We start from the raw sequence: 283,910 nt of genomic DNA on the forward strand, positions 1-283,910 counted from the left end.
AAATCCTAAGGGGGATTTAGCTGCAAGGAACAATGACTGAAGGAAGTCTAGTCAAAGCTATTTGAAGCCAGCATGTGTCGCGAAGTTGAGGATGTTGAGGTCTCTGTGGAACAACATAGAGTTCGGGTTCAGGCCAGGAGCATCAACGTGGCCACGTTTAACTCACCGTAATCGTTCTGAAAACTGTGTGGGAAACGGCCCTAGTTTCTGCAGATACATCAGGACGTCCGGCATCCACGAGCGAGCGGTCGACAATCACTGAGGGTTCCTCAGCAATGTATTCAAGTAAAACCAATGAATAGGCTGCTGAGAGAGAAGGGGTGTGCACAGGGGCGCGTTCTAACGCGTCTCGTAGGAATCAGGACGGTTCCTACGCCGTTTTTCAGGAAGATTAGAGAGGATTGAGCGGAGCCACACCGATACTCGTAAACCGCAATCTGAACTCTATATTATCCCATAGAGACCCTAACATCCTGAATTTCGTGACATGCTGTCTTCGATTTATGGTGCAAAATAGCGCAAGGAGTTGAGTCTGACGCGGTTTCTAACCGCTTCACTGCGACTGCCAGCCATCGTATGATCAGCTGGCTTTCAGTTCCTTCCAAGAAAGAAGTTGAACAACCGCTCATAGCGCGAACATCCATTTTGGATCTGTCGGAAGCGCAATGGAACACACGACGGAGAATGTGAGATTCTTGTCAGGTTGTAGGATGGTAGAATGGAGACGACCGTTCAAACTTCTCATATTACCATACTGCTGAAGTGACAAAGTAGTGGAAGCAATTTACGTACTACTGTTTCGTGAACATTCTTACATTGCAGAAAATCTCGCTCCCACTCTAGCAGTAATCGCAATTTTTTTGCGGTGATCCTTGGAGTTTTTTCCTTCGTGCGGCGGCGAGTTCACACACATTACATTTTTCTTCGTTTTTTTTGAATGAGATCTTAAATATGTTTTGAATACATTAAAAAATCCTGGATTTTTCTATGGAAAGCAGTGTAATATCTTTGCTCCTTCTGAGACAATCTTCTCTCAATAAAAGTCGGAATTATGGTATTTTTTCATAAGTAGGCCCAGATGTAGAATTTCTTCAAGATGGATTCTATTCACACCACTCTGGAATTGTCATAGATGTTCGTAGAAGTAGAACTAGAAAGGATTGAAGACAATGAATTTCCCTCTTTTCCGAGGTTTTCTCGAAGTCGAGGAAGTTCTATGGTTGTTTCGAACCACAAATCCGTTATTTGAGAGAAACGCTGAATGGAATCCCAAAAGATAGTCCACATATAGGAGTTAGCAATGACTTCCTTGAGCAACTGGAGGTGAGTACTATCATTTCCGGTACGGTCTGCGACTATTCATAGATCAAATAGCTTATTTGGTGCGTGAGAGACTATGTGTTCGTACTTTTTCAAACAGACCAAATAGGTGATTCAGTTGAATATTTATTAGCCGTATAGATAGAATGTGTACAAGTGAGCAAAGCAGTTCAGTGGGCAGACCGTTTTCTGCTGCGTTACTGCACGAGCAAGATTATGAGCAACCACGACGACCACTAAGTAAAGCGGCTGTCTTTTACCGTCATCGTTGTCGATAATATAGCTGTTCATTACTTGTGTAGCACTAGCTATCAACTTTATGTGTAGCACCAGCTACAAATTCTTTGGGTAGCATATTATGGGTCTGATCTTCCATGGACAGGAGTAAATACGGTAATCAATAGGGCAGGTAAATAATCGTGTTGCATAGTGGGCCGTTATTCAGCGATGAAATGTGCATCTGCCCAAAAAGCGGCTACCTTTGCTAGCTGTCTGTGCTGTGGTGTAGATGCGTACATTGACTGTTTTAATAGTTGTACAAACTCTGAAACAAATTGAGAAAGTAGTAGTTGCTAACGGGACTACCATGAAAGATTTGGACCAGCTTTTGTCTTGGATCAGTGCAGATAGGGTACTGCTACAAACACGAATGTGGAACACTTCGACTTACTGCGGCAGCATAACGAAAAGAGATCAGTTATTGCTAGAAAATTTCTGGAAGCATCAAACGTGACATAAACATAATTAAATCGCCTGCTTTTCGTCTATGGAAAGGTTGGTTGCTATAACACGTACACTTTCAATGCACTTATCAGCATGGTAGGTGAGAGCTGAAATTTGCCTTCTCTGTGGCCTCGACGGGTTTGTTATTTGTTTTCGTTTTGTTGAAAAGCTGGCGCACAGCACATCGTACGTTTTCTCTCTCCTTTTTAGAAAAAAAGCACTTTTGCTGTGAATGTGGATGCTTCTTCGGTGTTAGGGCAGATGTAACGAAATTTAGGTGTTATCGTTTGAATTGAGATGTCTATGTTAACCCGGTAGATGTCTGCGTCTCGCTGGACCGCATATTTTACATCTTCATGATGGAAACCTGATGGGAGGCAAAGAGGTCGAGGTGAGGATTACGAGTATGAGCACGACCTCGCTCAATTCTCCATTATTATCTTAAAAACGGCATGGAAACAGTGCTAGGTCCTACGAGGCACGGTAGAACGCGTCATACGCTCCTCAGCAGCCTATTCATTTCATTCATTTACTCGAATAGGCCGGTGACAGGACTTAATTGATCTTCGACGGCTTGCTCGTGGGCGCGGCGCGCACACAGAGGCAGGGCGTTTTCACATACCTCGTAAGAACAGACGCCGTTCTTCAGCATGTTTGGAGGGAGCTGAGCGTTACGGCGCCCGAATTTTCGATCTGCACTCCAACTCTATGTTTTCAATCTGTTTTCCACACTACGTCGCCTTCCTGATGCGTAGCCTTTGATCAATGGGCTGGTATTTTCGTCTCATCGGTTATCCGCATCTTCATCTAATAGGAAGGATGGCGTTGCTCTCTCTGCGCTATTGCGACAGAAGTAATTTGAAGAAAACCATTCTCTACTTGATTCCTTGAATTATGACAACACTTTGTGGAATAGGCACAGAAATCACGGTAGAAACTAAAGCTCTTAGCATGTGAAAATGAAGATTTACATCATCTGACTGCATAGAAATCCCTATACAAGTTTGGTGGAAGAAGGAGCGATAGTGATGCCATTGCGAAATTGACATTTTTGAAAAATTATGTAATGGGGACAAGATCAGACGTTCTAGTTTTAATCACCTACTACAGTAAAGAAATTCAACAACTCACAAGGATAGTCCTACCTACAGGAATGCCATTTGATTTCACAGACGAAAGAAAAGACGTTTTCAATTTCCTATGAGGCTCTCTTTCTGAGGAATAAACATTCGATAAAATAGGAGTGTAGACGATAAAAGATAAAAAGTCTGGCGTTAGTCAATCCGCTTAGGATGCGCCAACACTTTCACTTCATTTCAGAACCGTACCGAGGTTTATGAACGCGCATACAGCCTTACAATAGCTTGCGGGTGCTAGCCGATGTGCCAAGTCAGTGTTTCTATCCTCCCGAACAAGTCTGGTTCCAATTTTGGAGAGATAAGGGGAGAATGCGGCTTCGAGCGTTCCGGCAGTTTTTTACGGCAATTAGGAAAAAATGGACGGAATCACCCTCCTCTCCATAATCTACGACCCCGTATAGACATAACCCACCTGAAACCCGCACCATCCCAGATTCGTGGAATGATACCTTTAAGCAGAATTTATATTGTATTTAACTGTTCAGCTCTCTTTGTGTTATTGTTACGTTGTTAACATTTTTCACTTTATACAACATTTACACTGTTGCGATGGAGAAGTTCATGAGTTGTGTTGTTTATACTAGATGTCATTAATCGTTATAACTCCGAATGAAAAGTTTATACCCAGATTTCTAACAATGAAGGAGACCACGCCACACCGAGCCGCTAGTCACCAGAAATAACGGAATTAGACTTGGATTTTTCCCGCAGCCTAAAATTTACTCATCCTTAGAATTTATAACTACTTTCCGAATTTATTATCTTCTTTTCAAGAAGATTTCTAAACCTTTTTTTTTCAAGAGCAAAATGAACTCTTCTATGTACATCTGATGGAATGCCTGCGATCGCAAACTTTAACTGAACAGTAATCTCGCTGTCTGGCGTTGGAATCGCTACTCTTGAGTTCTTTCTCCCGGAACTTATGATAATTTTAGTTTCTCTTTTAGCATAGTTGCAGTTTCTCTACTGCAGCTTAATTTTCCCAAGGGACTACAGCTGGCTAAGGTCCACCTTAGGTTCCTTAGTTCAGGAGTTTAGTTCATTGGTTTAGTTATAGTGCGCTGGAGGTGATACATGATACTCAATCATTCTCTTTCAAGCTATTTCCTGTAATTGTTGAAAAAAGAATACCTTAGGTTCTATTGTACTACCTGCAACTGAAGTAATAATAAACATAAATATTCCAATCATCAGGATCATAGATGGAAACTGGATGCAATCGGTACAACAGTTACCGTGATTTCCCTCGTTTCCCAACAATCTCTCCCTAACTTCAAAATTTTGACATTTAGTTACTTTGTTGTTTTATTTTACAGAAGTGACTACAGCTGAAAATCACTAGAAAAGTTTCTTGTTGCTTTGCAGTAGATTTTCTTCGCTGCTTCCTAGTACATGGAGCTGTCTCGTCATCCACTGTCATCAATATCATGGCAAGAGAAAACTCAGTGCTCCTCCATCATACAACGACTTCTTGTTCATTTTTCCAAGTTTCAGAGGAACAATGACTGAACTGGCACACCGAATGCCCCCGAGAATCAACACAAAAACGATTCCCCTGAGTGCATAATTTATGGACTCCTATAAAAGCGATAGAACAATGCGCCGAATGGCGTACAAGTACGAACCTAGGGGACTATGGAGCTGAGAAAAAGACAACAAAGTAGTCATTCATTATTAGTATTACTCGCACTCTGGTAATGATATAGTGGGAGAGGAGATTGACACGAACTGAGGACAATTAAAAAAAGGAGAATGTACGCACGAATGCAGTACAACCGGTACACAATTCGTTAGCGGAATAGGAGCAACTGAGCTAAGGATTGTGAATCCATAGCGTTATAAAATCAACGAAGCGGTGAATTTTTAAAAGTTCACAATCATCAACCCAATATGTACATTTGAGCTTACGCCCATCTCGCAGAGCGATCACATATGGCGAAAAATCTACAACAATATTTGTTAAAAGAACTCCGACTCCGATATACAATAGAGAAAATGAAATAAGCTCAGGTCAGGCCGAAGTTAGTGATTTTGCCCGAAAGTAACAGTTCATAGAAGTCTGACAAAATCGCTGCTCAAGCTATACATATATTCTGACCCCTTCGTGAAGTACAAGTAAATATTTGTAGCAAAGAAACATGTACAACGAACGTAACTCTTAAGAGAAGAACCTTATTTTTGAGAAGGAGGCACAATGATGTATGGACTGAATGGATGGCATACAATTATAACTCGAGCTTTCCAGTATAAGCAAGGCGTTACAGCACAGGGGAAGCAGACACAATAAAATAAATATACGTATTTCAATCGACTAAAGTGTTGGATTAGGCTGAAACAACGGAGATGTCCAGGTCCTCTGAAAAAAAAATAACTAGGACCTACTTTATATTTGATAGCGTAGACTAAAGGGATTAAATTAGCGGTACTTATGGGTTTAGCAAGGACATGGAGAAAAAGAGTGATCCTGAGTAATGATTACCGAAATCTCCTGTTCCTGAATCCTAATCCAACATTGTAAAAGATGCAGAAACTGATACATGCATGCATATTCATTGCTCGAATGTTGTTTCTCTGATACAGAAGTTCTCGGACAGAAACTTCGAGTTCGATTTACACTCGAGACACGCAAAACCGACATCGAGAACTGCATGCTGCATGGATTCATCACTTTTTGATGCGTTTCGTCTCACTTTTCTTAGTGAGATTTCTTAGAGCGGGAGAAATACCCTGTTGAGATGTCACCACCCTGAAAAAGTCAAAACATTAATCAAATCGGCTGCCACAGGACATGCTAAACGTGGAAAGCAGTTAGGGTCGAGAAAGACTACGTCTGGAGAAAACAGCCGTCCATTATCGAGTTACGAGAACGAGGGACCCACACTTCTTTAATCCCACTCATGTTCCTTTTTTTCCAGACGAAATCTTTTTCGTATAGTTAAATATGGCAATTTCAACCATTTCACAACCAGAACTGAGCTCAGTGCGTATGCTACGAAACTGTGGAGAAACTTAAAACTATCACAAACACTACGTAAATAAAACAGCAATAAGATCGCATGTGTTACTGGGGACAACAAACAAAATGAAATGCACAGCTGATTTTGTGAAAACAAGCGTTACAGTACGAGAACATTACCATTTGTGTGCCATTCGCTTCAGTAGATCTGAATAATAGTTTGCTTTATGGGTATATTTCTGCAACTGGAGCACGAAAAAGGGAAACTGCCTTGGAAATGGCTCACTTTTGCTCGCGGAATGACGACAATCTGTCCACCGCGTTCGGGCTTTTCATAGATATCCTTCCAATGATGCGTGCGTTTGTGGATGCGCCACCAGTTGTAGCCGCATGAAGTGCTGCCCATTTGTCAGCAAGTTCCGCTTCACTACGACGTAGTCGTTCCTTGAAATAGCAATAAGGCAGAGAACTAGATCACTAATATACAGAATTAACGAATTCTATGAAATGCCATCGGGATCTTAAATGTATTTTTGTTTTTAATATGCCATAGCTAGTTGAAACTTTTTGTAGTTCCCGGAACTCGTCCAGCAAAAGCAAACTGTATCAAAAAATGGACACGAATGAAGTGTTAACAAAAAAGGCCACATATACCCAAATTTTAGGGGAACCGTCTGTGGAACTAAAGATATACCGCGGGAATGACAAGAGATACAGCAACACCTGCCGAACAACGCAAAGATTTAGCAATGTGACCGAATAAAAACCCAACTCAAATGTAGAGGAAATGTTCAGAATGGAACCTGTCTTTTTCTACTTTAATAGGTTTGGCTCGAAGAATAAAAGGAAAATAATGGGTGTTCCAGCTACAGGAAAGCGTGTCATGCAATCAACTAACCAAGTTTACAGTTATTTTTAAAAGGAAGATTATATGACAAAAATCAAATCCTTTATATAGTTTGCAATAAGATTTACTGGTTCTGGCATTCTAAGCTGTCGTACAACGGTCGTACAACACCTAAGATTGAATATTTAACTTTTTTGCCTGGTTTACTATAGAAAAATAAAGCTTACACTCAAGAATGTGATGTCGTACGAGATATGAAAAAGGGTACATCTGGTCTGGTGTCTATTTACAAGGGAACTAAGGACTTTAGCACTAAATATTTTTCACTCGCGGTGCAGAACATCCCTCATATTCTGAACAATTGGTTTTTGAACAACTAGTCGCGAAGCCTGTATTCCTAATGTTTCCGATCCGTTAGTTTTGCTGAGCAGATCCCATTCTGAACAAAAACGTAGCTTTCCTGCAACAATGGGCAGATCTGTCGCGCAAGTCGTGAATGTGTCAGCATCTCAATTTCAGACTTTTGCAGTAAAAGACAATGGAATAAAAGAATACCAACATTCTTTCTCATCAAGGTGCAAAATGTGTTCAACCGTGTGCACCTTCAATTCCGGCAAGGCAAAGGGGTTAACGAATGCATATCGCATGGAGAAACAGCGTGAGTTTCGGCAAATGCGCTGCGCCCATGCGGTCGAACACTTTCGGCATCCATCCTACGGAAAAGTCCCAGAAAACAAGAGTCCCTTCGAGAATATCAGCTTACCTTTTCCAGAAGTAACTGCTCCTCTTGTTGTTTCTGTCGTTCCTGCTCAACACGTAGCTCTTCGGCCCATTGTTCCAACTCCCGCCGACGACGTGAATCCTCTTCGCGAACTTCTTGTTCTTTCCTGCGCAATGCTTCCATGGTGTCAGAGGCCAACATACATGACGACACTACATTTTGCGTTCTGTCTTTCATTGCGAGTCTAGTTTTGCTCCTGTAAGAGTCAAGCATTAAGAAAAGAAACTTTCCATCTCGAGTGTTAGGGCAAACGTACAAAGATATTTCATTTCGCAGATGGTTGTTCTCTACCTTGAGCTTAACAACATCCCGGATAAGATTCGTCATAGCACGTCGAGCTTTTAAGTTAAGGCCAAGCTGGAAATGACATAATAGCAACAATACAGGCAAATCGGAGAACTATTCAGTCCACTGCTGGATCCCACCGGCAAACGATGCGTCTTTTCATCGATTTCCAGTTGCTCCCGGCGTTCCTCGTTCAGCTCGTGTCGTTCTTCTTCGTCGTCGCTCTTTTCGCCGCTACCGCCATCTTGACTAACGCTCATTCGGGGGACCGTTGTATGTCGACGTATGGTTGACTCTGCAAGAAAAATTAGAAGTTATAACGCACTGAAGAAAGATGTTGAGACTTCAGATGTTATAATAACAACGATGACACTACGTATATAGATAGAATTAATTTGTTTGTCCGTGCTAGCAAAAACCAGAAGAGTGCGGAGGGAAGAGAGGGCGCAGACAATGACAGGAAAAGGAAAGATTACCAGTTGGCGAGTGGTCGCTATTTTTGAGAGTAGGAGAACGTTGTTGGAAACTAGGAGTGAAGAGATGAATTTAATATCTTCAAATAACATTTCAAATTAGTGTAAAGGGAGAGTTAGACGGAAAGGACTGTAAGAATGAGTGCTTACCCTGAGAAATCAATAACGTTCTGTTATAGCGAAAACGCAAAAGGATTAAACTTCCAAATAGCAGTGAAGCTCTACTGCTGTTGGTTTTTTAGCGAATAAATAAACTAACTAATAACAAAACAATCTAGCGCTAACCAAGTTCGAAATGCCAAACACAATGAAGACTGCGCTTTTCTTGAACTGTGAGGTATGGGGCCAGAACGTTACTTTTGATCTCTCGTATACAACCACCCACAAGTCGTACTGGATCAGTTGGAGTATTTTTTGTATTAGCTCCTCATTCCTGTATTTTGGTAGTTTTTCCTTTTTTTTCTCGTATAATAGTGTATAAGTAGGACTACTCACATAATTACATAATGCCACATCTAAATGACAAATACACTTATTGTACATGCATACGACCCACCCTTGGGTTGTACAGTCGTCAGTGGGTGTAAGTGTAAAACGAACGTGAAAGATCACGAAGAAAGGTACTAAGTCAGAAAAGAAAAAGTTGGGAGTAGCAGGTAATTTCTAGGAAGAAGCTTAAGGGTATTGAAATTTTGTTTGAAAAAAAAAAACGAAACCTGGCTCAGATCAGAAACGATGTATGTGTCGTAAAAACCTGCTCCAGTTGAAACAAAGCCTAAGATTTTGCACAAGCATACTTCGTACTTTCCATGCATTGATCTAACGTCGTAGTCACACGTAAAAACGGATACGAAACACCACTTTCGCATATTAGCGCACAAATAACAGCTACTGTCTTCTCTGTAGTTTTGCAATTCTGTCATGAAGAAATGAAAGCATATCGAAAACAAATTTGAGACCCTTTGTAATTTCCTACTTCTATCAGCACAAAATCCAAAATTTTGTCGATCTAAAATTTTATTATTTCATTTTTCGTAGTTACTATAAATCAGATTAGGATCATGAGCCCAACTACCATTTACATGGTTAGAAACTTGATTAAACCACGTAGTATCGACAAAGAATTTGTTTAAAAAGTCACACCATACTTTCTTTCCCGGAAGTTGAAGGTGAGTGAGAGTCAGAAGGCCCCGTTGTTCCGTGGAATGTATGGATGCGTCGTGGTCGTTGTCCTCGCCCACTGGCACTACTGTCACTGCTTGATCCACCGCCATCGGAATCAGGTGTACCGTCAATCGCAATTTCAGCAGTGACGTCGATAAAGCTCCAGAGCTCCGATTCACGGGCTACACAGGCATTTTCAATCACTGCAAATCAGTAATTTAGTAATGTGAGGTAAGCACATTTCTCGTGAACACGAGAACCATTCGAAGCAAAAAAAGTTGAAGAGGAGCTAATAACAACACACTAAGATCTTTGGCTTCACCACATTTTTGGTATGGTTTTTAACTATAGAAACTAATCCAAAAAATTTGCGAACAACCCACATCTATTGAGAGGTGCGGTTCGGGAAACACGCAGCTCGCGACAATGCTGTCGTACGGCTTCACGAATACGATCCGCAACTTCAGGGCGTTGTTTTAAAGGCAAAGAGTGCAGGTGAGTTCGCAAATCGTCAAAGAATTTCATCAACGACAACATGTAGTCTTGAATCAGGCGCTCCTGGGAGTTCCTCTGTTCTGGAATGAAAAGCAAAAACATCTTAGAAGAACTCATAATCACGCACAAATAAATAGAAAATGAATAATGAGAAACTTTAAAATAAAAATAAGTGATAATTTATGTAAGAAAAGGTTCCACCATTAAATCTCACCGAACATCTCATCCAACTTGCGAAGCCATGCGTCTTCTGCTTCCTTCTGTCGTTTCAGCTGTAATTGTCTTTCTTGCTCGAGTTGACGCGCAGCCTCATCTTCGTTTCGGGGCGACATCCGGACTAGAATGTAAGACACTTCAAAAGTAATACATATTCAATTGATCGTAAGGAACTGTTCATCGCATTAAAGAGTCAGAGCTTGCCTAATTAATCAAGGAATTTCATCCAATCATTTCATATCCAAGCATATGAAATGACTGGATGGTTGGGTTTAAAATAGATATGGCTATAATAATGTGATATGATATAGCTTAATTTATGATAAAGCTGATTCTGATGGCAGCTTCTGTTGCTGGGGTGCTTTGCCAAAATACGTTAAAGGTTTGGGTACAAACTATCTCTGTATACTGTAATAAGTTGAAAAAGAAAATGTCAGTCTATTTGAATTCAAAATGAGCCCATCTAAAACAATGTCTCCACAAAATTCGAAAAATTGTGCTCCTAAAAAAACATGTCCGCGAAGGTCATATCCGGCACCCATAGTGCACAAGAAGGAAAATTCGACTTAAATACTTCTATTTTTTTGGAATACTACGAACATTAATCGACTTACTAACTTCAACACTTGCTATTCCGAAAAAAAAAAACGTCGAAGGCAGTAAAAGCCCCACTATCACTGTGAGAAAAACGTAGACACTTCATTTTTATAAGGAAAAAAAGCTTTTGAAAACAAAGCTCAAATTCAAAGGAGTTTCGCAAATAAAAGAGACGCTGTCATCTGAAATCGCAACTCAAAAACTCAGATCTAGAATAAACTCATGAACAATCAATCATGAATAATAAATAATCTCATGAACAAAGTGACAAGATGAATCTAGACGTAAGAACTGAAAGTTTGAAGAACGTCTTAAAGGATTGTAATAAGCAATATAAAAACACTACTTTTTCCTTAAGTTTATGGTGACAAATAACAGCGCCGTAGACTCAAACACATATGCAGCCAAGTATTGAGGAAGCAAATGTCAATAAATAGGTATTGAATTTGCAAACGGCATACATTTTATGCTGAATAAATGGGGGAACACACTTTTCCAAATGAGGCTAAAAGTATAATACAATTTAGTTCACAAAGTTGTCGGTGGTCATTGTCGGAATCGACGCAAATGCGAAGATGGGACTCGAACAGCAGTCCGATGTGCTAGGAAAATGGTACTATGCAGCGGAGCGCACGTCGGACAACGGTGACCGTCTGGTCGACTTGTGCAACAACAACAAACAGACGGGCCTCATCATCCACGTTTAAGAGGAATCATCGACACCATCAGCTCACGTGGCAGGGGTCAACCTTTTTAACGCCTGAGGAGCAACGCAAGCGGAAGATGAGGACTCTTAAACTTCAGCTCGACTACGTTCTGGCGACGAACATTCCTCAGTCAGATATCCGAAAATCTAGAGCTGTTTGGGACGTCGCGTTCGACTCTGACCACCGTCCAGTTCTTCTCAGCTTCAAGATTCCACAAGAGAAACCGAGGAGTTCCTCTTCAACCGGAAATCGACATGGCAGGTCTGAAAGACGATGAATGCAGAAGAAAATTCCGCCAACGTGTGTCTATTCATGTTGGAGTACGGACCAGGAAGAAGGTTGGCGATGCGGATTCCTTAGTCCTTAGGAAAGTGCATCCAGGACGCTGCAAGGGAAACGCTCCCGGTTCTATTGCCGCGGAAGAAGTTTGCCTTTGCGTTTGCGGAAACAAAATCCACATACAATTCTGTATGTGTCGCGCGCAGCGCTGGTGACTTCAACCAGGAAAAGCGTCTTAGAAGGAAGGTGCGTCGTCAACTACAACAAAACCGCGGTTACAAGTGGACGTCAAGAGCGATGGAGTTTGAGAAGGCGTGGGAGGACAAGAACCCGCGGAAAGCCTACGCTCTACTAAAACAGTATAGCGGCAAAATGAAAAGATGTTCCCATGTCCTCAACAGTGCTAATAGGGTAGCTTTCAGTGAAGCAACCTTTCCAATTTGGAAGGAACACTTCAAGACCTTGCTGAACCGGCTAGCACCGTCAACTCCTGAACTCGAACACGTTCATAGACCGACATATGCGGTTAACGAGGAGCCACCGACCGAGTCGGAGGTCCTGGTCTGTATTCAGAAAATGAAGAATAGAAAATCTGGTGGAGACGACGGGATTAGCGCAGAAATGCTAAAATATCTTCCTCCGTCTGGGATTCATGAGATGACAAAGATCATCCGTTCAATATGGATAAACGAAAGGATACCTGATTCGTGGAGACACGCTATCATAATTCCCCTCCACAAGAAGTTATCCGTCACGGACCCAAGGAATTATCGAGGAATCTCTTTGCTGCATGTTATGTACAAGGTACTGGAGCGCATTATCCTGGACCGACTCATTAAACATCGCGAAGAAACAACGCGCGACGAGCAAGCTGGCTTTCGTCCTGGCCGATCTACGATTGATCAGGTGTTCATCGTCAGGAGAGTGATCGAAATCTGGCAGCGGTATTCGAAGCCAATGCAACTACCGTTTCTGGACTTTGAGGCCGCGTTCGACTCTCCTCACCGAGGCCGTCTTCTCAACGCGCTTCGTGCCGATGGAGTACCAGGAAAGTTCGTTTGCTTGCTTGATGACATGAATCAACGAACAACTGCTGCAGTTCGAACACCAGCCGGATGTACAACACCGTTTGAAGTGGTAACTGGAGTAAGACAAGAGGCGGTTGCAGGACCCTTCCTATTCAATTTCGCCATCGACGACATTATACGAAGAACAGTCGACCAGTGTCCTGCCGACATTGTCTTAGCACCACCAGGGTGCCCCTTGACTGACCTCGAGTACGCCGACGATGTTGTTATATTCGCGGAAAGCAGTACGAAACTTCAACATGTTGTCAACCTTGTATCGAAGCTGGCTGCAGCCTACGGACTACGCCTACGCCCTGATAAATGCAAGCAGATGTGGATCTCTTCGAGACCTCGAACAGGAATCAGGGTGGAAGGACAACCGATAGAACTCGTCGATGAGTTCTGTTACCTGGGCTGTATGCTGAAGAACAACAGCAGCTACGAGAGAGATGTTCAGCAAAGATGCGCTAAGGCCACTTCTGCATTTAACTCCTTAACGAAATGTCTGTGGTCGACCCCCATCACCAACGAAGTCAAGCTGCGAGTCTACCTATCCGCAATTCGCCCCATCATGATGTACGGATCGGAGACTTGGGCAGCACCATCAACGGTTATGGAGAAGCTTGACTGCACGGAACGAAAGCTGCTTAGACGGCTACTTGGCTACTTTTGGCCTGGGGATGCCACAATGAAGATCTTTACGCAGAAATTGATGTGGTTTACCGGCGGATGACACGTGGAAGATATCAACACCTTGCACCACCTTCGAAAGCCGCTAAAGTAAATCGTCTTCGCTTCTTTGGTCATATATTAAGGAGACCGGCAGATCGCCTTCTTCAACGAGTTCTGAGGAGTTTGCCGGGTTCGAGGTGGAAGAAACCACCTGGCCGAAAACGGAAGTTCTGGACTGGGGGGGAAAAAAAGAAAGCACACTCGGCGTGGATAGGCAGTACAGGCGAGACGTAAGGTTTCGCAGAACATGGAATAGCGACGAATGGATTGATTCTGTGCAAGCTCTCGCAGAAGATCGAGAAGGTTGGGCAGAGCTGTGTTTAAGGACGGCACACCTCGGCGAAGATGCGGGTAATCGCGTCAGGCGATGACATCAGCCCGCCGATTAAGTCAAGTAAGTCAATTCACAAAGGTCCCGTGAAAAATGTCTCTTGGTTAGTTTTGTATTTATACTCTAAATTAAGAACCTTCACTAAAGAAAATGTCGCTCTAGATGCCTCCAAAAAAACAAACAGAAATTCTTGGAATTGGTGGACCACACGACAAAAACGTGGGTGCCCCTGTTTTTGCTTGGAGTATCCTGAGAGAAACAATACAAAACTTCCACTCACCTTTCACTGGTGCACTATGTATTGCTGTTTCAAGCGTTTTTATCCATTTAGTCCGATCTGTTTTCGAGTTGAACTCTACTTCCAGCAATGCAGGTTTGGTGATTGCTCCCGAAATGATCATCACCGAAGCACTGCGATCAGCCGGTCTCAAAATAAGACCACTCACTGGGAATACAGACTGCTCCTGAAATGCTTAGTTGAAATGACTCAATAAATTGAATTAATAACACAAATTTCCTTGAAAATGTCCGCCTCTAGTCAGATGTTCCCATAGAAAATTTTAAAAAATGAATTCCACCACTTGAATGTATAATTCAGAAGAAGTGGACAATTTCATAGGTTACTACTTCTCTGCAAAAGTCTTCAAGAAGTTATTCTTGAAGTAGTGCTCTGAAGGAAAGATTAAGGAGAAACCACTAACCTGTTGAATGAACATGTACTTCTGGTTGCTCCGGCGTTGTAAACAAACGAGAATGTCATCAAACAACACCATGAATACTGCAATAAGATTTTCACGTGAATAAGTTGTAAATAAATAGATAACATGCTAAAATTCCCAGCCAGCTTTCCTCAAAATAAGCCAGAAGCCTAGATCTCCTGTGCGGCCCAAGATTGACGTTTCCCTCTAGAGACAGAAATGTTGGAAATTTGCGAAAGCAATGTTCCTAGTGATACGGGCATTACAATTATATAAATACATATTATTTTATGTCTTTAGAGGTGGCGTTTGAGGAAATTTTCAATTCTGGATCCCGACTACTAGCAATGGTTTGGGGTGTAGCTTGCACACACATCACAACGAAAACATCAATAACCCTATGCAAGTTCACCAGTTCAGAAGCATCTCACAGATCAGTTTGATTGGAGGACTCTTCGCGTAGACGAAATCAACTTCACTCGTTTACATTCTATCACTTTCACGAGTATAATACTTGGAGTAATCTGTTCAACTGATCCGTCATATTCGTCGCGACACTTGCAAACTATCCGAGATCTACATATCTACGAGAACGACCGCAACTATAAACGCAGCCTATGAAGAAAGTGAAAGACCTAATGGATAGTATAGATATCGGGGGTAGATTATGAGTACGAGCGTGGGCTTGCTCCATTCCCTCTAATTGCCTGAAAAAAAACGACAGCAACGGCGTTTCCTTGTTCCAACGACGTACGTTAGAACCATACGGTCCGTCGGCAGCTTACTCATTGCTTTAACTTGAAGATGCAAGGAAACCTTACTGATCATCAAACGATCGATCGTGGCGCGTTTTCACGTATTCTAAAGAAATAAGCACCGTTTCCCATGACTGTGGCTGGGGAGAATTGAGCGTGTTCACATTCATAATCGTACTCTACACCCCTATCCATCACTAGATTGATCCCAACGTTGACAGTAAGTCTCATAGTAATCTGGATGCTTCGCTCGCCAATACACAGCCACCCGTCACTTCTATGGCTGACCATTTCCCCCTTCAATTTTGAATAGCATAATAGGTCTTTTCTTCACATATCAAGGTTTGGCTTTGAAAGTCACTCAGTGATGAAAAAAAGGATGTTGATTCGGATTTTTTCGTTTTCTTTCTGATAGTTACAGCAATTATTGTACTTTTAACTGATTTCCTTGAGCTGTAGCCAAGATTGGTATCGATCTTTATTAAACAGCGGCTAACGTTTCGGCGATATCGCCTTCGTCAGAGCCTGGAAAACTCAAAGCCATTAGTGACCTATCCCCTCAAGCGCCTCATCACCCTACAGAAAGCACCCAAACGGTAAGCAAACTCAAACAGCAACACATAGGCTAGTACTTACCTCATTAGCTAGACTTGTTAACTCAGCAGACCACCACGTACCACAACTACGAGTCACAAGGGTTTTATATAGGGACCTTACGGCCCGCCCTATAGATCAAAACCCGCATAGATCTTGATACGGGGATAACTCGTTTGTGATCGCAATGCACTCATCCTTCTTGTTCATTTTTGGACTTTTGGCGGTTATCCAAAAGGCCTCTAGCGTTCTGCGTGCTGTGATTTCGGACTCGTAGGATAATATACGAACTTCTACCTCTACTTCGGAGTTTGGATGACATATTCTACGGTGTGCTCCAAGTGGGGTGAAGGTTTTTGATTTTGCGAGTCCATCTAGATGCTCCTTGACCCTAATACACAATGGGCGTTCCGTTTCCCCTATATAATCGTCACCGCACAACCTGCACGTGATACGATACACCACTCCCGCTATCATGCAATCACCCTCTCTGCCATACGGGCAAACCACGCAGCTGGGAGTTGTGCAGAGTCGATCATACACACGGTTACGTACCAGCTGACCCTTGAGGTTTGCTGGAGGTATTTCCACAACCCTCACGTCATTCCTTAGACCCGCTTTTCGTAGACAGCCCCGTACTGCTCTGCTCATATCATCAGATATATAAGGTAAACAGAAAGGGATCTTCTCTGGGCCATCCACTACGTTGGGTCTTCGAGCGGGATACCGTGCTTGTCGGGTAGCACCATCTCCAGCTGGGTACCCATTGGATATTGCTACTTTATGGGCCACATTTATAGACCATGCTTTTTCAACATAATCCCGCGTGCTTCAATCTTCTCAATCAGCAGTGTCCGCACATTAAGTTCACAAGGGAGAGACCGATAGACAGCTGGTTGGCTTTCCTGAATGTGCACATTTACTTGCGGAATGGGATATGTAAGACTAAGTGGTACCGGAAACCCAGTAGTAAAAACATCTTAATCCACTATCTTTCAGCGCATCCCAGCAAAATGAAAAAATCTGTTTTAGGTAACATGTACAGAACGGCGGCAAGAGTCTCATCGAGTAGCCAGGAAAAAGCATGATCTATAAATGTGGCCCATAAAGTAGCAATGTCCAATGGGTACCCAGCTGGAGATGGTGCTACCCGACAAGCACGGTATCCCGCTCGAAGACCCAACGTAGTGGATGGCCCAGAGAAGATCCCTTTCTGTTTACCTTATATATCTGATGATATGAGCAGAGCAGTACGGGGCTGTCTACGAAAAGCGGGTCTAAGGAATGACGTGAGGGTTGTGGAAATACCTCCAGCAAACCTCAAGGGTCAGCTGGTACGTAACCGTGTGTATGATCGACTCTGCACAACTCCCAGCTGCGTGGTTTGCCCGTATGGCAAAGAGGGTGATTGCATGATAGCGGGAGTGGTGTATCGTATCACGTGCAGGTTGTGCGGTGACGATTATATAGGGGAAACGGAACGCCCATTGTGTATTAGGGTCAAGGAGCATCTAGATGGACTCGCAAAATCAAAAACCTTCACCCCACTTGGAGCACACCGTAGAATATGTCATCCAAACTCCGAAGTAGAGGTAGAAGTTCGTATATTATCCTACGAGTCCGAAATCACAGCACGCAGAACGCTAGAGGCCTTTTGGATAACCGCCAAAAGTCCAAAAATGAACAAGAAGGATGAGTGCATTGCGATCACAAACGAGTTATCCCCGTATCAAGATCTATGCGGGTTTTGATCTACAGGGCGGGCCGTAAGGTCCCTATATAAAACCCTTGTGACTCGTAGTTGTGGTACGTGGTGGTCTGCTGAGTTAACAAGTCTAGCTAATGAGGTAAGTACTAGCCTATGTGTTGCTGTTTGAGTTTGCTTACCGTTTGGGTGCTTTCTGTAGGGTGATGAGGCGCTTGAGGGGATAGGTCACTAATGGCTTTGAGTTTTCCAGGCTCTGACGAAGGCGATATCGCCGAAACGTTAGCCGCTGTTTAATAAAGATCGATACCAATCTTGGCTACAGCTCAAGGAAATCAGTTAAAACTACGTTTCAACATGACGAGATTCAAAGACAGTCGAACATGGGCAATTATTGTACTTATCCGACATTGCCTGTAAATCCAGACGCTTACCTTTTTCAACCAGTTTGGTGCTGGAATTTTTCATGCAGACATCTCCCAAACACATCAACCGCCGCTGGCCGGATCCTACATGTTTCATGTCCATATCGAGATCTTCCATCTGAAAAAAGTTTCAGTTCCACTTCCTGAAAGAAAGGAACGTTTTCTCCACTAACAGTGAATGTGATGCGCACTACTCCTGATGGCTTTTCCTTGTCAACAAGGTAGAGGTTGGTGTGACTTGAATGATCAAAATGCGATCGTACGTCATCCCAACGTTGAGCCATCTGCGCCATAAGTAGATTGTTATCTATTTTCATTGCAAAACGTTTCGCTGCCTGGAAATCATCTCATTTAAGTTATTTGATCAAACATATCTGAGCGAATCGAACATAAAACATTGTGCTAGAAAAAGTTTCAGAATAAACAGAATTATATTGAAAGAAAAAAAATCAAGTTGAAGGGCTGTCTGTTATAAAATATCTCATTTTGTGAGTCACAAAGACGCATGGTGGGAATGGTGTATTATTCCCTCGAAAGTGAATCAAATTCAAGTGATCAAGTGAAAATGAGATTTGCACAAACTGAATTGAGCAAAAAAAAAGTTGCCGGGCATAAATTCGTATTGGAAGTTTTCAAATGATTAAAAGTTTGAAGGGTTGAATTAGTCGATCAAAATGCATAGTAAGTGTTCGGAGAAGCAGCCTTCTTGAATTCAACAAACATTTCCAGAAAGTCAAGTAAATGAAAACATTAATAGGATCGACTAGGTGCATAGGTGCAATAGTTAAAAGCCGGACCTTCTTCAGGTGAAGGGGGTTTAGCTCATGGGGTGCAGCTCAAGTATGATTAGGTGGCTTCTTGTTTAATCTATATCCCCTACACTTTCCTCCAATTTCCTAATGGGTCAAACCTATGGCTATGGTGGCCAAAATACAGTTCAGGAGTTTAATAGGTATTGTTCGTGTCAGAACCCTTGGGTATTCTCGTAAACGTGATACAATTTTCTTCTAAAATGCTATCCTATGGAGATATTTTGTGCACGCTAAACGACAAGAAGATAATATACCATCTATTATTTGAAAATATACAGCCATTTGTAGACCTATCTCATAAAAATCGATTTAATTTAAACAAAAAAAAAACTGTATGTGATGGTGGTGTTTTACGACATACTTGAAAAAAAAAATAGAAGCACCAAAAGACCAAAAAAACCATCACTAAACAGACGTTGAGAGGGAAAAGTACAATACGTCAAATAATTCTTTCTGATGGAACAAAGACAGAAATAGCGGCAAAGTTACAATGAGAGACATGATGAGAAAGAAAACACAAAATAAATCAAATTAGCTCAGAAAAAAGTTCAGTTGAAGGGCGGCAATGAAGTAAAAACTTACCAGTAATGCTTTTTGAGTTAGCTCGCACTCCTTAGTGAATTTGTTTCCCTCGTTCTTCAGTATCGTTTCCACTAATAAACCGTACTTGGCTGGTCGACTAATAACTCTAGTCATTGTCGATTTGAATTCGAAGCGGCGATAGAGCGGATCCGAAGCCGTTGACTAAAACAAAAGTGTTAAGCTCAAAACATCGTTACGAACCTTAAGGAGCAGAAAAATCTTGTTGTTGGAGTATGGCTAAAGATATGACTGAAAGTAAGAGAAGGAAAAGCGAGAGTCAATTTGAAGGTGACAAGAGCAATGAACAAACTTCACTTCATATGGTTTTCTTCTCGGACACAAAAACTGTTTTATCACTGGAGAGAAACCAGCACATCTACAAAGAGCTCAACAATTCGAAAGTCGAAAGACAGAGACTGTCAGCGGTGTAAGAATAAAGTTTGCGCATAGATCATTTGCTCGCATACATGAGTCTCCAAATCTGTAAGCATGTTTTTGCTTATCTATACTGATGACTCCACGTAGCCGAAAATTCGTCTTCGTGATTTCAAATTTTGGATTTTTCAGTAAGTGCATAAAATTACAGTCAGTAAATAATAAAACGCCAAAAAAAAAACAGAAGAACTTGCATCTTCGTTTTCGCTATCATCCTTCGTTAAAGTGTTCTTTGAAAAATACTCAGCGTTTGCTCAAAGAACTATCTCAAATCGAGTTTTTCTGCTATAGCGATCAGTATGATTTCTTTATAAAATATTAAGCATCACTATCCTGCATGCTTTTGTAGGAGTTTGAAGTTGAGTTAGCCGCATACATCGCCACCAGCGAAAGGAAAAATGCTTCTTGAATAGTATAAACCACAATAATTAAAGGGATTACCCCAAGAATCTGGGATGGTACGGGTTTCAGGTAGTTGTGCCTATACGGGGTCGTAGATTGTGGGGAAAAGGGTGATTCCCTCTTCCCCAGAGCTGTATCAGTGAAAACGGAAGACCCCGTAATGACAATGTTCTCAAAACTGCTCATTGACGCGCGTCCTTTCGAAGCAGATAAGCAGCACTTCGTACCAGCTGAATTGTGCTGCAATCTCATTAAAAATACTGTTTGTGAAGTAAAACAGAAGAAAATATTCAGCAAATTTGCAGCGTTCGTAGCAGAAGGCAACGACGGATGGCAGGATTTCAATGTGAAAAAACTAGATAAGAGCGAAGAGGTGGAAGGATTTCCTTGGTCGTTGGAAATGAATTCATTAACGTTGCAAAAACATCGCACTCACTCTGATGAAGTCTGCAAAGCGTCCATTTTTTGCCATCAACGACTCGAAAAGCTTTTCTGAACGCTCCTTAGCTGAACCGAAAGTTGTGTATGCGTTTATGGCAATACTTATGTGCTTGCCTTCATCGGAAAGCTGTAAAAATGTGGTCCAACGATTAACGCAAAGCAAAGAACGAAAAAATTCCAGTTCAACAGAATCAGTTGCAAACCTCTTCAGCTAGTATGTCAGAAATCGTCTCAACTTCATCAGATTCTCGTTGTCGAGCTGTAAGTCTATCAAGGAGATGCAGATGAAAGACAAGAAGAGCATCAAGAACGTCGGGTATAAGTCGATTAATATCTGCTTCGGGAAGTACGTTTTCTTGGAGAAGTCGATTACGATAGCCCTTAAAATGCTTAGGTATTTCAAGTTTCAAGTCATCTATGAAATCAACTAACATAGTGGGCACAAAAAGCAACTAATCACCACTGAAGTACCAGTGATAAGTGAAGTTATGTAATCTTGGAAAAAAAAGTAGAGAAACCAACCTGCTGCAGAAACGCGAGGTGCGCGCAGTGAGCCTTCTCAATCAATATCAATTCTGAAATGATTATTGATAAAAAATGACGAATAGCTCACGATAAAACACAAGCCTACCGTAGATAGCATCCTGTTTCTTCACCAACTTCGAACTCATTTTGTCGTGCCGATACTTGTCGTGCCATGACGTATATTCCTCCTTCGAAAACAGATCGAACCGAGCCCATAGTGGTGAATTTCTATGAATACGAAAACAATAAGTTTAAAACAAGGAAATGTTGCGGAACGTAAAGGCAGCATATCACGAAATTTAGGTGGCACGGAAACCCCACGGATAACGTAGAGTTCGAGTTGTAGATCACGAAAGCGAGCGTGGCCCCACTCAATCCTCTTTGTTGTCACAAAAACAGGGTGGGAAACGCTTTACTTCTTACCAAGTATGTTAGAACGCGCCACTCTTGCATAATTTCCAGTCCCCTTGTTCATTGCTTTTACTTGAATAGGCTGCTGAGGAGACCATCTATTTTCGACCGCCCACTCAAGGAGCGCGCATCTTCGCCAAGTCGTCGTAAATAGCGGCGTCATCAACGCCGTTTCTTACGACGACTTGGCGAAGATGAACGGAGCACCGCTCTCTTCCGTAATCCAAAACCCGAACACTGCGTTTTCCCCAGTTTCCGTACCACGTCAATTTCGTGCTACGCTCCCTTCCGAGGCCTCTAAAAAATAAAAATTAAGCGCTCACAAATTATATTTCGATGTCTCAGCTAATTCGAAGTTCACCGATTCAATATCATTGAAATCACCGGATGTTGAGAGAGCACTGGATAAGTGATCGGGTAGTCCTAAAGTAATTAACTCCAAAAATCACACGTACTAAACTGTTGTCGAAAGATCAGCTAAGAACCGTTCCGTGCCAGAAGTAGGGGAAGTCTACGTACCCTTCAGCGAGAACAAACCTTTGCTGATTATCCAAGCAGCGCGTTCAGTAAAGATTTTCTTTGGATCACGCTTCCATTTGAAGTCGTTCTCACTAGTTCTGGATAACCTCCTAGTCAGAGTATCAAACAAGAGCGCAGATACGCGCCGTTTGCTCTGCGGAAACGTGTGCGTGCGGCTCACAGCTTCTGACACTTTATTTCCCTCTTCTTTGAAGTCATTAGAGCACAATGAGGCACCCCGTCGTTGGTTATCGATATTTTTTGCTCGGTTAGCCACTGGTGAAGACTGTTCAGTTGAATCTTCAGATGCAAGCGATTTGCTACTCGTTTTATCGAGACTCTCCAGAAAAGCGCTTGTTATGTAACACTCATCGTCACCAATTATAGCTCCTTCGGGGACGCATAACGTTTCTAAAATAGCAAAATCAAACAGGCATTTTACAGTGTCCATTTTTTCACGGTAACGAACCTACATAATCTTCTGACATCAAGCCATACCGGTCGATGAGATCTTCGAAATACTCATTGTTGTTGTCTTCACTTTCTCGACGAATATCTCCTTCAGAGAGTGATCTAGTGAGGTGAGCAAGATCTGTTTCAGAGAATTCCGATAAAGTGTCTTGCTGGAGAATGACTCGTAACTGTTGGCGATAGAGGTTTGACGGATCTACGCTACACTCGTCTTCATTTGTCCATAGCTGGACGGTCTCGTCGAATGCTTGGCGACATTTCATGCAACATCCATGGTTCTCGCGAGCATTTTGATTTCTCATCTCTTCTTGCTCTTCAACTTCTGTTGGAGATCGTCGCAGAATATTTGCGAGTCGACGAACAAGCCAAGACTTTTCTGGACGAATAAGAGGCTTCCCTGTTGTATGCAGCACACTGTACGGAAGCGAGCCACGTCTCGTGCGCCCATAAGCTGCATCTTCATTAAATTTCCCAGCTTTTGCTAATGTGGAGGTGGCTTTTGTTAATGGAGAGGCGCCCGTTCCTAACGCCATCTATATAAGACAAATAGAGAGCTGAACTACTTCGACCGGATCTCTAAAATTTATATTATATTTGAATGTAACCGTTGGAGAAGGGAAGCGGCACTAAAAAAAAGATAGAAATGCAAAAGGTCACGAAGTCCAACGTTGAGCAGGTCCTGAATCGATATACGAGAAACCGCGATGTCATTGGAGAAGAAGCTAAAGTAGCGGAATAGGAGGAAATTAAATGAAGGGGTGTCGTTCAAACATCATCCAAAAAACTGCACAGATCCTTCAAACACGTCATCCGGAAAAAAAACCTTAATAAGCCTTGTTTATACAAAAGTAAAATTTTGAGTGGTTCCAGTCCATCTTAAACAGCTTCACAAAGGCTATCTCAGAGAGAAAATACGCAATTTTTCTGCAAATTTTCACCTACTGTGAATTTTTCTGCTCTCAAAAATAATCTTATTTTCATTCGGGATTTTCTCAACGGATTCGTGAAATTGCTCATTTACAAGATCGTTTTGAGAAGCAGTAATAGATCTGATTTCGAACCAAATATATTAACCTATTAATCCATCTTGTAGATCTAACCCTTTCAAAGAGTTGCAATCAACAGAGTTGTTACAGTACTCCTAGCTCGGCAACTTCCAGAAAAAGATACATAAAATCTACCATATCATCAAACCCAAGCATTTTTCCTTGCATTCCTAGTATGATGGAATTAGAATTCGGGAGGCGGAAGGGTGAAAAAAAAAACTCTGAGTCTCCTATATTGTGTAAATAAGTCTTAACCTGCGGAAATGAATAAACATAAAATATTCTGTGGAATAAGTTAGAAATGTGTGGGAATACGCGTTCTTCAATTCCACGATTAGAAAGTACGATGCAACATCAAATATTCTTCGAAAAGAAAAAGTTTCCAGCCAATTATGAATCCTAATTACAGAAGCAGTTACTCTTTGAATAATTCATTATCTTGCTAGCATTGTTTAATTTACATGCAGTCCTTTTCAGCAAGCAAAAATTTGTATCATTCTAAGATTCTGAAATGAAAACAGTAGAAAAAGCACAGAGATAGAATAAGGACAAAACTTCGATCGCTAAGACACTCATTAAGGCACGAACGTAATGAAATGGGAAAAGGCACGATAGCTACAACAGCTGTAGAGAGGATTACGGACAAACCAAGACAATTTCAGAAAAGTACATGTTCTTACAGTACATTTAAAGAACATTTTCGTGCAAATGAAATAGTCTACGCAAAAATGAAAAGCAGAATTAGGATTAGATAACTCCGAACTGCGCATCTCTTCGTCAATCCTCCAAGCCAATGAAAGCTCAACAGATAAATCCAGAGGTCCATTAGTCCGTTAGGTTTATAAGAAAACATCAATTCTCTGCTTTATGATGTACTCAGGCATGAAATCAATTTTGAGCTTAAGATTAACATGTTAAATTATAAATTAATGTTAAATTAACGTGGTGATGTTAGGAGTATCCGTCCGTGTTAGGAGTAGCTTTATGCAAGAGGCGACTGGAGGTCCAGTTCTACGTTAACGATCGAAGATCAGAGGCGCTGCCGTATATGTAAAGTAAAGTGACATTAGGTGGGCCAGACACGAGAAGCGCCTCAACGACAATCACTGGACCAGAGCTGTGAGCGACTGGATACAACGTAATATCAAACGCACAGCAGGAAGACCGCCGAATATATGGCAAAAGCTCTTCCCATATCCGTTCAGAGAAGGATGCGAGTGCTTTTCGAGGTCCCTCACAAGAAGAGAAACAACTGGGCTACCCTTGCGTGCGATCGGGACAAATGGAAGTATTGCTGGTGGGCGCTCTAGCAAATCGACGAACAACGGTAACACAGGTAATGCAGGTGAATGAAAATTACCAGTTCTAGGTTGTAATGCAACGGTTAACAACAGACAATCAATCAAGAAAATGCACTCGTAACGTCTACAGTAACAAAAAGCAATTTAACATCAATTCCAATCTGAATCTTTGAGGTGCACAATTTCGTGTAGACGTCAGTAGCAAACAGTACCAACAACTCAAATCACGAAGGAACGTAATAGAGAAGTATGTTATACTGTAGCAAGAAATAATGGAAGTCGGAAACAGAGGCAGGTCGCAATCGTTACAATTGAAGGGAAGTTTTGCATTGATGGGGAAAAAAACTGCGTTTGGAACCTGTTTCTGGTCATCATTTGTCATGGACCATTTATCAGTGTTTTGTTTGCGTTATGGAATTCTAAAGTGCATTTCAAACATTTCTGGCTGAGGAACATCGACTAACAAAATCACAGCTGACGAAATGCCCTAATCAGCGAATCTCTATTCCGTGGACGGCGAAACTTAAGTAGAGAGCTATAGATGCCCAGAGCTGGCGAAACAGCAACTCCGTTATGTTGGGACAAACAAATTAACTAGATTAAATAGTGCTGAATCCGCACCCACAGTTTCGATAAACAAAAAACCATGGTTCCGCTTATTGTAATAGTATCTTGGTGGCGCCTTAAATGTAGCCCTAAAAACAGCGTTCGAGGAAATTTTTGATCTTAATTTTCTACCCGTGGTACAGAGAGCTCGAGCTTTTTTTTAAATGGGTACCAACAAAAGAGCAAAACTTTCTCTACAAATTTAGGAAATAGAAGAGCTCAAGAGCACCCAGAGGTCTTGATCTGTCCCAATAGCTGACTTCTTGCTGCCGCATCGCAGATGATAATAAGAGGCGTGAGATGCTATCACGAGAGCAGAGTTGCCCTGGCATGATAACTGATCAGTCTAGTGCCTCGAAACCTCTGATTCATGGCTTCGCAAAGTCTTTCGCTGCTATTACCTACAGATGTATGGAACTTCATGTAGAAAATTTTCTCGAACGCTGTATGTTTACCATTGGGTTCGATGGAAAAGTATCTGAGCGCATCCTTTACTTTGCCCAACCATTGAACATTCGGTTGCCAACAAAGACCAACAAAGATACTGTTACTTGCATACGTAGGAGATTGTCAAAAGTGCTGAAATACCGTGCAAACAAGGAAAAACTGGCTAGTAACTTGGAAACTAGTCTACTGAAAATACAGAGTTTGTTCATCCCGGAACGGGAAGGTGAACTTCATGTTGCAGACCGTCACTAAAAAATATCGAGATATCTTAATCAAATGGAAAGGGAAGGTTTGTTCGATTAATTCAGCTCCATAGTAAGAGCATGACTGCTGCAGAACTTCTACACATGTTGCTGATAGGATTGTGCACATCAACTACCCAAGGATTACAAGCGATTCACAACGCATGTTTGGGAATTGGAGATATCCGGCACGAAAGCAGTCGTGCAAATTAACGTATTAAGAAAAAAACTTCTGTGCAGCGAAGGAAAAGAAGAAAAAAGAAAAAACTAAATTCTGAGCAGAATGAAGTACGTGATAAAACGATCGATAGTTGCTCAAATTTTGATCCGAAGACGAGTTCTAATAACATAAACACTTCATGCTGCAGTGTAGTAAACAGCTTATATTCTGTAAGCAACACGTCATTTTACGAGCAAAGTCTACTGTTCAGATGAGAACTGCACTCATTCGGAATATGCAAAAAAAAATAGAATGGAACCAAAAATTTATGTTTCTCCCAGTCTTATAGATTACTTGATGGGAGGTGGCGCAGTCGATCAGAGTCCGCTGTGCCCACACGGTCAATTGTTCGAAATCGCCCTAGTGCCAACCAAGCCTTCCATCTCTCCGGGGTCGATAAATTGGTACCAAACTTGTCTGGGAGGATAAAAACTTTGAATTGACACATCGGCTGACCCGCGCAAGTCAGTGAATTGCCCAAAACACTTTTCAAAAAAGAACCTCAACGATTCCGAATTGCAGTAAAACGCCTAGGCGCATTCCAAATGGATTGATACGCCCGAAACTTTTCTCTCTTATATTTACTAACTGCTGTTCTTATTCCAGCTCGAAACAATGCAGGATGAGCTTCTTAATCGAGAAAACAAGTGCGCAAGCACACTTTCTCAAAGGAATCGTTCGTGGAAATTTTTGATGTTGTGTTTCATTTGCTAATAATTGGAAAGTAGTTAAGAATGTAGAAGCAACACCACAAAAAGGTGAAAAATTCCCTATAAAAATGAAAAACATGCGGATCACGAGCAATGTAGTATAATGGTCAGTTTACTCAACGAAGCTATCCTTTACACTAATGTGATTGACCTAATGAGACAGTACAGTAAGAATTAGAGATAAAATTACGCGATAAAACACATTCTTTACACCCGCAAAAGTAACTAAATTTTGCGTTGTTCCTTTTGCTCTATCCTGTGGATGTGAAGAGGTGCGACAAGGGGGACGTTGGCAAGACTGGTGCGCATAATCTACTTACGTTTTTTTAGATTTGTAGGAGACCAATATATATATATATATATATATATATATATATATATATATATATATATATATATATATATATATATATATATATATATATATATATATATATATATATATATATATATATATATATATATATATAGTGAAACTGCGTTAAGGACGCCATGCTGGAAAGGGAATACAAAAATTCTGCGAACAACCAGATTGTTTCATAGGAACCCGTTGCATGGAATTCTTTGTCTCTTCTTGATCCAAGTTTATGTAATGTGGAGAACATCTGGTTTCAACATATGATAAACCTCACTTTTTCGACTAACGGATCTATACTTCCGAACCTACGATCGCAGCAATAGGACTAGCTCAAAGCAGAAGCGATTACTGGTTGGTCGAAGTAAACAAGGGGCCGCGGACAGAAAAGATTTGCACCATTCATTTCGTTTTTCTTCATTCGAACACAACCAGACGAAACTATTAATACGGCGTAATAGAGGCTATGGACCGGATCGTTTGTGACTGCAAACCATTCTCTATGCTGCACGATTCGGCGCATAGCTATCTTCTCCAGAATTTACATAGTAATTGCTGTCTACTGAATAATAGTGGAGTAGAATTAAGAACTGAGAAGAAGGAAACACACCACATCTGAGCGGAAATAGTGAACATTATAAAAGCAGGGAGACTAAACACGGCCTAATCAATGGTTCTAGCTCACGCATACATTAAAAGTTGTTAAAGTCCAATGCTGCTACACGTTCCACATACTCATATACTCATATAAGAAAAAACAACTATTGTTTCCTATAAAACAATGCCAATTTTTGCGTAAGAACGCTAGAGAAAGAAAGCTAGAGACATGAGCCTAGAAGAGAAGAAAAAACAATTAGAAATAACAAGAGCGATTATCACTAGGTTTTCATAGGATAATACGGATCTCAACAATTTCATGGAAATTATTGTTTCAATCAAAGTGCGGAAAGCTCTTGTCCATCAAAATTCATTTCCCAAGATGCTGCATACAAACCCGCTACATTTCTATAAAACAATCACTTCGTACCAGGAAATTACTTTCAAGAATCAACACCGATAATATTATAGTTTCTACAGAAATGTCTTCGTAAATAGATTGCCACAGAAAAATACACGGACCTCCTAAGAATCTTGGTCTAACAAGCCACATGACTTTCTAAAGTTTTCATTTCTTACTTTGACGATTCGTTGCGCTCTTACTAAAATTCCACATTATATTCTCATAATATGCATAAATACATGAAAATAATCGGCTTACACTAACTCGTCTAATATAAGTAAATCACTAATAATACCATACCAATAACTTTTTCATTTTTCTACAGGTTTTGAGGAACAACGGTAAATCAATGTTGGGCAAATTAAGCAACATATTTGCATCTGTTTCATCCTTGCAATAGGATATTATTGGGGCAATAAAAAATCAAGTTGTCTAGAAATATGAGTCAATTTTGGGTAAGAAATATTGCTGCCAAAGACTTGCCCCTCCAACACAAGGTAAAGGAACCACTCGTGACATTAAATAGCTCTGAAACTCACGCCCACTCACAAATTCAAGGAAATCTCAAACTGAAAATTAGATTCCACGTCTTGTGCTTTCGAAAGGAGACGAATATGAGAAAATTTCTTCCAACGTTTCTCCAAAAAACAGATTTGATGTGAACAGTATTTACATTAATAGTCATTAAGCCCCTCTGATTTCCCAGGAGAATACCGTTTCGCATTAACTAGATGTTTTACACTCTCGAAATGAAAGTGAAGCTATTCATTCGCAGAAATTGCTAAAATCGAACTTTTTGTTCCCATGCTTCTGCACGTATAAAATAAAGAATATGTAGCAGAGAAACAGCAGCATGAGCTGAAGTGCCACCAAAAGGTATTAAGTAAATAAATTACTTGAACATGGAATAAACAGAGCAAAAAACGATCAGCAAGTCGATCATCATATCTTCTGAAATATGAAATAACTATTTCAGTGATTCATGGATCAAATAAGTCTGTGTTAAGGGATAAAACAGATTTCGTACTCATTAATGAAAGCCCGCAAATGTTTGAAACCTCTTTTTTTCTAAATGTCACCTCTCTTCTCTATTCTGTTCTCCTCTCTACAGCTTCGTTACCATTTCTAAATGTCAAGTGAAATGGAATGAAAACTCCACATAGACAAGCGTAGAAACAAAGATGACAACAGTAATGAACTGCAAATACATAGAAGAGATCTAAGGTTGACAAATGAGGAAAACAACTAGAACAGGTATGCTACATTTAGATAAGAAAAAAATTAAGTTAGTAGTAGTTGGAGATGTCAAGATCGTCTAGATGCGCTTCAATCAATTTAACACGATTTCGCCATTACGAATGTCGTCACGATCAGGTTTTCCGTAAAATGACAAAACTCATAAACGACATCACTCAGAATCACTACGAAGGGAAAGACTGGCAAGAGTCTTCTGGGAACTCATGTCGCTTCTAAAAGAAGCAACTTCTTTTTGTCGGAGAAATAAGTTGAAGCAATTAACCAGATCCGCGGACACGGAAATAAACTGTCATCTACCATCAACAAAACTACAGCGAAAGAAACGAAATGTTTGAAAATACTTATAGACTAAAGAGCAGAAATATGACTAAGACGAATCCATTCATGCGTTTGTCGAACAAAGAGAATGTTAAGGCGATTATATTGAAGCGAGAACGACCAGTAACTGCGAGAAAAACATCTAATTTTATGATAGTCACGGCGCCAAACATTCACGCATCGCTGTACGCCCGCAAAACATCTGAATAACGAAAATAACAACTCTGAAGCACATCGAAAACATAATAACTGAAATGGAGGAAATCCAATAAGAATGCATATAAACGAGTGTAATCTGCGCAAATGTCATTAATGGATTGTATTCGGTTTCAAAATGGGGCTACACCTGGGTCAGGTAGGTGGTAGCGCCACAGAACAAATATGTTATCAGTGTTTTTAGAGAACGCAATCCGCCGCAAAATGTCATAATTCGCTTCTGTTCCATACAGATGAAACTAGAAAAATTCCCGAAGCAATTAAGGCTTTTTGATAGAACCACTATAAAAGATGATTGGTGTTTGGGATGCAGAGATGAGCAGAGGCTCAGCACACATCAGACCGAAAAGGGATATTGATGAAGCATTCATAGATAATTCATATGCCAGTTTGCTAGGAAACAGCATTGCCCAGAATTCACATGAATTCGATCATACATGTGACTTGAGAAAACTTGAGGGTAACTTATACACAATACAATCCTCAAAATCATCACAATTTTCGCCAGTAAGGAGGAGAAGCGTTCTCCTTGCTCTTTAATCTAACCTTTTTTGATTTTTTTAAAGAACTTTTTTCGAACGAATTTAAAGAAAATTTTTCATCTCATTTCAGAAGCGCGCCAAAAGTAGTTTCGTTAATCGTTTACTTCTATAACTTTCTTTTAATGGGTTCAGATAATTGCTTATTATAAAATATATGAATCTAGTAGAAAATTCACAGCGAAAGTCAAGAGCGAACCAAAGTGGTTCGAACAGAAAGAGACTTTGTGGAGCAAAATGTTGGAACATTAGAGAACATTGGAAAATATCAGTTTAATCACAAATGTTTGTACAAGATTTTCGCCTTCTCTATGGGAAGAAGAAGACAAATTTTTCCATGGGGATGTCTACGTGAAGGATAGCTATTTTCCATGGGCTCGCTCTGAAAATGCTACTGAAGTGCAAATGAAAAAAATCCGTAAGTTTCGACAAGTTATCTTGAAGATTCTGAATACTTTATTGCTTTAGAAAGCCCTTCACTAAGACGAGTAGCAGAAATATCTGGTCCAAATGCAGAAACACCGAGTTCAGATGACCACATACTGTTTCTTTCAATGTCTACAAAACGTTTTCGAACCGAGAGAGAGACCTTATTACTAAAGGGGGATAAAGTAGATCAAATCAAAATTTAGAAAAATCACTTAAATGAAGTAAAAAAAAGAACAAGCAGCATAGATTCATCTATACTGTTAGCACGAGAAATTTAACTGCTGTTCAAACATGTGCAGAAAAGGCAGAAAGGTGCCTTTTCTGCACGTGGCTCCGAGAAAGATGCAAAATAATATGCAATTCTACTACTAATAAAATATATCGATTTAATACAAGACAAAAGGCAAGAGCACCAGTAAGAAAAGTAAGAGTAGAAATAAAAAACAAAATAAATAGCTTGCTATCCATAAGAAGAGAACCGTCTTAGCTCAAAATTGCAAAAGAATTGGTATTTACCACGGGACCGCAACCTCATTAAGTTACGTGGAGCAAAACATATCGGCACCAGCGGCCAATTATTATGGAAAGATTGAACGCAAGTCCCTTACTACATGAGAAACATATATAAACTCTTTATCACATGAGATACAGAAACTTAACGTCACAGAAAACGGATTACGCCGAAATGCAGCGTCCGTAGGAATTTTCGGGATTGGAATCTCTCCGCCAACTGGTAAAGACAGGAGGTGCAATTCATAGGTATCGCAAAAACGCAAAAACGCGCAGCGCCTCAAAAATTAAGAGTGATCGGCTCACAAGACGATCAAACACTACGGAAGTACATCCATCCGAAAAAAATTGCCTCCATTTTGATATTCTAAACTGGGAAATTTCTGTGAACGCTACCTTCAAAGTGATTATTGCTGTATTATTTTTGGAAAATAATACAAGGTGTCCTATTCTGCTTGTGCACAAACCACTGGCAAGCCTAATCAAATCATTAGAACGTTGGACAAGTAATTTCGCTTTCTAAAATTAGTTTGCTACTGGGAATACTGCGGACCACTCGCTATAAGCTTAACAGCCACGTACTAACGTGAGGACAACTGCTGAAGTTGAGCGAGGCAACGTCTCCGACGGAGTTTCTTGGGCTGTTCTCTCAATATGCTATGCTGTTTTTTTCTAATGGCAGCAAATAGCAGAATTAAGCAGTGTAGATGCAAACGATTTTGAACAAACTCCCAGGATAATTAGGATAATTGTGACTGTGAATCAGAATCAGCTGCAAAGAGATAAAAATCTGCCCAAGCTTAACTCTTGTAACAGGTTATGTGTCAAAGCTGAATTTCCTGACTCTGTCGATGAATGAGCTCCGCGACAACTAGAAATCTGCCGCTTTGCTGGTGTCCTACATCCACTGCCACAACAAATTAATACTTTATCCATAGCACCCCGGATCCCGAAATAGCATAGAAACAGAGCTACATTGCGATGATGTCAAGAAAAATCCCTGAAACTGCACAAAAACCGGAGAAAAAAAGCTGCGGAAGACGAAAATGACGTGCGGAGACGGCAGCGAATCGGAAATCGAGTTCCTTGAACTTCAAAAAGGAAATCAAGTAGCGAACCTTTGCAATACCCCGCCCTTAACAAAAAATATCACATTTCCTGAATACCAAATATCTAAATACTTTGTGAAGTTGGTCCAATGTTTGGGTTGATGTCGAAATATTTTCTGTAGAGCTGCAAGATGAAAAAATTCTTGATTATTCACAGGTCGGGTAGAACTTGCAGATGGAATTTAAGTAACACTAGATCACTAGATGACTACATTGCGATACAAAGTAAATTGTAAAATCAAATTGAAATAGGGAAAAGAATAAGGGTTCAACATGCATACCCCAAATATCTTGAGCTGAACGATAAAATGAAAAAGGCTAACGGACTAAATAATGAGGAAGAAAAAAAGAAAACAAAGAATTTCGGAAGAAAAAGGGGTGTGGGGAGAGAACCAAATCTAAAATCTAAGAAAGGAGAGAATCTAAAAACAAACATAAGGTGAGCTTTCCTAAAGAGAAAAAAGCTTAGCTAGATGTACTAGGTACGCTTTGTTTTAAATTAAAGAGTTGCAAGGAAAAAAAACGTGGAAAATAGAACAAGAGCTTCTCTTATCAACTCATCTAATAGAAGAGTCTACTTAAGACTTAATTAAAAATGGCACGGAACGGCGCTAATAAATTTCACCAACATGAAGACTGCCCACCAGTTTTCAAGTCATTATAAGAAAGATTTAAAAAACGAGAGCGGCAAACCTTCGAAGTCTGGTATGGGAAGGCGAATTTGTGATAGGTCGGTGGAAGAAGCCATACGACGCTAAAATTAGTATATTTACTATAGTTCAACATATCTTGCTGATCTAGAGAAAAATCACGGATTTTTACTACCAGAAAACCTTCCAAAGTAACTTCTGTGATTTGGTAATCAAGTGAAGTTATCAAATGAATGCATTGAATGGATTCATCACAAAAGTCAGTCCAAAAGTAGAATTCATAAATTTAGTAGAAAAAGAACTAAAACAAAGTACTGGGAATGAATCTTTGTCCTGTAGATTCTTGAAACAACCTAAATCTTAAATCGACTGAAGTCTCGAATTGTGCATGTGTCTTTTACTTTGGTCCTACAGGGTACTATCATACACAGCTCTCCCCTCCAGTAAACTCCAAGATTGATGATATATTGTCCATTTTCTCTTATCAATCTATAGACTCCAACTGATTACGAGTTAGAATTAAGACAACTTAAAAGTAAACTAGATCATCAGTCCTGTCTACTTTGCAGATTTCCTCGTAAAAAGCCAGCCTTATGAATCCTAATTCACCAACTTCTCTTTACTGAGGTCTCTTATTTAGCAACAACTTCGCCCAGATACTTTTCACACTCATGAGTTTCTTCCGATTACGTTTTTCTCCTGTATGCGAGGTGACGCACGAAAAATAGCTCCGGTTGCGAGCCATGACTGCGCGTCGCCCATTTCCGTTAGAGGTTGTTTCGAAGTCCGTGCAAGGAAGCAAAGTACTTCACAATTTTCGTACTAACTATTAAGCATTTTCCTGCATATGCGTGTTTTTAGGAGCCAGACGGAATAGTATTTTGTGCGTCAACCTGTATTTGAAATCTGTTCGCTTGCAAATATTAAAGTTCGAAAGATTTGCTTGAAATGTTGTTAATTTCTTTCCTAGAAATTGAACAAATTTTGGATTCTCCTGAAAACACCAAATCTTGGAGTAAAAAAGTAAAAAGTTGTTCCTTTACTGCAAAGTAGGCCTTGAGGCAGATGAGCGAATGCAAGTGATCGAACCTTCGAATCTGTTTTGGCCTGCAGGTTGTAAAATTCAGAATAACAAAGAAAAGTTCGAACTTGACCTCATATTGTCATCAGTGTTGACTGCTTTTTTTATTATCGTGTCCAAAGCAGTAAAAGTATTGACTAACGGTAGAGGTAGCGTCGAAGGACCGCGTGACAGACGCTTGCCTAACATTTACATTTACATGCAACTGCTCAATGAATGTGTAATCTCAGAGATGCGAGACAAACGCTAAAGATTGCAATTATAAGTTCCTCAGTTAGAGGGTATATAGCGACCACGAAAATGAAATTGGTCTCTGCCTTCAACTTTGGACAGATGTACACAACAATAATTATTGGAAAGCATGGAAAATATCGTTTCTAATATCTACGACCTCAATGTACAAACTTTCGTAGGAACCCATAAATCAACGTTAGAAGACATACAACGCCAGCCAGAAATAGTTCCCACATTGAAGGAGTGCGTAATTGGGAATATTCATCTTCTTGAAACAACATAACAATTGTTAGTGTTAGTTAGGGACAATAAAATACCAATGATAAAGCAATCTTGTGGTGTGCAAGTTAGAAACAAGAATAAATTTCATCCCTACTGCTGAGAAACTACAAGATACACTCAAAACTTGCCTTCTGGTGCCTGTCTCCGCCGATCGATGGCACGATAATCGATAGGGCGACGGCGCCGATAAGCTCCTAGGAACTCTTTTTTTTTCTCCTTTTTTGGTAGTTTTTCGTGTAAATCTGCATTATTGAGATTAGGTTATGGTCTTAGGCGTAGCAAAATCTTTTTTCATTGGCACTGGCGCTACCGTCCTATCGATATTATCGTCCCATAGATCAGGGGAGGTAGGTACCCGTGCCCGACTCTGCCGAGGACGTAACGCGCTAGCCCGACAGTACGTTCGGCGACGGCTGCATGACTGTTTGGTTTTTGAAGAGAAAGAAAAAACTCTGCGAGTGAACAACTCGATGTTTTCTTGGGAAAGATGTAATGAATTCCAAATACTTGTTAAAACAAGCAGATTTGCAACAAATGTCAAACGGAAGAACAAAAATGCATACGATTTCATATACGATGCAAATGTATGTTTGAAAACAAACCACATGTTAACTAATCAATGTTTTACACCCTCCCAAAATATTCCAAACAAATCGAATGTTACCAACATTCGCATCCCGCACCCATTTTATCGATATGAAAGATGCAACGATTCAAGCCCACCAAAGTGTTTTTTTTTAAAGGAAAACAAAAACTCGAAAAAAACCAGTAAGTAACTTACAGTTGGGAGAGACACAGCAGATCCTCCGGCTTTGGAGTGGAAATTTGAAATAACCGTTTCCAAACTTCGATCGACACCCATTTTCTATAACCAAAAGATTTGTACATTGAACATCCAGAAGAAATTTTTTGATGGCAAATAGCATAGATGATGAAAAATATTCTGTACTTTTATAGAAGCAAAATTTACCAGCACAACACTGACTAATAAGTCAATAAATCACTGAAAAGCTAAAGTAACAGTCAAATAACATCCCACAATTATTAGAAAATGAACTGGTTCTGCTTAGATCCCCAGATAATTTCCGGGCCCCACTCATTCTGAAAATCCCTGACTTGAACAGTAAAAGCACTGCTGCTGATTAAAGGAACAATCAAACAAAGAATGACTGCGACACCTCGCCTGGCGTGGTCAGCTTACCTTCTTCGACCTGGCACCTTTGTTGGTCCCGAAAAGGCTACCGAAAGAAAATGTATCGGATCCACTTTTCGCCTTTTTCTTCTCGATTCTGTCCCCTGATCTGAAGCACATGTATGAGTGCAACAGGTGCACTTTGAAACTTCCTTGGGATACGTGTAGGATGATAGAAAAGACGAAGCAACGTAATGGGACGATTTGGTAACATATCGGGATGATTTATTGGGATGGAAAGTGGACGTACTCAAGCACGCTGACATGACACAAACAGCACATTCACAGTTTTAGTAGTTTCATTCAGAAGGAAACATGCAGCACTACAGGCAAAAACGTTTGCGGGGGTTAGTCGGCTTTCCTAATTATACCTACACCCACAAATTTTCAGAGGGAAAGGTGTTTGGGATTGGAATTTTTGCGCAAAGATCAAGCGTTTGTTACTGTGAGACAGTGTTAGAAAAAAACCAGAAGCGTTCACTATTACCTCGAATATTCCAAAATAAGCAATTCCAAAAGAGAAACATCTCAAAAGAGAAGTAGTCCAGAGAGCTCTACAACTACTGTAAACTAATATATCACATAAATTTCGCTTTGACCCGTTAGGCGACAGGTATCGCTGCGACAGAAAAAAAAAACTCTGGGAAGGGACTTTTCTTTCCAAACGACATTCCACCCAATAAGCAGACTTTCCAAATATTTCCATTAAAATAAACAGTTCAAATGGGGAAGGGTAGGAAAAAAACTGATTTGACGAAAAGCTCATGCATGACATCTACTTACTAGTAAGGGTAGATATGTTTACTATTTATTTGTTTGGTTTCTTTTTCTTCATGACTAACATTAAACGAGATGTTGAAGTGTAATTCTTGAACTTTATGACAGACAGTATCATTCCCAGCTTGCCGCGCTATGCGATGCGAAATAAATTCAGAGAAGTGAAATATTCATCAAACATCGATAACACACTGTTATTACTGTAATATAACTTGCAATGACAAGTGGAGCTCGTAGTTCGTTAGAATAATGTAAGATCAACTTCTAGCATTGTGTAAAAATTTCTGCAGTAATGGTTGGAATCATAGATGCGATAGTCAGAGCCGGTGCTATGACTCCCTTCACTTTTGAACGGTTGGGGAAATTACCCCTTCACTTTTCGACGGTTGGCGAAAGGACCCCTTTACTTGAGCTGCACCCCATGAGCTAAACCCCCTTCACCTGAGGAGGGTTCTCCCTATCGCACCTATTGGTTGGAATGAAAACTACTCAACCGAGAACTTTCTTAATTCCTTTAGTTATCATTAGATATATACCTTAGGAAAATATGTACATAGCTCTTCATTTGCTGTAATCTGCGCTCATTGTGCTAGGAATGGAATCAATCACCTTCACAACTTCACCGCAACTCCGTCCAATTTTTACAAAAAAAAATTCAGTATGGACTTTACCTAGAAGAGTACGATCAAAAGACTACGATTTTGGATCGGCTAGAACATTTTAATCTTGTTTTGCAACATCACTAGGAGTTACTAAATTTACCGTCGCATTCAACTGCTTTAACGAACTCTATTTATGATTCATTTCATTCAAGATTTCATGCAAGATCAAATGGCGGTTTCTGCTAATGGCCCTTGATTTCGAACACAGTATCAACAGTTCTATATAACGCCACCAAAATCCTTTGCAAAAAAAAAGAAAAACCAAAACCGAAATCAGAATCATATTGTTACAAAAAGAAGTAGAAAAAAGTCAAAGGAAAAAAAAACTAGAGAATTATCACTGAATTTTCACTTATACCAATTATAATGACATTAAATTTTAAAAAAGTAAAATTGTCCACTTCTCTTGAGGCATGCACATCATTTCACCGCGACATCCACAACGCAATTACAAAATAAACGGGAGGGGTGGAGGTAATATGCAAAAGCAATGGAGAAAATCGGAATAGGTACCCATGAAACGATAAGGGTGCGGAAATGGAACGTAAGTGTCAAAGCGAAAGGGAACGTTTTAACGCTGACCCCACTGTGCTGTCATACAATAAATTTTTCATACGCTGGGTATCATCATGCATAAAATGACAAGATCGGCAAGAGCCACACAGAAGCCAGCTACTGCAGCGAAAAATCAACATAGAAGATGCGTTGCGAATTTATCGTGCGATTAGAATTAAGACGGGTTGGCAGTAATCATAGTTGCGCAATGCGCATCCGTTTTGCTTTTGCCCTGCACAAATTCAGACCACCCACCTCGATTTAGTAAGGTGCATTGCCATCCGTGGACGTATTGGTACCGTCGCCACTCGTCGCACATATTTGCTTGAAACGGCATCAGACGACACACATGCACATTCCGCCGACGACATCGCATGTGAGTCGTTGCAAGCAGTTACTGTATCATCCAACGAACGGAAAATCGGCACTTCTACCGAATCGCGTCGTAAATCGCCCGCAAGTCGTCGCCAACTGCGACGCATGAAATTCACGCCACGCGAAAACGATGCGGCACTTGATGGAGGAGACGGCGAAGAAACGTCATCACTAGAAACTATTCGGATAGCACAGCATCAACCACGCAAGCGCGAAAAAGCTCAAAAGGGAAAAGACAATAGATGCAGATGTGCACGAGAATAAAGCTAAAAAGCATATTTTAAGCAGTAGCGCAGTGAATCTTCCAATCAAGATCCGAATATTATGTTAGAATCTCCCCCTAGCCCATTTGACAGAAGAATGAACTTGATGCTATCGTGAACACAAATCCCCAACCACCGCAAGACAGACAAATGCACACAAGGAATAAGAGAGCAGACATGAAGGGGGAAAAACAGATAAGAAAAAACACCACATTCTCAATGAGAAAACGGACGAGGTACTTTAAATTTTGACGCACTTTTCATTCCGAGTCATTGATTGCGGCCGACTCTCCCTGCCAACCGGCTCCTTGCGTAATTGAACTGGAGTCTGAAATAAGAAAGTAGATGTCGGGGAAAAAACAAAAAGACCATAATACTATTTCTCTTAAATCTAAAGCGCTTTCGCGCTGATGAAACACGACACCAACAGATTCACATGCCTAATTCGTGTATTGATCAAAATCGCGAACAGAATAGGGAAAAATGTTATTGTTCATATGTGCCCCTGATTCAAAAGGAAGAACTCTTCAAATCAAACAAAATTGAGTTGAAATGAATTAACTAAGAGAGGTCGTTAGAAGCTGAAGCTCAAAAACTTTGTCGTTGGAAATTACACATGATAATTATACATGTTGCTACAAATGTTTCCAAAAATCCTGTGCACGCATTTTCAACACGTTGTAGACAGATACAGCAATAGTAAAATCTTAACGTTGTAGGTATTGTGGGTTCCAAAATGTGAAATTATCGAATGATAAAAATGTGTGCTTCAAACTATGAGTTGTTCTTTGGTTGTTGTGCACCATTTTTCCATGTAGGTGATTTACCCTTACAATAAGTTCTGTGATAAACGAAAGTTTTTAGAAGTCAACTGCGCAACAGGATATCACAAGACATGAACAGTCACAACACAGTACATAGCGCGCAGACTCACTTCATTTCAGTTACACGCAGACCCTGTGTATAACCTGAATAATATTCTGAATGGTTACAAGTATAACTTAAAGAAACTCACAGGTTGTGTCAAAGAACCGACAGAAAGTTGTTTTTTCCAGTCGCTTTGTATCGATGACGCTTTGCGGGTGAGGACGACAGGAGGTGGGCATTCGCGTGTTTCTGCAATACATTGCTCATGCCAGCTAACTATCCGAAGCGTCAAGCATTCCTTAATATTTTCCAACGTCTACAATTGAATACAAAACAAGAGGTAGGAAAAAAGAACGGTACTTTAAATGTCTGTAAAACGAAGAGATCATGAAAAAAACAAAATGAAAATCTACCTATTGCTGATGGTGGCATGCAGAATGTGCAAAATACGTACAAAAATTAGAATTATGACAAGATGGTCGTGTAAACTGGAGGGATGCTTATACATTTGGACTATCACCATAGGAGGCATGAAATCGATCTTCTACGTATAACTCAACCAATAATTTCTTTTTTTTTATTGCCTACTTCGGAATAAGGTGATGAAAAAGTTGACCGATGCTCGGAAAGGTAAACATTAAGGGTAATATCGATGACACATCACCATTCACTTTATTCCCATGATTGAAAATGAAATGGATATTGTGAAACCATTAGTGTAGTTTCGAGACTTTGTTCGTTCTTGAGATGCTCAATCAGAAACGGCTACAGTACCGCTGCATTTTGCTAGGAACTGCTATTTACATAAGGGAATCCAATAACATAAACGAGATACCAATAGAATGTTCAGAAAAATAAACTCTTCAGCAAACTCGGAACATACTTGAGGGAGTCTCTTCATTGATCGAAGGATCCGAACTGCTCAAATTTCTATCCAGCGCAGGAGCAGAACTTGCTGTATCGCTTAGGCCAATTTCTGGTAAAAAGACCTAAAAAGAAACGTTATCATGCAAATTCGCAGAAACATATTGATCAAAACAATTTACTTGGCTTTGGCATCTATTAGACACAACGGAACTTGCTCTCCCAATGGACCTCGACGACCGCATTGTAATATCCTGCACAAATTTGTATGCATTATGACCGAAGTTCAAGTCAAGTTCAAATGATAATTTATAGCACACTCACTTCATACACACCAGCCCGGTCGATCTCTTCCATCTCCTGGGTACGTCTCAACTCGGACTTCCGACTACCGTGAGTCCCCATATTGTCGCTGACCGCACGCCTTCATATCAATACTTCTATTTTGTATATCACAAAAACAACTCAGTCCAACAAGACACTTCTTTCAAAAATATACTATAAAATGAAGAAAACAACAGTTTGAGAACTAAATGGTGCAGACGGAAAATCACTGCTATTGCCCTAGCAACAAACAAATGAGAAAATGCGGTTGGAGAAGGAGGTAGTCAACCGCGATTTTATTTCTGGAAGCTCCATGTTCCTTTTTTCTCCTAGTAGCTTAAGTCTACATGTCATAGTTCCTTTAAGACTAATGTATAGGGTTTTAAGGGCATCTACTAATTTATTTATTCACGTCCAGAAATAAGGGTGCGGTTGAGCGTCTACCTTCCTCCAACTACACTTTACCCCAAACAGAAAAGTTCTGTTATAAAAAGACTAAGGCGATACGGGAAACAAGCCTCGTTAATAAAAGCAACTGTTACTCACCTATGAACTGGGGCAGCACTGCAAGAATAATCGAGCTCCGCTATCGCATCATATTCCATTTCTGAACTCAGCCCTGGAGCTAGTTCTTCCGGCTCCTGTGGGGCATCTGATGACCCGTTTCGAGATCGCCCCTCAACAGACGAACCTTGGCCTCGGTACCGACGCAATGTTTGTTCCTAACAAAGAAAACTACAGGCATATCAACACAACAATATTCTAGTGAAATAAATGGAAAAAAAAATGTTAAGAAGGAAGTGGTTTGGCAGCTTGTGATCGTCATGACTTGAACTACGTATATAAATGAATGGACTGGATACCTCGTTCTCTTCAGTGATGGCTGGCAGTTCTTGATTCGTGCGCCTTTCTACGAATGTAAACACGTCTTCCATAGGAAGATATGTCATTGTATGAGGTGTTCCAACAAGAGGAATCATTGAATCGTCGAGGAGACGAGTGGGTGACGCACCTGGATAACCCATTAAAAGCAGTACTCAAAGTATTCCAAGTATTAAAAAAGTCCATATTTACATATAAAACAGTCATCAAAGAGTAAGAGCGAGTATTGTGATTATTTTCGTAACGAGTTGAAAGGCTCTCCAAGGAAAAAATCATAGAATATTAGAGAGACCAACAAGGGTGGGAACATCAGGTTTAGAGATTTCTAAAGAGAAATCAAATGAAACGTGAGCAGTGCAAACTGATAATGACATAGTTTCACTTCCTTCTACACGCCACTTGAAACATGCTTTTCTGTTCTTCTCCAAGAGAATGAAAAAGTACGCGAAAAAGCCAAACTTTTGCTTCATCAAGACATCCTATAAAGTGAACCAGTTTTCAAGCAGCCGTGCAGCTCATAACGGAACACGAAAAAAGGGCAGAACTCGAAATAACTAGTAAACATCGGAGGTTAACTCAGGTCTTAGTTTTGAAGAGTACATGTGATGATTTTTTTTTCTTTCAAATCAACAAAAGAACGGCGGGAACGAAATCGATGCTCAAGATGACTAATGCAACACCGTAAAAGGTTGATTCGTATGACATATCATTTCGGAATGTGTCATCTAAAAGCAATCACACTATATCCACATAAAGCATTTCCCATGAGTATTTTCCAGTTTGTTCCATCTTCCTTGTGCTAGGTCAAATATAAAACAACGATTTTTAGAAAAAGCAAGCGCATCAACACAAGTTTTAGAACGTTTTCAGCTTGATCGTATTCGTTCTACAATGAGGATGGCAGGAATGAGCATGAAATTTGCAAAAATAAATGGAGTTAAAGTGTTTTGGGAAATTTTCGATGTACGGTTCTGTCCAGTGACAGATAGAGTTCAGAGCGTAGATTATACGTATCGCAAAAAGCAGAAGCAAAAAGCAAACTATATAGATCCAAGAACCAAAGTCTTTAGGACTACCTGAGACATCAGTTTCCTCTACGATTCAACTCTCTGTGTCTGAAGTAACAAAAAACACGAATAATGAAATACACTTCACATGACTTCATTTAGCCAATACTACTGGCATAAAGTATTACTTCGAAGGTCAGTTAGTAATTGATTTAACGTGGTTTTCCATATATACGTCGTCATTATTGGAAACTATGCCCTAAAGCGAATTTCACCTTATAAGGGGAAGAACCAAACATCGAAAATTCCAGGAACGCTGCTCTTAGCACAGGTAACTCATTTCGCGAGCATCAGGCATAATGAATGCAAATTCGGAATGAAGGGTTTTATACAACTAAGCAGATATAGGATTATCTGATCGTGTAGTCAAAGGTTCCGTCTGTCGTCATTTCATCGAACAAGAGAAACTAAGCAAATCCATGAGGATATTATTTGTCTTCGGAAACGAAATGACTCACTATTTTCATCGTCAGCAAATGTCACAGCTAGTTCAGAAGCACGCGGCAATTCCACATCGTCCGTCAAAGCGTATTCACCTTCTTCAAACTGACGGATTTCTTCATCTCGCGGATTCTAAAGGATGGACATATTGTAACAACAACAATTCAACTCGCAGGTAACAATTCGAAGCAAAAGAAGTTACAGACCTCAGATATGAGCGTTCGTTCAGTCAAGTCCGTGTCCTCACAACTATTTGCATCACTAGACGTACTGTGGATTGTAAACTCAACATCATCGCTACCCTCCGCAAAGCTTTTATTGGTAAGATCCTTTCGGATTGCATTACTTTCGACGGAAGTGCATTTAAACTAAAAAATAATTACTCTATTTTCTTTGCTTTCAACCTTACTTTGCACTGAATCCACACAGAAACAACTAACTTGGTTTTCTTTGTCGCAAGATGTATCTTCGGCTGAAAATGAGCGTTGTTCCATTGTTATGGATTTCATGTCGTCTAAAAACGTGCATTAGTTGACTTCACATCTCGGAATATTAACAAAAGGATAACTTCCTAAAATAACTACCAACAAACTTGCCTAAAGAGTACATTCTCCGACCAAGAGAAGCAATCATAGGATCGGAACCGTGAGTGACTGCTGTTCGATCCTCGTTGGTTATTGGGTCGAAAGAGTCGAATGAGTGGTTGCCATCAACTTCTGAAAGAAGATGGATTGAAATATAAATGCAAAGACGTTGACACCATTCGGAAAAAATCTGAGGCAGAAATTTCGGTAAACTTCCAGTGGGACTCGAAATAATGCGGAATTGACGGATGCCCGTAATTTTTAAATCTAATGGTGAGAACCCAAAAATATGCAATAATCCTAACTTCACAGAGTTCCTCAGTTCTTTGTAAGATGAAGTACAACATTTTCTCCAGGTATAACTACTTTCTAAAAGTGCAGAGTATGTAAAAGAATGTAATTTTATGTGTAACCAATAGTCATACCATTCTGCCTAGTTACATTATCCACGTGCCAGAACGTACCACACTTGCTGGGCAAAGTGAATATACTTCACTGTAGTGGACTGCTAAGACATTTTGTTGTTACGACCACATGATGCATGGTAATATGTATGTGCAAGTTCCAACGAAAAGAAATACAATCCAAAAATCAAAAATAAATAGGTGGAAATCCCGTCTAGCCACATATCTTTCCACCATAGGTCACCTACGATAGGTACCAAAATAGTTTGTGATACGCTCCGAAAAACCTCCCCGGCAATTCCAAGAGGGCTCAAATAAGAAAATTCCTCTTTATTACGCCACTGTAATCTGAATCTGCACCATACTCCACTGATCGTCACGTGCAAAATACTGTATGGGTCACTATTGCGGGCAAAATTAAAGCAATGAAAATCAAAAAAATGAGGTTCTTGAACTTGAATAATGTTAAAAGCAGTATGGAAATACTTCTTGGACAAAAGAATTGACCAAAGAATTGCAAAAAAGTCATGTCTTTTTAGTGTCTTTCGATAAGAGCAATACCTTTAGTGTCTTTCGATACCTATACACCAATTGTACCTATTGTATATCAAATAGGAATGATTCGTCACTGCTCTGCGTGTGGTTCGGAATGTATAGATCCCCTTCATTGGAGGAATCACAACCAGTCTACGTGGCGTCCCTAGGTGGCAAATAGGGGACAAATGGCGGACCAAAAGCGACCTTATGCCTGCAATGATACGCAAGTGGATTCAGAAGGTGGACCTCTCTTTCTGCTGTGCCCGGATCGGCTCATAATACCATTCCATCCCACAAGTCGGTCCAGCCAAAAGCCACCAATCAAGTGACTGGGAGGTGCAAGACAGGATGGGAGGCCGTTTGGGGTCCGAATCGGATGAGAAGATGTGGTTCAACGCCAGCTTTGAATATCTTGGTCATTTACGCTCCAACATCAAGCTACGAAGAAGAGGAAGTCAAAGTTTTCTACGTGGACCTGGTGAAGATCCACAGAGGACATCAAACCTCCAAAGGTCATAGTTGGTGATTTCAAAGCCAAAATCGGCTCCAGAAGAACGCTTCTAGAACTTCACATCGGAGCCCACGACCTTCAATGGGATGAACAGGGAGGAGGGTTTTCCGAGTTTATCATGAGGACTAAGATCGATGGGAACTCGCAATTCCAGAGGCCCTCCTCTCTACGCTCGATGCGGAAGTCGGCAGATGGAGGGCACCATAATGGAATTGATCAAATCGTCGTTATTAAAAGGGTTCCCCTGACGTACGTCGCTCTTGACCCAGTTTTATACGAGATCGGGCCATCGCCTTCTTCGAGGAAGACTTTCTTCGACATGGAGAGAAGCCGCGAAGTGTTCGCGTCGTTTGTCGGATTTTGGGAAGATACCGTCATGGACAACATCGACGACTAATGCGATCGGCTTGTAGAGCATTTTGACGACGAGAGCGAGAAAGACGAGGAGAATAAAGAGTTTCAAAACTACCAAGAGACGCCTGTCTCCGGAATCATTCAGAGATAATACATCAGCGTGAAGCTCCACGAGCTGCAGGCAACGACGAACTCACATTCGAGCTCGCTAGGCGTTGCAGAGAAGCGGTAAAGGAAGACCAAGAAGAGAGAAAAGCAGCTCGTACTTTATCCAGTACCGACAGAATCAAGTCTGAACATCTGAAGAACCTACCGCCAGCCCTCATCACACACTGGCGATGGTCTTCACACGTTCTTTTGATGGAGTGCAAGGTTAATAAGCAATGGAAAACCAGCAAGACCGTAATGTTCTATAAGAAGAGAGACCCGCAGAACATCGGCAACTATCGCCCAATCTGCTTACTATACGTCAATTACAAGCTCTTTACAGGAGTGATCATTAATCAGGATTGAAAAGATGTTAGATGAAGGACAGTCATGTGAGCAAGCAGGGTTTCCAAAAGAATTCAGTACGATAGACTACATACGCACCGTTTCAAAACTCATAGAGATATAGCGGGAGCACAAGGTGCCGCTGTGTCCCTCTTTGATCAACTTGAAGAAGGCCTTCGATTTATTTGAGACTGAAGCGATCGTGGAAGCTATGGAGAACCAAGGCGTCCCTACTCAGTACATAAAGGTACTTCGAGAGTTGTACAATAACTTCGCGACTACAATTTCGCCACTCTACAATAATATCATCATTGACGAGAAGAGAGGAGTCCAACAGGGTGATACAATCTCACCTAAAATATTCACAGCCACCCTCGTAAACGCAATAGCTGTGATAACATTTACCATCAGTCAAGCGGAACTAATTCTGACCGAATTCGACGAAACATGTGGATGCATCGGTCTAAGAAACGTGTGCGTTTCGTAAGCAGGAGGAAAATGCGATCAGTGTCATAGAATTGAAAGTGTGATGCCAGGAGCATCCGCTATACGCAATTGAAAAAAGGGACTCGAAGATCACTCCTACGTCACCGATCGAAGATTAGAGACGCTACCACATATACCAAGGAAAGTAAAATTAGGTCGACCTACTTCATTTTAAAAAAGGGAAGATTTCAGAAATACTGTGACAACTACCAGATTCTGCCCCGAAGTTCCATGGAAGAATAAAGGAAATTTTTTAAACGCAGGTTTTAAATGGGAAATCCGCGATATCAGACTTCGCAAGCGATTACGGTACTGCATGGTCGGAAGACGGAAGGTCATTCCCCCATCAAAATATGGTGGTTGGAGGTAGAAGTAAAGAGTTGAGAAGGAAGCCCGAAGCGTTTGCAGTTCCTCTGTTTATAAAAAAGTGGGAAGAAATGAAATTTTTCCTCAGCCAATGACAATGGGTCAAGAGGTATGTGATCGGTTTTTGAGGTCAGAATTACTCTCTTTCATTTCACATTTCATTTCAATGCCGCAAAAACACAAAAGCAATAAAACCGAAGTACCAGAACGCAACTATCATGTAGGATGAGAAAATTTCCATCAAGTGATATATAACACTAGGGTTGCACGTTTTTTTATTTTTATGAGTTTGCAAAAAAAAATGCTCACGACCTATTCCTCAATCAATATATAGTAGGGTCAAAACGACAATGAAACACGGTGCAGCTGCGTCAGCAGGGCCCATCGCGAACTACAAAGAAGAATTGCAATCTTAACCGCTCCGCTCACTGTAGCCGCTTACGTATTTGAACCGCGCTTCTTGTCGTTTTGACCCCACTAAATGTACGACTCGGGACTGCAAAAGTAAAAAAAATCTATAGTAACCTGTAGCCGCATGCATTTCTGTAATTCTTGATTTTAATGGATTCTTGTGTATATTTAAATCAAGGTACTGCTATATTTCTCCCTCTTCAGGCTGCTTCGACTGGAATTTTTGCAGCGATATAATCCACGGCTGACGTAGATTACAATAATATCCACGGAAGGATTAGGGCATCATTTCCTTCAAAAGAAAAAGGTGAGCATTTCGGCATACCACTTCGAAACTGCGCACTACTACGTTCCTGAATTGCATTCTATTATGTCTATTCTTATCTGGTGTTTATTTCTATCGATATTCTTATGCGTATTAATATCACACAAAGAGTGACATTTGAAGCTATATCGATCAGACATTGTTTCGTTTAAGTTGATGGGAAAGTGCTCTTTGGGACTTTCCCATCAACTTAAACGTGTTTGTGGTATTCTCTGTACATCATCAGAACAGATGTGTGGAGATAAACTATTTGAAGTTCTGAGACATCTTTTGCATTGGAAAGAGCCTTTATTTCAGTACGTCTAGTTACCATACTTGCTCCCTATGACAATGACAGGGCAGCACAAACAGCTCAGACGCGATGCAAAGCTCCGGACGCAAAATAGGATGACTTCCCGTACAAGGTCGAATCCATGACGTGGGAAGAATCCCAAACACATTACTAACATCGTAATCGCAAAACTATGTTAGGACTGAGATCATCTATACCACATGTACTCCACTAGTCTTCGATGTAGTTTAGTAGTCCCCAGTAAGACCTCTATTTGTCTCGATTACGTGCGAGAGTTGAATAGCAGCTGCTTCCTCGAAGAACACGAACAGCACCATTTTTCCCATTGAACGATTTCATGAAGATATTTGAGACATTTGCTTTCTTAAGCAAATGCGACAGCATTCTCTGATCATTAATTGTGAAAGCAGGGTAGAACTCGAATCCCTTCAGCCAAAAGCGTGAAATGGGATACTCTTAGTCAGCGAAGCTTGCGAATACAGGTTTATAGAATGTAGGTCAAGGCAGAGAGAATGGAGACGTTAAAAAAGTTGGCGCAGAGCCGAATGTTCTTGGGCTTTCTCACTAAATTCTCGATGTTCTGACATACTCCTCAACTCCTGTAGACCGATCCCTCCATACTCTTGATAAGAATTGAAAAATACATTTGCTCCGTATCGATGATTTCGGTTTTGTAAGGAAGATTTCATGAACGAAACGAGGATGATTTCGCTGCCAGTCATACCATTTTCTTGGCTTTCCCTTTACTCTTTCTTATCTATATTAATACGTTACTTCTTGGTGCTTTCTGTTTAATATACAGGGACGATCGCTCTGCTAAACGTCTTAAACCCTCTAGCGAGAGTGGTCACATTACTTGGATCTTGAATTTCTCCGGAAAAGACGTTTATTACGAAATTTTTGAAGAAAAAGTCACCCTAACGTTACATTTTTTGGATGGAGTCTACCTTACCCTAACTCATGCTATGTATAATCTCGGCTTAATACATCCCGATACATAAGGTGTTCAACTAACTGTGAATTCAACTACTGCGAAATAACCTCGACACAAGCTATATAAGCGAAGAAGGGTTAACACGACATGAAGCTCCGTGCAGTTGCGTAAGCGGCTGCGCTCAAAGTTTTGCGGTGGGGCGTAGCCTTAGAATCGAGGGGGATCTTTCCAAGCACCACTCATCGTTGCAGTTGACGGTGATCCCACCTTGATCCCAACCGCTCGTTCTCCCGCGACGTTCGAGAGCAGCCGCGTACGCAACTGTGCCGAGCTTCATGTCGTTTTGATCCGACTATGTAGTAAATTTCTACATACCAGGTGCGCCCCGGCAAATACCTTCGGTCACAAAATCTAGTTCATTCGTGTTTACCATCACTGTCTCTAATTCTTGTAACTTTGTCTCTTTTGCAGTTTCTTCTTTCTTTGAGTTCCTCTTCCAGGCCTTCAATTGCTTGAATTTAATTTCCCTTCAACAATGCTCTTGTTTGGAATGTTACATTCTTTTACTGAGAAAGGATTTAGCCTCTGAGGGCTTTAGCAAACTAACTTCCACCCACAGGTTCATAGGTTCCTGTTTTCGAGAATTACTAAAACGCTTACAAAGTACTGAAGAATTTTTTTTTCACTTCCAGTTTTCACCTCTTTTTTTTACCAAGACTCTATTGTGATTGACTAAGTAAACATACCATAACATAATTTACGCTTCCATGCTATTCTATTCCAAGTTCTGCCCTGCGCCATCAAGACTAGCGTTGAATAAGCGTTAAATATATATATATATATATATATATATATATATAACAATGTCTTATATAACAATGTCGGGCCTCTCCTTTTATATCGCTGATCATGTTACCATCAAACGGAAATGTAGATCTGTGTGGTACAATCCCAATAAGGTTTATGAGAACCGTTTTGAATCAGAAAAACTCTGCTTCTGCTGCTGTATGATCTAATGCGTCGCCTACGTGTTTTCTTGTGGAAAGTTGTTAGGCCATCCTCATAGCTGTGCCGCGCCGCGTCGATTCATATGGCAAAAGTCAAGCGTTAGCAGCAAGTGCGAGTCCTTCCCAGCAAAGCAAAGAAAACAACAAAGAGAATCCTTGCACAGTTTTTACTGTATGTGAGCTCGTGTCGTTTTAGGAGCTACCGGGCTACCGGGGGAAGAGCATATCGCTGCCACACGACAAATCAAAATTGTGCTTGCTGTTTGCCGCCCGCTGCATTCGAAGAAAACTATGAGAACGGCTTTACGCAGCACTAGCACACCGCGACAGAACTCTTCCAAGGCATATCGCAAAACTGTTTATTATACTAAGAAGGCGAAGTGCTGTGCGACTGCCAGCAGAAACAAGGAATAGGTTGATCCATTAAAGGTATCAGCCCACGAATCTGGGTTTCAGGTGGGTCATGCCTAAACGCAGTCGTAGATTGTGTGGTAGAGAGTGATTCCGTTCGCTCCTTTCTGTATCAGTGGAAACGGACCACCCCGAAATGCTGTTTCTTTAACGGGTTATGTTGCAATGCGCAACTTTGCGCTCCGCTGAAAACCCCCTCACCTGCGATTCGTCGAAAACATATTCGGACGAATCTCAGGCGGGGGCAGCGCAAGGGTGGCGCGCTGCAATCGAGGACGTCGTAAGAAACCGCATTTCGGGGTTGTCCGTTTCCACTGATACAGGGAGAAATGGACGAAATCACCCCTCTCTTCATAATCTACGATCCCGTATACGAATACTCCACCTGAAATTCGTACCACCTCAGATTCGTAGAGTGATGCCTTTAAAGTCTTGAGTGCTAAAGTTTGGTGACATCAAACCTAACAAAATAAGGTGGTAACATCAATCTTTGCCGCTGAGCAATGATCTTCTAAACAAGGAGAATAGGCAGCCGTTCTGACGAAGAAAGTGCTGCTCGAATTCGGATTCGCCTGTTATTCTGGGCTTCGCGAGCTAAACAAGATGGATGTTATTACCCTTAGTAGAAATATCTACAGCAGTGGCTTCGAACAATACACTATATAAGTATTAGGTCCTTCAAATAACGTTGCTTAATGTCAACTTTTTCTTTCGTGGAACAAAAAGGTTATTGAAGACTACCGTCCACTCTGTAGTCCAAGCCCAAGTGCAGACTTCTTGCAAGCGAGTTAAAGAACGGTGTTTTTGTGAACGCAGATATGAAAGTAAAGGTCATGCGGGCAGTTGGTAACTACATAGGGAACATATATCATGCAGTTGTGTCTTCCTCAGTTAATTGGTTGCTGCTACATTTCTTTTCCCGAAAAACCTGTTGCTTGTTTGTGTTGATGATGCGATCATGCCATTTCATCGGGCACGCAGTGCAGCAAAGCAGGGAGGCATGCAGAGCTTAGTCGCACTTTCGAAGTGCAGGAGAAGCGCAAAGGTTGTCTTCGAACGCAGAATAGCTGCGGCCCCTGCATATCTATTACAACAATGTTTTTCCGCAATTTTAAACAGAAGCTCTAATCAAAGCGCAGTTCGATGCTTACCAAAGTCGTTGATCAAGTTAAATAATTTTTTAGGTTAGTTTGATTTGGATTACATTAAAAATCTCCATGTTCATTCCGAAAGATTTGCTCTTTTGTAGTTAGATGCAAGGCAAAAAAGTATGAGTGTATCCTATCCTCAAAGTATCCTCAAACAGGTAGAAATTCAGTAAATGTGACCAATTCTCGTTTTCAACTAGAGTAATAAAGATGCTCAATCCTGATGAATTACGTGTTCTACACATCGTGAATACATGTAACTGAAGTTTGCCTACCTGTGAGTGCATCTGGGTGACACAAAGGTGAACGAGAGTATGTGAGGAAAGAAAGGGTATATGATGAAGGTTGATCAGAGTGCTGTCTCATAAAATGGTACGTGTAAGAGTACTGAGAAGAAGAATAGAGTAGAGTAGCTGTTTGCAACATTTCCAGATAATATTTCCAAATCTTAGCAACGTGAGTTTAGAGAGATAGGAGTGCAGATTTGGCGATCTATTTTGAATTTGTAATAACACTCCTTCTGTTGGAATTACCAGCGCATTGAATGCTTGCGAACCCCTTCGAAGAAAAAGTCTTCTCACTAGTTTCTTTAATTACACAATCAATTTTGCAAGCAAAACTAATATTAATGATTGTTGACCAGAACGAAACCTAGAGAACTTCTAAATGGTATGAGAATTCAAAGGCTAAAGTTTGTCTGAACGAACTAAAGATGGTCCATGGCTCTTGAACTTAATACATTTCAAAAGAAGATTCCGAAAAGACTCTAACCATGTTCATTTTATTTACATTCTAATTTGTTTCTCTCCAAATCGCGCCCTGTATCAAATGCAAACCATAAAGAATCATCTTACCTATGAATAGCTATACTTAGCAAAGTTAGCAAGAACTTTTGCAGCATTTCTCGTTGAGTATACCATTTTTTGTGAACAAAAAGGATATACGTATCTCTTGTGGACAAAAGTACTGTGAAAACTGAAAAAACACCCTAGCAAACACGACCACCATATATTCCATGCTAAGATAAAAATCGTCTGAAACGTATCTAACCTTATGTGCATGCAACAACACATCGCATTGAAGCGGAAAGAAAAACATGCAATAAAATCACAATTTTTCGCGACGGAAGTATATGTGTAGCCCGCTTTTAAATAGGAAATCATAGAGAATTTATGCATACGTACAATCCCCTCTTAAGCTACTCACTCCTTTCCAGAAATTTTGAAGTAAACTCCATACTTGAAACGTGATGTAAAGTGTGTGTCTGGTGTTAATTAATCCGGTTGGAGTGCGCCACAACGTTCGCTTAAATTCGGAATAGCTTGAAGTTTACGAACGTGTAACTGGCTTATACAGTGACTTGCGAGGGCAAGCCGATGTCTCAAGTCATTGTTTTTATCCTTCCTTAATTCTGGTACCAATTTGTCGACCGCGGAAGTATGGTTGGCACTAAAGCGGATCCGAACCTCAGATCGACCATGCGGACAGATCCTTTTACCGACTGCGCTACACCAGCCTAACATGAGTATATCACGCCATGATTCTCTCCAGCTGTAGATGAGGTTCGGGAGATAGTTTGCAAGCATCACAGCAAAAGAGAAAACACTTTTTTCAAATTCAAATAGTGGATGGTTAAGGAGCCCTAGGCAGGTTTAGCGCAGACGGTAAGAGGTTCTGTTGTATCTGAATAATTGATGGATGGTTCAAAACCGACTAGTGCCAGTCAAGGTCTCGGTTTAGAGGATAAAACACTGACTTGATATATCGGCCAGCCTCCGCAAGTCACTGTATAGGCTAAATAAGCGTTCGTGAACCTCAAACGATTCTGACTAGAAAAGAACGCGGTGGCGCGTCCCAATTGGATTGACCAACGCCGGACATTTTATAATTTTAAGGGGCTCTTGGCTGACCAATTTGTCCTACGAAACAACTTCTTACACCAGCGATACAATGGAACCGTTTCATATGAACTTCATTAATGTTACAATTATAAGAATCTGTCTCTAAAGCCGAACTTCAGCATTCAATAATTTTGAGCGTTTCCGTTTCGTGATTTTCATGGGTGTAAAGAGGGCTGTCCAGAAGCCACACAATTTATACAACATTTAGCAATAAGAAGAACTATCTAATATAACCTAGTATTTCATATATCATATCGTATCACGTACACAGATAATTTCTGTATTTTTGGATAGTAATGTGCGTTACGTAAATCCACACCAAAATTTTCCGCTCCCGATCCATTAAAGCCAATAAAATTTTCTTAGCGACCCACAAGTTATCAAGAAGCCCACAAGTTCTACAACCTCAAATAATAGTAAGACATTCGAACTGCCTAATAAAAATTAGTCCGCAAAAAAAGTGTTAAAAGAATATTTTATAATACCCACCATCGCTCACTGTGTTCAGCGATTGTATTGACGAAAAAGTGGGAATGTGAACATCGTGGACCGGATCAGTGACATTGCTAGTTACCAATGATTCTGACATATTTCGTAGACGTCTATTCGGAGACGGTAAGCATTCTGAATGAGATTAGTGTTATTTTTCTTCTACTGACAATTTTGGATTCTGAGACATAGCCATAGAAGTTGTAGCAAATCAATCGTACATAGTTATAACCATATAAAAGTACAAAGTCATGAAACTCTTGATTTCCAAGATTTTGAATCCCAAATAAATCACAAAACATCGAGTTTGAAATTCTGAGTGCTCAGACAAAGCTTTTCTCAGGAACTTCATTTATGTTACTCACTTGACGCTTCGCTACTACAGGTACTGAAAGCACTTCTTTCAACTAGTTTGAAATCGTGGTTTAGAACAAGCAGCTTACAATTGAACTCTGCAGTATGGATACATAAAAACGCAGAAATGTATCAGAACTACATCAAAACAGCATGAAATTTAGATTCCAGTTGAATCGTATCTTTGTTTCATCAATTAAGCAGAGCTAAAAACTTCAAAACTTCCCTCATAGTATTATTACGAGACGTCTTATAATGAATAACGCAGAATCTATATAATAACGAAGAATCGAGTTATAGGGAATTACATAGCCGGATTGAATACGAGAGAGACAAAACAAAACGAGCACGTTAGCGCGAAAAATCTCTGGGAAGTAACTCGAGAGGCAACGACTAGCAATAATATGTAGCCGCCGCTAACAACAGCTGACCGCTGATGGTGTACATGCGTCAATTATCACAGAAACTAACGATAAGTACGATATGATGTAGCATAGCAAAAATGGGAACTGAAGAATAGGGATATTTGTAAGCTAGAAACACACCCGTTGACAGAATGGTTCCCTGGAAGTGCTCGTCGGACAGCGGATGTACCAGCTGAATGCCAGGACTTTCCTCCAGAAACGAGAAATCGTATGCTATAACAGATGAAGGACTGAGGATACTCAGAGGAGAGAGTGAGAAACCTCGGCTAGTTGACGCGGTTGCTTCGTGGGAGTGGCGTCTGGAAATGAACATAACTAACGTTGCAGTAATGAATTTGAATCATTTGTCATTTGTAGCATGAAAATGTTCAAAATCAACGAGGAGTGCATTTATGAACAAATAAAGATGACCAAGTGGTTAATGACTCAAATGATAACCAAGAGTAACTTCTTCAGAACTGCAGACAATATGAAAATTAAAAACACCAGAATAGAGCCACTAAAACTCGTCCGCGTCCAAAGTCTCATAAACAGTTAGAGTCCTTCCTTGCATGTTAATAGTTGGGATCAATTCTAAGAGCAGGTCCTCACCCCGTTAAGCAAACTTATTTCGATGGTTCTTAAATTGTGGATTGAGTACAACCACATTATCTTTTAAAAATGTAGTGTATCAGGTCACAAATAAAAGAAAGACAGAGATCATCTGGCTGGTTGAAACAACGTAAAAAAAAACGTAACTACGACCAATTCTTTGCTAATCCAAAGAATACTATATTCCAATGCCCAGCAAAATTTGAACTAAGCGGTTCTTGGCACGGGTTCAACGTGCGTAACTGCGCAGTCGTAATTACACAACAGTCCGATTACACCTCTTAGTGCCGTGTAATTAGCCTTCATCAAAATCGAAATTCATCGCAGTAGAAGTGTAATAGTAAAATCACAAAAGCAAAAATTATGAAATTAGACGTAAAAGATGGATCTTTTCGCCATTTTTTCCTAAATGATCCATCCTTAGACCAGCCTTTCTTGAAGCTCTTTGGTGGTTGTATTGTCTCTCTCTCCTCTAAGAGGACGGATCAAATTCGTGGATAGTAGGACTGATGACCTTAGGTTCTTGCACGGTAAGGCACTGGAGGCGTGGTCATCTATTCAGGATACGTACGAATATAATTCCGGATCCTCTTATTGCTAGTCATTCAAAAAATAACGGAACAGAACGGGGGACGACTTCGACAACCTTTTGCTTTGTGGTTCCTCGTCTTAGAAACTAACTTCCCTAGATCTTGACGAGTTTGCGCTTTTTCCATCGAACGAGTACCTTTCACTTGAGCTAACAATGAGTTATGTGTATTGAAATACTGCAAACACAACTAGATATTATTTTTTGAAAACGTCTGGTAAGTGAATCTATCATTTTTTAGATCCTCGTCACGAAACGTCAACGGCTAGAGTGTCGATGAATGAATGTTCGAATGTTGGAATGGTGTATTGATTAGGAAATGCACCAAACGATTAAACAACTATGAACACCAGACGTGAGACCTTGGACCTTGGATCGAAGTAAGAGTAGGATGTCTTGTTAAGCCTCAGGGCACTAAATTTTGACACTTTCGACAGTTTAAGCTGGTGGGGATGCTTGATATTCAAGAATTAATTATCGGTGAAAGCGTAGGAATGTTAATACTCTGGGCTTTCGGAATCCGAAAACTCGAATATTCAGAAATGTAGGGGCCGAACGACCATGTGATTCACTAATTCACTATTCACTTCACTGCTTTAGTTAGTAGTTTTGTAACACAGTCGCATATAATAACAATTAGTTATTGGAATACGTGCCGGCACGATTTTTGTTGCGGCGCTGGCTGTAGTGTTAGCTTAGTCAGATTAATAAAAGGATAAAAGGACCATTGTCTGACGTATCAGCACTCCTGGAATTCGTCAATGCGATCGACTGGAATTCATAACTGTTTGAGGTTTATGAACTGGTGTTGGCTTATACTACACAATGATTTCTGGGGCGAACCGATGTGTCAAATCAGTGTTTTTTGTCCTCCTAGACAACCCCAGCACCAATTTAACGACCCCGGAAGAGCGAAATACTTGGTTGGATGTAGTACCGTTTCGAGCTATGAACTGTCACGGTCAAACCTCCCACCAACAACGTCATACCCGACCTATGGCATTGTTGGTTTTATACAAGTCCAGCAAGATTGTAGTTATTTCCATGGTTTTCTCTCTCCTTCTATCGATTTCAAAGGTTTTACCCATGCAGTTAGAAAGAATAACTGCAAAAACAGAAAACAATGGACCATCGGAGATTAAACCACCTGGAGGAAAAGGAATGTGGTCTATGTTAAACAAGAACTGCATGAACTTCTGAGGAAAATCATCACCGAGGAGGTCATGGAGCTCCGTCAGCACGTGAAGCACTAAACCATTAGAATGATCGCATTATGTGGGCGCCCTTTCACTCGGAAGGTTCGGGTGGGGAGTGATGAATGTGACACACACATGATGAGAAACACATGAACATTAGTTCAAGTTACTCATGAGAGTTTTCGCTTCAGAAACCCGTTAGATTTCGCAAGGCTTATTTTCGGATCTTTCGGCTCATTACTACCTCAACTTTCGAACAGAACTACCTACTTTCGAACAGAATCACACTCCAGTTGAAACGGCGAAAAGTAGAGTGAGGGTCCCAGCGCACAAACACCTACAGCAGTCGCAGTCGCAAACAAAGTGAAACACGAAGAAAAAAAGCGACACGAAGATCACAAATTTCTGACCAGATTTTATGTACCAAGTCAATCATGGTGAATCTAGGGCCCATATGACTTCGGTTTAACCCTCCATCTCCAAGAATTTTAGTAGCGTACGGTCTTTATGAATAAATATAACTGAGTCAAACGAAAAAAAATCACGCAGTGTGTTGGATAGACCAAAGGCGAGGCATTGCCTAGTAAAAGATCGTCTTTGAACACTAGTGATCTTACGCATCAGAAAACTGTACAGTACACCGTACACCTAAAATTTAGCGCAGTTCCGCAGATGCAGTGCACCTCTCAACTTTCACAACTGAACTTCTTTTTCAATTTCTCGAACTGCGACGAAAACCGAAGAGTGGCAAGGTAGACTCATTTTCAAAAAATGGCCGATGTTGCCACTGTCGTGAGACAAATGTGGCCAGCGAAGGCACACGCATCAAACACAGAATCAAAAGAATGACGTGATCGGCAGAACGTAAAGCAACTGCTCATAACAGCTGAGCAGGACTATAGCTGTCAAAAATATTCTCTGCTATAGAAATGTAACACGATACAATGCTGACTAGCTGTCACAATCCATCGCAAACTTCAAAATACTTCTCAGCGCTGTATAAATACATTTCGACGAATTTCGCTGGGCCGGGGATGAACGGAGACCGAAACGCGTCCGTTTTTGTCGCAGCGCCCCAAGTGACGAAGAAATTTCAACTTTTTCGAGAGCTGAAGGAGCTGATGGCGAAACTTCGACGGCCTCTGGGATTTTGGATTGTCGAATATTCTCGAGGTTGGTTTTGCTAATCTGTGTCGACAGAAATGATGCTTACGAGAGGTCGCAATAAATATCCGAAATTTCTCTTACAGTAGTCGAAATAAAGAGTGGAAAATAAAACAGTTGATCAATCCCATTGGAATGCGCCAAATTGTCGAAAGAACCAGAAGAGGAATGTTTGTATGTAACTTCCTAGTAATTTGCTGGGAATTCTGAAGGGAAAGACTTGAAGATTCCAGGAAGGAGAATATTTTTCTATCAAATAGTGCGTAGAGTTCTCTACACAAAGGGAATTCTCAAATACCCGTTAGATTCTGGGTTGCATGGTTCTGTAGGTGAAACAAATTTCCTTGAAAGTTCCTGTAGAAACAAATATGTATTTCTTCCAGCGATGATATTTACCCTGACTCTATCCTAGCGAGAGCCGCTGAGCGTGTCCTTTCTCAACTTTTCTAGTCAGATACTGGAAGAGTTGAGATTTTCGGGTGCTTTACGGTTCATGGCTTTGTTCGAAGTCTGCCACCTCCTTTGTTCTGTTTGGAATCGAATCTTTTGAAGATGGCGAGATTTTTTCCAGACAAAGATCGATTCAGAACGGTGCGATAGCGCTTCGATGAGCCTACTTGATGTCATGAAATTGAGGTCAATGACAAGACATAAAACCTTGACGTGACTTAATCGGAAACCAAAGTAGCGGTGAGGGTCTGGTACCAACAACAGCATAATTGTAGGACCATTTGGGGTTGAGCTAGAGTTGCAGTCGACTTCAAAGCAAACCACAAACACATTCGGGACCTCGTTCTCTTCTATCTCTCGCGCTTATCAGGTCACTTTAGTTTTGAATTTCTTTGCGAGAAATATCCACTTAATGTGCTCAACAAACAAACGGACGACAATCACCTTCTTTACTAGAAACTGATGTAAAGTAGATAAGTATATGAAATATGGCATATAAAATAGTAACGTATAAGTGTATAAACTGGAACTGAGGGGACATTATCACTAAGAGTCCTTTAACAAACAAAAAGAACCTTATCAACCCCTCGTTTCCAATTTTTCCTTAAAAAAACAGTAAATTCCAAATCGTCACAACAGATTAAATTAAAGGCTAATTAAATTGAAGGCTTAGAAATTATTGGAAAATTGTTCATTAATTAGGCCAAATTGGAGGGGTAATAATGAAAGATTAGGATGATAATGGCTATTTCAACTGCTGCACCCTTGAAGAAAAAAAAAAACAGAAAATTTATCCCTGCTTCCGTAAGTGCGAAAATGCAAGAGGAAGGAAGAATTAAAGAAAATCTAAAAGCCAGATGTGAATGACGAATTCATAGTGAGTAGAGAACAAACTGATCGAAAACGTGACCTTCAATGTCTGACAATAAGGATAAAGAGCTAATCTGGAGTATGCGACCTCTACGAATCGGTGCTAATTTTCACGAATCAACAGCGATGTCCGACCATGTTTGTCGATAGTGTAGCGGAGCAGGGAACAACTAGTCGACGTAAGCAACAACTGGTAATCGACGGCTGCGCCAGCTGTTCAGGTGTCTCGGCAGGAAAAAACGAGCACACGGCCGTTAGTGGTCATGACAGCAGCGCTAGTTGCGGATTTGGTAACGAGGAGGACGAGCAATTCGACGGGACGCAGCGGCGATCGTGGTGGTGCAGCTCGCGAGGTGAGTCCGAGGTGGCACGCCCCATGCGCGGCACCAGCAAAAAGCGGTTGGCTCGTGTGCAGCTGCCCGCGACCGATCAACCGGGCGCACCACAGAAAGATGGTTGTTCAAGGTGTCCGGATGACCGTCGATCGATCGATCGATTACCACCACTATAGTAGTGAGGATTCCCTTCAGCGGAAACGGCAGCAGCAGTTCTGTTGTCCTCAGTGAATGAGACCTAGCCCAATCAAATGAAAGCGACGAAACTAACAAAGAGGTGGAGACCTCTCGGACACTGGTGATCGACCAACACATGCTTACTAGGAATATATCGACAAAAAGGACAGAACGGCGAGGACTGCGCACGATTTGTACGACGGTCTTGCACGAAACGCTGTTCTTGGATTAATACGTTGGCTACGTATCATCTCATAGGAACTGAACTCATGATTGCTACAAATTGCGAGTCAAAAATGAGGAAATATAGAATTTTCGGTGATAATCAGAAATTCCTGAAGACATTCTCGATCATATGATAAGCGTAGAGTAGGCGGACGTGGTATCCTGATTGATACAATGTGAAAGGCTATTAAAGTACGAGAATTGACGTTCTGAACAATTCGCAGTAAAACGATTGCACCTTTGAAAAAAGACTTAGTGAAATCTTCGGAAATTCGAAGAAGTACCTCTATTAAATGCAAACTCGGAAGTATACTCTTTGGAAGAAGTTACAGTATCAAGCATCATTCTACAGTTCACAGAAAAAGAAAAATCACAGAAAATCGCCCAGGATCGTGCAAGCATACGACGATATTTCCTGAATTGGTCAACTGTAAATCCAATAAGTGTTCGCTGATGTTACACTCGTCAGGTTTCATAACAATAACATAGATAGCGGGGGAAATGTTTTGTAGTGAAGGGCTCCCTTTAAATGTTGAATGATTCATATACGCTGATGTCAGCACGGGTTGTACGCATCGACATTAGCCAGGAAAGCCGGAACCTTAGCTACCTGAGAAATCGACTTCAGATTTTGCTAGTTTGTTTAGATCTCCTGCAAGATTATTTTATAGGATATAAGGTGCATCGATTCGCGTGACGTTGGTATTCGCGCCTAATTTTGTGTTGAACGAACGGGACGCGAACGTTTGGCAAGTAGTTCTACTGTTCACAAAATTGTACACTTTTCCGGTTTGTTTCCAAACCTGACGCATTGAAGCAATCGGCTGCCGGTTGAACACATTTCAAACAAAATTAGAAAGCGAAGCTGTTGCACCTTATGTTTTCTATTTTTTTACTCCATCACACCTGCAAAGAAAACTACAGATATTGTAAGGGTGTGGAAAAAATAGTGGAAAAAAACAGAAAAAAAAACAACAACAGTACTACGAGAGAGAAGCAAGCTGTTTATCTGTATACCTGCCACGTAAAGAACTTTTCCTTGATAAATAAAGAAATAGGTGTTTAATTTTTTCTTATTGCTTTGACTCGGACAAAAATATAGTTTCCCTACTTGCTGTACCTTTGGTGTCTAAGAATGAACGAATAGATGAATAGATAAACAAATCCCTCTACAAGCTCTCTTATCTTTAATTACATCAATTCATGTTTTCCATGGTGGTGAAGGTGATAGATAGGATTAAATTAAATTAAGTACGATTATATATTGAGTGTACTAACAGAGGTGAAGTGATAATTCATTTTGTTCGTTAATCCTACTCCCCCTCCACCACTGAGGTACAGTAGGAGATTGTAGCACGGTAAACACTTCCAATAAAAGAAAGTGCAGTCGGTCGTAGTGCTGAAGCATTGAAGCGGGTGGTGCAAATGCTACCATTAAAATGAACATTAATTCGAAACGGGGCAGGAGTCGTGCTGCTTGCACTTTTGGATTAAACAACATTCAAACTAGTCAGAGACATCGGATGATCCGGATTTCGATCCTCAGAGGACGAAACAAAAGTAGACAAAACGCGCGTTTTCCATTTCAAGTTCGAGGTCTTAAAAGAAGGCGCGAGGGTTGGCTCGGCGCCAAGGTCATCGACACCCCGTGCGACTGCATGTATACTCGCAGCAACAACCTCTAACTACCTCGCACAGTCCAAGTCGGATCACGGGTGAAAAGTGAGGCCATCTGGTGATGTGGGAGTCGGGAACAAAAATGCACAACCAATACTAGGAGAATTTTCAGGTTCCATCCAGAAAAAACCGTCCAGCTCGCCGCATACTTACATAGAAAAAAGCGCTAAACAAGAACAGGAGCAGAGTGATCGAACGTTGAAAACGCAGTCGCTGTCAGTATAGCTGGCTGTTCGCTTCCGACGAATTACTATGCAAATATATGTACGGGAATGAATTCTCTTCGTCTATGAGACACATTGGCCACAATTGTACTGCTATAGTAGTACACATTTCTGATCAATCAATGACATTGAAAAAAGAAGAAAAGAACGAGTTGATGACACACGACACGTGCTTTGTCATAAGCTTTTTGCGTCACTGATATTTCCTCTGTCTATTTGTATTGTGAAATGGTGAGAAGTAACATCATTACTACTTTGAATCAATGACAAAATCAATGCCGAATCCCTCTTTTTTCGTATGTATTCTTTTCATTTCAGAAACTCCGCCAAGAAATGCTCCACTGACATAAAGAGTCAAAAGATTGTGTGAACAGACAGTTCATAAGAGGCGGAACCATGCACAGAGCAAGCTTGAAGAGCTCTTCGGTTAAGGAATGATTCCGCCTTTGAAGAATAAAGGCAATGTTCAGGTGAATCCACAGTAAATAGAGATCAGGACGAGTATCATAGCGAAACTACTTTTCACAACTCTAGAAATCAGTTGGTTCAAAAACATTAGAGTGACAGGTTTACCCAACAACGCAACTCTTTACACTCGCACATATGAATGAATAATCAATAAGTGTAACGTGGATAGATGAAGAACATAGCGGAAGAAGCAACTTTTTACACCTGTACGAGTGGTCACCTTTCGCACATTCATATCATCACTCACTCATGAAAAGAGATGCTTCGTCGAATAAATTGATCAATCTGAGACTCGTGACCTTTTTTCTCGATCTGTAAGTGGCATTTTTGGTTTAACTGTGGAAGTTGTGAAATCCTGACTCGTATCTGTTACTCGAGGAGAATCTGACATCGAATATTTCTCCGAACAGTGCTCCTGACTGGCCAAAGCTTAGTCAACTCGTGAGTCATCCTGTGAACTTCAACAAATCATTGACTAGAGCAGGACCCGTAAGTGACAACGAAAATTCGCACTTCTCTTTTCCGTTTTTTTTTTCGGTCACAGTAACAGCAAAATGCGAATGGCACTAAAGTGCAATTCTATTAGGTAAGAAAAGAAAACATCAAATCTTGCAAGGACTCGATATGGCGACATGGATTCAATTTAAAAACCTAACCAATACTATTGAGTTCTTGTTGGAAATGTGCAGTAAATGTCAGATGGTTAGATTGGAAGAATGTCTAATTTAAGTCCTTTCGGGTATGCTGACCACTGGCCCCGAAAATACAGATATGACAGAAATTCGATCGGAATTGTGTGCCTCTGTTGGCGAGTGAAGAACCTAGGAACTTCCGGAAGGTACTATAAGTGTAAACTTCCAGCATCGCACAAATAAAACCACAAAATTAAACAAATAAAGTAATAGCAATGCTGCGTTAGCCTTCCCGCCAGAAGCAAGTCATCATTAGCAGCACTACAATTACTGATGTTTGCAGTGAACGGTTCAAAACTGTGCTTCCTTACGTAACTACTTACGCTACATTGCACCATAAATCAGAATGTTGTGACCGGATTGTACAAGACTGGCTGGGATGCACATAGCATCTGGAGCGATTAATGGAAGACAAACTTTCCCAGAAAGAAGTCAAAAAGGAACGAAAGAACAGAAGCAGTATCTAAGTAACGGAAAAGGTAAAGGGAACGAAACGAGAAGCAAAAATTGTGGGAAACAAATTTCACGCATTCGAGTCCGAGCGGGAAAACGTTATGTTGCTACCTGTTAAAGGAGAAGTAAGGGTAGCAGCGAGGAATCGGGCGACATTCCAAGCTAGCACCGCGCTGGACATCAACGTAAATGCGAGGCAGAGACCGTGCGCTTGATTAAAGCAATGCTTTTCAAACTAGTTACTGTTACCATAACGCTATCGCTTCCACTTTCTACATGTGACTGAATGATTCGGAAACTAAAACTGGTATGTAGTGGTTACACAGAACAGCGTAACAATGCTCACATACAGCTATGAGAATATAACGGTGGAGTGGTCAGCTACACGGGGGTTCGGCGTCACTGTTTAGCTCAAGAGTTCATGGAGAACTCAGAAGATTCTGGTACGTCGCTAATTTCTGGATGGGGAAAAATCTCTTAAGAAAAGCGAGTCTTCCTACCTGGCCTCAATGCATACCACGTATTATTGTTAAATGTGCAGTTTAAGATTAACTAAATGTTAAAGTGATTATTTCAGAACATTCAATTCGGTGCACCTTCGCAGAAAGGTCAAAACCACATGAAGCACGGTGCAGTTGCGTACGCGGCTTCTCACGAGGCGGTGCGGTGGAGCGTTAGGGGCGTTAGAACCCTTGCTGCCACCACCATCGCTGCAGTTTCCGACGGTCCACCTCGGTCCAATTACTGCTGCCTCCCCGCGCCGTTTCGAGCGGGGAACGCAGATCTGCGGTGCTTCATGTGGTTTTGAACCGACTATATGCAACGTAGTTTGCAGAACGTTAAAAACTCTAGAAATTAAGAAATTAGATGGGTCAGGAGCACGAGACTGACCAGTCTACCCAACCAAGCTACTCTAGAATTATACAGTAGAATTGAAGGGTTGACCGATAATGTGTAGCGAGGATTAATAATGAGTAATAGAACACGGAGTTTACGCGCTTTCACAGAGCTAATACCCTGGTAGCAAAGACGCGCCTCCCTGAAGAGAATGGTGTCTCTGGTGCTTCTGAGGTCGTTGACTTCTGTTTTTGCAGGAGTTCTTCCCTTTTGTTATACTTCTAAAGTACATCATGAACCATATCTGTCAGCGGAAGGAACACAGTATCGAGAAATCCCCAAACACTGCATTTAATCATGTTCTTAAACAGGCTCTCTATATGAGACGATATGACGCAATGAAGTGGAGAAGTAATTTACTTCGAAAATAGTGGAAAGATACGAAGTACAAGTTGTCGATGCATAGCTTCTACGAAAAAGGAGGAGGCGACATCGATTATTGTGCCTCGAAGCAAACGAGGAAAAAACATGCAGATTCAACTCGGACAGGTATTTCTGGCTGGTTTCAAGTCTTCCAACGCCGCACCATACTCCTAGATGGCAATAGTTCGTGAATCAACAAAAGTCTAGTTGTTAATCCGATGGGACCAAAATTAGATAAATTACTGTTCACAATACTGAAGGAGCTGCGCTTCCGAATAGGATTTGAGAGCGAGTTAGGCATTCCGTCGATGTTTTGTTGAATAAATATGTAAGCAATAAATTTATAATACCCATTTCTTCGTTGTTGTTATTTCCCCTGAATGTTATTTATAGCTGTGTCGAATTGAACTGTGAGTGTTATCCCCAATTTTCGCACGTGTGTTCGCGACGCGAGTGCAATTACGGTAGAGGAGAGACGGGCAGGTCGAGCAGAGAAAGTGAGTGCGTCGCGTTCCGATGTGTCGCAGAGATGAACACGGGCGAGTGTGAATTTTGTACGCCCGACTTCTGCAGGCAAACTGAACCGTGCGTAAGCCGGCAAAATACGGATGAAGTGGAGAGAACTTCTACTTTTCGAAGTTAAACACGGTATTCTATCCACTGAATGGACAGCTCTACATCACAGCCACCCATTCAATTTGACTTTGCATAGATAAAGGCGCAGCCAGCCATAGCTTAAAGGAAAAGCAGCTACAAATCCAACATTCGTCAGAACAGACGATGATTTTTTTAGGTGTATTGTGTATCTTTCTATATTTGCCCTTTTATTAATTCCTCTATATTATTTCAACTCATTTTTGGCTGGGCAATTAGTTATTCATCCACTTTCTTTGATCCAAAAAGCAAAACCAGAGGTATTTCTGCGTCTTGGAAAAGTCCAGAATCGTGCGGCAAGAACATGCTCATGAATCAAAGCGATTTATTGGGATGTGAGCATGCTGCTATTAATTCCTGATTAATTGAAGCCAAATCACGTTAGGAGACAGACATAGTTGTGTAAAAACAAAAAAAAAGATGTATGGTGCACCTCAAAGCATCGTCTTTGGTCCTATCATTTCTCCATGTGACTGTGTGCTACTCATTTCTTTTTCTCTATCAGAAGTAATTAACAGGAAATGTCTTGGACCAATGGGAAGGGGAGTTTATGTGAAGAATTTTCGAAAATTTTGGAAAATTTAACGAATACTGATGCGAGTCCCTTTCATTTTTCATTGTGGTAGGTTCATGTACAGAAGTAACTGATATCCTATGTTGTGGACTTTGTTGTTATTTGATTAAGCTTTCCCCCCACCCCCTCTAATAATTACAGCACGAACAATCGAACGAAGAACACTGCAGAACTAATTTGAAAAAAAAGAACGATAAAATGCCTAATAACTGTCAATCAATCGTTCAGTTAATCCAAGAAATATTCCTCAATTATTGAAAATGAGAATTCCTGAAAAGAGAATCGCTAAGATGAGATAATTTACGCGGAGCACTCGCAGCGGAGCCGGTGCACTAATTCGCAAGGAATTGCTGCGCCGATGATCGACGCATATCACTCGGACAGCAGTTTCAAGCGCAAATATTGACGAAATCGGACGGGTTCACAAAAGCAAACTTTAGGAAAAAACTTGGCACGCTCGATCGTTCAAAAGCGCATCGAAGTGCGACGGGAAAAACCAGCGACAAGATTTCGTATTGGAGCCGAAAACTCGCATCACATATCACACAGCACGACAGCTGAGCGGGGTTCACATCAAAAAATGTCGTGTCCGCTTGCAATAATGACCACCTAACAAACTTTGCGGTGTCAAACGTGGCAGTCATTTTTTTCCGACTCCTTGCGAGATGTAACTCCTCACATCACATAGCATTTTTTCGGAGGAGAAATGCTAGCGGACGGGTCAACATTTCTAGAAAATCGCATACCCATCAAGCGATAACACGGACGAACGACGAGTTTTTAACTAGTAACTGCGGTGCCATACGGGTAAAATTACTAGCAATTTTAGAAGAATAGAGGTTAAAGTGCGATTGAACAAACTTCGAATTCCGAATTGAAGTCAAACGCGAATACACGTTTGACTTCAATTCGGAACTGTATGATGCCTTACTGAATGACTTGCAGACGAGCGCCGATGTGTCAAGTCAGGATTGGGTGGCACTAGGGTGGTTTCGATCCATTGATCGTGCACGCACGGCTGGATCTCTCACCGACTGCGTATGTGTAAATGCAACGCTACGCCAGACGAATTCTCATAGAAGATGACTTTTCCCTCACCTCTCGTTTAATTTTACTCTTAAACGGTCAAACACAAACAGTAATCCCATACCTACAGTTGTAGTTCTGAGACGCATTTTTACGGTAATTACTGTGGGTGTGCACAGATAATCTATAAATAGAAGTACATTTGTCAAAGTCACCTGAAGACCATAAGAAAATTGCACTTAGAGGTAACATTACAACGTCTGAAGATCTCTTTTTAACAACTTTTCGAATGGACTCCGTGTGAATTCAACTACCGCTGTATTTCAGAGAAGAGATTCTCTTTTCCTCACTCATTCAGAACGAGTTAATTGCTTTGATGAATAAAAATGAATGGCAAAAACAAACAACAAAAAATAATTGCTCTGTAGTTGCTTTTAGTGAAGTGGAAACCGAAAATGGAGTGTAGAGACATCTTCTTATTCAAAATCTCTTTAAACCTTCCACTAAGCCAGAACCAAAGTGAAACTTATCTGGATTAATGGCCATGAAAATCGAATCTTCACTCATTACACTCGGGTATTTTAAATGAAATTTCTGTTCAAATTCTTCTCGGTGCTACTATGATAATGCAGAAAAAATTGGATTGCATCGATGGAGAAGAACTCGCTCCATACAAACCTTCATGAGAAAAATAACTCCACTCTGTGGTAGAATTAGAGAGAGAATGGAAGAGCGAAAAACTAAAGAAAATCTCCAAGGTCCATTTAATCAGATATGCACATCCCAGATATCAAAGAGGAGGAACAAGTATCCCCTTTATAGACTCTACATCGCCATTAAATAACTTCAGCTTATCCACTTAACAAGGACTCAGTCAGAGAATTCGGCTACTTTCAGCCGTATTCACGCATAAAGAAAGCTATCGCAGGATGGATGAGAAGCAGAAAACTGAGAAGAACCCAGAAGAATGTTACATTCGTCTTACTTTCTTCTAACCGGTTCCATCTTTGCGGTGTTGCGCTCAAAGTCTTCTCAACGATATCTCAGAAGAAAGCCAAAGTCCAGCTGAGGCCTCTTTAAGGTGGAATTCTTTGGGAAGCGGTGTTCTTCACTACATAAGTGCTGTTTCACTAGAGCATGTTATATCATTGCGTAAGCTCCAAAAAAATGTCCCACTCTTCAAACTACAAGAATCTCATTTCTACAAAAATAGGAGTACTTCTGAGATTTGAGAATTTCAGAGAGATGATGTGATTATCAGCATTAGAGCCTGAAGGCTATTGCTTAGTCCAACTAATTAGAAGTAAATATAAAAGTAAATGCTAAAGAGGCAGACATCCACGATGGATGTGGCAGGATCTTCATCGCAGTTCTCCCAAAAGTGTCTTAGCAGATATTCCAAAAATCAGTTAATGTTGACAGGAAAGAGGAGGTCATATAAGGTCAGCTACAACACTGAGAGGAGTTTAGGAAGCATAGGGAACCACGTGAACTATCTTCTGCTCAATATTCGAGGACAGGAACGCCATCGCAGTTATTTGCTAATGGTATAACAAACTAGTGGTGTTAGTGGAGATTATCACTTGCGCAAATCCGGTTGGTTTGAGGGAGAGGGGAATTTCTTCGGCAAAACGTACAGAGACTCTTGGAAATCAAGTCAACAACAATGAAGACAGACAAGGGACATTATTCGATATGACCGCAATCATGGTGCAGTGTAAACGGTAGTGAATGGCAGTTCAGAGGAAGGATGGCGAAGGCGAAGAAGAAGGGGATGGGGACGGGGACCGGGGAGACAGGTGGCGGCAACGGAGGACGATGTGAACTAGTGAAGCGTCTGTCCGAACTGGTTGCTGCACATTAGGGAAACAATGAAGCGAGCGGCGACGGTGGCTCGTGAAACGTCCACATCAACAGCATGACTGATGGATGGGATTCGTCGGTGATAGTAGCGTTTCTAGCGTCCACAACACGGCAGCGATCTCATCGATTCCATGTCCTTCCTCATCTAGTTGTCTGCAATACAGTTAAAAAAGGGAGTTTTTCCCATCTGTTCTCCTGCACGGTATCACAGCAACCACTATAACACAGTATAATTGAAATATATGGCATAGTTTGAAATTTAAAAGAAAAGCCAGCAGAAAACTACCGGCAAGTCTTTTTCAGTTTGGGACAGCGCCATCCTCGTCTCCGCTCACAAAAAGTCAAGGCAACTTCGAGAAAAGAAGACGTATGAAAAGGAATTACTTTCAAATATACTGCAGTAAGATACTTCAATACACGCTGGCACTAAGAGGTAATCATAGCGTTGTCGATAACAGAAGCACTAATTACAACTAAAATATTATAGGAACAAATAATAGTAATATTGATATTAATATTGTTTAAAGGTAATAGGAAGGTGATAATTGTTTTTTACATCTAGGCTCAATTAAGATTCGTGACCAGAACTGTTGAGAACTGGAAGAGAGCATTTCCCTCGCGAACCTATGCAAAGCAAGGAACTGTATATCACCTCCAAATGATCCAATTCTCTAAGAAGGTTCAAGAAAGAGTGCTGCGAGCTACGGAGCCTAAGCCTTGCAAGCACCTGCTTGAGAGGGTTTCTTTTTTTCTTCAATTTAAAAGAGTACAAAGAACAACAATGTTTGAGCTTCCTAGAAGGAAATTAAAGAAATGCCTGTTGTGCCTTTCTCAGCTTGGAACTTGTGAACCGACGAGATTATCCATAGGAGCAGAAGTTAGCGAGATAGGCATTCCCTTCTCTGGGAATGCTCAAAGGAGGTCAAATGTATAGCAAAGTAGTCGCGCTATCACTGCGAAACTTCTCAGAAAATCAGATGACGATGCTCTGAAAGAAATGTAGAATCCGGTTCCTCCAGGTAGACTCAGAAGGTGAGCACGTAACTGCACTTAACAAGGTGGTTTTCATTTTAAGTGTTCAAATAGTGTTTGGATGGACTGGTTCAAGGTGGAAATTACAGAAAGGGTTTCAAAACATTCGTTGATAACACAAACGTCTCTTTGGAAGTGAAGAACAATTTTGCGATTTTGAAACCACAAATTCAAGTTGGTTATTGATGAAAGAACGAGATGGAAAAGGTACGGTAGCGACCATTTATGCAACTCAGAAGTTGAGCGGACGTGAGGGGCGCTTCGGTGAGGAAAGGCAAGGGAAGAGTGTCTGTAAAGCAAGGGGAGTGCGTGCGTTGCGCTGGACGCGTCGCAGTCCTACAGGTTAAAATTTCGAAGAGTATATACCAGCAGTTCCTCAGTGTTTTTGCTCTACTTTTTCACTTAGTGTGAGTTTTATACACTTTTCTCTGGTCAGAAGTTCGAAGGTAAAAAGAAAAACACCTGAGTTGCTTTAAATTTTAGTTGAGCTGGCAATTAGACGAAAGTAGCAACAAATGAATAACAAGAGTTATTTCCCTTGAAATGAGGAGATCATAATTCACATAATGAATATTCCTTATTACTTCCTTTTCTTTCTAAAATCCGCAATTTTCTAATCGTGCAGATTCTCAAGCATTGCTCCACTAAAAACACAGCAATCAAAGTCACTTTACTATTTAGTATTACATGGTCCCATCGAACAGCTTTTGGGACAACTCTCACCATGTTTTTTTGTTTTTGACCGATTCCACCCTCTGCACTTCGGAATGTCTACGACCTATACTAAATTCACCGCTGAAAACTTCCAAATGATGGAACATCTGCAGTTTCCTAGAAAAAACAATTGATATGAGAGAGTCTGGCATTTCCAACAGGTGCACAGCACTGAGCACATGCAAATTCACTGCAGACGAATGTATACGGTAAAAGGAGGCACAAGTTGATAAAGAAGCAACAGTAAGCCTAAGAAAGGAGGCGATAGGAGTTATTAGAAAACGTAGCGATTCTATAAATGAGGAGCAGCTGATGGTCGAAATTCAACTGGTTGCGACGAAGAGTGCACCGTGTATTCCGCCCACACGAGCAGATCATCTGACCGTGACAAAATGAGAAACGATTTTCGGCAAGGAGACGCGATTGCTTTTTTAATGATCGATCTTGATAAAGGTAGTTTATTGGTTCTCCCGCGAATAGGTCGTCGTAAAAATTCGGTGCTTATTCTAGCTATATGGAATATTCACAACTCATAAAATGGGGAAGCGGATATATGGCGTAGCTATGCAGAAAGCTAGAGAAACCACAGTGAAGAGAAAGCCTGCAGCCTGTCTCAGAAACCATGATTTGCCCTGATGCGGCGGCTCTGTGCGTCTGTATTGGGGGCCACCGCGTAAAATATCCACATTCTCAGCAACAGCATAAAGATCATTCCACAAATCATCGAAGATCGCGTTTTTCTTTTCCTTTTTATTTTCGATATTAGGCTCTTTCCAGTAATGCGTATGGTTCAATTCCCGTATTTTTAAGACCTGTAGATCAGAGGCAACAAGAGCACCTGAAGAACCAGTTCACCTGACGAGACAACTCTTTACGCACATGGAACTGACTACTACGGATTAGTGGAGAAATTACCTGATAAAACAAGTAAGTCTTCACACCTGTATCAGTACTGAAATCCACTTCACGTAAATTCACCTCGTAAGTCCTACTTCTTTGAAGAGTTGCTTTTGTGGACTAACTGATCCCTCCAGTGCTTCTATTTCAACTCTTTTTAGACCCGTAGTTTGTGTCTTCGTTTTTACTGGAGAGAACCCAATCTCGAAAACCTCAGGGAACACTGCCTTCGAGATTTGGATCACACAAGGTAAGGAATGATTGTAGCTTCTTCGTTCTCCCGAATTCATGGAGACAAACGGACAAGGTTTCTTTGTTTTGGTCTGAATCCATTCTTTCCAGTAGAGAAGAAAAAAGCTGTACGACTTCTCGTCAGACCCCAGAGATATGAAACCAATGGTTCTGACGCCAGAAACGCGATTCGTGTTCACCCGTTCATTCTCCTTCTTATTGGATAGCATTAAAAAAAACTAGATGTGTATAGATAAATAATAGTACGATAATCGGATTTGTTCAGGAAGGAGGAGAGGGAGAAGGAAAAGGAGGTTCCTTCGTGTAAAAAAGCCAGGGTCCTGCCGACACAGCAAACCGTTGAGCCAACTCCATATGACGGCGGCTGCAGACACAACTGGTTAAAAACGACATGAAACTCGGCGAAGTTGCGTGAGCGGCAGCGCTCGAAGCGTCGCAGTGCAGCTGACGACTGGGATCAAGGTGGAGTCATCGCGAACGGCAGCGATGAGTGGTGCTAGCGAGGGCGCCCTCCATCCTGGTCGCTACGTTCCACCGCATCGAACGCCGCCGCTTACGCGATTGAGCCGAGCTTCACATCATTTTAAGCCGACTATACTAACTTGGAGGGTAAATATACCAAGTCCACCGAAAGAAGGTTGCGACAGGTTGAGAGAAGGTTGTAGCAAATCCCGAAATTTCATGTTTCTCAGCAGTGGTCTCATTGCTTGTTCGGGAATTCAGCGACGAAATTACAAGAAGGGTACAACTGTATGGATAGGAGTTACTACGGTGTGCGCTAAAGCTGCTGAGGTTACGGCCCTAATACATAAGCATTGATCTTAGAGAATACATGACATGTGGACTAAAGTTACTGAGATGCAGTGTGAATAGACCTCCCGCCAGGACTCATAGCGCCACAGCAATTAATCTGAACGAATGACGAGTGAAGGTAAACCAGAAGATGTCTGAGAGGATACAGATTGTTACAAGAACGCCGAGTACAACATTGCAGACGATGTTCTTCAGTTCACTTGAGGAAAAAGCAGTGAGTAAAGGTACATTGTGAAGAATCGTTGGAATCTTCTCAGCGATACGTCTTAAAGGCTTCACCCCACGAATCTGAGGTGGTGCAGACTTCAGGTGGAGTATTCGTATACGGGATGGGAGACTACGGAGAGGGGGGTGATTCCGTCCATTTCTTCCTAATTGCCGTAAAAAACGGCCCGGAAGATACGGCTTCATTCGTTTTGGCGCACCATTTTGTACAAGAGGTTCGATTGGAGCGCGCCAGTCTTGTGCGGCGCCGCATCTTCCGGGCCGTTTTTTACGGCAATTAGGAAGAAATGGACGGAATCACCCCCCTCTCCGTAGTCTCCTATCCCGTATACGAATACTCCACCTGAAATCTGCACCACCTCAGATTCGTGGTGTGATGCCTTTAAATCAAAAGGGCAAATTCTGTGTTTTTTCTATTTTCTTTTTTAGGAACAAAATGGATACCCCTATGAATTTCAAGGGAAAACAATTCAGCTAGAAATTAATAAGAGTCTCCTAGAAAAAAAAACAGAGTAGAATTATAAGTTCAGGCGGATTACAGCGTGAAGAAGATCAAAGGTCTTAGGTGGATACGACAAGAAAATAGGAGTATGTACACAAACAACAGCTGAAGATCAGCACAGTGGGAAAGTCTAACGCAGCGTATTCGGTGAGATTTATTCCTCTTTAAAGTGGAGGTATGGATGTAGCACTCGTCTAAACACAAGACCATACGCCAAGGAACAGGGTGGACGAGCTGAGGAGACCTGTGCGGCGGCGTACATTTGCCCCAAGCAGCGTCTGTCGATGTTAATGATTTAAGATTCAGACGTGGTGCCGCAACTGGTTTTGGGATGCTGTTTAGTCGACTCGAAACGATCCACTCAGTTTTTCGAAGTCATTCCAATGTTGAATCATCAGTGACATTCTACCACAACCATTTCATCACTTTTACATGCTTTCATAAACCACAGAAACAGTAGAAATTTCTGGACTTCGACGAAAAATAGATGAGCAGGACATTTACTTGGAAGAGTCCAATTACGGATCTTAGATAGAGGGGTTGGATGGAGATTCATGGATCCGATGAGGAAAGAAATTGAAGTTACAGCTCTTCCGAGATTGTGTTGCTTTTAATTTAAAAAAATAGAAAAAGCGAAAGAAAACAATGCTTAAGCACAGTGATTGAAGAGATTGAGAATAAGAAAGAATCAACATAATCCAATATCCTGCAACTATTAGTATTATTGTATTAAGTAATATTGTTATTAGGCTGCCGTTACCGAAACTCATCCGCTGTACTTATTTCTTCAGTAATTTTGCAATTAAGATTTGGGTTTCTGCTAGGATTATCAGAAAAAGAGAAACGCTGCATATTTTCGCAAATCTCTAAGATCAACTAGTGAGAGTTTGCTGACATTTCAGGGTGCGAAAAAAATGACTTGGGCTGAACAAATAAAAAAATGTGGAGAAAAACAGCATGATAAGACACCTTTCGGGTATTGTAAACAATATGAACTATTTTTAACAGTTTCAAATCCTCACAAAATCTAAAATAGTCTCTATAAAACCAAAGAATTTGAAGTTCAAACGCTAATTTTTTGACATCCTTATTATCAGGTAATGTATTTAACTAGCAAAAAGAAACCTATTTTACAGAATAATTGCAACAAAAATGATATTTTTTGGAACAGAAATTTTCAAAAAAAAGTAGGGGAAGCGCCAAGAAAAAATATTAAAAAGTGGAGATAATACAGAAAAAGAGAAAAATGTTTTCATCACATTATAAACGAGAACAATTAATGCATTCTTTTTGTAAATAACTAAACCTTTCCAAGATTTAAGAACTCCAGAAAAGTAGAACGCTCTGAAGCTACAATTCTCTATCAGCTACGATTGTATGAAAAGAAATTGAAAAAGTGAAAGAAAAAAAAGCGAATTTCTTTCTTGTTGGAGCTAACTCTATACCCTCTGCCGAACCGATCGTGAAGAATTCCATTCCAATTTAAAAAAAAAAACCATCGGCGACAAGAGAATTTCTTAAAATGCGCAAAAAGTGGAGCGACTTTTGATAAATGAAGTCCCGTGATAATGTCTCACTTCAGCGAACGAAATCAGTTAGATCTCATCAATGGGATAAGATGCTAACGATACCTGTTCGATTTCCGCCTGGGAAGTGATGGTGGTGGTGCAAGTGGCAACGGTGGTGGACTTCGCAATGACATAACACTCTCCAACGAAGCGCTTCGCTTCATGTTGGTCAGAGCTAGTTAGTCCTTAGTCCTGTAAGCAGACGAACGAAGACGTTAGTTGATTTAGGCGTTGCGAGAAGGTGAAAACACCAAGCGAAGACAAACACACATACGAAGTAAGTTAAGAGCGATGCCGGACACGGACACACAGAAACAACACGTCGTTCTGTTGTATGAGTCACAACCTTATCAGTTTTTCTTCCAGCACATCTTATTCATAAGAGTTGACGCTGTCGCCGAAGAGGTAAGTTCAGATTGCGGTCGCAGAGGCACACGCTTTGTCTGAGAGTTCGCAGTGGTGTCACCGATTGCACTGAGTGCGGGCATATTTGAAAACGATGTTCGATAATACGATTAGAAATCGATTTTGAGGTAAACACAATTGAAGTTTCGAATGGAATGATGGGAATCCGGTGGTGCCTTTATTGTAACTTATTCCACGATGAACAAAAACACTTGCAAAGCATTAAAAACTTTTTTCTTTCTATGACCAAGTCTACGGAACTTGTGCCATACTTCTTGTCGTGAGAAAGTTTCCTCTGACTCTTGAAGATGTATAGCATGTATAGCAGTAAAGAAAAAAGAATGAGCTTCAATAAAGAAATTCCTCTATGAAATTTGATATGTTTACGATGTCTTTGTACTACAAATGTTGAAAGAAGCCGCCGCGACGCGCCTTCAACGCGGCCATCTACGAGTCCCACCAGCAATTTGCACGCTGTTTATTTCTTTCCACAAAACTGCTGGACTATTTTTTTTTGCCTTCTCAACGTTGACACTAACACTTTTCGTTTGCTCTCCGAGGCGATTTCGCAGCAAATCCGTTGAAAGGCAAAGCAATGGAAAATCAAAAAAAAAAAAAAAAACAACGGCTTGACACCTTTACGGAGCTTTGAGCAATACCGTAGAAATGTATTTTTCTCTTTCCTGGCGACATATTCAACACGATTATGCGCATAAAAATACAATGAGTATAATAAAAAGAGAATATTAATAACAAATAAATCCATGTATAAACACCATAGTAATACAATACTACTCTTGAAAAGAGCTTAAAGGAAAGAGAAAGAGGTGACAGAACAATAAACTTTTGCGTTACGGTATATTTCGGAGGTTGAAGAACCAGTTTACCTTTTTCAGTGACAAGACCACTCATTTTCTATCTGCTGCAGGATGCGACAGAAACATAAAACGATTACCTAATTTTCGTGCCGGAACCGTATGTGAAAAAGATAATTGTCTCTTGTGTCTTGGTTGGAAAGGATTTGGAAGGGATCCTGAATCCTATTTTGAACGATCGACGATGTGGCGAGCAGTGGATGTATCTTCCATTCAGTAAACCGACTAGAGTTGTCGTTAAAAGAGCTACTTTTAGTAGCGCTTGCTTATCCTTATGAAAAAATGTTTTTTTTTTTTCGAAATAATGGGGATATATGGGGAGTAGTAGCGACAACAGTATGTACCCAATCAATCGGTCAATCCGATGGGGACAATAGTGAACCAGGCTAGAAATATTTAACATTACAGTACAGACTAATCCTTTCCCGTAACGGTGATCAGGTGCAATAAATTCGATGCAATCCAAAAAAAGGGAGAAGGGAGCGAAGCGAGAACAGAACGTAACTAAAACGAAACGTTTTTGTCTCTGAGAAAAATGCGGCAATATTCATTTACTGTTCCTTGTTACGACTCCATCAAGACTCTGCACCTTTCTTGTCGTCTTCCACTCGAAAGCGATGTAGTACAAAGTAGACGAAGCTTTTAATTACAGTTCCTAACAATAAAAGAAGCAGTATGTAAGAAATTTCTGTGTTGGGTTCTCATAAGGAGTAGGTAGGGGTCAAGACGTGGTTTCCAACACTTATGATGAAAATAGTGAACACCACCGCACAATCTCGGAATCAAATGCCTCACAAACGCAATAAAATTTTAACTAAAAAGGTAAGTAGTTTTTTGTTCAATGGCACACCCGCAGGTGTTTTCAATAAATAAACAAATAAATACATCACTAAACTTTAGGGTGCTCGAAGCCTTTTTCTCCGCATTTGTGCAACACTTTAATTCCGGCAGCAAAATAAGATGTTAAGCTTACTAATTAAGGTTTTAACTGTATACTGTTCAAAGTGAAGTGCTTCACATGGTAGTGAATTTCACAGGTAAAATAGTTCCGACAACAAGTTTGAAATGGTTTGTTATGTTCTCTCTTTTTGAATTTTTGAAGCGATCGTTTTCCAAAATTTGCCGTGATTTCGTTATTGTTACAGAGTTAACTGCTACACTTCTCTATTCTTAAATGGCTCACTTTACGGTGTATGAAACTTTTTAGACCCTTCAGAAGGAGGAGAACGATTTGTTTACCTGCCGCGCGGGGGACTGCGCCAAGTTTCTTTGTCAAAAAAAAATTAAGTGCGGAATTTTTCTCTTTTTGTTTTGACTCGGATGAAATATGGTTTCAACCATTGGTGCACCACCGGTGTATGCGAATTAATTGATAGTTCCATCGAGTTTTAAAAAGTGACTGGCTGCTGATCATTATGGGATCTTGCGATGTTAGCGCCGTTCCTTCCGAAGAGAGTTCTTCAACCAAGCACCCAGAATCAAGTGTCTCCCACCTCGAAAAGAGCCCTTTCGCTACAGGTTTAAACCTTCACATGTTCTTCCCCCACTCAAAGAAGGGCTCGGAAGAAGGTGTTAGGAGTGATGAGAAATCCGAGAATCCTGAAGAGTGTTTGCTTGATTCGATGCAAGAAGCACTGCGCTCGCTTGTAGCCTTGTGGAAGATTCGTCCCCGACTGGCTTGCTACATCAAAAACTAACTGTCACGGAGTGAGGAAGACGGCTTAAGGCACCTGTGTTACTAGGACAAGCCGTTTTCTTAGGGTTCCACTCATCATCATTTCCCGTTTCCAGAACACAGAGTCCGGAACAAAAAAAAAGGAAAAAAGAAAAGAAAACGCGGCAGCGCTCTCTTCTATGAAGATCAGGTATGCAACCGGAAAAGTTCGAACGCACCAAACAATGTAAATTTTCAACCAAAAATGTACACACAACAGCCGCGGAAGCATCAAGAAATTTCCACAATGTTAACATCATAAGAGTGAGTTGAATTGCCCCATAAGCTTTTCCAGAGAAGCCGTGCCGCCGCTTCTCTCGATCTCATCGTGTGAGCGCGGCGAAAACATCACGAGTGTCAGATCTCATGGATACGTATGACGGAGTGAGCGCTTAACTGTTCATGTGTTCCTTCACGCACACATATTTTTTTCAAAATTGTAGAGTTCAAATTTTTCATTTTTCCCCTTTACTTTTTTAAACAAGTTACATGAGCTGCTAGGATACGACAACTGAACCACAACGAATTCTTTAGATCAGCCCCGAGGTTATCAATCATTGAGAAATTGTTTATCCATTTGAAAAAAGTCTAGTTTCTTCTTTCCAACGCTGGTATCCTGTAGCATCCAGGAAACATCTATAAATTTCAGTGAACAGTGAACATGCACCAATCACTAGATGTCTGATCTTGTAAGTCAGAAAAAAGAAAAGGAGTTACTAGTGTTCGGTTAGCGGGTGGTATTGGAGAAAATTGATGTTCTCTTCCAATGTGAAAGAAAAAATGGAGGGGTATGTATATCTAAAATCACGGCAAGTAAAATGGATTTTACCTTAATGGCTTAATGGTACTTTAACGGTATTTTTCAATTCCTTTTCACTAAAAAAAGAGCAACTGTCGATTAACAGGACAAGAACATCATAATTCTCATGAATTTTGTTCCTTTCCAATACTCAAGTTCAACGAAGAAAGTGTAATGTTTCACTGCGCTTCAGAATTATTGCCAAAAATTCAGCGTGGAAGAAATACAACGTGATCAAGGGGATGGAGCCACATAGACTCCCCACAACCGATGTTTCTTTTTTGGTGACTTCTATAGGTGTCTCAAAAAAAAAAGAACATTTCGTCGGACACAGCACGCTGTATGCTGTATGACGTGCTGTATGCCCTTCGCTGCTTACGCTTCTTCGGTGAAAATACGACGCGAGTGGCATACTTATCGGGTTTTGTTTTTCGTGTGTTTGGATAAGGAGAAGAAATGTTTGCCTGTCTGATTAGGAATTCGAACGCAACGTCGACAGCAACAAAAATCAATTCAAGAAATACAATCACATTCATTCATGGAGAAGTTGAGCAATAACGAAAGTAGTTTTTTTTTTTTGGATTGAGTAGGTTGGACGCATTGGGATCAATCATCTCCAATGAGCTCTAGTTCTAGGCAAACCATAGGCGTTTTCATTTCATCGACGAGCATAAATTACGATAGCGAACACCAGAACACTGATTTTTCCGCGGGACGTCGCAGCTTGTTCACAGTAGGCGTCGAATATTCCGAATGGCGCCAACGCGACGCGTTTCCAGTGAAAGCGTAAACTGACTCTCCAGGAACCCTCTCAAAGCAGCGGAACTGTTTTCGATCATCGCATCGCATGCATCAGACAAGCAGAGCATCGGTGTCTGCATCCGTGGCCGACAGATCGGTTACGTTCAGGGAATTGTTGTACGGCACTTACAAAGGGGAGTAGCGACTACAAAAGGAGAAGGAACATTCTCGAGTCTGAAAGTAGTACATAGTCAGGCATCCCCATGGTTTCTCCGTATCTTCTTCCTGATCCAGGACTACGGAGTCTGCTTGTTCGAATATCCGTACGCTTCGGTGAAAACGAACCGACTTGAGGTGCAATTGCGTAAGCAACCGCGCCCAAGATAGGACCATTTTTGGCTCAAAGCAGAATACGGAGTTGAGCCAGGTCCCATCAGTCGTCAGTTCGGGCTGTGATGCTTACAAAGAGTTTTGAATAAAGAGTCAAATAGCTACGGTGATCTCAAATAGGATTACTCGAAATCAACTTTTACTGTTTCTTTAATATTTTCTATTGAGAACTTCAATAGTGGCGATTACGGTACTCTGTATGAAAATGAGTTGGAAAAAAGAAGGAGAAAGAGCTTCCAACACTTCTGAACAGAAACAAACAACCTTAACGTCGCGAGAGGAACCTAGAGATTCTCGATTTTAATGAAAATTGATCTCTAATGGGAACAAAACAAGCGAGCAACCGTTAATCGAAAAAATATAAACATGAGACACTGGTAAATTGATGAGGATAATGACCCCGGGGAAAGAGCAAAGAGCCGGGTGACAGTCACATTAAGCGGAAATAAGGATCAGTGAAATTATCACAAACAAATATCCACAAAACCATGGCGCATCTTCCTTCATTTTTCATCGCAGATTTGAACACATCCTAAGTGCAGTAGCTTGCTGCTTGTCTATCGATGTCCTAGCGCTTTACAGCAGTTCATGTTTCTCGCGATCAGGGCTAAGTAACAGCTACATTTTACCAAAATCGCGCCCATTTTAGAAGATATCGAAACTATGCAGACGCCTTTGTATCTACTAGATTTTATGTACTTCTCTAATTTCCCGTCCCTGATTTTTTCATTAATTGTTTTATTTTTTCTTGTCTTGTCCTTTTTGGTTTGCTGCGCGGGCTTGCAATGATAAAAAAAGGTGAAAGCATTTTCCACTACATCGCAAAACAAAACCATGAAGGCGAGTTCTTCTTAGTCGTCAGGACAACTTCTTGCTCGTGTTGCGTCATCCCGTAAGTAATGCGGTATTTTATTCTTTTTTTTTTATTTTTCAAAGACCAGACAGACAGAACTTTCTTATTTGTAGTGCACCTTCTCTTACTTTCCTCATCCTTCTTGCAACTTTTCTTCATGGACTTTCAATGCCCTTCCAAAATTCACTCGTATTTGATGGAAACATCACCTCGGTGTCGTTGAAAAACCGTATTAATCATAGGGCGACTCAACACATTGTCGATCGGAAGTTTGATGTCCCAATTCTACCGACACTTAACAAGTGCTGACAGTTTTCCAGGCAGAGCAGAAGATTGTGTGGTAAACAAGCGCAAAAACAGAAGTTTGGGTTTTACTGCGAACTAATGCCCAAAAATTGGAGGAAATACACCACATATGTCAACACCAAGTGCAGCTCATCGCAAACACCCAGCTCTGAGCACCACATCGAACGAAAAGAAGAACTCCAAAACTGACTAGCACATTACAGCAAACGAGGAATTACGTATGTATGTTTTGTTTGCGAAATTAGAAGAGTCGAAAGACTGAAATCCATAAATAAAGTTAAGGGAAGATAATTTTACGAGGAGTGAGCGGACTAGCAAGCAAGTTCCGCGCCAATAAACCTGATTGCAACCGAGGCGACACAAAAGAAGATTGAAAGAGGAATTGAAACGATACGAAAACATCGCTGCTAACAGCTGGTAGGCGATAAAAGATCCTCAGCGTCTCGTGTTTATTTAGGCAACGGAGGTAGATTCAGAAAGTTAATGGAATCGAACATATCATTTGGAACGATACGAAAACATAGGGGAATTGATGAGCCCAAGGCAACCAATTGCAATCTCGTTTGCATTTATAGCTAAAGCCCCTCCATAGAGAAATTTGTCAGAACGAATAGCGATCGTGGGAACACCTATAAAAGTACGCATGTGGAAAACGAAGCAAATAATAAATGAGCTCGATCAGATTCCTTAAAGAGCCGGATGAAGGAAAGAGTACCAGCATCCAAAAGCAAAAAGAGACCAGTCAGCGGAAAGAGAGTATAAATTGCTAACTTCTTGAGATCACGTATTGAAGCAACGGAGAAATCAGACAGTCTGCAAGCTGGGATTGAATTATTTTCCTCCTTCATAGTAGCATCAGAAGGTAGACAACGATTGGCGAAATTTCAGAAAGTATTTAGAGATTCAGAGATTTATAAACTTACCAATAAGACAAACATCGAATTATACTGGTTAATTTAGACCGAGGAAATAAGAGGAGCATATCCATATGACTCCTCATTTCTTCTTCGCAATAATAGCAAATCCTTAAGAAAAGAACCAAACATGTATTGTAAACGGTGAAAATTGAACGTTGGCGCAAATCCTCCTTTAGAAAAGCGGCGAATATCTGTCTGTTGTGAAAACTAATCGAAGGTGGCTACAAACATAGAGGGCCATTGCATGAAAAGGAAAGGGGGATTTTGCTCGAGTCCTTTGAGATTCCCTATCAGTATCCTTTCCTTTGAAGAAAAAAGAGGTAAGTAGGTAGCTTATAGCAGCGGTACATACAGAAAAACAGATCTCTCCTCTCAGCTTGAGTTCTGAAAAAAGGAATTTTCTAGGATTCAAATAGATCTTCGAGATAAAAAGCCTCGATGAGCAGGAAATTCTGCGGAAAAAGCACTGCATAAGAATGGAATTATGGAGCCAAATGAAGTAAGGCCAGAAATAAGCCAGAAGGAAATTCAAGCAGCACAAAATAAAGCGTTCTTCGTAGACCTAGTGGTCATCAGATTTTGCGCATTTTACTTCATTTATCCTACATCTATCAGTAGGAGCTTGTTCGGCAACGCGCGTGGTGTCTTCCATGCACAATGTTCAACAATAAACTCGAATCTTGCACCAGCGCAATCAAGGCATTCTGAGCTTTCAGTGGAATCGGATAACTTGAATCACCCGATGATATTTATGCATTATATCATTTCAGATTTCTTGCTCTACTCAAATTCTCCGAATATAATGGCTCAGTGGTAAGAGGTCATCACTATATTTGTGCTGTCAATGGTTCTACACCGCCCGAGTCCAACAAAGGTCTTCATCTTCTTGAAGTCGATAAATTGGAGCCAGGATAGTCTAAGAAGATAAAAAGCCTGACGTCAGCTGCCTCTGCAAATCACTGCGCAGGTAACATCTTCGTGCATGAACTGCAAGCGATTCTGAATCGAACTGATCCATCTCAAACAGACTAATAAGCGCCAAATTATCTTTTATCCTCCGGTGCCTGTGATATTTATCAGCTACAATTCTCACATATGGAATGAAAAACTCAGAAAATAATAGGTAAAGTGGAGCCAGATGTAGTACAAACTTTGAACTGCATGGGCGGGTTTCGTGCCTCATGGCTTGTACATGTGCTTGCAAAAACAATACACGTGCATCGGTGGAGGACGAAGGAGGGAACGAAAGGCCTTTCCTCCCGCGGGAATGAATTGGAGGATGTCCTTCTAAGCTGAAGATCTACTCCACTCCGACTTACATACTCCTCGACCCCCCATTTCTTTCAGGAAGTACTGGTTTCAAGCCATTCAACTTCAATTTCAGGTACTATTCTTATCGATGTTTATAAGGCCACTTTTTTTTCTCGCAAGCCCGGATCCCTTTTTTTGCGCGTCCTTTCCGCGAAACATTTTTATGACCGGCACAGGAGTGGATCACGTGAATATGTCGTGAACGATTGAAGCCGTTTGGACAACAAGAATAGGGCGAAAAGGGGTTGCCTGATTACTACGGTCCGTGCAGTCGGGTCAAGAGATCTCACCTGTACTGCAACAGCAGCTCGACTCACGGTGGGACCCTTTCTCGCTCCAAGCAGTTCTAAGGAGCAGCGGCTTACATAATTGCACATCAAGTTCTTTTGACCCTACGTCGCATGTTTTGAATGAGCGCGTCATCATCGTTATCCCTGGTTAGATCTGGATATTATACACACTAGCCCTACAAGCGATAAGTCATAACAAGAGTAACGTAGAATATTGCTTCGCTCCAACCACGGCCAAGCTGCTTGATTAAAGGCAGAATACCACGAAATTGAAGATTTTGGGACCTCTCCACGAAAAGGTAAGGTTAGACGGTGTAGATCATGAGAATGAGCGTGGTGACGCTCAGTCCCCCATTAATTGTCCTAAAAAACGGCGCGGGAAACGGTCTCGGCAATCGAATTCTCCTACGAATCACACCTACAGGCGCATGAGCACGCCCATGAGCAGCACATACGTCAACAGTAGATCCGTTGGAGAAAGAATCGAGCGCAACACGAAGAAGGCAAAATTTCGACCGGAACATAAGTCTTTGCTTCTTTCTTCGTCCTTGTTATGAATGCTGTACGAAACAATGAGTGCATTGATTAGAAGAAAATACTTCCCTTGATTTTACGCAGGAAAAGTTTAGATACAAATTGTGAATGAGGAGCAAAATATTCATCCCACATAGGACATATGCATTAACTTCTACTCATTTTATGGAAAAGTGCTAGCCTCTAACCTCTAGAAGCAAATCCTGAAATTCGATAGACACAGGGAGAATTATCACTTCTCTCTCCAGTCAATCAGTTCCGACAATCCCCTTCACTTAGGAACTACGTGCCATGATCCCTGCACTTGAAGTGCTATTGTTACAAAACCTGAGGTGCTGACGACATCCATTCTGCACAGCAATTTTGCACAGCAGCAAAAAAGACTCAATTTCTGTATAGGCGTAAAGCATGTGTTTTCTGAGAAGCTTTTTCTCAGAATTTTATCAGTACGACATGGCATCCATGTGAAGTTCCAAAAAGAGCATAGTGTTCGCGAAAATTCACCACCTATTCGCCGCATGTTCCACTGCGCACCCGACGGAGGTCTGCGTGTTGGGGGACCTTCGTCTAAGCCAGCCGTTAGCCGTCGATGGTTGCACCACAGTCCAATCGTTTTGGCCGGCCGTAGGCCTACAAGTGTTTTAGTGATGTAACATTTTACTTTGGTTGGAGAGCAGAAAATTGCATCTTCAGAACTGATATCAGTTGCTCAAAGACCTCTTACCTTCGCAAGGTGTTCGTAATTACGCATCCAAATAATTCGCTATGATTATTTTTGGTGTGTTGGAAGCATTCAACACCTAACGCCGCACCAGAAAACGGCGAGAATTGTTTCTACGCTTCAGTGTATCAAGAGTGCCACAGGTTCCGTATTTTTTTGTGGACTATCCTTCTGCTTTCCTGATGAATTATGTCACGTTTCTGTGGGTGTTGTCTTGTGTTAAAACACTTGTACTTTTGTAAAAAGTGATGACAACGCTCCAGTAACAATACTCAGATGATGTATGGCTTGAGACCACAATAATTATGAAAAATCTTCAATGTCAGCCATTCAGTATTTGTTTAGTCTACCTTCACTTGGTCTTTTTAAAGGATAGAAATGAAGTGTGTGTCGTTAATTAATCCGCTTGGAATGCGTCAACGCATTCACTTAAATTTAGAATAGTTTGAGGTTTACGAAAACGTAACTAGCCTGTGCAATGACTGTGGGGGTTGAGCGGATGCGTCTAGTCAGTGTTTTTATCCTCCCAGACAAGTCTGGTACTAATTTATCTCGGGAGGATGAAAGGCTTGTTTGGCCCTGGGGCGATTTCCAACATTCGATCGTGAGGGCACAGCTGAGCCTCTACCGATTGCGCCAACCCTCCCCCCTCCATTTGAACTTTTTTAAGACTGTAAAACATAAGTGCTAAGTATGGCATGTAGGATGATTAAAAATCACAATCTTATAAAATAATCTCTACATCGCAAAGAAGATCAGGCTGATAGAAAAGGAAGGAGTTTCACCTAGCTCAATCCCGAAAAAAAAATGTTGGAATACGTCCTATCCTAACATTTTGGCTTATCCCTAAAATGCTAGTGTCGTATATGTATAGGTTTTTTTTGAAATTAGAACCTACATAGACGTAAACTTACACGCTCTCAGGAATTCAAGTTGAAAATAAATTGCGAAGTAGACAAAAATAAACAATCGCTGGAATATTTTTCGGGAAAATTACTCATGCAAAACATACAGTAATAGCAGTAAAAGCATAGTAGTAAAAGAAAGGAAAACGATATATTTAGAAGAAACAGAATAATTAAGAATCAGAATTAAGACAAATTTTTGAGAGGGCTTCACAGATTCCTACAATCAGACATCTCTACAATCGCTACTAAAGAATAGAAAAAAACTATGGAAGCAACACTGCAGTCGATTTGGTTTAACGATGGGTGCCAGTTGATGTAATGCGCTATCAGTGCAGTCGACATCGGTTGTTATCTCAAAAAGCGCCAACACTTGGGAACGACTTTCTTTGGTGTTCTTCAGTGATCAAAGAACTGAATAAACAAGTTCCAATCGAGAGATTCTGTGAATTTAAAGCAACCAAACGAGCTACACGTACCGTGTTGTTGCTCTATTTTTTGAGCGTAGTAAAATAACGGCTCCTGAGACCTTCGAACTACAAGTACTGACAGAGGAATAGTATCTTCGCGATCGCCCATTCACTTGTTGAAAGAAGCAGAAGATTGATTATCAGCAGTTAGAGCTGGGAGTTGGGGAAGCTTTAAAGCAATAAGAAAATCCTACATAATCGTCTTCGATGTCCAAATCCATGAGAGTTTTGCTGCTGCATAGCGCAAAGAATCTTTTGCTGCTAAGGGCAAATTTTTGAAGTAACCCCTAAAGTGACTAGAGTGTCGTGCTGCGACGCGTATATGTGTATAGTTGGCGCAAAACGTGTTGTTCAGATCAGTCGAAGCGACCTGGAGCCCGGCGCAGCTGCGCAGGGCTGTCCGCAGAGTTCAGGGCGCGCGGTTTGCTGGGGTTTGATGGTTATTGAGCGCACTGTTGTGAATAGTCAATAACCATCAAAACCGTAGCCGCCAAACCGCGCGTCAGCGCGGTTCTGAACTCTACTGGGATTGGGTGCTCTCGGAGCAGCACAGTAGAGTTGGGGGTGGAATCGAGTTGGGATCATCGCTCGCTTCATTCAGACTGCAGCGATGAGTGGAGCTAGCGAGTTCCAGCTGGACGAGAACCATCCCAGTAGGCCCGGCACGACTTTGGCATGACGTGACGCGCCCTCGATGAAGGCGAGCACAAAACTCCCTCTACAGTATGCGGAAAACACCTATTTCTCCTTCCTTTTTATAGTTTTTCACTTTTTTTTTTCGTATGATTGCGCATCTATAACCTTCTGCAGTTTTAAAAAAGTCCTTTTCGATTAGTTGTTTCGTTTGTTTTGCTTCTAGAATACATTTAAAATCTTGTGATATAGAGATTCTCTTTTTTTAAGTGATTTTTCATTATCAGTGTTTGCTTTGATCGGAGTCGTAGTAAAATCCTAAATTTCGCCCTAGAATAAAGCTAACTAAGCACAGTGATACAAAAATGGTCGCAGAATTCCAATATCCACGGACAGATGTCTTTGAAGAGATCACCTGAATCAGAGAAAACTTCTGAACTAGCGGAAAAGAGTTCCCTTTGCACAAATTTGTATTATGACTACGAAATGGAAATGGTGCACAATTATTCAAAAAATTGACAAAAAATCAAATCCCTTTTAGCCAGGATCTTATAAGAGACTTAGGAGCAAAACAAACCATGGAATTAAAGGAAAAGAATATCACTATGACCATGTAGGCCTATTAATGGATTATTACATAAAACAAAAAATAATGAAAAACCATACAAAGTAAAAACTCGGATCGCGTTAGCTGCTCTTGACGATTGTTTCTATCCATCTGATACAGTCCAATCAAAGCTAAACTGATTTATGGTAAATGGTCGCGTAAGCGGCTGCAGGTGACGTTTTGTACCGTTCGCAGGTAACTAGGAGCACAGCTAGTGAATGGTCCCAAGTCGCTAGCAGAATTAGACAGGATCATGCAGCACTAACGTCACGTGTACGTATACTCGGCACCAATCGTCCCATCCCATTAGCGCACCGCGTCTAACCCATGCCCTTCTACAGTCGCTGTAGTTTTCTTCGCCAATCTAGTCGTTTTTTTTTCTGATGTTAGGGCATCACGAAGACTTTAGTTTGTAGTAGTTGGATTTCTGCCCCAATTCCGTGTAATTATGCATAGCTAATGTTTTCCTAATACAGATTTCTGGTTTTCACTATGCCTAGGATTACAATAACGTCGGTCATACAAAGTCGTACAGAAAAAGGAAGGAGAAATGTGATCCCTACGAACTAGGAACCTGGAGGGTCTAAAACCCTAAAAGCAAACAAACGATAGAGCCAATGGAGGTAGTGCATTGTTAAGACTACGCAATTCTACTTATGGACTCTTTGACAAAAAAGTAGATGAAAAACAGCTATGAAAAGAAAGAATGCAGCTCGAAGAAGTTGGCGCGGGAAGGGGGCCATGGTGCGTCTTCACCGAAGACGCGAGTTGTCACTCCAACACATCACCTTTTACGCCGTTTGTACACCCCTCTTCCCACGTTCTACCATTATCGAAGGCGCAGCTGAACACATTCAACCCCAAGTAGAGTTAGACATATAGGTGCGTGTAAGTTAAGCAGCAACAACTAGTTCACGTTCTCATTTTCAGATTCGCTTCCTTTATGACTGACTATAACGCTGAGATGAACGTGAAGGTCACTATGCGTTGGCGCTGCGTCCATTTCCGACCAAGTTGCGTCAAGTATAATGATGAGCTAATGAACACTACCAAGGCCGTTTCAACCAAGAGCAAGCCAGATGAGACAGTCAAGAGTAGATGAGTGGTAAGGACTGAGCAATTTCCGCAACGATGCAGGTTTACGATCCCTGCGGTTACGTAGGTTTCGACGCTCTATATATCCGCAAAGGGTGTAAACCTCTCAAGATGAGAGTCTCGCGTCTCCCAAAGTGGTTTACAACCTTTGGGAATCAGCATGCGAGTAGCTGGCTCCTATAAGTAAGTATGCAGCAGTCGTGCAGAAATGCGTAAGCGTTTGATAATGGCCTGTGTGCGTGCACAGCACCGCACACCAAAGTACATCTACTTCACCAATGAATGAAGATCTACGTGAGGTGTGTGTTCTGGTTGGAGAACTAAATTCAAACTCAAAATTTCCTCATCAACAAGATGTCCCAACGGCAAAATAGTGAAGCTCTTAAGTGGGGGTGATGTTCGCTTCCACATCCTTCAACATTGTACTTGAAAGTGTGTTCAACAGTTGACGATTAAAGCCAAGTAGAAAAAAGACTTCATTTACATATGTCAAGCAATACATCATTAAGATGGAAGCCTACAGGCCAGGAAAGAGTTCATCTAAGTTCTCGATAGTTAATACAAATGTTTACATATATTACAGTACACCGGATCCCCATATCTCAGAACATTAATGAAAGGAAGACGTGAAATGAGTTACAAGCAAGTACATCGTACATCTAATGCACTTTATTCCACATCCCGAGTCCTTCTCAGCGTGGTGAATTACAAAAGCCCTCGGTAATTAGGAGATATAGAGAAAACTGCTGCCTTACCCGACAACTATGTCGATTGTGCACACGTTCCACGCTGCTTTACGATTCGAGCAGTGGAACAGGCTGTAATAATCCAGTCATTGTACAAATCACGAGGAATACTTCAGCACACTTAATTCACGTTGAACAAAAAAAAAGTCTTTAAAATATTTGCAGTCATTTTCATGAAACAGATGAACGTTCAGAGAAGCGTTAAACAGAGCGGAATGGATGCAGCGAAAACATGAACATACAGCTCAAGTGCCAGCAAACTTCACTGATGAAAAGTAACAGCCAAGCGAATTAGAAAGAAAGAATAGAGAGGTACTACTCCAATCTCACTTCCCCAATAACCTTCTTTTGATAGACATTTGCTTGTAAGTTTATTTTGAATGTGAACTATGAACATCGCCTTCGTTTTTTTTTTACTACAGCAGTCATAGTTAGAAAAGATAAAGTGTATTCACTGTAACAATTGCATTTCTCGGAATCTGATCAGGAAAGTTCTGTGCAAAATCGTGCAATGCTCAAAGCTTTGAACCTTGAAGATAATCTACTATAATTATTTTAGCACCTATGCGTTGAATTTAATCCTGAAATTTCACGACGATCACATAGAGCTTCCTCGTGAGAAATTGGCCTGCCGAGTAATTTTGGTGGGAGTAATAATTTGTCGAAATTTTTGAGGCTGTGAAGCTTGAATAGTACCCAAAAACATTTCATCTATCGAGCGAGATAAATAGTCAATCCGATTATTAAGAAAAGAATTACAATGAAGGCGAATAGGAGCATCTTTTTCTGACGAGCTTTTTGATTGTAATAGACAGCCTGTTGGATATTGGTCGCACCCTGTAAGCAACTATTAAATGTGAACCGCTGACCCTAAATTTGTATACCACAGGCTAAAATTAATGCTGATTAAACAAAACGCGTACAACCCTTTCGTTCTAAGCTATGAACAAACCAACAATAAAAGAAACTCTAATGTTCAATGTCGACTAATCCTTATGCAGCGTCGGTACCTGTTCAACGTGAATTTGTGCATGCTCCACGTTCGCTTCAATGCTGTCAACCATATCGCCTTGATCGTGGACAATTCGCGCCAAATCGGCAAATATTTGATTTACATCTCCTATGTCTTGTTCGAGTTGTTGCAAAGCCTGAATAAGTGTTTAAGATATTCTTTATCGCAGGTGCATTCGTTAATTCAAGTTTCCCCAAACCATGCTGCCATGTTGCTGAAGCACGACTGAGACAAGAATAAACGAAGTTAAAAAAGGATGGAAAAAGTGCTAAATGCAGCGTACATAGACGTAGTTATTAATAAAAAATAACTCGAAACAATTTGTGCAGTGACACTATCCAAAGCCACAGGATCCTTTGTATCCAAAGGTCCAACGCTGAAAGATCGGATACACCGCACTCTTTAAATCAGCGTGCGGCACCCCGTTAGTGACCGACAGTGGAACTGATGCCCAGGCAAACGGTCGAGGCCCACAGGTCTCCTGCCTTCAAAATTTGTGACATACAAGATGAGTTTAGGACTCATCTCAGTTTTAAAGTGTAACGACTCCGTTGAAAATAACTTAAAATAGTTTTTTTTTGTTTAAAAAGTTTATGTTGGAGAGGATTACCCACATGCTGTCTCTCCTTGAATTCATTCAAATTAATTTGCTGCTGGCGCTGCCTTTGGATCTGCATATCGCGGTCGTTTGCATCATTCTCCATACGTTTCGAAGCTTCCGCATCCTGCTCAGCTGCATCACGAATCTGCAAGCAAAAATCCAAAATATCGCAAACCACTAGTTTTTCAAACGAGCTTTTTAGATTTTTCTTCGTAATCTTAAGCGTGCCACAACTTAAGTTTACCCAAACTAATTCATCAACACTTTCTCAGATCCATAGTGACATTTTTGATGTTAAAAATTACAAGGTATCTAGGCATTTCTGTACAAAGCAGAGACAGAGCACATGAGACAAAAACTGAGCGTAATCGTGGGTAATTTTCAATTCGAAAGACCCATTGCTCTATTTTTAACTACCGACTCTACCTTAAGTCAAAATTTTTCAGTGTTTTAGGGGTCAATATGACTGACTATCCGAAAAAAAAAACGCTCTTCACTCCTTAGTTCCTGGACCAGTTGGATAAGTTTAGTGAATTTCATTGTATGATACAAAACAAGGAGAAAACACTTTTTGGTTGAGATCCCTAATTAACTAATTTTCTTCAATTAAAGGCTAGTGTTAATTAGTAAGAACGAAGAAATGAAGTTGAAACTGTCACCGGCATAGCTCACGCTCATCCAAGAGGAACATTATGCAAATAATGCAATTTAGATGAATTATGAGAGAAGATACGTGAATTGATGTTTTAAACCATCTTAAGTAAGTAATATTTCACCTGACGCATGCTGGCCTTCTCTGTTTGAGCAGCACGACGTTGACAACCTTGTAATCGGTTCAGAACACCTATATATTCATTCTGAAGACGTTCACGATGAATACGCAATGACCGCTGAAAAGAAAAAAATTTCTTTGACTGGTATTTTCATGGTGAAGGATAAAACATATCTAACCATTGTTAAAGAACTATATGCAACACGTGAACTTTACAACTTCCAGCTAAACTTAAACGAAGATAAATATCACAATAAAGCGGTGATTACATTAGCATTGCTCAGCTGAACAAGTTGCTTCATCAGCTGATTCGTCTCCTTTGACAACATCTGAGCCTTGTGCGCCAACTGAAACAATTGTGAGTTTGATTTTAGTCAAGGTATTAGGTTCATGTCAAGTAAAACTAATCAACATAGTCAAACTTCACAGTAACTACCTAATAGAATTCTACTGAAAATGTCCAAATTGTGCCCCCTGAACTGTGCATAAAAGTCGCATAGCGTCTCACCTCATTGAAATGCTCACGACATTGTTCGCTTTCTGTCAATCGGGCGACGAATGAATCCAGATGTTGTACTGAAGAAATATTGATGTACTTATCACTCATAGTAACCAAAAATCGTCTATGCAGTTAGTTATCTATCAATGAGGGGTGAAACATCAGACTTCCTTAACCGTTGAGCTCCTGAAGCACTTCCACATCTATGCGAAATTTCTGTTGAAGAGTTCAAGGTTCTATGCTTCTCGAAGAGTGCGCGACAAGAAAGTGTGTTTGTAATACTCGTGATCTGTGACACCGATTCAGGTCAATAAGTTTACAAGGATGAGAACATAACAAGTATGAAAATATTTGATGGTGAGCAGAAGAAAAAAACGTTGAAAAAGAGGGTCTCAGCAAGGCTGCTGTTCTCATACTTTCAGCAAGCAAAAAGTCATGTTCAAGCAAACAACATGATACTATTTATCGATTCCAATATTAATGATATTTTTAATCTATTCTAGTTTTATTTTTTTTACAGGGCGAGTGTACGGTAGCGGTTAGAGGTTCCACTTCACGATGGATCGGAGGTTCGAATCCGCCTTAGTGCTTGCCAAGCTTTTCATCCCTCCGGGGTCGATAAATTGGTACCAGACTTCTCTGGGAGGATAAAAAAACACTGAATTGACACATCGGCTAGCCACCGCAAGTTATTGCAAGGCCAGTTACACGTTCGTTAACCTCAAACGATTCTGAATTGAAGTGAATGTGGGGGGCGCATCCCAAGTAGATTGATTAACGCCGAAACGTTATCCTTATCCTTTTATTCTATTTTTATTCTGAAATCTACTAGATACGTTTAAATACTGATTAAAGCTCATAATAAGAGAAAAAGAGAAGGTGCACAGGTCGAGTTACAGAGACACGACGAAAAAAAAAACACTCTGTTTCGAGAATGTGAAAATGGGAGGATGCAGCTTCGACACCTGCTGAGTGAAACTTTTTGCAAAAGAGAGAGGAACTTGAAACTACTTCTAAAAGATTGAGCATTTAATTACAGGTAGCTTTGAACAAGCTGAAAGTGGACTGAATAGAAATTAATGGCCAAAAATGCTCAGATTCTGTGCACATCGTTTTGTCTGAGAGATCACAAATAACTTGTTGTTGAGAGAACCAAGAAAAATATTTTAGGCAGTTTTTCAGAGGTTTGCTATGCAAAACAGTTATAACGCTGTTGCCCAAAAAAAAAAAAACCAGTAGTACCACTGTTTTGTAAGCCAAGCCTTCCTCTATGGAAAGCCACTCAAAGCATTTCATTAGGTAGTGTTATTTCGAAGTTACTCGCGATATTCCAGACCAAGCAACGTGCTCAGAACCTCAGCTTCTTTTGAACGTTAAATTCTATTAAATTCAAGTTTACACTACTGAAAACTATGTATCAATGAACTCTTCATCTTTTAGAAGTTTCAACTATCTCTCTTTTGCAACAACTTGCCCCAGTGGAGTGTCGAGCATGCGTAGTCCCATTATTAAATCGTCAACACGCTATACATATTCAAAACAAAATGTTGGTGCTTCCATGTTACTGTCGAACACCTGAAACTTAGTATGATATTTTGTGGTATAGGTAATTATTTAATGTTATTTTATGCAAAATTTTGTAACATATGTAATTATTTAATACTAAGTAACATTCTGATTATAATTGTGACCACCTCCCTTTACGACCCCGAAGGGGAAATCTCATCACATGTTTGACCCTGGTAACAATTTATATAATATGTTGTCCTATAATCAAGAAAACATGCTTCCAACAAACAAAAAAAATAGACGCACAGTAACGTTCCAGAATAAAAAAAAGTAACTTCTCACACCTACCTTGCTGTCCCAGTTCTTCAATGTTCTCCTGAATCTTCTTAACAATCGTACCATCGTTGCTATCAAAATCCATATCACAGGCCCTAGATGACTACCGCTGCGGTTCCTCAAATCCACCTATTTTATTCTACCCCTCAAACCATCGATGCGAAATTCGCAACAGCCAGTCAGAAGGCAATGAGCAATGCGATACCAATGCACAGGCGGGATGAGCAAGATTTCCTGACCACAACAAATCCCGTCTCAACTACAGTTCGGGACATACTATCAATATGTGACAAAAACGTTCGTGAAAACATAAGAAAAGAAATAAAAAACATAACATAAGAAAAGGAGAATTAAACACCAAATAAATGAGAAAAAGGTATTTGCTTCAAATAAAGCGCTAAGGAATACAGCAGTACGTGTAGAGCTAGCAATCAAGCACCAATCAGCTGACTGCTGTGAATTCCACAGTGATAGTCCCGAGCGACAGACTGAATCATAACACGTAATCTCATCAACTCAGAGAGGCAGACTCGTATTCGCTACAAAGTATGCGATAGCATCCTCTGAAAGGATATTAGCATTGACTTCAGCGAACAATCCACTAATAAATTCCTTTATTTACAGTTACCAACATGTGTACATCAGAATTCCAAACTAGATATACATAAACACAGCATGAGTATCGAATAGCGTGACCCGATACAACGAGAAACGGCAGTGCTCAACGGATGCAACGTTGGCCACATATGTTCGGACAGATATAATTCTACTTTAGATATCAAGAAAATAACAGCAGAGACATCTCAAATTTCAGCCACATGTACGCGGACACTGTGACTAACAGTCTGTAACAGGAATAATGATATTCTAAATAGGAAACGTGAAGAACTAACGACATCAGCAGGTGTTCCCGTTTGCACTGCCTTCTTAACCTATAGCGACGGAATAGGAAACGAACGGCTAGTCTAAAAAGGCTAAACAAGCGGGAAAGTCCGAGCAAGCAACAATCACAGGACAATCCCGTCTTTTTCTGACGTTTACCAAAGGCGGAAGGTTAAAAGATGGTTCAGGAGCTTCCTGTGAAACGAAAACAATCAATCAATGCTCTTCCACAACCACAACCTGGCCGAACAAGGTAGAAGAAAAGATATCACACAGAGAACATCTCGAATGAGATATGTTTCCAACTTTCTAACGACAACAGAGATGCTAAAAAATACATAGGTAGGAGATTTAGAGTGAGCTAGACGGCAAAATTACAATCAATATACGATGCACCACAGCCTTCGCATTGCTGCAAAGAGATACAAACAGTTTTATGAGGTCGCTACAAACATTATCAGCTAAAAAAAATCCACGTTAAACAAGATGAGTGTAACGCCAATCATGCATCATCCACTTCCTAACAGTCAAAAAAACAAAATCCTTATTTGTCGGTTATTCATCAGAAGCAAAAGACCTGCTGATTTTTTGAAAGTTAAGATAATAATGAAACGATACAGTCAAACGCCATGTTAAGCAAAGAGAAGCGAAACGAAAACGCCTGAGTAATAATTCAATTCTAGGCAACTTTTCCGATAACCTATGAGCAAGCAAATCACCAAGCAAAATCAAAGCCACTCATCCCTCATGCGACACCTGCCTCTCAATTAGTGCAGCCATATCCTCGATCTCCTCATCATCTTCGTCGTCATAGGGAATGTCACGAGTTTCCTCCTCGTCGAGTAGCACTTGCTGGTCTCTCGACGAACCATTTACTGTATCATCGTAGACTCCTTCACAGAAACTATCATCTGCACCAGTTGCAGCATTATCATCCTCTTGTTCATCCTCAGGCACGTCGAAGTTGCCTTCTCGCTCCCATCGGGCCCGTTTTTTGGCCAACTCCTTCTCTATTTCGTCGTCTTCATCTCCACTTCCGTCTCCACCATTGAGCCTTCGTTTTAAAGCTTCTTCTTCTTCTTCTTCATCATCGTCATCTTCTGATAAAACCTCGTCCACCTAAAGTGGTCATAAGCACTGACAGCAACAATGTGTAGATGAATTTTAACGTGAGACAAACAAACCTCATGTTCCATGGCAGCGATTGTTTCCTTCTTCATAGCGTCGATACTGGTGAGCTCCGGGATAATTCTTCCGCCCAGTGGGCGCCCCTCAGGTGGTTTCGAATCTTTAGTAAGTTCAAACTCTTTCTCGTCGGCCTGAATTAAACGAATAAGTCACGTAAGAAGTGAATGCAATACAAAATAAAAGCCAGCTCTTGAGTCGAGGATGCTGACGGAGAATAGCATAATTGTTCTGAACAGTAATAAACACTACTACCTTCATCAGTTTTTCAACGCTAGCATATAGCCAATGAGGTGTTACTATTGGAATTCCCAGTTTACATGCTGCCATGACTTTCCTGTAAATCGAACCAATGTTAAGATATAAAAGTGGATTGAAAGCACATCTAGAGTTCACTGAATTTACTATGAAAAATTTTTTCAAAGAATTAATACACGGTAATCGAGAGCTGGGAAGCTTAGATAAATTAACCTTTATGAAAAATTCTCTTAACAAATACGACATAAATTACAAAACATACGTTGTGCCCCATCTAACAGCTACCAAATGAGTTGTTTGCTCATTCACCTGATCTGCTACCTAAACCGGAAGGATTGTGTGCGGCAGCTCTCCGCTATAACTTACAATGATAAAATATTTGACAATAAAAAACCTACCGTGGCCCCGAACTGCACGCATAGTCTGTATGCTTCCGAATGTTCAGGTTTAACACCAAGAGGAACTACTCCAGATAACACCACGACCAAACCACGTAGGATTTGCTTCTTCAAGTAGCTTATCACCACCTAAAACAGAATCATTTGACGTCTTTCAATTTTTCTAAGAACCACTTCACAGTAAGAAAAGTGAGCAAAGCGTATTAAAGCGACATATTACAAACATCAAGGTTTCAATAACTGTGACAGTCAACGATGGATAATATGTAAATACAACATGCTCTATCTGATTCAGCATAAACTGTTGCTCCTAAACGACAAACCTTAACGTCTCTAATTTCTTTTGTCTTCTCGTAATGTTTGTAAAAATTAGAGTGTATGTCCGTCAACATTCTTTCAATGTATTCCAAAGTGCGGTCGTGCTCTGCATCATCCTCTTAAAGAAGTTTTTTTTTTTAAAGCAGGGATCTTGGGCATTAAAAAACTGCTAAAAGCCTTACCAACATCGACGGGGAGTAAGCCTTCTTTGGATGCACCACAGGGCGCATTGATATCGCCCACCTCTTTGAAAAATCTGTACGGCTTCACCTATCGGAAAAAAAATGACAAGCTTAACGAAAATCTCACACATCCTATTTTTCTCATTTATAGTGAGTGATGAAAACTATTGAAGTGTTCTAACATGGATGAGAAATAGAAGCTCAACATTGTCATGGAATCCGCATACCATTTACGCGATAGTCGGAACCAGTGCTACGACCCCTTTACTTTTGGATGATTGGCGAAAGAACACTCTTCACTTTTGGACTGCTGGCGGAGGAACCACTTCCCCCTCACTTTGATACGCTTGGCGGAGGGATCCTCATCACTTGAGTTACACCCTTTAATCAAGACCTCCTTCAAATGAGGGGCCCGCTCCTCCCTATCGCACCTGTGCCGCCTACCCTAAGACATCAATAAATGAAATTCAGACTTAGATTCATTGCCAAATGAAATGCAAATTGCTGCTCGGAACTTCGAATAGTCTCATTTAAGAAGCCAATATAAATTAAGTGAAAGTAAACATTACTCGCAGATCTCACCTGAATAAGGGCTTCGGAAAATTGCCAAACGTCAGCACGATCGTCAATAATGACTATGAGCTGATCACCGCAAGGGAAAAGCGCCCTCAAATTCCTGGTTTTGTGTTGTGCAGAGAACAACTCATCTCTTGACAAAATTCTTTGTGCAAACAAAGTCTTCTTTGGGTCGAGAATCTAAAGAAAACCCGTGCAAATCACAAATTGTAAAACAAAACTACTTAAAATTTGTAGCAATTAAAGTTGAATTAAAGCGAATCAGAATTACACAAAGAATTTGGACAGTGTGCTGAATCAAATAAATAAATAAATAAATAAATAAATATATATATATATATATAACGATCGCAACAAAAAAAAACCTACCTCAGCAATTTTGTGTGCATACTGTCGCTGTCCGTACGTTATTATATGCATCTCAAATAGGGTGCTCATGTGCTCAAGGAATTCGTGCGTGTACGGTCGCAGTTTTGTGTGGTATTCCGTTCCAAACATTTTGTAAGTGTGAATATCGCTATGCTAAAAATCACACCTACTGGACAAAAACAAAAAAAAATTCGAGGTAAGGCAAAAAAAAACATATATTGGATATTTAAAAGACTCTGCTTCACCTTTACAATACCAGGAATTTATTCTGTTGTCATTTTATGTAGACAGACACTTTGGGATGCTTATAACAAACAAGTCAACAAAGTAGGACTTCGTTTACACCGTAATACTACTAATTTCGCACCCAAGCCATCTACCCTTCTATTAATCTTCCAACTACTCTGATAATATTTCCAATCACCGTTGTCAAAAAAAAGGAAATTGGATCAGCGAGCTTCTGCTCATTCGAAGGGTATGACGAGCGCAATGTCTTCCTTTTAACGACTTCGTGAAGAAATCTGATTTCTTCTTGCTGCGCATTCTATAATCTCGTGCAATCAAATAGCTTCTGCTCACTGACTGTCGTTAAAAGGTGCTGCTTGTCCGGCCCACCTAATCCTGCTTTCCATAGTTTAGCCGTACGTTGCTCTTCGATCATCGGACTCCAAAATTACTGTTTTACTGGCTCAAAAAGAGGCACTCCTAACACTACATTTTCGACGAAGCGTCCTACTGATCACATTTTGCTCCTGTTTGTAAAACCTCAAGATTTAGGTAAATGTAAGATGAACGGAGATGTTAAACAAATATGCACAGCGCTGGACCACTTTTTCCTTTTCAATACATTTTGGATCCACTTCTCACAAAACTGCGGCTTTCTTCTGGCCAGTTTTTCTGAGTTAGTTCGTTCATCAAGTTGATGTCCCGGGTTAGATACACAAAGCATCTGAATATACTCATTACGTTGAGTATGAGACATCACAGACCATTCGTTCCTCATTAATGCGGGTGGTAGAACATGCAAACCTAAGGCTGAATAATGACGTTGAGAATAGATACGAAGCCAATCAATGTTGTAAAGTCAGAGGGACCAATTTCATATCTTTCCGCACAAGATCTAACATTCCTGAGCTTGCCAGCTGTTTTCTTTTCCTTGAAATTCAGATGAGAGAAATCGAAAACTTCGACACTCACTCTGAGTTTCATAATGTGAATTTAAAGAGAATGGAGGAATTAAAATATACATTTGGCCTCTTTTCAGGCTTTGTATCAAAACATATGAATTGTTTTTTTTAAAAAAGGTGATACCATACAAAGACAAATTCGAATTTCTGGATAGAGTAAAATTCTGCATCGCAGAGAAGCAAAGGAATGCGAAAGACTTCTAAAAGCTTAGACAGCCCTTGATGCAAAGCATTTGGAGTGTTGTAGGGAAGGATTTCCCTGTCGAAATATTAGCTTTCTCTGCTCAAAGATTTTCGGCTGAAGCGCGCTCAACATGAAGAGGAAATTTTTCAAATCTGCTTTTGGTTAAAAATAGCTATAATCACCTTATTCGGATCAATTTTGAATGGTCGATTTGTAGTGTGAATAATCGTCTGATCGAGATCTACTAACAACACTAATTTGCGTGACGACAATACATTCTTCAGGTCTGCGGAACCAAGCTCCTTCGCTAGCTGAAACTAAGAAGCGGTAACAGGAAAAGGTTTAACCGCGCTTTTTTTTGTAGCATCGAGGCACACCACTGCGAATGTGACCTTCGAAGAAACTAACGTCATCAGAAACAATTAGCTCAGGTACATGGTGAATCATTGACACATTCGCTGTTGAATCCTCTCGCCGTTGTCCTGCGCGACCATCTTTTCTGGAACAACATATACATTGATAAAAACGGAGATCCCAACAGTAGAGGGACATGTTTGCCAAGTATTAATATTAATCTGAATTGTTACAATTTGGTTTACAAATTATTCCGAGAAAGAAGCTTTGAATATAGTTGTCGAACTCCAAAACATTAAGTGATAGATAAAGAGAAGATTTAGCGTATGATTGAAATCTCCTTGCTATGATACGTGCTTAAAAAACACTTCCGGAATAGGTGTTACATTACTGCAGTATGCTATGCACTAAGTCCATCAGATTCAAACAATAAACCCTATTATTTTTTAGTAAGTATCTGCGGATAGTCACACTTATGTTCTCGTCGTTAAAGATATACATGCAGTTTCGCTGTATGGTACATTTAAATTGATGCAGCAACTATGTACAATTGCAGGTCTTTGAGAATAGTGACCGTAGAATGCAAGAGCGTCATCCGACCAATAATTGAGTACGAAAGAACGAAATCGAGCACTGCACCAACCGAGTAAGGCTAAAGTGCTAATCTCAGAATCGGCAAAGTGTGCCATCTACACTATCCGTGGCGTCGCAAAAGCATCGCGACGAAGCTGCTTGAAAAAGACCCTTCAGAAATTTTCTTGAGAAGATTTGGTACAAAATAGCAAAAAATCGTAAACTCACTCTCGAAGATCACGTCCACACGTTGCACACATATCTTTGATGACAATAGCGTGTTGACAAGGTTCTATTCGAGCGATCAACATATCCTGAATTCTTGTGAGATCCCTGACAAGAAAGGTAAGGACCTGACAGAAGTTTACCTGCACCATCTCGGCCCCTTTCTTTGCTGCACGATCAAATGTGACAACACCTTCAATTGGTGCTTTTAGTTTAATCATTTCGCCAGACGGTGTTTTGTATTCCAGAACCACCTAAATTAGTACTACTTGAATGAAATTGCTGGTTGCAACGTATGAGGCCGTAAACAGACTGGTTGAGGGAAATTCGGGGAATGTTTAAACCGTGGTAGCCTCGGCTGTTGTTTCGAAACTATCTTAACTCTAATGCATTATTCAATGTTTTTTGAATGTTCGCATGTTTTGATGTCAGTTGCTACATTACCTTTCTATCACTGACTTTGCCCTATGTCAACTGTTTGAGTTTTACAGTTGTCGTTTTTCTTACAACAGCAATAATGACCAACAAGCAGCTATATTCATATGCAATGGAGACAAAGTGATTACTGTGGTTACTTTAGAAAGCAGAAGAAAATAGTAGATTCAAAACGACATGAATCTACTATTTTCTTGCGGATGCGTTTGAAGCGGTGCGGTGAAGCGTAGTGGTAGGATCGAGTGTGTGAGGACCCTTGTTACCAGCGTTCATTGCTGCAGTTCGCAATGGTCCACCGCGATTCCAGCCGCTCCCTCCACCGAGCTGTTCCGAGCGCAGCCGCTTCATGACGTTTTGACCTAACTAAAGCCTTCACATTCAGTTGGAATAAAAAGATGTAAGTGCGCATGTACAGAATAGTAATATCTTCACAGAGAGAAAATGTTGCATAGATAACTATCTACATGTATCTACCCATCTTACATAATTGAAAATGGGAAAAAAAATGTTTTTTTTTTTTAGCATACCAAGCTATTCGTTTCCTGTTCACATACGGTCGAGAAGAATTAACAAAGTTTGGTAGCGTTTCCACTATCAGAATTGTTCTTTGTACAACTGGTGTCATTATATAGATGTCGAATTCCACTTCCACCATTTCTTACACAATTCAAACCATTCGTTTTCATGATTGTCAACAGAATTTCATCACTACGTTTTAAACTAAAAATGAAAAAACCTTCGTCTGGCATTCTTATTCAATTATTTATTTATTTTCCTCTTAGCACTACTTAAAATTTTATCAGCATATACTGTTTTTCTGACGCGAGCTCAAAAGGTTTTCTCCAAAAAGACGCAACAACAACTAGTGCTCACGTGCAACTCAAATTTACTGTTCTAGTTTTGCACTAGATTCCACTTTGGGTAGTAGAGGGAAGTGTAAAGTTTCATTCGAATTGCTTGTTGAATCGGCTTCACTATCGGCAAAATAGTGCAATCGAAAAAGCTGTTTTTATTGATTAGCCTTTAAATTTCAACGGGTTTAAATCATAATCTTAAAACCACGTCCTTCTTTATCTTAAAATTTGCCTTAGATTATCCCATACATCTATTTCACTTTGTTTAGGAGAATAAAATATTCACCGGAAAAGTACCATGTCTATGAAACTGGGAACTTCAACAGAACCTCTAGGCATTCATCTTCCTGTTCCTTCTTATAAAGGATAAAGGATAAAATTTCTGGCGTTAATCAATCCGCTTGGGATGTGCCCCCACGTTCACTTCAATTCAGAATCGTTTGAGGTTAACGAACCAAGCCAGGTACCAATTTATCGACAACGGAAGGATAAAAGGTTTGGTGAGCACTAGGGCGGATTCGAACCTCCGATTGATCGTGCAGGAAGCGGAACCTCTAACCGCTACACTACACCCGCGCCTATATCTTCTTACAGTTAACCGAACTTAACGTTGAAAGTACCACACTCAGAAGATCAGTAGGTCTAGAGAATTTGGTCTAACGGTAATGCAATTTTAACCCCTTTCCTCCTCTTCATACTCCAGAAAGCATCATTATCGGCGTCAAACCAACCACTAACGGAACCGACTAAACTACTAAAGATGTCAGATTCATATAATGAGATAATTCCACAAGAACATTTAGCTTAAAGAATGTGCCGGTGTAACGACGAGTTAATCAACTAGTCGCCATAAAGTGGAGCAATCTATATGAACAAGACAACAAAATCTGCTAGCATTTGTCACTTTTGAAAGTTCTGATCAATTTACATAACAGGACAGTTAAAGACAGCATACCACGAATCTGGGGTGGTACGGATTTCAGGTGGAGTATTCGTATAGGGGGTCGTAGATTATGGAGACCGGGGTGGTTCCGCTCATACCTCCCGCATCATTGCAAACACCCGCCTCCAGAATGCTATTTTCTAGGATGCCTTCTATTGCAGCGCGCCACCCTTGCACGCGTACCCGCTTATCGGGGCCTTACTGCCTATCGGGGCAGTCCGAACGGATTTTCGACGAATCGCCGGGCGGCGGCGGCGCCGCAAGTGGTGGAGCGTTGTAATAGATGGCGTCGTATAAAAAAATCCTGGAGGTGGCTATTTGCAGTGATGCAGGGAGAGATGAGCGGAACCACCCCCGTCTCCATAATCTACGACCCCGTGTACGGATACTTCACCTGAAATCCGCACCCTCTCAAATTCGTGGTATGATGTCTTTGAATAAAGATAAGATTTAGAACCCAAACCATATGATGGATAGATTGCGCGATTATTCATTTCATCATTTTCATTGGAATATCCACTGCGATAGTTATTATATGACTGAGATAAGGGTCAATTACGGTATAAATTGCAAAGATGCTATTGTCGAGAGAGCTTCCCACGCTTTAAAAACGTTCCGATTAACACGACTTAAACTAAAACATCTACTAACTGCCCATATTGAGAGTGAGGATGTAGATAGGTAAGGAGAAAAGTCTGCACATACCGCGTCTTTCAACACATAGCTCCCATCAGTAGTTTTCCGCTGCGTCAGAGTGCTACCCGCCTCGGCATCCTTGATGCGAACCTCCATTCACTTGTGTGATGTCACTATCGTTTAGTAGCTTCGGAGAGAACACTAAGGTATGTGATTGCGATGAAAATTCAAAGTCGATCCTTCTAACGATCTACCGTTGATGATCACAGATTTTAAAATTGGCGGATGAAATGTGTAATGATAAATTATGGCTACACCCTAGAACGCAACGAACCTTATTTTTAGAGAATTTATTAAATTAAGAAATTCAACAGAACAATGAAAATTTGAGAACATGTACGCTCATGCATAAAACGCATAGGTAATCATGCAATTCAGCATAGCAGCAGAGAATATTCACGTATAACAATCTTCTACGTGTTTTAAAATATCTATTTTAGCACAAAAAAACTTTATGGTGATGTGTAATAAACAAAAAGCCTTTCATACAATAAAAGCAACATTCTGAATTATTTGTACAATACAAGCGAATGCAATACCTAGTAATGGATCTAGTGTATTAATTGGACCCGACTTTCGATAAGGCAGAAGACTAACAAATTACAGATTCAAAGTAATCTTTTTGCGTTGCAACTTCGGGGGTGAAAATGCTTCTCGCATTCGTCGATCTGTGTTGGCATCGCCTTCGGGTAAAAGCTGAAAAATACCACATATAATGAAATATGTGAGATTACATTTAGATTTTAAAACGTTTAAGATGCATACTTCCAACATTCATAAACATCTGCAGCAAGAAGAGGCAATTCGAATTACTATGCGAGTGAAATGCGTTATCACCTTGCTTTTATCCTCCTCCATGTCAGTAGACTCTTTATCTCCCGCACCGAGTTGTTTTAGAAGAGGAACCGATTTCTTCAAACTGGGAGGAGTTACTTTAAACTTGACAAAAGACGCAAGAGCTGGTTTGACCTTGGCAGGAGATGACGTCGCAACCTCCTAAACAAAGACCGACTTCATGTATCTGAATGGAAAAAGATTTCATTCTTTCAAACCTAAGCATGATAAACCTTCTCAGACACACTAAACTCGCTTAACATAAGTCAATTTCCCTACGATGAAAAACTTGAAAAATGTTTACCAATTCAATTTTAAAAATTAGAAAATTTAATCACCAATTGCATCGAATTCGTTTGCCTTGCCCCGTTTTTGTTTTAAACACCGTATTAATACATCAAAAGGAGGTACCATATATGACGAAGTTGCATTACTTAGATGAATGTGGATTTTGTTGATTTTTAAACAAACTTTGGGAACTCCTTGGGAACAAAGCTTTGTCTGCGTTTTGTCTAAAAGAATCGATTTTAGGACGGATAGGACCCTTCCTAAAGGGGTTGTAGTTACGAATGCAACAACAATCTTTCCCTGAATACCGCTTCCACTGACTTATCGAATGTCCTCCTTCTTGGGTTGTCTCTGATCCACATGGATTGTCGCACCTTATTCAGATTCTGAGTTTCTGGAAATTTTCAGGGGAGCAGCGAAACCTCTACTTTTTGTGTGCACATATAACGATGACAGCTCTTGCGATAATGTTCCAGTGATGTAATTTTTAAAAATTTCTCTTAAACCTAGGACAAAATGGGTGTTTAGCTCGCTAACCACGAATACCATGAAGATTGGACAGGAAAGTCAGATGGATAAGTCTACGAATATCAATCGTCCATTTCTAGGTCCTGCCAATTTCTGACAATTCCTTACAAGCAATAGTGTGCAAGGTATGACACTATTCGTCGACTTCTACTCATACCATAAAAGAAAAACATATCGGGAACCGTTATTATTCAAAATCCAAAATTCACTCTCCATTTTAAGAGAAAAACTTACTGGTTTTTGCTTTTTCAGTGTAGGTTCATCACTGTCAAGCGCATCTGTGGTTCCTTTATGCTTTCTAGCTGACGCAGTCGGATCATCAATACCTTTCAACTGACCATCGCTATTTCTAATGGTGCCCTGTGAAGTCGAAATGCTTATCTGCGAGATAGGAGGCTTTTCTTTAGTGTTAGCAGAGTTGTTGGCTTCCTGTGGTCTTTCCAAATCCTTGCGAGAAATAGAATTTTGGTAGTCCTTTTCAGGCTTCCCCTTCAATCTACTATCTCCTTTTCGGTCGGAGTCTTTGCGCTTTTCCTCGGATTCCCGGTCACGACTTGAGTCTCTCCCTTTTCTCTTGCCTTCCAGTTCCTTTTCTTTCTTCCTATCAGATCTCTCATGACTTCTATCCCTGTGCTTCTCAACTCGTTCGCGACTTCGGTCTCTTCTTCTTCCTTCGCGATTCTCTCGTTCCTTCCCGACTCTATCATTCTTTGTGTCGCCACGCTTCCTGTCCTCACGTTTTTTGTCATTTTCGCGTCGTTCAACCTCGTCATGTTTACGCAGATCTTTCTTCTTTTGGGTGCTGTTTTCCAATAGCCGCCGCTCCTCCTTGCAATCAGCTTGTTTCTCGTTGTTTTCCCCGCCCGTATCAGCACAACGCTCTGCTTTGTGGCCTTCATCGGTTTCTTCCTAAACATAGGAAAACTAAGATGAAAGCGAGAAGAGAGTGCCGAAAAAATCAAAGTGTCAAATTCTTTTCCTATTCGAAAGAAATGAACGAAATAGTACGAATCCATTAATATTATTAAACAAGCACAAAATAAGAGACTTGTACTTTCTAGTTAACACACAAAGCACTTCAAAGTTAGATTACAGAAGGAAGTCAGCAGTAAATAGAATGGTCAAAACGACATGAAGCACGATGCAGTTGCATAAGCGGCTGCGCTACAAGCAGCACGGAAGCGGAATTAGAATCAAAGTGGGACCATCGCAAACTGCTGCGAAGAAAGTTCTTCCCTCGACCCTAACCGCTATGCACCGCTTCAAGCCCAGCCGCTTACGCAACTCCACCAGCTTCATGTCGTTTTGACCCTGCTATGACTTTCCTGTATAGAAGTTAGAGAAAAAAACAACCTGAAGTTGTCTAAACTTATAACACTGCCAGGATTAAATACGCCGACAAATAAGTCTCAGCTGGACGCATGCGAAACTAATCTAAGCTGCACAGAATATGGCTTTTTTCCTTGAATCATTCCAGAGTTTGAAAAATGCTCCCAGATGCTGCATATTTGTGCGTTTTTCCAGACTGTACACGTTATCTGATTTTCTGCGAATAAAGTACTTTTTTTTTTTAATTCGCAAGCTCGTTGTTGACAATGAGAATACTGCATGGCGATTTCACTGTTGTTCGTTAGTGTTCCTGCTGGCATATTCCAATGTTTTTTGTTGACATTTGATGTCACACAAAAATATGCAAATGGTTATGCAAAGATTTGAGCAATATCAAATAACGCAATGAATGATAGTGATGTTGGTAATATTGTATTAAAAATTCACTTCTTTATTCGACTCCCTGTGATCGCTTCGATCCAGATCTTTGCCTCGTCGATGTTTCTTCTCTTTTCGTCGTTTCTCCTTCTTCTCTTTCTTCTCCTTTTTTCTTCTGTGGCGGTGCTTTGACTCGTTACCATCATCATCATCACGTTCTCTACAATTATATCTGTCGACCACAGTAGCAAATAAAAAGAAAGGCACGTTCTACCTGCTCCTTTTATGTTTTTTATGCTTCTTATGTTTCTTATCCTTTTTGCGACTGTTCCTTTCGTCATCTCCCTCAATCTGTTCTTCAACTGTATCTTTGTCCTTATCCGTAGTGTCTTCTTTGGTCACAAGGGTAGCGTCTGACTCAGACTTTCGATCTACGGCGTCGGACTCAGATTTTTGCTCTATTGGTTCTTCGTTATCCGCTTCACTCAACTGCTCAACAGCAGTCTAAAATGAAAGACCTTGGTGGAAGCAAATTTGAAAAGTAAAGAGCGTTGTGATCATTCATAGGAATTGAACGTTCAAAATCACATACATCAAAAGGCTCTTCAACCGCTGGTTCAGTGTCAGTAACGCTCTTCTCATCTTCTGCTTCCGTTGCCGTTTCTTTCATCGCAGCCATCTCTTCTAATTCGAATTCTATACCATCATCATCACAGTTGGCCTCAACGCGAACGAACTAAACATCAGACGTAAAGACGACTAATTGAATCTATTACGAATGCAAAACCTACCTCAGCGACTTCTCTGAGTGTGCCGTCAATAGCTTCCTCATCTGCGATTTCTCTTGCTGCTTCTTCGCTATCATTCGCTTTTTTGCGGTCCTTTTCATCTTTGCGAGAACGCCAGCTCGAGTCTGATTTCCAACGAGAATCCTTCTTCTTACGTTTTTTGCGATCATTTGATAACGCTGCTTGATGATTCTGGGGAGTGTTTGACCGAGATCTTGACCTGTCACGCTTACTGGCAAGATTTGGTGGTGTTGTGACATCCAAACCCATCAATGATGGCAGCGAAGGCTCCTGATGAACGATAGAACTTTTAAACTCTGGAATGAAGAAAGAAAATGGAACATACGTCTTTTCCATCTCTACGAGAAGCATGAGCACCACTTCGCGGAGGCCTTCAGAAATTGACAAAAATTAGTCTTGCATATCCAATCAAACATGGATTCTCGCCTCATTTTAAACTTACCTATTTTCTCGATGTCTGTCACCCCAATCGCGTTCTCTGTTCCTTTCTCTATCGCGATCTCTCCTATCGTCGGTGTGCCGATATCTACTGTCCCGGCCACGATCCCTGTCTTTCTCTTTGTCACTTCGGTGAACACGCCGCTTATCTTTCTCATGACGATTACGACGCCGACGGCGATCATCTGCAGATGAGGATGATAGAGTTGAGCTGGACGATCGATTTCGACTTCTGAATTAATGTTAATTAATTAATTAATTAAGTTAATTTATCGCATCATTACACTACTCATAAGAACGATATGGAACAACACGAAAAACTACATGCAATAGAATAATAGAGGATACTTAATCTTTTTTGTGCATAAATTAAGCATTAGACCGGAACATCGTGAAGGTCGGAAATCATGTAGCAAAGCAATTCTTTTGCGTTCTTTTTATAACTTAATGCTTCTACTTGTTCCAGAATCTTGACTGAATTTAGCACTCAGGAATGTTCAACGGTTGATCTAAACCTAATTCTAATAAGTCTACAATTTGAGGTTTCGTAGGGTTAATCACTTCGAATACGGTGGACACCTAATAAACTAACCTAGCTCTCTTTCTTGGTCTCTCCCGCTCACGATCCTTTCTATGAAGAAATGCGTCCCAAGCATCCATAATTTGCGGCTGTGGTGCACCGAGAGTCATGGCAGGCGGTGGTTGGTTGTATCTGAAAACAGATAGGAACCAATTTAAGTTAAATTTTACAAGTACAGAACAACTTTTCGAAACAAAGACGGGTAAGCGTTCAGTGTATCACATACATGTAAGAGGCACTCGGCGGGACAAGCAACTGATGCTGAATTGGCAATCCGACCCCAGGAATAGGTGGTAGACTACTTGCGGTTTGTATAGCTGAAATAATGGAAATCAACATCCCATAAGACGAAGATGGAAATCAACCTCACATGTTAAGGGCAAACTAATCGTTGGTGGTGGAATAGACGATGTTCCCGGAGGCAACAGAGAATCGCCAGATGAAGATGAGCTCGCCACAGGAACCATATTCGGTGGTGGTTGAGAGAACGACGGAACCGAAGCCATCTAGATCACCATCAAATATTAGCTGGTTCTTAATGCAACCTAAATCCGACAAATCCAAAGGAACTTACTGCGACAGGAACAGTTGTTTGAGTAACAAACGGAGTTGGTGAATTCTGTGCTTGTACAGAATCCTGAGGTGGGGCTGATACTGCGGGGACAGTTGGTTGCGAAGCCTGGGAAACAGGTGGAGGAAGTGTTTGTGGAGGAGTAGAAGCGGCTGAGACAGTCACAGATGGCTGTAGACCTATTCTGAAAAGTTAGAAATTGTACGAGAACTGTATATCCGTTTTAATGAGTATATTAACAGACCTAAATCGCATGTGTTCCTGGTCCTGACTTCCTAGTCCAGAGCCACCCATTGACCATGCTGCTGCTGCCTGTCGTACTGATTTGTTGGGTACCAATGCATCCACTGATACCTTAAATAATTTTTAGACATGTCGACAACTGACAATAGGGAAAAAAATGTAACTGCGTGCATCTGATGTACAACTATATATTCAGTTTGTCACTCATGCATAACATAATCAGTAGTGTTACCTATGGAACGGAAATGAATGAAAAGAAGTCGTTCCAAGGCAAAGGGTGAACCTGATTTGAAATTGTAATCGACATGGAATTTTTGCGGAAAAACGAACTTCTGAGAAAGAAAAGTATCCATTTTGTGACTCACATCAAAGAAATCAGGTTCTTGAGCCTCATTAGTTGAAAACTCAACTTTAGTTTTTGTAACAAGGTGCGCGAATAGCAGAGTTAAGAGCTCAGGAAGTTCGCGTAGCAAAAGCGCGGCTGCACCATTTCTCCGTTTATAAAGGGCAGGAAGCAAAGTTTACTAGAAAACAAAGGCCTCAGTATTTGTGTTCCTATAGAAGAAGAAGTCTTAGCTCCATTATTTTCATAGTCTTAGTTTCTCTACAATACAATTTAACATAAAAACTGACAAGTAAACCACAAAGTATCTCGAATGACGCAAACACAATAACAGAACAATTCCGGAGCGAACCTGCATGTGATCGCAATTCTTGCCCGGACATTGACGGTCTTGAGATTCCATCAGCTTGTTAGATATGCAATCTGCGCAGAACGAATTTCCACAACAAGTAGTGAGAACAGCATCCTGAAACGTGCTTCTCGTTAAAAGAATCATCATCTCCTGTAAGGAGCAACTAGAAGACAGAAGCGCAGGCTACATTCCTTTCATAATTCCGTCAAATAAGGAAAACGTACAGTCAGAACAAGAAACAAAAATACTGGCAAGAATGTTCCTGCCTCTACCTACATTTTTCTCGTGTCTCGCGGCAAAAACACTCTTACGACCACCTATGTTGATACTTAGGACATCAGAAAGAAGTCAAAACTAGCACACCTTCAGAAGATGTGAACAAATCGGGCAAGTCAGTTCTGGAGGTGGTACTCGTTCCACTACAGGTCCCTCCTCCACCACCTAAAGAGTGTATGGTGAGCAATTGTTAAGGTTTGACCTTAGCCACAACGTGCCTTTTTCGCGTGTTGTCTGGCTTTCCAGTGCATTATAGGCACGACGAGTTTGCCAGAGGGGTGCAACATAGCAAGCGGATCCTCTGCAGTAGTCTCCATAAGTTCTTGTGAAGGAATTCCGGTGGTTCGCTTCGTAGCCAACTGAAAACAAAGCAGTCGAACAAAGACCCCCCTAATTACACCGGTGAGGCTCCTGATTGTCTCACGCAATAAACCGCGCAATGCTGATAGTCTGTCGCTGTCGACCATCTCATGTTGTCCGTGGCATTGTGCTACAGGCAAGAAACTTCCGAATATGTTATTTCTTGAATTCAGTACTACTCTTCAGTAATTATCTGGTGGTCTAACACAGATGGGGTGTAGCTCTTAGTTTATCTCAAAGACCCAACAAATAAAACAACGCTGTGGCGGGTGAGATCAATAGGGCTCGGCCAGCCAAAGGCCATTTCTGAACAATAACCGCATCTAAACATTTGAAGTTGACAACAATGAAGACACGTTACAATCATATATACAGAAAAAAGAAAATGTGTAAAACTACATTTACACAGCGGACGCGTTCAATAAGGATTGAACATACCCGACGACTGTAACCGTAAATACTGATAAATCCGTATCACTACTAGTTTGAAACTAATACTCCTAAGAAAGAGCGACTCGCAAACCCAGGCCGCTACCGAATAACGGAGAAACGCTTCCGCGCATCGAGCATGATTACCATTGGGCAATTCTTGTACCAGTGGCCAGGTTGGTTGCAACGGTTGCATGTGTAGGTAGGCGGTGGCGGTCCAGACATGATGTTTGTAGTCTTCTTTTGAAAGCTGCAATATGTGCTCGTTTTACAAGGTGTGTATTTACAAAGCTAAGCTTAAAACAAAGATTTTCAAAACAAGTTCACGTGTTTCTCATTATAGATTGTTGTAGGTGGAAACATTGCATTGGTCCTCGCATACTTTTTCCACTTTGGATTTTACATTTTCATTCTAGTTTGTTTCAAGAGGCCTCCGTAACGGCTAAAGGGTGACTAGACAATCAACGCCAATCTGTACATGAATCAATTCCAGCAAGTGGTCCAGTGCGCAGGAATCTCCTAAACTCTTCGAAGTCGCATTACTGCATGACAATGCGGGACCTCACACAACGAAGGTGACGCGGGAATTTTTGCGAGGACTGCACTGGACATTCGTGACCCACCGTCCCTTTAGCCCTACGCTGCCCCACTCGACTATCACTTGTAACTTTACTTATCATTTTCGGGCCCTGAAGCAGGAGACACACGAAAAAACTTTCAAAGACCGCAGTGCCCAAAAACTACTCAACTACTTTTTACCACCGCAGATTCCCTTCTTCTAGAAAAAGCGAGACTGGGAATTTGTCTATTCAGAGACTAGACGTTGTTGATAATGAAGGTAAGTAGATTGCTAATCCTTTACTTGCACTAATAATTTTTTTAAATTCATTTTTTTTCCGAATAAGCGAGAAAATGCGCAAAGACCCATATAAAAACAAGCAGCTGTACATCATCAAAACAAGATTAAATGCAGCATAAATCGAAATCGAAGATGTTTGCACCTCTTCATTAATCGATAGGGTTAGGTTCATGAGTATGAATACAATCACGCTCAATCCCTGGTTACTCATACTCGTGAACTACGCTCTTAACCTATCCTATCTATCCGGGGAATGATACCAACACCTTCAGTTTCGTTGTTCTGCCTTTTAGTAACAAGCCAGTGCATCAGAACCGTTTTGAGAGTAGCGTCCCAATAAAACCTCCCCTGAAGATTTTCTTTACTGATTTTGTGACAGCTAAGGAGCATGATTATTTTTTTTTGTAACAGAATTGTGCTATTATCAAACTGCACATTCTACCTACACTACAGAATAAAATGTTAGCGTTTAATGCGAATAGTTAATTTGCACTCTTTTTCTCGTGATTAAAATGTCAGTTCTATCGAATTTGAAAGCTAGTGTGTGCTTTGTGCTAAAGTCACAACTACTAATGCCCCAATGAATATACATGTACCACTGTTTGCAATTTCCAAGTTCATGAAGAGAGAAAAAACAGGATCCAAAAATGAACATTAGTCACGGCAGAGAATCAGTAAACAGTGAATTTCGTTGGCTTCTGGAGAACTTCGTGTTTTACATTGACTTTTCGAATATTTCGATTTGTGGCAGAAGATGACGTCAACAGTTCCTCACTTTTAGATCGCCCGACCAGAAATGAAAGCCAGATCTTAATCGTCATCCAGAAGAAGTGCTGCGGATTTTCTTAAAGAGTATGGCTAGCTGGCCACCTACTTTCTATCTATTATGCCGTCCAATAAGAAATTGATTCTTGACTCCGCCTTCCTTCTTTTTTCTTGCTCTCAGACATTGTCGGATTTTACCACCTTAACGGCATCCCACGAATCTGGGGTGGTACAGGTTTCAGACGGGTAATGCCTATGGGGGTTCGTAGATTGTGGGGAAGGGGGTGATTCCGTCCATCTCTCCCTGTATCAGTGCAACGACGCCGCAACTGCTTCCTGCGACGGCTGCTGTTGCAGTGCGCAACCGTTGCGCGAAGCCCGCTGATATGCGATTCGTCGAAAACCCATTGATACAGGAAGAGGAGAACGGAATCACGCTCTTCCCCACAATCTACGATCCCGTATAGGCTCAACCCGCCTGAAACTCGTAGCACCCCAGATTCGTGGGGTGATGCCTTTAAGGTGATGATCTTAAAGCAGCTGCTTTCAAGTCGGCGGAATCATTTATACCAGACGGGCTTTAACCACTCAAGGTCAAGTGCGTGCATAACAACAAAGAGCATTGACTACAAGTGAGAGAGCAGAATTCAATGAAGATGCGCGCAAATGTTCACGTTAGAATGGATTCAAGCATACTGCAAAATTTCTACTGAAGCCTATCAAGTTCACATTAGGACAATTACAAATCCTCAAAACCAATTTCGGCGTGAAGTCCGCAGTTCTCCACAGCTCGAGATACATAGTAAAACTCGTGAACTTTCGTCAATTATACAAAATAATGATAAAAAAGTAAAGAACTGACTTGCTTGAGTGATATTTAGCTGTGGAAACATCTTTAATATGGGCAATCTGGTCCTCTTCGGAAAGTTTTTCGAATTCCTCCTAAAAAAAAGGGAGGTGACTTAATTGACCACCTCAACACAAAAACAGTATATAACAATAATGCTTGAGCTAGTTAATCCTAAAGTCACAAACCGGATTCATATGAGCTGGAACTGCGAAACCACTTTCCGTCGTAGTAGCTCTCACAACGACCCCAGTGTTGACACCTCTAAAAATGAGCTCGAGCATTTTACAACCCACTTATTGCACAAAGCAGCTAGGATCAGGAGTTTTTGCCCTTCTCCAGAAACCTAGATATTGCATGAAGTTCAAGAACAACGCAGTTCTCTCTAAAATTTTTCTCTATTTATTTCATGTACCATAAAGTATACCATTCAACGCAGAAGATAGATGATAGCAGCGTGCTTCGTCGACCACGACGAACTCAATTCAAGATGTGCCAAAAAATTCTAAGAGGCTAACGTGACAGGTCCCAGTTCCAAATCTCGCACCAAATAGGTTAAAAGAAAATTTACAACAGAATCTGCATAGCACCTGCTTCGAATTCTCTAACCAAACGTTTTCTCTACTCAGCATTCTATTCACATACATCCCTTGTATGGAATTGGGTGCACAGCTCTGTATTATATCTAGTAAATTCTGCAGCCTTTACAGTATTTTGGGCATAACAGCCTGTGGAGCAACAGAAAGAGAACAATTCTGAACATTGAATGCTAACTCGACTTTAACCGCAAAAACTGAGGAATCCCCATTCTGGTTGATATCTCTACGACCACATATCAATGCTGAGAAGAAAAAAACTGTTGTTTAAGTTACAGTTTTTCTCTGTGTTACATAGGTTACAACTGCTGACTGGTTAAAATATTTCCACCCTTTGTGTGCTCCACGAACATGTGTTACATGGATACGAAGAAGCTGAATATAGTAAAGGTGGTTATAAATAGTGCAGTAACTCACTGGATTTTTGGCAGCTTTTCTGCATCCTCTCTAGGAACCCGTTGAACAATGATGGAAGAATTACGAGGAATCAACTCCTCTGCTGTATAGCTGCGTTTTGTATGAGCATTCTAAAAAGCTGACTTGAAAGGAAAGGAACGGCACGTACATGCGCTAAATGTTTCAGGAAGTTTTGAAGATGGTAGATACGATCTACATGTTACCTGCAGCAGAAGATCGAATGCCTCCGCCTTGATCCCTTCCTTTGAACAAATCTCCTTTTTTAGATCGGCGCCAGTGATATGTAGACCATCAAACTGTAGCGTCTTATATTCCAACGTCGCTCGAAACTTGTAGTGAATCGATGACATTACCCTAACATGACAATTCATCCGTAGAATGGTCGACAACAACATAAATGGCATCATCGAAAATGAAAGATCACACTGAATTTAGAAGAAGTACTAATAAGTGGTTTGCAAAAACAGAAAACAGCTTCGAACAATTTCGAATACAAAGCGTTTCTTTCGCATTTTTTACGAAAAACCTAGTGCAACTTTAGTTAGAAGCAAAGCATAGCAGGCCAAAACCATATATGTCATAATCATGTCATGTCATATTAAGAATGTGTGAAGTATCCCAGTTCATGCAACTTTATCACAGAGAAGAAAGAAGAGTTCAAGCATCATGCATCCAACACAAAGATCATCGTAATTCTTTAAACAGGAAATGACTTTGTGAACGGACGATAAGCTGACATAAACGGCAATGATCTTCATGTAGACGGAACGCGTGATTAATGCAGAACGAACCGAGAGAAGAGCAACCCGTGACTGCGCGAAATCATTGATCGACACAAACACGAGCTAATGCGTCGCGTGTCGCACGTAACCGCACGGACTTCGAATGGGTTACGTCCATCGTCGGTGTCCCACGCACCTCTAGTTTCAAATCACATTAACGGCAGATCTCGTTGAGTAACACCAATATGCACCGATATTAAGCGAGGGACTTCGTTATCCGTTGGCTCCTCTCTGATCAGGGCCAAACGTATTTTGGGATTTTCTCAGCAGGTCAACGAAAGAATGGATGAGGTGGGGGTAGGGAAAGAAGGCGAGATAAGGGAAGTGTTATTGAATGTTATTGGATTCAAGTGTTAACTTTGGAAACAATACAGTACTGAGTTGTTCTTTTTTCTGGTGCAGTTCTAAGTTTCCTCGTTACCGCAAACATTTACTCCATCGGCGTATCGAGGCGGCGAGGCCTTCACTTCAATTAGACCTGAGGGTCGTTTCTGGGGGGCTCTTGCCTCACGCTTGGCTTTGTCTGTGATGGATCCTTTCTAATAGCAGATCGGTTCAAGATGTAGTTTCCAGGCTTCCTAGAAATCTAGATGAAGGACTTACCAGGAATTTTGGCATGACCAGTTCCCCGAAATATAGTAGGGTCAAAACAACATCAAATCACGACATCAAGCACAGTGCAGTTGCACAGGGAGCTGCGGTCGAAGCGGTGCGGTGGAAACAACGGTTGAAATCGAGGTGGGACCATCGCGAGCTGCAGCAGAGGTAGGTGCTAGCAGGGGTCCTAATTCGATTCTGAAACCTACGCTCCACCACACCGCTTTGAGCCCAACTGCGCCGCACTTCATGTCCTTTTGGCTTTACTACAGCAACTCTTTACATGTGCTTAAGTGACGGGCTCGCTTTCATTTCACTACTCGTAAAGGTGTAAAGGGTTTTTCGTCGTTTTTCGTGGAAAACGATCGGTCTTAAGCTCATAATCACTCCGATTTCTAGTTCGCCGTTCCCGCAATTGAAAAGACTATTGTAATCCAAAAGACCAAATCAGCACTGCGGAAAAAAAGCCAGAGATTCTTAAGAATCTTATTTTTGAGGATAGTCCAGTTAAAAATTCATCGGTGCTGTGTTTCTGCTGATATTTCTGGATTGCTATTGTAACTCACAGGCTCAGCCAGTGCTGGAAAAAAACTAACGTCGGGACTCTCCCTATAAGGTACCTTTAACTCACAAGAATTTTGGCATAATCCGTAGGAGAAATTTTAGTTTGTTCAGCTCTGCTTACCTGCATTTTCCTCAAATTCAGGGTTTACTGAAGATTCTGTAAAAGTGAGATGTGGGAACCTGCAACATTTCGAAGAAGTTTCTACGAAAAAGGTGAACTCATACCGAGTATAGTAAATGATGATTAGGATGTGTTGTTTGAAATAGTTCAAATAGGCTATTTCCCAGAAGTTCCCTGTTTTCTTTTCCCAAAGGCATTTTCCTATCTCCTAATGGAATTTTGCACATATGTTGGAAACGGACCATGAGGCTTGTATCCTGTTAAAGTTCGCATGGGATTTGTAGTGGTAAAATGAGCGTAGGTTTTCGCCCGCAATTGAAAAGACTATTGTAATCCAAAAGACCAAATCAGCACTGCGGAAAAAAAGCCAGAGATTTTTAAGAATCCTATTTTTGAGGATAGTCCAGTTAGAAATTCATCGGTTCTGTGTTCCGTTGACGGGTGTGCATGTTAGACGGACTTGGAGACACGCCACTGATACGTCAGCTGCAGTGATATGCGACGACAAGCCTTGTTTCACACGTGAGTAGTCATAGATAGGTGTAGTTACAAAAAAAAAAAACGCTCAGAAACCATTTACATACCTCTTATTGCACAAAATCAGGGCGTCTCAGCTGAAGTGCTGTTGGTTGTGCACTTATATGTCTTTTAATTTTGTGATTAGCAGGAATTATGTCACAGAGCAGCTACAAACTGGAACAGAACACTCAGGGCAAATTTTAGAGCTTCCGTACGTCGGGCTTTTCAGCATTTCTTTTAGTTTTCACGTGAGTGATCTCTGCTAAAAGTAGGGACACGGTCTATCAAGGCTATCTGATTTGCAGTGCGATATAACATAAGCTCACAGATCTCTCTCATTAGAGGTATCACAGCCGATTAGCCGCCATGTTACATGGCAGGTGGCCGATAGGGGACTAATCGGTGGCCAAGAGCGACCTAGTGATTACCCTGTTACCCAGGCGAATACCGGAACTTCCTGTTTCTGCTGCGCCAGGATAGACTCATGACACTTTTGTTTCTCGCACTTCGATCCGGCCAAAAGCCAACCAACTGACTGGGAGATCGAAGGAAGCCGGTTTAGAGTCGCCCCCGACACATAACCCCCACCTTTCCACTCTGGGAGAACACAGCGATCTCGTAAAACAGAAGAAGAGGCCGGCCACCTTACCACGGGTTTGAAAATTATATGCAGTGCAAGACACAGTGGTAAGAAAGAGTCTCCTGATCCCGGAAGAACCCCTGGTACGGTAGGACCAGAAAGTTGCAAGCCTCGTCTACGCTGGCGCAACGGAAAACGGCTAGGGTCACGATGTATATTAACAAGACTCGTAGGCTTGCATCGGAAGCCGCCATTGAAGATCTGATTATGTAAGCTATGAAGATCAAGTGCGACATTTTCGGACTGACCGAGACGAGACGACGCCACATACTCAATACCGTTTATGAAAGTGGAGAATAACTGTACCCTGAAACATCCGACAGTAGAGGACTTGGTATCCACTAAGTATGGCAAAAACATAGATCCTTTCAAAAGCTTTCTATAAGGACTTGGAAAAGTGCTACAGAGAACGCCGTACCTTCTAGAGGTCGTTGTTGGTGATTTCAACGTCACAATTGGCCACAGAAGAACGCTAGAGGAACTTCGCAACGGGACCTATGGCATACAGTGGAACGAGCAGGAGGAGAGTTGATCATAACGACTAAGATCACCCATAGGAGCTGGCAATTCCAGAAGTCCTTCCTTCTACGGGGTCTCCCGGTGGAGGTCACCGTAATGAATTTAACCACATCATAGCCGGTAAAAGGCTCTCCCTTATGTATGTCGGTGTTGTGCCAAAGCAGTATATAGGATCGCACCATCGCCTCCTTATAGTTTTCCTTCATACGTAAAGGAGAGAAAGTTCACACTCCATATATAAAGATATTTCGTGACTTATACAGCAAATTCACCACCGAAATTCTCCCATTCTACAATATTGTCACAACCTACGTGAAGAGAAGGGTCCAACAGGGTGACACAATCTCATCTAAAATATTCAGCGTCACTCTCGAGAACACGATGCGAGGATTGGAATGGGACAACATGGTAGTGAAAGTTGGTGCCACGCAGTTACAATGTCTTTGATTCGCTGATGAAATCGTTGTGAGACAATATCAAACATCAATCAGGCGTAACGAATGCTGGTAAAATTAGATGAAAAATGTAAAAAGATCGGTTTTGAGCGAATCTGGGGAGTACGGTGATCAAGGGGAACGGATGGGCATCTGATGCCCCATTCACGCTCAACGGAACGAATATTTCTAAATGCTCAAACAGTGAATATCTAGGTCGAGAAATTAACGTGACGAACCACCCGCCTCCGAGCTCGGAAGGAGGAAACAGTATTAATTTTACTTGATTAGGAAGCTGAGAAGACCTCATTGAGTTCCCACCGCTCGCTCATGGATGGTGTGCGTGCACGAGGGTGCGCGTTTCCACGTATGTCGTAGGAAGGAGCGCCGTTTCCCGCAGCGTTTTCCAGGACGATCAGCAGGAATGGGGTGGGACAACGCTCATACTCATAATCTAAACCCTGAACTGTTTATTTACTCACAGAGATCCCAACATCGCCACTTTCGTGATACTCAGCCTTTAACCTTTAACAGACGCAACAAAAGATGAAGTATAAAGTGTGGGTTAAAGTGGCTAATCAATCCTCTTGGAATTCCCCAACTAGTTTACTTCAATTCAGAATCGTTTGGGGTTTATGAACGCGTGTCTACTGTATACAATAATTTGCGGAGGGTATCCAATGTGTCAAGCCAGTGTTTTTATCCTCGCGGACGAGTCTGACACCTGTCCAACAATCTCCAAGTCCTCTCTTCTTGAAACCTCGGCATTTGATAGTGTAATTATGTTTTCTTGTTACGCCAGCGAGGTTTAGGTGAAACTTTTTTATTGGCCTGACGTTTCGACAAACTGGTCTTTTTCAAAGGCCGAAAATGGTTCGAGGTCTTTGATACCATGCATATCCCACCAACTCCTCTTCTCTCCTCGCCAACCTTCGATATTGTTCCAAGTACACCACGCAAGACCTTAAAAGAAAAACAACTGACCAGCTTCACTGATTAGCGGGGTTGGTAAACCACCGCGTTCTTAAAGATTGTCACCAAGGCGAATGAGATCTACGCACTGTGCAGTATCCCTAAGTACTGGTGTCTGTATAACGTTAAGGAACTGCATGTGGGGTAATCTTATAGCTCACAGAGTGTTACGAACGGCAAGAAGTCATTGGTAATTGATGAGCACTCATTTTTGTTATTCATGGACGGATTCCTCACGGAAATCCAGAATGCTTCTAATGCCTTCCTAGCAGATATTTCTTTCTCGTGCGCTGATATCGTACATTTTATTTCAAACTCATTTCCATCATGCTTATCATTTTGTGGCGTCTTAGCGGTATCATCGAACTCCCTCGCCTTTTACCAGCCGAATGTTCCTTGATACGCACGTTCAGCATCCTTCCAGTTTCTCCAATATAAATGGCGTTGCACGTTAGGCATTCTATTTGGTAAAAAAACTCCTATGTTCGTGCAATCACCGGCCTTACCGAATGGACAAACCTCGACAAAACAATGGAGTCAGAGACGAAGGGGATGCACAAAGGAATTCTACCTTCGAGTCTGGTACCTATTTATCTAGGGATGAAGGGCTTGATTGCCGCAGGGCTGTTTCGAACTGTCGATCGATCGTGCAGTCACCAGCCCCAGATATGAAATAGATGCAGCATTATTACTAGTAATAGCTCTGTAATGTTTGCGGTTAGTCTTAACAAACATCAGGCATTGCTTTTGTGACATGAGAAATTGTTTTCTGAGTTAGCTTCGTTCTCTTTTCGGAGAGGGGGAAGAAAAAGAAAGGAGTGGAAAACACCGCATGTGGTTGTCAGTTGGTTAGAGTCATGGTTTTGTGGAGTTGGAAGCCAACGCAGAAGATTCCTGTTCAGGAGATTGATGGATGAGAGATTTTGTTTAATCGTTCGAAACTAAGTAGATTCCAAAATATTTCCGTAAGGCGTCTAATTATTGACCCACACACGCATACAACAGGATACTGAGGACAGGAAATTTTTCGTTTCTTTTCAAAATGTCACTGATGTCGAATTGTCAATCTCTTTTTGCTTCCTTGTGTCAAAACATGGGAATTTTAACAGCGTCAAGCATTGTGGTTGAGAAAGGGCCTATATGGCGTTCGGAGCAACATTAGGAAATCCCTTATAAGATCGTTGACGGGAAATTCTTCTTAGGTTGGTGTTACTATTAGAGAAGGCTAAAACTGTTCGTCTGAGAAATTAGTTTTTGCCAGTTGCACAACTAATGTTGCCATGGAGACATGGTTTTCTCATCACCGAATTTTGTAATGTGGGTTCTTGGACAGTTCGCACACATCGAATTCTTTCAAGTGCTCACGACTACGTCGGTCACCTTCCGAGACTGTTTAGATGAGCTCACGAGGTTAGTTGAAACATGAAACAATTAATTGAAACATTGTAGGGGAAAAATGCCTCATGTTCACTTGATAGAAATGGTAATAGCGTTAAGATGACTGAAGGGAAATTCTGTAAAGGAGCGTTTCAAGTTCCACAAATTCTTTAAGAAACAATTAAATATTACCACAAACATGTGAACAAAGGAGGAACTACACTGGAACATACTCAGCCGAGATGACGTGATCGTACGCGACGGATGTGTGCACAGTTGCTATCAATAGGAACTGCATGCATTCATAACTGAATGAGGAAATCTTAAGGGCCGAGGCTAAAATGGACACAATATATAATCTTCAGGAGGAGAAAGAAATTTGTTTTCCATTTTTTCTGCATCTTCCACATCTTCCCATGGACGGACACAATGGCCACGAAGAGTATGGTTACTGTACCCACGATAACACACTTTTCTATGCTATATATTCGACATCATTTCAAGAGTAAACATTATTAATTATTTTATTCTCCGAAGAAACAACAAATTTATTGTTACATTAATGATTTGCAACTAAAAGCACATGGGAGGTATTAATACTCTAAAAAGTGAAAAAAGAGGCCCATACAGCTAATTGAATTAATAATTGATCATAAATGGTGTGTTCTTTTCAAATCTATTCTCAGGAGACTGTAGAAACGTTGACGATTATTCATCGAACCGCTCGAAATTACCGAATCAACGTGAATGTTTTATATTCAATTTCTTAAGAAGCAGTACCATATTGCATGAATTATAGCAGGTAAGACGAAGAAGAACAAAAGAATGATGTTGACGAGAACTGCACATGAACACGCCTTGTCATGGAACCAAATTGCCAAAGGCTGTAAAAAAGAATAAATTCTGCTGATCCGATGAGTTCAATAAGTTCAACTATATAGCAAACAACATTAGGATAGTGTCATCAAAAAATGACACAGGTCTTGCTATGTATTCGCATAACACAAGAAGATTTTGCTCGTAATTAACTCGACAATCATATACGTAGCTTACGAAGCAAATATTCAATAATTAAAAATGTCAGGAGAATAAGTGGAGTTACGTGGATGCAACTTGGTTAGGAAAAATCATTGGGTTTTCTTTTATGCATTTTCTTTGTCTGAAAGTTTTCGTTAAAAAGCATTAAGTGTGGTTCCTAGTTTTTTTTTTAAATCTAATGACGAAAGAAAAGTAACTCACCGGGAAGAATATTATTAGAATGATCTCGATGATTTTGTTTGTATCGTTGGATGCCATTTCTCCCATTCGAGCACTGAAAAAACAAGAAAACAGAAAAAGTACACAAGCACATTCTAGTGTGTATATCATTTCCAATGGAGAAAAAGGAAAGAGGTTGCAGAAACCCGGGACATAGCACACAGATTTTCAGGAAGTTGCGCTGCCATGGACACTTCTCAGAGTTAGGAATTATTCATTGGCATTTGAACGTGTCAAAAGGAGCTCGGCTACGTAACATGTAGAATCACAAAAAGGGTCATCAAAACCAAAGTGATCTTGATCTATCTCTTTCTCGTTTGTAGAATGCAGAATTGCTGCAGATGCTGAGGTGGTTGCTGCTGATGGACAACAAGCAAGTGCAAATGCTAAGGTCGCTGAGGCTTCTTTGGGCTCATTTCAGATGTAGAGCACCAATAGAGCAATAACATATTGTAAGTAGTTAGTAATAGCAGTATTTTTTTAAGGGAAATGCTTGGGTTAGGAACAAGAAGTGGTTCTGGGCGATTTTGAATGTTTTTTTTTTTCAAAAACTTCAGCCACGTCCACCGTAAGCCGCACCTAACACCTATGCCTCCATTTTTCGTCGATTTGCTAAAACGGAGACTAGTATTTCTCCCATTTATCCCGACTGTGCGCAAAGGTTGCCCGCTGGCTTCTGTTTTTGCGAGGGACGTGAAGAGCATCATATCTTCATTTGAATCACTTTATAAAGAGATATGACCAAAGGATAGGATGTCTCAATGCAGTGCATTTGATATCGCGTGGCATTCAATCGCTTGCAACTCGTGTCCAGCGATTGTCGTTGAAATGTGTCATGTGCCCAGTCAACCAATTTTTAGTTTACTTGCCATATTCGGCAGCGTCTCTGACCTTCGATCGGTGATGTAGAAGTGAACTTCGAATCCCTTCTTTGACTTGCATAGAGCGGGATACTCATAGGCTGGCCGCAGAGTTCAGCGCCGCGCAAGAGCGCGGTTTGGCGGCTCTCCGAGGGTTTAGTGGTTATTGACCATTCACAACAATTCGCCCAATAACCACCAAAACCGCAGAGGCGCAAAACCGCGCGCGCGCCCGCGCGGCTCTGAACTCTGCGGGTAGGATTTGGCATCACCCTTTCAATTGGGCGTTCTATGACGCTGATCAAATTTTCCTCTTGCTTGCGTCACGCCCAGGTTTCTGAAGCATAAATATGGAGGAGGGGCGCTTTACTTGTCCTGAGATTTCATGGTTGCTTCCGCCTCAGCTGAATTAAGGCTTTCTTTAAAGGCAGCACACAACGAATGGTGAGCGAATAAGGGGGAAAAGCTATGGATGGGGTTGTAGATTGTGAAATCGAACTTAGTTTCTCTCATTTCTTCCTAGAATCACGTCAAAAACGGCGTTGAAGACACCTTTTTCACTCCCATTTCAGTTGCAAAGCGCCTCCATGGTACACCAGCCGCGCCCACGAGCGAGCGGTCTAAGGTTGATGTCGCCTCATCAGACTATTCATGTAAAACTGAAATGCTTAGGGGGCCAGATAGTGTACAAAGGTGTGCTTTCTAGCGTACTTCGTAAGAACTAAAGCTGTTTTCCACACGTTTTTTTAACGACGATCAGGAGGAGGTGAGAGGAACTTCGGATACCGCAATGTATAATACCACATTATCTCCAACTTTTCCCACTGACTCCTTTACCACGTCAGTGTCGTGGTATGCTTCCTTTAAAGGCATCACTCCACGAATCTGAGGTGGTACAGATTTCAGGTGGAGTAATCGTATACGGGATAGTAGATTAAGTAGAAGGGGGTGATTCCGTCCATTTCTTCCTAATTGCCGTAAAAAAAGGCCCGGAAGATGCGGCGCCGCACAAGGCTGGCGCGCTCCAGTCGAACTCCTTGTAGAAAATAGTGCGCCAGAACGCCTGAAGCCGTATCTTCTGGGCCGTTTTCTACGGCAATTAGGAAGAAATGAACGGAATCACCCTTTCTCCTTAATCTACGATCCCGTAAACGAATACTCCACCGGAAGCTAACCACCCCAGATTCGTGGAGTGATGCCTTTAAGTCGATAATAGTGAGACACAGCGGCATCTTTTACTGTCGCTGTATTTCTATAAATTTTGGAACGGTTTAGGCCGCGTATGAGTTCAGAAATCTCAAGTTGTTCTGAATTGAAGTCGAATCCGCTGGCGTACTCCAAGCACAGCGATGAATACCCAACAAGTTAACGTTCCTGCACTCTTCATACACTAGAATTAACTCTCAGGTAGCACCAAATTGCGATTTCGTTATTATAAATCGATGTGCTTCATTATAATGTCCAAGAATTACCTTTGCAAATTCCGCTACATACTAATCAGAAACTTTTGCATTCCTCTCTAGAGTCAACACTGTTATTGCTGTTTCTTCTAGACTTCTTTTTTCTGGACCAAAGATCCACAAACAATTCAACAAGCAGAACACGTGTTTTCTTTTGTTCTCGACAGGAAAGGCTTATAAGAAGCGATCATCTTGGACCTGAAATGCGAGAAAATAAAGTGGTGAAGTCACAGCACGTGTTTCACCTACATATGTAGACGTTAAAGGCAGCGCAACTGATAATGGGGGTTGTTAGTATCTCCTACAACTAGATAGTGACAGGGGTGTAGCTCACGAACATGAGCGTGATGACGCTCAATGCCCAACTGCAATCCAAAAAAAGGGCGTGAAACAGCTATGATTCCACACATTTCCCCAACGATACAACTTATGACGAGTCTATCCGAACGAGCGCAAACCGCAAATCGTACACGATTTTGCGGTTGGAGCAGCTCACGGTATGTCCCGATTCTTTGTTGGATTGCGGAAGTTGAACAACTACAGGATTGCTCGTGATCTACCTCGTAATAAGATGCAATATGGGGGAGACAAAGTTACTCAGGGGTGCTATACACGCCTTTTAATGGGCTACTGAGGAAAAACTGCCCAACATCGTAAATAATAGAAAAACGTATTGCATGAAACGTAACAAACGACGTAAAAACTACATTTATAAATAGCAATTGTGCCGTGGTAGGCTCTGCTCACTAATCTTTACCAAATGTTAGGTGCACAAAGCAGATGTGACGCCGATTGAGAGGTGCGCTTCAGCAGTTTTGCCTATACTTCGGAACTTCAGAGACTATTAGCTTCCTTCGCCAGAAATCCTCGTAGCTCTAGCTGCAAAGATTTTAATTCTTTATTAATTTCTTAATTTCTTTCTTCTTTATTCTTTTTCTTCATTTTCTCTTTCTTTATTTTCTTCACGTAATTTATGGCATCCGAGATGTTTCTTTTGTCGTTGAATTCGCAGCTCCTCCACGGTGACTTTAGGAAGAGGCTGAGCATAATAGAAAATCCTTAGTTTAGCCATGACACTGTCGTTTTTATTGGGTAGCCACCATCATCCTCACATTCAATCTTATCAGTGGAGACTCTTCTATGCCTTTAACTAAATTCCATTATCAGAGGTGTATCTCAACATCGCATTGAAGCATCATCCCTTGGAAAGCCTGCGATAGCCCGTCTCCACAGTCCGCGACAAACCCCTCCGAACTCTTTTCTTCTTGTTTTTTATAGTTTTCATTTTTCCTTCACATAATAATCCATGAATATTGTTTTATAGTCTCAACGAGATTTTTTTCCATTACGTTTTAAGTTTGTTTTGCTGCTAACTATGGCGTATAGAGTATGTTATATCCTTCAGAGGCGTAATACTAAGAAATGCTTTTTTCGACAGTTTAATTGTTTCTTCCGATGCCAGGATATCTCTTCAAGGATTGAGTTTGTGGGAATCGTTTTTCTGCCTCACTTTTCGTCTGCTAATGTCTTGTTAGCCTTCTTTTAAGATGGGTTTTGGGGTTTAACTACGCTTACTGTTACAAACAGTGCTAGTCGTATATATTTGCACATACATACATATATACACATATACATACATGCATATATTTGCAAAAACGTCGCGCTCCGTGGAGAGAGGCAGTGCACGTGTTCACCGATGCCGCAACGCGTCAACATTTTTCACGCAGAGTGTGAATGAGTAATATTATGATAATCTTTGATGTTATGTATGTGTATTAGAATCTGAATATGGCTATATAACTGTTCTTCATATCCGTGCATTTAAGTATTGAGAGCAGCTAACTTGAACTGCGAACATAGCGGAGTAGATGTACTGACGTCGGAGCGAACAGATCTGACTTCTTTCTGAGCAACGACAGCAAAAACGGGAAACACCCCCTACCCATCTAGAAGCCCAAGGTTTGGTCGAGTGCTAGCGAACCTCTTATTCCTGGACGCGTAGAGATAATTTATTCGACAGAACGGTCCCTTTCACCTGCATGTGTGATGAGATCTGCATACTTTTCTTTTCTTTCTTTTCGTACTTTTCTTCGCTCACTCATTTTGATGTAAGGAGTTGCGTTGTCCGCTGATCCGAGGCCGTATCCTGGTTTTGAGGGGTTACTGCTTTAATTAGGTAGAACTGCATCATGAAACCTAACTTCTAGCTTGAAGGACAAAGAAGAAACTGAATAGGAAAGATCTAGAACGGGAGATTTGTCTAGCAGTCAATATCCATGATCTCAAACCGGATCACGGCTTGTCTCGATGCAACACGTTTAGATTGGACGATCTGTCAAAAGAGCAACTCAGTCGAGTGCATACCATTATTATCCGTCATGGTATTTACTCAACGGAAGTGTTGCGCAAACTCTCCTTCTCTCTTGCTGAGCGCCGTTTTTTTGGTCGATGAATATATGCTAGCACCTCTGCGATCTGCAACAGGATACGAGACCTTTTTTGCTCCTCTTTGATCGTATGTGTTTCATATTCACCGAAGATAGTCAATTTATTCTTGGCTTTTGCTTCTAGCATGGGGTATTTCCCGAGGAGCGGATTTCCTCTCTTTTCATCTCCGAGCTGTTTTTTTCTGGCGACTCTCACCACCTGTGTTTGTACTTCAAACACTGAGTGTATCACTACTGTATAATAATAATCATTTGATGGTTGAATATGCATATTTATCCACGTATTGTTATAACTGTAGCGATTACCATCGATTTTGTTTCAATGACATTTTCCGAGAAGCGGATTTCCTTCGCATACTGTAGGGTTACACGTATGTTGTCCCTTTTTTGCCGCCCTACCTTCAACCCTGGTAATCGTTTGGATTGCTGGGTTTCGAGTTTTTACTAGTTTTTAGGAGGGGCTTCTGTGAAGATGGTTTCTTCATTAAAAATATCATAGGACTAGCTGCATTATTAACTGTTCCAGATGTTCTCTGTCTTATTTGGGAGACACGATAATTGTTCTTTCGTTTCGAGTTTCCGAGACACTGACGAAGGCGACGGCGCTGAAACGTCAATCTTAGCCCAGAAAAAATTGTGAATAATCTTTTTTGATTCAAATAAGTCATCGATAAGTCGAGTCCATTCAAAAGAGCTCGAACATTCACATTTCTAAGATAATGCAGTTTCATTCGACGCATATCTTATATTGGAAACGTGCGCATCCTCCGCATCCGTAATTTCGTTCACGCACAGCTTGTTTATCACTAACGATTTTGAAGAACTTTTTATCAGAAGAACAGTGATGTGGTAAACAATTTTTGAGTTTTCGGACCAGTTCAACTGAAATGAACACTCAGAAGAAATTTTCAGGGTTTTTCCTTCTAGGCATGCGCTACTTTGCTGCAAGTCATGCGTTAAATCGTTACACTTACGTCTCATGCTCCAAATTTCGATAAATTCCCACCTTCATTTTTACTATTTCATTCTCGAGCTTTGAGTCAAATAGTGAAAAACAGAACTCCTACACACTTTCTTCTAACAAATGTGGAATTGGATCAAGGCGGACCCATACGATAGGCTATCTTAGTGAATTATACGATAAAAACACAGTAATTAAAACTGTAGGGGAACGTTAGCGACAGCGACAGTGGTCTCTAATTCCTGGCACAAAAGCTCAGCTCCCATGGCTATGAGGATAGCGCAGCTTCATCAACAACTTAAGAGATGCTGGTTGAAGCTGAGCCAAGGCAAACATCTCGAGTTTTTGCGTTTAGGTTACATGAATGTGAGAAAAGTAGTGGAGCATAGAAACTAAGTCAGAAAACCAACAATGCTTGAACCTCTATCCGTAGTTTCTCTGCCGATAAAAGATTTGATTTCGGTACTTTTTCCTTCCACATTCCATAGAAACAGAGTCTTATTCTTGATCTCTGGCTTCTTGATCTCTGGCATACCATTGGGTCGCATTCTCGCCAATGTGCTGCGTGTGCACATTACAACTGAGACTGTCCCTGGTTCGTTACTGTACGAATCCTAGGGAGTTTAACTAACAAACAGCAATGCCAAACTTCTTGTAAATGCAGAAAAAAAAGATGCAAAATTTGCAAAATGGCAGAATTTCTACAATGTCTATTCCTCAGAAAAGGAATGGGAAAGTGATAGTGGTTCCCGTTTTTGGTAATTTATATTTTATATCATCTAGGAAAGAAAAATTAGAAGATGAACGAAGTGGAATTGAACAAGACGTACAACGTACGTAGAAGTACAGCTCTCTAACTTTGTTCCAGGTTTTCTGTTCAAGGGCTTTATTTATTTCAAAATCCCTGGAAGGGGTGGTGGTTATTCGCAGAAGAGAAAAAACATGCAGACACTTTTCAAGAGAAGTTCAATAGTGATTTCTTTTAGCCAGACTAGACACATATCCCTTCGTTAGCCCTTGTTGTAGCAACTCTTATCACAGACGTGTTGCTATTTTCCTCACATTTACAAGCTACCACATTTTACTGCCACGAAATTCTTATTTAAATAATTGTATTCCCATCGTTAACGAGTGCAACCTTCTACACTTTTGAAGATCTACAAATATATCTTAGTCCTCAAGTGCACGCAAAATTTAAGTTACTCATTTACACCAACAAATGTGTTGGTCTGGTGCTTCTGCAGTTCAGACCTTCATCACTTTCTATTTTGTGCCAACCAGCGTGAAATAATTGGCTTCTTGCTCGTCGAGGAGGACATCATAGCGGTCGTAATGTCTGTTGGGCATTACAATTCTCGCGCAGGCGCTAGTCTTACGCTGTGCGAACGGCTGATTCGGTTTCGTGCACTCGCGTGACTTCCGCTCCCAACAATGCCCCCTCGTTGTGATGATTCAGAATTCACTATGTTCATTCGAAAATGGAACAAGCCGAGTCATACGGTCACTCTGTCCTGTACAATTGCTTCAGGTCAGTTGTGTGAAACTGCATTTCTTATGATCATTTTCTTTCTCGAACTCATCAGAACTCACCGAATTCCCGCACTCATTATTGGAACAATTTTCTTGAAGTAAGATCCCTAGAAGTAATTAACTTCTATAGAAGAAGCAATGTTCACTATTGCACCACTAAGATTAGGAACAGTTATTCGAAATATTGCGCGAAGCTCTGCTTACCTTTTTCGAACGGGGAAGAGTTGTTGATATGCAGTCAGTATCCTCCAGCTGGTCTGATTGTAAAAAGTAACATAGTACGATAATATAAGAATCAGTTTACCAGTTTTGTTCTGATTTCAAAACGACCTGAAGTCCGGTGCAGCTCTGTATGAGGCTGCGCTCGAAGCGACACAGTGGAGCTAATGGCTAGAGTCGGGTGGGAGCTCCTCTGATCGATCCTCTGATCGCCCCCGAACGAGTGTGTGATCAAATCGTGATAAAAGGTACCGTAAGACGTGTGGTCTTGTGGTGCTGTAAGGTTCTTACCAGGGAGACGATTGGTTGACGCAGAGGACTCTTAGCATGTGACCAACTGCTCAGCTCGTGCGCATGCACCACATAAGTACCAGCAGGCACAACCAATTCATCGATAGCTTCAAAGCCCTCAAGGTCGAAGAGATAGTCGAATTAAGTGAAAACTTACAAACTTCATGTAATTATGCGTTTGAAGAGATACCGTAATCAACTCTACAATAATAGTACAACTGAGAGAGAATCCATACATGTTAAACTCATTTCTCGAAGAGTCTTTGAACCATGGTGGTGATCGGAATACTTTCCACTGCGCATTGAGTACATCAGCACTTGCTGCGATTATTCCACAGAAGGTTTACTACGTGTTGTAACAATTAGTTGACTAATTGACGAGAATTGAAAATGGCTTCCAAATAAGTCTTCTTTGCCTATTCTTCTATATACTCTCTCTTCCGATCTTTTCTTGTGAGCCCTAAAAGGGGCTGTTGTATTTACTAAAGAAACAATGCGGATTGTAGCGGTTTCAATGAATGGCAGTCTTTGTTTTCCTTCGGAAGAAAAAAGAACTTCGTGATATTCTGATCGTATTTCCTCAATTTTTGGCAATAGATCAAGTTAATCATTTGTATTGAAAGCAGCATACCATAAACTGATGTGGTGCGCGGATCCACGGGAAAAGGTAGAGATCGTTGACATATTGTAGACTCATTGTGTGGACGTGAAACTGATACTCTCTCAAAATTTCAAGCGTCTAATGGATGGCGACAGTTTGTTATTCAAATTGAGCGAAAGCATAACTGGGATCAGTTGTTATTCTCAGCAGGAGAATGCATTTAAAGGTAGCATACCACTAATCTGATGTGGTGAGCGGGAAAAATTAACGAAGGGGATGTAGATTGCAGGATCCGAGATGGTTTCGCCTCTTTGTCTGATTTTCGTTAAAAAAAACCGCAGGGAACCGTTTCAGTTCCACGAGGTACGTCAGAACGCTCCTCCATGTACACGTTCTGGCCCCCTCAGTGGCTTACTAGCTCTTTGGTTTCACTTGAATAGACCGGTGAGGAGACTTCATTAATCCTCGACCGCTCGTATGTGGTTGCGGCGCCTCGTAAAAAAGTATTTTCCACGCCTTTTTTTTACGGCGATTAGGGTGAGATGAACGGGACCTCCCCGGATCTGTCGATCTACAACTCGATCTTTAGCTTTTCCCCGGATCCCCTCACCACCACAGTTTAGTGGTATGCTACCTTTAAATGCATTTTCCTGCGGAACGTTGAGAATAACAACTGATCCCAGTTATGCCCTTTCGCTCAGTTTCGCGCAATAACAAACTGTCGCCATCCATTCTACGCTTGAAATTTTAAGAGAGTGTCAGTTTCACGTCCACACAATGAGTCTACAATACGTCAACGATCTTTATCAGCCATCTCTGAGAGATCATAATGTTCCACATTGATCGTCCCCTTCGGAAAAATCACAGACTTTAAAACTACCAACTATCTGACGTGTCTTCCTGTCATGTTAAAGAACACTTTTTTCAAAATTTGGACCAACTCTGAACAGAAGACCGCATGCTTAGAAACATTTATAAGAATATGAATGTGTGAAGATATGAACTTCTTAGAAGAGAATGTGATTGTCTTCGTCATAGAAGATCTGCATTCGTAGTCAGGATGTGCACGTAGGATAAGGGCAGCTGAAAGGAACTATTAGAATAAAATTTTGCGTCAACAAATCAAACAAGCACAAAATTCCGAGGAATTTGCACTTTCTTCTCTTTCGGAATTGAATAGTTGCTCGAACTATGAAGTAGAAAGCTGGTTGGCGTTTCATTGTACCAAATTTCGTGACACCATTCGAGTGATTTTCTATTCACCGTGAATCACTGCGACTCACCAGGGAACTCTTGGACAAAATCCGGTGAAGAGGATACACTTTTCATTGGTAGCGCAGTTGAAGCATTGCGTGTTGCAGACTGGACAAAAGAAGGCAAAAAAAAAATTAGCGAAGAAACAAAATTCGGAAGAACTCGTTGTAACGAAATACCCGAGTACAAGCATTGAGGCGAAGTACACGTTTCACATCCATCAGCTACCATATGGCATGACTGATCGGTTCCACATTTTACACCATCGCATGACAGGGCTTCTGTAGAAGATTCGTCAATTTTTCGAGACAAACGAACTTTCAACAACTCTCACATCTGCTTACTAGTTGTAGTGGTAGTGATATTTGTTGTGGTGTTGACGGAAAGAGGTGTGGTGGTAGAAATAGTCGTGGTAGAAGTGGATTGACGTCTGCTGGTTTCAGCAGAAGAATCAGAACTCTCCTCGCAACGTGCTTTGTGTGAGATGGCACTACCTATAGCTAAGAAGAGCGCCTGAAATGGGTTCGAGAAAATTTTAGAATTCAGTCAATCACGAAAATGAAAAAATATGCAAAGTTCAAACCAGTGTTTTGAAAAGGAACTGCGCCATTGGCAACCTCAAGGTTACAAATTTTCCGTTCGAGACTGAAATTTGGTATCAGACAAATATTTAGAGCCATGGTTTTTCAAAAAAAAAATACAAGGAAATTTAGAGGTTTAAAAATTCTCGTATTCTTTATATGCGCTTTACGTGGAACGCAAATATTAAAACAGAAACTATTGTATAATCTAGAAATAATCCTTAACATATTCACTTCACACAAAATATGCATCATAAATGTGACACCACATCCAAAACAAAATTGTTTCCACTCTTCATCTTTGACCTCGTAATAATTTCCACCCTCCGATTTTTGACCAACTTCCTGTGTATTTTCTTTTCTTAAAGATGCAGATGCATGTTACTGAATGAATGTTCCACTCCTGTTGAACTCTCAGTTCAGCTTCAGTTTCTAGATAGACTCTTTGCTCAGCTACACCGTCAGCAAGTCGATAATACTCAAGATTCCCTTCCCGTTCGGAAACTCGATTTATGATAACTGTGAAATCCACTAATTATAAAAGTTCAGTGCTGCACTGGACTATCTTAAACAAAAAGCGGAGACAACTAATTTTTTTTCACCTCTTTTTCTCAATAATGCAATCCGTGAGGGGGAAAGAAGTACTAGTTTGACAATGCCAAACTTTTACAAAAGCTCGGTTACCAAGATCGGAATGGAACTTTAGGGCACTAGGTTGTCGCATAAATTTCTTCCCAGTTTTCGCGATATTTTTTTCTATTTAACAGCAAAGGGGAGGGGGGTGCTGCGCCGTCGGTTAGAGGTCCGTTGTATCCACATGGTTCGAAACCGCCCTAGTGACAACCAGGCCTTTCATCCCTCTGAGGACGATAAATTGGCACGAGACCTGTCTGTACGCACGCGTTTATAAACCTCAACTAATTGCAGCGAAACACGTCCGGGCATTCCAAGTGGATTGATGCGCCAGTGACTTTATCCTTTTATTTAAAGGGATCACCCCACGAATCGGGGTGGTACGGGTTCCAGGAGGGTTATGTCTATATGGGGTCGTAGATTGTGGGGAAGAGAATGATTCCTAATTGTCGTAGAGAACGGCCCGAAAGATCCGGTGCGTGCACAAGGCTGGCGCACTCCAATCGAACTCGTAGAAAATGGCGCCCCGAAACGCTCGAAGCCGTATCTTTCGGGCCTTTTTTTACGGTAATCAAGAAGAAATAGACGGAATCACCCTTTTTCCCACAACCTACCCCATAGGCTTAACCCACCTGGAACTTGTACCACCCCAATTCGTGGGGTGGTTCCTTTAACAGCGAAAATATTCCAATCAGTAACGTAGTCAGCAGGATACTCAATTAACTTTGCGATATCGTTGATTCCTTTGGACTAGAATTCAGGCTACTACGAGTTAAGGCAATGACGACCGTGGAAAGAAACCTATAGGACAACATAATACATCATACTGTGGAATCAAAATAATTTACGTACCGCCTTCGCGGCGGTAGGTAAATTGTTTTGGTTCCACGCCATGAAGTATTATGTTTTGATGTAGTTCAAGCTGACTATGTGAAAAGAAAAAAAAAGCTAGTACATGTGCTTCCATGGATACTTCGAATTCAGAAAGTGAACAGCCACTTTTTGATTTGTAGGGAAATTGCATACCCCGTTTGGGATATTTATTCTTTTTTTTGGGAACAGACCTCGTCTTGTTCACCAGTAGTCGTAAGAATAAGAAAAGAAACAAGTACATAAAATTTTGATTATTCATACACATCAACAAATGAGTTGGTTTGGTGTTTCGCGGTTCGGACTTTCATCATTTTCTACTTTGTGGCTCCCAGAGTCAAACAATAGGCTTCTCGCTCATTAAGGAGGACATCATAGCGCGAGAATTGTAATGTCCAAGAGACAGGCGCCAGTCTTACGTTGTACGAACGGCTGATTCGGTCTTCTCACCTGTGACTTGCGCTCTCAACAATGTCTTCCCCAACGACAGCTGATTTGATGATTCAAATCTTCTAAGCTGACATTGCCTGAAGACGGTTCACTGCACCATTAAGCAGTTGCTTCGCGCAGTGATCGTGCGCATTCGCGCATGTTTTAGTGGAGGAGATCCAAAATTACCGCATCCACACTCTATCAAAATCAGGGTAGGCAAGAGTGAGTGAGACAAAAACACCGTATAATATTCCCTGCCTAACATGTAAAACGAAGTGATCAACTCAAACCATGGTAACGTTTATAAAAATATGGATGAAAATTCAAAACATATTGGAATGAGAGCGAATTTATTCGGTAGGAAATCTCCATTCATGACAATCGATTCGTAATCAAGCACAGATCTTACAAGAACACCTGCGGCGAACTACTTGAATAAAAATCTCTCTCAGTAGATCAGATCAGAAAATTCAGTGAAATTAATACTTTTCTTTTTGTAAAATTAAATGATGTTGTTCAGAATGGTTGGAATAAACCTCTGTTTAAGCCTTTGAAAGCGGCGAGAAAAACGAAACGTCAGGGAAATAAAGGATGCCATTTTAAATCTTTACACTGAGACAGGGACATTGAGAAAATATAGACACTTCTCATTGCTTGTGCGGTTGGAACACTCCGTGTTGCAGATCGGACAGGTAGGCACAGGAGTACAAGTTAGGCAATTACTAAGTATTGCATCACATGGAGATGCTGTAAGAGGATTTGTCAATCATTCTAGAAAAACGAAAGGATAAAGTGTGGTAAAGTGGATAAAGTGTCTGGCGTTCATCAATTCGCTTGGGATGAGCCCCCACGTTCACTTCAATTCAGAATCGTGTGAGGTTCATGAACGCTAGACAATGAGTTACGGTGGCTGGCCGATGCGTCAAGTCAGTGTTTTTGTAGTTCCAGACAAGCCTGGTACCAATTTGTCGACCCCGGAGAGATGCACTGGGGCGGATTCGAACCTCCGATCAATCGTGCAACTCACCAGAACCTCTAACCAACTGCGCTACACTCGCTCCCAGAAAAACGAAAGACATGGTAGAAATAGTTGCGGTGGTAGTAAAAAGTGTAATAGTAGAAGAAGAAAGTGTGGTGATAGTATAAGTGGATATTATGGGAGTATAAGCTGTCGCGGCGGTGGTAGGACGACGTGTATCGGCTATCGGAAAATATCAGTATTCAACCAGTCGCACCTAAAGAAAGAAAATGTAGATTTCCATACCATCGTTCTCTGAAGGAAATGCACCGTAGTAAATTTGGTTCCCCATTTCTGAACTGAAATCTTTATGATAAGGACACTTCAGAACCGCAGTTTTTCAAGAAATAGCAGGTGATCTTACAAGTTAAAAAAGAAGCCGTCACCATGTGCGCTTTTTGCTTTATGGGAATCCTAAAATTCTGGAACGGAAATTATAATCTGAAAATAATCCTTAACATAATCACCTTATACGAAATATACAATACTGAACATCTTCAACTTTCTGTGTACATTCCCTCTTTTTAAAGTTAAAGGTGTGTTTTCAAAGTTAAATATGTCATATTGTCTTGTTGTTAGGAGAAGGTGCCACAACTATTGAATCCACAGTCTTTTGTTCTATGCTAACATTTTGTTCAGGCGCACTGTCGACATTAAGTAGTATTCACGACTGTTTTTTTTTGTTTGGTAAAATTTGGGTTAGAAGCACTCTCGTTCATATGACTTGTAAAACTTTGTGTGCTAAACTTGATTTTAGTTAGATCGTGCTGTCCTGTCAGACAATTAGAAGTACACAGTATCCAAAATAACAACTAGTGTGCTACCTTAAAGACAACATATCACGTAGTAAGGGAATCCGCGGGAAAAGCCAGAGATAGGGCTGCAAATCGCGGCATCAGGGATGGTCCCACCAATACCTCCCCAATCGTGGTAAAGGAATTGTGTGGAAGACACAGTTTTTTTAAGGACAATTTCAGTCGCAACGCGCTACATCCAACTGCGCGTGGTCGAAGACTAGTGATGTTTCCCCACCAGCCTACTCAAGTGAAACAAATGAAGTGAATAGGCTGCTGAGTGGACTGAAACACTTTCGTTCTAACGTGCCTCGTAGGAAGGAAAACATTTCTCACAGAATTTTTTTTTGAAACGATTAAAAAGAGATGGGCGAAATCACCTCTTATCCAGCAATCTAGCTTTTCTCGCGGATCCCTTCACCATGTCAGATTCAGTATGCTGTCTTAAATCAAAACTTGCAATTGTTTCGACCTATCATGCCCAAAGACCAATCTGTTCTTCCACAGAGATTATGTATTGGACAATGAAAAAAGGACTAGTATTTCATTTGCATCGAAAAGGCGCTTAATTATTAGTACTAATTCTGATCCATATCGATAAATGTACTCCTCTTGCTCTTAAAAAGGCATGCTTTATTATCTGCATAAACAAATGAGCTAATTCAATGCTTCTGCAGTGGAGACTGCATCGTTTCCAGCCTCCGACTAACGTTAGAACGAAATACTCGCAAGCGGTTTATAGAGTCGCGCTACCGTAAGATAACTTTCTGCTGGGAGCTCCCACAACATGAGGGATTTGTAACGTATTCATGCGGCGGAATTTCGTAATGCCTCGCTCCCACTTTTACAACACCCGAAAAAGAAATTTCTTAAAAATAAAGAGTCTCATGAAGATGTGCTACGATTCCCCTTCTCTAGGAACTCTGGCCAGTGAGCATTGCTGGACTACTCTATAATATGATGTGAGTCTTGAATTGAAATCTTGGATATTGAATCTTGAAGTGGAACTTTGTTTGCATAATCAAGATAAGTACAGCGGTGCGGAATCAAAGGCAGCATACCACGAATCTGGGATGGTACGGATTTCAGGTGAGTATCCGTATACGGGGTCGTAGATTATTGAGACCGGGGTGGTTCCGCCCATCTCTCCCTGCATCACTGCAAGCAGCCGGCCCCTGAATGCTGTTTTGCACGATGGCTATTGCAGCGCGTCACCCTTGCACGCGTAGCGTCCTTTACACCCTATCGGGGCAGTGCGAATTGATTTTCGACGAATAGCAGGCGGAGGCGGCGCAAGGGGTGGGGCGTTGCAATAGATGGCGTCGTACAAAACAGCATTCTGGAGGCGGCTGTTTGCAGTGATGCAGGGAGAGATAAGCGGAACCACGCCGGTCTCCATAATCTACGACACCGTATACGGATTCTCCATCTGAAATCCGTACCACCCAAGATTCGTGGTGTGCTCCCTTTAAAGACATCACCCCACGAATCTGAGGTGGTGCAGATTTCAGGTGGAGTATTCGTATACAGGATGGGAGACTACGGAGAAGGGGGTGATTCCGTCCGTTTCTTCCTTTGTTTCTTTCTTCCTTGCCGTAAAAAACGGCCCGGAAGATACGGCTTCATTCGTTTTGGCGCACCATTTTGTACAAGAGGTTCGATTGGAGCGCGCCAGTATTGTGCGGCGCCGCATCTTCCGGGCCGTTTTTTTACGGTAATTAGCAAGAAATGGACGGAATCACCCCCTCTCCGTAGTCTCCCATCCTGTATACGAATACTCCACGTGAAATCTGCACCACCTCAGATTCGTGGGGTGATGCCTTTAATCCTAGCCAGGTACCCGTTCAGAGACAGCTCCCTCATCATCAGGTTAGTACGCAACCGTCAGTGTTTCAAATAGTATTTGTAAATAGTAATGGTACGTAGTAACTATACTAGATCCAAGTGTTGTTAAAAGTTGAGTGAAATTTTTAAAGCATTAATGCAAACATTTTTAATAACAGTGCTATAGAATGTTCCATTATTACAAACAGTACAGAAGCAGAGATAAAACGCCGTCTCTGACACTAATAGCTTCATTTCTGTAATGGAAATTTACAAAGGTGCTTCATAGTTAGGAGCTATAAGTGTGATGGTGTTTCGTCGGATGTTCAGTCCGACATGAATAGATAGCTAAACAAATAAATTACTAAATAAATACTTCTCCTTAAAGGCATCACCCCACGAATCTGAGGTGGTGCAGATTTCACGTGGAGTATTCGTATACAGGATGGGAGACTACAGAGAGGGGGGTGATTCCGTCCATTTCTTGCTAATTGCCAGTCTTCCGTAAAAAGCGGCCCGGAAGATGCAGCGCCGCAGAAGACTGGCGCGCTCCAATCGAACCCCTTGTACAAAATGGTGCGCCAAAACGAATGAAGCCGTATCTTCCGGGCCGTTTTTTACGGCAATTAGGAAGAAATAGACGGAATCACCCCCCTCTCCGTAGTCTCCCATCCTGTATACGAACATTCCACCTGAAATCTGCACCACCTCAGATTAGTGGGGTGATGCCTTTAACTAGGTGGTGTATGCGTGAGTTACATTGCTTAAAGTGTGCTGCATCCCATGAATTCTGAACTGCATTTTTTGGATATGAAAGAAAAAGAAACGAAGAAACTCTGTAGAACAAAAAAGAGGAGCTCCAAGGAGCTCGTCGGCCTATTAAATACTGTTGCAAAAAAGAGAGGAGAATAGCCTTTTGCTTTTCTGAAAATGTTGGCGCTTACTTATAACTTTATTTCCAGTTGAAGGCAAACCTCCACTTGTTGGATTCAGCGAGGAAGTGGAAGAGATTTGGCAGAGCCTACTCGACAAGCACAAATTGAAGCAACGACACCATGCAAATATTTCCAAGGTAGAATGACATACGCAATTCGCACAGTCTTCAAACACGAAGAAAAATTGACTGTTTTGAAATAGAGACGTTGGGGTAAAAATAAATGCAAGAATTGCTAAATTCAACATCATTTATGTGAGTGGAAATCAAAAATTATGGCATCACATGCACAAATCCAGCCTACGACAATCACATAATGAGAATCCTCTTCGAGACAGATCGTCTGAATTCACTCACAATCGGCGGCAAAATTATTCTGTCGGGTGCAGCGTAAGGAGCGTTCGATTGGGGGATTACAGAAGTAGGAGAATAACGCCTAGCAGGGAGAAAGTACTGTTGAATCAGTTGCGTAGCGTCAAACCGGTAGTGACCACATTCGCAAAGGGGTACATACCTAAAACCTTGTCAGAACTGGCGTTTTTAAAGCTGATTCATTACAGGTTGCATCGAATGAGTCGCTGAACACATGCAAATCCGGAGTTTTGAAATCCAATAGTGGTCAGTCATTTTTGCGTCAGCTGTTTCCTAAGCTTTTTTTGCTTGCCAGATCAACTTGGCATTTGCGGTAAAGGAATAAGACTTCTGCATAGACACTCATACAACTATATTTCATTTTCACAGAAGAGATCTCCTCAGTCGAAATGCATGTGCACATTATTCGTGAAGAGGAATCCCAAAGTGCCTAATCGTAATGTTAGCACGAGAACAACACGCAGTAGTTACAACAGGTTACTGCTTCAAAAAAAAAACATATTTATTTCCCCACAAGAAATCTATAGCTACACCCGCTAGCCTTTCCTGATTTGTCCTCAGTCCCTTCCCGCCACTGTATTTAACACGTGCTTACACTTCTCTCCTATGCATTCTCTTCCATCCTTCATTCATTCCTGGCGTGTGACTTCATCTACACCTCACCTCGTCTGTTATATTTTTTCAGTTGCATCATTTTTTGCACGGTAGTTTTGGAGTAAAGATTGTGTAGACGTTGTGCATGTTCATCAAACACAGTAACACATCCTCATTATATCTGACGGGAAAGACTTCAAGAAAACGGAATCTCTGTCACCGCAATATGGAAAATTAATTTGTGATAGCAGAAAAATTTCAGAATTAGTAATGGCTTATGGCTCCTATACAAAATGTCAAAAAGATGTAAGCCATCATTGTCTTAGTTTCTGATATTGGTCGAGTTATGCTGAAGTTTCGTGAGCTCGAGAAGGAAGAGATCGAAGGAAGGAAAGAGGACGTGTACTCCAAAAGCTATGTACCAAAGAAATACTCGAAGTTCTCCGCAGAATATGGAACGCCAAAACCAGGGACACTTACAGAAATGCGGGCGAAGAAAGCGTGTCAGTGATGATCATTGTTCTGACTTTTATCCTTTTTAACCTCAGTTTTTCGGAATAGTTTTAAGTTGCTTTTTCAGCGAAGCATATTGCAAGAGAAATGCTTTACCTGTGTGAAGTTATACTAGAGTATGGCCGCTTCACAAAGGAAGGACGGATGGAGATTACATTTGGAAAACTCTTTTCCGTGTATCAGTTCATATCAGATAAGGTGGATATTATGTTTGGGAACGAAATGAGTAGTCAGTTGATCAATCGGATGAACAAATCAACTGCAAGCAATCCGAATGATCGAAGTTTCAAATGCAGTTTTCTGAACCTATGCCTTGCAGAGGGTGCAATGCCTTGAACATTCAAACAAAGTCACCGTCGTCAGAGTGAGGTGATAATGTGAAAAGCAATTAGTTATAGCAAACTAATCTGACTTCGATTTCCTACATCTCTTACAAAAAGCTCCTCTTAAGTGTGTGTGCTTGAAGCACAGCTGGTCATAAGTCATTTTCAAAAAATTTACACTAAATAACCAACTGAAGCGGCTAAAACCAAGTGAAGTAACTAAAACTAAATCAGTGTGGAGGTATCTTCTGTCACTTTTTAATTATTCGACTTTTTATTTGAATTTGAAGTCGATGCATTTTTAGTTGCATACTTCTGTTTCACAAATTAATACTGAATCCCACCTGCACGTGCACCTGCAAGTGGTGGCTCTGCTTTTACTAAACGCGATCAGGCATCCGAGTGTACGCACTGAGAACATGCGAGCTATATGACCTGCACTGTTATAATGCGCAAGGTCTCCATACAGTGCAAAAAAGTGCTGTCGTCAATGTAACCCAGGCGACCCTGGAACTGTCTCCAACGACGGCTTCTGTTGCAATGCGCAACGATTGCATTCCGCACCCCGCTTGCGATTCGTCCGAATGAGTTTTCGACGAGTCGTAAGCGGGAGGGCGCAAGGGTGGCGCGCTGCAATAGAGGACGTCGTAAGAAACAGCGTTCCGGGGTTGTTGGTTTACACTGATACAGGGAAAGAGAAACGGAATCATCCTTTTCCCCACAATATACAACCCCGTATAGGTATTACCAGCCTGAAACACGTACTCCCCAGATTCGTGGAGTGATGCCTTTAAGTTGTGAAAGTAGAGGGTGTATAAAATGATCGTGCGTTGCGACCTTTCAAGAGGCGTACACTGTCATCAAGCCATTTGGTTTTAAAGGTTCTTTACTAATTACTAATCAATTAAATGTTACATAGGTATCACAATGATATTACGTACGATACATGCCAACTGTAATATACGTAGTAGTAAAACATTAACATCACTACGTAGGGTGTAGTGCAGTCGGCAATGCGTTTGACTGCCGCTGCAAGGTCGCTGGTTTGGAGCCGCAGTAGAGCCAACCAAGCTTTCAGCCGTAAATAGTAGTAATCAGTAAATAAATTGGTATCAGATCTGCCTTTACCATAAAACACTCACTTGGAACGTCGAACAGCTCTAGGAGGTCATTGTGTGTGCTGCACACGCGTTTGCAAATCTTTAACGATTTTGAATTGGAGTCGAACGAGTAGGTGCATCCCTAGAGATTGATCGACAACATACACTTTGTCCTTCTTCATTTTATAACGAGAAAATGTTTCTAGAGCATATCCAGTAATTACTAATGAGACCGGCTGGGAATCAGAGAAGAAACATCAACAGACTAGTTTCAGGTTGTGGGAATTCTTTTGCGAGCTCGTAAACATCATATGGTAGATTTCGATGGTGAAATGTTATACCAAAGACGGGACGAAGATGTGATCATAACGTTATTGTTATCGGATGAGGAGCTTAAGTATGCCATTAGTGAAACCAAAAAATGAACCATTTGTATTCATTACATCTATAATTTCCATCAGCTTCGAACTAAATAATCCATCAATTGAAATGCGTCCAACTTCCAGTCCTGAAGTGTATAAATGGAGCAGTGTATAAAGTGTATAAATGTATATAATATAAATTTAACTCTGAGCTACGACGTCCTTCGCATTTTCTAGTATCCATATCACTTTTTTAGATTGAGAAAAATAAAAAAAAACATCTGCGGAGCTATTATTTGAAAATTTTCAGTACATGGATGAAGACCCAGAACGACATTAAAGCGAAGACATAGGAAAACAAGAAACGAAGTAGTAAGCATTTAGTTTATACAGCAAGTTTTAGGTTTCGTATAAAATAGACTGGAAGTAAATACATGATGAGGTAAAGATGCCGACGCCGTCACAACTGACTGCGTTAACCTTCGAAGAAGTGACACCTTCAAATTATGTGTCCGATGGTATTCGTCCACGTTTACGCTGCATGGCTGAAATTACGCCATAACGGGATTAGGAACTGTTGTAGTGAGTAATATGCACAGTACCCTCTTCCGATGGTACGGCCGCACCTTTCACGGTGACAGGAATATTCTTTGTAGCATCGACCTTAATCTGTGATACCTCACATATGTCAGGCGGAGGGGACCACCTAACCAGCCCTGTCTGCGTACGGTTCACGCTGTTATAGAACTAGGCTTCATCCATCTGGGCGTGGCATGATGGACGTTAAAGTGAACACAAGCACCCAACGAGACGACCGTTTTAAAACACCTCCCGCTAACGGTTTTTAATTGCGCTTTTACTACTCTCTGTACGCAGTGGTCAGATGACAAAAGAATTCTAGTCAAAATCCCCATATTTCACTTACAGTAGATTAGAATGGCATATTTGCGGTTGAGGTGGGCAGAACTGCCGTGATGAGTGGTGCTAGAAAGGTTTCCTTTGACCCCAACGGTTTCGCTCCGCACCACATCGAAAGCAACCGCCTACGCAACTGCACCAACATCGGGAAGGAAAAGTATGGTTATCGTAGCATACGCATATCGTAGCATGGTCAGTCGGACCAGGAAAACTTCTAGGGAACTTGTTGGTTCTAGAAAAGAAAACCGTGGAATGGAATGGAATTTGGAAGACTTTAGGAAGAATTGAAAAAGTTAAAAAAAAAGCAGCAAGTTATCTATAAATTCACCTCGTGGAGAGGATCGTTGCACGTTGCAATTAATATATGTATTTTGCCACACCCCAAGAACAAACCAAAGTCAAATTTGAACCATCGTGCACTACAAATTCCTCAAGTGTGGCAACACACGCGACGCCACGGCTCATATCTGCGTCGCGTTCAACAGAGATATGGTATCGCTGGACTGCCGAGCGTTTGTTCATAGTAGATGAACCTATGAGGAGTATGCCACGCTTTACACGGCTCATAATCTCTCGCTCGATATAACATTCTGGTGTGGTGAGGATCTCGACAGGGCGGCGATTGACTGTTGCAGAAGCACATTAGTACTAGGACAAACGCTACGCAGTTGCGCACTTCCGCGGTCGTTCATTGTTGCTAAGCACCAGTAACAGGCGTTTCTTTTGATCCCCAGTCTCCATCTACAAAGGGAGGATAGCCAATTGGAACGAATACACCCTATGAGGTTATGTGACTGTATCGATTTGGTGAAGCGTCGGGAAAGAGTTCATATTCGTTGGAAATATCCATGCGAAATACGTGTCCTTATACCGGTTTAAAGTTGATAAACAATGGATCTCAATATCTGCATCCAACGCTTCTACAACACGATGTTGCCATTCAGAAGAAGGCCTCATCAACTTGTAGACCCACTCATGCGAAGCCACGGTTACTCCTGAACAGGAATTCTTTCCTTGCTATTCTATCGACTGTTACATTTCTAATTTTTTCGCTACTGCCCTAATGGAAACTGCTTCATTTGTAAAGGAGATAGTATAGATTGTCAGGGTTTCCATAAATGTTCTTTGTATGTTTTGTGTGAAATTCACGAGTTTCATTGATTTTGATTGTACTTCCTTATTTTTTTTCGTTTCTTGAAATGAGTTAATAATTTGTATTAAACACAACCTCGCTCTGCTTTGACTGTGAGATTTGCTCCTGATGACCGATTATACTTTCTCGTTATACAGTACAAGTCAACTGTGAGTATGAACTGGCCGAGATTTTAATAATTCAATAATAATTTTCCAAAGAGCAGCGGTTGTGCTTCCGCGAATTTTGAAAGTTCCTTAATCTGAATTCCGAGAATAGAGTAGAAAGGAAAACCCACAGTGATTGTTCCGCCCTTAAGAGGGTTTCTTTTCAAAATTCCTGAAGTTTTCATTCTCTGGTGTATCTTCCTGTCCTTTATTACTATGTCGTAAAACACTCAAACTCTCACCGGTGTAGGCACAACATTTAACAGACGAGCAATATTAGTCATATCTGTAACAATATGGATTTAAACCAAAACGTTCCGGAAAGAAACGTTATTCTCTTCGTTGTAGCAGAATGCTGACTGTTTTGATTCCTGGTAGTCGCTTCGTTCATGTAGGGACGCAGATTGGATAAGGACAGCTGCAATGGGCTACATGAACAAATTTCGTCATAATAGATAGAATATGTACAGAATACTACAAAATTTGTCTCTTTTCCCTTTCGAATTGAATATGCTTGCCCTAAGCATTTAGTAGAGAACTTCCTGACATTTACATACCACAAAACATCATGAAGAACGCCTACTGCGAGGACGGAGGAGTACAACTTGAAAGCTCCCAAATCGTGGAAACTTCGTCATACGTATACCTCGAACGTTCTATGAATATGGAAAACGACTTAAAGGAAGAACTGAATAGAAGAATGAGAGCAGCATGTGCAGCATTCACAGCCGTTAAGGAAGCTACGGACCAACTGACGGACCAAGATCTTTGTGCCCATCTGTTCGACTCCACAGTTCTTCCAGCGCTCTGTTACGCAGCGGAGACTTGAACAGACACCGCTGCCACATCTAGGAAGCTACTTACCCACAGAGCCCCCGAGAGATGTCTTCTGAAGTTTAACTGGCGCACACAACACCTTGCCGGTCTTCGTAGCTCCGAATTAAGAGGAATGTCCCGTCTTCACGACCCAGCAGAACATGTATCGAAAGCAAAACCAAGATGGGCCGGTCACATCATGAGAAGAATCGACGATAGATGGACTAAAAGAACGCTAGAGTGGGTCCCAAGAGGTGCTAAACGCCCTCGATAGAGACCATCAACGAGATGGGGTGACGTGTTCGCCACACGGATGGACTAGCTGGGAGCTCAGCTGGATACGGCTCAAGGACCTCGTCAACGTCAACTCGTCAAGGGAACGAAACGAGTAAAAGAGATGCTGGGGCTCGCACGTCCAGTGAAGACGGGCCATCTAAGTATCTAAGTAAGTATTTAAGTAAACTTCCAAACATTCCAATAATTCTCTAAACGCTATAAATCACTGCGACTCACCAGGGACCTCTTGGGCAGAACCCAACGAAGAGGACACACTTCTCATTGGTAGCGCAGTTGGAACAATTCGTGTTGCAAACTGGGAAGATAGCTATGCAGCTGGCCGTTGGCGTACAAGTTACGCAATTACTAACTACAGACTGACATGTCTCCGTGATTCCGCATTTAACGCCAACACATGGAGAATCTGCAAGAAGATTTCGCTGTCCTATCTGGAACTTTTGAACATTTTCATGTCAACTCACTAGTGGAAGTGACGATAGCGGAAGTGGTTGTGGTAGTAGTAGAAGTGGTGGTAGTAGGAAGAGATGTAGTGGTTGAAGAAAGTGTGGTAATAGTAGAAGGAGATGTGGTGGAAGTATAAGTAGTCGTGGCGGTAGCGGGACGACATCTGACATCTTCAACAGAAGCTGAACTTTCGCTGCTCCGTGCTCTGCCTGAGATGACGCTACTAGTGGCTAGAAATAGCACCTGAAACAAGTTCCAGAAATTTTTGGTATCGAGGCAGTCACAGTATAAAATTTGCAGATTTCAAACCACGGTTTCATGTAGAAGCTGGACCATTGGGTATTCGAACTCTTTAAATCTTTTGTTGGTGACTGAAATTGTAGCGAGCAAAAATACTGTACATGATTCTTGCACATGGGCTCTGCCTTTTATTTGGTTAACAAACTCTGAAACAAAATTTTTAATCACAAAAAAATCCCTCATAATCATCTTACACAAAATATGCAGGATTGAATGCCACCTCTTCAACAAAACAAATTTGTTCCGAGCATTCATCTTTGACCAAGATCTCTCAGTTTCTGATCTTTGATCTGTTTTCTGTGGATTTTTCTGTTTTGCTATTGCATAATTTATCCTGTTATTTTGTTATTTCCTGTTTAGATTACGAAATTGTGGAATTCTCAGTTTACTGGATCATTTGCTCAGTTGCACTGTCTATAAATCAACAATAACTTTTTTTTTGTGAAAATTCGACTTACAATCACTCTGAAACATGTAAGCTATACAATTTACCAAGGGTGGGTGTAACGCAGTTGATTAGAGGTTCAAATTTATTGTTCGCAGTTGGTAGACCTCAAACGATTCTGAATTGAAGTGAACGTGGTGGCGCATTCCAAGCGAATTGATTAGCGTCAGACATTTTATCCTTTATCCACTTTGTACAATCTTAGCGTCAGACTTAATCCCTACCTTAAATGAACAGAATAATCTTAGATGATGAATGAAACTGCAAAGTTTCCGTTTTTCTTCTAACCTAACGCAATACAGTCAAGGAGGCGAGTGTACCAATCCGGCGCTGCCAAACTTTTCCAACAGCTCGTTTTCTGAGACCAGCATAGATTATATCACAACGTGTTCTCTCGTCAGATAGTCAGAACTATCTAAAATCTAATGTAATTCGTGTACCGTCACTGTCATAACATCTTGCTTACGTCGAGGTTTAGTTATGCTTGGAACTACTGGATTAGAGGAGTAATGTGTTTTTTCTCATAGTTATCGTAGTTTTATGAAACGCAGCAGAAACAGTGGGCATTCAGGCCACCATCTTACAAACATTTGGATTTTTCAAAGAAAATTCGGCTTGTCTTGCAAGTTTGTCTTGCATACTTGTTGGAACAAATGTCTTAAAATGAAATTTGTTAGAAATACTAAGCTTCTATTTGAGAAGAAATTCTCGTTAATATGCAAGAACAATTGGAAACCACTATTCGAAGAATAGTGCAAAACTCTCCTCTTCTTTCGAAATCGCTTCAATATGGAGCGAAATAATAGTAACATATTTCCTCGTCGTCATAGAATTCACGTAGATGCCTACTCTTGATCAGTCTCAGAGTAGTTTATCGATGATAAGTCTGGAGAATACACATTTCTCCTCTTGAGAACTTGCTCGTTAGAGGAAGCTAGTTCGAAGAGACAAGGATGAAAACTACAATGAAAATCTATGGGGGGGGGAAACTACGCCAAGGAATTTTTAGAAATTTGAAAGCGGAAAAAAATAGAATGGTGTCATGGAGGAACGCTTTATATAAGTTACACGCATGTCTTGCTGTAGAAAGGAGTTGGTGCCATTTGAATGAAATATAAGGCCACTTGGGGCGGGTGTAGCGATTAGAGGTTCTGCTTCCTGCACGATCAATCGGAGTTCGAATCCGCCCTAGTGCTAATCTCTCCTGGGTCGATAAATTGGTATCAGACATGTCTGAGAGGACACAACAGACAAAAAACACAGATTTGACACATCGGCTAGCCACCGCAAGACATTGTATAGGCCAGTTACACGTTGGTGAACCTCAAACGATTCTGAATTGAAGTGAACGTGGAGGCGCATCCCAAGCGGATTGATTAACGCCAGACACTTTATCTTTATCTTTATAAGGGTCACATGAAACGTCCCCAACTCTGTAGTTTCGTAGTGTTCTGCAGCTCCATGACGTTCTTGTCGATGGGATGACTGGCTGCTGTGAGGGTCTGTCAGCACGTGGGGAACCACTCCAGTAGCCTACTTGTTTTGATTTCAGGACGTCATTCAGATCAGAGTGAGAATGAAAGATTGCGGAAAAACACCCTGTAGTGTCCCCTGTCTAGACTATGGAAAGAAGAATTCAATTCTGTGATATTCTCAGTAATATTTATAAAAATACGAGTGTAAATCTTAAACGTTTTTGGAATGAGTGCGATTTTCTTCGTTAGGAGATCTCCATTCATGACAGCCTATTCGTAATCATGCGGGAGCACAGATTGGATAAGGACAGCTGCAATGAGATTCTTGGGCAAGATTTTCTCTCAACAGATCGAATAAATAAATTCTGACAACACTGAAAAGCCTGCAGTTCTCCTCTTTTGCAATTACATAAAGTTGCTTGCGATAGAAAGCAGAGAACAATTGGAATTCCAAGCAAAATAAAGCACTAACTAAATTTGGAAGACCATTCCAATGATTCTCTATTCAATAAAAATCGTTGCAACTGACCAGGGAACTCTTGAACAACCTCCAATGAAGAAGACACACTTCTCATTGCTTGCGCAGTTGGAACACTCCGTGTTGCAGATTGGGGAGGCGGGAACGCAGGTAGGCACAGGAGTGCAAGTTAGGCAATTACTAGTTAACAAAAGACACGTCTCATATTGTCCGCACATCGGATTACATGGAGATGCTGTAGGAGGATTTGTCAATCATTCTAGAAAGACGAAAGACATTCAAAAATATTTACACTGCTTACCTGTAGTGGTCGTAGAAGTGGTGGTGGAGGTAGAAATAGTGGTAGTGGTAGTGGGAAGGAGTGTAGAGGTAGAAGAAGTGGGAAGGAGTGTAGAGGTAGATAATGCGGTGATAGCAGAAGTAGATGTGACGGGAGTATAAGAGGTTGTGGCTGTGGGAGGACGACGTCTGATGGTTTCAGAAGAGTGTGAACTTTCTCTTGTGCGTGCTCTGCATGAAGCGACGTTACGTATAGCTAAGGAGAGCACCTGAAACAACCTTAATAGCATTTCAGTACCTAACCGTCTCCAAAAGTCTCCAGAAAAAAAAGAACGTGTTGATTTCCGTACCATCATTCTTAGAAGGAGATGCACCATTGGGAATTTGAATCCACCAGATTCACCGTTTGTAAACTGAAAGTTTTATGTGTAAAGAGTTTCGGAACAATAGCATTTCAAGAAATAGCAGAAACATTTGCACATTGAAGATGCACACGGCCACCACATGCGCTTTTTGCTCTGGATGGATCGCAAATTCTGAAACGGAAGTTATGATCGGGAAATAATCCTTAACATAATCACCTTATATAAAATATTCAGTACTGAATTTGACAACATATAGCAACAAACTGTTCCCAGTATTCATCTTCGATCAAGGAATTCTCTATCTTCAGAGTTGGTTTTTCTGAGTATATTCCCCCTTTCTAGAGCTGAAGGTGTCGTGTTTCAAAGTTAAATATGTCATAATGTCTTGTTATTGGGAGAAGGTTACACAACTATTGAATCCACAGTCTACTCTTTTATACTAACATTTTGCTCATGTGCACCGTCGACAATTAAATAGTATTCATGATTGTCAACTGCACGTGGAACTGAGATTTCTGCCGTTTCGACTCGACTGTAATAGTTAACATGTAACTTGTAGGGACCCCTCTTTGTCATGTAATCATCATTCTAAGTCAACACTATTTGGAAGAAAAAGAGTAGTTCTGTCCGGTACATCGGACGATGGTTGCACATACAAACTATGTCAAGTGAGGATAAATACGGATCCAAGTGAGAAAGCAGTTTTAGCAGAGTACTGCAAAACGTTTCACCATTGGAGAGTTGTGAAGAAAGGGTTAAAGGCATCACCCCACGAATCTGAGGTGGTGCAGACTTCAGGTGGAGTATTCGTATACAGGATGGGAGACTACGAAGAGGGGGGTGATTCCGTCCATTTCTTCCTAATTGCCGTAAAAAACGGCCCGGAAGATACGGCTTCATTCGTTTTGGCGCACCATTTTGTACAAGAGGTTCGACTGGAGCGCGCCAGTCTTGCGTGGCGCCGCATCTTCCGGGCCGTTTTTTACGGCAATTAGCAAGAAATGGACGGAATCACCTCCCTCTCCGTAGTCTCCCATTCCGTATACGAATACTCCACCTGAAATCTGCACCACCTCAGATTCGTGGGGTGATGCCTTTAAGGCACTGGTTGCACCAAGACAATTTTGGTTCTGCCGATAAAAAAAAACGAGGTGCTACATATTCAAAACTGCTCATCACTTGATAATAAATAAACAACAACAAATGAGCACCACGAAATATCCGAATGTCCGATGTCGGCGACCGAGTGTTGTTTAATGCATTGCTAGATCTTAAACCGCCTTGATGGTGGCTGCGCTCAATTAAAGACATCACCTCACGAATCTGGGCTGGTAGTGATTTTAGGTGGAGTGTTTGTATACGGAATCATAGATTATTGAGAGAAGGGTGATTAGGTTCATTGCTTCCTAATAGCCGTAGAAAATGGCCCTGAAGATACGGCTTCGAGCGTTCCGGCGCACTATTTCCTACCACGAGTTCGATTGGAGCGCGCCGCATCTTCCGGGCCGTTTTTACGGCAATTAGGAAGAAATGTACGGAATTACATCCCCTTGCATAATCTACTATCCCGTATACGAATACTTCACCTGAAATCCGTACCACCTCAGATTCGTGGGGTGATGCCTTTAACTGTAAAAGAAAAACAAAAAATCACCATCTTATGAAGTAAAAAGCTCCGAGAAGCGTGTCCGAGCCATCGCTCAATCATTTTTCTTGACAAAGAAACAAGAAGAATAAGATTTCGCTCCTCTAAAAATATCGATACATTTATTTACCTATAACTTTATTCCAGTTGAAGACACACCTCCACTCGTTGGCTTCAACGAGCAGTGGAAAAGATTTGGCGAACCCTACTTGGCAAGCACAAATTGAAACAACGACACCAGGGAAGTACTTGGAAGATAAGGTAACATACCCAATTTGCACACTATAAATGCACGAAAAGGAGTTGACTGTTCTAAGAAGGCTAGAGAAGGCAAGCAAACTTAGAAACTACTGAATTCAACATCATTTACATTAGTTGAAATCAACAATTGTTACCACAAACACATGATAAGAAGTTGTATCGATACCGTTCATTTTAATATGATTACTATCGGCGGCGAAAGTGTTCTACCGGGTCAGCGTAATGAGCGTTCCATAGTAGGATGTTAGAGAGGAGAGAACGTGCGCCTAGCAGAGAGAAGGCAAAATCGTTAATGGTCAAGTGAGAAAGCGTTTGATCATACGTGAAGCATCGAACCGGTTGAAAACATTCAAAGGTGCATACCTAAAACGTCTCAACGGAAGTGCTTTTATGACAACTTCTAGTGATTAATTATAGACTGTGTCGAATGATTCGACAACAAACGCAAACCAGGCGTTTTGAAACCCTTGCTCCTGCTTTCGCTTTAGTTGTTTTCTATGGTTTTGTATTGCTAGATCAACTGCACATCCGTGGTGAAGAAACGAGACTTCCACATAGAAGCTCAAACGTTGATACGCTGTAATGACGAAGCGGTTTTGATTAGTGAACAGCTGGAACAGTACAGCACAGATTGAATAGATTTTTCACAAAGTTTCTCAGCGGAAATTTTGGTCCCTCATGAAAATAGAGACTACCTAGCAAATATTCCACGAGATTGAAACGAACGGAAGCATTACTGCAGCAATTCAAAGAAAAAAGAGAATAGAGCTGATACGGTCTGGGACAGTACAATCTTACCTTTACTTTCCAATCTAGTAACCTTCGGTTAAACACTTCGGCTAGGCTTCGGAAAGATCACTTTTTGTGGCTCCACTCTAATGAAATTGCTCCATTACCTATTTTTTGCCCTTTACCAAAATTCCCTTAGCAGTTGCAGTTGCATACATTTAGTGACACCAATCCTTTCACTGTAATCACGTGGTTCCATTTTCAGGTCTTCTGGCCACTTGATCCAACTCTTCCTACTAATGTACTCGTGCATTGTGCTCCTTCTATTATTTCGTTCCAACGCAACTTAAAATTCATAGGTTCATTGTATGATGCAGGCGCAGGTGAAACATCTCAGCTAGCTTTTACCACTTCTGAGCTCGTCGAGACCGGAGGGTTATTTTCTCTCAGTTCCAATAAAATACTGGAATGTGCTGCCAGCTCAAGCGAGTCTCTCCATACGCGTCGTTTCGTCGAACGCCATCTAATGGGTTATCTTCCGCTGACTCCGACTGTGAAATATGGACTGCAGTAAATCATCTATGAATCCACCTCGTTGCGAGAATCGTCCTAAGGTAGGAAATCAGAACGCACAGCGAAAACGTTGCTAGCACTTCACTGATGGTGGAACCTATGAGGAGTATGCCACGCTTTACACATCTCATAATCTCTCGCTCGTTATAACACACCAGTGTGGTGAGGATCTCGACAGGGCGGAGATTGACTGTTGCAGAAGCACATTAGTACTAGGACAAACGCTACGCAGTTGCGCACTTCCGCGGCCGCTCTTTGTTACTAAGCACCAATAACGGACGTAACCGATTTCTTTTGATCTACGACTACACTCCATCTACAAAAGTGAGGATAACTAAAAGAAACAAATAACCCGTGATTTAGTAAGGTTTGTAGAATTATAGAAGACTTAGGATTTATAGAAGCACTAAGAAAATATTCTGGTTGAAGATATCCATACGAAAGTGTCCTTACACCGCTCAAAAATTATAGATATAGAGATAAATAATGGATCTCTATATCTATAATTAACGCCTCTACAATACGATGCTATCATTCAAAAGAGGACCTCATTAACTGGTGGACCAACTCACAAGAAGTCACAGCGACCCCTAAAAAGGAATTTTCTGCTTAATCTTCTATCGATTGTTATGTTTCTAATTTTTTAGCTGCTGCCTTAACGGAAACCGTTCTATTTAAAAAGGAGATAATATGGATTGTCAAGGATTCGACGAATGTTCTTTGAATGTTTAGTGTGAAAATCACGATTTCATTGTATTTTAATTGTATTTCCTCATCTTTTTAAAAATGAGTTAATAATTTGTACTAAGCAGAACCTCCCTCTGCTTAGGCGAGCACTTTATCTTTCCACCATTGTCCAGAAACATGCTTTTGTGTATGTTGGATTTGATAAGGCACGTTTTTTTTTCTGTCATATGTTAGTGAGGGTAAATAAACTTTTATGTGAATGTACAATGTTTGCAAATTATCATGCTATATAATCACGGGGTTATTCTATCACGTGAGTGCGTCTGTAAGTGTGTGTCTCAGTCAAGAAATTCCAAAAAGAAAGGGAGACGGGTACCATGGCGTCGGTTTGGTGTGCTGAAGCCCCAACGCGGTAGAATGGGTTCCTATGGTTCCTTCGCATATCTGTTTCCCAGCATGTCTCGCTGATGCTGCTAACATCCTTTCTTCAAAAAGTGGAAACACACATACAAACGGCTGCTTAAGCACAATACTAGCCAACACACGTCCACGTGGTCTGACGAGTTTTACCTTCATCACTACGAAGATGATATTCACCTCATTTCATGTTAGCACATCATTCTGTGCTAATTGTTAACAGCGGAGGAAACTCATATTTCGAATAGTGAGGTTTCAGAGAAACATAGATGTAAAATTGAGTTTGATCGCTCTCCAAATATGGTACTGACGCCTTTGAGAAGAAAATCTCTCATCTATGCCACTCTCTGGTGTATCTTCCTGTCCTTTATTACTATATCCTAATACACTCAAACTCTCATCGGTGTAGGCACAACATTTAACAGACGAGCAATATTAGTCATATCTGTAACAATATGGATTTAAACCAAAACGTTCCGGAAAGAAACGTTATTCTCTTCATTGTAGCAGAATGCTGACTGTTTTGATTCCTGGTAGTCGCTTCGTTCATGTAGGGACGCAGATTGGATAAGGACAGCTGCAATGGGCTACATGAACAAATTTCGTCATAATAGATAGAATATGTACAGAATACTACAAAATTTATCTCTTTTCCCTTCCGGAATTGAATATACTTGCCCTAAGCAATTAGTGGAGAACTTCTTACCAGGGACCCCTTGGACAGAACCCAACGAAGAGGACACATTTCTCATTGGCAGCGCAGTTGGAACAATTCGTGTTGCAAACAGGAGAGATAGCTATGCAGCTGGCCGTAGGCGTACAAGTTACGCAATTACTAACTACCGACTGGCACGTCTCCGTGATTCCGCATTTAACGCCAACACATGGAGAATCTGCAAGAAGATTCCACTGTCCTATCTGGAACTTTTGAACATTTTCATGTCAACTCACTAGTGGAAGTGACGATAGCGGAAGTGGTTGTGGTAGTAGTGGAAGTGGTGGTAGTAGGAAGAGATGTAGTGGTTGAAGAAGGAGGTGGTGCGGTGGTTGAAGAAAGTGTGGTGATAGTAGAAGGAGATGTGGTGGGAGTATAAGTGGTTGTGATGGGAGTGTAAGTGGTTGTGGCGGCAGCAGGACGACGTCTGATGGCTTCAGCAGAGTGTGAACTTTCCCTAATCCGTGCTCTGCATGAGATGACGCTATGTGTAGCTAAGAAGAGCACCTGAAAGGAATTCCAGAACATTTTGGCATTCACTCAACCACATTAATAAAAGCAAATTTGTATATTTCAGACCAGAGTTTCTCTAAGTAGCTGAACCATTGGGTACTTGAACGTTCCAAATTTTGTGTCGGTGACTGAAACTACAGTGAGTAAAAATACTCTAAGTGCATTCTTCACATGAGTTGCGCGCTATATTTGGTTAGAAATTCAGAAATGAGAATCATAATCACAAAAAGACATCTTACCCAAAATATGCAAGATCGAAAGCTTCTGCGTTTACAGCAGAAATTTGTTCTCAAAGTTCATCCTTTAGCAAGATCTTTCATCTTCTGATTTTCGGTTATCCTCCTGTTGAGCCTTTAGGTCAACTTCTAATATTCAAATAAATATTTGTGAGAAAATTCGGCAAAGCTCATCAATCCTCACCATGCATCAATGTTTTCAAAAAATCTCTTAAAATAAAACAAAATAAAACTTTTTCAGGAAAAACGAATGTCTATGGAAGAAGCAACTTCGCTGCTATTGCTATATGTTGTTTGTTATGTTGTTAGTGTTGTACAAGTACAATTTGAAACCACTACTCGAAGTGTAGCGCAAAACTCTCTTCCGTTTTTGAAATCGCAACGGGGAGTGATATGACGGTAACCTATCTCTGTGTCATCATAGATCATCTCTGTAGTCAGAGAGATCTATGTGGACACCGACTCTTCATCGGTCTCAGTTCATCAGGAATAGCTTGAAGGATGTGAACTTCTTCTCAACTCTCGTGCACTTGATTGTGTTAGTTCTTCTCATTTCTTTGCGGAACAGACATATGTCAGCGTCTTCATTTCACTGGAGTCAGACAGATCGGAATAAATTGACTTCTAGCTTTCAAAGAATGTACTCATCAAGGAGCTCTCGTCCACTATGTCGCTGCTAAAGGAAACTAATGTGTATAGACAAAGATGATTAAAAGGAAAACTTTGATGGCAACGTAAGCTGAAAGTTTTTAGAAATTTGCAAGTGGAAGAGAATATAACTCGTGGCGAGGATCATTGTGCGAGGAAACTGCTTTAGTGAAGCATCAACCTTCATTTAACTTTCGGTATTGGCACTTTGGCACCTGTCATAAGCGCATAATTTAATACAGGAGGCATTGCTGGGAGTTGCTGACACTTCCCTCAGCTAGAAGGGAAATTTAAAGCGTGCGCAACTCTACCACTACATGGTGTTCTGCAGTTTGAAGTTTCCTTGGAGAAGCTATGACTGGTCGCCACAAAAGCCTATCATCATGTAGGCAAGCTCCATAGTTGCTGTCATCCGCGCCAGTTGCTAATAATCTACTTTGATATTAAGACTCAAAGTGAGGATGAACGGAAACACGTTGTAATGTTCCCTGTCTACACTGCATGAAGAAATGTTCTATGATGAATAACCAGCCTGAACGTACGGCCAAAGGCGGACTCCAGACCTTCGCTTCCGTGTTCGCTTCGCTCGCATTCACTGATCAATGAGAAAATTGTGTTTTTCTAGCAATGCTTTCTTCTCTCTTCAATTAAATTTAAGCGAACAATTTCACAGTTTTCTTTCTAATCACATCAGTTCTACATTTAAAGAACACTCAAACTTCAATTTCAAACACTCCTTCGATAACAATATAATACAGACGCATTTTGAAAGCATTACTCGAAGTTTGGGTTTTCCTCCTGTTTTCTCCTTATGATAGAATGTTTTAATAAAAATAACGTGAACGACATCCCCCTACTGATGAAGATAACGTTCCACGTCAGATCATGTAAATTATTCACTACTATTCAGGCAGCCGTTTGCATGCGTGTTTCCACTTTCGAAGAAGGGATGTTACCAACCTGGGGTAAACGTACAAGGAGATAGAGGTGCAACGCAGCACGTGCAGTGGCCGTGAATATAAAAAGGTTACAACGTCTCATTCACTTTTTGCGATATCCAAACGAAATTATTGCGCAGAAATTCGGCGCCAGGGAAGCCGTAGCACCCCATTTTAAAATCTTCTGGCACAACAATTTGATGCCGTTGGACCCACATCATCCTATTTTACTGCTCTACGACGCCGTGGGACCCGTCTCACCCCATTTTATAGCTAGCGCTACCGCGCCAATTGACACAGACATGCAAGCACGTAGTAGCGCTGCTCAAGCTACTCTTTTCCTTACCACATCCAGCGCAGTATCGATCATAACAGATATGATAGAGACAGTATACATACATGATGGACCTACTGATATGACGTTTGCTTTTTCTGGTCAAAGGCGAATAAGCAGTGGCGATGACGGCACTGCTTATTCGCCTTTGACCAAAAAAAAAAAAATTATTTTATTATTTTTTTTTTTTTTTTTTTTTTTTTTTTTTTACGTTTAGGTACTTCCTTCCCAACGCAATGAGTGCATCAGAACTTGGTGCAATCATATCAGAGAAAAAAAAATAGGACGGGTCCAGCGTGGTTAGTAAGAGGTTCCGCTGAGACCATACGGTAAATGCTTTGAAGAGGTCCTAAAGAGAGTCCTGCACGGGGTCGATCAATTAGAACCAGACTTGTGTGAGCTGATAAAACACTGACCTATTAGATCGGATAGCACCACAAGCCACTGTACGGCTCATAGTCCTCAAACGATTCTGAATTGAAGTGGTGCATTCCAAGCAGACCTATTAATGGCCTACACTTTATTCACCTAATACAACAGAGTATTTACAAGTTTTTCTCCTTTCACATACAAAACATTAGTTTTGAAGTGTTCTGATTACTCTTTCCCATTTTTTGCCCGCAAAATCGGACTACAGAGCGTTCCCCAGTCTGACGGTGAAGTCGTTTTGCACACAGTTCTCGTTTCGGAACTTTAAAAAATTTGTTGTCTGAAGTGTCCTTCTGCTGTCATTTGCTGTTATCATTCGTTATTATGCAAATGAATATCATTTCAAGATTCAGACTAGATTAAGAGCAATTTTCAACAGGCGATTTCAAGCTTAGTAATATTTATAAAAATACGAATGTGAATCCAAAAAGTCTTTGAGATTGACGTTGTTTTTGTTTAGCACATCACCATACACGACGATCAGTTCGTAGTCATAGGGGGACGCAGGTAGGAGAAGGGCAGCTGTAATGAAACACTCCAATACAATTTTCCTTCGGCAAATCAAATATGCATTTTGACTTACTAAAAAAAAAGAATGTATAAAATCTAGTAATTTTGCGCCTTTTTTAATCCGGATTCAAAAACAGGTGTTTAAACTAAAGAATACTCTGGAATTACTACCTGAAACTTGTTCAATATAACTCAATGCGACTCACCAAGGAGCTCTTGGGCAAATTGTAGCATTAGTGAAGAGGATACACTTTTCATTGCTAGCGCACTTGGGACATACCGTGTTGCATGCTGGATAAGAGGATGCGAAGTAAGATATAATGAAAAAATGAAAAATCAAAGAAAAGTTTACGACTATCAAATACTTGGGGGCAGGCAGTAAGGCACAGGAGTACAAGTTACGCAATTTGGAGTGATCATATGACATGTGTCCGCGGGTGCGCATTTATAGCCATCACATGGGGAATCTGTAGAATATTTTAACCCGTCTCGGTAAGATTAATCAAGCTTTTTTACACTTGCTTACTCGTAGAAGTTGTGGTAGCAGGAATGGTTGTGGTAGTAGTAGAAAGAGGGGTGGTAGTAGTGGAAACAGGTGTAGTTGTAGTAGGTGTGGGGGTAGTAGGAGTGGTGGTGGTGGTTGTAGTGGTGGTGGAACGACGTCTGGTGGTCTCAGCGGAGTCTGAACTCTCTTTAGTTCGTGCTCTGCATGAGACTACACTACTTATAGCTAAGAAGAGCACCTGAAATGAGTTTGAGAAAGCGTTAGCATTCGCCGAATAGCATTGATGAAAAGGAATATTCAAATGTCAAACCAGCGCCTTGAGGAGCTGTGCCATTGGGGTATGCAATTTTCCAAAACTTGCGTTGGAGACTGAAATGCTTATGAGAAAGGTAATTAAAGTCACAGTTCCTCAGAAAATACCGAAGAAATTTTGCGCATTCAGAAAGTACTCATTTTTGCTATCTGGCTATTGCGTTTTATATGGATCGCAAGTTTAAAAACAGGAATTATAATCCTAATATAATTCCTAACGTGATCACCGCATACAAAATATACAATACCAGATGCGATTTTACCTTCAAAACAAAATTGTTCTCAATCTTCGTCTGTGATCCCGGAACTTCCCTTTTTTGATTTTCGACCAACTTTCTGTGTATTTTCTCTGTTTTTAAAGGTAAAGAGATGGATATGCTGTTTGGGAGAAGATTACACGTACACTTATTCAATCTCAAGTTCATTTTTCTACATAGCCCCTTTCTTCAATTGCACTGTCTGCAAATCAACAGCATTCAGCATTTCAGCGATTTAAAAAAAATGAACATACAATTATCCTAAGTAGTAGTATCCAAATCTCGTAATTCTAGGGCTGGAATTGGTACCATATCAGGTGTCGAAAAAAGTAGTGGCCTTATGTTGTCGTTCATTTTGACGAAAAACAAACACTAGTTTAACGCTTTTCAAGATCAGAATGAATTGGACCGCAGAGTATTGCTCTGTCAGGTAAATAGTTGGGAGGACGCAACTAAAAAAATTGTTTAACGTCGTTATCGCAACTGCTTGCTTATGTCTGATTTCGGTTTTGTATAGACCTAATATAAAAGATAACGTGTCAGGTGTTAGCGCTTCGGATGCACCATCACATTCTCTTCAGTTCAGAATCGTTTGAGGTTTACGAACGTGTAGCCAGCGTATACAGTGACCACAGATTAGGCGATGTATCCGGTCATCAGTGTTTTTTTCCTCCCAGACAATTTGGAAGAAATTTATCCGCCCCGAAGGGATTAAAAGTTTATGGGACACTACGGCGGAGTCGATCGTGTAGACACAGCGAAACATGATACTCACGGGGACCTTTTTACTGCGCTACGCACGTTCCAGACCTCCTAATGCGCTGCGGTAAAAATGTCCCCATGATTATTATGCGTTAGAAATTAAGAAGAACTTAGGGTTGCCTTTGCAGAGAAAAGGAATACTTTTTTGTATACTTAGTATGTTTGTTCTTCTCCGAGAACAGTTTTCTTTTTCACCACAATTCGTGAAATTTCGTACTACAATGAAAAAGCCGACGTCACTCAGAATACCATAATGTAATATTTAAGACATCTTTTTGTTTATTTTGATGAATATTTACTTTATTTGATGCATTCGGCAAAACTTTAGCGTCTTGAGCCAACTTTTGGGGCAACGAAAGAAGTTTCTTAGGGAGAAATTTCCTGGAAATCATTAAGTTATAGAAAATAGGTAATGGTCATAAGAAAACTGAGCAGTTGCTCCATTAGGAACGTTAGACTCTAAATATGGCTCTGGAGTAATATTTGACTCAGTTTTAGAGGCATTACCCTCTTACTCTTCTATTGTTTATTCTCTTATTTGCGCAAGCTGTGCGCAGTAAAGCATTAACATGTAACTTGTAGGAGCCCTTTTAGTCAGGTAATCATCGTTCTAAGTCAACACTATTTGGAAGAGAAAAAAGAGGAGTTTTGTCCGGTACATCGGATAATGGTTGCACATACAAACTATGTCAAGGAAGGATAAATACGGATCCAAGTGAGAAAGCAGTTCTAGCAGAATACTGCTAAACCATTAGAGACTTCTGGAGAAAGGGTTAAGGCACTGGTTGCACAAAGACAATTTTGGTTCTGCCGATAAAAAAAAACGAGGTGCCGCATATTCAAAACTTCTGCTCATCACTTAAGAATAGCGAAGCGAGCACCACAAAATATTCCGCTTTCCGGTGCTAGCGACCGCTAGGACTGGAAGTAGCAAAAAAAACTGAACAAATGAGGGCGTCTTTCTTGCTGTTTCTATAAGGTGTACTGTTCATTACTGGTTAGTGCACTGCTATATCTTGAACCGCAAAAAAATCATCAGATGAAGTAAAAAGCTCCGAGAAGCGTGTCCGAGCCATCGCTCAATCTTTTATCTTGGCAAAGAAATAAGAAAAATAACATTTTGCTCCTCTAAAAATATTAATACATTTATTTACCTATAACTTTATTTCCACTTGGAAGGAATCTTCCACTAGTTGGATTGAACGAGCAGTGGAAAAGATTTGGCGAATCCTCCTTGACAAGCACAAATTGAGACAACGACACCACGGAAGTATCTGTAGGATAAGGTAACATACTCAATCTGCACACTCTAAATGCACGAAGAGGAGTTGACTATTCTGAATCAAAGAAGGTGGGGCAGAAATAAACTTAAGAATTACTCAACCCAACATCATTTACATGAGTTGAAATCAATAATTATTACCACAAACACATGACAAGAACTTGTATCGAGACAGATCATTTTAATACGATCACTATCGGCGGCGAAAGTATTCTACCGGGTCAGCGTAATGAGCGTCCGATTGGAGGATGTTAAAGAGAAGAGAGAATGTACGCCTAGCAGAGGAAAAGTATGCGTTGCTCCAAATGCATAGCGTCTGACCGGTTGAGCATATTCGGCGACTTAAAGAGTCTCAGGACCAGATCTGAAACACTCTGAGGAGATCTGAAACATTTTTTTAGTCACTCATTATGGGTTGCGTCAAAAAAGTCACCGAATACAAACAAAGCTGGAATTGTGAAATTCAACAGCGGTCAGTTGTTTTCGCTCCAATTGTTTCCTACGGATCTGTTTTGTTTCCAAGATAAATTTCGCATTCGTGTTGAAGAAATGACACTTCTGCGCCCCCATACACTTAGTCTTCACAGGAAAGACTTTTGTACTTGGAACCGTATGTGAACATGGATATTATCCGTGGACCTAAAGTACCCAGTCATGGTATCAATAACGATTGCATCGGTGAAGAAAATCTATTCCCCACAGCTGGGAAAATAACAATTATTTATAGTGACCTTTACTGAATTATCCGCAGTTCCATACTCCCACTGTTATTAACATGCACTCATAAACATACTTCACTCCTTGCATTCTGTTTCAATCTTCGTTCATCTATAGGGTGTGACTTCGTTTACATAATGCTTCTACACGAAATCATTTAATGGTTCCCAGATGCATAATTTTTTGGAGTTAAAATTGCGTGAACAGTTGTGTTTGTTCATGATACTCAATAACACATTGCAACCGAGAAGAAGTTTCATTGTGACAACAAAATCAGTGAAAACAGTTTATTTCTAAAGCAAAGTTTTTTTTTTACAATTGTATTGGGAAATTTGAGAGAGGTGATGAACATGTGTGCGAAAGGTTTGTTCTCGAAAATCCTAACATTACCCATGTAAGAGCAGTCAATTCGCCAAAAAAACTCATTTCTCATGTGAAGTGCTTCGAATAGAAGTAAAACAGATTCAAATGAAAGAAATTCGAATGAGATCATCTGAACTCCAGTCAAAATCATCAGTTTAGAAAATTGGAAAGAAATGAGCTTTGAAATCTGAAATCCTAAATATTCAAAATTCCCGGGACATCACTCGAATTTTACAACCCGAATTATGGAACTAGAAATACTTGCTGAAATTGTGTTTTGGAATTCTAGAGCCCTAGGGATTTTTTTACATTTGTGCCTAATTTCTACGATATTATGAGATGCACTATTCGCTCAGTTCCTATTGTAACACGTATTTTTTGTGAAAGTAAGGTACCTCTGGCGTATGTGAAGACTACTAAAAATTACCAGCTACTCGGTTTCTACTGGAGTATGAAAAATCGAAGAAATGCGAAAAAAAAATTAGTGAACGCGATCACGTAATCTCTGCAACTTCAAGAGTCTAGAAATATTCTGTAGAGAAAGTTCAGAATAAAAGATAAGGATTTCAATACTACATCGTTTTCAACAACTCAACATTATGTCCTAGAATGCTTCGATTTCAGCCAAATTGAATGACAGGAATAGTTATAGATAGTTTGAAAATTGTTAGGTTCTTAAGATCGTAAATAGCCTCAAGAAAAGAACATTTAAGAGAAGAACGTATAGCCTCCAAAATTCTCATATTTATTTGTGTTTTTTGTTACCTAAAGATCTTTTGAAATTCAAATGCGAGCAATCTGAAATTTCACATCTTTTCTGGATTTTTCCCATCCTAATTTGATGACGAGCAGCCCAGCCATGGAACCGGACAAAACTTTCTAACTCGAGTAAAAATAAGAAAATTAATAATTTTACCCATTATAAGTAAATAGAACCACCAAAAAAAAAAAAATTAATTTTAAAAAAAAAAAAAAAAAAAAAAATTTAAAAAAAAAAAAAAAAAAAAAAAAAAAAAAAAAAAAAAAAAAAAAAAAAAAAAAAAAAAAAAAAAAAAAAAAAAAAAAAAAAAAAAAAAAAAAAAAAAAAAAAAAAAAAAAAAAAAAAAAAAAAAAAAAAAAAAAAAAAAAAAAAAAAAAAAAAAAAAAAAAAAAAAAAAAAAAAAAAAAAAAAAAAAAAAAAAAAAAAAAAAAAAAAAAAAAAAAAAAAAAAAAAAAAAAAAAAAAAAAAAAAAAAAAAAAAAAAAAAAAAAAAAAAAAAAAAAAAAAAAAAAAAAAAAAAAAAAAAACACCGGACTAAGCTCGTTATTATATATCATGATCATGATTTATGTGTATATTACTTCTACAATTTGAAGCTTAATTATCCAACTTTGAAGTCGTGCGGTCGTTGTCCCCGAGCGGCACTGTGGTTGTGGCACTGGTCGTGCTGTGGCAACATTGATCTGAAAGCCTGCGTGGGAACTAACCTAACGAGCATCTTGCGCCGAATCACCGCAGGTTGAAAAGTGCACAAGGTTGCTAGAGATATATTCTATCTTCACTTATAAATGGCAGCGTTGCTCAACATGTGTCTCTTGGAAAGCTTCGCGAATTTCCAATTTCCGCGAGCTCGATTTCCAACGTACTCATTGTGTACTCGCTGCTCTTGCAAATCTCGCAGGACTAAACCACTCCAGGAACTCTCAAACAGGCAAAAGTAATATCTTTTGTTCTGAAGGACTTTCGGACGTTTCTACCACTCCTCATATCGATTCTATATTGCAACATTTTTTCAATACTGTCGTTATCAGTGCAGACCGAGGTAGCCATTTCCGTCGACCACGCACACGAGTAGAGACAGCTCGTATACGCTCTCGCAAACGCTGGAAACCGAGGTGCAAATGCGAGGAAGAGGAAATTTTGAAAACATACGATCGGATGAACGATATGTGCAGTCACGTCAGCTTCAATTATCTCGCGACTTGCAATCCAACAAGATGGAACTGGAGCAGACGAAAGCAACAAGCTGCTCGTGTAGAATCCAAAGGCATTCGAACGCTACTAGCTCATAACTGAGGTCGCTCCTCAGAAGACGGACGGAAGAGCACAATCTTGCGCAAGAAGTTGCTCCGAAACCTCGACTATACTGATGTTCATCGCTGAATAAACATTTTTGACCACGATCGGGATTTGGCCCACGTCTCACCACGAAGACTCGCCGTATTTCAATTCGAAACGACTGCTATCAGCCAGCTTAGGACAAGAGTATGAAACTACCCACATACACGCACAACGTAACGCACCACTGAGATCTCAAGTTCTATACATAAGAAATATGCTTAAGTTAGGTAAGAAGTAGACAACAACAAGTCAGCTCATGGAATTTCCTTGTCCTTTGCTGAAGTAACTAAAAAGATCCATTTTTATGATTGAATGAAGAGGACAACGTCCAACAGGTGTGGGATCGCATTCGACATCTGACTTTCAAAACCGTTGTAGTTGTGGAGATCACTCTGCACACTGTCCGTAAATTCCGTTCTTATCTCAACTTATGCTTTAGATGTCTGGACATTTAAAACAGGAGAAATACACAGTCTGCATCGCTGAACGCTTCTCCGGAAGTGAGCGGGAGTGTCCCTTGTGATGCTCATGAAAATACATGCATTTGCCCAGGAAACTGAACTTAAGATGCGCTGGATACCAAAGCAGTTCCATCGACAACCACTGAACAATAGCTGTGAACGGCTATTCTACAACAGAGAAGAAATACAAGAGTAAAACCATCAATCCGATGGTTATTCCGGTTCCGATTTAAGGATTTCGTGAATAACCATCGACCCGATGGTTATTCACGAAATCCTTGAGTCTGAGGTTGCTCGTGTCTTTAGTGGAGGGAATAGAAGCATACAGCTACTGCTCGCTTTCAAGACAACACCGCGAACAAGCAATACAAACGGTTCAACAGTGCTCACGATGTCGAACACTGCATCTCTGTAAAGGTGGTGCGTCGGATACACGGCGTGGGTCCCTCAAGGAATGTTTGCAGCTCGCAAGATAACTGCATGATACGGTGGTCGAAGGGGAGTGGCCAGAGTTTTGTCGCGCCGGTTCCGTTGTTCCCCCTGGTGACGGTGAGATTAACTGGATTCGTGTCGTCTTTTCTTTGCATTCATGTTCGATCTTAAAACTTCTTTGTAACCGCGTCGGTCCTGGTGCATATGTTACTGTTCGAGTGGTCGATGTTAATGCTTGAGTGCTTTAGATATGCTTTCTCGGAAGCTTGTGCTTGCTCTACTTGGAACACTTGTTATTTCGACAGGTACGTATTAATTTCCTCATTCGAGCTAGGTACTAAATGGTTTCCTTCTTCCATCAGAATTTCATTGTTTGATGGAGTCGTTAACATCTCGTTTGCTACAAGCTTGTTTTCCTTACATTCAGGGCGCTTTATAATTCACTGCGACCAAGTTTTAAGTTCGTTGGGATAGATTCAATGAAAATTTGTTGGATTCCTCCGCAACTGCAGAATGGACGCAGACTCTATATATTTACAGCTAAAATAACGTACTAATCGCGGACACAGAATAAGCTTCAACGTGACTTATAATATTCGATTTGAGCAAAAAAAGACTGCTTCCAAAATTAGGGTGTAGGAGCAGCTGGCACTGCGAAATTGTGTAACTATTTCTGCGTCAATATAACGTCATGTTAGCAACTCCTACTCAAACCCTCGTGTAGCACTCAGAACTTGGTAGAAGCCAATACGGACTACTTAAAATGTTACAGCGAAACATTTGTGTGGATTCGCAGCTGGATTCAAAATAAACTACTTTTTTTCGCATATTCAACCTAATACAATTATGATGTGCCCACTTACTTTAATTAAAGTCAATTTTAGAACATAGGTAGGTATTTTATGGGTTTTTTAAAAGTGTTTTTCACACTTTTTTCTAAGCTGCTGTCTATATTGCTAGGGCATACAAATGGGAAATGTTGACCAATCTTGGTGAAGCTCTTTAGTTTGATTCATTTCTATTCATCCTTATTGATGGTTTATTTCCGTACTCCCACTTTTACCGCGGAAACTATTCTTTTTTTTTAAATTTCGATTCTTTAATCATTCTGTGTTTTACTATATTAAAGAAATTTTTCTTACTAAACGTCCTGTACATTTGATATTTGGTGGTGGACTGAAGCGAATGTTTACAATTTTTTCAGTTTTCGTCTCAGCGGATGATGCTGTAGATGGTGAGGTTACTGAAGATCAAGACCTAGCAAAAACGGAAGATGATGATTTAACAGTCACCTCTTCCCCTGATGCCGTTGTCTCGTTCATCTTCACACAGCCTGCAGATGCTAACACTATTAAAGGTATATTCAGTTAACTAATACCTTCTATCTTTTTTTTTGCATTTGTTAGTCGATCTCTGTGTCAGAATGGTCATTATTATAACCAGTTATTTTAGAGTTATATGGTGGTAAAGTTGTCAAGTTTTTAATCGGATTTCAAAACCGGGGTGAAAAAGACTTCGTCGTCAAACACTCCGAAACATCCTTCCGTTATCCCATGGACTTCAACTACTACCTCCAAAATGTAGGCTGTTATCGTTTTCTCTGGTTCTAGTTGTCTTCTGTGGTTTTGTTTTTCATTTGTTACTTCTCAGAGGCAATTGAAGATTTATAAGTTTCCAAAAATTCTTCCGGTTCAGTTCACTCTTGGGCAGTATAATCGCCGTGTTTCTCCAAAGGAGGAGGTTACTCTCGATTATGCATTTTTCGCCCACGAAAGTTTCGCAGGTCGTCCACTGGGACTGGTTGTCAACCTTCACTATGAGGACTCTGTGAGTTTTTTTCACTTTCTATTATGTCTGATTATAGTCAAGTGGTATAGAATTAAAGACTAAGGGTGGACAGTACTGCCGGAATTCACAACAATATCTTATAGTTTAAAAAAGTCCTCCGAAACGATTCTAATTGGTAGTATTGTGCCACGTGTTACTTGTCTTGATTCTTCTAGACATGTGTTTATGTATTTTTCGAAGGTGTGCCACATTTTTTGAAGGATGAGCTCCGTAAATTTGCTATTTTCTGCTGTGATATTTTTCCAAATAGTGATTTTCTTCCTTGATTGCAAGTAGTTGCAATTCTTGAAAAGAAGGTCCACTTATTTGATAATTTAATGTTAAAGGATGGTCATTACATCACCAATGTTTTTAACGAGACCGTTACAATCCTCGAGGATGATTCTGGATTTAACACTGAAACTGGATTCATGTACCTCGTCTTCGCTGCTCTCATTGTACTTTTACTTCTGGTTGGGCAACACTTTTTGAATAAGGTAACTGCGTTGCGTATTATATCGCAACAATATCTTGGTACTCACTAGTAAGTGAATATATTATAACAAGTTCCAGTTCACCCGTAAAGCAGGGATGCAGAAGAAGCGCCAGCCTGTTGTTGAACAAGGTACGAACAACTCAGAAGTTGACTTTGAATGGATTCCGAGGGAGATCTTAAAGCAGAATGAGAAGAAGTCTCCGAAGCCGGGGTCGCCTCGTAACAATAATAATGGAAAAGCGAAGAAGACGAACTAGAAACTAGTTTTAGGTGTAGCTTGTTTGACTGTACCTCCTAAATCAGGGAGGTGTTTGCTGCCTTTCTGTTTCTAGAAGGACGGGTTTGTGGGAGTACATCGCATCCCTCCTTTTTTGTACATTCTACGATATTATATGTGATCGTTTCGAAATAGATTTATTCGCATGCTAATTAACATTAATTTATTGTTGTCTGTTTTTACATTAAATTTGATTGTATTCGGTTACAGTGATTGCAGTCAGTGAAGCTATATGGAGTCATTGTCCACTTCGTCCAATACTTATGATTTTACACATACCTACCTATATTTCAAAATTTGGTAGTAATCAGAAATGTAATCATTCCGAATGGGTGTATCAACACATCACCTTTGTTCCCGTTGTTTGTCGATTTGCGTTTTCTTTCTGCATGTGGAATATCCACCACATCCTCGATGCTTTTATACGCTCCCCATGCCTCTCGTTTCCTCCCATCTAGCTCGGGTCGTTCCTCGTGTTTATTTCCCGACTTAGGCGCATGTGGGAGATGCGCTCGGATTTCTTCATTCTGTTGGTTGTGAATGGGCCACCTAAGGGTGTGGTTCTCTGCAACGTTCTCTATTGAAACGCGCCACCTTTGCGCCCTTAGCCCGTATGCAATTCGTCAAATGAAATGAATTGTCTGTCGAGGCGTCTTATTCGATTTTCGACGAATCGCAGGCGGGGGCGGGGCGCAAGGATGGCGCGTTGCAATAGAGGTTATCGCAAGGAACTGCATTCCGAAACCGTATGTTTACAGGGAGATGAGCGAAATCACTTCTGTACTCATATTCTATGACCTGATATAGGTATACTCCAACGAAAATTCATATCACGGCGATCCGTGGAGTGATGCCTTCAAGCTGAAGACGGTGCCGTCAGTTTCGCTGAAGTATACCTATATCAGGTCCTAGCATCACTCTCTCAATTGGGCGTTCAATTACGTTCACCGCGTTTTCTTCCTGCTTGCGAAATGCCCAGGTTTCGGAAGCATATGTCAAAGCAGGGAGTACGGTGGTGTTGAAGAGGTGAGCACAGATCCGGGTGTTCCTGGTCTTCTTCACTCCTCGATGCTCTTATACGCTCCACAAGCCGCTCGTCTCATCCTGCCCAGCTCGGGGGTCAGGTCGTTCATCATGTTCAATTCCCGACCCAGATAACCGTATCTTGTGCATTCCGATATGTTCGTTACGTTGAGCGTGAATGGAGCATTCGTGATCCATCCGTTACGCATGAACATCGCCTTTTGCAGATTCAGCAGAAGACCGATGCATCTACATGTTTCGTCGAATTCGGTCACCATTCGTTCCGCTTGGCTGATGCTAGGTTTTATCAGTACGATGTCATCAGCAGAGCGCAAATGGTGTAGCTTCCGACCATCAACCTTCACTCCCATGTCGTCCCATTCCAACTTTCGCATTGCGTTCTCGAGGGTGGTTGTGAATATTTTGGGTGAGATTACATCACCCTGTCGGACCTCCCTCTTCACGTCAATAATGATATTCTTGTAGAATGGCGAAATTCCCGTTGTGAAGTTGCTGTGCAACTCTCGAAGTACCTTTATGTACTGAGTAGAGACGCCTTGGTTGTCCAAGGTTTCCATGACCGCCTCCGTCTCAACTGAGTCGAAGGCCTTCTTCAACTCGATGAAGGTGAGATATAGCGGCATCTCGTAGTCTCGCAATATATCTCGATGAGTTTCGGAGAAGTGGATGTGGTGAATCGTGCTGAATCCTTTTCGAAACCCTGCTTGCTCATTTGCTGCTGTTTATGTCACAAACCCACATTTCATATTGCCATATTTAACAAAATATAAGAAATATCATCAATCAGTTCGGAGCAGCGAATAAATTGCTCAGTTAGAAAATTTCATTTGAAATGAAAGATAAGGAACTGACTCATCGTGAAAGAGACGAATTGGAGAGATTGTATAAGGTGCGAGAAGTACATGATCATGGATAGGGCAGAAATCTCCTGTATACGGTACAGTAGTCGGTGCTTCTCCTTCTTATCTATCTATCTATCGTCTGCTGACCAACTTCGTTTTATGAATTTTTAAATGTTTACATGAAAGGCAAGTCGGTAAGAGACTTTTTCCAAGTAAGAGCTCTCAGCGGCTGTCCACTGATGAATCCAAGGAACAGTTATAGTGTTCGAAAAACCTTATCGCTAGCATAATAATATTTTAGTTGCCTATCCGCTGATATCCTCTGATACTCAGTCAAGAATTTAAGAAGTTCGTTAATCAAATCAAGCTGACTTGTAAGATGTAAGACTTTCTCATTTACTTTCTTGACGTACATGACTTAATTGGCGGGCTGATGTCATCGTCTGACGCAATTACCCGCATCCTCGTCGAGATGTGCCGTTGAACATAACTCTGCCAAACTTTCTCGATCTTCTAGGAGAGCTTGCACAGAATCAATCCATTCGTCGCTATTCCATATTCTGCAAAATCTTGCGTCTCGCCTGAATTGCCTGTCCACGCTGAGGGTCCTCTTCCTCCACCTCATCCAGAATTTTCGTTTTCGGCCACGTGGCCTCTTCCAGCTCGAACCCGACAAACTCCTCAGAACTTGTTGAACAAGGCGATCTGCTGGTCTCCTTAATATGTGACCAAAGAAGACAATTTTTTTGTAGCCAACTTTGATGTGCAAGATGTTGATATCTTCCACGTCTCATCCGCCGGTATCACTCCATCAATTCCCCCATAAAGACCTTCATTGTGGCATACCATAGGCCAAAAGTAGCCAAACAGCAGCCTAAGCAGCTCCCTTTCCGTGCAATCAAGTCTCTCCATCACTTTAGACGGCGCTACCCAAGCCTCCATTCCGTACATCATGATGGGGAGAATTGCGGATAGGTAGACTCACAGCTTCACTTCGCTGGTGATGGGGTCGACCGCATCTTTACTGAGTGTCTTCTTCTGAGCTGCCGTTGTTCTTCAGTGTACACACCAGGTAACGGATCTCATCGACGACTTCAATCGTTTGTCGTCCGTCCACACTGATTTCCGTTCAAGGTCCCAACAGACCCACAAGTGCTTGCATTCATCAGGGAGTAGACGTAGTCCAGCCAACTTCGATACAAGGTTGACAATATCTTTGAAGTTTCGTACTGCTTTCTGCGAATATAACAACATTGTCAGCGTACTCGAGATCAGTCAATGGAGGTCCTGATGGTGCTAGAATGATATCGACAGGACACTCATCTACTGTACTTCGCATAAAATCGTCGACGGCGAAATCAAACAGGAAAGCTCCTGCCACTGCTCCTCGTCTTACTGGAGCCGCGTACACGAGTCTGATTGGTACTTGCACGTGCTGGTCCTGCTTTAAGTAAATACAATCAGGCGTTCGAGTGTATACACTGGGGACGTAGGGGGTATATAACCCGGACTGCTATATGGCGAAAGATCCCCATACATTGGAAAAAGATGCGTGTAGCACATCGCGAAAGCCACTAACCTGAAAGGTCAACTGCCTGAAAGGAGCGCGGAATCTTTGGCAACAACCATTCGTTTCGTCAGGCTGAACTGCTAGTGAACACCTACAGACCACCCTGTATAGGCTTCTGCGATATCTCCGCGTGCCGTCTGCTGCACTACAGGAGAGATCAGCCTGTCATCAGCGTCGAAAATTACACCATATACCGCGCCGATGCTGATGAGAAGAAAGTAGATGGTTGCGCAATAACTGTGAGGAACGATTACAACAACCTGGTGGAGGAATTTCGCGCAACGTCTTCTAAATGCACTTTCGTACGACTGCGGGATCGCAGAGGACGTAAGCACTTGATCGTAAATGCCGACGCACCTACGGAAACGGCTCAGGACAACAGTAAGGACGCCTTCAATGCGTTGATGTCTAAAACACTCAGCCAGCGGTCATTGCGAATATGGGACTCGAACAACAATCCGATGTGCTAAGAAAATGGTATTATCCAGCAAAGCGCACGTTGGACAACGGTGACCGTCTAGTCGACTTAAGTGAACAGACGGGTCTCATCATCGCTTCCATGTTTAAGAGGAATCATCAACGCCATCAGCTCAAGTGGATGGCGTCAACTCTTTTAACGCCTGAAGAGCACCGCAAGCGGAAGATGAGGACTCTTAAGCTTCAGCTCAACTACGTTCTAGCGAGGAACATTCCTAGGTCAGACATCCGAAAATCTAGAGCTGTTTGGGCCGTCGCGTTCACTCTGACCACCGTCTAGTTCTTCTCAGCGTCAAGATACGGTTCCAAAGGAGAAACTGAGGAGATTCTCTTTATCCGAAAATCGACATGGCAGGTCTGAGAGACGAATAATGCAGAAGGGAATTCCGCCAACGTTTGTCTATTCATGTTGGGGTACGGATCAAGAAGCTTATGCAGATTCCTTCGCAAAGTGCATCCAAGACGCTGTAAGGGAAACACTCCCGGCTCTATTCCCGCGGAAGAAGTTTGCCTTTACATCCAAAAACAGAAACAAAATCCACGTACAATTCTGTATGTGTCGCGCGCAGCACTGGTGATTTCAACCAGGGATAGCGTCTTAGAAGGAAGTGCAAACAACAGTAAAAAGACCGCGAAAACGAATGGACGTCAAGAGCGAAGGAGTTTGAAAAGACGTGGGAAGACAAGAACTTGCGGAAAACCTATGCTTCACTAAAACAGTATAGCGGCAAAATGAAAAGATGTTCTCCAGTCTTCAACACTGCCAATGAAGTGGCTGTCGGTGAAACAACGTTTCCAATTTGGAGGGATCACGTCAAGACCTTGCTGAACCGGCAAGCGCCGTCAGCTCCTGAACTCGAGCACGTTCACAGACCGACATATGTGGTTAACGAGGAACCACCGACGGAGTCGGAAGTTCTGGTCAAAATACGAAAGATCAAAAATCTGGTGGAGACAACGGAATCAGCGCAGAAATGCTGAAATATCTACCTCCGTTTGGGATTCCTGAGATGAAAAAGATTATCCGTTCAATATGGATAGAGGAAAGGATACTTGACTGGTGGAAGCACGCTATCACAATTCCCCTCCACTAGAACTTATCCGTCACGGACCCTAGGAATTATCGAGGAATCCCTTTGCTGCGTCTTATTTACAAGGTTTTGGAGCGCATTATCCTGGACCGACTTATTAAACATCGCGAAGAAACAACGCGCGACGAGTTGCTTTCGCCCTGGCCGATCTACGATTGACCAGGTGTTCATGGTCAGGGAAGTGATAGAAACTGGCAGCGATAATCGAAGCCAATCCAATTAGTATTTCTGGACTTTGAAGCCGCTTTCGACTCTCCGCATCTAGGTCGTCTTTTCAACGCGCTCTGCGCCGACGGAGTACAAGTAAAATTCGTTCGCATGGTTGACGACATGAATCAGCGAAGAACTGGTGCAGTTTGATTACCAACCGGATGTACAACACCGTTTAATCTTGTAACTAGAGTAAGACAAGAGTAAGACTTGCTTCCTAATGCTTAATTCATAAGTAAGACTTACTTTCTAATGCTATCTTATTGCTTTAGGTAAGAATAAAGCGTGTACTCCCTAATTACGTACGGATTACTCGATCAAAGGCTCATCTAGCAGATGTAGTCGAGTCATAACGACTTGGATTTCGGGGCATTTGCGAACGTGAGTGGGCTCTAAGTGTCGCGGTGGAACTCGAAATGGTGCCATGGAGCTAGCCGCTGTGATCGAGGTTGGACTCTCGCTGGCCACACTCATCTCGACCGTCCGATTGAATAATGAGGATCTCATCTTGATCACAACTACTAGTCCCACGGTAGTACTTCGAATGCAACTGCTTCCGCAACTGCTCCGAAAATCAGGTCGTTTAGATCAACATAGAGATAGGAGGAAACTTTTAGGCTCCGAAATTCATGTTGTTTAGATCAACATCATTTCAGGATGGCCAAAACCAACGAACAGTTTCTTGGTCTTGGTGATGAGAGCTTAGAATAACTTCAAGTTATGCTCGGAGTTCGTCGAAGATGTTGGCTTTCAGAAATTGTGGTTGGTAGTCCACTAGTTAGTACATAAAAAGATAACAAATGTGGTGGACAAGGCAGTAAAGCAAAGCGAGTAAACCGAAGTGAAATACCTCTCCCTAAAATATTTGGCGGGAAAGTGCAGAAATTAAAACTCGAACTGCATTTATGAAGAGTGTCTCACAACTTTGTGGTAAGAGTCTTTTGGTACTCTCATGAGATCCCCACAGAGTGAACTCTATCCTGTTCTCAAACAGTGAGATGATTGGAACGGTCACTCCAGACATAATATGTGCAAATAAATTGTGTTCGTCATTTTCAAAAGTTTTCCGCGCACAATGTGTCTAAACGTTTTGCCCGACGACCTACGAGTGCTAGTTTGGAGTGAGCCAGTGAGAGAGGAAGCTGATGGGAATTGTTTTATAGTCGGGTCAAAACGACATGAAGCACGAACATTTGTGTAAGCTGCTGCGCTCGGAGCGGTGCGGTAGAGACAGCGGTTGGAATCGAGGTGGGACCATGGCGAACTGCAAAGATGGGTGGCGGTAGCGAGGATCCATAAAAGATCCCAACACGAGTGCCTTGTAACATTAAAGGCCCTCACGCTTGTGAAGGGCCGCCAATTTGGCAGAAGTGGCAGCGGGCCAACGTGCCGCGTCCCGACCGCCTGCGCAGCCGTCTAAGTAGTTTTAGATGAGACCCTTCACAAGATCCCCACAAGATCCCAATCCCAACCGCGCCGCTTCGAGCGCAGATGCGTACGCCTCGTCCGTGCTTCATGTCGTTTTGACCCTACTATATGTGTTGTACAGCTTCTTACTGAGAGATAACGAAGTTCATGTTGTTCAGGTTTTCCGACCTGAAGCACCAGTTTAGTTTTTAACTCATACTTTTTGTTATTTCAAACAGCAAGTGCTAGAACCTTCCCTTAGAAAAGAAGATCATTAAGGTAGACATTTCCTGAGCTCGTATCCTTTGACGCTGTAGACTTTTGAAGGAACTATCCGTGTATCAGTATGGTGGCCTAGTGCATCTTGATGAGCAAGGAACCTTCGGAATTCCTTTAAGAAGGATAGCTCGGAGGAAGAGGGAAGCTCCTCAGGAGGATAGTTCGGATTTTGCTTGTACAACAATATTTTGGGTTCCGAATAGGAATTGTACATCGTATTATTGTTTATTTTAGAGGATCACTCAAGATCCACAGCTGTAAGAACCGAGGAGCAGCAACGAAATTTCAGACGACGGGCAACCTTCAGAGGCAGACTGGGTCACATTTCGTGATTGTGTCATGTTAACTTTTTTCGAAACACGTCTGCCTGATGTTGTGAATCTTTTGAGTCCAACTTATCGTTATTCATGTCTGGGTCTCTACGGTCAGTTTGGTACTGGTTCGTACTGGCGAGTCATATACGGTTCAAACTGTTCGTCGATTCTCTATGTGTTTCTTTCAATTTTTTCTCTATGTTTTTTCGTGTCTACTCGACGCGGAGTGTTGTGGATGCTGGAAGTCGCCGAAACTCGTGCAGAAATTCTGCGACCACTTTGATCAGATTTCGTTCATTTCTCAACAAAGCGAAGTTCACTCATGGAAAAGCCAAGTCACCTCTTCAAAGTGCGCGGATGTCTGCAACATTCTGCAGTCCAAATGACCTGAGAGCATTGTCCAGAATGTGCCTACGTAGAGAAACATTACGACGTACGCGTCCTTGTAGCCTGCCCAGCTTTTTTTGAGACCGTTCTGCGGTCCATCGATTTTTTCAGCAGCATTGTCTCCAACAAATAAAGTCTTCCCAGGTGTTTTACTTTCATTCACGCTTTCCTATGGGCTGCTTTGAATGTTACTTTTTGCTGGTTAATTAGTCGGCAGTGTTTTTCGTTTAAGCTATCTAGTTGGCAGTGCAGGTGTCATTAACTGTTCTGCCTTCTTGAATATGTACTCATCCTTATCCATACCATGATTATTTAGGCTGTGGGTCTGACTTATTTCGTTGTCGTTTCATCTGTGATTTTTGGTCCAATGTTTTTGTTCCCGTACTCATTTACATCTCGTCTGCTTTGTGGTTTGCAGTGCTCTTTCTCTTCTAGACTCGTTCTGTGACTTGTGATACACTGCTTTCAGGACGAAATGGCCACGGAGTTGGATAAACTTGATGAAGAAATATGTAAGGAAGCTTCTAATTTCACGAAAATATTCTATGACGCGATGGATAGGAAAAGAGACAAGATCAACTATCTCTATTGCGACAGCGGAGCAACGTTAGTATGGAACGGAAACCCTGTATCAGGATGTGACAATATTTTCAAGTAAGGTCATTATATCCTGCCAATAACTTAGTACTCGTATTGGTGCCCTTTCTGTTCAGGAAAATATCATAGGTTTTAAACAGTAATTTTTTTGAATGCAGATTCATTTCATCGCTACCCGAGACGGACCATCACCTAGTGTCTGTTGACGTGCAACGTGTTAATTCTGGCCTACCTGGCTCGCTGGACGTGCTTACTGTCACAACTGCAGGAAACGTAACCTTAGGAGGAACTATGCATGGTTTCACCCACACATTCATTCTTATGGTCGAAGATGGAAAATACAAGGTAAAATGTAGTTTTCTCTCCTCTGACACCAAGAACAGAAGAGCCGTAGCGACCACCTTATTGATTCATTGTTGAGGAAGGTTGCTACGTGGTATCCTAAGTAAATTGTTTGAATTAATTGTATTTTTATACATGATAGTATATGTAGTTGTAGAAATTTGTCTTTTCTAGACAGAACTACTAACAGACTAGAGAGTGCTTAGGCTTAGGAAAGAGGTCAAGTAGAGGGGTTCTTGTTGGAGAAAACGCGACATTTTCTTAAGCGAAAAATGTAATGAATGAGATGAAGATGAATGGAAACGCTCTAGAATTGGAGTGTTGTGGATATGTCTTTGGAAATTATCAATTGGTATGCACCAACAAAACAGAAATGACAGCAAGAATTCTTCAGAAGTTGATTTGCAAATCGAATAAATCCATAGCTATGCACTTCACTTGTAGAAAAGCGAAGGTCGGTGGTCGACGTTTTGGTTGATCGGAGGTAGCTGTCTTTGAAATTCTGCCCATTTGCGTACCGCTCTCTGTAACAGCAAATCTCTCAGCACGATGGGGGTTATTTCTTACGCTTAGATTTTATAGTTTCAGGTGCGGAGTGAACGGTTTCGTTACGTTGACTGATCATTTACACCTAAGCTTTTGAAGTGTTGCTTGTAAGTGGTATACTAGACTGGTGAATATCGAATTGGTTACTACACACATAACACTCTACTGATATTTGTTATGACTGTTATGTTCATCTGTAATATTTGTACTATTTCCATTGATTTTGTTGATCTCTTTGTTGTGATAAAAATGAAATCTTATGTTTGATAGATGGAATCACGTGTTCCTTACTCTTCATATCTAATAAATTTTGGCTTTCTAGTTGTGTTCTGTTGATCCAACATTTGGGATTATTTCAGTGCTAGGTTTCACCTAGTAGATGGAGTTCGAACAGCTCCATTTGAAAACTGTAGAATTATTGGCCTCGAAGGCTTCTGTCTACGGCCTGCCTAGTGAGAACGATGACGTTAACGAAGCTGGTACGCAACTATGTACTTTCTGTTTTGAACGAACCTCTGTTGCTAAAGAATGTTTTCTTTTCTTCCAGAAGAGTACAGATGCGTTACTGGAGACTCAGTTCTGGCGAGTGCTTTGTGTTCAGCTATCCGTGATGCTCGCAATATGGAGCTCCCACTTGTAGAAAAGCAAGAAGCGCCAGAAGTAGTAGCTCTGCGAGCAAATATGCAGCGTTTGCGGCTTCTGAAGGAACGCATGAGCGTTTGCAAAAATGTGAGCTGTTTAATAAGGAAGGAATAAAAGAAGAAGAATAAAGTGCACAGCGTTGATCTATCATCTCTATGGGGATGCCGACTTCAACTCAGTATCGATTGAGGTTTATGATTATGTGCCTTAAAATCACTTATGGGGCGAGCCGATGTTCCAAGGCAGTGTTTTATCCCCCGACACAAGTGTCAATTTATCAACTTCAGTTTGATGAAGCGCTTGCTTGGCACTGCGGTTATCTCAGACCGCCGCAAAATCATTTTTTTTTGCAGCAATACCATTTATTACTTTTCGGATTTTGCTATACGGCACAGTTTAGTAGTAGCGTTCGTGGTCTATGCTGCTGTACATCTAAGTTCAAGCCGGTCCATTTTTCTTGGCGATATGTAGACGTGTTGTTTGCAGCTTGAGGAATAAGCTGCACGGAACGAAACTTGAAACTAAAACAAGTTCGAAATAAAGATTATTCCAGTGCAATCCATATCCTCATGAAACTGCCTTTTTTGCTCCCTCACAATTTATTGTCAGTAGTCGCAATAATTACTATTAAGACCATGGCTGAACTCCGCGCATCATATGCTAGTGTTACGGCAAGGACATCTAGTCTTCACGACGCTTGTGATCGTGCATTGGCATACCAGACTGCACTTGCGGCTGGCGCTGAACAAATCCGAACCAATTTACACTTCTTCAAGCAAGCCGATATAATTATGAAGGTGTGTGAATTCTAAACATTTTTGAGAGTTACTTCCTCCACACATCATTTGCAGAAGTTGAATAATACCACCAAAATATCTCTCACTGGGCAAATGTTTACTGGTATCCTTGCCACAATCGACGAGTGCCTTACATTCCTTCGTCAGCATCCTGAGTACAAAGAATCATCTGCTTATATTGTTAAATATGAACAGTGTCTTAGTAGGTGAGAACATTTTAATATTGTTTCACTGTGTTCCAAAAAAAAAGAACTGCGCACACCGCTGGTGTGGGAAGTGCTGCTCATTGTAGTCACCCTAGTATCACTTCTTTTTAAGGCTACGTTGTGATTAATGGAAAAAACTGTATGAACGCCATCAGAGACGTTTTTATCGTTTACACTTTCGAAGTTCTTTCAGCCAAGGAGCATAACGATGAAATAGAAAAGTGGAAATTTGCGTTTAGAACCAGCTAATTTTTGGTTTGTTCCCTTTCATCTTCGGATGCCTGACTCATCATAGTTTTACCGTGTTGGAGACAGGTTTAGGAATACATCTATGGGTTCTCGGGGTTTCACGACTCAGAATCGTCTTGGAAGCAACCCACCTTTTGGAGAATTGTAGTTATTTTTAGTTATAATTAGCGCCTATCATCATATTTCAAATTAGAATCCCTTTCTAATCTAGTTGAGTGCGAGCATTCCGTTATTTCTAAGTAATGATAAATGTTCGCTCTTTTTCAATGTGTAGAAGTGTTCTGTGCAAGAAGTTGAGATGTTTGCTTAAACAGAAAATAATGTTCACGGATATTAATGACAACACAGGAAACTCATTAGAATCATACAGAGCTATGACGTGGATACGTGTTGGTGTTATGGCTGACATCGAAGCTTCGGTGAATGATGTTAGAGATAGACAATCTCAACTGCAGGTTTTTTCTCTGATATTTTTTTTTGCTATAATGATGAGTTGCTTCCATTTGTCGTCTATTCCATGCGTATTTTATGTTAATAATTGTCCACATTATGTGGTCTCAGGTTGATTACGCCAAATTAGGACGTGGTGGTGCTGATGATGACACATTCGCACTGCTATATGGTGTATTTGCTACTCGAGCAAATTCTGTGAAGTAAGTTTGTTGGAGCTGGGCGACATGTAATCAGTTTTGCGGGTTTAATGTACTGCAATTTTTTAGGGCGGCGCTATCGGTAGCCGAACAACGATTTTCGCAAGTTCCAGAGCTGAAGGCAATGCTTGCTGAGTGTCAGCAAGCGTACTTCAATACGAGACAGCAACTACTTACTCCTATAATACAAGCAACTCTAGCTTATATGGCGAGGTATTCTATTGTTAAGAGTTTTCTAAACAGAAGTTTGCGGCTATTTATGAGATCTGATATTTGAAAATCTGTGTGATTCATTTCTTACTAGTTCAGTACTTATGCTGATTCTTCATGTGCATTAACGCGCAGTGGTTGCTCTTTCATCTTGGGTTTGTGTGATGACGAATTCCGGCTATATAGACAGTTTTTTTCAACGGGTCAGGTATCAGGTGGTCCGCCCTCCCGTTTTGGACGACAAAATAGGTAAACTGTTTCAAATAGGTACGAAGTTTGGAACATTTGTTTGAAACCGTTCTATTTCAGTTCCAGCCAATCTATTGTTTCGACACGTCAGCAGCAAGCAGATTCCTTGCATCCCTTCGAAGAATTTATTGAAGCGATTTGTCGCCTGTTGTATGATATGTTACGCCCTATCGTTATACACAATCCTCATTTAGAAACGCTTGCTGAGATATGTACCATTCTCAAGGTACTACCCATATCCATTCTTGAGAAAATACAAACCAAACTACAATTTTTTGTTCGGAGATTGGTCCTATATATAATGTTGAGGTCGAAATGATTGAAGAAAGGTGCTCAGTTGTGCCAGCAGTTGTTGCTGAAGAGTGTACGTCGTTTGATCCTAGAGCAGGGTTTGTGCACGTTATTGGAGAGCTTGTGGGCGATGTAGCTGAGCGGATCGTGTACAGGTAAGCTAGAAGTTTTTCAAATAAAGTCGTTCACTTCGAGATATCAATCGCGTAGCCTTTACTTTGTCACGTTCATTGTGTAACGTATGCATGTTTGCTGGGTCCTTCATTTCACATTTCATAACAAGAGTTTAAGTGTTCGTCTGTAAGCACACACTTCAATCTATGTGAGAACAAAACATGTGGCTAGGTTTACTTTGCAGTCTGTGCTTTAGGGCCGTCTTATATGGACAGACAGATATTGCTGGTTACAAACCCGCCTCAGGAGATCTTGCGTATCCGGAAAAGTTGGAAATGATGAAGAGTATTGAAATGGAAAACCAGAAGAAAGAAGAGATAGAGTTTTCTGAGAACCAAGAAACAGGTTTCCGCTGCCTTTTGCTTTGAGATAATGCACATATGGGGTCCGTTTCGGCCGCAATTTAACTTCTTGGTGCGGAGACAAGTTTGATTCATTCTGAAATGTCCTGTAGTAGATTTGCATGCTCTTTTGACTGATTTTAACGATCCAAGTGGCGTTAACAAAAAGATATGGATTAAAATGTGGAATTACTCTTACTGAAGGCCACAAATAGAATATTGATCAATGAGGAGAAGAATGATTTCCAATAGGGGACAACCATTATATGGATTTGCTGTCATTCATTGTGACATTGTTCATCTACAGTGGACGCATTTTTGAAAAACGAAGAATCAGCCCACTGTTCTCGTTACAGTGTTCTCTTTCGAATATTCCCTCGTATACGCTGCGATATTTTATTCTTTTGTCATTCTTCAAAATGATGTGCTGAATTTGAAGCTTTAAGCGAATGAATGTAGCAAAGTATGGCCAAATAATTGCAACCAATATACTGCCCATGACAGCTTGACCTCTCTTCAAAATGGGATGAACCTTTTCTTCATGGGATGTTGCATGGACGAAACTTAAATGAAGCTAATTGAAGGCAGATTACCAGAAAGTTGGCGATGTTAGGGTCTGCTAGGGTCATCACGAATATATAAGGACAGAGGTGTATTTTCCGAATATGATGATCATGTTCAATTTTCGCTAGCACTTCGGAAGAAAAAGAGTGAAACAGACTTGTCCCCAATTATGCAACTTACTATGGAGTGGTAGAACGATGACAATCTCCAACGCGTCTGCGACTATGCAGTTTCGACAACGCCAGCTGCTTAGTTGAGCTATGTTAGTTGGATAGCAGGCGTTGGATGACGGCGCCATTGCTCGCGTTCTATCGTAGCAAGTTGCATCGTAGCAGGTGCCGGTGCAACTAAAGGGTTCGTCATTTCTTTTTTCTGGATTACTAATGGAGTTTAGTTGCGGAGAGTGGAGAACTGCACCCTTTCACCTATCTATTTGTGGTGAGATCCCAGTACCGTCAATTTCGTGATATGCTATTAAGTTAAAGTGACTATGTGTGGAGACCGACTAATGTACTGAGGTTTAGGAAGAGTGCGGAAGGATTCTTCATCTGCTCGTCCCAGTCCCGCGCCCATCTCAGCGGTCGACCTTCACTGTTTGTGGTACCCTACCGTACGGCGTACAGTGATGTGTTTGGCTAAGTTGTACAGGTGTCTCGATGTGCGTATATTACTTGCTTTATTTTTTAAAATCAATCTTTAGTAATTTCTTCTTTGAATAATTGTTGCATTTTTTCTGCACATTGTTGGGTTAGAGTCAGTTATTCACATTTCAAAAAAAGCACGTATAGGCTTTCTTACAGAATTTAGATTTCTAGCGAACAACTTTTAACTTCTTGCAAAGTTTTATGGATACTTTGGTGTAATTGTTTGATGTGTTTCGCCTTGACTGAAACCGAAAAAAAGTTTGGTTGGCTATTGAGAGCATAAGAAAAATATTGCGCAGAAATAAAATAACCATAATGGTTAATGTGCCTCTGCGGTGGCTTGTGATCTGTATTTTTTTTGTGTGTAGATGATGTGCTTATTGCTTATTGATAATTTGCTTTACGGTTAATAATCTTTGCTGGTAGAAAAGAACATGCGTAACAGAACGATAGGTTGACCCCATGAAATTCAACAGGGCAAAATTTTGTTTTCTAAATGTTTTTTCTTGATTTCGAAGAATTCAGTTGCAATCCATTTTCTTGAAGAAAAACAGAAATTCTAACAGAACAAGATTTATCATAATGAATATGACCTGAAATTCGAAGTAAAACTATTTTCTGCTTCGTTTAGAAAAGGCTGTCTTTCTTTTTGCTTTGTAACATCGAAACTAGTGTAAGACTGAAGGAGCAAGCTTTGATTTTCTGATGTGGGGAACTTGCTGCTACTCGAATCAGCACCACTCAGGAAACAAAATTTTGCTTTATAGAGTTTGATTGTTGTCAACCTTGTTTATTTCGCGCGCTGCATAAAAGATACGCATAAGGATTTATGATTTTTCAGTTTCTGATTTGTCACTTTATTCAGGTGGCAGTGTTCCAGTCGTTAGCACGTGATTTGCTAAGCATGTGTTGTGAGTCCTTGGAGGAAGCTGCTTTGCATATCTCCACATCACCATCTAAAAAGGTTGTTTTGTTATGTGTAAAACGAATGGCGCAGTTCCAACTTTATTTTTTTAAAGGCCGGCCATACGAAAAACTTGGACGGAGAATTGTTTCTTGTCAAACACTTGCTTATTCTGAGGGAGCAAACAACACCGTATAGGCAGGCTGCTCATAGGTTGGGTAGATGTTTTCCAAATAAAGATCTTCAGTTAGTCTTGAAGGGAAAACTTGCTTATTGTCTTTTATCCTCCTTAACCTGCTTTTTTGGAGTGAATTTCAATTTCCTGGTTTTCATTCTTTGTATGTGTGAATGTATTTGAGTATTTTACTTTGCTTAACATATATTTTTTGGATTTAGAGCAGACGCCACATTGCCCATGTTGGATTGTTCAATCGATTTCACTAAAATGAAAAGCTCTCTGTTTGATGATAAAAGCCGTTGGTTTGAGTTAAGTTCCAACAACGCTTTCCTCGAGCTCCTTTTTTCGGTGAGTCTAGTAGTATTCGTATGTACTTTTTGTTTTGACGAGTTCTTCGTTAGATCATCGAACAGACTATTTCGTATTTTTATTTCCAAAATAAACTGTTACTTTTCCTTGGGAAATTGTTCTCTCATTTTTTGTTGTTACTTAATTTTGAATTCCATTGTCCTTCTTTAGGTTCCGATTCATGTTTCTGAACAAAGTGGTGATACTCGTCGTATCATTGACATTCAACTTCGCACCCGTTGTAATCAGTTGATTGCTACCAGCGCCAATGTCGTCGTTGGTCAATTATTGAAATGGGTAGATAAAGCGGAAGACGAGGTTCGGTGCCATGGCGTTTTTTTTCTTGATTAAGTATAAAGTGATCAGAATTTTGCAGTTATTAAAACCTGACTTCGATCTCAAGCAACACCCAGATCTCTCGCCTGCGAATCTCAGTGACCTGGCGAAGGTGGCAGTGAAGGCATTGTCACATGCATGGCCTGAGGTCAGTATTAAAGTTTGTACAATATCGAACATAGTTTTTTTTTGGAAGTCGTCTTGCATTTAAGAGTTTTATTTATCATTATATTCGTTTGTGTTGCAGCTAATACTGTATATTTATTCATGTAGTTTTAGCTTTGTGCGACGTACTCGTTATACATTGGAGTTCCCGAAACTGAAGCAATTTTACTGTCACCAGTTCGTAAACGAATAGCCGACACTTTCGCCAGAGCTTTGTCGTTTGCTGCAAGAGCGTACGACGAAGAAGGGAGAAGTATTGCTGCGCTTCCAACTGTACAACACGTGTATCTCATCCTCAATAAGGAGTGAATTATCTTTTTTTTGGGAATAGTTGGTAAATAAGTGCAATGCCTAACACTTACCTAATTGTGGCTTAACTACCTATGGTTATTCGTTGGTTTTTTTTTTCTTGCGGCCAAAAAATATCTATGGGAATGTGCTTATGACTGCTTTCAGGCTCATCCAAGAGAAACTTTGAAATTCATACTTCATCCTCATAAGAAGTTTTTGCATTTTCTTTATCCTCATTTAGTTATATCCTTTTGTCAGACCAGAATACTTTAGCAGCGAGCCTTTCTCATGTCGATGTTACAAGTAACAAATTTTTAAGTGAAAGTCTTTTACTACCATCAAGGGTGGCACTGTTGCCACTTCATTAACTATGAAGGAAATATACAAGAAATGGTCTGAGATAAGCAGAAATGAGATGGGAACATATAACTATTCTGTATGAGAGGTCAACGACAGATGTATAGGCCAACTGTCGAATGACTATGACATGTCATATAAAGTATTTACAGAGTTCTTTCGCCACAACTATCTTATTTATTTTTTGTTTTTCTTTGTGATTATTTAATTCTTTTAGTCTGTGATAAGCCGTTGTGGTGGGTTTTTTTTTACATGGGTGAATGCAAAGATGCCTAATAAATATTCAGATATTAGTTTAATTCAGTTTAGTTAGTTTCTTATCTTGAGTATCGTTTAGCACTTTTTAGTTCCAAAGTTGTCCCACTGTCTTGATGATGGTGGTATGGTCGGGTGAAAACGACCTGAAACTTGGTGCAGTTGTGCAAGCAGCTACACTCGAAGCGGCGCGGTGGAGCGGGACCCTCTTCAACCTCGTTCATCTGTGCAGTCTGAATGGAACTAGCGATGGTCCTACCTGGCGTGCAACGACTGGGACAACCGCGCCACGTCGAGCGCACCCGCTTGCGCAACTTCAGCTCGTTTCGACCTAACTGTACTCAGGCACATTTGCTTTAGATCATATGTTTTCTGGAGAGATCTCATTTCTTGGATGAAATTTGAACAAAGAAATTTCTTGTGACACATCATTCAACAGCGAAGATAGAGATCTCATTCGTGCCAACGAGGCAGAAAGTGCACAAAAGACATTCTCGGAACCATTTCCATTGTTGCGCTGGTGCAGTGCCAGTATTCGCGCATGCCGAGAAGTCAATCCTTGGTTCGATAATTCCGTGGGACGGATTGAGTTGGTTTGCATGTGTACATTGCAATCCAAATTACTGTCCCTAAATTGTAGAGAGTACGCAATGTTCAGCGAAGTAACTTAGGCTTTCTGCTGTTGTTGTATTCCCACATTTTAAGTAGTGGGAGTGTTATTCGAAGAGAATTCCTTCGAAAGTACGGTTGCGATTGTGAGTTATTTCTCTAGAGCATTTAACGTCATAACCATATAATAAACAAAATTGCATTTTACTCACGTAGAAAATAGTTTCACTGCCGTCCAACATGCTCTATCTAGGAGCAGCATGATTATGTTTCTGCTTCGTACTTCCACAAGTAAAATGAAATCCACGCAAACATGACGGAGTACATTCTACTAATCTTCCCATTCTATTCCCACAATCTTGCAATTCCTTTTTATTCGTATAAATTCGAAACCCTGTTTAATTGCGTGGCTCGATATCGATATTCTTCGACAAACCGTTGCCCAGTGGATTCCGTTATTGTGCTCCGGGAACCATTCACATCGAGGGGGCTTATTCACACTGTACTCAGCAATGAAAACTCAGTTTTTGCCATAAAAATCCGCTTGTGGTGCGCCAACGAGTACGACTGCAATTCGGAATTGTTGAGGTTTGAAACCACTAACGATCATGCCAAATACGTTAAGTTCCCAACCAAATTAAAATTAAAATTAAATTAACCAATTAGAATGTATTTCCTACGATGCGCCATTGACTACGTTCGCACAACTTGGATGAATCTGGTATTTCTAAAAAATAATCACTTTATTCATATTAAATCTGTTAAAATGTGTTAATTCAAGTACCGCTGGAAGTTTGTACCCGTATCGCGTTATGGAGATGGGAGCGGAAAATGGTTGATGAGAAGTGGGCAATCTACTAATGTGGAAGGCAGGAGGTTAGCAACTCGTTAATCAGGCGAAGATATGTGGCGCTCTGTAGGAAAGAACAATTGTGCAGAGAATGAGAAAAAATGAGAATGTGACGAAACAGACACGATCTATCACCATAGCTGCAAACATCCAATCTGCGCGTTGAGAATGCATCATTTCCTGAAATTTGTGATTATTTCAATTCAATTATTTTAATTACTTCAGTAAGCAGATTTTTCTTCTCAATTTGAGCTCAGAAGAATTGTAAATTAATTGTGTTAGTTAGAATTCCATAAGAGCGAGGACACGTTTACGCGAAACGGACCTCCTTTTTAACTTTTGACGAGATGACTCGTAGTTCTTCAATGATGCTTGCAAACTGTCGCTCATCCATGAGACCACGTGTAGCAGCCGGGGTAGGCGATTTCCGATCAACTGTTTCCACTGGATTCTGGAATTCGTACAATGCCTACGTGAAATTTATTAAAAAGGCAGAAATCTGAAAGACTGAAACTTACGCTAAGTTTTGTAAAGGTGTATTTATGAGTGAGTAAAGGTGAAGCACTGTTATTACAGTGCGAAATTGGAAATGAGTTCCGTTCTGCACTTATGGGGCGACGGCGAACCTCTATGCGACCTCCTTAAAAATAAAACCATTCAGTTGTGAGGCTAAGGAAGCCCAGTTAGGTGCAGGTTAACGTCCAGAACAAGGATTTCTGCGCAGTGATTCTCTTCCCTGTGTGCTACTCGTTGTCCAGGCCTAATCTTAAGGCTTCACATGGTGTTCTCGAATGTTTGATCAAAACTGAAGATTCATTACTATGCTTTGTGCTTAGCCCTTTGTGAGCATACGAAAGTTTTCGACCCCAAGATGAATTTACAGATTCCGGATTCGAACCGCCAACGCGTGCAACTTCAATTCAGAATCATTCGAGGTTTCTAAGAATGCACATGCAGCTTATACAGTGGCTAAATGGCGTCAGTTGCTGAGCTCAGCTCAGATGTGTCCGAGCAGTAATCTGTAATTGTCGGTCAAAGCGACCTGAAGTTTGGAGCACTTGCGCAAGCGGCACGCTGAAGACAACGGTTGCGATCAAGATGGGATCATCGTTAACTCTACTTGGTCTGGAGGGATGAGTGAAGGTAGAGAAGGTTTCATCTCGATTGAACTTGCCGGCTCAACCGCACCGCATCGGTTTGAGCCGCTTATGCAACTACACCAGTTTTCAGGTCGTTTTGACCCAACTGTACCACCAAGAAGTTAGTTTTCTAAACAACAGACTTTTTTAAATTTATGTGTATGCGAAAAAATTTCCTAAATCAATAGAGTAGTAGCCTGACTATGCGGAGATTTTTGCTAGTACTTTGGCTGAAAAGATGGACCAAGAGCAGAGAGTCAGGGATTACCAACCGTGACAGAAATCGAGGTGCACTGCTTTTGTTTTGTGATCATGTGGTGAGAAGCAGTTGTTCATCAACATTTTTTCCGTGTCGAAAAATCGTTTCGTTTTCCTGAAATTGAATGAATAATTAGTACATCGATACATTCCCATAGACCTATTCTTGCATCGCAGTTTTCGCAGATTCGAATACCTTCTATCCTTGTGCCGTTCGCATATAACGTGCCCATTACTCTGTTCTAGGTTAAATGGTGGAGGTCGTTCCATGAAGAGCAGTGTCGGCAGCCAATCAAGGAGGATCTTCCTGGTCTACAATAGAATCTTTCGTAAAAGCCACGATCGAAAATGGCAATCTCGATCTGACCAGCGGAGTCATCGGATGATAACTTTCTGGAGTCCTATGATGAAAATTCAGTGCAAATACAGTGCACACCACGGACGCTCCCACTTCGAACATGATGCATGAGAAATACACTTCTGAAATGATCACTTTTACTCTGGGAAATAGTTCCACTGAAGCAGTTGCTGACCTATCAACGGTAACGCATCACTTGTTTGTGGCATGGCTTCGGCAACCATCAACATGAACACGCAGAGAGACATGAAAATTGTGACACCTGTAATCTGCATTTAGTTTTATTGACCTATCTGAGGGTATTGGGACAGACGGATACCAATAGGGTGAAGAGATAGAAATAATAAAACATGCGACATGTTAGACCTCTTCAAAGATCAGAAAATCAGTGGAACTCTTACACAGGTTGAGCTTTTCTCCTGAGTCTGCTGGCAAGGTAAAGCCAAGAAGAGCTAGAGCAGAGATCACCATGCTGGGTAGAACGAGGTTAAACCTGAACAGCGTGAACATTTCATAGATCAGACTTAGCTGCTGAACTCAAGAGTGGTGCCAGGATGGGGAGGACAATGTTAAAGATATGTCCACTCCCAGAAAAATATTATCGATGCTAAGGTAGTTGGGGGAGGTAGGAGGGACATGCAAGGGAGCTGGAGTGGGGCCAGTAGTCGGAACTCGATCCAGAGGACGGTGAGGCCACTTTCAGGGTGACTTGTCATGAATTTCTAGTGTAGCACGCGTATATAACCCAGTCGTATTGTAAAATTTAAATCTTAAGAAGTTTCTGTGAAATAAATGGAACAATATAGACGGAAGTTCTGGCGGATTTCAATTTTTTTCGGAAATTGTTTACCGATTTATATGCTGAATGAATATTGATTCTCAGCGTGCGAAATAACCTACCAAGTAGTTTTAAACAACTCGAAAATCTAAACAAAAATTGGAAGAAAATCATACTGGCCACCTCGGACTACAATTGCACCATCTCCTCTTGTTTTTCAAAGTCAGAAAAGGATACTAAGGTTGATACACATATACACTTAGCGCTACATATGTTCAGCCAAGATAACGCTGCGCGTCTGATAACGCTACATACATTCTTTCTCTGTTTGACGCACGCTCGCTCCTTCTTTTGCTCACTTTCAACCGAATTGGTATGTGGTTAGACCTATTCGGCGTCAAATGCATCGGTATTCCATGCTTTTACAGAAATACACAAACGTACACAAATGTGCACATTTGTCTTTATATCTATAAAAGGATAAAGTCACTGACGTATCAATCCACTTGGGATGCGCTAACGCGTTCTACTGCAATTCGTAATCGTTCAGGTTTTGGAACGCGTGCTGGCGCACGCAACGAATTGTGGGGGTCAGGCGATGAATCAGGTTAGTGTACTTATCGTCCTGGACAAATCTGGAACCAATTCATCGACCCCGGAAGGATGAAGGGCGTGGTTGGCACTAGGGCGACTTCGAACAATTGACCGTGCAGCTATTGCGTACCTCTAGCCGACTGGGACCCTTTATATCTATACTAGACTACAGATGAAAAGTTCCATCCAGAAAGAATTACCCATAATATAGTGTCCTCCTTCTGATGGATATAGTGAATGTGATGTCATAATATGGTTCTGGACAGCACTCATAGTAGAAGATTGATCTTTTTGATGTCAGATCTGGAAACAACTGAAAAGCGCTGGATATTAGGAACGTGAATCCCGAGAAGTGCGAGAAAAACACAGATGAAACAAATCAACACGGCGGACAAAACGATAGGGTGCTACCTAGTAATTCCCATTCTCCATTTGGCTGGTAAGTGCCGACTGAGACGGAGGCGTTGCGCAGGTCGGTGAAAAAACCCGAATATGTCCAGGAACCAAATTTCATGGAACAATGCTGAAAATCCGAAATAAACTGCATGCGGTTAGGAGCAAGGGAATCATGAACGTGTTACCTGTAAATCAAATGGGAAATATGCTATGTCAATATTACAACTGGATCTAATCACAGCTGGTGGTATCCAAGTGATGTTGCCAGTGCTGAAATTCGTTCGCCATCATCTATTCTCAGGAGCGAATCCTCGGAAACACAGAACACTAAACTCACTGGTATACGACTGCATTAACTGGCCATGTGCTGTCGAATTGTTGATCAACGCTGTTGTATAGCAACACGTCTGGTTTCCATATATTTGATATAGGTAGGCGAACTTCACGAATGTTGCCGTACTCTGCCGGATCCCACGTTAGGTAGTGATCGATCCAGCTCTGCAATTGAAAATAGGCTCAGAGAGTTTTAGAACTTATTTGCATGGAAATTTCTATTATTTGTATGTGTTTTATAGATTTAAAAGTAGCTATTTTGGGATTCTTTCGCACATTTTTTCTTTCCGTTTGAAAGCATTTGTTGCAAGCAATTAAAACCTCAATTCATCTTACATGTATTTCCGACAGTCTGCCTTCAGTGGATGAAATAGAGGCAGTTGTGACCTAACCGAGAGAAGCTGGATCACGTAACTCTAGCTCCTTATAACATTCATCCATTATTAACCAGCGAGAAGAATATGCCCATTATTACAAAAACACTCCTTCCAAAAATATATAAGAACTCCGTTTATATACGGATGTATGCGAATGGCCTTCCGTTCTCGGTTTTGCGGTGGTAGCGGGGATTTTATGCCTTTTATTGGTCTCTAACTTCTCATAGTACGATCAATTTTGAACTGCCACCTTGATTAGTATTGGTCGATCGAGGTTCCACATAATACTTCGTTTGTGATTTGTGTTTTTTTTTTCCTCTGACGGTAAAAGAGGAAACATGTAATAAAGTGAAGCGGTTTAGAAATAATAGAAACAAAGATTTCGTTAGCAATTCTTGCAGAGTTTCGAAGATAATTTTCAATTTTCATACTACTATGCCACTATCTAGAGGGGAAGAACTATGGAAAAAGCTCTCGGCTGAGAGAACCAGTTAGTAATCGAGTGTAGCGGTGAGGTATTCCGATCGAATGACCCTCAGTTTCATTCTACTGCGCAACCGATGACATTAGTCGAACGAGTAGTTTCAGTATCTAGAAATGAGCAGGGAAGATGCTACATTTCTGGGATGACGTAAGCATTACAACGAAATCCATGATGAGTAGTGAGTTTACAGATTTGACCTCAACCCTGGTGTGAAGCAACTTGTTTACCGGTCTTCAGAGCCGGTAGCATCATATTTTCAGAGTAAGTGCTAACTCAGAGAAAAATTCATGCTTACAAAACAACTTCGCAAACAATTAATTTACTTTCTCCATGATGTAACTATAGAATCGTTGAAGAACTATATATTGAGGTGTCCGGAAATCATGCCATCATATCTCTCTGGTTCGCTCGCTTCGCCTCGGATGGCAAGAGCTTGGAAAGTCCGGATTGCAACGGTCGACCGTTCGACTCGTACGATGTTGTAGTACGAGCTGCTTTCAGGCAACGATGCGTTCATCGCTGACGTCTACCTTCGTCAACTGTCCATTAAAAGGTAAAAGGAGGTTTTCAATTAAAATCGGCGACGACAAGCTCATTTCGTCCTCCTCGATAACAAAGGCCATCCTCATGTGGCTTCGACAATTGCCAACAGCTGGAGACGCTTGGCTAGGAGACTTTAGCCCATCCACCTCATCCCACTGACATAGCAACCCCTGCAAACCATTTTTTTCCGGGCTCTAACGAACTCAATCAGGAGAAAGCGACTGAAGAATTTCGATGAGCTCAAACGTGAGCTCGAGCCGCTCATTGAGTCGCTGTCCTTTAAATTCTGAGCAAAGGGCGTCCATTCTCTCACGGAGAGATGGGCATCAGTTCTCTCACGGAGTTGTTAATGTATTATATAAACACAACACATTGTGGAATGAACTCGTTCTTGTAGGAATAGATGGACAACGTTGGAACTGAAAAAATGTATCTTATTACTTTCCGGCCAATTAATTAAGTTACAAACGAGAGAAAAAAGCCATGCGTTCGGGGGGAATCGAACCCCCGTCGAATGCTTGGAAGGCATCCATGCTAACCATTACACCACGAACGCTTGTCTTTAGCTACGATTTCGTTCCTATTCATATACAATTGTAAAAAGGTCATGTCTTTCAATAGTCATACTGCTGCATAAAACAAAACCCTCTATTTAATCCCCAAAAATCAGGATATTTCGACAATTAAATTTGAACTAATGAATTTAATTACAAACTCTATCTCAATATTTTACTGGCGCAATATATGGGCACGAAGGAGCAGCAGGGAATTCCTATTTAATCACGAAATCCCGATGTATGGGCTTTCTGAACCCTGCAAATGAAAATTCGTGTCGGTCGGAAGAATTTACTTTACTGTTTTTTATTACACTACGACAATGGTCAGAATCACTCATCTGTGGTGGCCTAGAGCGGGTTAGGTCCCGTTTTTCTCATTAGAACATGCGAAATTGCATTCATTCAAAACAGTCAAGGCTCCAATTCCTAGTAGGGCTATGATGGACTGTGCGAGAAAAAAGGTAATAAATAAGTAAATAAATAGTTAAATAAATAAATAAACAACTCACCATACGTAACCACACATTCGAGTGCATGATTTGATGCTTCTCATCCTGTAATGGAAGAATTTATTTTCAGTTTTGGTTGGGGTCCATGCTGACCTACCACATCCAGTATCTGCTGGAAATCGAGACCAAGCAGTACTAGCACCGGCTCACTTTCGTTGCGAACTGGCCGGGCGAGTTTATTGTAGCCATCAGCGAGCTTCGCATACAAACGCCTTTCGTGATCGCCGGCCCATACTTCTGTAATTTGTAATCGGAGTGAAAGGTAGGTAATCTTTTATTGCAAGACGATGCCGAATGTGTTCAACCAGGTAAGCGCGACGTGTGCAAATGGAAGAAGCAACTTGCGCTGCGGCTGATGCGTTGCGGTCACCCGGTTGAACACAATTCGACACCAACTATGTTTTTGTTCCATTAGCTATTTCCTCATTTTCTCTTTTGTTTAAAATGCGTAGCCTTATAAGTCTTTTTTTGCCTTTTCTGAAAACTTTTTTCTGATGTTTGTCGTAAATGTGCCGCTCGAGCATAGTTCTTTTTCAATTTTTTCTTTTTTATCCTCCATAAAACTGCTTCATCAGAATTTTCATCGGCTTTTGGGTCCTTGTTCTTCGCTTCATCTGTTTTCCATGATAACCTTTCAAGTTTGCTATTTTTCAAGTACGAGAGTAAGCTAAGATAAAAATACCTAGTTTATACTTGATAATGCTTCTCTCGATAGTGAAATGGCGACTGAGATCTCTCACCTTTTCTAGCTAGCACTCCTATCTGCATCACGAATATCAAAAATAGTTTTAACATTGAATTTTCTGAAATGTTAATCATCAGAATGGAATGTCCAATCATTACGTGAGCTATTGACAATTCGTGAAGGAACATAGACACCGTTTTATTCTATAAATATGGTAATAAAGAGAGCATAAGAGAGGCTCCTATGCATGAACGAATAATAAATATATCAGGAAACTAATTAGAAATGTGGTTGAAGAGAAATGGTGGTGTGGGACGAGAAAAAAAAACCACGAATGAACTTCTCATAATGTCCGGTACTTTGTAGTTCGCTCTGTTTTTCCTGCTATGTTGAGTATTTGCCGCTTCATTGTCGGCTGCACCTTCTCTTCCATGTTTGTACGATAGTTTGGGTGTTATTCAGCTGAGATGCGATGATATTAACGTTAGGGCTATTTGCACTCGCTCTCATCTTTGCTTAGCAAATTCGCACAAAACAAAACTCTGATATTTTCCTCTTGAAATCAAACACCTCAGAAATAAAGTTATCTTGATACAGCCCAGCAGCACTTTCGCTTTCGATGCAGCATCCATAAGCAAAGTTGATGAATGGGTATAATTCGCGAGTTTGAACGGCTCATATACAAATACAAACATCTCCACAAATAGGATTTCTCTATAATACAGAAGAGTATTACTTCAACAACCTGAAAGTACTGCACATAGAATCCCTTATTAAAATAGTAGCATCCACGAAAATTTTTGATGTCGGGTTCTTTGCAGTACTTGGTGGGTTCTGAGAAATACTTCAGAAAAATTTCAGCGAAAATGCGGAACGTAACATACAAATACAGAAATTTACACAATAGATAAATAAATTCAGAAGACTTCGGGTATCAGGAGCGTTAGAAGCCTCATTTTACTCGACGAGTCAACTTTTTACATTCCTACGTACGAGTGATACAGTGTTCTGTATACTTTACGCACCTTCTGTTCTGTTACGCACGCACTTTACTCACCCGCCACTATTACCCTTGCAGAGAGTTGCGTGGAAAGGTAGACTGAGGGCTCTAGCGCTCCTGAGACCTCTAACGACTGGATTTGTAGGTTTTCTTGTGTTTTGGAAATTGCTTACGTTCCAGGTCTTTATATATTCATTTCATTTCATTTCATTTCATTCATTCAACCATTCGTCCATATTCATTCAATTCAAAAATTCATTCCACCCACATATATTCACATAACTGGTGAGGGAATCCAACTTTGAAAAATTTGGCATAGTTTAAATTGATAGGTACGTGAAAAATTTTAATTTTAATTTTAATGTGGAAGTGGCGAGTTTGTAGAAACTGTAGAGAATTCTTCGTTTTTTTTTCTTCTTTAGCACAACAACAAAATAGAATAAGACATGGTTTTCTGCATTCATAAGCGAGAATTATAGAGCGCAAATTTTTCTGTAGTCCGAAATTTGGTTCGTTAATCCCCAGTTGAGAAGATTTGTGGAAATTCCAGTTATTTCTTAGAGAAAAACATGTCCAAAAGGAAACTGTACTAACAGAAAGTGGAATTTTCTGCATTATCCTTAGCTCCTTCCTGGCAACATTTGCTCAATGAGGAAGAGTCTTTTTTTAAAGCTGCTCAGTTAGGTTTGTCTGAAAAGTGTTTTGGGACTAGCGCATTCTTTCAGTTCATCGCTTCATCCCACTAGCTTTATTATTTCAAGAAACCAGCGATCTGCAAACAATTAGTATTTAATTTAGCCGCTACCTTCCATACGCTCTCTGAAATCTTTCTCAAAACGAGTTTTACAATAGACAAAGAACGGCGGACCATGTTTCTGGAGAGATGTGTAAAATATTCAATTATAACAATTGGGAGAAAATTTAGAGAACAGCAGGGGTTTCTGGCAAATGTCCTTTCCTTTAAGTAAATGTCGTAGTTGTATCTTAACGCTGTAGTTCAGAGGGGAAATGAACAGTATTCGGGTGAACAGTTGCCTTAGGGAAGGAAGAGAAAGAAAATAAAAAAAAATTTCGATGTTGCAAAAATCCCCGAAAATGTGTACGGTTCAGCTACTGAAACTTTTCACAGAAGAAACACAAATATAAAGCAGAAGAATTTCTCTTCACAGTTAATAACACTAAACATCTAACAGCCCTTGATTAAATGAATAATATGGGCAACACATATGGAGAGGGTCCCAAAATTTACGTACGATTTAAAATAAATAGGAAACACAGCTTTTCAAATGTATTTTTTTGTTGAAAATGTCCTCCACAGCTTTGCTTGCAAATGTGCGCTCTTTCGTCGATCGTCGAGACGAGAGAGTGCACGACCAGGAAATCTTTCATGAAGTAAATGGATTGTTTTACGGGCTGTATGACATGTCGCACCATTTTGTCGAAACCACATGTCCTCCACATCAATTTCTTCCAATTCAGGTACAAACAGCTCGGTTATCATCTCGCGATCTCGAGCGCCAGTAACAGTTATTTCCTCACAAGCTTCACTTTCAAAAAGTATGGTCCAGTGACGCCTTTGGCCCAGAATCCCGACCAAACAGAGACACGTTGTGGATGCTATTCTATACACAATCCATATCCTATGTACTTTAAATTTCAATTTTAAAAAGATACAATTGAAAAAGACTGCTTTCTATTTAATTCAAATCTTGCGCAAATTCTGGGACACCCTTTAATTACTCTGGATTGATGATGGTACTGTAGGCAAGGCATGACGTCCGAATGGGAAGAGAGGAACAAACCAAGAAATTTCTCAGATTTTTCGTTCTATGAACATGGGAACAGAGAATAATCGAGGAACAAGTGTGTAGTGCATAAGAAGTAGCGCGCAACACCCAGCGATAGTTTCTGCACGTGGATATCAAATGTCCGAGTTCGTGGGAATGGTTAAAGAGCCTGGCTACGTGTCAGCGGAAACGCTCAGATTGTTTATTCGTTTAGAAAGAGATCACGTTCTTGCTGCTTTTAGCTGCTACATGAAGTAATTGTAGCAAGCTCTAGCGCAATTACAAAAAAGTAGTTCGTTAATTAAGAATCGAGGGTGCAAGTTAAGAGCAATTACGTGCCTAAAGTTAACTGTGAAAAGGAAAGAGCTAATTTTTGCGTGAGCTACATTTACTGAGGCTTCCTAAAAAGGTTCTTTGCGCGAATGTTATTCGGCGGGACCAGAAGTCCATAGTGATGCTCTCGAGAACATCCGAAAAATAAAAAAATCCGGAGAAGTATCAGTGGCTCTTTTGCTGACCCTTCTGTGATTATTCGGACCTACTATTGTAGCGCGTCGTTGTAGCCATTCGGGTTATCATCAAGTTGTTGGGATCACCTGTTTTCGAGAAGGTGCGCTGTGAAGCATTACTCCCTTCATCATTACTTCCATTTTTGTAGTTGACGTTGAAGCTTTCGAAAGTTGAAATTTTTGCCTTTTGAGAGCAAGGAATTGAAAAAAAAATCGCACTACTAATCAGTATCAGATTTTCTCTTATTAATCGCTTGCGGTTGGATAGATGAGGTGAGCAGTCCTTCGGAAACAGAAGCTCCTACAGTTACTTAAAAAATGCTGCTTTTTTTTCCATATGACTTAAAAGATTTTATACTTGTGGTATATTTTTATTTCATGATTCCTATTTTATATTTTATCTACTTTGTTAGGCTGTGCTCTGCCCAGAAAAGTCAAGAAACTAAAAATATTCGCAAGGAAGAGCCTTTTTTCTTAGAAATGGCATCATAGAAAAAATGGTCTTTTAGTTACCTGTTCACCACTACAAAAATAATCTCTCTTTAGAAAATTTAATTATTTGCTATCTATCCAACTCAGGTACTAAAATGGACAAAATGGATAAATAGGGGGGAGTCGCCTTCTTTGTAAATTGGTAGACTTTTCGAAGTAAAAATACGTGGAAATAATGAGAAATGGTAGCAACTACCCTGATCAGGACAAGCCACGCCCATCACTAATTCTATTAAAGAAATATACGATTCCAATCCCTCAAGTCCAGTTCATCCTCATTCAAGTTATTAAAATGCCTTTTTTTAGAGCATAAATTTTCCTTGCCTGCTAATCACGCCTCGGTGTTCTTTTTCACAGAGAGACGGCGCAGAAAAGCGGTTGAGTGGCGGAGCGAACGTCAGTTAGTGATAAATCGCTAGTAGACTGCAGATACTAATTTTCTTCGAATGGATCCCACCGGAATTGGAGAGCAGCTTGAAAGATGCATACATCACAGTCACTTCTTATCGTGACCTCAATATTTTCTCTTCTCTTAAACTCTTAAAAGTCATCTCTGCAAAGTTTTGCTCCCGATGCACCCTTGAGGACTAGCTGAAAGTATAAACAAATCCTGAAGCGGCATGTGGTTGTTAACCAATTTTCTCCTCTTCCCATTACCATTACGAGAGCTGATTTATTTACTTCAACGGTTGGGATAGATAGTTGTGCTTTGCGAGGTAGTATAGCTCACAATTATTAATGAAAACTGTGAAAGGTGGATTCTTCTGCCGTATAACCCATTATTCCACAGAAACGTTAGTGTCTGCTTTACTCACGTACTAAAAGTGTGCTTTTCTTGAAATCAGCATTGGGATCGGTTGGAGGATATGGGTTTTTTCACTAATACAAGTTATGTTGTTGATGATGTTTTTAAGAATAGCAACAAAAACTTGAAAGACCCGCTCAAACGCAGGAAATGGAGGCGTCAGTTGACGTAACGATGCAATCCGCTAATGCTATTATTAATTGAAGAGCGTGAAAAAGATCAGTGATGATATTGGCCAACAAACGATCCCCTTGCACCTATAGGAGTATAGAAATCACTCACTTTTTTACTTTTCATTCCATCAATCCTATGAGAGTAAAGAATAGAAATAGAACCATGAAAATTTATGCTTCTAGTGTTCCTTCGGCTGCTGATTCCTGGTTTTATTGGGGATATTTGAGTCTTCACCGTGATTTTTGCAAACTACATCTCACCCTCTACTTGCTACTCAATCCAACATCGGAAATCTCCCCGATCCTTGCCGTTGAATACAAGAGCTCTTAGGAGAAATTAGAGTGAGCCATTTATTTTTCATTAACTAGGTCGAGAAAAAAGATGGAACAATTGCTGAAAACACCACGCATCGGTGATGCTGGATGATGTCTCGGATGCAGCAGCCTAATTGGAATCGTGAATGAATAGATATGAATGAGCGCCATGAATGCAGAGCAAGTGAACAACAACTTCTGAAGAGAGGCGAGGAACTCCACCAACAAACCGCATTAGCAGAAACTGTGAAAGTGAAAAATCTAGTGTTCATTGAACTATACTGCATACTTTTGCGATCATTTAAATCTGTTCGTCACAAAAATTCAGGGATACTGTGGAAGTGTTAGCTAAAAAATTTTTTGCCAAGAGAATGGTTGTTTCTGGAGACGCAAACCTGAGGGAATGAAAAAATTGATTTCTTTGAGCTCCCGTTTTGTCTCTTTTCTTGTAATAGTTAAACGGTAAGTTTCCATGAAGTCCTAATGTTGATTTAGCAAATGCCTCCAGAAAAGAGTAATCAAAAAAGAGAGTGGAAATAAAGATCGGGAGTGAACCAAAACAGAGCCAGAAAGAGTCAAGAAAAAATGTGATTATCTCTGATAAATTAAAAAAGTTGCTTGGAAGTAGCTTTGCAGTTCAAAGAAGCAATGCAAATAATAAAATAATGGTAACAGATCTTACTTCTGTTCGAAAACTTCATATTTATGCCAGAAAAAGTAGAAACGTTAACAGATTTCTTCTTGCATTCTTTGGTAAGGGTGGAGGTCATAAGCTTAATGGATGCGTCCTTCATCGCAGCACGTTAAATCAGTTAAATTAGGCAAAATCACATATAACATATTAATAAGATTATTGCCATTTTTTTCACAGAATTCGTCCCCCGAGAAGTTTCTCCCGTTTCCTCCAGTTTTCCACAGAAATGCTTTTCAGCGTTAGGGTAACAGGTTAAACTGGCGCAAGTATACCTGAGACATCAAGAAAATTTCTCTGCTCAAAATAACTGGGTGTGAAATATAGCGATGTCAAGACATTGCTCATCATTGAGACGACCAACGAGGTGCAATAGTAAACTCGAGGGAGAACTCGTAGTGGTTGGAGGGCGGAAAAATATATAGAGCTCCCGCCCCCCTAGGGACTTGTGAACGGGACGCTGAATATCAGTAATGGAGCAAAAACAACACATAGACATCATCGGGGCTAATCTCCTACTAATTCTTAAATCTTAGTAGCAAATCACAATAATTTGCTACGAACGTCCTTGTCGTTACTCGTTGTAATTCACTGTAAATACTATAGTATTAATTATATCTGGATGGAAAAGTGTTCTTAATAGGTATGAATCAAGATGAAACGGAATATAAAACGTAATGAAAATCAGAGCTGAGAAAAACACTGGATCCAATGAAGGCAGCGGAATAATGTCAGTAGTAAATTTTTTATCTACTAAAAAACTACCCGCCTTACATTTTCGCAAAACTTCAGACAAACACTTGGATATTTTCTTGAATGTGGAAAAGAATAGACCGAACATGCTTAGCAAGGATTCCGATGAACATTTGGATAATAATAATGAAGACGGAAGCGTACAAGAGGCTTTTGTTCTCAAACATTCCATGGAACACACAAATAATTCAATAGTGTTCGAAACATTTCTAATAGGTTTTTCAAAGGAGCCTTGTTCACTGGAATACTCTTGATCACTATAAGAATATTAGTTCTCTGCAGAAAACACTACGAAGAATTATTTATTCAGTAGCTTTACTTTGTTACTTTGCTACTAAGTACTAAGTTCGTCACTTCTCGATCTAAAACTTTCGGTTTTCGAGGAGGTCGACGAAGACTCGCCAGCGACTGCGGTCGTTAGCGAGTCTCTGAGAACTGCTGCTTGAAGGTAGCCAGAGTGGTGAAGCGGTGCTGAGCACCACGTGCTGGTGCTCCTCCAGTGGATCGGTCTACATAAGTTATTCGCTTTTTTTGGAAGAACAGAAAAGTGGACAATCTTAGAACTGGGATTCGAGGAAAGGTTAGCTCTGGACAAGAAAACTAGCAGTAAAGGGCAGCGAAAGAAATGGGTGCTGTCCTAAAATTCTGACATCAATGCTTTGTTTGAAACGTCTGTCTTGAAGAATTTTTCCAGGAAATTCAAAAGCCATACATATGTGGCGAATTCCGCACTAATGTATGATCTAATTGCAAATTAATTAATCACTCATTCATCAACCATTCACATGAATATCCCCAACCAAACATCTTTTCGTCCGAACAAAAACGCATATGTTTTTTGAAATATGGTACCCGTTTTCCTTTGGATATTTACTCACGTGTCACAATATTATTTGAAAAACTCCCGAGAACATAAAACAATCACTCTCGGAACCAAGCGAAAAAACCAGCAAAATGAGATTAAAAATAGCTTATATGCAGGTAATATCGCAGAGAGACGGTACCAGTGCTGTTTGTGTATTTCTCAGTGTTAGAGCTTTGCCTTAGTTCCTAGAAAAATTCCCAGAAAAAAAAACTGATGAAACTCCATCAAGATACTGGGATGGATCTCGTTTGTGTTCTCTCGGAGTAAAAGTGGATATGTATGCATCCTATGATTTTCTTCGACAAACGACTTTTCAGCAATATTAAAGGATTGTGACAATTCAATGAGTTATATGATGCAAGGATGGGAAAGAATAACTCGTTCAGAAAGAAAGAAAGAAATGAAATCGTGGGTAAAAATTTCTGTAAATGCTTTTAGATTTAATGCTAAGTAGCGGTGGATATTGTTTTTTTATTTTTATTTTGATTAATTTGAGGAGAAATTAAGGGACTAGCATGTAAATTGAGGAGCCAGTTGAAAAAGAATACAGTGATTTTGTAATAATTGAATATTACTGCAAAATCTTTTCTGCAGAAAGATGGAAAATGCAAGAGAAGTGCAGTACGTATAATAACAAAGGCAAAGAATATTCACTACGGGACACACTGCACTACGAAGTTGTTGACTTTGACACCGTGGATTATTGTCCAGAAAATAACACGTCTTCTTTGTACTATGATCCTTGACAAGAAAGATCATCTCCAGCCATGTTCAAAATAAAAGTTTTAATATCATTCTGAGAAAAATAATACTAAGAGCCTGGAATTGGTATATATCTTTGATCTTTGAGGCTCTTAGTCTTATTTTTCTCAGAATGATATTAAAACTTTTGATATCCAGGCCAATCTTGTGGAGTAAGCACTAATTTAAACCATGAAGGAAGTGAGTCAGTCAGAGTCCCATACGTCAGTCCATGATGAAGCGAATTTTAAAAAAACGCCAGAATCGATGACAATCGAAGAAGGATTTTTTGGCGTAGTTACATCGTAAAAAATAACAAAAAAAATAAAATTCTCATTGGAACATGAATTCGATGTCTTCCTTTTTCCTTTGAAGGGCTGTTTACTGTTGTGATTTAAAAAAACTATTGATGTTAAGGTGCTTTCGAAGAATGGTACCGAGACAAGAGTTTCCTTATGCAGTGACAACACTAATGCGCTAATTTGGTTGTCCCCGTTCCTTGATGGACTAGGAAGTACAGTACACGATGGTGAGGTTTTTTTCGAAAGGGATTCTGGCCTTAGTGTTCACAATTTGCAAGGCAATGGTGTGGAAGAGGGAAAAGAGAAAAGAAAGAAAACAACTATTCGTGAAATTACTCAGTGCACAAAGCCTTAGTACGCCTAAAATCCACCAATAAATATATACATACTCTTGCATTATCCTTTAAGAAGAATGGAGATGACTGAAACAAGCGTTTATAGGTTCCGCTCATAAATTGATTAGGACGATATTGCAAAGTTTGTACCAAATAGTAAAGTTAACTTGTACAATTTCTGGAAGAATCGACTTTGAGAACTTGCAAAAAAAAAAGTTTTTTGGACTATTCCAAGTATAGGGAAAAAGTTATTCCTTCTTTTTTCTGAAATTTGCTGCGCTCCACGAGTCTCTAGTTTTTGTTTCTTAGATTTTGCTTGCAAAATACGAATAAAAAACTGCTCAGGCATGGACGTCAGAGTAATTTCTTCTTTGACCTTGAAACTTCTGTTCTGTCTTCCATTCTTTTCAAAAGAACTCTTCGGGATAATACTTTGCATAAGTGTCTATTGCTGGTGTGAATCTACTCGCACCTATTAAGTCATCACATACAGGCACACACATAATGCGTTTATTTCAACTGCACGGATTACAGTCAGAGGAAAAATCCATAGGAGGGGCATTGAAAGTCTATCAGAAGGAAGAAAAGGGACTGCGGGAAATAAAGGAAAGCATTTACGATTTTGAAAAATCTACTTTTTATTAATCTTGAGAAAAATAAAGAAAGTAGATATAAACAGTGTTGTAATTCATCTACGGTGTTATCAAGTGAATATGTTTAAAGCTGTTTGGAGTTAGATGCTTGTTTTTTTTTCGTTTCTAGAAATATTTATAGAAACTTTTGTCGCAGATGATTTCCGTCATTGAAAAACGAAGAACATGAATGTGCGAAATAAGTATGACAATCACCGCTAAAAATTCCAAAAGCATGTATAGGGAAGAAAAAATGCAGAATGAAACTTATTTAGGCATTTTTCTTCATTTTGGAGCCCCCATTTAGTGTCTTTGAAGGTGTATACAAGTCCGGAAATTAGCTGGGATATGAAGATAATCAATCATTCTCTCAATTTAACATAGCCATAAAATAAAAACCATACGCAATTTAGATCGTATGTGATATTGTTGAGGATTTTCTTCTCCATGAACACAAAAACAAGCTTCAGATACTTATTTTTGTTTTGATGTGGAAAATCGAGGAGTGCGAAGCTTCTGAAGGCAGCCTCAGAAGTTTTGCGATTGTGACGCTTCTTGCGTTCTGGAAATTCGAAAGAAATTCGTAGCCAGATCAGCAAGAATAGGGACTAATCATCACCTTCTTTGTTCGGAAGCACTTAGATAAAGGGTCCTTCTTATAGTCCGTAATTTCATAACGCTGCAAGACAGAAGCGAATAATTTCGTGAAAAAAATAATCTGGGGAACTAGCCAGGTTGTTGGGCGTCTGGCGCTTCCGCGGCTGGGACGGAAAGTCGTGCGAAATCCGCTCACTTCACCGTTCAAGTAAAGGACGCTGTCAGTAATAATGAGTGAGGACCACGTGCGCGTCGGAACCCACGCCTTTGTTTCGAGTGCACGCGATGAATGCCGTCGGAGCGCTCAACCCTGAGAATCGCTTTCTCGAGCTTCTCCTTTAGCAGCATCTCTACGATCCTGCGGCTTTCTTTCCCCCGTGCCTACTGGAGAACCGATTTTGGATAACAGATTCTGATCTAACCTTGATAGCGAGCCGACAACAGCAGCAGCACCAACGCTGGTAAGCAGTCGGGTCCCGTCTCCATAGTCCTGAAATTGGAGTTTTTGAGAGATCTCTTCACATCGAAGAATTACACACTATCACTTGGAACATTCATCACTCAGGAATTTTCCAGATATGAGAAAATCGAATAAAATGATAAGGTCAATTAATAACCAGCGAGCATCCTACGAATAGGCTTTGTTGTGGAAAAAGAGCAGCAAGGATTTCACAAAGGGGAAAAAATGGGAGAAACATTACAAAGGACGTCTGATTCGATGAAGTGTGAACATCAACGATTCGTTAACAACTGAGAGAGGAATGAACTGGAAGAAGCTCAGCAAAAAATACGAGGTATGCAGCAGAGAGTACATTTTGCTATCGGTTGCTAAAATTAAAAAGAATGAAAAAAGAAAAATTCTCACTGTTTCATATAAAAAAATACATTGTAAAAAATAGAAACGAAGGTCGTGGATGAATCAAACTTGAAACAAATTCTGGGGAATATTGCTCCGGAGGACAAATATTTCGTGCAATAAGTGCGTACAAAAAGTCATTAGAAAATTGTAATTTCATTTCTGCGCGAAAAATAATGATGGTAATATTACACCGACTGAATATTGTTGTATTACGGTGCTAGCTTTACTGTTAAGTAATCTATTGACGATATGAAGAGCAGAACAACATAAAGCATGACGAAAGTTTTTAATTTTGGTTGAAAGATTACCGTATTAGTTTCTCTTTATTGCACAAGCCCTTTTCCAGACGATACAGCAACGTAAATTTATGTGATTCATTCGTTAATCTTACTGACTGCACAATAAATCGCACACGATCATGTTCTTAGTAAAAATTTCAATATAATTCTGCCTTTGTGCGTGTTCAATATTACTCGATTCCTAAGCGACTTTTTTTTCGAGAACATGGAGCTTCAAAAACATTTAAATGGTATTAATTAAAGTTCCACTCGCTATTAGTCGATCGAATGCCATAGATGTGTTCAGTGGCAGACAAACATAGCAGTGAAATAGTACGGCAGCTGGAAACTCGCTGTCAGTCTCTGCTCTTCGCTGAGATCTGACAGGCTGTCAATTCGTGATTTGGTTTCTTCTCATACGCTTTCCTTCGATTCAATGCCAAACGTTGCAGTTGTTGTCAAATCCAGAAAACGCACGCGGATGCACACAAACACAAACATCTTTGTAACATCAACCTGTTTCATTATCCATCCCACTCTTCAAATATCCCTTTCTTTTCAAGGTGTGATGGCGACGTCAGAAAAGAAATTATCAAATGTTAATCGAATGATGAATGAATAAATTATGAAAAAGAGTGAAAGAAAGGCAATCGAATAAGAACACAATGAATCTGTAATAATTGAACATTATTGCAAAATCTTTTTGTACAAAACGTTTTGCATAAAACAGCTGTTTATGAAAAATTACAATCTGAGTGCTACACACTTATAGCCGAATATGTAAATCCACTGCTTAGCAACCATTTTTGTGTGCCATAAATGAGAGTTCCGAAGCTATACGCTCGGTTATTGGTATTTGAATGGAGTACAACTACTTATACACCGTATAGTTGAGACCTCATTTTTATGTCTAGCTTGGGAGTCTATAGGATTTGAGCGCCTAGTAAGGTGTATTTACATTAGGAAGTACATTATCCCGGTAGAGAAGAATCTGAAGGATCTTAGAGATGTTGAAGATGTGACTGTTTTTAGCTAGCTAAAGGTAGCTTAATCATCTGGTATCACTTACTGATATACGGTAACTGCACCACTTTTTTCAGTCTTTTCCATTAAATCTAACAAATATATCGTACAATAAGTACTGATCATTTTTTTTGTATCCGTAACAGACGAGTAATAATAAGTGATAGTAATTATCTGCAAAAGTCATGTCCGGAACCATTTAGTGTATCATCGGAAGATCGGAAACAGATCAATAAGGAATGGTAAGTGAGCTTAGGTTAAGAGGAGTTTTCTGTGGAGAAGGTCATAAAATGTTCGACACTTGTGGGAGCAAAAGTTATTTCCTTGCTGAATTCCACCTATGTCCTCCTCTCAAATAAAAAATCCTTATAAGATTCCCGGTAAAAGGAAAAGATGTACAATGATGACCACCTCTGAAAATCGAACACCATCGACTTTCAGTGATAAATTGCATTCTTCATCTTTTTTTCGGGTAACAGTCTTTTGTTGAAATATAGTAACATAAATAGTAACATAAAAAGTAACAGCAGCATAACTTAGTATTTAGTAACATTAGAAAGTGTGGAGTTGCGAACATCAGTAAGAAACATCTGATGAAAGGAGAATTCTTCTTTAGCATTCCCTTGAATACGGAAACAAAGAGGAAAAAGCGCTTAGTGTCCAGCAGTCTCTCCGGATCACAGATACATTGTTCATCCGTTCGGGGTTGACATGCTGACTTGTAGACTACACAAAAGGAAGAAATGCCCAGTTGGTCCCGAGATATATCGAACTGTCGATCTACAGCTGGTGAGTGGCGAACAGGTAAGAGGTTCCCTCAGACGTTGCGGGATATTTGGAACCTCCTACCACCTCGTTAACGCCATCCATTTTCTATTCAGCTTACATAAATAATCACTCTACCTTAGAGTTTCCGTATTTCTAACAAACTGGCAGATGCGTAAACGAATCGATGGTGTTTTGATCTGAGAAGAAAACTCGCAAGCCCTTCAATGTTACAAGTGATTGAAACCTAGGTGAATTAAGATTGAACATAATTCTGGTGCACGCATATAAAAAGGGTTAGTCTGATCTTTCTTCTCTTGTAACCAATTTCAGGAAAAGAGAATTCTGGAATTAATGGATTTCCACCAAAAAAATGTCGAGGGCAGGTGTACAGTGTCAGAAAATCCTGTTTTTATTTTATTCACAGTGTACTATCAACAGCTGCAGTCTCTCCAATCATTAGCAGCGTGAATTCCCCATGTGTTGGATAGAAGGGTCTCTTACTGAACCCCACTCACAGCAAAAATTCAGCTCATTGTCATTTGGAGAATAGGCTCAGTAGACCCACGTATAAGTGCAGCCGAATCGAGTCACATGGAAATTTAGTGCTTTTGTATCTAAAATAAGCGTTCCATTTTCCATAGCCTTTAAAAAAACAAGGCCTGAAGACAACAACGAAATCTTTACTATTCAGAATCAAACTACATCCGAGAATTTGAATAACACACCACTTGTTGATACGTAAATTTAGGGGAGTCTGAATTAATAAATAATCAGCTGACATCACGGTGTTTTGTGCACATGCTTGGCACTTCACAGTGGCTTGGAGAATTCTGACGAAACCGCCAAAATCTACTGTTAATGTGAAAGTAGAGCAAGATGTTACGGTAAAAAGATGAATCTCCAAAATTCCACGTTTTAGAAGGTGCTGATGTATGTGTGGTATGGTGGTGGTTTGGCTTGGTTTGGTTTGAGTAAGTAAGACCTTTATTGTGTAGACCATCTTCCAGCTAAGACTTCTAAGATCCTACCTGATCCAAAATGATCATTTCCAGTTTTCCGAAAATCATGTAGTGTAAAATGAACTTCACCTGGATAAACTACTTGGGTGAAACGTTACACGCACAAATATATTAATATATATATATATATATATATATATATCCAGGAATCCAGGAATTCCAAAAAGTCATTAAGAAATTTTTTTCTTAGTATTTCTGTGCAGCATTTACCGCTCTGTGCTGCTACTTTTCTGTGGTTGCAAAGCGATGTTTGAATATATTTTCTACAGCATAATGCCGTATTTAAATGCGCTGAAATGTAAAGCTGGCGGAAAAAGAATCGCATGTACACAAATCTGCAAAATTGGCCTAGCGAATATGCGATACCAGCTTTCAGGTGGAAAAATTTTGAAAAAAACTGAACTGAAAATAAAGGGGAAGTTTCAGGGATGATCGCCTTTTTGTGCATCGCTGATAATTCTGGCGCGGTTCTAAAAAGATGAATACGAGAAGATAATCAATTCTAGAACTTTCATTAGGTAAGCATGAGTCTGAAGGCAATACGTTACGGATGAGGCCAGGAATAAGCCGGAATTATAAAGGAGCTCGAGCTGAATGAATGGAGGCGTGATAGATGATGATGTGAATGTGCAATAGTGGGTGGAAACGGGGATAGGACCATTGTAGGGAAGGTGTTTGTCAACTCGTCGCTTCATTGGGGTGATCGTTGGTAGATATCAAGTATGCTAATGGGGATTGTAACCCGAGCGAACGCCAATCATTTCCCGACAGGTCATGAAAAACAACTCCATCGAAGTTAGTTTTTCGTCTACTCGACGGAAGCTTCCAAGGAAATCGAGGAGGAAATCGGCTGGAAGTTATTTCGAAAACTACAGAACTTCTTTACATAGATGGAGGCACTTCTTGAGCACTACTTCTGCGCTTATAAGAAAGAAAAGCTCCATTACGAATAGATAAGAACAATTCGTGTGAAAATATGTCTCGAGGGAGTTGAAATCTTAGATGTGGGTGTACTTTTTGCTGTTCTCGAGTAAGGATTCCCAGGAGAGAAATATTCAACCTCAGACCAATCTTTCAAATGTCTTTGAAGTCAGAATTAACTCTTCCTGAATCAAAAGGATGCTTCAGAATCTAGAATGATTGTCTTCTTGGGCTATCTATTCTCACGCATGAAATATTGCTGATAGTAAGTTGTTCAATAAATTTCACCTTCCAATAATTAATTAGTTTCAGACGACTTTTCCCTACGTGATCAAGAAGCTTATTACTTGAAGGGAGATCCTTTCAAAATCATAAATGCGTCTAGAAAATGTTTTACTCACTTCACTTCGGGAAACATTCAATAGTGGAAGCAATGTTGACATTTTCTGTCTCTTTACTCAAAGTTTTCGCTCCGATAAAACTCTGACAAGTGACTAACTGACTTTCCTCTAAGACTTCTGCTTATGCTGCAGGCATTCTGCAAATTTTGTAATGAAATGCAGTTTTGAATGATTTACGACCAACATGACTGCAAATGCGAAGAACTGATTCAAAAAATGCACTTTGGACGTGTTGTTGGTTGCTCAACCCAACTGTGGCCATTAGCTCTGGGAATGCGGTGTGTTTTTGAAACACTTAGCAGGGCTATGGTAAGAAATAGCGCAGTGAAGTCAAGTTAGGATGAACTTAAAACCAAAACAAAAAGGTTGAAAGCATCACGACAATAAAAGAACTGGCTACTCCACAAGGCTGATGTGGATTTTGATTCTCGAACCGTTAGAGCTCTACACACGGATTCTTGCGATTTATAGTTGTGGTACGAGATGGAGATGGTCTGCTACACTAGCAATTTCAGTTTATAAAGTAAGTGCTCACGTATCTGTGGTTCTTTGAGTGCGCTGATCGATCGAAGACTTTCCGTAGATGTAAGGGATAAATTCCCTAGTTAATCAATCAGTTAGGGATGCGCAAACTCGTTCGAGCTCGGTCCAGAATTGTTTGTGGTCTCTGGGCACCTCTATGGCTTATGCAGTGAGGAGTAACCGATACATAAAGTCAGTGTTTCATCCCTTCAGACAAATTTGGTACGGATTTATTCGACTACAGTGAGGTGAAAGTTTTGGTTGAGCTACAACGGTTTCGAGCCACAGCGCCGCCCCAGTCGGTTCTCCTACCAGCACTGGCACACGTCATAAACACAGGATAAGTCCTTGTGAACATTTTTATCCGATCTCTGATGAGGACGATTAGGACGATACGTCGGCTGTTCACACGAATCATGAATAATGTTAGGCTGACGGAATCTACTCAAAGCTCAAAATATGCTTAAATTCGTGTGCATTAAAACATGGGAATTTAAAAAAAGTTTAATCTAATAATTTAACAAAGTCATAGCAAATAAGTAACAAACAGAACCATTTAATTGCCCGAGTAGTTACCAAAGCATTCATAAACTTTATAGGAAAACCATATGAAGTCATAGATTTGATCTCGCTCTCTTCAGTAGAGTGGAGAAAAAGTAAGGAAGGGACAGCGACCGTGGATCTTCGTCGTCGACGGTTATTGTTTGTTATTTACTTGAAAAACGGGCATCGGAATGTTAGTATTACCGGGAGTCAAATGATGTCAACTGCAGAAAACAGACACCGGATCTTCTACGATGTGACGTTCATCAGCTGGGATTACATAACTTGGGCACGTCTCGCATGGCAGTTCCGAGAGTAGAACTATTCAAATACTCTCAGGATGTAGTTGTTTGACGTGGTACTGCTCGCCAGTCATCGAAGGCTCTGCGGTTTCACCATAGACACATTACTTGTCTTCAAAAGTGGTTTTGAAATGGAAAGAGAATAAAAATAGCACAAAAATAAATCAAGAAAAGAACACCAAACTAAATTGAGACATTGTATAATATTTTATTCCACACTGAAACTTGTTCGCTACCGTTTGAGTAACTAGAACTGAGAAGAAGTGAATCATTGATATCGTATCGAGGATTTTAAGGAATGATGTGAGTCAGCGAAAAAATCGAAGGAATAGCAGATAAGCACTAACTGAGAATTCTAATGAGTTTTCAAGGCAAAATATAAGGTCGTATTTATTTTTTCTGAGCTGTAGACCCGAATCGGGTATAAAAGTGGTTCCTTGTCGGTTTGTTTTTTTTTTGTAGCTAAGAGACTTTTAGGAAAAACAATTATAGCGCCTTAACTGATTCCCAGGTTTGACCCAGACGTCTACTACTTCTAAATTCTAGTTTTCTACTTCTACATTTCATTGATAACTTGGTTGTTGTGAGGTTAGAAAACGTAATGACTTCTTTCCTCCGTGGATTTTACTCTGATCTGTTCTTGTCGATCAAATCATCACTGTAAGAAAATCATATCGTTTATAAGTCGCACGACAAGACGTCAAGCTCTCTTTCCCTCTTTTTCTTTCTCTTTACATCTCTCTATCTCCGACTCATTCACCAAGAATACGGTATTACGCAGACAGCACAGAGATCTATTTCTGGGTTTATCCGTAAAAAAGGAGAACCGTAACCGCTCGAAATTTGAATACGCTTTTGTATATTACAGCATTGGAATCCATAATGAATGATACTAGATAGTAATAAATGTATAAATAATACTACTGTAGACACACTAAACGTTAACGCGAGTTAAGGTTATAAAGATCTTAGGGACCAATATTTACTGCCAGAAATAATTGAGGAATGTACCTTTCAAATACTTCTGTGTATCAGTCAAATGTTCACGCTCTCACAAACCTCCTTTCGTTTAAGGGATTCGTTTGTTTAGTCGTGCGAAGTGCAAATGCAACACAATAAACATTAAGAAAGATGGATTTGTTTGTGGAAGCTTGAGCGGGCACTCGCGGTTTTCTGATGTCTAAACTTACCACCCTAATGTTTATATATTTCTTTTAGGATGAGAATTTGAAAGCACATAAGCCGTGCGATTAACGGCGAGCAAAGGTTCCAATGCGACATAGTACACAAACTAAAAACGAGGAACATGTCGGCAGAGCTCGGACGCTTCGCTGTGAGGGACCATTAAACGATCGAAATACTGAGGATTTACCGTTTTTTGATGGATTTTAAACGGTTTCCTGGGCAACTATATCAATAACGTATGGAGAGTGTGAGATTTGAGGCAGAATTAGGCGCATTTGGAAGCATAATAATAAAAATATTACCAAAAACCGACAAAATCCAGTGCCATTACAATTTCCAGGTAGAAACAACAACTTTAGCTTTAACTTTCAGATTTTAAATGTTGGGGAGAATGAGAGTACAGAAAGAAAGAAGACCAATAAAGGCGGTGAACACCTGTAAAAACTCCGCACTTTTAAAAGATCTCTGCGGATCGTCAGCAATTTACAGAGGCTATCGTTAGAAACACCATTATAATGAAAGAAAGCGAAACATGTCAGAACATTTGAAAAATCGTGGAGAATCCTTAATTTTGTAGTTTTTAGTTACTGGTCAGTTAATTTTTAATTACTGGTTAGTTCAAGATTTTCCAACGATTTGTTTGAAATAAGAAATAGAATTCGAACTCTGAAGTGACCATTCGCGGTTGAATTTGGATAAAGGGTGCATAGTGAAGAGTCCATTTGCGTATGTAGGTGTTTGGAAAGCGGATATTCCAGATTTGCGAAAAGCTTAAGCCGGAAGCTCGGTCGTATCCGTCAATTGAAGTTCAGCTGCGATACCACAGCTGAAGACCAACAAAATGTCGGTTTTTTGGGCGGAGTTCTTTGAAAAAAAGACAAACGATTGAACTCCTTAGTGAGTGTATTGGGCTTTTTTGGCCCAGCTACTGCACTGCGCTGATAATTTTCCTCAGATTTTCGGGAGTTTTTCTTTAATTTAAGAACTCCTATTCGTTTTCTTTCTATTTAAATAAATGTTTCTGGTAGCAAAAGTGCAAATAACAAGAAATAGGACTAAGAATAATGGCTAGAATGTTAAGCAAGTATAACAAAATCTACTTAATTTCTGTTTCTTAAAAGGAGGGTTTGATATTTTCGCTTTGTTTAATTTTTCCTCTCAGAGTAAGGAAGGATATGGACAAATGATTTCTGATGGAAGTGCGTAAAATGTCTGCTATAAATTGGATTTGCAGGAATCTTCAGTTGTCTATCTCTTATCTTTTCCTTGGAAATTCTCATAACCATCAGTTCAAAGGCAGCATACCACGAATCTGACTTGGTGAGGGAATTCGCTGGAAAACCTAGGGAGTGGATTGTAGATTGCGGGATCAAAGGTAGTTCCGCCCATCTCTCCCTAATCGTCATAAGAGACGGCGTGGGAACTACTTTGATTACTACGAGGCACGTTAGAACGCTCCTCTATGCACACGTTCCGGTCCTCTTAGCAGCCTATTCATTGGTTTTATTTGAATGGACCGATAGGAAGACATCGCTGATTTTCTACAAACTTAGATGCGGCGCGTGAACAAGGATCGCGTTTCTTACCACGATCAGGGAGAGATAAGCGGAACCATCCCTGATTCCGCAATCCACATCTGTAGCCGTTCGCGCGGATTCCTTCAGCACGTCAGATTCGTAGTATGCTGCCTTTAATGGAAGCAATTAGCGAAACTAACACACAGAGCTATGAGAGTTCGTCTCGTTCTCCTCTTACTTTTAGAAGAACAAAACGCTGAAAACCTAAAGTCCTCAAAGCTGGTCCCTTTTTAGAGACTTTTTAATTGAGTCGAGACTCCCATGAAAGAAATAGGGAGGCGCGTTAAGTTAACGATGTCCCTAATGCTGCATATAGATGTGAGAAGCTACTGTCAAGAAAGTCCTATTATTCTCTTCTGAAGTGCTGGGAAAATATGGAAAATTGATCATTTTTGGCGAATTTATGACGTCGCTATTAGCATTTTGATTCTTTTCAAAAAAAATCTCTTCTGTGAGCAAAACACGACGCGACTTCAATGTTCTTGTGTTTAAATAAAAGGTACATTAGTCGAACTAAAAATCTTGAAAGTCTTTACTCATTCTGGATGATCAAATGCAGAAGTAGCAAGTAGAAAATCAGAAGCACTTCTTCTGAGCAAGACATTTGGGATCTAACAAATTTCCACGTCAATGCTAACGGGCAGTTACAGAAGTGTTGCCGTTTTCGAACTATGAGTTCAAAACCGTCATAAACAGCCTCAAAACACATCTTTGTTATTGAATGCAAGAACGATTGCAACCAATTTTTAACATTTTTCTTTTTTTTTAATTAACTGCAATTTTTGCTACAAAGAAATCAGTTTGCTTATTCCGGCAGCGTGAAATCTTCTAATTCTGAAGTAGGCAGTGCTTTTGAAAGATGGAGTACATCGCATTCTACTGGGTGAAGTAGAAGTTTTCTCCTTGCAAAAAGTCGCTGTTGGAAGAAGTAGTAGTCAGTCTCTCAGATGACGAAAATGGAAGATGAGGAGATATTTCAAAGCTCGATTCGTCCAATTTCTGGGTAGAGTTGGTTGTTCGATGTGTGTTAGAGCTTTGGCGAAGGATTGGACTCCTTTTGTTGACCAATGCTGGTTTGAAGATGAGGAAGCTGTCAGCCCATCTCATCAATTTCTTGAACATGCTTCCTACACGTAATGGTTTCACGGAGCTTTAGGAAGCAGGAGGATTCTTATGGAGATCCGATCACTAAACTGCAGCATTCAACTTTTTTGATGGAAGAGTGGTGTTATAAAATGTTTCATAGCTCCATTACGGTTGAACCAAAGAGCTTCTCTGCGTTAATTGTTGAATTTAATGCATTTTCCCTTGCATGTAACAATTCGGCCAAGAAAAAGTTCGCTACTGTTACGCAGCAGAAGACTTGAAAGCGATGATTATTCTTTGGCTTTCAGAAAACTCATGAGACACTTATTCTGCGAGCTTTTCCCCTTCCTAAATTTGATTTTGATCCCGAACAACTGTAGCGCAGTCCATAAGTGAGTTCTTCCACATTTTCGAGTGTTTTCATGAGAAGGTCTGCTATGACAGCTCACAGCTGTTGCTGCTAACTTCTGATGGCCGGTCACTACGCCCACCATGTCTAAGGTCCTTTTGTGTACTGCACAGATTCTTTGGAGGGAGCAGAACTACACAGGGATCACTAGCTGTGGATCTAATCGCGTTATTCGTATGTTTAGTTGTCTCAGTTGAACTTTTCAGTCGCTCAAAATTTGTTTCGCTCTCTTTGCTCCACCTCCTTGGATGGAGTTGGGATAAAACTAACGGTACGTATTTATAAAAAAAAACATAAAGTAAAAAAATGCACATTAAAAAGCATTCAAAATTTTATGTCTACTTAAAAATGAAGGTCCATGTTTAAGTGTCAACTAAACGACGAAACTTTTGTACCAAACTAAGGCTCAAGGCACACTGCGCATAGTCGTCCTTCTCTCCTTAAAATCAAGTGCTGAAATAAAGTAAGCACGAATCTTCAGATCACTTGGGTGCCTGAGTTGCTCTCAATTCTGATAGATGAAGTTAAATCGCAGAGACTCCAGAACTCAGCCAAAATATTTCACATGCGTGATTACGTTTTCGCATATCTTGGAAAAACTTCAAGAATCTCCGATCTCACTTATTCTAACCTTCCCAATCATTCCTAATACCTTAATAAAACATTTCTCGTGACATGAATAACTAATCGTTAGACCTTAAAAGGATTATAATAGGTCCGCCTCGATAATCTCTGGATTAAAGGTTCAACATATGATCAGTGGCACAAAGACGTTTAGGAGTTAGAAGAAAAAATATTCAGAGGTTCCATACGTATAATCTCACAGCTGTAGCGAAATTGCTTATGCGACTTCGATTGACGCTTCTGAACCATTAGATAAAAGGAAATTCAGTACGTTTTTAGGAACTCGCCAGTCCGTGATAATCATACTCCTCACGAAGTCAGCCATTCCTTGAATGCAACAGAGATGCAAGCAGAGGAAGTAGTGGATTTATTTACCTCATACACCATGAATTGTAGCATTTGACGCAAAATCAGCTATGTCATTTAATGCAAGAAAGCGCACAAATAATCCATAATGAATATATCCCATAACATCCATAAACGAAAAATGTGCTCATATGCTCGAACACGACACCATGACAAACCCGATCCGAGATCTGTTAGAAAGACGAAAACTCTAAGTGACGAGTAATACTACAATTGTTTCTAGTTTACTTCATCTTCTATAACAGATGATCCAAAAAAAATCAAGAGCACAATTAGGTATCAGATAATTCTAGAACATTTTCTTATAGTTAGGAAATAGGACTAGAGCATGAGAAGAAAGTGAGAGTGCAACTGAGTAGTCAAAAAATACTCTTGAAGGAGAACAACGCTCATAACAATGCTTTCTGTCAAAATCGTACAGTACTGTACCTGGAAGGAACAGCCCTGGGAAATAGGCACATCCTTAAAATAAAAAAAATAGCATTGTTGGTCGCTCGCGAAGGACCTTCTAGGAGCCTGGACGCGAACGTGGATGGACGCTCGTCAACTCATCACCGCTTTCAAGTGTAGATGTGAAGAAAAACTTTTTTTTTCGATTAGACTACTCCCAATAGAAAAACGGATTCACGTTTTGAGTACAATGTTCTTGTTGTTGCAAACGACTCTGAAGCCACTCTGTGATGATTACAAGTTAAATTTTCATATTACTGTTTAACACTCATCTTCCGACAACACAGGGGAAAACAAAAAATTGTGTAGGAAAAAGGCTCTTAAAGTGGATGAAATCTGAGGCGGGTGACATGAAGAGTTTTTGGCTTTAAATGAAAATCTAACGGTAGATAATTCCCTTTCAAACGATCCATCAAAATTGCACTGATTTGACATTGATCCTACATATATATATATATATATATATATATATATATATATATATATATATATATATATTATATATATGGGAGTAAGACAGCCCACAAAAACTGACGTTGAAGATTCAGTTCGCAGTGAGAAACAATACCCGAAAATACCGGCGCAATTTCCACGTTTTTAAACGCTTTTACAGTTTTCTGTTTATAGTAACCTAGGGCAGTCTACTGATTTTAATAAGGATTCCTAGAGCAGACTAGTCGCAAATAGTTCGTCTGGAAAGAAGAGCGAGTCATTATTTTGATCACCATTATTTTATACTTATTATCTATTTATTCTACTTATCCATTAATTTTATTTATCCACTTGTTCACTATCACTATTGTCAGCGTTATTGTTTTCCTCAAAATGTTCCCTGTGCTCATCTGGAGGGATCTACTGCGACCTTTAAAATGGCAATCCTACTGTTTTGACCAATCAGGGCATATCGGAAGTGCTTTTTATTTATCTTCGTTTTCCTATTGAGCCACCACAATAAAAGAGGCGGGAAAGTCGCCACGGATCATATAATCCCCTCTCAACCATAGAACCATAGAAGGGAATCTGAAAAGTGACTTGAAAAGGAGTCGCATTCGCTTTTTGCGGTTTCTTCTTGCGAATGCCGAGATTCGCGAAGGGTGCCTGACAAGATATGAAGCGATGCTGCTGGAAGCCTGAAGGAAGACTCGAAGGTCTCTTCATGATCAAAAGAGGGTGAGCAGAAGGCTTAAGATGCCAACAACAGCCATTGAGAACATCGAGAGCCTTATTGTTGTCGAAAAACAGCCGTCTTTTTCAGCAAATAATCGAAAAATTAGCAGAAAGGAAGGAATGCACATGAGAGCAGCATGTTTGGATTTCATGGATCATCTGAGAGGTGTAATTCAGCGATTATATCCTTATAATCGACAGTTTTATGCTGCAGGCAGTGCTTATGCAAATTTTTAGTTATTTTCACTGACAGATTTTTCCAAAGCAGTAACGAGAATGCGAGGCAGCCTCTAAGTTCCAGGAATGAGAATCTTAGGAGTGGTAGAGAGTAAACAAGGGCAATTTTCCTTGGGAGAAAACTTTTCGCAAATGCATAGAGTGAATTTCACTAGTGCGGATGTGAGGAGCTGCTTTGCAGGGTGCGTCTGCAGAATCCGATACAACTGATTCCAGGAGTTGCTGTATTTGCAGGGATAATCACAGTTCCCGTTGTGATATTTGCTAAGTACGTCCTGAATCCTACTTAATATTGTAGAAAACTTATGGAATATCGGAAATTTCCCTGAACGTTTCATACTTACTTTTGGGTTGAAATTTGTGAAATCTTAATCGCAATGAATCAAAGCAACAGGGGAAATTCAGTGTTTTCACCTATTATCACATTGTTCTTTGATGTCCTTCCGAAAAAAAAAAACAATTATCTCCTCTGTTTACCCCAAGGAACATTTTAATTAGCGTTGCCATCTTGTCGTTTCCTCGAGGAAAACGTTCTGCCAAGCTCTCCTAACAGGGGAACAGGGGAAACCCTAAACCAAGATTTCCTGTTTGCGCGATCCAGAAATTGTAAATTTATATCCAGTCCTTGATAAAACTTTTCTAGTGAGTTCCAGGTGCACTTCGAAGGAATTTCGACTAAACATATGGAGAATTCGCGAGGAATATGAACCAAAGGAGCAAAATTTAGGCTGAAATTATCTAGAAAATGAGAGTTAAACAGAGGAAATGTTATTGCCTGTGCTCGCCTCCTTTGTTCACGTATCCGGCGATTGTTACATCATGGATTTGCCAATAGCAAGATCTTTTTCCTGAGATTGTCTTTTCATGCTCGTGGTCAACACGAGTATGTTATACAATGTAAAGAACCGAACTGGCTTCAAGAAGCGTCTACATTTTGCCTCATGCTTCAGATAGGATGGAAACGCCGGAGAATATGATTCCTGATAAATGTAGGCGTTGCTGTGAAATTGTTAGGTTTTCACTAACAGGCACATCCTAAGGGGTTACTGTGGCAGATAGGACATAGTCAGCTATAGGTAATCCATGAATAATTCAATACATTCAATGAACAACTAAAATGTAGTAGAAATTCCAATGAAATTTTCGAAACAAATAGATTTTTCGAAGATTTTAGGAGTTTTACGTAGTATTTGACGGGTATCCCAAAGATATATACACGGTGGGAGCCCGGATAGAATTTAACGGAAGTTGATAGTGGTGATAAGCGCGGAGTCTACGGCGATGTTTCCTTGAAATTTAACCTGGATTCTCCAGTGCAGCTTTTGAGAGGTATAACTGATTAAGCTGAGTTAGAGACAACCAGAACCAGTCACTGTACAAACAAATGAATTCCTAAGCATTAAGTAGATAGAGAAACACATTATATCAAATTTAAAATTTAGTTCGACTTAGTACATGTTCAGATCACATTCACAAAGAGTTAGCATGGACAAAGTTCGAGTCGAAACCACTTCGTCCAGAAGCAGCAAACTGCTTTTGAGGAGCCGTGGAGTAGTCAAGATCGACGGCGGAGCACACTGAAAAAGCCCTAATATATCTCGATGCCATTATCTCTGCGCCATTCGAACGATCCCACGAATCACCCGCAATGGGATCATTCCAAATAGGAGACGAACACGTTGATAGGAATCGAGATTGTATGTCAGCGCTTATCTAAAAGGTTTGTTTTACTATATCAAGGTTGTCTTTAGTTGCTGTACAGTTCCGGTAGGTTTTCTGACATTCGAAATATTGCTGATGAAACATCAGGCAGGCGGTGTTGAACTAGTCACTTTGAAAGGAAGGAAAGGAAGGAACCGACTTCCATCACAATCCGCTGAGAAACTGTTGACTTGTAGAATGTGCATCACTGAGTTCAGCTGACATTGAATCACTGATGTCTATTATCAGGCTCCTGAGTAGAAATGGTGAACGGTTCACACTTCTTCTGGCAAGCTGGTTAGAAGGATTAAGCACATAAACAATTTCCGTGTATGGTGCACTCGTAAGGAGGTTATTTTAGTTGATTCGGAACAGCCCTAGCGCCAACCAGCAGAGCTGACGCATCAGCAAAGCACCCGAAGCCATTAGGTAGTCCAACTCGCGTTCATAAACTTCGAAACGATTCTGAATCGAAATCGAACGCTAGCAGCATCAATCTTCATAGGGATTGACCACCGCCGTGCAATTTATCACTTATTATATCCAGGCAGGTGTATGCCGCTCAAATTTCCACGGCTTCGCAGGTACAGCTTGCAACTTTAGGTCAGGCTAGGCTTCGAGTCGGAAATTTTGCGTCTACAGTATCTCTTTGTCGTATAAATGAGACCCGAAAATGCATTAATTTCCATTAAATTTCAAATTCCGTAGTAGCCGGCTGAAACCCGTAACACCTCAGATTTGTGCGGTGATGCCTTTAACGAAACAATCGGAACCAATCACTCCAGCACCTTACTAAGTGCTACTACTGACTATTGTACTATTACTGGCCTACGTAGCTGTATCAGTCTAAATAATGAGTAGACGTACAGTAATGTTACATTTGTGTATTTTCAGTCATCGATCGTCCAAGGAGACGAGCTCTTGGACTGTTTCTCGGCCCTTCCTTCATTCAGGGTCAAGCGTTGTGATGTATCACGACCCACTCGAATACGACCGCCTTCTTCTTGTTCTTCTTTTTTTCCTCCTCCAACGTTCCTGCGAAGGTTCTCGGTTGCTGCCAATTCAATATATTTCATGTGTTTCAAACAAGAAAAATCGGAAATTAGCCGAGGAACAGGTGGGAAATGAGAAAAGCGGTAGCTGACAGAAGCGGTAGAAGAAGCAAATTAACTGAAAAGTTGTTATAATATTGGTATTGAAATGTTTTCATTTTTATTCTATTCTATTTTTATTCTGAAATCTTTTAAATACTCTTAAGTACTGATTAAAGGACAAAATACGACGAGAAAAGGGAAGAGTCAGGTAGTCGAACTGGAAAGCGGCGTCAAAAAAAAAAACACGAAAAAATCTACATTTTGTTCAACCTGTAGACAATGAGACGACGCAGGTTCGAGGTTCCCACTTATGCAAATTTTGCAAAAGAGTTAGAAGCTTGAAATCATTCTTAAAAGATGAAAAATTTAGTTATACATAGTGTTCACCACTTTAGAACTGGATTTAATGGTATTTAATGACGAAAAAGCTAAGATTCTGAACACATTGTTAGGTCTCTAAGATCGCAAATAACTTTATGGTAAAAGAACCGAAAGAAATATTTTAGGTAGTTTTTCGGAGAAAAAAGTTTGCCCCGGAAAACGGTTACATCGTTTTTTGTCATTTTGCAATGCAAAAATGCCATTTTCCCATCTTGGCCCCATCAAAAATTTGGAAAACCGGCAAACGGACGACAGCCAATTTTATTCAAAATGTCAAATTTTTCGGAGAACGAGCAAAATTCGAGATTCTGGCAAGTTTCCTCATTTCAGAAAAACGGGACAGCGTTTCAAAAAATTACCCATATATGTATTCGGATATTGGGACTAAGAAAATCCCTATGTGCAAAGTTCCTCCTTCTGGTTCTCTCAAAATTTAAATGAGAAGATCCAAAAAATACTGTCCTATGCCTGCAACTAAATATAATATTTTGTAATTTATGCAATCATTTAATATTAACTATTGTAATACTTTATAATGTATGTAATTATCTAATATTACGTAGTATTACTCCTGGTTATCGTGCTATCCTCCATTCACTACTGCCCATCGCACACTTCATTAAGACTCCCTTCCCTTGCGACCCTCGGTAGGAAAATCCCATCACACGCTTGACCCCGCCCCCATCGTAGCTCCTAATTTTCGAAATGTTTTCACCTATCCAAGCATTCAACGCCAGAAAATCTGGCAACCCAACAAACAAGGTGTAGTTCTGTCTGCTATTATACTCAATAAAGTTGAACTGAAACTGAAGAGGTGGCTCTAAATCAGCGCTAAGCATAATAGGGAAAGAATGACTGTGCAGTGCTTGTCAGAAATTGCATTCTACAACAGCGAAGAGCGGAGAATTGTGCGATTAATCGCGACTTTTGAAATATTTCATGGAGCCGAGTGCATGAATCATGTCACGCTGCATTGAAACAAGATCACTTTGTGTTTCTTAATAACGGTGACTAAAAACTCTGACAAAAAGTCACCTGCGGATCCAGAGAACCTCTGAATAGATATCGGAAAGCGGCAGCAAACGAGCAATGCAGGAAAAATATGCTGATTTTGTGCACATACAAAATACAGAAAAAAGAGCATGAACAACTCCTTAAAATGAAATTTGGAATTGCAACAGTTGGGTTCTGAAGAACTGATGAAACCAGAAAGTGACAAATCAGTTCGTTTATCTGTTAATATATTTTGCTGGTTTATTTATTTAGCTACTCACTCATTATACTTTGGTAATGGATACAATTTAATGGCAATATAGAAATATTTGGTGAAAATGAAATGCTAACGCTGACTTTGCATGGTACTTTGATATCCACTATAATTACCCTTACATGGGCATATTCCAGTGGAAATTTGGAATTTGCAGTGTTGAAAAGTTATCCAGGAGGATTTCACCCGAAATCACGAGAGAAAGTCGTCAAATTGGTGCTCAGAGACGAACGAATATTTTAGAGGGTTGGCTGAAAAGATGGTTTTTTCACGTTTCGCTCGATAACGCCAAGGACTAGGATGTTTTTCTTCAACAAAAATATTCACAGAGATGGTTAGAATTATTGTCTAACGGTTCACTGCCGCAATAAATCCTCCCTCCGGAAATGAGCCATTTGCAAAATACATTGCGAAAGTGTGTGTGGTTGAGAGATACTTCCCAAATGTTGAAGCAACAGCAGATGATATCGGAAATTCGGAGAAGCAGGATGTTTCTGCGTTAGCAAACGTCCGACACTCCCAAACAGTAATATAAAACCTCTGTAATACGAATAGCTTTGATGCCGAGAACTGCGGCTCTGTTCAGCCGCATTTTTGCGAGCACCGGAGGGTAGCTGTGAAGTTTTGTCAACTTTCTAAAGTAGTAGAAGCTAATTAATTTTGTCCAATATATATATATATAACAAGTCCAATTATGCATGGTGATAGGTGAACAATTTAAGGAAAATTCGAAGTTGAAGCAAGCACCATCGGTTAAAGGCATCACCCCACAAATTGGGGTGGTTTAGGTGGAATTCGTATAAGGTGGAAGTAGTTGTTTTTCTGATTGCGTAAAACACCCGAGTCGGCTTCATTCGTTTTGGCACCATTTTGTACAAGAGGTTCGATTGGAGCGCGCCAGTTTGTGGTTTCCGGGCCGTTTTTTAGGGCAATTGGCAAATGAACCACCCCCCCTCCCTAGTCTCCTATAGGAATACTCCACCTGAAATATCTTAATTCTGGGGTATCTTTAGTTCAGAGGAACAGAAAATTTTACGGTAGTTCAGAGGTGTTTTATTAGTCCATCCGAGATTTTATTCTCAGTGACAACTAGAACGTGGAATATTGATAGGAAAAAGAATATTCCTGCATTCATGTTGCAGGAAACGAGCTCTATTCCTATCCTAAACGACCGTTGCAAAGACATCTGGAGTGTAGGTTTCGATTTATATCTAGGCATATGAATGACACTTCTAGGTGCTAGAAAGCCTGTATCAAGTTACGACTTTTTAGTTCCCTTAAAAGTCCAGAAGGCAACCAAGCCGTCTTTCAAAACAGTTGGAAAGAAATGTTTTGTTAGAATGTTAGTTACATATTAGATCTGATTATGAGTAATTAGACCATAAGAATGACACAAATTTTATATGTAACTCATTGGTGATTTCTTCACTTTAAGAAAGTGTTTAAATGCAGCATACAGCGAAATTGATGACGTTGAAATCTCTCCACAAGAATGTGATTAGAGACGTATATGACGAGCATTAGCTGTTCCCCCTGATTGTCCTGAAAAACGACGCAGTGAGCCTCGTCGACCGAATTTTCCTGCTAGACACCCAACAACGTGTCACGTATACGAGCGCAGACATACGCGCAGCGTCTGCAAACGAGCGTCAGGCTTCTGACGCTTTGTTTCCCGCGTAAGCAGACCGTCACGTCTGCAGCAATGCGCCATTTTTCACTGTAGGACGCGCACTCACTCCTCTCACCAACGTGGTCCTATCAAAACGACCCAACTCATCACATTAGCAAGGTATTTTAGCTGACCCGTGTGTCCTCATTGTTGCTATTTGTCACCTGAAGCTGTAAGATGCGCTTGTTCTGTGTCTGTTCGCACAAGGTGTCGATACAGTAGATGTGAACTTGAACAGCAATAGAATTTCTGCCGAAGGCACTGCATATCGATAGTAGCTTCGCTTCGTTTTGTTTCACAAACAAGTAGTCTTATTGGTCATAGTCCTTTTTTATACCTTTTCAACCTATTGAAGCGCAGACATTCATCCAGCGAAGGAAATGCATATGTGTCAGAGAAGAAAACAGTCAGGGTTTCATCGCCGCAGCGCTTCGTCGCTACAGAGCTTCAATATCTCAGCTGTAACGAAAGAAGACGTTGAACTTTCAAAACTGTGCTTTCGAAGTAATCACGTGCGGTTGTGATAAGATCCCTGAGCGTTTCTTGTTTACTTTTACGTAATCTGCAAATATGTGAGTTAGAACAAATTAAGTTTCACTCGAGAACTTAAATACATATATGCAAATACGTAGAAATACATTCTAATGTTTGAATGGAGAAAGAGAAAGATTGGAGAAAGATATGAGATTTTGGTTTCGCAGGATACGGAATAGTGACGAATGGATTGATTCTGTGCAAGCTCTCGCAGAAGATCGAGAAGGTTGGGCAGAGTTGTGTTCAAGGACGGCACACCTCGGCGAAGATGCGGGTAATCGCGTCAGGCGATGACATCAGCCCGCCGATTAAGTCAAGTCAAGTCATGAGATTTTGGTAGGTTTTGGTGGATTTCAAAGACAAACGAGCCGTTTCGCACTCGTGAGTTTACAACATTGACGTGATGTATATAGAGGAATGAGTGAACAGCATTGAATATTGTGCCCTTATCGTGCTTTTACAAACCTTTAAAGACATCACCCCACGAATCTGAGGTGGTGTAGATTTCAGGTGAAGTATTCGTATACGGGATGGGAGACTACGGAGAGGGAGGTGATTTCGTCCATTTCTTGCTAATTGCCGTAAAAAACGGTCCGGAAGATGCGGCGCCGCACAAGACTGGCGCGCTCCAATCGGACCTTTTGTACAAAATGATGCGCCAAAACGAATGAAGCCGTATCTTCCGGGCCGTGTTTCACGGCAATTAGGAAGAAATGGACGGAATCACCCCCCTCTCCGTAGTCTCCCATCCTGTATACGAACACTTCACCTGAAATCTGCACCATCTCAGATTCGTGGGGTGATGCCTTTAAGACCATTAACATGAAACATTAATTATTGGAGCACCTGTGCAACCCTTTTCCACGTACGCGTCACATCAGAGCAGTTGAAGAAGGACGGCGCCGAATTTGCTTCGAAGTTACAGCGTATTGTTTTTGAAAAATGTGTGCACATTCGCTAGCTCCATTGAGGTTACGGCGCTGATATGCCTACACAATCGCTCCAGGCATCAGGTCGACATTACTCTGTACATCAACACTAACATCTTCGTTCCATTGGAATGATCCGTCTATAATTCTTTCTGGTGGGAACAAGGTGACTTTTGGTGGGACCCTTGCTCTGGTCCCAACAGGGCAACAGAGTTGAGAGAGAGAGAGAGTCCAGGCGACCCTGCATAGTTCGAACGCAACCATTTACGCAGTTCTTCACGCAGTCACGTCATATTGGATCACATATAGATCGCCTTATCGCCTCCTCCAAAACAATGGAAGACTTTCTACAATGTTTCCTCGAGCTGACGTTCACTCGACATCCGATCTTCAATTGTCGCAAAGCCGGAAAAGTCAACGTCAGTAGTTCTATCAACCGATTGTCATAGGAATATCTCCAATAAATCTACTGAAGATTAATAGAACGCATTCCAGCATACCGCGTGGCAGTTCATAGGGAAATTGAACGGGCAAACTTAACTACAACACTGCTTTTTACATATAATTATATCTTATCACACAGAATCTTTTTAGCGTAAGCTGCATTTGCAGAGTACTCACTCCTTTTACGTGAAGCGTGAGCAATCGAAAAATTGTTGTTTCTACTTGCTTCCGTGTTCTGAATTGTTCTCTTTCTTTTTATCCAGTGCATCAATACCAAATCTTCCAGATGCCAAACATTTTTTGTGTAGGTATCATGATAAACGTGGGATGGTAGATTTGAACGTCGCATTCTAGTCAGTAATAGGAGCGACTAGCATGTAATTTTCTATTTTCATACCATTTTCATGCACACAAAAAAGGAAAGCAGTACTGTGAATGAGTCAGATCAACATTTCCGTGCCAGTCTTTTAACAATGAAAATTGGCGTAACTTCTCTAATGACTACATCAGGTTCTGTTACTCCTACGCTTAGATATTTTCAGTCGTATCTTAGAGCCTACATGTTTCTTTTGTTTCTTTGGGACTTTTAAGTTTCCTTAATCGAAAAAGTAAAGTGGCCGAAAAACCAAGCCAAAAAACGTGCTTATGCTGTGGTACTCCGGATGACTCATGTGTAGACGAGTGAGAGCACTTAGATTACCTCCGCGTTTAGCCCAAAATAACAGAAAAGTAAACGAGTATGCTTACTCTACAATGTTATTAGTAAACTCCATGAAGCTAAGGTGTAGACCAAAAATTTTTATGCATCTTGCAGTGTTCTATGAGTTACTCCATTCATGGTTCATATTCGTATCTACAAATATTTCGAGTACAGAAATAATTTTTTTATTCAAAAACCTTTCTACCTATGAACTTCATTCTTTCAGAATATCTTGTCTAAAAAAACACTTCTACTCTCTACTCTATGCTTCTATCAATCTAGAAACCCTACAGATACCATGAAGCATAAACATGCATTTAATAATATATAATATCTTAATTAAGATCCCCTCTTACACTACTGAACTTGACAAGCATGATCTATCCAAAGTGTTCAGTAGTAAATGTGTTACTATTATTATTCGCGACTTAATCGGAGGGCAGATATCATCGCCTGACGCGATTACCCGTATTTCCGCCGAAGTGTGCCGTCCTTGAACACAGCTCTGCCCAACCGTCTCAATCTTTTGCGAGAGTTGGCACAGAATCAATCCATTCGTCACTATTCCATATCCTGCGAAACCTTACGTCTTGCCTGAACTGCCTATCCACGCCGAGTGTCCTCTGATCCTCTTTCACCACCTCAGTCCAGAACCTCCGTTTTCGGCCAGGTGGTTTCCTCCAGCTCGAACTCCTTGCTATATGACTAAAGAAGCGAAGACGATTTACTTTAGTCGCTTTCGATGACGGTGCAAGATGTTGATATCTTCCACGTGTCATCCACAGGTATACCACAACAATTTCTGCATAAAGATCTTCATTGTGGCATACCCTAGGCCAAAAGTAGCCAAGTAGCCGTCTAAGCAGCTTCCGTTCCGTGCAGTCAAGCCTCTTCATCACCGTAGATGGCGCTCTCCAAGTCTGCGATCCGTACATCATGATGAGGGAATTGCGGACAGGTCGACCCAACTAAGCTTCTCCGTATCTTGAAGCTGAGAAGAACTGGACGGTGGTCAAAGTCGAACGCGACGTCCCAAACAGCCATAGATTTTCGGATATCTGACCCAGGAATGTTCCTCGCCAGAACGTTGTCAAGCAGGAGCTTAGGAGTCCTCATCTTCCGCTTGCGCTGCTCTTCAGGCGTTAAAGGGGTTGACCCCTGCCACGTGAGCTGATGGCGTCGATGATTCCTCTTAAACGTGGAAGCGACGATGAGGCCCGTCTGTTCGCACAAGTTGACCAGACGGTCACCGTTGTCCGACGTGGGCCTCGCTGGATAATACCATTTTCTTACCACATCTGATTGCTGTTCGAGTCCCATCTTCGCATTTGCTTCGATTACGACCACCTGCTAGCTTGTACTTCAGACATCAACGCATTGAGTTCATCATAGAAGGCGCCCTTACTGTTGTCCTCAGCGGTTTCCGTAGGTGTGTGAGCACTTACGTTCCAGAGTTTGCGTCCTCTGGGATCTCGCATTCGTACAAAGACCCATCTAGACGACGTTGAGCCAAATTCCTCCACCAGATTGTTGTAATCGATCTTCACAGCTATCACGTAGCCCCCTACTTTGTTCTCATCAGAATCGCCGCAGTATATGGTGTAATTTTCTATGCTGATGACAGGTCGATCTCTCGTGCGTGTTTCGTACAGTGCAGCAAAAAAACACAGAGATATCACAGAAGTCTGGATAGAGCGGCTTGTTAGAGTTCACTCGATAGTGGTCGGCAGCTCAGTGTGACGAAACGAATGATTGTTGCCAAAGATTCCATGCTCCCTTCAGGAAGTTCACCTTTCAAGTTATGGGCTTTGGCGATGTGCTGGACTACAGCACCTTTTTGCAACGTATGGGAATCTTTCGCTATATAACAGTGTGGGTTATATAGCTCGTACGTTCCCAATGCGTACACTCGAACGCGTGATTGCGTTTCGTTGAAGCAGGGTCACCACGTGCAGGTAGGAATCAGACTCGCATACGCGGCCCCATTATTATTCGTAATAATAGTAATAAAGAGGTCCTTCCCATTACATTAATATATGAATATCCGAATGTCCAGTAAGATGTATAACTACAATATGTCTCTCAAAAACATTCGGGATTGGGATACGACTACAATCCCTTGTCCCTGCAGTAATTTTGAAAATTATATAGTCTCTCACTATAAATATAACAGGAGATGTAAGTGTATTTAAAGGCATCACTCCACGAATCTGAGGTGGTACGGATTTCGTTGAAGCAGGGTCACCACGGCTTCAGGCGTTTTGGCGCGCTATTTCCTACAGGGAGTTCGGCTGGAGCGCGCCAGCCTTGTGCGGCGCCGCATCTTCCGGGCCGTTTTTCACGGCAATTAGGAAGAAATGGACGGAATCACCCCCTTCTCCGTACTCTCCCATCCCGTATACGAATACTCCACCTGAAATCTGCACCACCTCAGCTTCATGGGGTGATGCCTTTAAAAACTGTAAAATCTACGACATACTGAACACAATTAAGGCCACCTGTGAATCCCATTGATATCCAAATATATCGTCTATGGGATGATGTCATAAAAATGGTAGCGTCCAAAATTAAAAGTAGATATAACGATTACGATAGCATTACGATATACGATAGTATTACGAATATTGATTACGTTGTCATTTGCAAAACAATAATTTCTCATTTTCATTCTTAAAGAGATGAGTTTGCTCAACAATACATCTAACATCTACTTCAAGTAGTACATGATACTCTATTAGATGTAGTTACTAGGCACACCAGATACATAAGAAACATTCATAGGCCTCACTAATACTAATATTGTACTATTCCTATTCTTACTGCTATTCCAGAATTTCATTAAAAAAACCTATTGAATTTAGATTTATCACCGGTGCTTCTAACAGCAGTGTTAAACCTATAACAGTAGAATTAATGAGTATTCTGTCCTTTAAAACACATTTCCATATTAACACCAAAGCTGTCTATAATAACAAAACAAAAAAGCCTAAACATTTTCTTATCTTTTAATTATATATAAAGTGTGTGCGTACACACACTTTATACTGCTGTCCACTGCTTTCACTCGAATAAGCTGGCGGGGAACTTTGTTGATTATGTGACCACCTGCTTGCAGACGCTGTGTTTGTACAGAGGTAGCGCGTTATAAGGTTTTTTGTAGGAGAATACGATAGGAAAAACGATCTCCCACGCCGCTTTTTTTCTAGCAGGAATTGACGTGAATGCGCCCATACTCGTAATCTACACTCCGAATCCTAGCGTTGCGTGGAGGGACCCCAACATCACCAATTTCGCATTATACTGGTGTAGTGGCACCTTTTTTCGAAAGCTCTGGACAGATGTGTCACGTTACATATACCGCCCTTGATTGGATGCTGGACCAGAAACAAACACGCATTCAATGGAATTGGCATTTGTTGAGGCTCCAGAGGCTAAAATCATGTTGTATGGCGGGAATTGAATGGAACTCTTCACGTCAGGACAATAACTTTTTCATGAGTATTTTTTCATGACTTTTACAGGTGCAAGCACTAGGATGGTATGAGTATGTAGTTGTTTAGTAGGATGGTCTTAGGAAAATTAAAGAATTGCTGCGAATAATGCCTCATTCCTTATCTATGGAACTTCGTCCTTTTAAAGAGAATTAGGGGCACAGAAAGAATATTATGCTCTCTACAAAATCGACGGAACATTCAGAAAAGTTGTAAAAAATTAAAAATAATTGTGATATTTGTGGATTTCACAGGAACGAGGTACACACCACACCTGCACTTTAAAGGCATCACTCCACGAACCTGAGGTGATACGGGCTTCAGATAGAGTATTTTTATAAGGGATAGTAGATTAGAGGGTGATTCCGTCCATTTCTTCCTGCCCTAAAAAAACGGCCCGGAAGATACGGTTTTGAGCGTTCTGGCGCACTATTCTCTACAGGGAGTTCGACTGGAGCGCGGCAGCCTTGTGGGGAACCGCATCTTCCGGGCCTTTTTTTACGGCAATTAGGAAGAAATGGACGTAATTACCCTCCTCTCCATAATCTACTCTCCCGTATAAGAATACACCACCTGAAATCCGTACCACCTCAGATTCGTGGGGTGATGCCTTCAAAACAAGATCTACGCCAACAATTCCTGGGTTTCTGGGACCATGTCCGAAGGAAAAGAGACTCGCGAAATATGAAGCTAGTTTTAAGAGGTTTCCATAACCTACTCAGAGTTCCCAACAAGAAAGGCAATTATCATGTGACTTCAATGACTGAGCAGAGAAAGTCGCAAAAACGGTCGTCTACTCTAAATATCTAAGTGAAGCTTATCAGGGATTTGATGTCCGGATCTCTAAAGTAAAAGGAAGTGTTAAGGGTGTATAAGCATCATCGCGCTCAACGAACTCTAATCATCCTGAAAAACGATCTGAAAAATAGCTTCAGGGTTCGAACTTCCTTACGAGACACTTCATACGGCGCCACCGCTGTACGCATGCTGCACTGGTGAGCGGACGGACAATAATCAGTGAAGTTTTCTTGGAGGCCCATTCAAGTGGATCCAGTGGATAGGCTACTGCGGGAATCAGTTTTTGTGCGAAGGTCGTGTGGTCCCCCTTACGGAAAGTCGGACAGGAAAGGTCGTTTCACGCGTTTTTCAGGACGGTTACGGGAAATTGACGCAGACACGCTCGTACTCGAAATCTACGCCCCTAACTCTATCTTTTCACGGAGAGACTCTACCATAGTCAATTACGGTGTTTGCTGCTTTCAAAAAAGTACATTAACGGGAAATTGCTATCTGAACATTTCAAGATTGAGTGGAAATGAAGAAGTGGTGTGCGAATTCAGCTAATTATTAACAAGTTCTCTGAAATAAGTGCCCCATGCAAAGCAGCGAGACGACAGGAACAAGCAGCGTAGACGCTTCGCACGGATTTTTTTTTCCCTGAACCAGACCAAATCTCAGATGAAATGATGGGGCTAATCGCGTAAGTATGGTGAGTCGTGACGGCTTGAAGCCTAATTGTGAAATCGTGAGGGCTCAAACAATGGAGCCCTGTCCACTGACGAGGTAATTATGGATGCGGTTGACATGGTTTTGATGTTCGATGTTATTTGTATGCCATAAATTTTTCTTCCGCATAACAAATTATCGTGCATTATGATGCTACCAATCCTGCTTAATAATTTTCCATCGAAATTAAAAAAAAACTTTGCATATTCTCGATGCTATGATATTTTAGATGTTATGCTCTTAATCAATATTTCATGTGAGAAGTATTCAGTATTTGCCACTATTTGCAAGAGATTTGGAACAGTTTTCTGCCAGTTTATCATACCATACTGTAAATGAACCTGTCGTAAACATTATCTGTGAGTGTATCACTTCCATAAAGGTTCAAATAGCGACGGGTAGATTGACTCAATGCGAATTATAGGTGAAGACTGAACAGGATGGGCTCGAATATGTTTAAAGGCATCACCCCACGAATCTGAGGTGGTACGGATTTCAGGTGGAGTATTCGTATACAGGATCGTAGATTATGGAGAGGGGTGATTCCGTCCATTTCCTAATTGCTGTAAAAACCGGCCCGGAAGATACGTCTTCGGGCGTTCTGGCGCACTACTTTCTACAAGGAGTTCGACTGGAGCGCGCCAGCCTTGTGCGGCGCCGCATCTTCCGGGCCGTTTTTTATGGCAATTAGGAAGAAATGGACGGAATCACCCCTCTCCATAATCTACGATCCCGTATACGAATACTCCACCTGAAATCCGTACCACTTCAGATTCGTGGGGTGATGCCTTTGAGGACAACACACCCCGGCGCAGATGAGGAAAGTCGCTTTGGGCCGTAACACCCTCCCCCGACTATGTCATGTAAACCATGCAAACGAAAATTGAGTCTTATTCGACGGAATAGGAGGTGGTTACGTTGTGTGCGCACCACTCAATAGGCTTAGGAACCCTGCCATCGCCCACGGTACCGACATCAGGGTGTTACATCATAGAGGATGCGATATGACATCAGAATGTTACGTCAAACAGCTTGTAGCAGCACCTCCGGCAAAGAGGCGCTGCTACAAGCTGTTTGATGTAACATTCTATCGCATCCTCTATGCGTGCTGACGCTGATGCAAAAAGATGTCTGAGGCAGATCGAAGGGGAAGAAAAGTGCTTTTCTGAGGATCGTATATCAGGAAAAAAGAAGATAAGGAATGCAAAAGGCCTGCGATCGAAACCGCAAGCGACGTTCTCCGTTTCCTGCCGTTTGGACAATGTATTCACGAGAAGAATTATCAGAGGATTGTTGAAAGCTCTGCGGTGATCTTTTGATGTTTCTCCTATATCTTGTTTCCGGATGTTTTGAAGGTTCAACGGCGAATTAATATTTGTGTCCAACAAGCAAGAAGTTAATAGATCATTCGCTGCAATGGACTGCGATGTCTGACGCACATACACGTTCCACACCATCCCGTTAGAGTTTCTATATGCGAGGAAGCGAAACGTGGTGTGACCATTAAGAATTCAATAATGTAGAGTAAATGTTTGCTTGTGACACATGGCTTGCCATTAAAATTCCCTTCCTCAGAACAGAAAGCAATGACGTAGCGTAGAAACGAAGGGGACGGAATGACTTGCGAGACTAATTAGTGGATTAATTAGGCGATGTGGGAAGCAATCATATGGAAATTTAGTATAAGGTAATAGTAATATAAATTTTGTATATACAGTGTAGCCCTCGAAGTTGGAAGTTTTGAACAGCTTAAACTGCAGCCGAGAAAAAGATTATGATCTTCAATATATTCTTGGCACCAAAATTCTCCAACAGGAAATGAAGCTCTGAGCAAAAGGGTGAGGGAGTACAGCAGGGTCAAAACTACATGAAGCACTGTGCAACTGCCTACGCGAGCGAAACGGCGGTGGAAGCAGAAGTTGAAACCGAGGTGGACTTAAGGCGAACTACAGAGATGGGTAGCGGTATCGAGAATCCTTACGCGATCGCAATCGCTACGCTGCACCGCGCCGCTTCGAGCGCAGCCGCTTACGCAACTGTCCATGCTTCATGTCGTTTTGACCCGACAATACCATATGATTTCGCGATGTACGCTCCTTTTCAGCTCGCCATATGCAGTGGGGTTAATACGACATGAAGCACGGTGCAATTGCGTACGCGGTTTCTCTAGAGATGTTTGCGGTTGGGAGCGCACTGGAACCCTTGCTGCCACCACCCGGCTGCGCTCGAAGCGGCGCAGTGCAGCTTGGCGATTGGGATCGCGTAAGAATCGGTACCGCCACCCATCTCTACAGTTCGCCATAGTCCCACCTCGATTCCAACGCTGTCTCCACCGCACCGCTTCGAGCGCAGCCGCTTACGCAACTGTCCATGCTTCATGTCGTTTTGACCTAACTATAGTCGTTGCTGCTTGAAAGGGAAGAGGGAAATTTGTTGTCTCAATGAAACAAATTGCACATTGCTTGAGTGAGATTAAAGATCACCATGAAGGAATTAAGATGAACTGCAAACTGCAAGTTAATTCCGTATAAGGTGCAAAAAATTCCGCACTGTCTGCCCGGCCAATGGCTGGAAACTGCCCCAGGTCAAGCAAACCTCTTGCCTCTCCGATGTCGAAAAGTTGGTAACAAATTTGTGTGGGAGGATAGAACTGCACAACACTGACCTCGTACATTGACTGGACCCTGTAGGTGATGACAAAGACCGCACATGCGTTACTAAATCTTGAATGATTCTGAATAGAAGTGAAAAGCGATGGCGTGACTTAAAATGATTCCTCACTCTCCTCACTTCCCGCACTGGTCAAATTTTCGGAAGGATTACTTAGAACTCAGTTCCGAGATCACGTAGGTCCTTTCTAATGTTTTTGAGTGTTCAAACCAGCAAAACCCAGATAATAAGATGTATGCTCGTTGAAACATAAATTATGACGCCCTCTTCCAGTCAAAAAGGCTTTGCAAAGCTTTCTCATTCGGAAAGTGAAGAAAAATATGAGGTTCCTGATCAGCTGTTTCAAATCTGAATGTGATACGGATTCTGAAAGCTTCATCCGGAAATTGGACTATCACATTAAAATTGAGGAGCATAAAGGCAACATGCGCCGAAATTTTTCGTGCGGGATAACGTAGTTCTAAAAAATGGCTCCCGAACGCGTCGCAATTCCAAGAATCAAAATAAACAATCAAATATGAGCGGAGCGTAGAATGAGGAAATACTGTGGTTCTCAACGAACTGGAGCAGAAGAAGCGGAATTCATACACGCAGCTGGCTTCGGCTCTGCGGTGTAAGTAGTATGGAGGATCTGTGAAGGGAATTCCAAAGGAGAACAGAGTTGAAGGTTGCAGAATATGTTGATGACTTGTCGAGGTCCGGAATTCATTGCTTTTCAGCCGAAGATTGGAAGGAACCACGATAATAGAATTAGCGTTGCAATTCGTTAGTAATTTGTGACTCCGTTATTTTCGTTTGTACCGTGCAGGAATATGAACAACTGCAAGTTTTTAAAATGAATCGATAAATTTTTCAGAGGATTAAGATGTGACTGAGAAAAATCCCCTATATGAAAAAGCTTTTTTCTTCAAAATTAATCGTCGTCTTAATCGCTTCAGAGGTTTTTATCTTGGAAACTGCTTGGAAAACCTAAAATAACGAGCTGCTTATTCCGAAGATATAAGGGGGGTAGTCGAATCTATTCAGAACACATTAACAAGTTCATTTTCCTAACTTTTTTCATCAGAAAGATTAACGTTTTCAGCCACCAGTAGTCATCGCGAAAGAGCTATTTCGAAAATATGAAATGGTGAAATTCGGAGAAGTTTACTGGTATGCATCACGCGCCAAGGTCGCACTTGGACCACAAAACATTTGAAGGTAGCATACCACTCAAATTTGACGTGGTGAGGGAATCTGGAGGAGAAGCTAGGTTGTCGGATCAGGAGCGGTTCCACTGATTCTCTGATTTTCCGTTCCCTAATCGTCATAAGAAACGGCGTGGGAACGTTGGTTATTACGAGGTGCGTCAGAACGCTCCTCCATGTTCCGACCTCTTTAGCTGCCTATTCACTGGTTTTACTTGAACTGCTTGGGCTGGTGAGAAGACATCACTGGCTTTCGACCGCTCACACTCGGATGCGGCGCCGGCACAGGTGGCGAGCTGCACTTTAAAACTTAATTCTAAAAAAAAACGTGGTCTTCCACGCCGTTTCTTACGATGATCAGAGAGAAATAAGCGGAACCACCAGTGACCCTCCGCAGTCTACAATCCCATCTCTAGCTTCTCCTGATTTCTTCACCACTTCGTTGTGTGCTGCCTTTAACCAGCGATTCAAACCTATGCTGCCTTTAACCACCGATTCAAACTAACTTGCCTGGGAGAGAAAGAATAATTTTAAAGAATTCTTGTTTTTCGGACAGAAAAAATTCTCGGAATGGAACAGTGTTTAGCTATTTTTCAATAGAAAAATGTTTCAATGCCGATCCAACAACTTTGAAACACATTAGCGAGGCTTCTATGTCGTTCTGAATATTTTTTTGATAGTTCGAAAAGAGAGCGATTCATACGTAGTTTATTTTCATGTTCTAGTGAAGAGACACACTTTTTTCTAGCTTCTTCATATATGACAAGCAAAATGTTTACGAGGAGATTTGGTTCTGCAGTACCTTTTTTCAAAAGAAAAGATATATATTCCACGTAGCAACATCATGGCAACACGATTTGGCGGTAAAAAAATAAATGTAAGCTGAAGTTCTCCAAAGAGGGAAGTATTTCGAACTAAATCGTCACACACGTACGGACTTCAATAGCTGATGTGGGACTTAAGTCCTACTAAGTATGTCCTTGAGAACATTGCTAGAATCCCCTTCATAAATGTAATCATGAATATTTCGAGAACATCCTATCAATTTTCTCTCAAATGATTCAGGTTCGGCTGAAGCAGCAAAAGGAACTCTATCTGCAATAAAAGAAAAGATTATTGTCTGGTACCAAAAGTAAGAAATAAGGAGTCAGAAATAAATACATTAACAGCTAATGAATAAGGCATTAATAAAACATTTTGGCTCCAACACGCATCCTATAAAACATGTCCCTGAACTCGAAGTAATTTTCTGAGTACCACAACAACTGTTAATTCACAGCAGTAACGTTATTTGGAAAGATTTTTGTGCTCCACTTTCTTCTATTCTCACCTTTCTTTCAGACTCTCATCTTTTGGGACAAAATCGCTGAAAGTTGCCAGCTACTCCAACAAAGAAACTTGGAAGGGACTAAGAAAGAGTGTACACCTATCGGTACTAGATAGATAACGATTTTCTAACTTACGAGAAAGTAGAGAGTAACTATTATCGAATTTGCAACTGTTGAAATGGTGTTCTCCACGTTTTTCAAATCAGGATTTTTATTGAGAATTAAATCTACTAACATCGCTTATCTACCTCAGCAAATCATGCAATATGAGCAATGAAGAGCTGAACTGCGATCTTCTTAGCAGAATCCTCACTTTAAACCCTTAACGCTGCTCCACTTTACGTTCTCTTCAAATAAAGCAACATCTGTTTGTGTATCAGACGAAATGAACAGTTTAAAATTATCTCCACATTGACCATTGTAAATGGTTTCTCTGCAAGGGTAACATGCCGGAAGAACGAAATGAACTAGTAGAAGACATTTGAATGGCAAGGATTGTGTTTTAATACAAAAAGGGTATAAAAGGAGAGCAAAAAATTATGAAAAGATGTTGATCTAATCGATCGACGATCTGAACACGTTGTTTCATTTGAAAAATAAGCACGTATATTCACTCACTATTCACTCACCATATACATACACAGCTCACGCATATTCATGCACTTTCACTGACGAATGATGAAAGGAAATAAATTTATTTCCTAAGTGCAAAGAAGGAATTAATACTACATTTGGTTCCAACATTCCCATTCTTTTTTTACATGCTGGATGGAGTCAACAAAGGGAATTTAGCATTTGCGATCTACTATCGTCATAAGAATAATAATATGCCGTTATGTAGAGAAAATATGGACACATGTCAGCTCGTAAAGCACGTCAATTTCGGAAAAAGTGCCCTCTATGCTGTTGTTCTGACATCGACGATATAAAGCCAAAATAAATATTAATTATGTTCTCACAAGGATACAGAATAAAACGATAGGGAACGAAATGGAAGAACTTCAAAGGAAAGACGAACGGACGCAGGATATTCACGTAAAGTATTAGTTCCAATAAGTAACACTACCAACGACATGGCCAAATATGAACATATCTGTATTGACTGAATAGGTGATCCAGTTTTTTTTTTGGCTACAAAAAGTTTCCTTGAGAAGTTTCCTTGAGGTTCCCTTTTCAAGTGTCCACCTCTCTGAAGATGTAAAAGAGAGAGCGGAAGTGGAAGCTATGTACATGGGAACGACAAGAAACAAAGCGAAACAAATATTTTCTGGCCACTTGTTTGCTGTTTATGTCATTTTTTTTCTAGTTAGAATTAATTCAGTTCCAATGCGAGAAATTGGTTTCTAAAACTAAAAATTTAAAACGAGCGTTACTACTTCCACGAATTGCTCGCTACCTGAAGCCAAGCAGTGTCGTATGTTTCTCGGATGAAATTTCTTGAGAACACTATTGTGCGTGTTCTTGCAACGATCACCTAACGCGCAGATTTTTTCCCAAGCATAAGGTGTATTTTTCGACAGGGCAAATATGCTCATGAGACGTGGGCACTTAGGTTCGCGAATACTGAAAGCTTCGAAATTCATTTTCGTAGTTTGGTACGGTAACAATTTTGCGATCCCTGTACTCCAATTTTTCGCTTTCTTTCATGAATCTAGACATCCATCTACACTAGGACAACTGCCTAACCGCTTAATTTCGTGTGCAACCTTTCAACAGCTCGGAATAAGTTCAGTAATAAGCAATTGTTTTAAATTATTACGAAAACGCTCTGGTTACAAATCTTCTATCGTGAATGAAAGGCACTCAACGCTTGATTAAGGAAGTTGAATGACTCAGATCTAGTGGATATACAAGATGTGATGGTCTTCTGGATTATAACACAGAAATTCTCCACCTTTTCTTGTACATCATAAGCAGCGAGTCTTATATTATATTATATTATATTATATTATATATTATTTATTTACATATTGCGGACTTATATTCAAACGTATTTAATCATGTGAATATTATATAAATCCAAAGGAGCAGCAGCAGTTGTGCTTGAATCAGAACAGAAGATGCTTGCGTTGCGGCAGATCCATCGCATCTCCCCAAATTCTGTATTTCTCTACGGTTACGGAAAGAGTCAGTGGACAGAGATCAACAAATTCTGCTGTGAGAGTGCACTCCTCTTTAAATTTTTTAAAGAAAGTTTTGTTCGACTAAAGTCGCTTTGCGGATCAAGGTTTGATAAATATTGATAGATATTATTTTAATTTTGCCCAAAGAGTGCTTAAAGCTGATGTTCCAACATATCATTCTCTGTCTCTAACATTGTACAGCCACTGAATGTTCTTTCCCAGGGGGTTCTCCGACAAATTTCTCTAGAATTTGAGAGGGTGGTGGGAGTACTAGTCTATCTTCTCCGAAGGATTTCCTTTGATGAATACCGCCAGGCTCATGAGACTCCTCAATATCTTCTTCAAACCAGTTTTTTTTCTGAAACCATTGGATCTTTGCCCGAATGTTTTATCAAGTATCTAGTACGATGTGCTTGCAAGTTTTTTGGAGTGAGTTTGCAAGCAGATTCTTTTCGGAGTACTAGAGAATCTGCATGTGGCAATATATGTGCACATATGTATAGGATTATGTAGTATCCAGCGCACTCCAGAGGTTGGAGAGAGTCCCTCAGTGCATATTCAAAATATTTCTTATGCTTTTTGGGTGAGTAGGATAGCGAAAATGAATTTGACCAGAACCTCTTCTCTTTGAGAGGTTTCTCTAGGTGAGAGGAGCGAGTTGAGCGATTTTATTTAGAAAAAGCTCTACGGTGAATATGGTTATTGGATTGTGTTAAAACTATTTCAGATTCCGCTTGTGTCTTGGACTTTGTAGTTGCATTCTGACTAACCTAGGTCTACAAAGTGTTGTCGTGTGCGTTTGCTTAGAAAATGTGGACCAAACAAATTCGCATGGAGATATAAAGGATTGTTATATGGCAAATCAAAAATTTTATAGCAAATCAAAAGTTGACCCAAATTCGGTGAGGATCAGAAAGGGCGATTCCATATCTGCAGATCTTACCTTTGTGCGATCCTTTTCATAAACCGACACTAGAATTTTATTAGTAGAAGTTGAGGTGAAAACGAGGAAAGATGCGCACAAGTATTAAGATCGTTACGAAATCAGAACAGCCATTTGGAATTTTGCTTGTCGGTGAAGTCTGCAGTAAACCAAAAATTTCAGGATCACTGACAATGAAACTTGGTTATAGTCAAAACGACCTGATGCTCGGCGCGGTTGCTTAAGTGGCTGCGCTCGAAGCAGCGCTGTGGCGCGAGCGGTTACGAGGTGGGACACAGGCCAGCTTCACTCATCCCTGCAGCACGACTGGAGCTGGCGGTGAACCGCTGATTCCGCCGCGTCGCTTACTCAACTGTGCCAAAGACTTCAAGTCCAGTTGAAAAGACTATGGCAGAATTCAGTTTGTGAGGTCCATTTGAGACGCGACGTGTCTGTTTCACATCAAACAACTTCAATTTTTTCTTTCCTTATTCTAAAAGTGTCCCTTCTGTCCAAGTTTTTCGTAAAAATTTTTAACGGATTAAATTTTGAAGGATATTTTCATCGCAACGCACGTATAATTTGCCTTAACTCTTTGTTAAGTATTGTCCCTTTGATTCCTTCCGAGATCAAGGACGTTATTTTATTGGAAATGCATACATATATACTGGTAACATGTGAAGCACTCTGTGTAATTAAAATTTAATACAGGATACTCTGCATGTAAAATAGAAACTACTGGAAAATCGACGGCAGCTGATGGTGCAGCACTCTTTGGATTCGATTCCAAAGGATGGATACTGTTCTGCTGTCTTGTTGAAAAGGCTGTTAGTGAAAAATCTTTGAAATTGTACTAATATTTTAATCTCCGAAACAAATCTTCGAAACGGTATGGAATTATTAGCTATGATAAAGTCTAATTCGTTTCTTCCTTCGAAAACATTCATTTTTGCCGTTCTTTGGTCTTCCTCTTATTTTTGATTTTGTTCAGTGGCAAATTCATGTGCGATAGAAGTACCGAGGAGATTTTTTGGGTCAGTCCCATATTGGGGCAGGAAAAAGAAGTGATGAATATTAGTAGAGGTTATCATTGGCATTTTGGAAGACTTTTCTTCGGTTTTCCAGCTTAATGAGACAGAAATAGAAAGAAAAGATTTGTCAGTGAAACTAAAGCGTTTTTTTTTTCGAAGAAGAACACTTTAGATTTTTTCCACTTCTTTTTTTAGGTTGTTTTAAGTGAAGAAGTGGTGACTTAATTTAATAGTAGGCAAATGTTCGCCATCTTCATTAATTCCATGTGGATTCGACGATGTTTACTTTGATGTGACAACTCTCCTACTGATGAATAACCAAGTGAAAGCGACAAAAAATTGCTGAAGTATTCACAAATCACATCAATCCATTCTAATCACACAAATTTGTGCACACGGGCTAAAAAAGCAGCTGAGATCTTAATAATGAATCGACATAAGAATCCAAAAACTGAAATAACGTGGACGGGGGTTTAGCGGCGTTATAATTTCAAAAAGGATGAATGATGCCGTTATCTGTTCGTCGAATCTGCGGTCCCACGTGGGCAATTGACATGATAGACTTCAGCTGCGTATTAAGATGTTTGATTGTGAACGCTTAATGGTAGAACTTACACTGGAAAGTACTTAAATTTCAGAGTTTCGGTGGAGGAGTTTTTTCGGATGAGAAAATGAAAGAAGATTGAACAGAAAGTGAAATATATTTTCGTATGACTCAAAAATTGAATACATAAGCCTTATTCTGATGAATGGTTTGGATACGAAGACGTGCTTTGTTCATGATCTTTTCGAGAAGTTAATAACAACGCAACGGTATGGTTGTCCACATTTTAAGTAGGTTTTACAAGGAAACCAGTGAGAGCTAGGATCACTGCCAAATAAACAAGTATTTGTTAAAACATCAAGCAAAGATTAGCATTATCCTATGAACCAACTGTATGACCACATAGTCCCAAATTTTGAAAAATGATGATGAGTGGCCTAACGGATTATCTAGTCTGCTTCTTCTCTCTAAGAAAAAGTGGGCAATTACCAACTAACAGAATAATTCAATTCCCGGATGGAAAAAATGCGGCAATGGTTTGAAAGTTCTCTATCACTACTATTTCGGTTTTCGAGTAGGGACATTAAAGTCTCATAGGTTTCTTCAATTGTTGGACGGAATTTGAAAAGTGGTCCTCAAAAATGACGCCGAATGTGCGAATTACGATCCCACAGATCCTAGTGTTGTCTGGAATCCAAAGACCTCAGTTTACATTACGAGTTAACTCCTTATGTCCACTGGAGTGATGCAATGGAAACGCGTAGAGAGAGTGAGTGGTTGAATACTTGATGAAGCAACTCTTCTTCTACGCACATTAGCACTTAAGTTAAATTAAGGTAATAGTTTAATTTTATATTCACCTTATTTTTGTTTCATCAAAAGTAGCAGCGTAAACAGTTGGCTCATCGTGGGCTGTTGGAGACTTTGTTTCCTAGAAATGTGGTGAGGATTTCGCTTTCTCGACAACTATGACGGGAACCCTACCTACTGCTGAAAAGAACCTGATATCGAAAATTTTTGTTGCTTCTGAAGCGCTAAATAAGTCTTTCTCCTCTCTGAGAGTAGGTCCTCAGATGAGAATATTGAAATGTTGTGAAAATCAAAACATATATTGAACATTTTCTAATCCACGACCACACCACCGCTGTTGTTCAAGAATGAGTACTAATGAACAGACTCAACAACAAATGTGGCATTACTTTAGAGGATCACTTGCATCACCTTTAACGCCTGTGCTCCCGTCGGTTGTCGATTTATTCGAGCGGATGCCAGTAATCCTTCCATTAGAAGGCATCACCCCTAGAATCTGAGGTGATACGGATTTCAGGTGGAGTATTTGTATACGGGATCGTAGATTATGGAGAGGAGGGTGATCCCGCCAATTTCTTCCTAACTGCCGTGAAAAAACGGCTCGGAAGATGCGGCGCCGCACAAGGCAGTAGCGCTCCAGTCGAACTCCTTGTAGAAAATAGTGCGCCAGAACGCCCGAAGCCGTATCTTCCTGGCCGTTTTTTACAGCAATTAGGAAGAAATGGACGGAATCACCCCATCTCCATAATCTACTATCCCGTATACGAATACTCCACCTGAAATCCGTAACACCTCAGATTCGTGGAGTGACGCCTTTAACCAAGTCGCCAAAGATGGAAATTGGCTTCTCGTTTTGCAAGCAACTCAAAGAGCGTCATGTCTTTATCTGAATATTACTAATACTCCGTGAAGAGGTCTGACCATCTTGTCAGAAGTCTTTGAACTTTGAATCACCTCTTTCAATCGCGTAGAGGGAGATACTTCTAGCATCATCCTTTCAATCCAAGATTTTCAGATTGTTTATGACGCTTATCGTGTTTTCCCTCTGCTTGCCAACTGCTACGTTTTCAAAGCATAGGTCAAAGCAGGAAGAAAGGTGGTGTTCAGTGAGTGAGCACGCAGCCAGATGTTCTTTGTCCTCCTCTTTACATCCTCGATGCTCTTATTTGCTCAGCAATCCGCTCGTTTTCTCCTGCCCAGCTCGGAGGTTAGGTCGTTCATCATGTTAATTTCTCAGGCTAGATATTCATAGGAAGAGCATTCGGGTATATCTGTTCCGTCCGGGACACTAGAAAGCCATCTGTTTCTCATGGACATCGTCTTGTCTAGGCTCAGTCGAAGACCGATCTTTTTACAGAAGTAGCGAGTCCCTGAATCCACTTGGGTCTCATGAGGGACACAAAGTCGCTTTTTGTCCGCGACTATCTTTCTATTCGCATCTGCCACCTGGAGTGGCGTCACGTAACTTCGCGACATGTATGAAGCGATTGGAAAAACCCTCCTGAAAATTGCCTTCCCATAAAATCGGAAGTCTAACATGTAAATTAAGATATTGTAATGTAATTAATATCAATATATAGTGCTATTGTAATAATAGTGCCGGTTCAGAAGCTGAGGTTGAGATGAAGCCCGAAAATCCATTCTAAGTACTTCTCTAAGGAATCGTTCAAGTAACGATACAAGTCGAATTAACAAAACTGTCTAGCGTCTCCAGGGCGACTGTCTCCGCTTTTCTGAAGAAAGTATTGGCACATAGCATAGTATTAACCGACTTAATTGGCGTTTTCGGTTCTTCAGAAATGAAACCAAATTAGCACCCAGCAAGTATTAGTGCTTCAGACCTACTAGTGAAAGAACTGGTGGTTTCCATTTACATTACGCTAAAATACAGCATAGAAAATTTGACTTGATGTTAAATAACTTCTTCTATAGAAGTGCTAGATGGTTAGAGCTCTTACCGCGTGATATTGTTAAAGCCGAACATAGTAGGATATTCAAGGCGAATTTGAAGAAAATTGACATTACCCGGTGTTTGAACATTGATGTCTAACCGCACGCCTCTGATTCTAGCAACTCTCTGATGTCTGATGCCTTTTGCACAGGGCATGGAACTGAATCACGGGTTCCCGTCAGTGACACCTCTTAGTTGTCTTTTGCATTTCTCCAGTTCTTGCACAGGTTCTCCCATAGTTACCTTATTCAGCTTACTGTGAGGCCACTCTTTTCCTTCTTCCGACATACGAAGTCTATTCCGGTCACTGAAGCTCATATGCTAACGAAGATTCTGATATCTTTTGGTTAAATCTCTCTTTAATTTCTTCCGTCATATTATTGTTACCTCCTCTCTCAATTACTTCTGAATAACCTTCTCTTGCTAAGTTCCGCATCTTTTGGCAGGTTTGCTCTTCACCGCCGCTTGTCTAGATTGTAGATCAGTCGTTTGAGGATCACGAAAGTTGGTGAACCCTCTTGCTTAAGGTCCCCCGTCAGATGCGCTTTAGTCAAAACGTGCTCCTTATGCCTTGGGCTTATTCGGCTGACCGAACTCGGATGTTTCGATAACTTGACCAATAATAAGCGCTCTGGATGGGATAGTAGATGTCACAAGAGGATTCTTCGCCTTCTGGAGTAGGAGAACGACATGTTTGTCATGTAGTACTTGTAATCCGCCGCAGAAAAGGACAACGCCAGTCTTCTCTGGCAATAAATTGGGTTCCAGTTTAAGTAAAGTTTGTAGTTTCTTGTTGTTCCTAGTATTCTCTGACTCAGACAAAGTGTGTTCCATTTTTTTTAATCTTTCTTTTCTGATGCACCATTGGTGTATGTGAATAAATAAATAAATAAATATAGAGTAGTTAGAGCAATGCCAATTCGAGAAGCCGAATGACTACACGAGTAACCGATATACGCTTGTTGAACCAGTCACGAATATGGCCAGATGTGTGCTTCGAGTCATCTTGCTGGAAGATGAGTCCTCTGCAAATGAATTGAAGAGCAAATGGACGCATTGTTATTTCTGAGATATCTCCATAGTCACATCAACCCAAATGTCCTTGAATTTGGTGAAGAGGCCAGATTCCATGGCTACTGAAGTAATACCAAAACACAATGTTTACCCCACCACCCTTTTACAGTGGGCAGTTGATACATGGGAGCAAATCTTTTTCCAACTGGACGCCTGAGATACCTAATACCATCACTTTCCATCAGGCTAAACATGGGTTCATCGGGAAGTAAAACTTTATTCCACTGCTAGCGAGTCCAACCAACCAGTCAAAGAAGAATATTGTTACCCGTGTCAGGTGGGCTCATTAGCCCACCTGACACGGGTAACAATATTCTTCTTTGAAACGAGCGGTTTCTTCGCAGGAAGCCTCCCATCGAGTCTGACTACTTGTGGACGCCTTCGAACAGCTCAAATTGATGGATTTGTTCATTGGCGACGGCCAATTCAACTTGAAAATCGGAGAGAGTGAGCTTTGAATTACCACGATTCATTCAAGGGATATTTTTATCAGTAACTCTTGTAGTCACTCCTGGATTTAACGTTGTTCCAATTATTCGTTTATTTATTGAAAACACCTGCAGGTGTGCCATAAAACAAAAAAGAACAAGATGGAACAGAGCTCACTAGAATTTCGCCTGAATTTTACACAACAAGACCACCCCTTAAAAGCATGAGGAGTGGTGGGTTGGCAAGTAATTTTCCTGCTACAGAAGGTGAGAAATCCTCACACGAGATCCTTTTCCCAGATCCAGAACGCTACGGTAGATAAACGGATACCATAGTTTGGGTGACCAACTTAACCTCGAACGGAGGAATCCGTCAGGGACCATTGCGAACAGGTGGGGGGACCTCAAGCGCAAGGGCTCACCAACTTTGCTATCCTTGAACGGCTTTCCACCACCAGGAGAGAATAAGGACCAACTGTATGGACGGATTTGAAAAGGAGCATATCAAGGCAGAACTCCAGTTAGGTAGTGTCATAATGAACAACAGAAAAAGAGGAACTACTTACTTACTAAGTACTCCATATGCTAATATTTTTTTTTCAGAAAAGCGGCGATAGTCGCTGTGGAGACGTTAAACAGTTTTGCTAATTCGACTTGTCTCATTTCTTGATCGATTCCTCGTAGAATGGGTATTCGAGATTCATTTGATATGTGGCGTGCTAAGAATGTTCTAGCCATAATCTGATTACAATGCAATACAGTAAACAAAAAATCTGGCAAGAAAACACGAAAAAAAATGCACAAAATGAACTAAAAGTTAAAAAAGTGGAAAGAGAGTATTTCCAGATTCTCGGAAGTAATAGTAGTCCTAAAAACGCTAAGTTAATCTATTTTTCAGAATAAGTTTCTTATCCAAATTGATGGATGAGGTGCAAGTTTGGGGACGATTCAGTGGTTTAAAAATCTCAAAAACAGTTTGTCATTTGATTTTTGGACGCCACTATATGTAGATACGTGGTTCTCTCAAAAGTTAGTCGAGAAAAATTTAAGAATGTGAGGAAATATCCATTACTTTTCTCAAGAAAGTTTCAAAAAAATTTAGAAACTTGGAAACACAAAGTTTTGCTCGAATTTAGATTCTGTCTCCACGACAGTATAATATTGTATTGCTTAAAATTTACTCTGAGCCGTTATTCAGGAACTCGTGAAGCAGCTTTGCACTACTTTTATTCCTATCTCCAACCGTAGTTGTCTTTTTTTGCATAGTAACTGACGACTGAACGCGTTTACGCGGATTGATTAATGCCATACACTTTATTCTTTAATAGCATCGAAATTGTTTTTTTTTGAGTGATAATATGGAAATTTATCGTTGTTGGATAAGAGTAATTTTCATGAAAGTTTTTGACTCTAAAGGTATAAATCTCACTTTCAGGGAATGATCTTTGCCCGCTCCAACAAAACCTTCGATACATCGCGGTGCGCTGCCCGGCGACAACGTTAGGGAGTGTCACTGGGCCTATCATCAAAGTACGTATTATATTATTAGAACTAAATTTTTCGCCCATTACTATGGGTTGACTAAAGAACAACCACCTCCTCCTTTCCTCGTAGCTCCCTTTATTTTTTCCTTTTCTTCCCGCCTTCTTACGACCCCTCTTGTTCGCGCCTCCTCCAACGACCCCGTTACGCATATGTACCTAACTCTGCTCACGAATAACCGGATGATATCTCTCTAATGATGGGAGATCCGTGGGTTTTAGAGAATGTGCAAAAATTTATTAGGGAAACGATACGGGCAAGGGTCATCTTTTTGCACCTGGGCGATGTTATAATAGTCAAATGGCGTCCTCTCAGTGAACCGAAACTGGTGTTGTGATTCATGCAATTATTTTTCAGTGGCACGACACATTCCGACTCAGACTGTGTTGTTACTACCGTTGTTCTACTACTTTTTTTATTTTTTAAACTATTTCTTCCAGCATTTATTATTTCGCTTCAGAAGTGCTGCCTGCTACGGCCCAGCTCTATTTTTTCCTTCTCTAATTGATCTGTTAATTCTCTGATTTCGCTGTTTAATTATTATTGTTAAATTATTATTTTGACTATAGAAGAGTAGCTTTCAAGAGACTCAGGGTGACGAACCGACTGAACTCAAATATCTATTCGCTACGGGTAGTTAGTGCCGAGTATTTAACGAAGTGACGCGTCTGCAGCGACGTGCACTTATCCTCTGCTTGATACCTTCACCCAAATTTCCCTCACATGCTCACAGTCGAGCGTGTGATGGGATTTTCCCGCCGGGCGGCCCCAAGAGAAGGGTTGGCAAGGGAAGAGGATCGTGAGGGAAGGGTCGAAATGAACTGGGGGTAGCGAATGGAGCATAATGTGATAATCTGAACAAAATATTATACGTAGCAAACAAATTTAAATAAAATAAACAATAAATTAAATGACTAAATACCTTACAAAGTGCTGTACCATACTACATAATATTAAATAACTGCAAACATTACAAAATATTATACTAAGTTTCAGACGTAGGACAATAACACGGAGTTATCTACATTTTGTGTTGACAATGGAAACACCAAATCGTAGAAGTTTAATTTGCTGAAATGTTGTTGAAGTATTTCCACGTTCGAAAATCTATGAAACATCTTTAAATACTGATTAGCGGGCAATTCCGCGAAAGAAAGGTAAGCAGAAACCTGAAAGTACTTGTATCAAAAGAGGATTTTAGCATTACATAGTTTCCAACTGTTTAAATGAGGATTTAATGTAATTTAATGGCCAAAGAAATTCAGATTCCATACACATCGTTTGATTTGGAAGATCGCAAATAAGTTCGGGATAACAGCATCTTTAAATGACTTTGAGTAGTTTTTTCTAACTTTTTTTTTAACAGAAGAAGGTTTTCTTTATGGAACAGTCATATCGTTGTTTTCTCAGAACTCTAGTTTTTTTTTTTGGAATTTAAAAGGATAAGGAGTTAAGCTCCCGTAGATTATTTCATTTTCCAGTTCAGGTTCAGGTTATTTTCGAAAGATATTTCTAATAGTCGAGGTTTTAATTCACATATTAGTGGGCATAAACACATTATTTGCGAAAGTATGCGAAAAATCAAATAATTCTGTAACTGGTAGATTTTCTTGGTAGAAATTAGTAGAAGTTGAAGGCACACAATTTATATCTTAACAATATCTGTTGGACGAAACTAGTCGATTCAGTCTACATTACTTCTTTGCTGGCGATCTTACCCTCAATGCCTGATGCTCACCTCAGCAGTCAGGTGATAACTCTTCCAGTCGACAACTGTTGCTGTGCTTTGTTTATTGGCCAACAATTTCAACGAAGCATCGTTTCGTCTCTGCTGTTAGGTATTTCAAGTGTAATTATCGAATTTCTCGTACAATTTAAGTTTTTGTAACCGCAAAAAATCACGCTATAACTGCAGTTAAGCTCACAACCATTAATGTCTGGAGCCAATTAGTTTCTTTTTTTTTTGTTCTGAGCAATAAGCTCGTTACGGTAAAACACCAAAAACCCCTATGTTTGTCTCAATTCCCTAATCATACACCGATTTTTACCGTGACCCCACTAAAACTGGTTGTATCCAGTGTAACAACAACGGCAGCCAAGCAACGCTGATCGTAACAGATAGTTCCTTGTAATTTCTGTTCAGGCCTCGGCTGATGGAGTCCTTAAGAACAATGGATACGTCAGTTTATTGATTTGATCTGCAGCAGAGATAAACTGTACCGATACTGTCGGCTTTCTCGGTGCTCTATGACCTTCCGTGGTCGTTTGTTGTAGAGCGAAACTCCCGGCGTCTCACATTCCTTTTCGTTGCTTTTTCTTCACTGTTTCTCAGAATGTCCTACTCTACATAAGTAACAGAAAAGTTTCTTTTGAATCCCTAGCAAATGTCGCTTCCTTTTCTTCAAGCGCAACGTTCCTCTCGTTTCAAGCGCATTTTACGTCGCCAGTTATGCGCTCAAATTTGACAGGAACATTGAAAAAAACGCATTTCATTGCTCTGCCTTTTGTCGAATGCTGATTCAGCGCCACAATTCGACAATTCTAGGACTTCCGGAAAAATTTACAAAAAAAGCACACGCTACAAGAAAATTACAACAAGAAAACAGTTACACTATCGCATTATTACTGTAATCTATAAATTGCAATCACATTATAGTCAGTACATTTGCAAGGATTAGGATCACGAGATCAGTCTACCAGTCGTTTCTCCTCCATATTTGTTTTTGTATCTGATGCGGAAGCTTTTCGGATGCGTGAAAAATTTCGTCCAAAAACAAATGATTGGTTAACTTCTTCCATCCGCTATTATGCTTTCATTTTACGAAGACATTTCCCGAGGTAATCAGTCCCCCGTGCTAAAATAACGGCAAAAATTTTAGGATACAATTTTTCCCTAAATGTAAGCAACGAAACTGAACGGAAAGAGCATAGATCACTATTCCATATGAAGAGTATTCTTTAAAAGAACTCTATCACCTATGGCGATAACAAAAACCTTTCTAATATCCAATGATTATTTTTGTTCCATTGAAATGACCACTTAAAATGTATATCACAATGCCTGTTTAGTGCTAGTCTATACTTTGGCAAAAAAAAAGAATCAGCAGTGAAGGAAGTAAACTCATCGCTCATCGTTAGTCTATCAATTAGTGAAAATGTGCGGATGCCTTTATTGTTGAGAGAACGATTAAATCAAACAAGTTGTCTTGAAAAGGAGTCTTTTTCGATCGCTTAAAATGAAATCGGGTTGCGAACATAAATAAAAGAATGTTCCGATTGAATGAAACAAAGAACTTTTTAAAGATACCTTGGTTTAGGTGTGTCCTAAAAGTGGTCCTTTTCTTAGTTTTCTCCGCAGGAAGTGGTAGAATGCGACAATATTTGACCACTGTTACATCTGTTCTCAATACCTAAATTTCTACAAAGTACAAGTAAGATATAAGTAAGATACATAAAAATACACAGAAGATATTTATTTTTCGCTCTGTTATATAAGAAGAAGGTGTGTTAGATGAGAAAATAAAAGCTTTGTTTCATGCTTTTTCCATCGAGTAGGCGAAAAGTGCTGTTTTCAGCTATTTTATTGCGACTGGAAACAGATCTATCTCCGGCTTTACCACTCGTAATTGTGCTACTGTAATCGCCATTTTCTTTCATTCTTAGAAGCTTTGCTGAGAATTATCTCCTTCACAACAATTTTCTTAAAGAATTTCTCCTCTGTGGTTTGTCGACACATGCTTCTGTTTCTCAACAATGCATTTTGGAGAATTTTTTTTGATAGCGGAATTTCATTGAGTCGTCCAGTTAGAGAAAAAAAAACTTTTATTTCTTCGCTCCAGGTAAGGAATACGACTTGATTTCTGTGGAAAATGTTTGTTCTGGCTTTGTTTCTTGCCGTATTTCCAGCGGCGTATTCGTTGACATGCTACAATGTAAGTCCTACTATTTATCAATATATAAATGCACTGATGAAATCCACACTCCTGATGAATTAGCTCGTTCAGGGGATGAAACTGGTCCGGATGCAGTCAGTCGGTGAATCGGTAGAGGAATGCCCTTCTGGCGCGTATTGCTACAACATGACTGCCTCTGCTGCTCTCATTGTTGACGTTGTTAAAGCCGGTTGCTCAACTTGGAGATGCATGGTGAGTTAAAGGCATCACCTCACGAATCTGAGATAGTACGGATTTCAGGTGGAGTATTCGTATGCGGGATAGTAGATTATGGAGAGGAGTGTGATTACGTCCATTTCTTCCTAACTGCCGTAAAAAAACGGCCCGGAAGATGCGACGCGTGCACAAAGCTGGGTCGCTCCAATCGAACTCGTTGTAGAAAATAGGGCGCCGGAACGCTCGAAGCCGTATCCGGGCCGTTTGTTACGGCAATTAGGAAGTAATGGACGAAACCATAATCTATTATATTATCCCGTATACGAATACTACTCCTGAAATCCGTAGCACACCAGATTCCTGGAGTGATGCCTTAAGCGCGGACAACCACGAAATTGGCGATGTTGGGATTTCCTCTCGAAAGCATACGGTTTAGGATGTACACCACGAGTATGACACTGATCACGCTGTGACCACTCTCAATCCCCCCTTTCGGTTGGCGTGGGAAACGACCTTCCTGTGCAAATTTTTCTACTAAGGCATCCTATGACGCATGCTTTGTTTACACTCCTGTTCCCTCAGTAGCCTATTCACTGGTTTTACATAGACAGGCTGTTGAGTAGAGAGTGGATTTGCACCCGTTTCAGCTTACCTGGCAGAGGCAAACACCATTTTTCACACCCATTTTTAGGAAAATTAGAAAGAATTGAGCATAGTCACACGCATATTTCATAAACTACACAAATAACCTTACGTTCATCCGGAGAGATCCCAATATCATCAATATCGTGGTTCGCTGTCCTCGAATGGTTCAATGTTGGTCCTACAGAGAATCGTCAACAACACCTATTTTACAGTTGGCACGTGACAAATGCATCAGCACCACATTCCAAATGGTTCCTGTGAGCTTGTGTTGCTGTAGTCATGACCGCTGCAACGTGGGTGGTAACCCTGTTTTCGAGTAAGTGTCTATTCGATTCCCGACTATTTAGCTCTTTTTTTACTTTTTTGAATTTTCTGGTAGCCAGTTCATTGTGCCGGCATACATGTCAAAACGACATGAATCACGAGCGCAGTTGCAGTGCATTTGCGTACGCATTCGAAACGGCGCACTTGAGGCAGTAGTTGGAACTGAGGTGGGACCGTCGCAAACTGCAGCGATGGGTGGTGACAGCAAGGGTTTCACCACACTTCTAGCCGCTGCGCTCCACCGAAGCGTCTGGAGAGAAGCTGCGTACGCAATTGCGTGCGCTTTTCCTACTATATCTGTTTGGCCTGAATCGCTACACATAAGATGATAAGAAAAAGAAACACTATTCTTGAGAGCCATGGTTTCTTCCACATAACTTCAAATGATTGTTCATGTTCATAAACTGGAATGCTACCAGTCTGTCGTGAACCATTATTGTGCTCGTAGGAGCATTTAAAGTGAATTGCACCCCCGTGGACGATTATTTCAAAGCTCGCTTTGAAAAATTGATAAAATTAAATAGTTGAATTAAATGGAAATATTCTATTTTTGGTTCTTCCAACTCTTAAATGTTATTCAGGATATAGTTTTCAAAGATTGAAACAGAAATTCTACAAAAATAAGTATCAAAAGTCTCACAACCAAGTCATCTGCAACAGCATTAATCAGTAAAGGACAAATGTTGAGCCACTGTTAAGCTAGTGTTTCTATCCTCCTAGACAAATCTGGCAACAATATATACTCAAGGGAGATCAAAGATTGAAGGCAGCATACCGCGAATTCGACGTGGTGAGGGAATTCGGGGCAAAAGCTAAAGGTGGAGTTGTAGATTGGGTTCAAGGAGGGTTCCGCTCACCTGTCCCTAATCGTGGTAAAAAAAAAACGGCGTGGGGACCGCTTTAGTTCCTACGAGGAACGTTAGAACGCTCCTCTATGTGCACGTCCCGATCCCCACACCAACCTACTCATAGGTTTACCTCAATAGGCGGTCGAGGAAAACTCACTGGCTTTCGACCGCTGCGCTGCTGGATGCGGCGCGTCCACAATTGTGGAGCGTTGCAGCTGAAATCGTCGTGAAAAGCGGAGTTTTCACGCCGTTTTTTTACTACGATTACGGAGAGATGACTGGAACCACCCTTGATCCAGCAATCTATGAGTCCGTATAGCGTTGGTACATAGGAACTCCACACCACGTCAGATTCGTGGAGTGATATCTTTAAAGTATTGGTTTGCACTTCAGCGATTTCGAATCGTCAATCGTGCAGTCAGTGCCGAACCTCTTACCAGCTCCGCTACACCCTCGCAATTAATCAATAAAGTGTATATTTTGTGATTTTTTTCAAACTATGACCACAACTTTGTGCAAAGTAAGAACGCTGTTTTTGAATTATTTCAAAATTATACTTCTTCTTCTTCCTAGCGTTTGTCCCGCGTTGTTGCAGGGTCCGCTTTTGTGCTTCTTGTCTTCCATTTGGTTCCATCCATTGCATCAGCCGTACACAAACGTGCATCTATCATATCCAGCTTCACTCGGTCTAACCAGCGAATCTTTGGCCTCCCACGCGGCCTCACTCCTGAAACGTCGAGCTTCAGAGCGGCTTTGGCAACAGAATCTTCCTCCCGCCGCAAGACGTGACCAAACCATCTCAGTCGCGCCTCCTTCATCTTCTCGGTTATCGGGACGACGCCGAAGATGGAACGTACAGTGTCGTTGGATACTTTCTCTTTTAGCGTTACACCTATCGTCCACCTCAACATCCGCATCTCCATAGCGTACAGCACTCTTTCCAAGGCTTTTGTCGTCGGCCAGCACTCGCATTCGTAAAGGGCAACAGGACGCACAACCGTCCTGTAGATCTTCGACTTCAGTCGAACAGGGACTTTCTTGTCGCACAGTACCCCTGTTGCCATTTTCCATTTCATCAATGCCGCATTAACACGTGCTCGACCTTCTTGATCAATGTCGCCTGTGGAAGTCACTTTGGATCCAAGGTACTTGAAACAGTTCACCTTGTTTAATTCGGTGCCATCGACACGAATTGAACCATCCTCTATCCTTGGTCCGCACTCCATGTACTCAGTTTTTGATGTGTTGAGGCGCAATCCATATTGCTGCAGCTGATCCTTCCAAGACTACTTGTTTCTGAAGATCATCTCGAGACTATGACGCGAGCATGACATCGTCGGCAAAGAGTATAGTCTACAGATGATGCTTCTGGATTTCCTTCGTTATCGTGTCCATGCACAGTATGAACAGCAGAGGTGAGAGGGATGAACCCTGATGAACCCCTACTTGTACAAGGAATGGCCTGCTTGTTCCAGCAGCACATCGTACAACGTTGGTAGGCTTCGCATAAAGCAGCTTTGTCCACCGCACATATTCTTCTGGCACTCTATGCGACCTCATGGACATCCATGACAGCTCATGTGGGACACGGTCGAAAGCTTTCTTGAGATCGAGAAAAGCAAGATGCACACTGTGGTTCTTCTCTCGCTGTTTCTCCAGGAGGATGCGGACAGCATGGATAGCATCTATAGTGCTGCGGTCCTTCACAAAGCCGCACTGGTTGAGTGAAACGCTAACAATTTTCCTCAGACGAGCTTCCACGACACGCTCAAAAACCTTCATCGTATCGCACAGCAGTCGTATAGGCCTGTACGAGGTGCAGTCAGCAATGTCTCTTTTCCCTTTCCAGACAGGCACGGTCACGGAAGTTTGCCAAACGTCTGGAGTCCGTCCTTCTGCAACGATCTTGTTAAATAGAGTTGCGAGCCACACAGACCCTCGATCTCCTAGCAGCTTCCAGACATCAGCAGGTATGTCATCAGGACCGGTTGCCTTGTTCGACTTCATTTTTGCGAGGGCAGCACTGACTTCGACGGCAGTAATTAGTAGAACAGGACCCTCGACGCTGGGAACAGTTGGGATGGGAGGATGACAGAACTCTTCGTTACACAAGTGATTGTAGTACTCTCGCCACCTCTCCAGGATCTGACCAGAGCGGCGCAGAACGGCTCCATCAGCTCCCTTAACGATCTTGGTGTGCTCCATATCCAACGTTGAGCGATGACGAGCTCTGACTAAACGATACACTGCCCGCTCGCCTTCTCTGGTATCAAGCATGTCGTACACAGCCTTGTAGCGGTCCGACTTCGCCTTGGAGACTGCCTTCTTAGCCTCCCTCTTCGCCGCTAGGTAAGCATCCCGATCTTCAGGCTGACGTGTCCTCCACCAGAGCTTATACTTGGACTTCTTCTCACGAATTGCCGCCTGAACTTCCTCGTTCCAAAACCACGTAGCCTTTTGTACTTTGGGCTTACCTAGAGTCGTCTTTCCCAGAGTGTTCTCCGAGTTCAAGCGTATAACGCTGGAAGTAGACGACCACATTTCTTCCACACTACGAGTAGGGTGGGGAAGTGTAGATGGAGCCACGGACGCGAAAAATACCTCCTTTCGATCCTTCAGATTCCACCATTTGATGCGCTGTGTTTCAGTCCTTGGATGTCTCTTCCTTGGACGGGAGATTTTCAAGTCCATAACGAGCAGATGGTGTTGGGCAGCGACATGGTCTGTAGGGATGACTTTTGAATCCTGCAGAAGTCGGCGATCTCGTCGGCGTAACATCCAGAAATCTATTTGTGTTTCACGACCGCCGCTGGTGTGCGTGATCAAATGCGATTTTCTTTTCCGATACTGCGTGTTAGCAATGATCAAGTCACTTGCAACAGCATACTCCAGGATTCGCAGCCCGTCGTCGTTACGAGCTCCATAGCCGTATCCACCGTGACAACTCTCGAATCCGTCTTTCCGAGAACGGACATGTCCGTTGAAGTCTCCTCCGATTAAAAGTACTTCTTTGCCTTCCAGGGATTGGACGTACTGCTCCAGATCCTCCCAAAAGCTTGCCTTCTCTTCTTCACTACAGCTCGCCTGTGGCGCATAAGCAGAGACGACTCGCAATTCCACTTTTCCTGTATCTACTTTTACAGCCATCAAGCGATCCGATAGTCGATCCACCGCTGTGACGCTATTTCTAAACGACTCGTTCAATATGATATCAACGCCATTGCGATTTGATGTGCCGTGGTAGATCAGCTTGTAGCCATCGCCTAATTCCCTTGCCTTGGAGCCTTTCCAGCGAGTCTCCTGTACACAACATATGTCAACACGGCGTTTTCTGAGACTGTCTGCCAGTTCACGACTTCTTCCAGTAAGCGTCCCAACGTTAAGTGTTGCCAAGCGCACTGGATGTTGCTGGCGATGGCGGACTAACTTCTTTGGCCGGCTCCGTCCTCTAGCCGGTAGCCCTCGCATATTTGCCACATTGCCCGGGCGAGGACAATGCGCGTCGCTTCTGGGGTACGCCCTAGCTTCTGAAGAACACATAGTAGACATTAGCAGTATGACGCGACGGGGGTGTTGTCCTCGGTCGGCTTGTCGCACTAGCAAGCTAGCAGCCTGGCACCGGAATCGTCGTACTACCTCCTCACTTAGCTAACCTGTAGTCCTTGGCCCAAGGACCGCGCTACTAGCCGGACACCTTTGTGGCATGGTTGAACATGCCGAGACGAAGTCTCGCCACCATAGCTGCCCGACGGCCAGGGCCACCGCTGCGCCGCTTTGGGGCGTGAGGTAGGATTTGCAGCAGTATTTCAAAATTATACTCATATTGTAATAATACAAATTGAAACATTCAGTCAATCCAATTCTGGCGGTAACACAGGAGGATGGGGAGACGACAGGTAGGATCATTTCGTAGGCGATAACAGTAGACAACATTTTATTTCCATACTCGAAATCATATAGTTTAGTCAAGGCGGCTATAATGACAATAACAATAATAACAACAATAATAATAACAATTATAATGGATGGGGAAACAACAATAACGACAATAACGCGGATGGGTAAGTGAAAACGCATGGAGTCTAGAGTTGAGTTAGGTGTTACACGAAATTCTGCATGTATTCACAGTCGTAGGAATGTGTCTCTCATGGAGCTAGAATAATGTCATAAAAACGAAAGAAACTGACACTAGCAATTAATTAATCGTCTAAAAACATTAAAGACTACTTCTGCCATTTGGATTTTACATCTTAACTATTTTGCTGACTTTTCATTTAATATTTAATTTTTTCCGCTGCGTGCATTGCGATCTTCGATTTGGAGGCGGTGCGGTTAAAAGCATCACCCCACGAATCTGAGGTGGTACGGATTTTAGGTGAGTATTCTTTTTTTATTGTATTATTATATTCCTATACGGGATCGTAGATTGTGGAGAGGTGGGTGATTCCGTCCATTTCTTCCTAATTGCCGTAAAAAACGGCCCGGAAGATACGACTTCGAGCGTTCTGGCGCGCTCCAGTCGAACTCCTTGTAGAAAATAGCGCGCCATAACGCCCGAAGCAGTATCTTCCGGGCCGTTTTCTACGGCAATTAGGAAGAAATGAACGGAATCATCCTTCTCTCAATAATCAACGACGCCGTGTACGAATACTCCACCGGAAATACGTACCACTCCAGATTCGTAGGGTGATGCCTTTAAAGTTAGTGATATTCTGGAAGAGCTGTTTTGTTTAGCAGGATGCTTGTAGTGAGCGATAATTGTTAAGTTGGCGTAGAGTACTCTAAGGCGAAAGACACATAATTCAGACAACTGGGTCTCATGAGAGAATATGAGGCAAAAATCTACGGAAATAAAACCTTTAGACCTCAAAATAAGAGCTTTAATTATCACTTACTATTATTACTTTGGAGGAACCTCATTTAGGGAATTAGGATAAATTTCGGAGAATTTTTTGGTGGGTACTAAATGATTCGCGAAGAGGCTAAGCGAGAAATAACTGGAATTTCAGAAAAAATGAATGGGAAATTGCCGCAAGACATTTTTAGCTACCTAAGAAAACTGCGATACCGCAGAATAGCGGGACGAGTTTATCTGAATCCCGTCGATCGACATGAAGGTACATGGTTTACAGTCGTAGCCTAGTCGGAACATACGCGGAAAGTGGCGGTGTGTCGAAAAATGCACACTCCACCCGGGGTATTCTTGGAATTTATCCGGGGTCTGCTGGTGAAGATCCATCAAAGTAGTCAGCTTGAGAAGAGGAAAGATGCAATCACTAAAAAAACAGCGAGAAGATGGCTTTTTCTTGGCGAAATGAGTCGTTACGACATCGAGAAACCACTGGAACCTCTAGAAACAACGGAGAGCGTTTTGCTGCTCAAATGAATTCCTTTGTTCTTTTTATGTTCGTTTAACCATTTTGGTAGGAAAATAGGATAGAACTTAATCTTTAATTAACGGTAATCATTTCAAAAATTTTTTGGCAGCCAAACAATAAAGCAGTCTTCGACAAGTTGTAGTAAAAGTTTATTAACTAACATTTTTGAGTGCCAGTAATGTTTTAGATAGTTCATAATTAAAATGAAGAGCTGAGAAATGCAGTTTTCTTCAGCGAACAATCGAGCAGAGGCAGTTGGGGAAATTCGTTCGCCGAGCCTAGTCGAGGGTGTGTTGCGCTTTTTGCCTAAATGCACTTATGTAGCACACGTTTCCTGGGCACATAGTCCTTAGGGAGCTATAGTTGACGCTATTCGTCGTTTAAGTTAGTAATAGTTAGAACACCTCTGCACACCGTACAGTTTCTATATGAATTGATATTTAGTAGCACAGTAGCTCCACTGCCTGCTGGAGGTCGTGGATTTTCGCCGAAGCAGATCGAAGACAGGTTCAAGGACTTCGATGTTGATGATCATAGTCACGGAGATGGTGAGGCACTTTGGAGAACTTTTTTTTGCTTCATTTAATACTGTATGTACTTCGAGATTCTCGGAATTTTTCCCAAAACATTTGCAAATAGCTCGCTAAGGCATTTGCAAATAGCTCGTTTTGTCCCATGTGCTGCAAATCACATTTTATCTCACCATAGCTATTTCTAGAGTAGAATGCTCTTTTTTTTGACATATCTCACTTGGATCAACCCATTCTTGCTTCGCACCTTCCGAAATAAAGTCCAGGAGTTTCAAAAAGGGATTTACTGAAAGTGATTTAGAAGCAGTTAATGAGAGAGAAAGTCGATATAAAGTATTCTCTTCGATTTCCACTTTTTTAAATTGATATCTGTGTAATTATCTTATCGGAAGCATTGCCCGGGCAGACTGTGTACATATTTGTACCGCAGAATTGAGTTCTTGATTTCGTTATGTTATTTCTTGATTTCTCGTCGGAGCGAAGAGAAATACGTAGCTATGTTCATCAAATCCCCCTTCTTCATAGTATAGACCGTATTTCAGGAGATGAAGAAGTGTTCGAGAAGGTCGACGTCCGTTTCACGACTCCATCGACGAGAGGAGATCGACGAGGTAGCTCGTCCAGTGATCGACGTGGAAGCTCGTCCAGTAATCGACAAGGGAGTCAAAGCGACGCGGGCAGAGAAATCGAACTGGTCTGATCCGTTCCGTGTATCTGCTTGCTACAACGAAATTCTACTGTTAATCTACTGTTAACTTTTTAGTTGCAAATTTCAACATGATCACTGACCGCATCTGCGGTATTTTTTTTCTGAGTAATTGAAAAGAGTATAAAATGTACAGCGTATGCGAAGCTCAACATTGCAGGGGGAGCAATAATAACTGAGGGGCTCCATGATCTGAACTCAAATGACAGATCTATGAGCCACTGATACCAAAATCCATACTGAAAAAATTCTGCAGAATCCTGTGAAGGACCATCACGAGATCATGAAAACCATCGAACATAGTTCCTTGTAGTTCATTTTATTATCGTGTACAGTTTACTACAGTTCACTAAATTGGACATGATCCATGCAGTTTGAAACTCTTCCGACGCTTTCTATTTATCCCTCGAAACTATGAAAATCACATCAGATTTCTGCTGTTTTCAATGTTTGTCAGTCCGTAACTCCTAGAAACTCCTTAACGAGCTCCTGGAAAACAAACTCACATTTGTAGACTTCTAAAGTTTCTCGGCAAAGGTCTTGAATGTAGGGTAAGTTTGTTGGTTCCAAGAAATGCATTTTTCGTTCTCCGTTTCTTCCGTAATCCGGAGGCGTGTAGGCTTCTCAACGATAATTTAGTACGTTAAACGCACGAAATACAATCACTAAAGGGTAGATTGGTCTATAAAAAGCAGATGAAAGTGATCTCAGTGTCATATTTGAAGAAACACGAGGACGTCATCGGACAGAGTAAAGCAGAGGAGATATGCACACAATTTCACAGAACTCACTCTAAATATCCGTCCCACTACATTCGTAGTCATCCGTGAGTTCCTCTCTTTGCGCCACTTACGGGGTGACTAAACTTATTATATTTTCGTATAAGAAGTGCCCTGTAAGGTAGCATACCATGAAATTGACGATGTTAAGATCTTCCGAGAAGAAGATAGAGTTAGGGGAGTAGATCACGAGCATGAGCGCGTCCACTCTCGATTCTCCCTTAACGTCCTGAGAAACGGCGTGAGAACGATTCTTCTCGCACGAATTTTCCTTCGAGGAACGTTGAAATGCCACCACTGTATCATTCGAATTCTACATCCCTAACATTTCGTGGATGAATCTCAGCATTGCCAATTACGTAGTATGCTGCCTTTAATGATGAGAAACACGATCTTTCACATCATCTGCATATACGAACAATCGAGGCAGAATATTCTGCCTTGCAGGGACCTCCGCTAGTGTCAGTCGAGCTGCCGATGTGTGCAGCGGTCCCTCCGCACCCGAACACAACCGTATTGTGCAATTGCACGACAAGTCAGGTCATTTTATTGAAACTGTATATCTTTTCCTGTGATCTCATTACGTTGAAACCGTATGGATGAATATGTTCTGTAGCGAAAAACTGACCTATTCAGTAGTCCGAGATCGGCTCACAATTAGTTGCATTCTAACCGTTAGGTGAATAAGTTCTCTGAAATTTTTTCATAAAATTCTGCGGCATAAAAAAGTAAGGCATTTACTTGAAATATATGCTATAGTGGGGGCAAAACCAGCAAGAGGATACTGTATTGGAGAAGTGCTTGCGTTGGTCCAACATCGTATTGTACCTAGTAGCTGCGACTAGTGTTGGATTCCATTCAGTCCTACAGTCCGATTACAGTAAGAGAGAAGCTCGCCGCAATGATGACCACTAACTTCACTGCACCGCCTTAAGCGCAGCCGCTTGCGCAACTGCGCCGTTTTGAGCCGAAAAAAGCTAAGCTAACGAAGAAACGGAACTTAACTAGTGTGGAGTTCTGAATTTGGCTGTTTCCTAGCAATACACGGGCTATCATTGAGAAAGAAAAAGCCCTTCGTCGAATTTCTTTCTGCACAGTCAAAAATGGTGCTTCGAATGAACTATAGTCGGGTCAAAACGACATGAATCACAAGTGTAGTTGCGGTGCATTTGCGTACGTGCTCGAAACGGCGCGGTGGAGGCAGCAGTTGGGACCGAGGTGGGTCCGTCGCAAATTGCAGCGATGGATGATGCCAGCAATGGTTCCACTACGCTCCGCCGTACCGCCTCGAGAAAACCCGCGCACGGAATTGCGTACGTGCTTCATGTCGTTTTGACCCTACTATATGTGAAGGAATTCCTTGAATATCACCTTATCTGTGAGGTCCTAAAGCAAGAAAAAACCAGAATTGTACACATTCAATCCTGTTTGATGAGTGCGTACCGGCGCTCCACAGACTTCTTCGCAGCTGGAAGTGAAACCCATGCCATGAGCAATGTATGACTCAAAAATAAGTTAGCAAGCGAAAGCTTCAGCGAAAACTAACAATCCTCCAGAAATGTCTTTGTCTTTGTCTCTGTCTCAGAAAATTCTATCTATGTTCATTTGTTCTCCTGGCGTGGCTTCGCTGCAAATGTTCCCTTATTTGTGGAGAATTCAACATTTCTGATCATTTTTGTATACATTTCCATAAGAGCATGGTATAAAAGTGTTTGGAAAAGCACACTTCCTTCATCCATTTTTTTTCACTTGCATTGCTAAATACTCAAGACAATTCCATTACGCATTAATTCCATCTTATTTTGAAAGTTTGAACTAAACTAGGTTGGTGAGTTCAAATACATAGTACTGCATCCCTCAAAAGAACAAAAGAAGCGACGTGAACAGAAACGACATTGTTTTCATCAGTGCTCCCCCTCTCGTCGCTGAGAATCTTCGCGCTCTCACCTGTCTCCACACGCCTCCCTCGCACTCCTCCGTCTCTTTTCTCCCACAGACACACGCACTCTGACGACCACCTAGCTCGAATAGCGAGAAAACTTCCACACAACCACTGGGCGTCGTGGCGGGCGCCTGTGAGCCAGCTTCTAGGCAGTAGATTGGTGTGGATGGAGTGAGGGGAGGAGTCCCGCGGTAGTCGTTGAGTACGGCGACCGGGCGTCCGCGCCAAGCGTTGCGTCGCCAAGGGTCACCCGCCGGAAGGTGGGAGGTCCTGGGCGGTCAAGGAGGGGTGCACGGCCAAGGCCCGAAAGGGAGCAGGCAAAAACCCCCGCGCGATGCAGTGGCCGGATCGCGCCCGCGAGTGCTCACACTGTCGCGGCCTCTCCAACACCTTCAGACCTCCAATCGTCTTTTGCCTTTTCTGATTGTGGCATGCCCTCGAAAACTCCACTCATCCTCTTTGACATAGGTCCCGTTAATCGCTTTCTACTCCATCAAGTAGACAAAAAAAAACACGAAGAATTTCTAGGCAGTATCTCTTTTTTTTTTGAAGTCTTCTGACGACAATTGCAATGGTCTCAGTGCTCACGCTGTCGCGGCCTCTCCAACACCTTCAGACCTCCATCCGTTTTTTTGGCCTTCTCGCATGAATGACTGTGCAAAGAATGAGTTGTTATCCGTATGCCTTCAACACTCTTCTTCATATTCTCTCATGATGAGACCCAGATGTCTGAAATATGTGTCTTTTCGGCTACTTCATAGAGTGGTTTTACTTCTACTCCAACTCTAATCAATTTTTCCTCACTACAAGCATCTAACGAGTATTTAGCTCCAGACTTCTTTTATAACAAAACAGCTCTTCCAGAACATCACTAACGTTTAAAGGCATCACCTCACGAATCTGGAGTTGTACGGATTTCCGGTGGAGTATTCTTATAAGGGATAGTAGATTATGGAGATGGGGTGATTCCGTCCATTTCTTCCTAATTACCGTAAAAAAACGGCCCGGAAGATACGGCTTCGGCCGTTCTGGCGCACTATTTTCTACAGGGAGTTCGACTGGAGCGCGCCAGCCTTGTGCACACGCCCATCTTCCGGGCGGTTTTTTACGGCAATTAGGAAGAAATGGACGGAATCACACTACTCTCCATAATCTACTATCCCATGTACAAATACTCCACCTTAAATCCGGACTACCTCAGATTCGTGGTATGCTGCATTTAAATCGCCGAATTTCTAAAACGACAGACAGACTCGGCTGGCATTATCCGCGGCCCGAAATTGTGTGGGTCAAGATGAAAAAGAAAAAGAACGGATAAATAACAGGATAAAAACACGACTTGGATGTATCTGGTGAGATTTCTTTCATGACGTTGAACCTGTCGCTCCTATTTACGATTTCTCCCTTCCTTCGTCTCAGGCTGGATCACTGAACGTGTAGAAGTAATAAATCCCTCAGTATTCACAATCCACACTTACGTTTATTTGACTAAATTGCTCGTCGTCGCTGGGTGATCTTCGACCGTATAATGAACACAACAAATATCACGATGTGACTGATGTGTTCCCGTAACGAAAAGCAGAGCTGCGTGAAACCATCTAATTAACTGTAATTGTAGGCGAATAATGATAACCTACGAAGTGAGACGACAATTCCGCCCCGACGCGATGCTTGAGTATCGCCCTCGTAATGGAATACTATATCAAGAGGTCTCTGCTTCGCAATTAATCATGTCGAGCACTTCGGCCACAGCATTCAGCTTTCTTTTACACATTTATGCTTCCTGAAATTCTAGTTACTCTATCTACTGCGCTGAATACGATGATAGAAAAATCCTCCTACAGTGTTAAGTCCGATTACATTTAATTCTGAAGTTTCTTCCACTAAATTGTAACTTTGGTTGGACTTTGGCATTTTGATTTCACCTCCAACAGGCGAAGAGCGGGCACTCACCTGCTGTCATATCCAAAGGTCTGCGCTCATTTCAAATATTTGGATATTTTTAGGGTGAAAAATTGCAGCAGCTGCATGTTTGCAGCATCTATTATGTAGTAGTTCGGTGCACGAACTATCATAATGTAGTAGGGGACAAATGCGTTCAATTGAGAGAAGTCGACGCGTTTGCTAAAATTGTTCGCGTCGTTCGCTTGACGTACAGAGACGTCTCCTATTCCATGCGCCCTGCAGCGGCTGAAGTCAAATTGTACCCCTCTGGTTGAACAGACACGGCGTTGATTATAAATCTTAAAGTAAGCATATCGCGGAATTGTCGGAATCTCTCCAGAGGAAATCCTAGGAAAGGAGAGGTTCGAGGTACAGATTAGGAGTATTTCCTCTCAATTTCTCCTAGTAATTCTCAGGAACAATGTAGGAAACCTTCCGGAAAGAATTCCTCTACGGAGTACCTTGTAACGCATCACTCTTCCGTCATGTCTACGAGCAGCGGACGATGATCCATGAGAGTTAAACCGAAGGATCTAAGACCGTTTCCCACGCTCGTTCCCAGGGCGGTGAGGAGGAATTGAAGTTGAATACGCTTTTACTCGTAATCTATACCTCCAACCCTATCCTTTCCAGGAGAGTTGTCAGTATCGTCAATTTCGTGGTATGCTGCCTTTGAGCATAAATAAGCAAAGTGAGAAATCTATGAGAGAAGTGAGAAATTTGGTTCATCAAAAAAAAAACCCTAGCACCCCGACTCAACTGCACATTCACTTAATGTTTATGGATGACGTATAGTCTATTCTAGAACCGCTCAGACAATTTTTCTTGCGCATGCACAAATTTGAACACGAGATGGCGAACGATAAAAGAAATGTGTATATCATGCACTATTTCGCACGCAAGTCATGTGATGGAGAATATCTCATTAAGGGCGAAAATAGCTACAGCTAGCTTTCTTGCAATGCTGCACAAGCATTTCCAACCACTTCATTTCTCTACATGTTTGATTATTCTCTTATTCTGGTTTATAGAATCCAAAATTGTTTTCTTAAGAAATGACATCAGATTCATCGATTTTGAACACTTTCACTTTTTTCACTTTTGTCGTTCATTGTTGTTTTGTTTCATTGTTGACATGGTTTATTTGGCGAAGGTGAACCTCTATGCTGTTATAACTCCTCCTCTATCCTTTTTGACCTCACTTTGACCTGTAAATCATAAATCGTTTAAAGATGCGTGGCAAGAGCGTTCTTGAGACCATTGCAATTGTCGTCACAAGACTTCAAAAAAAAAAGAGAGATACTGCCTAATAATTCTTCGTGTTTTTTTGTCTACTTGATGGAGTAGAAAGCGATTAACGGGACCTATGTCAAAGAGGATGAGTGGAGTTTTCGAGGGCATGCCACAATCAGAAAAGGCAAAAGACGATTGGAGGTCTGAAGATGTTGGAGAGGCCGCGACAGTGTGAGCACTCGCGGGCGCGATCCGGCCACTGCATCGCGCGGGGGTTTTTGCCTGCTCCCTTTCGGGCCTTGGCCGTGCACCCCTCCTTGACCGCCCAGGACCTCCCACCTTCCGGCGGGTGACCCTTGGCGACGCAACGCTTGGCGCGGACGCCCGGTCGCCGTACTCAACGACTACCGCGGGACTCCTCCCCTCACTCCATCCACACCAATCTACTGCCTAGAAGCTGGCTCACAGGCGCCCGCCACGACGCCCAGTGGTTGTGTGGAAGTTTTCTCGCTATTCGAGCTAGGTGGTCGTCAGAGTGCGTGTGTCTGTGGGAGAAAAGAGACGGGGGAGAGCGAGGGAGGCGTGTGGAGACAGGTGAGAGCGCGAAGATTCTCAGCGACGAGAGAGAGCAGTGGTGAAGAGAATCAACTTATAAAAGTGTTCCCTGTAGAGATTTAGAGAAAATAAAGTTTCGAAATAAAGCTATCTACGTAGGATCCTGATACAACCTTAATTAATAGGGATCAATTTTTTTCTTCATTTCAAAATTCATTCTTTTTTCTCATTCTTTGTTCAATCTAAAAGATTCAAAAACAACAGATTTGGAGTAAAGCGAATTGAGCCTCCTGCAAATAGTAACATGATAATCATGGAAGAAATAGCAATTATCAATTCCAGTGGAGCTATTCGCACTGTTAAACAGTAGTACCCATAGTATATTATAGTATAGTATATTTTCTATCTCCAATTCTGATAGTCAGAAAAAAAAACGTTAGCAGTGGTTTCTTCATTAAGACCATCAGCATAAAATAGAAAAAGAAATCTCATATGAAGTTCGGAGAAGTTCATTACATAATGAACCCTTGAAAGTTTTGTGCTTGAGAAAAATATCAGAGTTTCTTCCTGAAGAATAACAGGAGAGAATAATAGGAAAACTTCACTTCTCTCAAATAAGAGAAGAAAAAATCGGTTGGAGAAATCTGGCTCAACTGGCTTGACTGTTTCGTTTTGTGAAAGCAATGTTGCGATTCGTCAGGATTTGAATCCAATTGCCAAGGTTTCAAGGACGCTCCTACAGAGCCGGGATCCATCCAAGCAAACAAGCGGTGGAAAATAATGAATGCAAATTGCTGCGATAAGAGCACATATTGCCCAAATTCCGTAGCGAGCGTTGCTACAGCATCCTCGTTCATCTGAGCCCATCAGTATTTGGTAGTTCTTATTTTCAAGTCATAAAGTGATTTTACTCCTTTTAAGTGAATTCCTTCATCCGCCCATTCACAGCTATTGCGGACAAATTTTGGCATAAGGAAAACATCCCAGTATGCAATCTCCCTAGACTTATCTTCCCAGAAAGTTAGAATCGACTTGTCAAAATTGTTTATGAGTTGGAGACCGACAGAATCTGAAAATGTCCCAAAATCTTTGACTGTGCGCAACATGCACGTACATAGTGCCACTTTTCCTTTTCTCAGATGGTGAATCCACACCCTAATATGATCTAGTTAAGCGTTTTCAAGTGCCCTAAGCTGTCTTCAGAAAAAGTCTCAGGGCCTCGCTATTTTGCGCCATCTCGTAAATAATACCTTTTTTTATTTCCCCAAAATTAGGTCCAACAGAACTCTCTCTTGCTCAAAATGCATTCATTTTAGCTTCTACAGTCATTTTCAATCGTTTTTATTGACCTTTAACATCTTTCAAATTCAAAATTCGCCTGTGCCCGAAGAAAAACACTGCTTTAATGCCTTTTTTTACTTCTTCTGTTGAATTCATAATTTTTTACCTCAAATAATTTTGTGGACCGAGGAAGGAATGATCATCAAAGGCAACGTTAGGCGAATATTGTGGTTAGGATATTCTGATTGCAGAACAATTGCAATTCTTAAAGTTCTCAGATCGGTTCCAGTAATCTCGAGCGAAGCCTCATATACAACTCGCCCTTATGATTGTATTTCTGTTTATATCGGAAGGTACGTCCGGATAGCAGAGAGGATGACTGAGTTAATGTGTTCTTTATTTCATGCAGGAATGAGGGGCTGAGTATAAAGACGGCAAGACCGCTAGGTGCTGGGGTGAAAGAATACCTGGATCCAAACGGAAATCACGTTAATCGACGGCATTAGGTAGTCAAAGGGTGCAGCGTCCCAATGGAGAACACTTTGAGCTTTTGATCACATATGTGATATATAATGGTATTGGCGCGTGAACCTAAGGGCTTTGGAGGCGTTCTGAATACATTCTGAGAACCCAAAGATGATTCGCAAATAGGAATGCCTCTTGTTTGATTGCGATTTCATTGATTTTTGTTGATTGACGTTTATTTCACATCTAGTACCACCAGGTTCTCCTTCTATAAGGTACCATGTACAGTTCCACTCGGCTGTGATATCCGAAAGTAGACCTAAGATTTGCATTGCTGTGCGGAGGCGTCTGGTCTGGTAGATCACTCTCGATTTCACCCTCTCAAGCTCCGAAAAAGACGATACGCCATTCGAGAATAGAAGATCCTGACAATCTTGTGTTCGGCTCAACTCAGAAAATATAGGAAAAACTTGTATTTCATAAAGTATTCGGCATTCAGACAAAGCAAATTAAGTTAGTTTATAAGAAGCAAGGGTATGACGAAACAATCAATGTGATGTGGATATTTTTATTGCTATTTATTGAAGATGCTGCGGCTTAGCAATGGTTTAATCTTAGCTAGGCTCCCGATCTCGAGAAGTCGGAATGTCGTATGCGCGAACTCCTTCTCATCTTGGGATACCCTGCGGGAGGATATAGTTTGGTTGTGCATCGCAGTTCGACACCCAGATCTCCACGCCACTATGAGGCGGTAAACCGTTGTGGAGAGCTGCTGAGATTTAAGACCGCTTCAGCAAAATGTCGCAAGGAGGCTCCCTGATCCATATAAGTTGCGCGACGACTTGTGGTGGCGCCATGGTAGGGCAGCTTAATATGAGAAAAGCCTTCTTGCCACTCCACCATACGCACTCGCTGAACCCTGCACACTGCGCTCTTCCATACCAAGCGTCGGACAGTATTTCGACCGCTGAGAGGCAACTATGGATACTTATCCATAGTTCGGCGAGTAAGGTTAAAGACGTTAGCGGCTAAGTTGCTTTCAAAGATCCATAGGTTTTGGAATGAGTAAGTCATGAAGCACCACACCCTTTTATAATGTCGAGATGTGCTGGTACTGAGACTAGACGGCTTAAAAGATAAAAGAATACAATGTCTGGCGGTAATTAATCCGCTTGCAATGCGCCACCACGTTCACTGCAATTCGGAATTTTTTGAGGTTTACGAACGTGTAACTGGCCTATACAATGAATTGCGGGTGGTAGCCGATGTGTTAAGTCAGTGTTTTTATCCTGCCAGAGAAGTTCTAGGCTTGGTGAGGACGAGGGTGGATTCGAACCTCCGGTCGATCCTGCAGGCAGCGGAACCTCTTACGGACTGTGCTACACTAGCCCCACACGGCGGTTTAAGCAGCGTTAATGGTGTTATGGGAGAGGTTTTTTCTTGTAAAAGATGTCATCGGAGCACAGTCGCACAGTCGATGTTTATAGTGAAAAAAACTAATACGAAGGCAAAACTACTCTCTTAGGAGATGATATATACTGATACGTGATATATACTTATATATTTATATAGGGGTACAAATCAGTTCTGAGGGATCTACAGAAAACGGCGCAATTAGCATTAAAACCTATCGGACCATCTTGTAGCTATATTCATGTTAAGGGGTCATCATTTCTCTCTGAAAATCAGAATATATCTCGCTGACCATGGTGTACGTTGGTCGTTGGGCATGCTCGACATCAGGGACTGATGGTGCTTTTCTGTTCAGCAAAATGTTGAAATTTTCCCTCCAGATGGGTAGGGCTGCTTTCTTGGGATTGTTATTCTCCCACACCATTTTATACTCCTTCGCTCTTGAAGTCCATTCGCCTCGTTGCGATCTCGTTTCAGCTGACAACGGAACTTTCTCCTCAGAGGCTTAGCCCGCGTTACTGACTGAGTCAGATAGTCAGTAACGCGGGTGACACATAATTGTATGTGGATCTGTCTCCACGGAATTTCAAAGGGGAATTTCTTCCTCATCAAAACCAAAGCATCAAAACCGGAAGGGTCTTCTTTGCAGTCTTTCTGGGTACAATACTCTGCATGAACATTGAAAAACCGACGGTGAGTGACGGTGCGGCACCGTCGGCCACCGTCGCTTGCTCATAACTGCTCACAAAATGGAAACTTCAGGTCAACTTATATATCATTAGATTCCTCTCTTTGAGATCTATACGAAAACCCACATATTGTTGAGAAAGGAGCAAAATGGCACCAAATATGAGCCAAAAAAGCAATAATTGGAACCTAACACAGCCTAAGGTTATAGTTGAAAAAGTGTTCAGAGACTCAAACTTTCACATTTGGTCAGAACAGCAAGAAATTGTTGTAGACAAGTAATTAAAATTGTTGATTTGTTATTTTTTAGTCATTTGTGCGTCATTTTTAGTCATTTTAATTGTTGCATAAAATAGCGGTTCGTCCTTACTTTGAACGTTTGTTGCAAGGAAAGAGGTTGTCAAAATAGCCTATAAAATCGCGGTTGAGCACAACTAGTTCCTGAATTTTGTGAGATTTGTATTGTATACGGACAGACAAACCCCGCTCGTACACTAGAGTATCGCAAAATTTGAAAATCCCACTTTTCGTCTTTTTCCTTTCATTTCATCTCTACTTTGCACCTCCGTTAATCACCAGAACAGAGGTCAAATCGAAAGAACCTAAGCAGATCGCTTAAAACAGGTAATGTACATTAGTTTATAAGGTATGTTTTCCTCTGAATAGATTTTATCGCTCTATTATAACACCTTCTTTTCATAACATTCCATAGAAAGGAAGAGCATGAAGCTTACTATTAAATTTTGAGCACAACTATTCCTGAATTTTGTAACAATTTCAATACCATGCTCCTTGATTTGCAAAAAATTGAGTTCGCCACAGCATTTCGAGTTGAATGATATCGTTTCCAAAGCTATTCGGGATTATTTTTTTTTCTATCAGACTTCGCGGCCCGGCTATTTTCGCACCTCAACTAGGGCTGACCTATTGCACCATTGGCAACTACAATTTTGGAATGGCAACATTTATATAGACGTCGCATATTTTTGTTTGGAAAAAGTTCTGAACTAAAATCTTGCAGATATTACGTAATGAAACCAAGAACTAAGATTAATCGAATTCTAGTGAAGATGAGATTATTAATATTGTCACATGATCTGACCTCTCCAGTTCAGCTGTCATTAATACGATAATATTTAAACTATCTTATCCTTTGTCTTATATATGTAGTTCGAACAATGACTATCTTTTTATATAATTCATTGTTGTTGTTATTTCAAAATTGACTCCAACTACAACGAAAAAACGAGCTACCCAGCTGGCACTAATAAATCCAACATGAGAGAATGAATATTAACATTTTGATAGTGATGTGAATTGGTATTATATATTGTAGTGAAGTGTTCAATTTTTTCGGTTTTTCAATGTTCATGCAGAGTATTGTACAAGTGGTGAGAGAGTCGGCATTCTTCTGCTTCTTCTTTATCGGCACTCCAATATTTATGGACTCCCGTTGTTGGAAATTCTTTCTACAATCGTCGCCCTTCATGTCATTTCGATTTTCGGTTGAGGCTGAACTTCTCGACTTCCTTACTGGAACCCCAGTTTCGAGCTGAGAAGAACTGGAATTGAATGCGACAAGCCACGCAGCTCTAGATTTCCGGATTTTCGGATGTTAATTGTCATGACGTAGTCGAACTGAAGTTTAAGAATTGTCATTTTTCGCTGGCACTGTTCTTCTATCAGTAAACGGGGTTGTCCCTAGCCACGCAAGCTGATGGCGTCGATGCTTCCTCTTAAACGTGGACGCAATGATGAGATTCGTCTGCTCACAAAGTTTCACCAGATGATTACCACTCTCCGACGGTTGCTTTGCGGGATAATACTGTTTTCCAAGCACATCGGACTGTTATTCGAGACCTATCTTTGCGTTCTTATCAGCCCCAAAAAGCGCTTTTTAATCTGGTTTGCATAGATGGAAACGAAAAGAATTTTTTTGCTTGTGCCTTTTGCACTTATTTTGGAGAAAACGCTTGAAACGTTCTTCAATGCTCAATGTGTGGGATCAATGTGTGACTCTTCATGCGTTAGAACAAGTATCATAGCTTTTTGATTTATCTTGGTAAGATATTAGAAGATTCTAGTTTTTCTCAAGAGAAGCAAGTCCCCAGGTCGTGGGCCTTTAACTGATAAAACTTATTGATTTTTGGAAATACATCTCCAAAATCCAGAGTTATTTCTAGTTTTTATATATTTCTTGAGCAATTTCAAAACAGTTCGCCATTAATCAGAAAATTCTTCTCGAAATGTTCCAGAAATTTAATTCCATTCTAGCAACATTACTGGGGTGTATGTGATACTAATCGCAAAGAAACGCTTCTTTAGGCTAGCAGTTTCTCTCTGTGCAAACGAACCGTGAAAAATAATGAATGCAAATTGCTGCTTCGGGGCTCCATATTCCTTGGATTCTGGAGTTTGTGCCTCTATGATATCATTGCTCACCTGAATACGTCGACTTTGTGTTCAGGTTATAAAATGGTTTTTCTCATTTTTTAAACTAGTTTTTCGTTCAATACAAATATTCATTAACTTTTTTTTTCAGGATCAATGGGGTTCTTCTTAGGCATAAGGTTTCTTTCAGAACAGTTAAACTGCTCGAACCGCCTTTCCTTGTCAGTATGTAGGAAAAACTAGCCCTTTTTGATTTTTGCAAGAAATTTATAAAATAAACAGTGATCAGCCACTATTTAACTGACCATGTCTAAAATTATAAGAAAAATTAAAATTATTCGGTTTTCGTGAGGTGAGGTGATTTCCTTACGATGAGTTAGATTTTGAATATTTCTGATTTTTATTGCGTCCACAATTTCACATAATAATCAAATTCGCACAAACTAGGAAGAATAATGAACGAGCACGTTTATATGACTAGAATTTTTTTCTGACGTTTTAAAGAAGTGGAGAAATTTCACTTGTCGTGCCATTTTCGCAAAAATGACATCAGAGCAGGTTGGAAGTCTTGCCCTTTGGTGAGCATTTGACAGCATTTCGATCCCTGTTTGTTTTTGGATAGATGGTTGTTGATGATGGTGATAGTTGTTTGGAATTTTAGATAAAGTAGAATGGTTTAACAAAATTATATAAGTGGAACGCCAATTGAAAGAGTGAATTAAAGTGTTTATTTTCCTGTTCCGGAACTGTTAAATGGAAACCATCCATCGATCTAGGTAAATACAAGAGATAGTTTAGAAAATATTCCAATGAACGGTGATGTACTGTGTTTCTTTACTCTTTTTGTATTCTAGACTAGTGTTTTGCTCCTATTCCTCCGAAAAGCGATAGTGTCCTTAAAGACGGGATGCTACGAAGTTGACGATGTTGGGATCTCTCATGGACAGTATGGGGTTTAGCGTGGAAAACAGTCTGAGGGGTTCAATTTTCCTACGAGGCACCTGGTAACATGTGTATACATCTCCGAGATCCCATCTTCGTAGTATTTTATCTCTAATTAGTAACATAGTAAAATATTTACGATACTTCCGTATGCTTGGACTGGTTTTGAAAAAACACCTTAATTTATGAAATCTACGAAGTTGAGAGTCGGACCAAGAAAAAAAAGGAAAGAAAACTCTTGTTATTTTTAGCGATTTTGTAACGGGATAATGTATCATTGTAATAATCACACACTGACAAATGTAAAGAACAAGCAGTCGTCATGGTTTTTTTTTCCACCAACGTCGAAAATTTTTACACTCTTCCCAAACGGTCTTTTCACAAAACTGTGCTTTTCTTTTCGGTCAGAATGTAGCAGCTGCACGAGCACATCACTATTTTTATTAAAGCTCTCGTCCCTACAATTTTTCAGAACGTTTCCTTCCGTTGGAGAAGAGAAAGCTGTCCTTCGTTTAGTGATTGCTTTTGTGAAGTTTCCAGAGAGAAATTTTGGTTGTACACTGTTGGACTTTGTTGGCAAACAAAAAAGAAAAAATTAATTGCTAACGCCGAGTGTACAACCAAGTGATCAAGGAGCACCTGCCGCAGCGCACGCTCCCTCTGCTTTTTACATGTGCTCGGCGGAAAAAAGCAAGGCTGCCTTGCCCTTTAAGGTAAAAGCTGCAGTTTTGTGATAAGTCTGTGTTCAGCGAACATGTAAAATTTCCTGGCGTGGAGGAAAATGTTTACCTTGGTATTTCAATCCTACAACACATTTGGATTCTTCTCCTTCTCTTTTAATCAAATAAAGAAGGACTGTTCCATTAAGTCGCATTTATTTTTGTACAAAACGCTTGCGACAAAATCACTTCTCTCCGCTGTAGAATAAAAACTGTCCTGACCAGTAAATTGCAGTCTTACTGATAACCTGTTTAATTGGTGGTCCCTGGACATTTTCGGTGTTTTGTGAGAAATGTGGAAGCTGTTCAGGGTGAATTAGAATGTCCTGTATGTCCCAAACTCTTGGATTTATGAAGCAGTTGCGCGTTCTCACCGCAATACCCTACTTCTATTCTCTAATCATGATTTTGTAAACTACGCTCTGGGTCTACTTGATGTGGGAGAAATTCCGACCTTACTGAACTTTTTTTTTTAAATTTTAAAGCTGAATCCATGTGATAACGCCATCCTTCCTTGATAGAATCTACGTCGGGCTTTGACTACGTATCAAAAAAAAAACCAGTAAAAAGGCATTGTACTATTAAGAAGGGCGATGGTTGGTGCGGCAAGTTCTACTAAAGCGGATCGCAATGAAACGGGATTTTGTCATTACATTCTGATTACTCGGGACCTCTTTCATTTCGTTGAGCACAACAAACCTGCGTTAGTTGATAGTTGCTTGACCTACGAACTTTGTCCATTGCGATCGACAGAGTCACATCACTAGACTGCTGTCAAGTTAATTAGTTTAAGGAAAGACAACGGGACCAGTGCAAACATGTGTCCCCCATCTTCGCGTCACTTTTTTTCTCTCATTAAGTTTGTTTGGGAAAACTAATGAGTTTGAGGAGTGTCTATTCCCGAATCGCCCTAAAAAGTGCATTAGCAGTTCGCCACGAAGGTTTCTTCTTTCACTGCTCTCTTTATTTCGAAAGAAACACTATTTCCAAGCACCTTTCGTTTAGCGGAGGTTCTATCGATCTAGAGAGTATGGCATCCGTGAAATTGAATTCACACTTGCGTAGACGGCTTTAATAAAGGCGGCAAGGTATTCCCGTGTAGATGTTCGTGTGTTTTTCACTTATAAGATTTGTCAGTTTTTCTACTGAGAGGAGTGGCTCTGTAAGTAGTGCTACCCAGCACCATCCAGAGATCCACAAATTCGTTTCTTATCGTTCGATTATGACATCATTGCGGATTTCGTCGCAGAGGTTTGCCAGATATAATCACATCACCATTATTTTTTAATTAAAATGTAAAATCATACATGCCTCAGAATTAAATCTAGTGATATGCTTTGTACCTGGTTAGAGCAGACGGTCAGATGTACTTGTGGTACATAGAGGTATATTGTCGTCAGGATATTCTTCAAATTCGTCTAGCAGCGCTTTTCATTCATTTCTTCATTTACTTATTCATCCATATTCATATTCATGCACGCAATGTGCTCCACTAATAGAAGGTAACCGGATATCCGGGACAAAGCGAACAAGTGCTAACAAATGCGATTTTTTTGAAAGTTGATTTATCTGTTTACTACGCTCTAGGCTCTAATTTATGAAAGTTTCACTTTAAATTTTACATAATTTAGCTGAGATTTTACAGTTTTGTAGGGACATTATTCAATAGTTAGCAGAGCAAGAAAATTCGAGAGATGTTACATTGAACCAAAACATTTGTACAGCTTCCACAAGGGGCAGCAGAGGACAATCTGATTTTTTATTGAGGGGAAAATTATTCCTTCTTTTATTGAAGCGCTCCTACGACGTGAGCGTCCTCTTATTTCGCGACAGAAGAAAAGATACTAGAAAAATATCTAGTTCCCGTATAATATGCTCTTGAATTGCTTCTTCTTTTCTCAGAAAATCGGAAGAATTGATTGAAATCATGGATAAACAGTGTATAATTAGCTGCAGTCATGAAAAGTTTAAAAATCACTAAATTAGGCTAGTTTTCTATTTGTCAGTCTATTTACATATTTGTATTTATCTTTGTTTATTTATGATGGCATGAGTTTGTAGCATCAATACGAGCTACAGACTTCGTTTTGGCGGCACGCTTCCCGATTCAATTACTGTTTCCCTCACCGCTTCCGCAGTTTACGAACACATTTCCCCTCAACCTTTGCGACTGTATGCACCTTTGTGATGAATCCATAGATTCACGCGTAGCTGGAAAATTTCCTGACCGATTGTTGACATCACGGTGAATCATTCGATGGGGAGAAAGTTTTGTTCAGAAGAAGAAGAATTCTAATCTCCAATCAAGAAATGTACTAGAAATGAGTTGGCGATGCCGTAGACATTGTGGAATTTTTTCATCTCCATATTCTCTCCTCGAGAGCGATGATTCATTCATTCCTAATGGTCTCTCTTTTTTTTCTGTGCCCAATGCCGTGAGATTTCGTGTCGATCAAATGGGTGTGTCATTCGATGTTGGACGAACTGGTTTCACGTTGTCTCTGCATGATGATCAATCATCTTTTGTCCGACACTGACCATATTCACAGCCTATCAACGTGCTACCAAGATTATCAGTGTATGTATTTGCGTCTCCAGAAAATATTAACTTGTCCTGTCTCTTGTCTTATGCCACGGTTATCAACATTTTTAATCCACGCCAGCACGAGGCCAAAATAATAAACAATCTATCACATCTATGGATGAATTATTGACTATTCTGCTGACTGTTGACTGGAAAATCCTTGTTCTCGAACAAAAAAATATCAGAAAAGTAGGGAAGAAATGTATGGGAACCTAACAGAATTCAGTTTACTGAAAGTCTGTCAACCTCTCCTGAGACCTTTCTTTTCCAAATGTTGCTCCGTTCTAACACTGTCCAACAATTGTTACTACTTTTTATCCTTTATTTGATCACTCTCACTTTCTACATATATTTCGCCATCTTTCCTCGGTATCAAATAGAAGCATCCAGAAAATTGTCAGAGCGTACTTGACGTATTGGAAAACTAGGCAAGGATGTGCAACGATTTTTTTCTTTTTCCTCTTGCTCGCTCTTTGTTTTATTTTGGTGTTTCTGTAATGTTCCTAAACAGAACCTGTTCGTACTACTTTATGTACATTCCTTGTAAGAAACGTATGTAGTTCAGGAGTTTTTTTCCCTTCAAAGGATGACTGTTCTCATTGTGTAGTCGACCATATTTCAATTAAGATGGGTGATGTCAGTGATTGCCTCGTTTGTTTGTCTGCTTGCCGAACTGGTAAGAACGTTTCCAGAAATTTCCTTAGGAGAATCGCATACATGAGAGCATAAGTTACAGTACTGTATCCAATGTTATTCAATGCATTTATCACGGATTTACTCGTCCGTTATCCGGAAAAGTTATCCGGTTATTTTTTTCGGATAACGGAAGAGGGAAAAAGGGCAATATGCAAAAGGTCAATATCTCCATCACAAATTCCACTTATGTTTTAATTCCCGAATTCTCTCCTAAATCTTCGTCGTAGAAAGCTAAATTCGTAGAAACATGCACCCGTTTAAATCCATCGAATTTACGCAATTGCTATGAAATTTATTTCTATTAAACAAATTTGCTCTCACACTTCTTAGGAACTTCTCACTTTGCTTCGATGTCGAATGAAAGGAATTTAAAATCTATAGAAAAGCTTCCATAGACTAACCAAAAATTTACATCACTCTTATTTTTATTCGTCCTTTTTAATCTACGTAATAGCTCTCCTAACTATAATCCTCATAGTACGTTTTCTTAGGTCTCTTCCTAGTGATTTCCCTCGTACTTAGGATATTTGCTTCAAATTTTTGGATTGCTTTTGCTTGTTTTGTTTATCATTATTTTATATTTTTTATCTATCATATTCACTTTATTCTCGTTTACTCAATTAATCCTATTTGACGTATGTTTACATCTGTTTTTATTTTGCTCGTGGAATCCTTGGCAATAATGTCTTTTTTTCGCTTTTTTCTTCTTTTTCTCTATTTTTGCACGCCTCTGGTAAAGTACCTGTGCAGCCAGCCACTTCTACGCACAGTTGGGACATGTATGAGGTCACTGAACCGAAAACCAGAGCCTCTAACCCAAAAGAGCTCTATCGATGTACGTAAACTATGAACTGTAATAGCTTCTCTGTTACAATCACATCCTCTACAAATATTTCACGCATATTTTACATAGATTGTTTATTTCCTTGAAGAAATGTTCGTTTATTAATCCAAGGATTTCGTAAGTCCAGCGACGATCTCCTGGATTTCAGAGAGGGGCCGATCTAGGTTCATAAAAGTGCGTAGCGTTGAGTGTAAATGTGAATATAAGGATACTTTTTATTGAGAACGCGTTCACGAGTCTGCTGTCCGCTCGCGGTGCCCCTGGTTGTAGTAGATGGAATCGGGCGTATACGCTCTGTGCATGCCAGAGCTGCATAACTTGTACAATTATATGGCGGAAGTCACGCGGATATTGCAAGAAGGTGCTGTTGTCCAGTACATCGCCTCAAGGCCCAGTACCAGTAGGTCAACTACACAGAGGGGATGTGGAATCCTTGGTAACAACCTTCCGTTTAGTTAGAGTGGACTGCTTGACGTTGTGGACCCGTGGTGCTCGGGTCACTTGCTGTCGATGGGCAGTTCTTGAGAGACGTCAAGTCTTGCAGGCCATAGAATATTGAGGATCGGATGGTTTCTGCGCGAACTTTAGATCGAGAAGGTTGAAAAAAGGTCTATGTGAGGGTGACAGGTCTCGGCGAAGACGTGGGTAACCGCGTCAGGCGGATAACACTAGCCCGCCGATTAAGCCAAGGTGGTCACCATTTGTTATCAGGAACAAGCCTTATCCTGAGATAGAAAGAACAGAACGGAAAGTGTCTCTTATCATTGTCTACATAGTGGTGGACTTAAATATTCAGTTCCTTGGTGCTGGTGTCACTGAGATGCGGCATCACCCAACCCGCAGAACCCATCCAACCGTATCTCACAATATGATGTGACAGAATTTTCAAGTTCAAGCTCGGTGAAATGCCGTTCTATGGCGAAGCCAGCCACTGCTCGGTTAAAATAAATAGAAGGATAAAGGACAAAATAGCGCGTTTTACTGCAATTCGTAATCAGGAGGTTTGGAACGCGTGCTGGCCCATACAATGACTTGCCGGGGCCAGCCGATGTGCAGAGTCATTGTTTTTATCCTCTCAGACAAGTCTGACACCAATTTATCGACCCGGAAGGATGAAAGGCTTGTTGAGCACCGGAGCGGATTCGAACCACGACTCGAACCTTCGACTACAGCGGACCTCTAACCGTCTGCGCTACACCCGCCCCAGAACTGATATGAAGGAAGAAAATTAAGCAAATGAGGGGCAGATCAGGCGCTGGTTAATGCGACGATGCTGGTGTCCGTCCACTGCAGGGAGCAAGCGGTCAAACACGTCTTGTTACAGGATGATGTCATTTCTGTAGACCAGCCACATCCAGAGCAGTAACCTTCCATTCATTGCCTCTCGCCATCTGACGTGTCTATTTTTATTGCTTCGGTGGTGGTGCAATTTCGTTCTTATCGTGAACATTTCACTGCATTTAAATATTTCTCCACGGCCACGTGTCTTCGTTCGCTTTCGGCCGTTCCGATCCGATATGACTGACGCCTTCAGCTTTACTTTGTTCTCAGTTTCTGGCTATTTTTTTAAAATAAACAAATTATTGCTAAATTGTTGCTTTGAAAATTAATTCTGGAAAAGGTTTTTGAAAAATTCGAAGAATCAGAGAAGATTGAGCAGCGTTACTCAACATTCAGCAATTTTCCAAAGTTCCCAAGTTAAAGAAGGTCAGCACAAACTTAAATAAGTTAATAGCGTTGTCGTGTGAAGTTGTAGCATCAATAACCTTGAAATTCTACCCGAAACCTTTCGATCCATGCTTAGTGGCCTCATCTATTAGAATGCAATCGGCGTATACGTTCATGGATGTATGCTGCCTCCGCTTTTGGTTTGTCTTAGATTTTTTCTAGTTAAATTTTACTTTTTGGTAGCCGACATAACACCGAATACTCTCACCTAATGCGCATTTTTTGAAAAATTATCCTAGGGAAAATTCAAAATCAGAGTTAGATTTGATGTGATGACCCTATCACTTATAGTATAATTATAATATTATAATATTATTGGTATTAGTATTAGCATTATTATAATTACACATCAAGATTTTGAAATTATTCCGAGAATTTTGAGATGCTCCGTTTATAACTTAATTCCTTTGTCACAGTTTCTAGATGAAATCAATTTTGTATCAGAAAGGCAAAAATTGTTTTTGTTTTTTTCTTGTTTTCTAGTGCTGAGCTCCCTGCAGTAGATGAAATGAATGCTAACTTAGGATGACAGTGATGTTAATGACAAAACCTTCGAAGTAAAAACACTTACGAAGTGCACGGGCGATCCACCTTAGTAAATGGTAGCCATTATAAATATATATATATATATATATATATATAATATTTCTACATTTTGCATTCTATCTACTTTTACGTTCAAAAATTAGTAGGAGGCTAGGGAAACCTGTGCACGAGGTCCTTAACTCCGTCACTGAACTTTGGTTCGATCGATCTGTTTAAGTATTTTTTGTTAAGTCGTTTCTCCACATTCATTCACTCTACATTACAACTTTTACCAGAATTTTGGTATGCTCCACCTTTTGGAGTGCAGTCAAATTGAAGTGAACCAAATAAAAGCAAGTTATACTAAATTCTAAGAAATACTTAAGAAATCGATAACTAATTAGAGTAATTTCGAATTCAATTAACATTTTTTTAGCTGTTTTTCTTTTCACTTTTGCTTTTGCTTAGATCTATCTTTACTAATTACAATTCAACTACAATTTGAGTTTCCTTTTTTATCGACAAGGAACTCATGTTTTATGGGTAACAAGTTTTTGGGTGGCTGCTCTCCATATTTCTTCTTCTCGTGACTTTTGGTCGATGGTCCGCTCAAAATGTTTTGTCACAGAACCTATTTTGCTGTAGTGTTCACGTGCTATGCTGCATACTCTTATTGCGAATCTAATCCCTATGAAAACAACTGTGTTGACTGTCTCACAAATTGATTCTCTTTGTCTTTTTCTTTTTTCTTCCTTTCTTCTCAACGTCGCTGAGGAGTGTAGTCTTATTTGGTTTTAGTGAAGAAAAATTACTTTGGAAACAAAATATGAACCACCAGTATCAGTAATTAATAAAAATTAGTTTCTTTTCTAATTTACTTTTATCCTGAGATGATCTTTTGTTATTTATTTATCAGTTCTTTTTTTTAAAGTGTTACCTTGATCTTATCATTCGCAGAAACCCTGAAGAAACCGGGGCACCAAGTCTTTCACACCGTCCTTGAACATTTGTTCTTTGGTCGGCTAACCTTCCGTTTTTTGTCGTTTAGGCAATATCTGCGTTTGCGGCCACGTAGTTTTATGTTGTTGTGAGCGCTGGGTCAATCCGAGTGTGCTTCAGAGAAATTGCTGAGGTGCACAACAACGAACGTTTCCGAGTAACGAATATCTGCCAGCGACAACAATGGTTTCACGAGTTTTATGCGGAACTGAGATTGTTGACGTAGGGAGAAGTTCGGAGCGGCATCGTATTTATTGCAGTTGACTATGTACCACATTGCTGGTTTCAGAAAAAAGGATTTTGATAAAATACGAAGACTTTAGGGTCAGCATCATTTTTTTCCTAGAACTTTGGAGTTGACGCGATGAATCTACGTTGACTCATACTTAAACAAATCATAAAAGGAAAAGGGATGGTTTTAAAATAGTAGGCGAGCAGAGGCGCAAAAAAGTAAATTTCGATGTATGATCATGGCACCTCAAAAGATCCACCTCAAAAGAGATTCATTATCCTCAGACTTTCTATCCTCCATCGTCTGTTCCTATTTATTTGTCCTAACGCTCAGAGATATGTTTTACAAACAAAGAAGCAGAAAATAAATAAACATAAAATAAAGCAGATGCTATTGCAGTTCCGTTTAACCTTCCTAGAACACTGACTATATTTTTAGACTGTTCCTTTGTAAGGTTCTAGAACATACTCCTTCTTTGGAAACTAATAAATCTCCAAGCAATCCTCCTTGTAAACTCTAAATACTATAAGAGAAGTGTTATTATTTCCACAAAGATGTGCCATCTTAACTTAGAAGGCACAAATTTGCATAGAATCATGGATGAGCAGATGGAGGTGATCTGTGTGATCTATAAGACCCGCAAGCGACGAATGTCCAGCTGAATTCCATAATGTAATTCTGTCCTTCTTACTAGAAAACAAAATTAATGTTCACTTTTTCTTGATTTTCGGGCTGTAACCGCATGTGAGAGCACCACATGACAACGATGGCCCGAACGAAGAGCTTCTGCAAGAAATTTCCATGCAGTCTTTTGAATTATTATTATCTAATGATTCCATAATCCAGTGTCTAGTCGGAGGGAGCGTTCGTCGGCGCCGATGTCCCACTTGTCGCTTCATTTTCTATGCTGAGCGGTGAGCTAAGTGCTATTCGAGTGCCATACGAAACGCCATGACTCTCACGGAACCCTCATTCTCTCATCGCATGCGCCAAAGTGTCAGCCACGATCTGTTATCACCACAATAATGCCGCTCATGCCGAAGTTACCCCTTCCCTCAGTTGCTTTTTATTTCTGTGCTGTGATGTGTTCGAGAGAAATAGTTCCGCCGCAGATTTCTGGCTCCTCCAGAAATTTGTGTGTCAGTGGACAAGGTTTAAACTTTCACCCACCTGATTTTGCTTTCAATATTTAATTGAATGTTTTCTGCGAATTCTAAATAAAGAAAAAATCATGTATTTTTTGTAATATAAACAGGTACGGGAAAGTCGCGGGGGTTTCGTTTCATATTCGATCGGATGAACGAAAACTGAAGAGTTTCCTTCTCATTCATCACTCAGTAAGGTTGGAGAACCTGCCGAGTGTCCAAAGAATTGAAATACCAGCTAATTTTTATGTGGTGACTCTGTAGATAATTATTGTGTCATGTATTAATGTTTAACACGAAATGCGTGATTTTAAATGAAATATTTTGATTACAACTAGAACAACACTGCTTGTAACGTGAAGTAAAAGTAGTTTAGAGGTATCTTTCAAATTCGAGATCGTAGCCTGGTTGAAGGTTTGTCAAGATCTCCCCGGATTTCTTCGGACCTACACCTTTATTTAACTAGTAACTACATCATAACTTTTAAAAAAATGATGAAGACAGAAAATTTAAGCAGGGTTGGGGGCTGAAGGCTATTTTTGCCACTTCACTTAAGTCGCAAAATCCATCAAAGTCAGCGGTAGGTTGCACAGAGCAGGTTGTTTTGCTTACTTTATTTCTAAATTTATCAATGAAATTTTGTGACAGAAACAAGCAATTCCTCATATGTTTTCGGATATTTTTTTTCGTGGATTAATCCTTGTTCTGAAACGATTGTCCTATTAAGAAGATTGCCAATGTTTTTCGTTCATTAATTACATAATTGGGCAATTCTAGATTTGCGAGCAAGTTTCTTTGTCTGTTTTCTGTCTGTTGTTCCGAATCGAAGTGCTTCTCAGTGGTAACGTTGACGTAAAGATCAATTCTATAATTTATTACATAATTGATTTTAATTGGAGCAAAACTTTATGAGACCAGACAGGGAGGCGTTCGGTGAGGCATTACGTATT

General features: G+C 40.9%; 28 protein-coding genes across 48 annotated transcripts; 13 read left to right on the forward strand and 15 right to left on the reverse strand.

The window, feature by feature from the left end:
- Positions 1-5,493: 5,493 nt before the first annotated feature.
- On the reverse strand, positions 5,494-11,001 carry RB195_006480 (uncharacterized protein; the record flags this gene model as incomplete). Of its 3 annotated transcripts, XM_064179582.1 has the most annotated exons (11): positions 5,494-5,538; positions 5,662-5,833; positions 5,909-5,928; positions 6,319-6,346; positions 6,425-6,582; positions 7,749-7,962; positions 8,023-8,123; positions 8,192-8,346; positions 9,673-9,891; positions 10,072-10,263; positions 10,398-10,515. In XM_064179582.1, 11 exons carry the CDS (start codon positions 10,513-10,515, stop codon positions 5,494-5,496), a joined length of 1,422 nt encoding a protein of 473 aa, XP_064036527.1. The 3 variants fall into 3 exon arrangements, with proteins under 3 accessions (XP_064036527.1, XP_064036526.1, XP_064036528.1); XM_064179583.1 differs by lacking the exon at positions 6,319-6,346 and having other exon boundaries at positions 5,662-5,753; positions 5,873-5,928; XM_064179581.1 differs by lacking the exons at positions 5,494-5,538; positions 5,662-5,833 and adding an exon at positions 10,974-11,001 and having other exon boundaries at positions 5,878-5,928; positions 10,398-10,520.
- A 570-nt stretch (positions 11,002-11,571) lies between these two features.
- Positions 11,572-13,782, forward strand: RB195_006481 (uncharacterized protein; the record flags this gene model as incomplete). Of its 2 annotated transcripts, XM_064179585.1 has the most annotated exons (3): positions 11,572-11,641; positions 11,854-12,041; positions 12,085-13,782. In XM_064179585.1, 3 exons carry the CDS (start codon positions 11,572-11,574, stop codon positions 13,780-13,782), a joined length of 1,956 nt encoding a protein of 651 aa, XP_064036529.1. The 2 variants fall into 2 exon arrangements, with proteins under 2 accessions (XP_064036529.1, XP_064036530.1); XM_064179584.1 differs by lacking the exons at positions 11,572-11,641; positions 11,854-12,041 and having other exon boundaries at positions 12,280-13,782.
- A 403-nt stretch (positions 13,783-14,185) lies between these two features.
- Positions 14,186-75,794, reverse strand: RB195_006482 (uncharacterized protein; the record flags this gene model as incomplete). 5 transcript variants are annotated; one of them, XM_064179590.1, is made up of 29 exons in its annotated part: positions 14,186-14,235; positions 14,393-14,576; positions 14,814-14,890; positions 18,299-18,407; positions 18,463-18,624; positions 19,684-19,845; positions 20,957-21,088; positions 21,165-21,341; positions 21,484-21,536; positions 21,593-21,714; positions 22,221-22,320; positions 33,886-33,946; positions 35,568-35,633; positions 36,221-36,304; positions 36,641-36,740; positions 39,521-39,591; positions 40,279-40,379; positions 41,014-41,119; positions 41,177-41,248; positions 41,319-41,418; positions 41,865-42,040; positions 42,182-42,330; positions 43,726-43,840; positions 43,915-44,076; positions 44,149-44,222; positions 44,293-44,424; positions 54,361-54,495; positions 55,260-55,438; positions 75,694-75,794. In XM_064179590.1, the coding sequence occupies 29 exons, from the start codon at positions 75,792-75,794 to the stop codon at positions 14,186-14,188; spliced, it is 3,312 nt and encodes a 1,103-aa protein (XP_064036532.1). The 5 variants fall into 5 exon arrangements, with proteins under 5 accessions (XP_064036532.1, XP_064036533.1, XP_064036531.1 ...); XM_064179591.1 differs by lacking the exon at positions 35,568-35,633 and adding an exon at positions 38,881-39,171; XM_064179592.1 differs by lacking the exon at positions 35,568-35,633.
- A 14,859-nt stretch (positions 75,795-90,653) lies between these two features.
- RB195_006483 (uncharacterized protein) lies at positions 90,654-94,756 on the reverse strand (the record flags this gene model as incomplete). Its single annotated transcript, XM_064179593.1, has 7 exons — positions 90,654-90,779; positions 90,953-91,090; positions 91,569-91,700; positions 92,332-92,445; positions 92,597-92,674; positions 92,836-92,903; positions 94,684-94,756. The coding sequence occupies 7 exons, from the start codon at positions 94,754-94,756 to the stop codon at positions 90,654-90,656; spliced, it is 729 nt and encodes a 242-aa protein (XP_064036536.1).
- Positions 94,757-96,291: 1,535 nt separating this feature from the next.
- RB195_006484 (uncharacterized protein) lies at positions 96,292-104,386 on the reverse strand (the record flags this gene model as incomplete). The annotated part of the gene is made up of 14 exons (XM_064179594.1): positions 96,292-96,672; positions 96,738-96,872; positions 96,994-97,075; positions 97,259-97,313; positions 97,391-97,523; positions 97,718-97,830; positions 97,895-97,982; positions 98,477-98,650; positions 98,840-98,992; positions 100,393-100,521; positions 100,619-100,709; positions 101,366-101,451; positions 101,506-101,616; positions 104,300-104,386. 14 exons carry the CDS (start codon positions 104,384-104,386, stop codon positions 96,292-96,294), a joined length of 1,818 nt encoding a protein of 605 aa, XP_064036537.1.
- A 504-nt stretch (positions 104,387-104,890) lies between these two features.
- Positions 104,891-135,045, reverse strand: RB195_006485 (uncharacterized protein; the record flags this gene model as incomplete). 2 transcript variants are annotated; one of them, XM_064179595.1, is made up of 29 exons in its annotated part: positions 104,891-104,986; positions 105,128-105,286; positions 106,175-106,849; positions 107,717-107,867; positions 107,922-108,151; positions 108,240-108,383; positions 108,439-108,726; positions 108,782-108,827; positions 108,899-109,126; positions 109,487-109,606; positions 109,701-109,791; positions 109,845-109,980; positions 110,049-110,229; positions 110,290-110,399; positions 110,984-111,097; positions 111,347-111,424; positions 111,478-111,618; positions 112,196-112,298; positions 114,535-114,614; positions 114,708-114,783; positions 115,533-115,642; positions 115,736-115,957; positions 123,297-123,369; positions 132,967-133,045; positions 133,117-133,218; positions 133,282-133,450; positions 133,521-133,582; positions 134,784-134,901; positions 135,004-135,045. In XM_064179595.1, the coding sequence occupies 29 exons, from the start codon at positions 135,043-135,045 to the stop codon at positions 104,891-104,893; spliced, it is 4,224 nt and encodes a 1,407-aa protein (XP_064036538.1). The 2 variants fall into 2 exon arrangements, with proteins under 2 accessions (XP_064036538.1, XP_064036539.1); XM_064179596.1 differs by lacking the exons at positions 123,297-123,369; positions 132,967-133,045; positions 133,117-133,218; ... (2 more) ...; positions 134,784-134,901; positions 135,004-135,045 and having other exon boundaries at positions 105,128-105,202; positions 105,260-105,286; positions 108,439-108,614; ... (1 more) ...; positions 115,736-115,828; positions 115,886-115,939.
- On the forward strand, positions 116,931-117,472 carry RB195_006486 (uncharacterized protein; the record flags this gene model as incomplete). The annotated part of the gene is made up of 2 exons (XM_064179597.1): positions 116,931-117,079; positions 117,409-117,472. 2 exons carry the CDS (start codon positions 116,931-116,933, stop codon positions 117,470-117,472), a joined length of 213 nt encoding a protein of 70 aa, XP_064036540.1.
- A 3,751-nt stretch (positions 135,046-138,796) lies between the features above and the next one.
- RB195_006487 (uncharacterized protein) lies at positions 138,797-146,333 on the forward strand (the record flags this gene model as incomplete). 3 transcript variants are annotated; one of them, XM_064179598.1, is made up of 7 exons in its annotated part: positions 138,797-138,818; positions 140,052-140,161; positions 140,584-140,641; positions 141,316-141,492; positions 141,570-141,700; positions 143,201-143,322; positions 146,036-146,333. In XM_064179598.1, 7 exons carry the CDS (start codon positions 138,797-138,799, stop codon positions 146,331-146,333), a joined length of 918 nt encoding a protein of 305 aa, XP_064036541.1. The 3 variants fall into 3 exon arrangements, with proteins under 3 accessions (XP_064036541.1, XP_064036542.1, XP_064036543.1); XM_064179600.1 differs by lacking the exons at positions 138,797-138,818; positions 140,052-140,161; positions 140,584-140,641 and having other exon boundaries at positions 141,336-141,492; XM_064179599.1 differs by lacking the exons at positions 138,797-138,818; positions 140,052-140,161; positions 140,584-140,641; positions 146,036-146,333 and having other exon boundaries at positions 141,336-141,492; positions 143,201-143,350.
- On the forward strand, positions 146,073-146,333 carry RB195_006488 (uncharacterized protein; the record flags this gene model as incomplete). The annotated part of the gene is made up of 1 exon (XM_064179601.1): positions 146,073-146,333. One exon carries the CDS (start codon positions 146,073-146,075, stop codon positions 146,331-146,333), a length of 261 nt encoding a protein of 86 aa, XP_064036544.1.
- Positions 146,334-147,069: 736 nt separating this feature from the next.
- Positions 147,070-154,778, reverse strand: RB195_006489 (uncharacterized protein; the record flags this gene model as incomplete). Its single annotated transcript, XM_064179602.1, has 3 exons — positions 147,070-147,270; positions 150,848-150,935; positions 154,675-154,778. 3 exons carry the CDS (start codon positions 154,776-154,778, stop codon positions 147,070-147,072), a joined length of 393 nt encoding a protein of 130 aa, XP_064036545.1.
- On the forward strand, positions 149,775-152,944 carry RB195_006490 (uncharacterized protein; the record flags this gene model as incomplete). Its single annotated transcript, XM_064179603.1, has 3 exons — positions 149,775-149,909; positions 152,196-152,309; positions 152,825-152,944. The coding sequence occupies 3 exons, from the start codon at positions 149,775-149,777 to the stop codon at positions 152,942-152,944; spliced, it is 369 nt and encodes a 122-aa protein (XP_064036546.1).
- An 874-nt stretch (positions 154,779-155,652) lies between the features above and the next one.
- Positions 155,653-158,556, reverse strand: RB195_006491 (uncharacterized protein; the record flags this gene model as incomplete). Its single annotated transcript, XM_064179604.1, has 2 exons — positions 155,653-155,899; positions 158,516-158,556. The coding sequence occupies 2 exons, from the start codon at positions 158,554-158,556 to the stop codon at positions 155,653-155,655; spliced, it is 288 nt and encodes a 95-aa protein (XP_064036547.1).
- A 463-nt stretch (positions 158,557-159,019) lies between these two features.
- RB195_006492 (uncharacterized protein) lies at positions 159,020-162,167 on the reverse strand (the record flags this gene model as incomplete). Of its 2 annotated transcripts, XM_064179607.1 has the most annotated exons (6): positions 159,020-159,050; positions 159,245-159,329; positions 159,404-159,505; positions 159,565-159,781; positions 159,854-159,912; positions 162,029-162,167. In XM_064179607.1, the coding sequence occupies 6 exons, from the start codon at positions 162,165-162,167 to the stop codon at positions 159,020-159,022; spliced, it is 633 nt and encodes a 210-aa protein (XP_064036549.1). The 2 variants fall into 2 exon arrangements, with proteins under 2 accessions (XP_064036549.1, XP_064036548.1); XM_064179606.1 differs by lacking the exon at positions 159,854-159,912 and having other exon boundaries at positions 159,565-159,720.
- A 3,608-nt stretch (positions 162,168-165,775) lies between these two features.
- On the forward strand, positions 165,776-168,809 carry RB195_006493 (uncharacterized protein; the record flags this gene model as incomplete). Of its 2 annotated transcripts, XM_064179608.1 has the most annotated exons (11): positions 165,776-165,836; positions 166,104-166,235; positions 166,296-166,346; positions 166,478-166,534; positions 167,434-167,463; positions 167,518-167,586; positions 167,682-167,809; positions 167,925-168,056; positions 168,404-168,553; positions 168,630-168,681; positions 168,738-168,742. In XM_064179608.1, the coding sequence occupies 11 exons, from the start codon at positions 165,776-165,778 to the stop codon at positions 168,740-168,742; spliced, it is 867 nt and encodes a 288-aa protein (XP_064036550.1). The 2 variants fall into 2 exon arrangements, with proteins under 2 accessions (XP_064036550.1, XP_013304176.1); XM_013448722.2 differs by lacking the exons at positions 165,776-165,836; positions 166,104-166,235; positions 166,296-166,346 and having other exon boundaries at positions 166,480-166,534; positions 167,434-167,586; positions 168,630-168,809.
- A 1,078-nt stretch (positions 168,810-169,887) lies between these two features.
- Positions 169,888-170,496, reverse strand: RB195_006494 (uncharacterized protein; the record flags this gene model as incomplete). The annotated part of the gene is made up of 1 exon (XM_064179609.1): positions 169,888-170,496. The coding sequence occupies one exon, from the start codon at positions 170,494-170,496 to the stop codon at positions 169,888-169,890; it is 609 nt and encodes a 202-aa protein (XP_064036551.1).
- Positions 170,497-171,263: 767 nt separating this feature from the next.
- On the reverse strand, positions 171,264-172,054 carry RB195_006495 (uncharacterized protein; the record flags this gene model as incomplete). 2 transcript variants are annotated; one of them, XM_064179610.1, is made up of 2 exons in its annotated part: positions 171,264-171,431; positions 171,908-172,054. In XM_064179610.1, 2 exons carry the CDS (start codon positions 172,052-172,054, stop codon positions 171,264-171,266), a joined length of 315 nt encoding a protein of 104 aa, XP_064036552.1. The 2 variants fall into 2 exon arrangements, with proteins under 2 accessions (XP_064036552.1, XP_064036553.1); XM_064179611.1 differs by lacking the exon at positions 171,908-172,054 and adding an exon at positions 171,562-171,657.
- On the forward strand, positions 172,017-173,743 carry RB195_006496 (uncharacterized protein; the record flags this gene model as incomplete). Of its 2 annotated transcripts, XM_064179613.1 has the most annotated exons (4): positions 172,017-172,137; positions 172,397-172,548; positions 172,707-172,981; positions 173,416-173,743. In XM_064179613.1, 4 exons carry the CDS (start codon positions 172,017-172,019, stop codon positions 173,741-173,743), a joined length of 876 nt encoding a protein of 291 aa, XP_064036554.1. The 2 variants fall into 2 exon arrangements, with proteins under 2 accessions (XP_064036554.1, XP_064036555.1); XM_064179612.1 differs by lacking the exons at positions 172,017-172,137; positions 172,397-172,548; positions 173,416-173,743 and having other exon boundaries at positions 172,725-173,042.
- Positions 173,495-173,743, forward strand: RB195_006497 (uncharacterized protein; the record flags this gene model as incomplete). Its single annotated transcript, XM_064179614.1, has 1 exon — positions 173,495-173,743. One exon carries the CDS (start codon positions 173,495-173,497, stop codon positions 173,741-173,743), a length of 249 nt encoding a protein of 82 aa, XP_064036556.1.
- Positions 173,744-174,487: 744 nt separating this feature from the next.
- Positions 174,488-178,010, forward strand: RB195_006498 (uncharacterized protein; the record flags this gene model as incomplete). Of its 3 annotated transcripts, XM_064179615.1 has the most annotated exons (4): positions 174,488-174,595; positions 176,920-177,104; positions 177,206-177,392; positions 177,978-178,010. In XM_064179615.1, 4 exons carry the CDS (start codon positions 174,488-174,490, stop codon positions 178,008-178,010), a joined length of 513 nt encoding a protein of 170 aa, XP_064036557.1. The 3 variants fall into 3 exon arrangements, with proteins under 3 accessions (XP_064036557.1, XP_013304177.2, XP_064036559.1); XM_013448723.2 differs by lacking the exon at positions 174,488-174,595 and having other exon boundaries at positions 177,004-177,104; XM_064179616.1 differs by lacking the exons at positions 174,488-174,595; positions 177,978-178,010 and adding an exon at positions 177,784-177,867 and having other exon boundaries at positions 177,004-177,104.
- On the forward strand, positions 176,089-176,945 carry RB195_006499 (uncharacterized protein; the record flags this gene model as incomplete). Its single annotated transcript, XM_064179617.1, has 4 exons — positions 176,089-176,182; positions 176,468-176,496; positions 176,767-176,860; positions 176,920-176,945. The coding sequence occupies 4 exons, from the start codon at positions 176,089-176,091 to the stop codon at positions 176,943-176,945; spliced, it is 243 nt and encodes an 80-aa protein (XP_064036558.1).
- Positions 178,011-178,314: 304 nt separating the features above from the next.
- On the forward strand, positions 178,315-185,192 carry RB195_006500 (uncharacterized protein; the record flags this gene model as incomplete). Its single annotated transcript, XM_064179618.1, has 18 exons — positions 178,315-178,414; positions 178,483-178,664; positions 179,210-179,374; positions 179,429-179,580; positions 180,200-180,284; positions 180,391-180,482; positions 180,549-180,692; positions 180,789-180,938; positions 180,999-181,164; positions 181,248-181,384; positions 181,600-181,748; positions 182,833-182,966; positions 183,818-183,916; positions 183,972-184,069; positions 184,253-184,382; positions 184,554-184,700; positions 184,759-184,866; positions 184,998-185,192. 18 exons carry the CDS (start codon positions 178,315-178,317, stop codon positions 185,190-185,192), a joined length of 2,433 nt encoding a protein of 810 aa, XP_064036560.1.
- Positions 185,193-187,252: 2,060 nt separating this feature from the next.
- RB195_006501 (uncharacterized protein) lies at positions 187,253-204,739 on the reverse strand (the record flags this gene model as incomplete). Of its 2 annotated transcripts, XM_064179620.1 has the most annotated exons (16): positions 187,253-187,309; positions 187,369-187,425; positions 187,571-187,696; positions 187,764-187,885; positions 188,657-188,757; positions 188,839-188,954; positions 189,010-189,122; positions 189,176-189,262; positions 189,402-189,493; positions 190,573-190,675; positions 190,784-190,895; positions 190,954-191,038; positions 191,106-191,266; positions 193,572-193,616; positions 193,669-193,808; positions 204,676-204,739. In XM_064179620.1, 16 exons carry the CDS (start codon positions 204,737-204,739, stop codon positions 187,253-187,255), a joined length of 1,581 nt encoding a protein of 526 aa, XP_064036561.1. The 2 variants fall into 2 exon arrangements, with proteins under 2 accessions (XP_064036561.1, XP_064036562.1); XM_064179619.1 differs by lacking the exon at positions 204,676-204,739 and adding an exon at positions 194,312-194,366 and having other exon boundaries at positions 187,288-187,425.
- RB195_006502 (uncharacterized protein) lies at positions 204,558-208,248 on the reverse strand (the record flags this gene model as incomplete). The annotated part of the gene is made up of 2 exons (XM_064179621.1): positions 204,558-204,743; positions 208,210-208,248. 2 exons carry the CDS (start codon positions 208,246-208,248, stop codon positions 204,558-204,560), a joined length of 225 nt encoding a protein of 74 aa, XP_064036563.1.
- A 19,343-nt stretch (positions 208,249-227,591) lies between these two features.
- RB195_006503 (uncharacterized protein) lies at positions 227,592-228,029 on the reverse strand (the record flags this gene model as incomplete). Its single annotated transcript, XM_064179622.1, has 1 exon — positions 227,592-228,029. The coding sequence occupies one exon, from the start codon at positions 228,027-228,029 to the stop codon at positions 227,592-227,594; it is 438 nt and encodes a 145-aa protein (XP_064036564.1).
- Positions 228,030-251,185: 23,156 nt separating this feature from the next.
- Positions 251,186-252,723, forward strand: RB195_006504 (uncharacterized protein; the record flags this gene model as incomplete). Of its 2 annotated transcripts, XM_064179623.1 has the most annotated exons (4): positions 251,186-251,248; positions 251,321-251,461; positions 252,283-252,386; positions 252,450-252,723. In XM_064179623.1, 4 exons carry the CDS (start codon positions 251,186-251,188, stop codon positions 252,721-252,723), a joined length of 582 nt encoding a protein of 193 aa, XP_064036565.1. The 2 variants fall into 2 exon arrangements, with proteins under 2 accessions (XP_064036565.1, XP_064036566.1); XM_064179624.1 differs by lacking the exon at positions 252,450-252,723 and having other exon boundaries at positions 252,283-252,390.
- A 1,088-nt stretch (positions 252,724-253,811) lies between these two features.
- RB195_006505 (uncharacterized protein) lies at positions 253,812-254,468 on the reverse strand (the record flags this gene model as incomplete). Its single annotated transcript, XM_064179625.1, has 1 exon — positions 253,812-254,468. One exon carries the CDS (start codon positions 254,466-254,468, stop codon positions 253,812-253,814), a length of 657 nt encoding a protein of 218 aa, XP_064036567.1.
- A 127-nt stretch (positions 254,469-254,595) lies between these two features.
- Positions 254,596-256,782, reverse strand: RB195_006506 (uncharacterized protein; the record flags this gene model as incomplete). 2 transcript variants are annotated; one of them, XM_064179626.1, is made up of 1 exon in its annotated part: positions 254,596-256,782. In XM_064179626.1, the coding sequence occupies one exon, from the start codon at positions 256,780-256,782 to the stop codon at positions 254,596-254,598; it is 2,187 nt and encodes a 728-aa protein (XP_064036568.1). The 2 variants fall into 2 exon arrangements, with proteins under 2 accessions (XP_064036568.1, XP_064036569.1); XM_064179627.1 differs by having other exon boundaries at positions 254,596-256,710.
- Positions 256,783-256,945: 163 nt separating this feature from the next.
- Positions 256,946-259,850, forward strand: RB195_006507 (uncharacterized protein; the record flags this gene model as incomplete). 2 transcript variants are annotated; one of them, XM_064179628.1, is made up of 6 exons in its annotated part: positions 256,946-257,028; positions 257,094-257,138; positions 257,208-257,303; positions 258,855-258,908; positions 259,065-259,168; positions 259,693-259,850. In XM_064179628.1, 6 exons carry the CDS (start codon positions 256,946-256,948, stop codon positions 259,848-259,850), a joined length of 540 nt encoding a protein of 179 aa, XP_064036570.1. The 2 variants fall into 2 exon arrangements, with proteins under 2 accessions (XP_064036570.1, XP_064036571.1); XM_064179629.1 differs by lacking the exon at positions 258,855-258,908.
- Between the last annotated feature and the right edge of the window lie 24,060 nt (positions 259,851-283,910).

Source organism: Necator americanus, chromosome I, assembly GCF_031761385.1.
Source record: "Necator americanus strain Aroian chromosome I, whole genome shotgun sequence".
Lineage (NCBI taxonomy): Eukaryota > Metazoa > Nematoda > Chromadorea > Rhabditida > Ancylostomatidae > Necator > Necator americanus.